This window comes from Pongo abelii, chromosome X (genome assembly GCF_028885655.2).
Source record: "Pongo abelii isolate AG06213 chromosome X, NHGRI_mPonAbe1-v2.0_pri, whole genome shotgun sequence".
Lineage (NCBI taxonomy): Eukaryota > Metazoa > Chordata > Mammalia > Primates > Hominidae > Pongo > Pongo abelii.
This window is the reverse complement of record NC_072008.2, coordinates 103,989,189-104,277,546: the sequence shown is the minus strand read 5'-3', so window position 1 is coordinate 104,277,546 and position 288,358 is coordinate 103,989,189. Positions and strand designations below refer to the sequence as shown.

Sequence of the window (288,358 nt, the reverse complement as noted above, 5' to 3'; positions counted from 1 at the left end):
TTTTGTTGTTGGTGTTGAGGAATGATATTTTATTTTTTAATTTCTGTGGACAGATAGTAGATGTATACAGTTATGAGGTATGAGATGTTTTGATACAGGCATGGAATGAGTAATAATCACATCATGAAGAATGGGGTACCCATCCCCTCAAGTATTTATGCTTTTTGTTAAAAACAATCCAATTATATTCTTTTAGCTATTTTTAAATGTACAATTAACTTTTTTAACTCTAGTCACCCTGTTATACTATTAAATATTAGGTTTAATTCATTGTTTCTATTGTTTATACCCATTAACCATCCCCAACTCATGCCCAATTCCCACTACCCTTCTCAGGCTCTAGCAATCATCCTTCTACTCTCTGTGTTCATGAATCCAATTTTGATTTTTGGTATCTAAAGATGCCACAGATAAGTAAGAACATGTGATGGTTGTCTTTCTGTGCTTAGCTCATTTCACTTAACATAATGACCTGCAACAACCCATGTTGTTGCAAGTGACTGAATTTTATTCTTTTTTATGGCTGAGTAGGACTCCATTATGAATAAGTACCACATTTTCTTTATCCATTAATCTGTTGATGGACACTTAGGTTGATTCCAAATCTTGTTGATTGTGAACAGAGCTGAAACAAACATGAGAATGCAAATATATCTTTGACATATTGACTTCCTTATTTTTAGTTATATACCCAGCAGTGGAATTGCTGGATCATACGGTAGCTCAATTGTTAGTTTTTTTAGAAATCTCCAAACTATTATCCATAGTGGTTATACTAATTTACATTCCCACCAACAGTGAACAGTGTTGCCTTTTCTCCATATCCTTGAAAGCATTTCCTATTGCCTGTCTTTTGGATATAAACCGTTTTAATTGGGGTGAGATGATAGCTCATTGTAGTTTTGATTTGCATTTCTCTGATGATCAATAATGTTGAGCAACTTTTCATATGTCTGTTTGCCACTTGTATGTCTTCTTTTGACAAATGTCTATTCAAATCTTTGGCCCTTTTAAAAATAGAGTTATTAGTTTTTTTCATGTTGAGTTGTTTGAACTTCTTATACATTCTGGTTATGAATCCCTGGTCAGATGGGTGGTTTGCAAATATTTCCTCCCAGTCTATGGGGTTTTCTCTTTACTTTGCTAACTGTATCCTTTGCTGTGCAGAAGCTTTTTAACTTAATGTGATGCCATTTTCCATTTTTGCTTTGGTTGCCTGTGCTTGTGGGTTATTACTCAAGAAATCTTTGCACAGACAAATGTCTGGACAGTTTCCTCAACGTTTTCTTGTGGTAGTTTTACAGTTTGAGATCTTGGACCTTCATTTTTCTCTGTATGTTAATTCTTTGGTATTTGTTCTTTAATCCATTTTGATTTAATTTTTATATTGCAAAGGATAGTGGTCTAGTTTCACTCTGCCTATGGATATCCAGTTTTTCTGTCACCACTTATAGAAGAGACTGTCTTTCCCCCAGTGTATGTTCTTAGCAACTTTATTGAAAATGAGTTTGCTGTGTGTGAATTTGTTTCTGGGTTCTCTACTCTGTTTCATTGGTCTGTGTGTCGGCTTTTATGCTAGTACCATGCTGTTTTGATTACTACAGCTCAGTAGCATAATTTGAAGTCAGGTAATGTGATTCCCCTGAGTTTTGTACTTTTTTGCTCAAGATAGCTTTGGCTATACTAGGTCTTTTATGGTTTTTATAAATTTTAAGATAATTTTTTTCTATTTCTGTGAAGAATGTCATTGGTATCTTGATATAGATTGCATTTAATCTGCAGATTGCTTTGGGTAGTATGGACATTTGAACAACATTCTTCCAATCCATGAACATGGAATAACTTTCCCTTTGTGGTGTCCTCCTCAATTTCATTCATCAGTGTTTTATAGTTTCCATTATAGAGATTTTACTCATCTCTGGCTAAGTTAATTCCCAGGTATTTAATTTTATTTGTGGCTACTGTAAATGAAATTACTTTTTAAATTTCTTTCTCACATTGTCCGTTGTGGGCCTATAGATATGCTACTGATTTTGGTGTGTTAATTTTGTATCCTGCAACTTTAATGAATTTATCAGTTCTAATAGTGTTCTTATGGTATCTTTAGATTTTTCCACATATTAGATAGGATAATTTGACTTCTTCCTTTCCAATTTGGATGCCCTTTGTTTCTTTCTCTTGTTGATCACTTTAGGTAGGACTTCCAGTACTGTGTTGAATAACAGTGGTGCAAGTGGGCATTCTTGTCATGTTCCAGATCTTGGAAAAAAAGCCTTTCAGTTTCTCCCCATTCAGTATGAAACGTGCTGTGGGTCTGTCATACATGGTTTTTATTACATTGAGGTATGTTCCCTGCACGGGCACTTTTGTTAGGATTTTTTTAATCTAGAACAGATGTTGAATTTCATCAAATTCTTTTTCAGCATCAATTGATCATATTGATTTTGTAATTTATTCTGTTGATTTGATGTATCTCATTGATTGATATGCATATTCTGAACCATCCTTGCCCCTCTGGGATAAATCCCACTTAGTCTTGATGAATGAGCTTTATAATATATTAATAAATTTGGTTTGCTAATATTTTATTGAGAATTTTTGCATAAATATTCATCAGAGATATTGGCATATAGTTAGTCTGTTTGTTTTTGATGTGTCTTTGTCTGGTTTTGTTATCAGGATAATATTGGCCTCATAGAGTGAGTTTGGAAGTCCTTCCTCCTACTCTATTTTTCAAAATGGTTTGAGTAGGATTGTATTAGTTCTTAACATGTTTGCTAGAATTCAGCACTGAAGCCATTGGTTCCCAGCCTTTCCTTTACTAGAAGAATTTTTATTATGACTTTGATCACATTACTTATAATTGGTCTGTTCAGGTTTTGGATTTATCCCTGGTTCAATATGGGTAGGTTGTATATTTCTAAGAAATTTGCCCATTTCTTCTAAATTTTCCAATGTAGGATTCTTGAGCCAAGATGGCCAAATAGGAACGGCTCCGGTCTACAGCTCCCAGCGTGAGCGACGCAGAAGACGAGTGATTTCTGCACTTCCATCTGAGGTACCCGGTTCATCTCACTAGGGAGTGCCAGACAGTGGGCGCACATCAGTGGATGCGCGCACCGTGCGCGAGCCCAAAAAGGGCGAGACATTGCCTCACTCGGGAAGCACAAGGGGTCAGGGAGTTCCCTTTCCTAGTCAAAGAAAGGGGTGACAGACGGCACCTGGAAAATCGGGTCACTCCCACCCGAATACTGTGCTTTTCCGACGGGCTTTAAAAATGGCGCACCAGGAGATAATATCCCGCACCTGGCTCAGAGGGTCCTATGCCCACGGAGTCTCGCTGATTGCTAGCACAGCAGTCTGAGATCAAACTGCAAGGTGGCAGCGAGGCTGGGGGAGGGGAACCCGCCATTGCCCAGGCTTGCTTAGGTAAACAAAGCAGCCTGGAAGCTCGAATTGGGTGGAGCCCACCACAGCTCAAGGAGGCCTGCCTGCCTCTGTAGGCTCCACCTCTGGGGGCAGGGCACAGACAAACAAAAAGACAGCAGTAACCTCTGCAGACTTAAATGTCCCCGTCTGACAGCTTTGAAGAGAGCAGTGATTCTTCCAGCACTCAGCTGGAGATCTGAGAACGGGCAGACTGCCTCCTCAAGTGGGTCCCTGACCCCTGACCCCCGAGCAGCCTAACTGGGAGGCACCCCCAGCAGGGGCAGACTGACACCTCACACGGCCGGCCAGGTACTCCAACAGACCTGCAGCTGAGGGTCCTGTCTGTTAGAAGGGAAACTAACAAACAGAAAGGACATCCACACCAAAAACCCATCTGTACATCACCATCATCAAAGACCAAAAGTAGATAAAACCACAAAGATGGGGAAAAAACAGAGCAGAAAAACTGGAAACTCTAAAAAGCAGAGGGCCTCTCCTCCTCCAAAGGAACGCAGTTCCTCACCAGCAACGGAACAAAGCTGGACGGAGAATGACTTTGACGAGCTGTGAGAAGAAGGCTTCAGACGATCAAATTACTCTGAGCTATGGGAGGATATTCAAACCAAAGGCAAAGAAGTTGAAAACTTTGAAAAAAATTTAGAAGAATGTATAACTAGAATAACCAATATAGAGAAGTGCTTAAAGGAGCTGATGGAGCTGAAAACCAAGGCTCGAGAACTACGTGAAGAATGCAAAAGCCTCATGAGCCGATGCAATCAAATGGAAGAAAGGGTATCAGCCATGGAAGATGAAATGAATGAAATGAAGCGAGAAGGGAAGTTTAGAGAAAAAAGAATAAAAAGAAACGAGCAAAGCCTCCAAGAAATATGGGACTATGTGAAAAGACCAAATCTACATCTGATTGGTGTACCTGAAAGTGACGGGGAGAATGCAACCAAGTTGGAAAACACTCTGCAGGATATTATCCAGGAGAACTTCCCCAATCTAGCAAGATAGGCCAACATTCACATTCAGGAAATACAGAGAACGCCACAAAGATACTCTTTGAGAAGAGCAACTCCAAGACACATAATTGTCAGATTCACCAAAGTTGAAATGAAGGAAAAAATGTTAAGGGCAGCCAGAGAGAAAGGTCGGGTTACCCTCAAAGGGAAGCCCATCAGACTAACAGCAGATCTCTCGGCAGAAACTCTACAAGCCAGAAGAGAGTGGGGGCCAATATTCAACATTCTTAAAGAAAAGAATTTTCAACCCAGAATTTCATATCCAGCCAAACTAAGCTTCATAAGTGAAGGAGAAATAAAATACTTTACAGACAAGCAAATGCTGAGAGATTTTGTCACCACCAGGCCTGCCCTAAAAGAGTTCCTGAAGGAAGCGCTAAACATGGAAAGGCACAACCGGTACCAGCCACTGCAAAATCATGCCAAAATGTAAAGACCATCAAGACTAGGAAGAGACTGCATCAACTAACAAGCAAAATAACCAGCTAACATCATAATGACAGGATCAAATTCACACATAACAATATTAACTTTAAATGTAAATGGACTAAATGCTCCAATTAAAAGACACAGACTGGCAAATTGGATAAAGACTCAAGACTCATCAGTGTGCTGTATTCAGGAAACCCATCACACATGCAGAGACACACATAGGCTCAAAATAAAAGGATGGAGGAAGATCTACCAAGCAAATGGAAAACAAAAAAAGGCAGGGGTTGCAATCCTAGTCTCTGATAAAACAGACTTTAAACCAACAAAGATCAAAAGAGACAAAGAAGGCCATTACATGATGGTAAAGGGATCAATTCAACAAGAAGAGCTAACTATCCTAAATATATATGCACCCAATACAGGAGCACCCAGATTCATAAAGCACGTCCTGAGTGACCTACAAAGAGACTTACACTCCCACACATTAATAATGGGAGACTTTAACACCCAACTGTCAATACTAGACAGATCAACGAGACAGAAAATCAACAAGGATACCCAGGAATTGAACTCAGCTCTGCACCAAGCGGACCTAATAGACATCTACAGAACTCTCCACCCCAAATCAAAAGAATATACATTTTTTTCAGCACCACACCACACCTATTCCAAAATTGACCACATACTTGGAAGTAAAGCTCTCCTCAGCAAATGTAAAAGAATAGAAATTATAACAAACTATCTCTCAGATCACAGTGCAATCAAGCTAGAACTCAGGATTAAGAATCTCACTCAAAACCGCTCAACTACATGGAAACTGAACAACCTGCTCCTGAATGACTACTGGGTACATAACGAAATGAAGGCACAAATAAAGATGTTCTTTGAAACCAATGAGAACAAAGACACAACATACCAGAATCTCTGGGACACATTCACAGCAGTGTGTAGAGGGAAATTTATAGCACTAAATGCCCACAAGAGAAAGCAGGAAAGATCCAAAATTGACACCCTAACATCACCCTAAAGAACTAGAAAAGCAAGAGCAAACACATTCAAAAGCTAGCAGAAGGCAAGAAATAACTAAAATCAGAGCAGAACTGAAGGAAATAGAGACACAAAAAACCCTTCAAAAAATTAATGAATCCAGGAGCTGGTTTTTTGAAAGGATCAACAAAATTGATAGACTGCTAGCAAGACTAATAAAGAAAAAAAGAGAGAAGAATCAAATAGATGCAATAAAAAATGATAAAGGGGATATCATCACCAATCCCACAGAAATACAAACTACCATCAGAGAATATTACAAACACCTCTACGCAAATAAACTAGAAAATCTAGAAGAAATGGATAAATTCCTCGACACATACACCCTCCCAAGACTAAACCAGGAAGAAGTTGAATCTCTGAATAGACCAATAACAGGACCTGAAATTGTGGCAATAATCAATAGCTTACCAATCAAAAAAAGTCCAGGACCAGATGGATTCACAGCCAAATTCTACCAGAGGTACAAGGAGGAACTGGTACCATTCCTTCTGAAACTATTCCAATCAATAGAAAAAGAGGGAATCCTCCCTAACTCATTTTATGAGGCCAGCATCATCCTGATACCAAAGCCGGGCAGAGACACAACCAAAAAAGAGAATTTTAGACCAATATCCTTGATGAACATCGATGCAAAAATCCTCAATAAAATACTGGCAAACAGAATCCAGCAGCACATCAAAAAGCTTATCCACCATGATCAAGTGGACTTCATCCCTGGGATGCAAGGCTGGTTCAATAAACGCAAATCAATAAATGTAATCCGGCATATAAACAGAACCAAAGACAAAAACCACATGATTATCTCAATAGATGCAGAAAAGGCCTTTGACAAAATTCAATAACCCTTCATGCTAAAAACTATCAATAAATTAGGTATTGATGGGACGTATCTCAAAATAATAAGAGCTATCTATGACAAACCCACAGCCAATATCATACTGAATGGGCAAAAACTGGAAGTATTCCCTTTGAAAACGGGCACAAGACAGGGATGCCCTCTCTCACCACTCCTATTCAACATAGTGTTGGAAGTTCTGGCCAGGGCAATTACGCAGGAGAAGGAAATCAAGGGTATTCAATTAGGAAAAGAGGAAGTCAAATTGTCCCTGTTTGCAGATGACATGATGGTATATCTAGAAAACCCCATTGTCTCAGCCCAAAATCTCCTTAAGCTGATGAGCAACTTCAGCAAAGTCTCAGGATACAAAATCAATGTACAAAAATCACAAGCATTCTTATACACCAACAACAGACAAACAGAGAGCCAAATCATGAGTGAATTCCCATTCACAATTGCTTCAAAGAGAATAAAATACCTAGGAATCCAACTTACAAGGGATGTGAAGGACCTCTTCAAGGAGAACTATAAACCACTGCTCAAGGAAATAAAAGAGGATACAAACAAATGGAAGAACATTCCATGCTCATGGGTAGGAAGAATCAATATTGTGAAAATGACCATACTGCCCAAGGTAATTTATAGATTCAATGCCATCCCCATCAAGCTACCAATGACTTTCTTCACAGAATTGGAAAAAACTACTTTAAAGTTCATATGGAACCAAAAAAGAGCGCACATCGCCAAGTCAATCCTAAGCCAAAAGAACAAAGCTGGAGGCATCACACTACCTGACTTCAAACTATACTACAAGGCTACAGTAACAAAAACAGCATGGTACTAGTACCAAAACAGAGATATAGATCAATGGAACAGAACAGAGCCCTCAGAAATAATGCTGCATATCTACAACTATCTGATCTTTGACAAACCTGACAAAAACAAGAAATGGGGAAAGGATTCCCTATTTAATAAATGGTGCTGGGAAAACTGGCTAGCCATATGGAGAAAGCTGAAACTGGATCCCTTCCTTACACCTTATACAAAAATTAATTCAAGATGGATTAAAGACTTGAATGTTAGACCTAAAACCATAAAAACCCTAGAAGAAAACCTAGGCATTACCATTCAGGACATAGGCATGGGCAAGGACTTCATGTCTAAAACACCAAAAGCAATGGCAACAAAAGCCAAAATTGACAAATGGGATCTAATTAAACTAAAGAGCTTCTGCACAGCAAAAGAAACTACCATCAGAGTGAACAGGCAACCTACAAAATGGGAGAAAATTTTCGCAACCTACTCATCTGACAAAGGGCTATTATCCAGAATCTACAATGAACTCAAACAAATTTACAAGAAAAAAACAAACAACCCCACCAAAAAGTGGGCCAAGGACATGAACAGACACTTCTCAAAAGAAGACATTTATGCAGCCAAAAAACACATGAAAAAATGCTCACCATCACTGGCCATCAGAGAAATGCAAATCAAAACCACAATGAGATACCATCTCACACCAGTTAGAATGGCAATCATTAAAAAGTCAGGAAACAACAGGTGCTGGAGAGGATGTGGAGAAATAGGAACACTTTTACACTGTTGGTGGGACTGTAAACTAGTTCAACCCTTGTGGAAGTCAGTGTGGCGATTCCTCAGGGATCTAGAACTAGAAATACCATTTGACCCAGCCATCCCATTCCTGGGTATATACCCAAAGGACTGTAAATCATGCTGCTATAAAGACACATGCACACGTGTGTTTACTGCAGCATTATTCACAATAGCAAAGACTTGGAACCAACCCAAATGTCCAACAATGATAGACTGCATTAAGAAAATGTGGCACATATACACCATGGAATACTATGCAGCCATAAAAAATGATAAGTTCATGTCCTTTGTAGGGACATGGATGAAATTGGAAATCATCATTCTCAGTAAACTATCGCAAGAACAAAAAACCAAACACCGCATATTCTCATTCATAGGTGGGAAGTGAACAATGAGAACACATGGACACAGGAAGGGGAACATCACACTCTGGGGACTGTTGTGGGGTGGGGGTAGGGGGGAGGGATAGCATTGGGAGATATACCTAAAGTATAATAATAATAAATAAAAAAAAGAGTTACACCTGAAAAAAAAAAAATAAATAAATAAATTTTCCAATATACTTCCATATAATTGCTCATAGCAGCCCTGAATGACCCTTTGAATTTCTGCAGTATCAGTTGTAATGTCTCCTTTTTCATCTCTGATTTTATTTATATTTATATGTATCTTCTCTCTCGTCTTGTTAGATAATCTGTCTACAGTTTTGTCAATTATGTTTAGCATTTCAAATACCAACTTTTTTGTTTCATTGGGCTTTCGTATTTTTTATTTCAATTTTATATATTTCTGCTCTGATACTTATTATGTATCTTCTACTAATTTGGGGATTGGTTAGCTCTTGCTTTTCTCATTCTTTTAAGATATATTGTTAGGGACAGTCAAAAACCATAGAAATCCATCCAGTGTTCTATTGTATTGTGGCTGAGCTGGCACTCAAGCCACAAGATGCAGTTTTTGTCACTCTTCTCTCCTCTTTCCAAAGACAGAGGAGCTTCACCCCATGGCCACCATCACCTCAGGCCCACTGGGAGTAATGCCAGACTACTGCCAATGTTCCCTTAAGGACCAAGGGCTCTTTGGTCAGCTTATGGTGAGTGTATCCTAGCCTGGGACCCATCCTTCAGAGCAGTGGGCTCCCCTATAGCCCAGGGCAGGTCCAGAAATGCTGTCCAAGAGCCAGTCCTGGAAATGGTGACCCCAAGATCCCACTTGGTGATCTACCTCACTATAGCCAAGTGGGTACATAAGATTCAAGACAAATTTCCCTTTGCCTTTTTCTCTGCTTTTCTCACATAGAAGGACTCTCATGCTGTAGCTGTCACAGCTGGGAATGTGTTGAGTCTTGTCGGTGGCCAGCAAGTCTTAGCATCTAACCCAAGGTTCCTGTCATAGTACCTGGGTATTGCTGCTGGTTATTCAGGGTCCAAGAGCTCTTTAGTTAGCAGGCGATGAATGCTGCCAGGACGAGTTCCTTCCTTTCTAGGCAATCAGTTCTCTTCTGGCCCAAAGTGTGTCTAGAAATGTTTGATAGCTAGAGCCTAAAAAGGGGCTTCATGACTCTGACTAGTGCCCTATTCTTCTGTGGCTGAGCTGGTTTCCAAGATGCAAGACTAAGTCCACAACTCTTCCATCTCTTACTCTCAAGCAGAAGGAAAGAGTTTCTTTTGAAGACAAGAGCTGTGCAGACTGGGGTTAAGGAATGGGTGATGCCAGCACTTCCTTAGCTGCCCTGGCTGGTGTCTACGTTGGTTGCATGCCCAACCCAGTTTACTCTCTCTGGGCCCGGTTCGGCCCTAGGACTCACCTAGGTTTTACAGTCCTTGTGGCTTAGATTGCCTTTCAAGTTTATTTGGGGTCCTGGAATGCTTTAGCCCACTGTGACAAGGCTTGCAGGAACTCAAGTTCCAACCACTGGAATTGATGACTCCCCTCTGGCTATGGCTGGTTTAAATGCTTCCTCCATGGGTAGGTATCAGCTGAGTTTGGTCCGTTTTTTGCTTTCTGGTATAACAAGGGCAAGACTGAATTCAATGCCTCAAAATTGCTGGCTCTCCATCTCTCCAGAGCACAGAAATGCTTTCTGAACTATGTCACCACTGCCGGTGAATAGGAAACGTGTGGCATCAGCAATTTAAGATTGTTTTTCCTACCCCTTCAGTGCCTCTTTCAGTGATATGAGAGTTACTTACCGACTACCTACACAACAAAAGCACCTTCATAAGAACCAAAAATCAGATGCTTTTGTTGTGTAGGTTGTTGTTAAGTTGGTGCCCTTGTCTGGGGGGACAACTGGTGGAGACTTCTAGTCTACCATTTTGCTCTACCTCTCAAGGCTGAGTGTGTTAATACACACACCAATGATGTGTGTGTTTCCTCACATCTTCACCATCACTTGATATTACCGAGTTAATTCTTTTTCAAATATTATGAGTAGTAAGTAATATCTATTTGTTTTAGTTGTTCATTATGTCTTTTCACATATACAAATTTATGATTTTACTATAATCACCTGTATCCATCTTTTTCTTTATAATTTGTAACTTTGTGTATTTTTAAGAGATGATTTGTTATCCTGAGATTACAAAGGTATCCACTTAAATTTTCTTCTAAATATTTTAAGCTTTTTCACATTTAGTCCATTAATGACAAAATGAAAATTATTTTTCATGTGTAATATGAAATAGAGATGAAGGTTATCTCTTTTCATATAGATCACAAACTTTCCCAATAAATATCATTTATTGAATAGCTGAATCTCTCACCACTGTATAGTACTTTCACATCTATCACATGATAACTTACCATAACTCTGTGGGTCTGTTTTGAGGCCATTTAATATGTGTCAGTCTCCATTTGTCTATGCCTAAATCAAGATCACACTATTTTAATTACTATAGCTTTATATTAATTATTGACATTTGGTAAGAAAAGTTCTACCTAATTATTTTTCTGTTTTATATTTTACTTGGCTGAGTTTTTGGCCATTTATTCATTGCTGAAAATTGAATGTGTTTTGCAAAGTTTGTGTGTTGGCAACTTAATCCCCAATGCAAATGTGTTGAGAGGTGAGACCTTTAAGAGGTAATTAGGTCATAAGTGCTCTGCTCTCATAAATGGATTAAGGCCATTATCATGAGAATGGGTTATTGTCTCTGGATTAGGTTTCTGATAAAAAAGATGAGTTTGACCTCATTTTTCTCTCTCTGCTCCTCTTGTTCTTCTTCATTCTCTTGCCTTCCATCATGGAATGAGGGTGCAAGAAGGCCCTCACCAGATGCAGGCCCCTCAACTTTGTACTTCCCAGTCTCCAAAACTCTAAGAATTTTTTTTTTCATTATCAATTGCCTAGCCTGGGGTATTCTGTTAAAGAAGCACAAAATGGACTAAGATACTTATATATAAGAATTTTCAAATAAGCTCAGCAAGTTGTGCAAAAAAACCCACAACCCAACAACACTATGGGTTTTCTAATTATATAGAGAGTTATATTGAGTTTATCAATTTTAGAAAAGCAAGCCTCTTCTCATTCATGAATCTAATCTATCTATTTTAAGTCTTATTTTATGTACTTAGGTTGTATAATTTATCCTTAAATACATTATACTTCTGTTTGAAGAAGGTCTAGGTATACCTCACAAGGAATGCTCTCCCCTCCTACTACCAGAGCCAAGAGGTATTCTTTCTCATTTATTTATCATGAGAACCTAGTGGGGTTCCTGGAAGTCAAATCCCAAAATGTGCAAGAAATTTCTCACTCTTACGCTAATCCAAACGCAGCTTCCAGCAATTCATCAAAATTACTATGTAGGTGATTCTACTAGTTTATGACTCCAGTGGCTTCTGATCTAGGCAAAGAGATCTTGGCTCTAATTCTCCAAATTTACTTGTCTCTCCAAATTTAGGGGATGCAGTTTGCCCTGTGACCTCAGTCCTATGACATCTGCAAGAAAAGTACTTGCCTAGCTTTCCCTTAGTGTAAAGATATGAGTGATAGCTTACAAGTTCTTTACATGTTGAAGTTGAAACCGACAGACATCCTTGGGATGGATTTTATGCATTATTTAATATTTCGTAAGTCTAAGCAACAAAATATGTTTCTAAACATTGAAAAGTAGGTTCAAACCCAATAGCAAGTCTCTTCCTAGAAGAAGAAATACTATTCCTATTTCAAACACCAAATAAAATATAAAATATTTTTCCATTCACAGCTCTGAAAATCATAAGAATTCTACTATTTTACCATTATAGGAAATGCAGGCAAAATTACCTCTTTCCTAGGCTTCCACTGTAGTGGATCACAATGTCAAAATTTATTTTACACATTGTTGAATTTGCTTCCAAATATTTTATTGTTTATGATTCTTTTATCTGTATGAGATTATCCTAAGTTTTTCTTTATTGCATGAATAATATCCAGAGTTTAGGTTAACACAATACCACATAAAATTATTTGAGGACCTTTGATTTTTTTGTACTCTTAAGATTTTGTATTAGTGAGAGCTAATCTATGTTTTAAACATTTGGTAGAATTTACCTGTAAAACTATCTGACCTGGTTGTTATCTACTCTGGTATCTTTGGTTTGGGGTTTTTCTTTTTTTGGTAAATATTATTTTGTTTTTGTTTTGTAAAAACAAAAACAGAAAAATTGATTTACTTAATGTCTATAAGTCTATTCAGATTTTCTGCTTTGTAAATTGGATTTGATAGAAATTATTTTCATATTTATTTGATAAATTTACTTATAACTCATCCTTATAATTTTGTCAATGTCTAATTAATGTTATGTCATCTTTCATTCTTAATATTTTTTACTTGTAACTTTACATTTTTCTCCAATTCAGTCTAGCCAGAGATATGACTATTAGTCTTCACGTAGAACCAGCTTTTGGTTATGCTGATCCTCTAATTTTTTCTATTACTTTAATTTTTGCCTTAATTGGTATCATTTTTATTTTCATGTTTGATATTTTGATTTTGTTTTTCCAGCCATTTTCATTATAAACAGAACTTATTAATTTTCAATCTTTCTTCTTTTCTAATAAGTACATTTGGAGCTCTACAGTTTGATGTATATATTTTTTGCCTGTATCCCACATAGGTTTTCCGTGTATAATGTTTTGTATTGTCATTATAATTTATATCTTCACCAATGAATTATTTAGAATTATTAGATATTTAGAACACATGTCTGTTCTAAAGTTTCCAGGTCCACGGGGGTTGCCATATCTTTGTAACTGACTTACAATTTTATTGTGTATTGGTTGGAGAATAGTTTATATGTTAATTCTTTGGTATTTGTTCAAAATTCCATTGTAGTCTGGTATGTGTTCTATTTTTATAAATGTTTTATATTTGCTTGAAAAAAGTATACGTTTTTCATTGTTGAGTGAGAATTCTATAAGTATAATTTCTTTCAAGCCTATTGTGGTTGATGATCAAAATTTTATATATTTAGTAACAGTTTCCTCGAGTCTATCAATTATTAAGAAAATGTTTTAAAATCTCCCCTAGATTATAGCATTTTCATTTTGATGCTATGTTTTTAGGTAGAAAATGATTCAGAACTGATGATATATTCCTGATTTTTTTCTTTTATCTCCATGTAATTATATAATTTATCACCAAGAAGGCATATTTTCTTGAACTCTATTATGTTGGATATTCATATTACTACATCAGTTTTCTTTGGATATTGATTAATATCTGGAAATGAAATAATATCCAGAAAAAAGCTGATGTAGCAATTTAATACCAATGCATTTTTCTACCTTTTTACATTCATCCTTTCTGTGCCATACATTTTAGCCATGTCTCTTATAAATAGATAAAACTAAATTTTTAATTCAATCCAAGCATTTATTTACCAAATAACTTTAATCTTTTAAATTTTACTACTAATTTTTAAATGTATTTAGATTATGCTTTTGTTTTATTTATATTTTGTAATCCCTTCCTACATTCTATTTTTCTCATTGGATTTTATTTGTCACTTGCCGTATTCCTTCTGTACTTGTGTGAAGGTCATTAATTTTTCTAGTAGGTACACTACATGTTTCATATGTATACTTGACTTAACAAATTATAAAATTAATCAATATCTCCACTATACTCATAAAACAAGGACTTTCAAGTGCTTTTATACTGTTTATCCTTTACCAGTTCTATTTTATTATTGCCTTGCGTTTTATTTCCAACTTGGTTTAAGCTCCAGACTATTACTTGTGTTGTTTTCTTTGTTTAGCAAATGCTTATTAAGATTTGTTTATATTTCTACCAATTTTAATGATCATTATTGCCTCTTGCATTCCATTTCCTCTTTCCTAGTTCAGGTTAATTATACAAGAGATTTTTTCTTTAGTCATTCTTTCAATTAGGACTTGGATATAGTATAGTAGATAATTCTTTTTCTAACTATAGCTTAAATTTGTTAGTTCTGAAAATTCTATTATCTGAAGTTTAAGGGTTGCTAATCTTTTGTTTATTGTATCTTCTGCTTCTTCCTTATGGAGGATCATATCCCTTTGTAGTATTTCATTACTTGTTGTGATCTCATCTTTATCAGTGACTTTTTTATTGAAATCACATTTACCCTTGGATTTGTGTTACTATAAAGTGGTTTTAGCCAGGCATAGTGGCATGCACCTATAATCCTAAGTACTCAGAAGGTTGAAGAGAAAAGATCACTTGAGCCTAGGAGTTTGAGATCAGCCTGGGTAACATAATGAGACCATATCTCTAAAAAAGAATAAAAAGAAAAGAAAAGTAGTTTTGCATTTTATTCTACAGAGATCTCAGGATTTTGGTAGTCTGGTATGATACTACGTTATTTTCTCAGAGAATTCCTGTGACATACAGGTAGTATGAGTTTACTCTCCACACCTGAGGGTAGCATGGGTCTATAGCTTTCATATTAGGATCAGAGTATATTAGTTTGCTGGGGTTGCTGTGGCAAAGTACCACAAACTGGTACCACAAACTGGTTTATCTCTATCTCCTCATTCATTGAAAAAAGACTTGTGCTCTTTTCTAACTTCCAATAACCTCTCTCTGTACTCTAAAGATGCTAACAGTGGAAAATTCTCAATCACAAAACATGACAATGTTCTTTAGGCCACAGAGTCTGAGACTGCAGCCCTTGCCGTATCAGCTAGTATGACCAGCTTCTGTCATCTAGTTATTTGTCTTGATTGCCTTCTTTTTTCTATCTGAGAGGATAATTTCACTTTTTTCCCCTCTGACTTAAACCAGTCTTTTAATAACACCCAGTGATTTGGATTCATGACTATCTAACTACCTTTATCCTGGCAATGCTTTAGGCCCAGCCATCTGCACAATGGGTCTAAGAAACATTTCAGTAAAGCATCATGATAGGCCAACTTTGGAACTAAAAAAGTCTATTTGGATGTAAATTAGGAATTTGAGTCGACAGACATACTCTAGATTTTCTGACTTAGTGTCTAAGTATCTATTTTAGTTGAAACAATTCTGATTAAATCAGATGTTCTTTTCCTTTGTAATTTTCATTATAGAGTTAAATGTCTTTTATAGTGAAGCAGAATGTTTCAAAGTATTTTAGAGAGTACAGATTTCTATTCCAGCGAGGCTCTTCTCAAAAATTACTCTATGAAGTCTTAATTTCTCCTTGAACTGGAAATAAGCAAAATTTGTTTCTATAGATATAGCAGAACATAATTTCAATTCATAGTGAAATATTATTATTTGCATCCTAAAATTTACCATAAGAGTTTGTTCTAATTCTCATATTCTTACAAGAAGTTAAGAAAAGTCAGTTTAGAAGAATAACAAACTGTTTTACCTCCAGCTAGAACTTCTTGAAATAAACAAAAAGAAAAAGAAAGAAAGAGAAGAAAGAAAGAAAGAAAGAAAGAAAGAAAGAAAGAAAAATGGTGTGTGTCTGTGGTCCCACCTACTTGGAAGGCTGAGGTGGGAGGATTGCACGAGCCTGGAGGACAGAGGTTGCAGTGAGCCAAGATCACACCACAGCACTCCAGCCTGGGTGACAGAGCAAGACCTTGTCTCAAAAAGAAAAAGAAAAAGAAAAAAAGGAAGGAAAGAAGGACGGAAAGGAAAGGGAAGGGGAGGGGAGGGGAGGGAAGGGAAGGAAAGGGAGAAGGAGGGAAAGAGGGAAGGAGGGAGGGATGGAGGGAGGGAGGGAGGGAAGGAAGGAAGAGAGGGAGGGAAGGAGGGAGGGAAGGAAGGAAGAAAGAAAGAAGGAAAGAAGAAAGAAAAAGAAAGAAGAAAGAAGACAGAAAGAAAAAGAAGAAGAAGAAAGAAAGAAGAAAGAAAGAAAGAGAAAGAAGCCATATTTCATAAGGAAGTTATTAATGCTCATCATTAGGTTATATCCAATTGTAGAGAAATACCACAGTTAGTTTGTATATTATTTTTATTAAAACATACATATTTTTTCCAAATTAAAAATATATGTGAGGCTTCTAACTACCTACTAATTTCAATTACTAGGGCATTCTTCTAGGAGTTTTGAAATGTTACAGTACAATCCTGATATTTGAATACTCCATTCAACTAGTAAGATGCTTCCTGGTTAATAGTGTCAGAAACACCTATATCATAGCTCTTAACATCACTTTAATTTTTGTGTTTAATCCCTATGCTGTACGTATTGTCTTTTTCCGTTTCAGGCATATGGTAAAACAAACAAATCTGGGGTTAATAATGCCCTTATTTATTGAGGAGGTTTTCCGGTAATTCATTTTATCTGGATATAATTTTTAATAGTGCTCCTCTCACTCTCAAAAGTGTTTTTGTTTAGAGAATGAATTATATGCTCACTCTAAAAATAGAAGAATCTTGGATAGACCTGTATAACATAAAATTGCCTGTGGTGCCTAATTTACCTTCTTCTCTCTCTAGGCACTTTAAGGTCCCAGTAATTGAAATATCTAGTTGTCAATTATTACTGCTTTTTTTCTGTCTCACTTAGTATTAATTAAAGTGAAATTGGATTACAATACTTAAATATTTCTTCCAAGCTTTCATCTTGACTTATGTGATGTTAAATGAAGAAGGAGTGTTATGACCAATAAGAGGGTAGTTTCTAAATGGTTGCTCCATTTATTGAATGTCTCAAGGAGAAACAAGCTACTTGGAAATATTTCAATACAGTGTTTTTCTCAGAAGAACTTTTCCTATCAAGTGGATATAAATGTTATTCATATGACTTGTGTAAGTCATGTTCTTTTGATGAGGAAAAAAATGACAGTCATGAAATTGTAAAAAGAAAAAAATAGTTAATGACATGCATATATTAACTAATCTAAAGAAAGACTCTTTTTCATATCTCTCATAACGCATTGCTTGGCATCTCCTAGGGCTTGGGGCCAGGTAGAAACCAAGACTGCGTTAAGTTAGCATCAACCATCCATAATTGGAAGCTATCAGAGAGACATTTGCAGAATTTCAGGGTAATTTAGCAGGTGAACAAGACACTGAGTAGCTCTTGAGGCAGTCCCTCAAGCTATAATACAGAAACAGAATGGGGGATCTGAAACTGCAAATGCTGTAGGGTTTGAGAAATACAATGTGGGGTCCAGGTAGCTTGGCCAATTCTGCAGAACTCTATCCGTGCATAAGTTACTTTTCCTGGGCCTCTTTTGCAGACATGGTGGCTTTACCCTAACACCTCTTAAATAAATGTACCACCTGGAATCATACCAGATACCATCTAAGACTATCCTTTCTACTCTGAATAAAATGTTAAAAGTTACTGGAATCACTTTATACGAGGTATATTTTTCTCCTTAAAATTTTAGAGATTGCCTTTTTTTTGCAAAGCAACTGTTTATGGGACAATTTGGATCTCTGTTTTGATTTGGGTGAATTTTCAGTCTTGTTCTCCATAACAGAAAGCCAATTTACATGAAAGGTATCCCCAAAAGCAGTTTATGTGTTAGAAATAATTTTAAAAGTCAATGTTTCTACATTTTTAAATAAAATAATTTGTATTGCTTTAGCTTCTCTTTTAACATTAGTATTCATGTCCATTTCTGAAAAGTGCATAATTTCTAAAATCTGCATGCTTAATCCTGATATTTAATTATTTTGTATCCTTCTTATTTTAATTTCAGGAAAAGTGTGAATTTGAGCTGTAAAATATAGTGTCAATGTTTATAAGAAAAAAACAGTGACCTACCTGAGGCTACACACAATAATCCTAGGTCTGCCAAATGTTGCTGACAGGAGGCAGGCTCATCTAGAAATTTGCCTCTCATTATTATGGAAATAAGGAGCCAAAAAATCAGAAATATAAGGGTAGATACAGTCAACTCTTTTGCTTTTGTTTAGCATGTTTATTTTTAAAAGGATCAACCAAAACAAATATGCATAACCTCTGAGAAATGAAATTATTGTTAATACAGTATGAAGCCCAGAGAGGAAAAATCTTGTCCAAAGTATATAGATATTCACAGACATAAGTAAGATTGCAAGCTCTAAGAAACAACTTCCCTTACTTTCTTTATATCCTATGCCTTTTAAAAAATACTTTTTAATGCTAGAGAAGTTGAATCAGTCACTGTTAACAAATCCAGCCTAATACATTCCACCCTCCAGTTGATTGATGAGAAAAAGAGCAACAAAGCATGAGCAATTACTGTGTAAGGATTCAGCGATGATAAAAGCTTAGCAGTATCTTGGGAATAAGATCCAAACAAAGCATTACAAGGGTTATGGGCCTTCACAGCAGTAGGAGTGTGTGCCCAGTGTTGGTTCCTCTCACTCATACCTAACAACAACCTTTCTTTCTGGAAATGCTTTTGTTGTATGTTTGTTGGGAAAACACCTGAAATTCTGGCTTGGATTTTAAAGATGCTATCAAATAATAAGAGATCAGAGCTCAAAGGGCCTTTAGGGATGGTTTCATCTGGGGTCTATATGGTAGATTGTGATGGTTAATTTATGTGTCAACTTGGCTAGGCAATGGTGGTCAGTTGTTTGGTCAAACACTAGTCTAGATGTTGCTGTAAAAGTATTTTCTAAATGTGGTAAATTTCTATAACCAGTTGGTTATAGTAAAGGGGATTATCTTCAATAATGTGAGTGGGCCTCATTGAATCAGTTGAAAGCCTTACGTTTCTGAGAGAAGAAGAAATTTTGCCTGAAAATGTAAAAATTCTGCCTGAATTTCCAAAATGTGAACTGCCCTTTGGATTTTAGACTCAAGACTACATTATCAACTCTTGTCTTAGGTTCTAGCTTGCTGGCCTGCCCTATAGACTCTGGACTTGCCAGCATCTATAATCACATGAGCTGGTCCCTCTAAAGAAAAAAAGAAACATCCTATTTGTTCTGTTTCGCTGGAGAAACCTGAGTGACACAGAGAATATATGTTTCTTTTATAGGCTATCATAGTGTTCTAAAGTAATTTTTTAACTAGAATGCATTTGGGAAGAGCATATGTTCTCATTTTCCTAAGTAACTACCATTCCCTGTTGTCCTTACATCTAGTAGTTTTGCCTCTGAAATTACCTGAGTATGAGACCGGTATCCCAAGCTACCCCCTAAGTTTACATATAAGGAAACTGAAACACACAGTTGTGAATGGGTCTTGTATGAATTCCTAGGATTTTTGCAGAATTAAGACTGAAGCTTAGGTGACCTGGCATCTAGGGCAATGTTCTTTCCACGACTCTTGCTGTCTTCTTCTCCTTTCCCTTTGTAATTCTATCAACAGCTTAGACTTGGGAATGGCCAAGATGGCTTAATAGAAGCAGCTAGGGTGTGTGGCTCTCACAGAAATAAATGAAAGGTGTAAGTAAACACAGCACCTTCAACTGAAAAATCCAGGTACTCACATCAGAACTAATTAAGGAAACAACTTGACCCATGGAGAAGGGAGAAAAGCAAGGTAAAATCATGGCCAACCCAGAAGTGACACAGAGTCAAGAGAACCCACCCTTTTCCAGGGAAAGCCATGAGTGAATGTGCGACCCTGGGAACCCAAACTTCTCCCACGGATCTTTGCAACCATTGGGTCAGGAGATCCTCTCATGAACCCACTCCATCAGGGCCGTCAGCCTGACACACAAATATATGTGGAGTCTTGGCAGAGCAGCTCCTCAGGCATGCAGAGACCCGGGAGCTTTACCTACTCTAGCTCCAGGCTTGCCAACAAAAGTAACTGCAACTCTGGCAAAGTGGGAGTTTGGACTTCTGATATGATTTGGTTGTGTCCCCACCCAAATATCTTGAATTGTAGCTCCCATAATCCCCACATGTCATTGGAAGGACCTAGTGGGAGGTAACTGAATCATGGGGATGGGTTTTTCCCATGCTGTTCTCATGATAGTGAATAAGTCTCATGAGATCTGATGGTTTTATTAAGGTCAGTTCCCCTGCACACACTCTCTTGCCTGCTGCCATGTAAGATGTGCCTTTGCTCCTCCTTCACCTTCTGCCATGATTGTGAGGCCTCCCCAGTCATGTGTACCCGTGAGTCAATTAAACATCTTTCCTTTATAACTTACCCAGTCTCAGGTATGTCCCTATAACAGTGTGAGAACAAACTGATACAGTAAATTGGTATCAGGAGTGGGGAGGTGTTGTAAAGATACCTGAATATGTGGAAGCAACTTTGGAACTGGGTAACAGGTAAAAGTAGAACAGTTTGGAGGGCTCAGAAGAAGATAGGAAAATGTGAGAAAGTTTGGAACTTCCTAGAGACTTGGAGGGCTCAAAAGACAGGAAGATGTGAGAAAGTTCACAACTTCCTAGAGACTTATTGAATGGCTTTGACCAAAATGCTGATAGTGATATAGACAGTAAATTCCAGGCTGAGGTGGTCTCAGATAGAGATGAAGAACTTGTGAGGAACTGGAATAAAGCTCACTCTTGCTATGCAAAGAGACTGGCAGCATTTTGTCCCTGCCCTAGAGATCTGTGGAACTTTGAACTTGAGAGAGATGATTTAGGGTATCTGGTAGAAGAACTTTCTAAGCAGAAAAGCATTAAAGATGAAGCAGAGCATAAAAACTTGAAAAATTTGCAGCCTGACAATGTAATAGAAAAGAAAAACCCACTTTCTGGAGAGAAATTCAAGCCTGCTGCAGAAATTTGCATAAGTAACAAGAAGCCAAATGTTAATTGCCAAGACAATGGGGGAAATATCTCCAGGGCAAGTCAGAGGTCTTCATGGCAGACCCTCCCATTACAGGCCCAGAGGCCTAGGAGGGAAAAATTGTTTCATGGGCTGGCCAGGTACCCACTATTCTATGCAGCCTCAGGACATGTCCCAGCTACTTCAGCTTCAGTTGTGGCTAAAAGGGGCCAATGTACAGCTGAGGCCATTGCTTCAGAGAGTGCAAGCCCCAAGCCTTGGCAGCTTCCATGTGATGTTAAGCCTGCAGGTACCCAGAAGTCAAGAACTGAGGTTTGGAACCTCCACCCAGATTTCAGAGGATGCATGGAAATGCTTGGATTTCCTGGCAGATGTTTGCTGCAGGAGTGGAGCCCCCATGGAGAACCTCTGCTAGGGTAGTGCAAAAGGGAAATGTAGGGTTGAAGCCCCCACATAGAGTCCCCACTGCCTAGTGGAGCTGTGAGGAGAGGGCCACCATCCTCCAGAACCCCTGACAGCTTGCACCATTCACCTGGAAAAGCCACAGACACTCAACACCAGCCCATGAAAGCAGCCAGGATTGGGGGGCTGTACTCTGCAAAGCCACAGGGTTAGAGTTGCCCAAGGCATTGGGAGCCCACTGCTTGCACCAGCATGACCTGGATGTGAGACATGTAGTCAAAGGAGGTCATTTTGGAGCTTTAAAGTTTAATGAGGGCCCTGTTGGATTTCAGGCTTGCACAGGGTCTATAGCCTCTTTATTTTGGCCAATTTCTCACATTTGGAACAGGTGTATTTACCCAGTGGTTGTACCTCCATTGTATCTAGGAAGTAACTAACTTGCTTTTGATTTCACAGGCTCATAGACTGAAGGGACTTGCCTTGTCTCAGATGAGACTTTGGACTTGGACTTTTGTGTTAATGCTGGAATGAGTTAAGACTTTGGGGTACTGTAGGAAGGGCATGACTGTGTTTCAAAATATGAGGACATGAGATTTGGGAGGGGCCAGGGGCATAATAATATTATTTGGTGGTGTCCCCATCCAAACCTCATCTTGAATTGTAGTTCCCATAATCCCCACATGTCGTGGGAGGGACCCTCTGGGAGGTAATTGAATCCTGAGGGCAGGTTTTTCCTGTGCTGTTCTCATGACAGTGAATAGGTCTCATGAGATCTGATGGTTTTTAAAGGGCAGTTCCCCTGCACACACTCTCTTGCCTGCTGCCATGTAAGATGTGCCTTTGCTCCTCCTTCACCTTCTGCCATGATTGTGAGGCCTCCCAGCCATGTGGAACTGTGAGTCAATTAAATCTCTTTCCTTTATAAATTACCCAGTCTTGAATATGTTCTTATTGCAGCATGAGAACAGACTAATACAACCTCCATACATACCCCTAGGAAAGAGGCTAAATCTAGGAGGTCAAGCAGCAATGGCCTGCAAGCCCCACTTCCATGGTGTCTCACAGGATAAGACCCACTGGCTTGGAATTCCAGCAGCTACTAACAACAATGTTGAGCCTATCTGGGACAGAGTTCCTGGGTGTAGGGACAGGCTGACATCTTTGCTATTTGGACAACTCAGCCCTTCCAGCCTGCAGGATTTGGAGAGTCCAAACCAACCAGGGGCAGAAGTGATCCCCCAGCACAGCGCAGCTGCTTTACCAAAACATGGACAGACTTCCTCTTTAAGCAGTTCCTGATCCCATTCCTCCGGACTTGGTGAAAGCTTCCAAGCAGTGTCTCCAGCCACTTCCTACAGGTGCATTTTGGCTGGCAACAGGTCCATACTTTCCTGGGAGAGATTTCTCAGAAAAAGGTGAAGGCCACCATCTTTGCTGTTTCACAGCCTTCACTGGTGATGCCTCCAGGTACTGGAAAATACAAGGTGACTAGGGATGGGAGCAGACCCCCAGCAAACTGCAGCATCCCTACGGAAAAGTGGCAAGACTGCTAAAAGAAAAAAAAATCCAAAGGTCAGCAACCTCAAAGATTGAAGGTAGGTAAGCCCAGAAAGATGAGAAAGGATCAGTGCAAGAATGCTCAAAACTCAAAAAGCCAAAGTGCCTACTTTTCTTCAAATGACCGCATCACCTATCCAGCAAGGGTTTGGAACTGGGCTGAGGCTGAGATGGCTGAATTGGAATTAGAATTAGAAGTAGAATTCAGAATATGGATAAAAATGCACACAATGCAAAGAAGCTAAATATCATGATAAAACATTGCAAGAGCTGACAAAGAAACCAGTAGAGACAAGAACATAACTGACCTGATAGAGCTGAAAAACACACTAAAAGAATTTAATAATGCAATAATAATTATTAATAGAAGGATAGACCAAACAAAGGGAAGAATCTCAGAGCTTGAATACTATATTCCGAAAAATAAGACAAATAGACAAGAATGAGAAAAAATATTGACAAAAAATGAACAAAACATCTAAGAAATACAGGATTATGTAAAGAGACTGAATCTGTGACTGATTGGTGTACCTGAAAGAGATGGGGAGAATGGAACCAATTTGAAAAATATATTTCAGGATATTGTCCATAAGAAGTATCCCAACCTAGACAGACAGGCCAACATTCAAATTCAGGAAATCCAGTAAACTCCAGTAAGATGCTCCACAAGAATATCATCCTCAAGACACATAATCATCAGATTCTCCAAGGATGAAATGAAGGAAAAAATGATAAGAGCAGCTAAAAAGAAATGCCAGGTCACCTACAAAGGGAAGCCCATCAGACTAACAGCAGACCTCTCAGCAGAAATCCTACAAGCCAGAAACCCTACAAGCCAACATTCTTAAAGAAAAGAAATTCCAAACCAGAACTTCCTATCTGGCCAAACCAAGCTTCTTAAGTGAAGGAGAAATAAGATCCTTTTCAGACAAGCAAATGCTGAGGGAATTTGTTTCCACCAGACTTGCCTTAAAAGAACTCCTGAAGGAAGCAATAAACATGGAAGGAAAGACCATTAACAGCCACTACAAAAACACACTGAAATACAGAGACCAGTGACATTATAAAGCAACCACATAAACAAATCTGCAAACTAACCAGCTAACATAATGACAGGATCAAATATACAGATATTAATAATAACCTTAAATGTAAATGTAAACACCCAAATTAAAAGACACAGAGTGGCAAACTGGATAAAGAACTAAGATCCATTGGTATGCTGTCTTCAAGAGATCCATCCCACATGCAATGATACACATAGGATCACAGTAAACAGATGGAGGAAAATCTACCAAGCAAATGGAAAACAGAAAAAAGCAATCCTAGTTTCTGACAAAACAGACTTTAAACCAACAAAGATTTTAAAAAGACAAAGGAGGGCATTACATAAGGGTAAAGGATTTAATTCAAAAAGAAGATCTAACTATCCTAAATATATATGCATGCAACACAAGAGCAACCAGATTTGGAAAGCAAGTTCTTAGAGACCTGCAAAGAGATTTAGACTCCCACACAATAATAATGGGAGATGTTAACACCCCACTGACAATATTAGACAAATCATCTAGCAGAAAACAACAAAGATATTCAGGACCTGAACCTCAGCCCTGGATCAAATGGACTAGATAGGTATCTACAGAACCTTTCCCAAAATATAACAGAATATACATTCTGCTCATCACCACATGGCACTTACTCTAAAATCAATCACATAACTGAAAGTAAAACACTCCTCAGCAAATGCAAAAGAACTGAAATGATAACAAACCATCTCTCAGCCCACAGGGCAATCAAATTAGAATTCAAGACTGAGAAATTCTCTCAAAACCATACAATTACATGGAAGTTGAATAACCTGTTATTGAATGGTTTTGGGGTAAATAATGAAATTAAGGCAGAAATCAAGTTCTTTGAAACTAATGAGAACAAAGAGACAATGTAGCAGAATCTCTGGGACATAGCTACAGGGTTAAGAGGGAAATTTATAGCACTAAATGCCCAATCAAAAAGTTAGAAAGTGCTCCAGTTAACAACCTAACATTACAAGTAAAGGAACTAGAGAACCAAGAGCAAACAAATAACAAAGCTAGCAGAAGATAAGAAATCACCAAAATCAGAGCTGAACTGAAAGAGATAGACACACACACAAAATTCAAAGATCAACAAATCCAGGAGCTGTCTTTTTGAAAAAAAAAAAAAATAGACCACTAGCTACATTAATGAAGAAGAAAGGAGAGAGGAATCAAATAAAAACAACCAGAAACAACAAGGGGAAAATTAGCACTGATCCCACAGGAATACAAACTATCAGAGAATATTATAAACATCTTTATGCACATAATCTAGAAAATCTAAAAGAAATGGATAAATTCCTGGACACATGAAACCTCCCAAGACTGAACCAGGAAAAAGCTGATTTCCTGAACAGACCAATAATGAGCTCTGAAATTGAATCAGTAATAAATAGCCTACCAACCAAAAAAAGCCCAGGATCTGATGAATTCACAGCTGAAGTCTACCAGATGTACAAAGAAAAGCTGGCACTATTTCTACAGAAACTATTCCAAAAATTTAGAAGAGGGACTCCTCCCCAGCTGATTCTATGAGGGCAGCAGCATCCTGATAACAAAACTTGACAGAGATACAAGAATAGTAAAAAAAGAAAACTTCAGGCCAACATCTTTGATGAACATTGATGGAAAAATCCTCAACAAAATACTGACAAACCAAATCCAGCAACACATCAAAAAGTTTATCCACCACTATTAAGTAGGTGTCATCTCTGGGATTCAAGGTTAGCTCAGCATATGCAAATCAATAAATATGATTCATCACATAAACAGAACTAAAGGCAAAAACCACATGGCTATCTCAATAGGTACAGAAAAAGCCTTCAATACAATTCAATATCCCTTCATGTTAAAAACTCTAAATAAACTAAGAATTGAAGGAACATATTTCAAAATAATAAGGGCCATCTATGACTAACCCACGACTAACATTATACTGAATGGCCAAAAGCTGGAAGCATCCCCCTTGAAAACTGGCACAAGACAAGGATGCCTTCTCTCACCAATCCTATGCAACACTGGAAATTCTGGGCAAGTCAATCATGCAAGAGAAAGAAATAAAGAGCACTCAAATAGAAAGAGAAAAAGTCAAACTATCCCTTTTTGCAGAAGACATGATCCGATATCTAGAAAACCTCATCCTCTCAGCCAAAAGCTTCTTAAGCTGATAAAAAATTTCAGCAAAGTCTCAGGATACAAAATCAATGTGCAAATATCACTAGCATTTCTATACACCAGCAACAGTCAAGCGGAGAGCCAAATCAAAAAGGCAATCCCATTCACAACTGACACAGAAAGAATAAATACCTAAGAATACAGCAACTAGGGAAGTGAAAGATCTCTATATGGAGAACTATAAACCACTGCTCAAAGAAATCAGAGATAACACAAACAAATGGAAAAACATTCCATACTCATGGATAGAAAGAATCAATATCACTAAAATGGCCATACTGCCCAAAGCAATTTATACATTCAATGCTATTTCCATTAAACTGTCATTGACATTCTTCACTGAACTAGGAAAAACTATTTCAAAATTCATATGGAACCAAAAAAGAGCCCAAATAGCCAAGGCAATCCTAAGCAAGAAGAACAAAGCTGGAGACATCATGTTACCCAACTTTAAAACTATACTACAGGGCTACAGTAACCAAAAAAACATGGCACTGGTACAAAAACTGACACATAAACCAATGGAACAGAATAAAAAACCCAGAAATAAAACTCCACACCTACAACTATCTCATTTTTCACAAACCTGACAAAAACAAGCAATGGGCAAAGGATTCTCTAATCAATAAATGGTGCTGGGATAACTGGCTAGCCATATACAGAAAATTGAAACTGGACCCCTTCCTTACAACATACACAAAAATTAATTCAAGATGGATTAAACACTTAAAAGTAAAACTCAAAACTATAAAAAGCCTGGAAGACAACCTAGGCAATACCATTTAGGACATAGGCATGGGCAAATATTTCATGATGAAAATGTCAAAAGCAATTGCAACAAAAGAAAAAATTGACAAATGGCACCTAATTAAACTAAAGAGCTTCTGTAAAGCAAAGGAGACTATCAACAGAGTAAACAGACAACCTACAGAATGCAAGAAAATGTTTGCAAACTATGCAGGTGACAAAGGTCTAACAGCCAGCCTCTGTAAGGAACTTAAACACATTTACAAGAGAAAAACAACTCCGTAAAAAAGTGGGCAAAGGACCTGAATGGACACTTTTCAAAAGACATACATATGGCCAACAATCATATGGAAAAAAGCTTAACATCACTGATCATTAGAGGAATGCAAATCAAGACCCCAGTGAGATACCATTTAACACCAGTCAGAATGGCTATTATTAAAAAGTCAAAAAATAACAGATGTTGGTGAGGTTGTGGAGAAAAAAGGAACTCTTTTACACTGTTGGTGGGAGTGTAAATTTGTTCAGCCACTGTGGAAGAAAGTGTGGCAATTCCTCAAAGACCTAAAGACAGAAATACCATTAGACAAAGCAATTCCATTACTGGGTATATACCCAGAGGAATATAAGTCATTCTATTATAAAGACATATGCATGCACATGTTTATTGCAACACTGCTCACAGTAGCAAAGACATGGAATCAACCTAAATGTCTATCAATGATAGACTGGATAAAAATATGGTTCATATACACCAGAAAATACTATGCAGCCATAAAAAATAATGAGATTATGTCCTTTGCGGGAGCATAGATGGAGCTGGAGGCCATTATCCCTAGCAAACTAACACAGGAACAAAAAACCAAATACTGCATGTTCTCACTTATAAGGGGGAGCTAAATGATGAGAACACAGGGACACATAGAAGGGAGCAACACACACTGGGGCCTTTCACAGAGTGGAGTGTTGGAGGAGGGAGATTAGGAAACATAACTAATGGGTACTAGGCTTAATACCTGGGTGATGAGATAATCTGTACCAAACCCCCATGACACAAGTTTACCTATGTAACAAACTTGCACTTGTATCCCTGAACTTAAAATAAAAGCTAAAAATAAAATATTTAAAAAAAAAAAAAAGAGCTCAGCCTCAGCCTTTTTTCTAGCGGCCATCCAAAAGTGAACAACTCAAAAGACAGCCTAGTTTGAACCCTCTCTGTAAGGCCTTTCATTCAGACTTAACAGTTCTTGCCCCCGTACTTCCTCCCCAGCCAATATAAGAAAGGATTTTGAATGATGGCCTGCATAAAAAAGAGATTGTGCTTAGTTTTCCACTATAGATGAGGGAACTGTTGCAGGATAGGGTAGAGCCAGCCAGGGTTCTCCATGGTCTCAAGAGACAGACCTGAAGTGTCAGAAAGCCAGAGTAAGTACCAGAGCCTCAGTATACTTGAGATTCAGTGGCAGGCAGGTCTTGAACTCCATTCAAAAAGGTTTAGTTATAGGGCTTTTAAAAAAAGTCCTTGTTGCAGAATGGGTTCAAATTTATGTCATCCCCTTGCAAGAACACAGAGGAGAGCTTTATTATAAGCTTTGTTGACATTTTACTTGCTATGTAAGGAATAACATCAGAGCTAAAAAGTACCTTTCAAACAATGCTTAACCCCTTTATTTGTCAGAAGGGAGACTACTTAGAGAAGATAAGTGAGTTACAAAAAACTCACAGAAATGAGGTTTGATATACAGAAAGCTCATAAAGGAGTCATGATATACAGGACACTCGTAGAGGAACCAGCATTGGAATCCAAGCATCCTGCTCATATGCAGTGCTCTTTCCATCACACCACAAATTTTAAATGTTCTGAGACTCATTAAAGCTGCACTAAACATGCAGTTGTCATTTGTAGATTATCTGGGTTTTTCTTTGCTAAGAGCACCTCAGGACTGTGTTTTCAAAGGCAATCCCACTTTTATTTTTGAATTTGCATTGATTTGTTTGCTTTTGTTTGTAAAGAAGACAGCATTCAACCAAAATGCTTAAATCCACTCACAGAGATGCTCGCTTACTTACTCCAGTGAATGGAAAAGGAAAACACACAGAAGAAAATGATTCCATGTTGTAAAGTTGCACTGTCCTCTTTTCTTCTCAGATTAATGCTGTCTGACATGAACATTGCAATTCACTGCATCATGAAGAAAATATAAACAGACAGCTTTTCTGAAAAGCAAACCACAGTTTTTAGGAACATACGTAAAATAAAAAGGAGCATGTAGATGGCTCTTCTGGTCAGGCACATGGAAAATGCTTTTTATTTGGCAGCATTTATCCAGAGGCCAAAAGATTTTATGACCAAGAATTTTGCTATTTGTATAACTGTGGTTTTTTTCGTTTGTTTTCCCCCACTTTACTTTCTCCTTGCTACATTCTACTCATCTTTTCCAAACTGCCCATTCTGATACTTCCCCCCATGCAAGCTCTTAATTGAAAACAAAAAATTCATGACTTCAATTCTTTTTACCATTCTTTCCATCTCCATTCCTCTCAGTATTTACTAAATCGAAAGAATGATGCAAATAGTGTATGTGGATTTTTCCAAGGAATATGACAAGCCCTTATGTTATTTTTGTGAAGAAAATGGATTGATGTTAGGACACAGGTCAATTCATAGCTGACTAAATAATAATACTCAAAGAGTTTCAATTAAACAACCAAACTTAGAGAGAGTTCTCTAGTGTAAAACCAGAGGAACCTGTCTTTAGTCATTCTCTCTTTTTTTATATTTGGGAATGGCCTCACCAGACTAGGATCACTATGAAGATAGACTTTCACTCAGTGTTTGGCATAAATCAGGAAGTCAATAAATATTTTTTTAAGAATCAATGATGAGGATGAGCATACTGATAATATGCTGATCAAATCCATAGGATCAGGAATTGAAAAAGCAATCTCAACCTATTATTGATGACCTTAGCAATGAACCAGATGTATTAAGAACTTGGCTACAGACATATCACAATTTCTCACATATAACAAAGAGGAAGTGTGATTTAAGAGCAGACTGTGTTTAATGTATAATTTTTAAAAACAACTCTGAGATAAAGCCAGCTCAAAATATTATAAAAGCATGATAGAACTGCCAATTAAGCCAATAGTATCTGAAACTGCACTAAAAAAATGGGGTCCTGAGCTAGAAAATTGAACTCCTAGTCTAGTTTTTAGCAGAACACCCACATTGGCTAAAATCAGTTTTACTAATGATCCAATATCCAATATCCAATTTCAGTTTGACTAAAATGGAACTTGCTTTCAAGTGATTTGGCATCCATTCAGAGATCCTAAAAATAAAATTGTATTATATTATAATTAATTATATTATATTATATTAAATATAATTATATATTAAATTAGCATATTAATTATAATATATTATATTAAATATAAAAATAATATGTATATTAAAATCATATTATATTATATTAAAATTAAGGGATAGGGGCTTTAGACAAACCAGCCAAAAATTTCCTAAGTAAACAAAAGAGGAAAAGGCACCCATTAGAAAAACAAATCATCTCATCATTCATAATAAGCAGCACACTTAACAACTACCATTAAAAATATAAAATTGTGTCTGAAACACCCCTTTACATATTAAATTTAGAATACCTAAAATTCCAGAAAGATGATAAAAGCAAATGCAACATGATATGAGTGCAAAAGCACTTAGAAAAGCATTGCAGTTCAGATGAAAGTCGCAAATAACTTTCAACTTAGTTTACATTGACACAATTACAGCTGGACCATTGTACAATAATTCACCCTTATCCATGGGTGATACGTTCCAACACCCATATTAGATGCCTGAAATTGTGGATAGTTTTGAATCATATATATATATATATATATATATATATATATATATATATATACATGTATATGGTTATATATATATGGTTTTTTATATATATATGGTTTTATATATATATTCCTATACATACATACCAATTATGAAGTTTGATTTACAAATTAGGCACAGTAGGAGATTAACAATAACTAAAAATAAATTAGAACAATTAAAACAATATACTGTAATGAAAGTTACATGAATGTGGTCTCTCTCTCTCTAAAAAGTCTTATTGTCCTGTACCATAAGTAAAACAAAAAAACAGAAAGTGAAATTGTGGATAAAAGAAGACTATTGTACATATGATTCCTGACTCGCCATGGTTCAATTTACAATTTTTCAACATTACGGTGATGGGAAAGCGATACACATTCAGTATACTCCTTGACTTATAATGGGGTTTGCCTTAACAGTATTTTCAATTTATGATGAGTTTGTCAGGTTGTAATGCTGTGGTATGTCAAGGAGCACCTGTACTCAGTTCTGAATGCCCACTGAGAAAATGTAACATGTTCACAGAGGAGAAACAGGAATGATTGGAAGACTTGAAACCATGTCATTTTAGGAAGACATGAGGGAACTCCAGATTATTTGCACGGAGGAGAAAGAAGACTCATGTTGGACACAATATTTGACTTTAAATATTTGAAAGTATTTATTGTACTTATTCTGTTGGCTACAGGAATCCTACCTAAAATTAATAAAATTGATAAAGATGCAAATCTGGGCTAAAGATATGATGGAAGGCTTGGCCAGTTATAGTTTTAAAAATTTGTAATGGCTACCTTGGAATTACATTCTTAAGACTGTTTTGCAGGTAATTGGTTACACTTTTAATGTATCACCAAGGTTATTTATAAATAAACTGTAGGACTACAATTTAGAAATATTCTACTGAGAGCTGAGACTTTGAATTTCTATCCTAGGCTTAGTATTTATGTCTTTCTCTCTGCAAATTCTCTCCACCCATAATGGCTGCTATGACTGTGTTATTTTCCTGATTTTCTTTTGAAATGAAGTCTTATGAACTGTAACTTGGTTTTTATTTGGAGATTAAGATTCTGCAATTTTAAGCTAGGCAGAACACAAGCAGCTGATAGCAAGAAACATAATTATTTGCCATCAAACCCATGACATAATTTCCTTCATCTACTTGTGTCAAATGATCACAGACTTATTTACTTAGTGTCTTATCCAAAATATAACAGAAATAGTATATTAGAAATGTAAAACTATGGGTGCATTATAAGTACATTGATCTCAGTGAAACCTGATATAATAGCTCACAATCCTGAGGGACAAGATAGCCATAAATAGTGAGCTGGAGCATAAAGAATATGGTTTTGCTTACCTTTTGGGCAAACAACACTACAGTCTCAGTAGCATCTTGGGGCATCTCTCTTTTTCAACCAAAAAGAATGATCATTATGTATAGTAAGCAGTAATTATCAAAGATAATAGTCCTATTATCTAATGGATATTGTCCTTAAGAAGTTAGAGAAATGTTTTAATTGTTCTTGAAAATTTTAAAAAACATAGTTTATATTTTAAAAGTCAAACCAATAGAGAGATTGACATCAGCTATACAGTCATTTTTGTAAAGTGCATCCATGCCTACAGATGTCAGATAAGCTTCCCCATACTTGATCCTGTATTTCACTTTTCAATCTTGTTTCCTTTGGGTTTATATAATTAACAATATTAGTTGTGTCTAGGAAATTGGCATTATTGCACTTCCTACCCTAGGGATTCACAATTGTTACTAATTAATCATATGGGGTAGGGGTTGGTAAGATAGGAATAACCTCATACATCAATATTAACATCAAAATATTCCTGGACATGGGACATTAGAACCACATACCAAGTAAACAAAATGTTTATTCCCTAAGCTAAACTATTCAAAGAATGTTTATTTCTCCCCTGAACTATGTTATTTAATGTTCGCAGGTTATTGTTGCCTTTTCAATATTTAGCCATTTAATTACTAGCCAATTACATCATATTTGGACATTACTTGATTTAACTAATAATTACCACCCAGAAAAATGGCTTGTAAAGCAAATTTGTGTAAAACAAGTTATCTTTTTCTGTCAACCTTTATAATAATTAAAGGAATGAAGAAACGTGTCCCTGAACTTTTGCAGGTTTTTTGTTTTTTTTTTATGTTCCTGCCAAAAGGTGATTATAGCGCAAGAGGGGTACAGCTACTCCACTAACTCAAAACATCTGCCAGCTGCCTGAAGCCATGGCTCAACTCAGGCATGGAATGCAGGAAGTCCTGCTCTTTCCACCTTGCTTTAGTTTCAAATGTTTGCCTCATGCAGACAACTTCTCATCCCCCATTGCCACAGCCTAGATTTGATGTCACATCCAGGATCAAGTTGTGGGAGATACAAGTAGCAGCTGGTCACATCCTGCTGTTTCTGTGGCAAGGTACAGACAACTGGAGAACTCATTTTGTATATGCTCTCAGAAACTGTTTGTCTGCTGGCAAATTTCAGTTCATGTGACATTTCTGGAAGCATATATTGAATTTATTCCCTACTTTTCTGTTATGGTAAATGTCTAGTTGGTGAAACCCCACATAATGGGGTACGCCTGCACTGTTGAATCAAGAAGCTGTGAAGCTGCACAGTAAAATTAACCATTGGCATTTGGTGTCAGGACACATTACTGCATTTACAAATTCACCCAATAAATCTACAGGCTTTTAATATTTTTTTGTTTGTATGTGTACATTATATACCCAGCTAAGAAATTATCACATCTCCTGGTTGTTTCACACCATGACTCTGTGCTTAGGCAGCACTGAATCAGCATTCGAGAAGACACTGTTACTGAAAGCTTTGTCCTTGAGCTAAAATGTACAATTAAAGTCCTGACTACTTTGTACTCACTAATTATCTAGTGTGACTTTTTCAATGATATGGACATCAATTAGCTCCAATGTCTCAAACTAATTTTAAATTAGGTAATTACATTGTATACCCTGCAATTTCTTCTGGGAAACACGTTCTTTACTTCCTGTCTCTAACTGATGGCCAGCTATTAAATAGCTTCCAAGTTTTCTCTAGAGATGGTTATACATCAGAAATGCATCCTTTATGGGATTTTTTCAGAACGTTCAAGATGAAAGGAACTGTGCAAGTGGTACTGTTATTGTTTATTATTATTATCAGTGACAACTCTTTTCACAGCAGCATTGCATTGTTAATTTGGAGGCAAATGACAATATTGTAAGATGAACCTCAGGAAATACTGTTAGATGAATTTTTGCCTTAAAAACTATTTGCTTTACTTTAATACTTCCCAAGTTCTTACTAAATGCATACATGTTGGCAGAAAAGAATTTTAAACTCATCCCGATTTGAAATTTTGTCCAAGTGTGAGGGGGGGCCAAGGGGAAGAGAAAAAAGTAAAAAAGTAACCTGAAGCCTGTTTTGAAAAACATTAGAAATAATATTCAAGGTCTTGAGTACTCTAAAGGATGAAATATTCACTAGTGATGAAAGCAAAACGTAATGTGGGAATTTGTTTTGTGAGCTACCCATGTTTCCTCAATCATGAAAACAAATCCTATCAGCAGATGTCAGGTATTAGACATTCTGAGTAGATTTCTCCTCCCCAAAAATCCAAGTGCAAAAAGCCACATTTATTTAGAGACCAAAAATTTAAACCATACGTAAGCACTGATCTATTTATTATAACTCAGTGTTTAATGGTCACATATACATTCCAAAACTTAAGGACTATATATAGTATTATGTGTTTGCATATAGACAATCTGAGTCCGTAAATACGAGAAGTGTGAGTTATTTTGTGTATAGAAATTGTGCTGGTCATGTCAGCTATTTTGATAGTCATTGACGTTGAGACAACTCCTAGTTAGCAAGTTGCACTTTAATGGAATCCATGTTATCTCTTTTTAAGTTGCATTATCACAGTAAGTACATAAGATCCTCAGAGAGGGGAGGCATTCAATATTTAGTAAGTCTAATCATCTATCCTCTGAATCTACTAGACTGAGACAGCGCTGTGGATAGACAGTTCCCCTCTGTGACTCATTCTTTCAAGATTAACACTATAATCACAAAAATCCCTAGTTCTCTTAATAATCCTTTGTAGATTTAAAACCCATTTTAAAAAGTATGTCTTGCATGAGATTAGCATGTGTATGCTCCTTTAGAAAAGAGACCATGCCTTATTCATCTTTGTAGCCACTTCCCTTTGTAGAGTAGTGCACTACAGGAGCTCAATTAAAAACTGCTGAATGAAAAACTTAATGTTTTTTCTTTTTTCAGTCTTTATCATTTCTTGAAATATAACAATTTATATGATTAACTGTGTAATAGTATTTCCTTTAATTCATCCTAAAATTGTGTCTTTATTGTTTCAGAGGCTACCTTTTGTCACTCTGGAATTTCGTGAATGCATCTGTGGTCATCCAAGTTATTTATTTGCTCAACAACAATTTATCTAGCCCCTCCTACATACAAGGTCTCTGAAGATACAAATATGAAAAAGCCAGGCCCCTAAAAGAGCTTCCTTCCTACTGGAGAATGATAAAACAGTAAAAAGTCACAAGTTCCCTAATACAGAAAAGGAGAGAAACATGATGTTGTGTGGGAGATGAATTAAGTAGAAAACTATCCAGCTTATAATTGCAAAGTGAAACTTTCTTTTGTTTAGGAGGGGTTTCTTTAAAATCTTGTCCTACTGGCATGGATTGCTTGTCATCTTTTAATCCCTCTGGGAAACTATTTCTTATTCACAAAGTTATTGATTTTTTTAGGCAAACTTGACCTGCTCAGAGAGACTGTTTTATTCAATGGTTACTGTGTGATATCATGCCAAGTACTGATATGTTGAATGTTCTTAGGAAAAAACTTTTCTCCCCTAAGGTATTCCATAGGGGAATACCTTATGTGATGTACCATTCACATCACTTATAAAATCACTTTGTAATTCCAAAATTATTCTAAAAAATACCTTACGTACATACACAGTCACCAGTCAAGCCAATAGATAAATTCCTAATCAAACTTGCTTCTTCAGAAAAGAACTATCTTTCAGATCACCTTAATTTTGTTTTAAAATAAGTTGTAGAGGGACAAGTCAAGCATGTAGAAGTCATTGGCCAACCTGCTGTTTCTCAGCTAATAAGAAATGTCTCCCGCGTTTCCATTTATTACAAATTATTATGATAAGAAAAGGGCAAGCACCAGCAGTCATTAGTCAATCCAATAAAAGAAATCAAACCTTACTAGAACTGAAGGACAAAACACTGTAGTCCATTTCTTTCCTGAAATCCATTAACCTCTATTTCATATGAAACCTCTCGTAGAATTTATTTTGATCTAAATACACATTTCTTTCATTATCATTTACTGCACCACATACTGTATGAAATTTACTCTGTACACATTAAGAAGTTAGGTGTCCCAGAAATTAAATAGCTATCCTGTCGTGTGATAATATAATATCTCTTTGAAAAACAAAGAGATCATTGATGACATAATCTGAGATTCAAGAAGACAGTTTTCTAGAATAATGGATAAAGACTTAGAGTCTCATTCATGAAAGAGAAAAGTATCTTACTTTAAAGATGATTGAAAGGAAATTACCAGGCCTCAAGTGATATAAACATTTAACTCACTATTCTTCCCCTCCTATTCTCATTTCATGAATATTAAACAAATTAGTCTTTTGTTACTGTAAGAACAAAACTTGATTGATTGATGAGGAAATATGATCTTTACAGGAGTCCATTATTTCTTTCCATAATAACACAATCAAAAATATATTTCTCAGTTTAAATTTTAGGGAAGAACTCTCAATACACCAGAGTTAATACCTGCTACATAACTACTCAGAAACTATTCTTACTTATGCTTTACCATGCTAAGTTGGACATCTTATGGAAAAATATATCTTTGAAATACCACAGCAGTCATTCAGTATCTGCTAGTAATCTATACTAGCATTTTGAGAACAGCACACTTGGAAGTAGTGTTATAGGGACTCCAAAGGGATCTATTTTCTTTTATCTAAAATAGAAAGAGAAGTAATCACAACAGCAACCACAACAACAACATAAAAAAGGAATCTCTCACACATTAATTCAATTTTGTATGACTCTAAAACAATGGGTTGAAAAATAAGAACTTCAGCTAATTGCTCATTCTACATGATTATAAATAATCAAGTCAGAAATTTTCCAAGTATTTATTTGACTTACCCCTTTGGTGAAGTGACTATATTGCATAGGGACAATTTGGACAGAGTCTGACACATAATATGAAACATAAGGGATCGATAAACTCCTCAGGAGTAATGTGAAGATGTATTTGATAACTAAGCATTAACCAAGTATTTTATCAACAATATACGGCAGTTATGAAACCAAATAATTTATATTTGCAACTCATATGGAGATGACTGTAGTGGAGTTTATCGCCTTGTTCTAACCTCTGGAAAGTATTTTTTTAAATAAGTATAATAGTGTATGCACTTCTCTGGCATGAAGGAATGCACTTGCCCTGAGAAAGATAAACTTTACAGGATTCCAGAACAGATATATTTTATTGCAAAAGAGTGTATACAGAAGGATAAAAAATTATATTTTCAGATGATTTGGGGGAAAGTTAGATCAATATCATTTTTCCAACCATATAAAACTTAGTGATGTATGCTTTGTATATACTCATGCTGTAATTTAATAGTTCTGGCGCCTCTCCCACATCCATTTACTCCAGAAGTATGACTCTCAAGATGGATGATAAAAGTTTCCTGAAATGAACTGGTCAAAATAGTTCCTAAAATATGTTAGAAACAAATTTGTGAAAGACAGAAAAATAGATATTTTTTACTGCTTTTGATAAGCACTGTTATTTCATTGGGTGGCTAAGTAAAAGTTCTTCAGCTCTTTTCCTCTGGAAACTCTCTCACCCATCCAAATACACACACACATATACTTGTACAATCTCAGCCATGAAACCACATCAAGAGTACCATTACTAGTCTAGAGAAATTATTATAATAATTCTAGGTAGCATATAGCCAATAACCTCTGCCACACCCCCTTGGGCAGTATAATTATTCTCATGCTAAAAAAAAATGTGGGCTTATGTGGGCTTGGTCATGTGATAAGAGTGCCACAGAGAACAATAGATTTTTAAATTATGAGTCCCAAAGGAAAAACACAACAAGTAAGTTGGCTAGAAGGCTGGCTTTGTTTGTATATGACAGAAGTGACTTATCAGGACCCATTTCATTGCAAGTGACAAGAATCAAATTCAAACTAGGTTAAATCAAAACTGAGAATATGCTTAGCTCATGCAGTTTAGAAGGATATGAGATAAACTAAAAATGGATAGAAGAACAACAGAAACCAGGATTTCAGGGACTAGAAACAGAGGAGAGAGAGAGAGAGCAAGAGAGAGAGCGATCACATATATGTGGTGTCTTTTGATTAGCTATGAAATTTTCATTTTGAAACACCTGACGCTGTTCAGTTCAAAAGCAGTGACATTGCATTACAGACCTACTTGAAATACGTAAATTGCTGATTGGTGATTCTTAGGGTATATTCAAGCTACATCTGTGGGGGAAAGCAAACAAGAACTGCAGACAGAATAGACATTTCTCAGTGAGCCAGAGAAACAATGATGTGATTCAGAAAATAATAAGTTGATTAAAGAACTTAATGTCTAACACTTAGTAAGCATTCTTGTGCTGTACTTTTCATAATTTACCTTATTTAACCTTCACAACATCCAGATAAATAGAAAGTCCCATTTTACAACTGAGAAAACAAGGGGGTCAAGCAAATTTTGCAAAGTCACATAGTCTATGACTTTCAACCCAGCAATCCCACGATTGGGTATATACCCAAAGGGAAAGAAATCATTATATAAAAAAGATACCAGTAGTCGTATGTTTATCACAGTGCTATTCACAAAAGCAAAGATGTAGAACCAACCTAAATGTCCATCAATAGAAGATTAGATAAAGAAAATGTGGCATATATATATATATATATATATATATACACATATGTATACACTAAGGAATATTACTCAGCCATGAAAAAGAATGAAATCATGTATTTTGCAGCAACATGGATGGAACTAGAGGCCATTATCCTCAGTGAATTAACTCAGAAACAGAAAGCCTAAGACTGCATGTTCTCATTTATAAGTGGGAGCTAAACAATGAGTACATGTGGCTATACAGAGTGGAATAGACATTGGAAAGTACAAAAGATGGGAGGGTGGGAGGAGGGTGAAGATTGAAAAATTACCCATTGGGTACAATGTTTACTATTCAAGGGATGGGTACACTTAAGACCCAGACTTCACCACTATGCAATACATGCATGTAAGAAACCTGTACTTGAATCACCTAAATATATTTTAAAAAGTAAGTTTAAAAAATAATTAAATAGCTATTAAATACATTTCTCACTCTAAAAATAAAAATTAAAAAATGTAGAATTGTCTTAGTCCATTATCCGTTATTATAACAGAATATCCCAGACTGGGTAAATTATAAGCAATAGAAGTTTTCTTGGCTTATGGTTTTCTGGAGGCTGGAACTTCTATGGGAATGGCAGCAGCTTTTCATGAGGGCTTTTAAATTGCATAACATAATGGAAAAACAGAGGGGCAAGTGAGGGCATGTGAAAGAGACCACAAGAGGGAGCTGAGCTTGCTTTCATAACAACCCCCTCGTGTGAGAATTAATTCACTGCCTCCGCGATGGTATTAATGTATTCTGATGGTATAAATGTATTCATGAGGGCTTCACTCTCATGACTCAATCACCTCCCAAATACTCACGCTCCTAATAGTATTACATTGGCAATCCAGTTCCCAACACATGAACTTTTGGGGGATCCATTCACACCATAGCAAGAGTGATAATGCTATATTTACTTTTAGCATATAATAATATTTAATAAAAAGCTGCCATGTACTATAAAAGTAACACACTTAGACCCTGGAAGTACAAATAAGAGAACATCAAAGGCTCTCTGGAAGACAATGATTTTATTATACTGAAAGCTGCACAATTTTACAACCTGTGAAAGATTACTTTTAATTCTATGAAAGGAAAAGGACAATACAAACAAATATTATCAGTATCAGCCCTTCCCTAGAAGTTTTCTTTTTAAAAAGAAAAGGCAGGCAAGTTGGAGCTTGACTGTAAGAATTTCCTCAAATCATTATTTGGCCTTGAACTTTTATCTCTTATACCATGTCCTCTTTCTGTAGCAAAGTATACACATAAGGGAAAAAGGGATTCATTATCCTCTTACCCACACAAACCTGACAAAGGTCCCTCAAAGAACCCTACATAAAACAAAAAAAAGTTACATAAATGATTTATATATAAAAATAAATGTCTACTGTCATTTCCTGTTCCACAAAGCCTTGCACTGTTGACTGAGGTTCCAGATAAAGAAAGGCAGACTAAAAAATCACTTTCCACATGATAAAATCTATTGCTCCTAATATAAAGAAAGTAAGAAAATTACCAACTCATTTAATGAAGATGATCTAGTTTTATTTGTTAGAGCATAAGAACTTATTATTTTTACTCATGGGATATGGCACCTTCTGGTGTTGGCAACTGCGAGATTACATCGGCACCTGCCAATAGTGGTTAGTGAATTGGGGAAATATCAACAACTTTATGAACATCTGTGATTGCTATTACTTGTCCTAAGGCATTACTCCAGACTTCTTCGAATCTATGGCAAACCAATGTAAAATGCATTTAGTGACATGATTGTTGTCATTCTGAGTTTCTAAAACTGTCTGTTCTTATATCCATAGAGATTCTTTTCTTAGTTCCTGGGGACAGATTTTTTTTAAAAAATAAACTTTATTTTGTAATAGTTGTAGATTTAGAGAATTATGGCAAGGTTTGCTCAGAGAGTTACTATATCTTCCACACCCAGATTCTCCTATTACTATCATCTTATATTAGAATGGTACATTTGTTACAATTAATTAATCAATTGAACATGTTTATTAACTAAAACCCAACCTTTATTCAGATTCCCTTGGTTTTTATCTAATGCCCTTTTTCTGTTCAAGGATCCCATCCAAGATATCACATTACATTTAGTTATCATGTCACCTTAAGCTCCTCTTGGCTGCAATAGTGTCTCAGATTTTCCTTGTTTTCAAGGACCCTGACAGTTTTGAGGAACAGTCGGGTATTTTGGACAGTATTCATCAATTGGGATTTATCTACTTTTTTTATTAGAATGGGGTTATGTGTTTTGGTAGGAAAACTACAGAGGTAAATTACCATGACCATCATATCATAACAGAGGTGCATACTATCAATGCGAATTATCACTGTTTTTTATAGTTTTATTTTTTATTGATGCATAATAGATATACACATTTTGGGGGTACATGTAATTATTTAATACATTCATATAATCTGTAAGATCAGTATAACTGGGCTATGCAATGCCTTAAATATTTGTATTTTGTTCATGCTACATTCAAATTATCTTTTCTCTAATTATTTTGAAATATACAATAGATAATTGTAAACTATAGTAACCCTACTCATATATCAAACACTAGGTCTTATATCTTCTATCAAACTGTATTTTTGTACCTATTAATCAACCTCTGTTCATCACCCCTGAGACCTTCCCAGACTCTGGTAACCAGCAATCTGCCCTCTATTTTCATGAGATCCACTTTTATGGCTCCCATATATGAGTGAGAACATGCAATATTTGTCTTTCTGTGCTTGAGTTACTTCACTTAACGTAATGACCTCCAGTTTTATTCCAGTTGCCGCAAATGGCAGGATTTCATTCTTTCAAGAGCTGAATACTCCATTGTGCATATATACCAAGTTTTTTGTATCCATTCATCCAACGATTGACATTTATATTGATTCCATATTGTAGATACAGTGAACAGCACTGCAATAAACACAAGAGTGCAGATATATATATCTTCAATACATTAATTTCCTCTTTTTGGATATATGCTCAATAATGGAATTGCTGGATCATATGGTAGTTCCACTTTTAGTTTTTGAGGAACCTGCATACAGTTTTCCACAGCATCTGAATTAATTTACATTCCCAGCAACCATGTATGAGGGCTTCCCTTTGTCCACATCCTTGCCAGCATTCGTTATCTCAAATTTTTGAATAAAAGTTATGGTATTATTTGCATCTCTCTGATTATTAGTGATGTTGACCATTTTTTAATATACCTGTTGGCCATTTGAATGTCATTTTTTTGAAAAATTTCTACTTACATATTTTGCCCAATTTTTAATCAGATTGTGTTTTTTGTTTTGTTTTGTTTTGTTTTGCTACTGAGTTGGTTGAGCTTCTTATATATTCTGGTTATTAATCACTTGTCAGATGGTGATATGGTTTGGATGTTTGTTCCCTCCAATACTAATAAGTGCATCAAAAATATTATTTATTTCCATGGTATTTAATTTTTCAGAATTTCCTTTTTATTTATTTTTGTTAGAATTTCCATGTCTCTGCTTACATTACCTATCTGTTCTTACATATTGTCTGTTTTTTTCATTAAAAGACTTAACTTATTCATCATAGTCATTTTAAATTTTATCTGGTATTTCCAACATCTGTGTCATAACTGGATCTTGTTCTAATGCTTGCTTTGTCTCTTCAGCCTGTGGTTTTTTTTCTCATCTTTCGATGTGCCTAATAACTTTTTGTTCAAAGCCAGACATACTGTGTTAGATAATAGAAACTAAAATAAATAGGCATCTAGTGTGAGAATATATGTTAATATGGCTAGAAATCAGACTTTCTTAAATATTTGTTGTAGCTATAGGTTGCAGAGGCTTCAAATTCCTCTAGCATCCTTACTTTTGTCTTCCCTCTTGAAATAGTTTGGCTGTGTCCCCACCCAAATCTCAAATTAAATTGCATCTCACAGAATTCCCAAGTGTTGTGAGAGAAACCCAGGAGGAGGTAATCGAATCTTGGGGGCCAGTCTTTCCCATGCTAGTCTCATGATAGTGAATAGGTCTCATGAGATCTGATGAGTTTATCAGGGGTTTCTACTTTCCTTCTTCCTCATTTTCTCTTGCCACCACCATGAAAGTGCCTTTCACCTCCTGCCATGATACTGAGGTCTCCCCAGCCATGTGGAACTGTAAGTCCAATTAAACCTCTTTTTCTCCCAGTCTCAGGCATGTCTTTATCAGCAGCATGAAAAAAAGGACTAATACCGTAACCTGGTACCAGTAGAGTGGGGTGCTGGTGAAAAGATACCTGAAAATGTGGAAGTGACTTTGGAGCTGGGTAACAGGCAGAGATTGGAACAGTTTGAAGGGCTCAGAAGAAGACAGAAAAATGTGGGAAAGTGTGGAACTTCCTAGAGACTTGATGAATGGCTTTGCCCAAAATGCTGATAGCGATATGGACAATAAAATCCAGGCTGAGGGTGTCTCAGATGAAGATGAGGAACTTGTTGGGAACTGGAGCAAAGGTGACTCTTGCAATGTTTTAGCAAAGAGACTGGCAGCATTTTGCCCCTGCCCTAGAGATTTGTGGAATGTTGAACTTGAGAGAGATGATTCAGGGTATGTGGCAGAAAAAATTTACAAGCAGCAAAGCTTAGAAACTCAAGAGGTGACTTGGGTGTTGTTAAAGGCATTCAGTTTAAGGGAAGCAGAGCATAAAGGTTTGGAAAATTTGCAGCCTGATTATGTGATAGAAAATAGAAACCCATTTTCTGGAGAGAAATTCCAGCCGGCTGTAGAAATTTGCATAAGGAGCAAGGAGCCCAGTGTTCATTCCCAAGATCATGGGTAAAACGTCTCAAGGCTATGTAAGAGACCTTTATGGCAGCCCCTCCCAACAGAGGCCCAGAGGACCAGGAGGAAAAAGTGGTTTCATGGGCCGGACCCAGGGTCCCTCTGCCCTTTTTTCCAGCTGCTCCAGCCATGGCTTAAAGGGGACAACATACAGCTTGGGCTGTGGTTTCAGAGGGTGAAAGCCCAAGCCTTGGCAGATTCCACATGGAGTTGAGCCTGCAGGTGCACAAAAGTCAAGTATTGAGGTTTGGGAACCTTCGCCTAGATTTCAGAAGACGTACAGAAATGGCCGGATGCCCAGGCAAAAGTTTGCCACAGGGGCAGGGCTGTCATGGAGAACCTCTGCTAGGGCAGTGCAGAAGGGAAATGTGTTGGGAGCCCCCACACAGAGTCCCTACTGGGGCACTGCCTAGTGGAGCTGTGAGAAGAGGGCCACTGTCCTCCAGACCCCAGAATGGTAGATCCATCAATGGCTTGCACTGAGCACCTGGAAAAGCTGCAGACACTCAGCACCAGCCCATGAAAGCAGCTGTGAGGGAGGCTGTACCCTGCAAAGCTACAGGGGCGGAACTGCCCATGAAAGCAGCTGTGAGGGAGGCTGCACCCTGCAAAGCTACAGGGGCGGAACTGCCCAAGACCATGGAACCCACCTTTTGCATCAGCATGACCTGAATGTGAGATCAGGAGTCAAAGGAGATCATTTTGAAGCTTTAAAATTTGACTGCCACACTGAATTTTGGACTTGCATGGGCCCTGTAACCCTTTTGTTTTGGCCAATTTCTCCCATTTGGAACAGCTGTATTTATCCAACACCCATATCCCCAATGTATCTAGGAAGTAACTAGCTTGCTTTTGATTTTACAGGCTCACAGGTGGAAGGGACTTGCCTTGTCTCAGATGAAACTTTGAACTGTGTACTTCTGGGTTAATGCTGAAATGATTTAAGACTTTGGGGGACTGTTGGGAAGGCATAATTGGTTTTGAAATGTGAGCACATGAGATTTGGGGGACCAGGGTGGAATAATATGGTTTGGCTGTGTCCCCACCCAAATATCAACTTGAATTGTATCTCCCAGAATTACTACTTGTTGTGGAAGGGACCCAGGGGAGGTAATTGAATCATGGGGGCTGGTCTTTCCTGTGCTGTTCCTGTTGTAGTGAATAAGTCTCACAAGATCTAATGGGTTTTTCAGGGGTTTCTTCTTTTGTTTCTTTTCCATTTTCTCTTGCTGCTGCCATGTAAGAAGTGCTTTTTCCCTCCCACCATGATTCTGAGGCCTCCCCAGCATGTGGACCTGTAAGTCCAATTAAACCTCTCTTTCTTCCCAGTCTTGAGCATGTCTTTATCAGCAGCATGAAAATGGACTGATACATCTCTCGACATTGAATTTTTTAAAATTATTCCTCCTCAGAAAGAGTCTGTGTCTTCCAGCTCTTTCAGATATAATCCACTGATATATCAGAGACCCGTTGCAGAGATGAGTAGGGGTGGGAGATGGAAAGCATTCTATTTTCTTTTAATTAAATTTTAAGTCTTTTAGTGGTCCTATGTCTCTGGCTGTGACCTTCACAATTGTTTCTTCTACAGATTTTTTTTTCCCCTTCTGAGTAGGTAAGATAGGAAGAACTGAGGAGACTGTGATAAGAAGTATACATTTTCTTTATGGCTCTTAGATAATATTCTGATCAAACCATTTCCCCTGGAGGCCAATCCTCTGTTATGGAGAAGGTCTGGGTATATCTCAAAAGAAAAACTTCTTCCCTCCCACTGCCAGAGCCAAAAGGTATTATTTCTCACTTATTTACTATGAGAACCTGGTGGGGTTCCTAGAAGTCAAACCCAAAAATGTTCAAGAAATTTATCACTCTCACACTAGTGCATAATCAGCTTCTAGCTATTCATAAGAATTAACATTTAAGTGATTCTACCAGTTTATGGCTCCAATGGCTTTTGTTCTAGGTAAACAGATATTGGCTCTGACTCTCTAAATTCACCTGTCTCTCCATATTTGGGGGTTGTGATTTGCCCTGTGACCTCAATTCTGTGATGTGAGCAAGAAAATTTTTGTCTAGTTTTCTCTTAGTGTAAAGATATGCTAAATCAACTTTAGCTTAAAGCTGCCTCCTTACCTATTTTAAGTTCAGCCTAAAGGTTTCGCTATGCATCGTGAACTATAACAAGTGAAAGTATAAACGGACTGTACCCTACGCTGTGCCATTCACTGAGTTTTAGCCAATCGAATGTAGCCAACTGTTCAAACTGTGTTCAAATAAGGCAAACACCAACCTGTAACCAATCCAGCTGTTTCTGTATCTCACTTCTATTTTCTTTATGTCACTTTCCTTTTTCTGTCCATAAATATTCCAACATGTGGCTGTGCTGGAGTCACAGAGCTCCAGGAGGCTGCCGGATTGATGAATCACTCATTGCTCAACTAAACTATTTTAAATTTAATTTGGCAGAAGTTTTTCTTGTATCAGTTGGTGTCAGAAGTGGGATCCAAAGTATAGCCTCTAGTGACCCCCGGGAGCTCTGAATGACTGACTGAGAGACCACCAGACCCATTGTGTCCATTGATCTCTTGAAGCAGCTGGGGATCATGGTAACTTCTTTCTCAGATTCTGAAGCTCCATAGATTTGTTTTCTGAGCTCTCCAAATTTCTTTGAGCAAATTAGTGATCCAAACTGGGTTTGGAAGTGAACAACAGAAACTGGACTGGGTTCAGGATTGGATTGTATCTGGTAATTAACTGTCTTGGATTAAGTAAGAGTTCTCTTACATCTGACTGCATCTGAAACAAATGGATAGTAAATGGCCATACTGCAGGGGGTATAAAATTTTGCTATTGAAAATTTGCAGGGATTTTTGTGTTCTACCACTTTGTTTCATTTTTCTTGTGTGCTTAGGTAGGAAAAAAATCATTGGCTAAGGTGATCAAGAGGACCTGACAGCAAAGTCAATATTTGAAATAAAAATGGTATTTTTAATTTCTGAAGAACTAAATTTCTTCCAGCTTACACACACATAAGTGTTGGACCCTGGAAGCAGCAAAGTATTAAAGAAATGGTGAAGTCTTACTCAAGATAACTTACAGTGGAATATTCAAAATGAACATCACTGCACTGAAGAACATTTAAAAATGAGGGCTCCCAAATTAGTCTCATCTAGGCATGCCTATTAATATGCAAAGCTTCTAAAAAATTCAATATTTTTATTTAAAGACTTTATGAAAGGCAAATAAAAACTTTAAGTGACTAAATGATTAAAATAATTAAATCCGCTGAGCTTTGGCTTAGTTATGATCCTGATCCAAAGGTAATAGACAGTAGCACCAATTGGCTAACTTTGAGTAAGTTGTGGGGTACATTTTACCTGTGTAAAGGATGGAATTGAGTTAGAGGCCCTCCCCTCAGTAAAGTCCCTCTTGCTTAAAAATGGATATGGCACTATAGGATGTTAACTGCTATTCTCTTTGGAATAATCTACCTTGCACTCTTTGCTGATGGGTATGGGTAACAGGGTTAGGCAGATACTAGATCACTGGACATGGGAAACCTTTTTCTCCCTACGAGGGAAACTTGAGAGCTGATGGGACTGCTGGAAAAGATGAATTGTTGTGACTGACAAGGGGCTGCCTCAACTATTGATTCAGTGTTGTTGCAATCGGTGGGTTTTTCTTTGGCCTTCCTGAACTCCTTGCCTTCCCCACCCTGCTGCAGGCAATGCATTTCTCCCTTCCCTTTCCTCTCTCTCTGTGCAAACCAGTTGTAAGAATTGCAAAAATTACTATCTCTTCCAAAGTTTTAATTAATGAGAAAAAGGATTCATGAGGCTAATATTAAACTGTAGCAAATCTGGTGTAATTTGTCCTGTGAATTTGTCTTTCTGCATTGTTCTGTCATAAAAAATGTACCATAAGATAGAATGTAGGCCTAGGCCCCCATGAGCTTGCTGTTCAAGATGACCCAGCAAGCTGATCAGTAACAAACAAACAAAATGGGATGAGGTTTTCATCTTGTCTTTTGTTATGTCCTTGGGAACTTGACCTTGTAACCATGTAGCAGTACTTTCTCTTGGTCTCTGCCATCAAGGGAACAGGAATTTTCAGGTTCATGTCATAGTTAGCTTTAAAAATTATCTTCAGCAGTTAAAAGGCTTTGCAAGATCAAAATTGGCTGCTCTAGATTCCTTCTGGGAAGAGCAGTGGAAACTGCTCAGTACTGTAGCTTAGCTGCCAAAGCTTGGCTACTGCTAAGGCTTTGTCATTCCACAATGGCAACCCAGGTTCAATCCTGGCTTGGGGGATGACTACTCTCTAGTTGACATCTGTGTGACCTTTACCATTTGTTGATTCTCTTCTCCATGTACAATTTCTGGCTTCCCTTCTTGAATTTTCCTTTAGCAAAGAACCTGGGAGGTTAACTTTGGTAAAGTTCAAAAGCCAGAAATATTGGCTGTTTGGCTTGGCTAAACTTGGGTAATATGAGATTTAAAAGAATTTTTATTTAAAAGTGCTATAGTTAAAAGTCAGCTTAATTAAAAGTGGATATTCAAGTTCTAACATCCTGGGACTCCTTGGGCAAAAATAATCACACATGCTATTTTAGGGAAAAAAAAAAACTCTCATGGAACCCCAGGAACAGAAAGTGGATAGATCCCTCTCAAAATCTAAGGCTCTGTTCTGCTTTGAATTGGGTTATCTGACATTTTTTACTTTTGGGGGTATATCAGAAATTACTTCACATTATGAGAGAACTTTGGTGTGTAATAACTAGGTAAGAAATATACCTTTAGGGATAGCTAATGGCATTATGGGGCAATAATGCCAGTCATGGGGAGTACTCAGCTCTTTGCATGTTTGGATCATAAAAGCACGCTCTTGGCCACCTAGAAAGTATGGAAATTCCCCCACCCCCACTGAGAGATAAGACTCCCATGAGGGATGGGCTTATCACAGAATAAACTGAGACACTGGGGTGCTTTGCAATGAAATACATGGTGAAAGCATTGCACTGTCTTCTTCCATAGAATTTCCCTCTTTTGGGGGATCCAGGATGTGATATAAAAATGGGACCCTTAATTTTGGGAATCTGTTTTTGCCTTCCAGCTGTGGCTGCTTATTGGGCCCTAGAAACTGCATGCTTTTCTGCCCCTGTTCCTTGAAGGGCTCCACACTAAAGCCAGTAATACAATTAAGAAACATTTAAAAACTGGCAAATAAAAAATTTTACAACTACTGGATCTTCTGTTAGTCTATGTATTTATATGTGTTGTGTTCATGATGTTTATATAAAAGAGCTCTGATTAATGGGTTTAAAGATAATAAGTGCTTATATCAAATATATTTGATAAAATATAAAATAAAATATTTTATTTTAAAAAACAAAAATTGTAATGCCTTTTAGTTCATGTGACTGTAGTAAGCTTTGGAAACAAAAAGTTTTAAAAATTATTAGTAAAATAAAGACATTTGGTCTAATTTAGGCAGGTCGAATATTAGGTTTGCTTAATGCTGTAATCTGCTTCTTTGACTGAAAAATTTTCAACTTACCTGCTTTGAAGCCATTAGATTCTAGGTAAGGCCTCAGGACATGTGGAGTTAGCCAAGCCCTCTAGCTATACTGGAAAGAGTCAAACTATATCTGCACTTATGTCTGGTGCCCTAGGCTCCACACCTAGTACATAATTAAAATCACTTACTTACCAGGTTTTTCACCAAAAATAAAAATTGCTCAGAGTTAACATTGTAACATGTAATTGAAACTACTGATAAAAGAGTTCTACATGCAAGGTGTGTGAGGAAAGTGAAATGTGCATTTAGTAAAAGATTATAAGAAGGCATAGGAATAAAAATTTTTGCCTAGTTTAGAGGATTAAAGTATTGTTTAAAATTAGATAGGATGAAGCTGAAGGTTTGAGCAAGTTGTGGAAGATATGTAAAAAAAAACTTGTAAAAAATTGTGTTTGTGAACATATTAGCTAAATTTAAAGGTGTATTATTTATTTGTTTGTTTTTTCTGTAAATGGAACATTGAAATAAAAGCACAACAGGGTTTTCTTAGAGCACTGATTTGGTCTTTAACAAAAATTTGCAAAGGGTTATGAAAGGTTTATGAGAATCTCACCTTATGGTCAAACTGATTAAGTTGGATAGATTTGTCTATCAGGTTTTATTAAAAAGTGAGGTTGACATTAATAGTACACTAATGCAAGAGTAAAATTTGGCTTTCTCTCTTGAACAAGATTTTCATGTAATATTAAAGGATAATGAAAGATTTTTGTTTGCCTTTTGAATAAACTACATGAAAAAGAAAGGGAAGACAAGAGACAGAGTGTTTGGAAAGCTAAGTCATCCCTTTATCAATGAATAAAGGTATTTGCCCTTTTAAAATTTTTGAGTCATCATTTTGGCTAAATGAATGACTTATGGTGACCTGGAATTCTATTTTATAATATCAAGTGTTTTAAAACGTTAACATATTTGACAGCCTTCCCCAAATTAAATTTCAGCTTCAAAATTGTCTCTTCTGACCTTCAACTTTGGGATGCTACAGAAGGCCCCTGAAGCATCCAAAACAGAGGTAAACAGGATAATCTGACATGTTGAGTTGCATGGGAGCATTGTCAAAATAAGATATAATTGTTAATGTTTAACCTTCTTCAGGTTATATTTTAGTGAATGATATTAATATATGTTCCAAAATTGTATGGGATTTCTAAAATTCTAATGTCTGAGTATATGCTATCAATCATAATTATGATTATTATGTTAAGTTATTGTAGACCACAGAAATAACAAAATTTCCTTGTCAATTGTGTCTTTAACTATGACTATTTAAAGCCATTTCCACAGTTAATTGCTTAATGCTGATGCAGTTCCTGAAAACTTCCAAAGCATGCCAAATTCTAGAAGATAATGTCTTTTAAGGGTTCCTGAAAGGATGAAAGAGACCCTGAAAAGCACTCTTGAATACAGGTTTCTGGTAATGTTAGAATCATATCATTTGGACTGAGTAAGAATTCCTGGAACTTTAATGAAAAGACTGACTGGTTTATAAAACTGCTAACCCAAGCAGAACAAAAATTAATTGAATACCAAGAAAATACTTTGCCAGATTTTCATGCTAAATCAGCCAATACTGAAATTGTTTAGATATACCATTTGAATGAACTCCATGGTCTAAGTAAAATGGTCTATGATAACCCATCAGTTATCAGTGCTAAGCACCTAAATTGGAGAAACAACTGGTATTCAAGAGGACATAAATCCAATGCTATGCATGGACTCATGGAGAACCAGGACAGCTGCCTTGTCCTTCCTGAGTCATTAATGCTTTTGTTATTAAAAGTTCTGTATTTCATGACTCATCATGGAGAAGATAAATGATCTAAATTAAATATTATATACATTGGTGTGGTGATTTCTAAATTACTGAAATAGTTTATGACCAACGTTTGGTTTGTCAAACCCGTATTTCTGAGAAGACAATCCAAGCTTTGGGTATATTTGGCTACCTCATGGCCATTTAAACATTTATAGAGGGTTTTCATTCAATTATCATTTTCAATTCATGTTTTCTGGTTGTATAACAGCTTTCCCATGCAAGAGGGATGTATATGGTAAACCCTAGAGCAACCACAAAAATGTAGTAAAAAATTTGTTAAAGTAACTAAAATAAGACTTTAGAAATTATTCACTTAGTGCAAAAGAAAGAAGCAAAAAAGGAATAAAGGAACAAAAAAGATATGAGACATATATAAAACAAAAGGAAAATGGCAAACATAAACATAACTATATCAATAACAATTAATGTTAATGTATTCAATAATTCAATCAAATGCAAAGATTATTAGACTGGATTTTTTAAAACATAATTCAACTATATATTGTCCATAGGAGACAAACTTTAGAGTCAAAGAAACAACTAGATTGAAAGTAAAAAAGATAGAAAAAGATATAACATTTAAGCCAATCTGTCAGGAATATATGATAATTATAAACATATATGCACCTAATAGAATACCAAAATACATGAAGCAAAATGTTATAGAAATAAAGGGATAGACAGTTCAAAAATAATAGGGTAGACTTCAATACTCTACTTTTAATAATAGGTTGGACAACTAGACAGAAGATCAAAAATAGGAAAACAGAAGAATTAAATCAACCGGATTTAACCATACATGTCTAGATTACTCCACCCAAAAACAACAGAATATACAGTCTTATCAAGTTCACACAGAACTTTCTCCAGGGTAGACCATATGTTAGGCTATAAAACAAACTTCAGTAAAATTAAAAGGAATAATACAAAGTATGTTCTTTGACTATAATGGAATAAAATTAGAAATTCATAACAGAAAAAAATTATAAAATTCACAAACGTAAAATTAAACAACACACTCCTAAATAATCAATGGGTCAAAGAAGAAATGAGAGGGAGAATGAGAACATACTTTAAGATGAATAAAAATGAAGACAAAACATAAAAAATTATACGATGCACCTAAAGTAGTGCTTAGTAAGAAACCTGCACTTAATTTCTGTATTATGAAAGGAGAAAGATTTCAAATTAACAGCCTAACTTTCTACTTTGGGGCACTGGACAAACAAAAGCAAACTAAACCTAAAGAAAACAGAAGGAAGGAAATTATAAAGGTAAGAGCAGAAAGTAATGAAATAGAAAATGGCGGGGGAAAAAAAAGAAAAACCAATGAGACAAAAAGTTGATTGTTGGAAAAGATTAAAAAAAAATTGACACACCTTTAGCCAGATTAACAAAAAAAAAAGAGAAGATTCAAATTACTAGAATGAGAAATAAAAGTGAGAACATTACTACTGGCCCTACAGAGATGAGAAACATTTTAAAGGAATACATGAACAATTGTATGCCAACTAATTAGAGAACTAAATTAAATGAACAAATTCCTCGAAAGACATAATCTACTAAAGCTGACTTAAGAAGATATAAACATTATTAACAGATCTGTAACAAGAAAATAAATTGAAATAGTAATAAACAAAAAGAACTACCCACAAAGAAAAGTCCATGTGCACATGGCTTTACTGATAAATTCCATTTAAAAAAAAAAAAAGCCAATTTTCACAAATTTTCCAAAAAAAAAATCAAAGAGGAAGGAACACTTCCCAATTCATTCTGTGAAGACAATATTGCTCTGATACCAAACCAAAGATACTGCAATAGAAGAAAAAGAGACCAATATCTCTTATGAATATGGATGCAAAAGTGCTCAACTTGGCAAGATGAATCCAGCAATACATAAAAAGAATTCGACACCATTACTAATTGGGATTCTAGTGATCAGAATGGCCAAAGAATGCTTGATATTTTATTTTAAGTATACTTTGCTATCCTATATTTTGTCATGATCCTAATGCCCAAAAACTTTCAATAAAAGGTTTTTATAACCAAGTTTTGGGTTAGTGTTCTATTGAGAGAGTGTTAGAGTAGGTCCAGTGTAGCATACTTATACAGCAACTGCATGTTTGAAATATGTGGAAGCATAATGTGGATCAAGAAATTGGCAGTATTAGGAAATCAAATATAGAAGTGACTAGGGAAAATGTCGTTTCCCCAAGATCTCTAATGATTCTGTCAAAGAATCATTAGAGATATTGGGAAAAACCCTGGGTTCCCCACCACACATGGTTGGGAATATGAGGCAATTTATGTAAATCTTAAAGGACAGGTCGACCTTAATGCATCAAAGGACTTTGGCATAATTTAGGTGACTATACTTATTTACTTGCATAACAGCAAATGTTTAATAAGTGTCAGAACTAAAATTAGAACCTCAAACTCCTAATTTTAGTCTAGTCTTCTATACTTTGTCATTTACTTGGAGGAAAAGAGAAAAGAAATTCTATCATTTGTGCATTTTTAAATGAGAAAGTCTAAAAGGTACATATGTATAAAATTATACACGTACAAGCTTCTGAATTTTAAAGTTTTTGTTTGTTTTGTTGGTTGGTTGTTTTTTTTTTTTGAAACAGAGTCTCTCGCTGTCATCCAGGCTGGAGTGTAATGACGCGATCTCGGCTCACTGCAACCTCCGCCTCCCGGGTTCAAGCGATTCTCCTGCCTCAGCCTCCCGAGTAGCTGGGATTACAGGCACCCACCACTGTGCCAGGCTAATTTTTGTATTTTTAGTAGAGATGGGGTTTTGCCTTGTTGGCCAGGCTGGTTTCGAACTCCTGACCTCAGGTGATCTGCCCTGCTCGGCCTCCCAAAGTACTGGTCTTACAGGCGTGAGCCACCACACCCGGCCTTAAAGCATTTTTAATAATAAGTTTATCTTTGTGACAGAGGGAAATTTTCTGAAAAATCTAGCCACTGCCCCTATTTCTTACTAGTCAGCTGTTTGAAAAACAGAAACTTCTCTGTAAAATAGCAGCCAAAAAGGGAGTGGTCTCTTCCCCCATCAATTCTATTCCCTAACTGGAAAGCATTCATGAGATTCTGCATGTTGAATGTTGCAGGATCAGGCCATGTGACAGGGGAAGTTTTACTAGCAATGGCATTGTTGACCTCAGATGAGGGAATGGTTAAAAAAATCTGTAGAGATAGTTCACTTTCTGACAAAGGAGTTAGGTTGAAAGAAAGCAAACTAATAGACTTAGCTGCTCCTTCTTCTAATCCCCTTTACTAATAAGGTTGGGAGGAAGGATTGCCATTCATCTTGATTGGTATAGATGCTTTTAATACGGGACTTGCAAAATTGATGTTCAGAGAGGTACATAGTTAGTATGGCTTAATACAGAGGATCCTTTTACAAATAAGCTTGGGAGATGTTGGTTTTAAAAAAAAATTACTGCAGAGCATCTCAAAACTTTGAATGATATTTCATATGTGAATATCCAATGGGAAAGAGAGGATGCTGTATTTCTCACACTATCTAGACGTGTTTCTAAACATCTATCAGGTCAGAGTTTTGACATCTAACCATTTTTTCTCTCACCAGCTCTCAATGATCTCTCTTCATTAAAAGTCTAAAATACCAATGGTTTAGCACGTCCTTCCATGATATTTCTTGTCTAATATTTTATAGTTTAGAAAGTACTTTCACTTCCTGCCTCATCCCAAATTGATTTTCTGTCACTTAATATAATCTGGGTACACAGACTAATAATTTTGGTGTTATCCTACGTGATGGCAAATTTTAGGTTCAACTTGACTGGATTATACCTTGAGAAGTGGTAAAACATTATTTTGGGGTGTGTTTATAAGAGCGTTTCCAGAGGAGATTTACCTGTGAGTCTAAGTGGACTAAGTGGGGAAGAGCTACCCTCAATGCAGGTGGGCACCATCCAATTGACATGGAGTCCAAATGGAGCAAAAACAGAGAAAAGGCAAATTGGCCTCTTTGTTTCTCAGAGGTGGGACACACTCTTCTTCTGCCCTTGCACATCAGAACTCTAAGCTCTCTGGCCTTTAGAATCCAGGAAAGTGCAACCTCAAGCCCCCAACCCCCAACTCACCTGCCCCAGGGTCTCAGGCTTTGAACTTCGGCAAAGCCACATTAGCAGCATCTGAAAGTCTCCAGCTTGTGGACACCCTGTCGTGGGACTACTCATCCTTCATGATCTCAAGAGTCAATCCTTCTACTAAATTACTTCTCATATATTTGTATATATCTTATTGGTTCTCTCTGAAGAACTTTGACTAATACATCATACCATTAATACTTTTAAACATAAAACTTCAAGACTGTTTCGTCTTTCTCTTCAATTTTACAGCTATCAATGACTATTTCTCCTTAACTCCATATATTTATTTCAAAATGCATTTCCAGTGCTTGTTTACCACAATGTTTACATTCTTGAGATTTTTATTTTTATTTCCCTCTCTCGTCTATAACATTTAACACATCTTAAAGTAACTTTTCAGAATGGGCACAGGAGTAAGATCTTTTCTAAACTCTTGCACATGTGGAAATACTTTTATTGTATTAATAGTATTCATGTATGTATTAGTTTTCTGTGGCTGTTGTAACAAATTACCATAAACTTGGTGGCTTAAAATAACAGAAATTTATTTCTCATCATTCTGGAGCCTGGGAAACCCAAGATCAAGGCACTGACAGGTTCAGTGTCTAGTGAGGAATCATTTTCTGGTTCATATTTGGCTCCTTATGGATGTGTCTCCACATGGCGGAAGGGGTGAGCTGGCTCTCTGGGTTCTCTTTTATAAGGTCACTAATATCTTGCTATTACATTCCATACGATTTCAACATAAGAATTTGGGAAAAACGTAAACATTCAATCCATAGCAAGCCTGTGGTACACATTGCTTCTCTTTGGAATACTGAGCCCCTTTTTCTTCTCCTAGACTAGTACTATCCATTACTCACATCTAAGTTTCAATAATATTTCCCTTAAGAAGTTTTTCTGGGTTTCATAATATTGAATAATATACTTTGCCTATATGCACCTAGAACACCTTGCACTTAGGTAATCACAGCGTGTATTATACTACTGTATAATGATCTGCCTTTCCCACCAGACGATGAGCAACTTGAAGGAACAAATTATGACTTGTTCACATTATATTATCAAAACGTAGCATAGTACCTAACATCAGTAGGCAATCAATAAAAATTTGTTAAATTGTAACATTAGAATATGTCAGTTATATAAGTTCTTTGAACCACCAAGGATTTGTTTGTTACCTCTATCTGGGTTCACATAATATCTTGCACTTACTTTTATCATAAAACATATCACAATGTATAGTGACTTGACAGTAACAGTAATAAGGATTTATTAGGCATTTACTATGTGTTAGACATGTGCTAAGCAATTTATTTATATTATAACCTTTAATTTAGTCCTCACAATTGTCAGAGTAGACAGATAGTTAGACATGAGTGGGAAAGGAAGAAAGCACTGGAAAATCTCACACCCCAGAGACCACCCAAAACATGTATGCTAAATATGAGCAGAGAGGAGGGGAAATACCTATGCAGAGAGGAATGCCCTAAACACCCTTTAAGATGCCCAGTAATTGCTCACTCTGCAGTTAACCTGTCGGAATGTAGCTAGCTTCATGCTGATAAGAAGGGAAAAAGGGGGGCCAGACGCAGCGGCTTATGCTTATAATCCCAGCAGTTTGGGAGGCTGAGGCGGGCGGATCACCAGGTCAGGAGATAGAGACCATCCTGGTCAACATGGTGAAATACCATCTCTACTAAAAATACAAAAATTAGCTGGGCGTGGTGGTGCGTGCCTGTAATCCCAGCTACTCGGGAGGCTAAAGCATGAGAATCACTTGAACCCGGGAGACGGAGCTTGCAGTGAGCTGAGATTGTGCCACTGCACTCCAACCTTGGCGACAGAGCGAGACTCCATCTAAAAAAAAAAAAAAAAAAAAAGAAGGGAAAAAGGGACAAAGGGGAAATTCTTAAGAGTTACACAGGCACAAAAAGTACCTATTTGACCACTATATGATCTTGCAGGGACGGTGGTCATGAGTAACTCTGTCATTAGGTAGGATCTATATTGATCACCAGACCCACACGTGTGTATCAACTGAGAGTTAAGTGACAATTCCACAGGGCAAGGACAAGGCCAAGACTTAAGAAAGAAGCAGGAAACCATACAAAGACAAAGGCAGAGACTTAAGACAGAGGCAGTAACTTAAAGAAAAATTCCAACATAATAAAAACTACAACGCAGAACTCTCAGGGCTGCTCCCAGCCAGGTCAGCCTGTTCCTCACTTCGAGTGTACTCTTATTTCCTTAATAAAACTTTTGCTTACTTTAGTAATTGTCTCTTAGTGGAATTATTTCTCCCAAGTAAGATAAGAACTGAGGATCCACATACTTCCCAGTAACATATTGTGGTGCTGTGACTCAGAGAGCCTAACCTGCAAATGGTTCTTCAAGATAAGTGCCATGGTTGTCTCAGACTACCTGGTCAACTACCTCTGCTTCTTCCTGGGCTGTTTTACTAAAGTTTTGAGAAAAACCTCCCACTCTTAATGCTGTTCTTGCCAATTTAAAATGAGGCCTTCCTTTGCTCACTCTTTCACATTCTTACAAATCTCCAGTACAATTCCCTTCAGCCACTGTGACTATGCTAACTCTGGCTGATTTCTCAGTTGACTCTGATGGGGTGACAAGTGAAGGTGGGAGGACTTCAAGGTCCACACCGCATAGATCTAAGCCACTGTAAGCTCCCTGAGAGGAGGCTGGTGAAGGTGGTGGGGATTAAGACTAGGCCATGCAATGACTGAGGATCTTCATATCTCTTAACTAAAATGGTGATCCGCTGCCCACTTTCACCACTTCTACTCAATATTACACTGAAAGTCATAGCCAGAGCAATTAGACAAGAGAAAGAAATAAAGGGCATCCAAATCAGTAAAGAGGAAGTCAAACCGTCACTGTTAGCCAATAATATGATTGTATGCCTAGAAAACCCTAAAGACTCATCCAAAAGCTCCTAGATCTGCTGAATGCATTCAGAGTTTCAGGATACAAAATCAATGTACACAATTCAGTAGCACTGCTACACACCAACCACAACTAGGCTGAGAATCAAATCAAGAACTCAATCCCTCTTACAACAGCTCTTAAAAAATAAAATACTTAGGAATATACCTAACCAAGGAGGTGAAAGATCTCTACAGGAAAATCTAGAAAACACCACTGTGGAATGAAATTATCCACAACACAAACAAATGGAAATGTATCCCATGCTCATGGATAAGTAGAATCAATATTTTGAAAATAACTATACTTCCGAAAGCAATCTACAAATTCAATGCAATTCCCATCAAAATGCCATCATCATTCTTCACAGAACTAGAAAAGAAAATCATAAAATTCATATGGAACCAAAAGACAGCCCACATAGCCAAAGCAAGGCTAAGCGAAAAGAAGAAGTCTGGAGACATCACGTTACCTGACTTCAAACTACACTACAAGGTTATAGTTACCAAAACAGTTCGGTACTGGTATAAAAACAGGCATCTGGACAAATGGAAGAGAATAGAGAACACAGAAATAAAGTCAAACACTTACAGCCAACTGATCTTCAACAAAGGAATCAAACACATAAAATGGGGAAAGGGGGAAATGACACCCTATTCAACAGATGATGCTGGGATCATTGGCAAGCCCCATGTAGAAGAATGAAGCTGGATCCTCATCTCTCACATTATACAAAAGTCAACACAAGATGGATCAAAGACTTAAATCTAAGACCTGAAACCACTAAAATTCTAGAAGATAACATTGGCAAAACTCTTCTAGACATTGGCTTAGGCAAAGAGTTCATGACCAAGAACACAAAAGCAAATGCAACAAAAACAAAGATACATAGATAGGACCTAATTAAACTAAAAGGCTTCTGCACAGCAGAAGAAATAATCAGCAGAGTAAACAGACAACCCACACAGTGAGAAATAATATTTGCAAACTACACACCTGACAAAGAACTCATATCCAAAATTTACAAGGAATGCAAACAAATCAGCAAGAAAAAAAAATCCCATCAAAAAGCGGGCAAAAGACATGAATAAACAATTCACAAAAAATATATATACAAATGGCCAACAAACATGCAAACATTCTCAACATCACTAATTATTAGGGAAATGCAAATCAAAACCACAATGAGAAACCACTTTACTCCTGCAAGAATGGCCATAATTAAAATATCAAAAAAACAGATGTTAGCATGGAGGTGGTGAAAAGGGAACACTTTTACACTGCTGGTTGGAATGTAAACTAGTATAACCACTATGGGAAAGAGCATGGAGATTCCTTATGGAACTAAAAGTAGAACTACCACTTGATCCAGCAATCCCACTACTTGGTGTCTACCCAGAGGAAAAAAGTCATTATATGAAAAAGACACTTGCACATGCATGCTTTTAGCAACAAAATTTGCAACTGAAAAAATATGGAACCAGCCTCAATGTCCATCAACCAACGAGTGGATAAAGAAAATGTGATATATATGTGTATACCATGCAATACTACTCAGCCATAAAAGGGAACAAAATAATGGCATTCGCAGCAACCAGGATGGAGTTGGAGACCATTATTCTAAGTGAAGTAACACAGGACTGGGAAATCAAACATCATATACTCTCACTTATAAGTGGGAGCTAAGCTATGAGGATGCAAAGGCTTAAGAATTACATAATGGATTTTGGGAATTTTGTGGGGAAGGACGGGAGGTGAGTGAGGAATAAAATAGTACACATTGGGTGTAGTGTACACTGCTTGGCTGATGGATGCACCAAAATACCAGAAATTATCACTAATAATTTTTTCCATGCAACCAAACACTGGTTCCCCAAAAACCATTGAAATAAAAATAAATAAATAAATAATAGTATAAAATGGTTATCCTCCAATAATTTCACTGTTAAACTTTCCTTTCATTGCATTGTACCCCCTTCTCTCCCCTGAGTGGGTGCTAGCAACCACAGAAAGGAGGCATGCCCCCATGGACAGTTAATCTCACAAATTAACTTACTCCTTGCTGTGTCTTTGTTCTCCACAAGGTTTCTTTGAATTCCTTCTTCATGCTTAGCCTCCTAGCAGGATCTGCTCCTATGGTTCCTCCTGCAACCATTTAAAGCATCCTTCATTTATTACCAGGCCTTTCTAGCCTGGCCACCTTTAGTAAATACATTATGCTTTAGCTTCTCAAGTGGGCTGTCTGGCTCCTCCAGGTAGCCATCTGTGGCCCCCACCTTCTCTTCCTTCTGTCTCACTTTACACCTGGAGTTCCTTATGGGCCAATGGGATGTTCTTCCTCTGTCTCTTAAGACCATTATTGTCAAACTCTGAAACCCTAAAGCATTTTTTGCTTTTTATTAAACAAACCAACAGAAAATGTCCCGGGGCTCCCCTTGCCATTTATGTAATTATATAAAAGACTGGAGTCAAGACCCTAGTCCACTTAGCCTGGGACCTAGGAATTACCATGCCTTCTCAAGCATCTTTTCAGCATAAGCCCTAAGGAACCTCCTCAAAACAGGGGAAGGTTTCAAATCTTTCCTGACTCCTCTAACCATCTACACCATCTATCTAAATGTCATTATAGGCTAAAACAATCCTATGTGGAGGTCTCTTCTCTTCAAGCTTTGGCGGAGGTACAACTATTGGGTTTCTTAAAGGGCCAGGATCATTGAGAATATAAAAGGCAACAAAATTATTCCTGTATCAGATACTACTCTACCCCCTTGCCTGGAATAGAGGCAAGAAAGATGTCACCAGTAAAATATTAACCAAAAGGAGACTGGGGAAATCTTTCTGATTAAAAGAGAAAAAGCAGAGACAAAAAGAGCACACAGTAAGAATCAACCAAATCCAGAGCTCCCTAAGTGCAAGGTGAGGGGCATTTTGCCTTCCTTGGTCTGGTGAGGGGCATTTTGCCTTCCTTGGTCTGGTGAGGGATGCCTCACCTTCATAAGCATTGTAGGAATGGACAGGGAGACATCTCTTTCATCCTACAGTTTTCCTTTGTCTTCTCTTTAAAATGGATAACCAGACTTCCATACCCCAAGATTCACCCCTTCTGAGAAGCATCCTTAAAAATTGAGATAAATTCAACCCTCAAACCCGAAAGTGAAAAAAAAAACTATTTTTCCTTTATAAAACCAGAGGAAATCTGGCTGGAGAACAAAAGTGCAAATTTTAATACCATCCTCCAGCTGGACTTCTTCTGCTGCCATCAGGGCAAATAGTCAGAGCTCCCCTACTTACAAACCTTCATGGCTTCGAGGGAAGACTCTAATCTTTGTAAGGCTTATAAGCCAGATCTCTCTGTCCTACCTACGCTTAGCCACCATAAACTGGGGCCAAAAGAAAATCCTATAGCCTTTCTCAAAAAGCTACAAGAAACCCTTATTAAGCACACCAACTTAAACCCAGAATTCCCAGAGGGACTAGTCTTAAAAGACCATTTCTTCACTCAAGTCACCCCAGATATTAGGAGAAAATTGCAAAAGTCAGCCTTAAGACTCAGTGCCTCTATGCCAGAAATCCTCAAATTAGCTTCATTGGTCTTTTACAACTGGGATCAGGATGAGGAATACAGGGTCACGAAGAGAGAAAAACAAAGAGACAGGAGGAGGCAGTCTCAACTATTGGCTACTTTACAAGTCTTCCAGACCCCACCAGGCTGCTGTGAAAATACGCTCCCAGGTAACTGCCATCAGTGCAAAAGACTGGGCCACTGAAGAAGGAACTGCCCAACTGGAAGAAAGCCCCACATGAACTTCCCCCTTTGCCATAAGCTCAGCCACTGGAGGAAGGATTGTCCCGGGAGCCAAAAGACTCCCTCGCTGGATCCCCCATGTAATGATGGCCTTGAGCTGAAGGGGCCCTCCACTACAGCCAGCTCCCAGATCAGACATAATCATTAAAGGAATAGAGCCAAGGGCAACTCTGGAAGTGGCAGGTAGGACTATAATTAAAAAAAAAAAAAAATACAAGAGCCACCAAGTTTGTGCTAACCTCTTTGGGAAACTTTCCTCCAAATCTAGTTAGGTGATGGGGGAAAATAGCACCCCCCAATAAAGATTCACACTCATTTTATATTGCATATGGGGACCAATTACTATTCTCCCACCAGACCCTGGCAATGTCTGAATGCCCCACACCCGTTTTGGGAAAGAATGTACTTCCCAAGGTGGGTGCCTGCTTAATATTTACCCAACCTCTGGATTCATCTTTCCCCCTAATGGCCTTATTTCTCCCAGGGAAAGCTGCCTAAACCTTTAACCAATGACTTCAATCCAGATAGTCCTACCTCAGGTTTTAGAGACAGCCCACACATCCATAAAGCCCTAGCAAGAAATCTAACCAAGCTATTCTTGAGGAAAGACAACTTCTACAATATATATATAACCTACTCCTTTGCCCCGCCCACCACAGAGCTTGTACAACAACACGCAATACAAACCTTAAACTTCCTAGCAAAAGAGGATACAAAGTATTCAAAGCTAAGACAGAATTTGATACCTAGAACTAACTGAATATATACATAGAGTACTGCTGGCTAGTGTGAGCCCTTCAGCAACCAACAACTCCTATACCTGCCAGGGTCACAGGTCCTCATTAAAACCTGGAGAGACTGGTCAACTGGGTCTCAGCTAATCCCCTTATGGAAGGGTCCTTTTACTGTCTTACTTTCCACCCCAACAGCTATCAAAGTTCCTGACATCTCTAGTTGCATATATCACTCCCAAATAAAACCCCGGGAAGGCTCCAAAGAACAGGGAAAGAACCAACGCCCAGTTATTCTTCTGAGCCATTGGAAGACCTGAAGCTTCTCTTCAAACAAAAAGATAAGTAAATGGCTCCTCCCTCCTCATCTCAGAGTTTTCAGGCCCAAAAACATCAAACAGATAATGTTAGCTAGGTCATAAACTGTTTCTACGACTTTTGATAATTATTCAACTTGCCTGCTTTAGAGTAATTAAATTCTTGGCAAGGCCTGGGGACATGTGGAGTTAGCTATGCCCTTGACTATGCTATAAAAAGTCAGACTTACCTACTCCTCTCTAACAATTGGAGGGGAACTTGCTCATTAATTTATCTTTCCCTTCATGTGGCCCTCCTAAACCAATATCAGTCAGTACCTATCCCCCTTCCCTCCAAGTCCACATCTCAAAGAGTGGTCATAGCCTTCCTTCCCTTACTTACAGCTCTGGGATTAAGAACTGGAGTAACTAAAATAAGAACAGGAGTGTAGGAATTTTAATCTTTCAGCAAATGCATACCACCTTATCCCATGAGCCAGGATAGGCTCTTGAAGAGACAACCAAAGCCATTGGTTGTCCAATGGCTTGATCAGCAATTTAACTCCCTAGCAGGGATGGGCCTCCAAAACCAACACGCCTTAGACATCAGCACCTCAGCCCAGGGAGGAACCTGTGCTATGCTCAAAGAAGAATGTTAACCAGTTAGAAATCATACAGGACAGCATTCAACAACTACAAGAAAAAGCTAAACATCTACAGGCAGCTTCAGGCCCATTCTCAGGGACATGGACCATCCTCAGTTGATTCTGACCTCCTCTGGGCCCACTCTCCACGATGCTCCTTCTTCTCCTCTTAGGCCTTTGCTTGGTCAATTTGTTAACTAAATTTATTTCTTTCTGCATTCAGGCTACCAGTCATCAAATGAGATTACAGCAAGGATACAACATATTACATTTGCAGGTCCCAACACCTATATAAACACCTCTCCCTTGAATGCAGGAGAAGGTTCGAGGAAAAGGAGGAGCTCCTGACAGAGAGCAAGAGAAGGAGACCCTGATGAGTTCTTAATTCTGTATCTGCAGGAAGTAGTTACAGAAGACCCAAGATACTCCTAGACTCAAAATTTTTTAGGGTCTCAAACTTGTGAGGGGGGAATTTTGGAGTAGGCAGATAGTTAAACATGAGCAGAAAAGGGAGTCCCTGAAGGAGAAAGCTCTGGAAAATCTCATGCCCTAGAGACCACCTAAAACATACATGCAAAATATAAGCAGATAAGAAGGGAAATACCTATGCAAAAAAGAACACCCCGAAATGCCCCTCACAATGCTCAGTAGTTGCTCACTCTGCAGTTAACCTGTCAGAATGTAGCTAGCCACACGCTGATAAGAAGGGAAAAAGGATCAAATGTGGAGGGATAGCATTAGGAGATATACCTAATGTTAAATGACGAGTTAATGGGTGCAGCATACCAACATGGCACATGTATACATATGTAACAAACCTGCACGTTGTGCACGTGTACCCTAAAAGTTAAAGTACAATAAAAAAAAAAAAAAGAAGGGAAAAAGGACAAAGGGGAAATTCCTAAGAGATACGCAAGCAAAATAAGTACAGATTTAACAGCTATATGATCCTCCAGGGGTTGTGGTCATGAGGAACACCTTAGGTAGAGTTTGTATTGATCACTGGGCCCACATGTGCACATCAACTGACACTAAGGGAGAATCTCACAAACCTGAGCAGGAACTACTACATGGAGACAAGAAGTGTCTACTACATGAAGACAGAAGTGGGAAACTATACAAAGACAAAGGCAGAGACTTAAGAAAGAGGAGGGAACTTAAAGAAACAGTCCAACATAATAAAAACCACAATGAAGAATTCTTGGATCTATTCCCAGCCAGGTCAGCCCAGTCCTCTCTTGGAGCGTACTCTTATTTCCTTAATAGATCTTTTGCTTATTTTATTACTTGGTTCTTGACTGAATTCTTCCTCCTAAGTAGAACAAGAACCAAGGACCCCCGTACTTCCTAGGAAGATAATGACCCTGTAAGTTAGCATATTATTTTCCCCATTTCAAGATTATGAAATGGGCACAAAGAGGTTAAGAATATTGTTCAAAGTAACAGAGTTAGCAAACAGAGAAGCTTTTAACAGACAATTTGACTCCAGACATCATTCTATTAACTAGTATACTATACTTCTCATGTTTCCTTCTCTAACACCAAACTAAAAGAAAATTCTCGGAGGAAGGTATTGTACCTTCTTCCCATTGCCAAGCATGTTATTGTAGGTACCACACGCTCTTGGTCCCTTAAAGGTTTGCTAAAATTCACTGATATCAGGCAGATTGATTAACAGGAGAAAAGGCATACAGTTGTATGTAACGCATACACACAGTAGCTTCAGACTAAAGACTCAACTTCCTGATGACATACAGAAACTTACCTAGTATCCCAAGGACACAGTAAAGAATGCAGATTCACAGCATGACCAGAAACAGGTTATGTTGGTAAATCAGGTTTAGTGGCAAGATGGCGTGAACCCGGGAGGCGGAGCTTGCAGTGAGCCGAGATCGCGCCACTGCGCTCCCGCCTGCGGGACGGAGCGAGACTCCGCCTCAGAAAAAAAAAAAGAGAGAGAAAGGAAGAAGCTTGGCTAGCAAAGGTGGGCTTAATATGTAGATGAAGCCTCTCTCAGAGACAACAGATGGTAAATATTTCTTTTCAGACTTTTAAAGGTGTCGGGCTCAATCTCTTCTGGATCTTGGAAAAGTCATATAAAGGAGAGAGGGAAATGGCTGCATTAATGGGAATTCTCTACAAATGCAAATTTTCCCCGCTCAAGACAGCTTTGCAAGGCCGCTTCTGTCAGGATGGCCAAGCAGAAGCCATTTCGAGATTTGTCAAAGAAATATATTTTGGAGTAAAATATTTTAATTTCCTTCATTATATAATTGTATAATAGCTGCTTAATAAATATTTTCTGTATGAATAAATGATAACATGAAGTAAAGTTCAAATTAATTCTCAATGTGAGTTCAAATATATTATTATTTCAAAAAATGACAATATGCCAATAACTTTTATATTGTCTTCACAGAATTTTGAAAAATATCTATGTATTGATACTCAGCATTAAAAATATGAGCCTCCAAACCAACTCAGATATGCTCAGATATGCAGCATAGGTGCCTAAAGAGATATTAAAATGTTTATTTCCGTATATTATGCAAAGAATATTTAATAATTCTATGTATATCTTGATAGAATTCATTAACAATGAGCCAAAACTTTTCAAAATAATTTGAATTCTCAAAAATTGATTCAGTTAGACTATGTATTCTTTGGAATTTGGTTTTCCTAATCTTATATACGTTTTCATGCTTTTCATAAATTTTCAAACATGCTCCTACCAGCTCATCATGTTAAGGGTCTAACACGCAGATAAATAATACCTTCACCTTCAAAAGTAAAATGTTCTAATGTAGGTGCTATTTGATTCTTTCACCTATTTCACAGAACATTAGTAACTCAACGGCAGCCTACTTCATGTCTCTTTCCAGTTACTATCCACCATCAAAGATAACCATTATCCAGACTTTTAATGCCATACAATATTTGTTAGGTGTTTGTTAAATATTATAGAAATGTAATCTTGCAGTACTTGTTCCTTGTGTTCAGCATCTTTTTGTAAATATGTTTTCTGCAATTCATCCTTACTGTTTCAGGTAATAATGATTTTTTCCATTTTTTATTACTGTGTAATAATACCTTACATGAACACACTATCCATTTTACTATTGATGAATATTTGGATTGTTTTTAGTTTGGGGCTATTCTGTACAAAGCGACTAAACACATACTTCTATGTGTACCTGGTGAATATATGCACTCATTTTTCTTGGAAATGTACCTAGTAGAAATTGTTGGATTATATGATCAACATATGCTCAGCTTTAACCAATATTACACATTTTTTTCAAAATGTTTATGCCTATTTACACTTTCAACAGTATATAAAAGGTGCAATTGCTCCATATCCTTTCCAGCACATAGTACTTTTAGTTATTTAAAAGTATTCATTGTAGTGAATGTGTAGTAACTCTCTGTGGTTTTCGTTTGCATTGTCCTGATGATCTTTTATATGTATATTGTCCACTTCAATATTCTTTTTTTGATGGGAGAGGAAGAGCCTATTTAAGTCTTTTGCCTTTTCTATTTCTCTTGAGTCTCCCTTTACTTTACTTATTGCTCTGGATCCATGTCCTTTGTTGTACAAAAACTTTAAAATTTATTTTCTCACTTTATTGCTTTCTTTCACTCTTTTATGTCTTCTGATGAAAAGATATTTTTAATTTTAATGTGGTCCAATTTATGATTTATTTTCTTTATGGACATTACTTTTTGTATACTGGTTTAGGAAATTTTTGCTGACTCCAAGCTTTAAAAGGTTTCTTTCTTAACCTTTAGTCTTACCTTTTATGATTATGTGACAATACGTTTTGAATTGATATATTTATATAGTGAGAGGGAGAGATCAAGGTTTCATTTGGATATCTAATTAATCCTGCACTCTTTATTAAAATATGTATTCTTTCCTCACTGAATTTTAGTGGAGATTTGATCATGTGACTCTATTTCTGAACTCTCTGTCATGCTCCATTGTTCTATTAGCCTATTTATGCACAATTTATAGTGTCATAATTACTGTAGCTTTAAAATAAATATCTGAATATTTGTTGGTATAAGTCTGATAATATAAATCCTCTAGCTTTCATCTTGTTCTTTAAGATTGTCTTGGCTATTCTTGTCTATTATAATTTCTTATAAATTTCAACACGAGCTTGTCAAATTACATGCAAACATACATACACACAAACTGGCTGATTTTCGGGGGGGCTTGCATAATCCTACAGATAAATTTGAGGAGAATTGATGTATTTATAATATTGAGATTTCCAATTCATTAGCCTGGTTTGTCCCTTTATTTTACCTTATTTAGGTTTTCTTTAATTACTCAGTAGTGCTTTTCAGTTTTCTCTTTAAGTGATGTTTTGAATGTGGTGAGTCTTATTTTCTAGATTTTTTTTAAAGATTTTCTCTTTCACATTAGTTTTAAGCAGTTTTATTGTTATGTGTCTATGTGTGGCTTCTTTTTATATTATTCTGCCTGAGGTGCATCACAATTTTTGAATTGGGGTTTAATGTATTTTGTTCATTTGGGAAAATTTAAAGGTACTCTTTTGCTGTCTATTTTCTTGAAGATATTGATGATAATAATTTTAAAGTCAAAGTTTGAAAACCAAACAGACAGATTCCAAGTGGGTCTTTTTCTGTTGTCCAGATTCTTCTTTTGAAATTTATTTTTGTTATGCTGGTTAATTTTTTATTGAGTGCCAGGCATTGTCTATGAAAAATTATGGAAGCTCTCAATTTGATTATCTTTCACCAGAGAAGATTAACTCTATCTCTTATCCAGGCTGCAAAGAGGCAAGTCACCTGTATCTAATCCTGGAGTGACATGATCCAAGACTAGTTTGCAGTCTCTATAAATTCCTTCTCCCATTTTGCTTCCAATCCTAGACTTTAAACCTTCATGGTTTAAATGAGAGCCTGTAGAGTCTCTCAGCTATGCTACTTCATAAGGGATCCTGAACTCCAAATTTTTGCTCCCAGGTCATGAAACTGCAAAAAACTCCACTTTGCTCTTCAGCTGTTTTCAGCTTGGTTTCTGACCATCTTGCCCTGTGCAGCTTAGTGAGAAAAGGGCTCGAGGAGAAAAATGGCATCAAGTATTTAACCAAAGTATTTGTGCTTTCCTTCTCTTTGGGATCTTATCCCCTCATGTTATGATACCTTTGAATATCAGAAGTTCAATATCTGTCCTGCCATTCTATGAGATTAACTAAAGCTATCCTCGCTTCTCTGCCTCTTTCTTGGGACTATGAATCAGCAAATGGACCAAGGGGAAAAACAATAGATAAAAACTTGGGTTACGTTTAGTTACCTTTCCTTCTCTTTAGGATCTGGGCCTTGAAATTCTAGTTGTCTTTGAAACTATCCTGAGACCTTCAAAACAGATCTTGAATTTTATCCAGATTTTCTCTGTTATCATCAGGAGCATTGGTTTGCTGCAAGCTACTGTATCAAAGCCCATAACATGTATTTCTCTTTGAATTAATTCTAGTATGAGAGAATATCATGGGTTAAAAATTCCACAAAGCACTCATATTTGTCATGTACTAACTCACAAAGAATAACTCAATAAAATACAAAAGCAAAAAACATTCAAATTATTTTACTTTTTTCAACTTCAGGGAATCAACTAGAAAAAAATCAAAATACTAGCCTAAAACACAGAAGATGACTTAAAATGTTGAAGAAACTGTTCTAATTAACTTGCTTTAAGAATAAATCAAAACTGATATACAGAAAACTTAGATATAAACAAAGCATGAAATCATTGCCTCTCAAAGTCTTAGTCTTAAAGTGGTTACAAGAACATGTGTAACCTTAATTGCTTTTATTGAAAACAAGTCACATAAAAATATATTAATTGCAAATTTATCTTAAGAGACAAGAAAACAAGAAAATATTCTGAAATAAATTAATACAAAAATACAAAAATTATGACAGAAAAATTAGAATAATAAATACATAAAACAGTTATTTAGAAATATGAATAAAATGAACAGATATTTGGAAATTCTCACCAAAAAACAAACACAAAAAATTTAAGAATGATAAAATGTCATAGCTATACATATAAAAGAGAAACTGCTTTCAAGATGTAAAGGAGTTTTACAAATAAATTTGTAAATTTTGATGAAATGAGCCACCTTCTGGAAAATTAGAATTGAAAAAAATTGTCTTAGTAGAGGAGATAATATTAAGAACTCAATGACCAAAGAAAAAGTTTAAAAGTGAGGAAAATCTATATTCCCACAAAGGCCACAGGTGAAATTTTGAAAACTGAAATTTACTATACTTAAGGGAAAAATATAAGAAGATAAAGTGGAAGCAGAAGAGGTTAAGCGACATAAACAATGTCACACAGCTGGAGCCTAATGGAGCCTTTTTTAATAAAAAAACTTCTCTAGTGCATAAAAGCTGGAATAACACTGATATTAAATGAACAATATTTTAAAAATTAAAGAGTGTATATACTGATTTCACATATGATTATAGATGCCAAAATAACTAAAATATTAGCAAAATAATTTCAGAAAAGTCTTCAAGAATATATTATAAACAAGTAGGGAAAAAATTCTAATATTGCAATGGTGGTTTAACTGTAGGAAAAATATAATTGATAGGTTAAAGAAAAACTTATATGACCATCTAAACTAATGTTGACATAACAATAAAATGGAAAACAAAAACAATGTTAACAGAAAAAAGAAAATAATTAAAAGTTATATGTAGCCTAGAAATAGAAGTATATGTTTTCAATGTAATAGATAGCTATCAAAAATAAGAAATCAACATTTTATTTTCTAGTGAAACACTGAAGACAATCCAAGTCAAGTCAGGAACAACATAAGGATGCCTGATAACACAAGTATTATTCAACATGGATGTAGAATTCCTAACAAATGTAATTATACAGCACAAATAAGAAAAAGATATAAATATAGGAAGAAAAGGATTATTATTATTTGTGGCTTATTTGATTTTCTACTTACAAGATGTAATAGAATAAAAATTTAAATCTTTAGAATAAGAAAATTTAATAAAGTGTCTACATGAAAAGATTAATGTGTAAGAACCATTAATGTTTTTATATAACAACTTTAGCCAATTAAAAAAGGGAAAAAGATGTCACCTCCATAACACCGTTTTAAAAAGTAAAAATAAACATAAGATCTAAGACCTATAAGAAGAAAGCTTTACTGAGAGACCTAAGAAGTCTGAATAAATGGATAAAAGTATCATCTTCTAGAAAACACAGAATCAATATTTTTGAGTCAGTTCTCCCCAAGTTAATCTATGGATTTAATGCAAAAATTGAATCAACATCTTAATGAGATTTAGGTGATTCTAAAGTTCATCTAGATGATCAAATGCATACTAACTGTGAAATTTGTAAAAAAAAAATTATTACAGAGGCACTCTTCTGCCAGTTTTCAAATCCATTCTAAAATTTTAGTGATTAAAGTAATGTAATATCAGTTCACATCAAGACATGCATTTCTAAAGAAAAGAATATATACTCCAGACAGGCCCACGTTTATATATGCATGTCTCTGTGTTTGTATTCTTATACAAAATAAGGCAGCATTTAAAATCACTGTTGAAAACATAGACAATTGAGTAAAGTGTGTTGACAAAATTAGAAATTTATTTATAAACCAGTAAATGTGCATCACTTCCCCACACCACATCACATATCAAAGTAAAATCTAGATGAATTGGTGATTAAAAAATTAAAAATAAAATAAAACTCAGGAGGAATAACTTCAAGAGCTCTATTGTACATTATAGTGACTATAGTTAATAACAATATAAAGTTTACTCAAAAATTGCTGAGAGTAGATTTTACATGTTCTCACCACAATAAAAAGTGATAAGGCTGAGTGCCACAGCTCATGCCTGTAATCCCAGCACTTTGGGAGGCTGAGGTGGAAGGGTCACTGGAGGCCAGGAGTTTTACACCAACCCTGACAACATAGAGATAACCTGTCTCTAGAAAAAAAAATAACAATTTTCTGGGCATGGTGGCATATGCCTACAGTCCCAGCTACTCAGGAGACTGAGGTGTGAGGATCACTTGAGCTAGGAGGTCAAATCTGCAGTGAGCTGTGACTGCACCACTGCACTCCAGCCTGGGTGACAGCAAGACACTGTCTCAAGAAAATAAAATGATAAGAATGACATGTAATGCATATGTTAAATAGTGTGATGTAGCCATTCCACAATGCATACATTTTTCAAACGTGATGTTGCACAACATAAATTTATATAATATTTACTTGGCAATTAAAAATAAAAATAATGTTGGGATGGGAAAGACCTTACTAAGAAAAAAACAAAATCCAGAAGCCATATAGGAAAAGATTAACAGATATAATTACATAAGAAGGTAAAATATCTGTATTACAAAAGACACCATGAAAGAAATGCAAAATAATAGACACAAGAGAGACCAACCCAGGGGTCTGAGAGATATCTTTTACAGAAGCAAAGTATTAAAATTCAAAATATATAACTTCACATTCATATTTTAAAAATCAAATACCCAATTAGAAATGTGACCAAAGTATATATACTGACAATGCACAGAGTAGAAATGGCAAAATTCAATAACTAATTGAAAAAATTTATTCAACCTCACCAGTTGTCAAAATGCACATTGAGAAAACAATAAAATACCATTTCCCTTTCAACAAACTGGCAAAAACAAAAACAAAAGAGTGATATCAATAATATCCAATTAGTAAGGGCTTTGAAGAATCAACATTCTCATACACTCTTGACAGTGCAAAATAGTACTGCCCATTACTTATAGGGCAATTTGACAATGTGTATCAAAATTGTAAATATGTGCACCTGAAAGAACAAAAATCCCTTATTTTTCTCCCTAAACAAGTAGTATGAAGGAGGACGGGTGTTGTTAATAAACTTAAACATGCGAGACTTTTTGAAAGTTTAATTTTAAAGTAATAGCAAAGATCTTTAAACTGTTAAAAACAAAACAGAGTTTGGGAAGTAAGCCTGAAGAAATTAAAATATCTCTGTACAAAAAAACAGGAAGAATTAAATTTTCCTTGCTTCTGAGAAACAGGATTGAGGGAAGAGAAATCAATTACAGAAGGGATGAGAACAGGGGAAGAAGACCCTTGCTTCTTGGCACAGTGATCAAAGACTTTTAAAAATGGGAATTATCATAGTAGGTTTTGGGCATTTTGTGTTTCTTAAATGCAAAACCTATTTTAACTCCTCAAATCTTGAATAAAGTTGTCTTTATCTCACACACACATACACACACACCCAAGCATGCATACACCATTCTTGTAAGGACACACTTCTCTTGTTTGTTAATTACATATGGCAAGGAAAGACCAAACATTGGCTACAGCCAACATTAGACATAAGGGTCTGCCAGTCCTCAACAGTTCTATAAATTACAAACCAAAAATCCAATAATCAGAATTTAAAAGAGGAAGTGTCTATTTGAGTGTTACCTTTTTATATAAAATTGACAGATAAAAGCGGAGTTCTACATTTGGTACAATGTGGTACAGGATAGGGACCACATTTGTTGGATGGCAAGATTATTCATAAACTAATTCACAGGAAACAGGAGCTGAGAAGCAGGGATGTCCACAAGAGAGTGAGATTCTTATGAATTTCCAATGATTAGAGATGGAATAAATCTTATCTACTTATCTAGATATAAAAAGCAAGATTAACCCAGTGGATATTTGGTTCATACTCTTCAAAAACTGAGTTCCAATTCCTGGGATCTATCCTAAGGAAACGGTAGCGTAAACATCCAAAGCTTCATGTACAAAGATGTTTGTTGCAACATTATTTGTGTTCAAAAATTTGGACATTAACTATATGCCCATCAATAAGCATGGTTAAAGGATAAGAAAAATATGCACCGGAGGGGAGTTCCAAGATGGCTGAATAGGAACAGCTCCAGTCTACAGATCCCAGCCTGAGTGACACAGAAGACGGGTGATTTCTGCATTTCCAACTGAGCTTTGAAGAGAGTAGTGGTTCTCCTGGCACGGAGTTTGAGACCTGAGAACAGACAGACTTCCTCCTCAAGTGGGTCCCTGAACCCCGAGTAGCCTAACTGGGAGGCACCCCCCAGTATGGGCAGACTGACACCTCACACGGCCAGGTACCCCGCTGAGATGAAACTTCCAGAGGAACGATCAGGCAGCAACATTTGCTGTTCAGCAATATTCACTGTTCTGCAACCTCCGCTTCTGATATCCAGGCAAACAGGGTCTGGAGTGGACCACCAGCAAACTCCAACAGACCCGCAGCTGAGGCTCCTGACGGTTAGAAGGAAAACTAACAAACAGAAAGGACATCCACACCAAAACCCCATCTGTACATTACCATCATCAAAGACCAAAGGTAGATAAAACCACAAAGATGGGGAAAAAACAGAGCAGAAAAGCTGAAAATTCTAAAAATCGGAGTGCTTCTCCTCCTCCAAAGGAAGGCAGCTCCTCACCAGCAATATAACAAAGCTGGATGGAGAATGACTTTGATGAGTTGAGAGAAGAAGACTTCAGATGATCAAACTTCTCCGAGCCAAAGGAGGAAGTTCGAACCCATCGCAAAGAAGTTAAAACCCTTGAAAAAGATTAGACGAAAGGCTAACTAGAATAACCAATGTAGAGAAGTCCTTAAATGACCTGATGGAGCTGAAAACCATGGCACAAGAACTACATGACGAAGAAACAAGCTTCAGTAGCCAATTCGATCAACTGGAAGAAAGGGTATCAGTGATTGAAGATCAAATGAATGAAATGAAGTGAGAAGTTAAGTTTAGAGAAAAAAGAATAGAAAGAAATGAACAAAGCCTCCAAGAAATATGGGACTATGTGAAAAGACCAAATCTACGTCTGATTGGTGTACCTGAAAGTGACAGGGAGAATGGAACCAAGCTGGAAAACACTCTGCAGGATATTATCCAGGAGAATTTCCCCAACCTAGAAAGGCAGGCCAACATTCAAATTCAGGAAATACAGAGAACGCCACAAAGATACTCCTCGAGAAGAGCAACTCCAAGACACATAATTGTCAGATTCACCAAAGTTGAAATGAAGGGAAAAATGTAAAGGTCAGCCAGAGAGAAAGGTCGAGTTACCCGCAAATGGAAGCCCATCAGACTTACAGTGGATCTCTTGGTAGAAACTACAAGCCAGAAGAGAGTGGGGGCCAGTATTCAACATTCTTAAAGAAAAGAATTCTCAACCCAGAATGTCATATCCAGCCAAACTAAGCTTCATAAGTGAAGGAAAAATAAAATCCTTTACAGACAAGCAAATGCTGAGAGATTTTGTTACCACCAGGCCTGCCCTAAAAGAGCTCCTGAAGGAAACACTAAACATGGAAAGGAAGAACCGGTAGCAGCCACTACAAAAACATGCCAAATTGTAAAGACCATTGAGGCTAGGAAGAAAGTGCATCAACTACCGAGCAAAATAACCAGCTAACATCATAATGACAGGATCGAATTCACATATAACAATATTAACCTCAAATGTAAATGGGCTAAATGCTCCAATTAAAAGATACAGACTGGCAAATTGGATAAAGACTCAAGACCCATCAGTGTGCTGTATTCAGGAAACCCATCTCATGTGCAGAGACACACATAGGCTCAAAATAAAGGGATAGAGAAAGATCTACCAAGCAAATGGAAAACAAAAAAAGGCAGGGGTTGCAATCCTAGTCTCTGATAAAACAGACTTTAAACCAACAAAGATCAAAAGAGACAAAGAAGGCCATTATGTAATGGTAAAGGGATCAATTCAACAAGAAGAACTAACTATCCTAAATATATATGCACCCAATACAGCAGCACCCAGATTCATAAAGCAAGTCCTTAGAGACCTACAAAGAGACTTAGACTCCCACACAATAATAATGGGAGACTTTAACACCCCACTGTCAACATTAGACAGATCAACGAGACAGAAAGTTAACAAGGATACCCAGGAATTGAACTCAGCTCTATACCAAGTGGACCTAATAGACATCTGCAGAACTCTCCACCCCAAATCAACAGAATATAGATTCTTCTCAGCACCACATCACACTTATTCCAAAATTGACCACATAGTTGGAAGTAAAGCTCTCCTCAGTAAATGTAAAAGAACAGAAATTATAACAAACTATCTCTCAGATCACAGTGCAATCAAGCTAGAACTCAGGATTAAGAATCTCACTCAAAACCGCTCAACTACATGGAAACTGAACAACCTGCTCCTGAATGACTACTGGGTACATAATGAAATGAAGGCGGAAATAAAGATGTTCTTTGAAACCAATGAGAACAAAGACACAACATACCAGAATCTCTGGGACACATTCAAAGCAGTGTGTACAGGGAAATTTATAGCACTAAATGCCCACAAGAGAAAGCAGGAAAGATCTAAAATTGACACCCTAACATCACAATTAAAAGAACTAGAAAAGCAAGAGCAAACAATTCAAAAGCTAGCAGAAGGCAAGAAATAACTAAGATCACAGCATAACTGAAGGAAATAGAGACACAAGAAACCCTTCAAAAAATCAATGAATCCAGGAGCTGGTTTTTTGAAAAGATCAACGAAATTGATAGACAGCTAGCAAGACTAATAAAGAAGAAAAGAGAGAAGACTCAAATAGATGCAATAAAAAATGATAAAGGGGATATCACCACCGATCCCACAGAAATACAAACTACCATCAGAGAATACTACAAACACCTCTATGCAAATAAACTAGAAAATCTAGAAGAAATGGATAAATTCCTGGACACATACACCTCCCAAGACTAAACCAGGAAGAAGTTGAATCCCTCAATAGACAAATAACAGGCTCTGAAATTGAGGCAATAATTAATAGCCTACCAACCAAAAAAAGTCCAGGACCAGATGGATTCACAGCAGAATTCTAGCAGAGGTACAAGGAGGAGCTGGTACCATTCCTTCTGAAACTATTCCAATCAATAGAAAAAGAGGGAATCCTCCCTAACTCATTTTATGAGGCCAGCATCATCCTGATACCAAAACCTGGCAGTGACACAACAAAAAAAGAGAATTTTAGACTGATATCCTTGATGAACATCGACGCAAAAATCCTCAATAAAATACTGGCAAAGCAAATCCAGCAGCACATCCAAAAGCTTATCCACCATGATCAAGTGGGCTTCATCCCTGGGATGCAAGGCTGGTTCAACATACACAAATCAATAAATGTAATCCAGCATATAAACAGAACCAAAGACAAAAACCACATGATTATCTCAATAGACGCAGAAAAGGCCTTTGACAAAATTCAACAACCCTTCATGCTAAAAACTCTCAATAAATTAGGTATTGATGGGATGTATCTCAAAATAATAAGAGCTATTTATGACAAACCCACAGCCAATATCATACTGGATGGGCAAAAACTGGAAGCATTCCCTTTGAAAACTGGCACAAGACAGGGATGCCCTCTCTCACCACTCCTATTCAACATAGTGTTGGAAGTTCTGGCCAGGGCAATCAGGCAGGAGAAAGAAATAAATGGTATTCAATTAGGAAAGGAGGAAGTCAAATTGTCCCTGTTTACAGTTGACATGATTGCATATCTAGAAAACCCCATTGTCTCAGCCCAAAATCTCCTTAAGCTGAAAAGCAACTTCAGCAAAGTCTCAGGATACAAAATCAATGTGCAAAAATCACAATCATTCTTATACACCAATAACAAACAGACAGCCAAATCATGAGTGAACTCCCATTCACAATTGCTTCAAAGAGAATAAAATACCTAGGAATCCAACTTACAAGGGATGTGAAGGACCTCTGCAAGGAGAACTACAAACCACTGCTCAATGAAATAAAAGAGGATACAAGCAAATGGAAGAACATTCCATTCCATGCTCATGGATAGGAAGAATCAATATCGTGAAAATGGCCATACTGCCCAAGGTAATTTATAGTTTCAACGCCATCCCCCTCAAGCTACCAATGACTTTCTTCACAGAATTGGAAAAAACTACTTTAAAGTTCATATGGAACCAAAAAAGAGCCCGCATTACCAAGTAAATCCTACGCCAAAAGAACAAAGCTGGAGGGATCACACTACCTGACTTCAAACTATACTACAAGGCTACAGTAACCAAAACAGCATGGTACTGGTACCAAAACAGAGATATAGACCAATGGAACAGAACAGAGCCCTCAGAAATAATACTACACATCTACAACCATCTGATCCTTGACAAACCTGAGAAAAACAAGAAATGGGGAAAGGATTCCCTATTTAACAAATGGTGCTGAGAAAACTGGCTAGCCATATGTAGAAAGCTGAAACTGGATCCTTCCTTACACCTTATACAAAAATTAATTCAAGATGGATTAAAGACTTACATGTTAGACCTAAAACTATAAAAACCCTAGAAGATAACCTAGGCAATACCATTCAGGACATAGGCATGGGCAAGGACTTCATGTCTAAAACACCAAAAGCAATGGCAACAAAAGCCAAAATTGACAAATGGGATCTAATTAAACTAAAGAGCTTCTGCACAGCAAACGAAACTACCATCAGAGTGAACAGGCAACCTACAAAATGGGAGAAAACTTTTGCAATCTACTTATCGGACAAAGGGCTAATATCCAGAATCTACAATGAACTCCAACAAATTTACAAGAAAAAAACAAACAAACCCATCAACAAGTGAGCAAAGGATATGAACAGACACTTCTCAAAAGAAGACATTTATGCAGCCAACAGACACATGAAAAAATGCTCATCATCACTGGCCATCAGAGAAATGCAAACCAAAACCACAATGAGATACCATCTCACATCAGTTAGAATGGCGATCATTAAAAAGTCAGGAAACAACAGGTGCTGGAGAGGATGTGGAGGAATAGGAACAGTTTTGCACTGTTGGTGGGACTGTAAACTAGTTCAACCCTTGTGGAAGTCAGTGTGGTGATTCCTCAGGGATCTAGAACTAGAAATACCATTTGACCCAGCCATCCCATTACTGGGTATATACCCAAAGGATGATAAATCATGCTGCTATAAAGACACATGCACACATATGTATATTGTGGCACTATTCACAATAGCAAAGACTTGGAACCAACCTAAATGTCCAACAATGATAGACTGGATTAAGAAAATGTGGCACATATACACCATGGAATACTATGCTGCCATAAAAAATGATGAGTTCATGTCCTTTGTAGGGACATGGATGAAGCTGGAAAGCATCATTCTCAACAAACTATCACAAGAACAAAAAACCAAACACCGCATGTTCTCATTCATAGGTGGGAATTAAACAATGAGAACACATGGACACAGGAAGGGGAACATCACACACTGGGGCCTGTGGTGGGGTCGGTGGAGGGGGCAGGGATACCATTAGGAGGTATACCTAATATAAATGACTAGTTAATGGATGCAACACACCAACATGGCACATGTATACATATGTAACTAACCTGCAAGTTGTGCACATGTACCCTAGAACTTCAAGTATAATAAAAATATATATATATAAAGAAAAATATGCACTAAGTATATGAAAGGTATTCATGATTCATGATTAAATGACTAAAGTTCATTGTAGAAAAATATGTTGTATATATAACCAAATTTTTGTAGAAAAATGTGTCCTAATGTATTTTTGGGTGTATTTATATAGATCCATTTTAAGTAAATGTGAGTACATATATGTGTATTTATGTGTGTGTACACTGTGTGTATGTTTCCGTACACACAAATCTGAAAAATATAGCATACCTAATCACAGTAGAATGGTGATGGAGATTAGCAATGTTTATTTTTCTTCGTCTACTTTTCACATTATTTGAAGTTTTGCAATTATGTATTACTTTTTTATTGTCTTTCTTCTCCACTAGAATGCACTCTCCTAAGGGCAGGGAGTTTGAATCTCTTACTTTTAGTATCTTGAAGAATGACACAAATTAAATGACTTAGTAAATATTTATTGAGCGCATGAATTGTCAGAGAGGTAGAGGTTGGTCAAGGGACTAGTTTCTCAGATACCAGGGGAAAATAAGTTCTTTCAAGGAGGGAGTGGTTGAATGCTGCTGAGAACTTAAGAAAGATGTGTTGCATGTACCCGTTAGAAAGAAATTAGAAAGCATCATTAGAAGTAGTTCATTAATATAAATCAGGGGCATAATTGAAAGTTGTGAAAAATTTGTACAACATATTATTATCTCGAAGCATGCTTTTTTTGAGCATGTTTTTCCATAGAGAGAAACATTTAATTCCTCCTAGAGAGGCTACATAGCATAGTGGTTAAAAGTGTGGACTATAGAGCCAAACTGACTGGGTTCAAATTCATCTCTGTTCTGGGTAGACAACCTTGAGCAAATTACTTCAACTATCTGTGTCTCAGTTTCAGCTATAGAAAATAAGGATAAGAATAGTACTTAAAGATTTGTTTTGAGTATAAAATGATTTAGTATATGTTTAGCACATAAAGCAGTGCTTTTTATATTTTAAAGGTTCAATAAATGTTAGCTATTATTAAAAAAGAGGGAAGGGAGGAAGCAAGGAAGGAAATAAGGATGAGAAAAGAGCATTGATGAGCTATGAAACAATTTTAAGTGACTGAATATATGTGTAATTGGAGTCCTAGAAGGAAAGATGGGAGTAGAAAGAGAGAACACACAGATTACTAATTTAGGAATAAAAGAGGTGACCTTCCCACTGACTCTAAAGATACTAAAAGAACAACTTGGCCTGGTTCAGTGACTCACACCTGTAATCTCAGCACTTTGGGAGGCTAAGGCAGGAGGATTGCTTTCGCCCAGGAGTTCAAGCCCAGCCTGGGCAACACAGGGAGACCCCATCTCTTCAAAAAATTTAAAAATTAACTGGGTATGTTATTGCATGCCTTTAGTTCCATTTACTCAGGAGGATAGGCAAGAGGGTCACTTGAGCTGAAGAGTTTAAGGCTGCAGTGAGCCATGATTGCACCCCTGCACTCCAGCCTGAGTGACATAACAAGGCCCTGTCTCAAAAATAATTAGTAAAATAAATATAAAAACTTTATGCCAATAAATTCTACAACTTCGATGAAATGAAAACATCATTGAAAGACATGAATTCACAAAGCTCGTTCAAAAATAGATGCCCTTAATAGCACTATATCTGTTAAAGAAATAGAGTTTGTACTTAAAAGCTTTCAGAGTTAGTGACTACAGAGAAACTAATTCTACAATCCCTCTAGCCACTAATTATGAAAGCTAGGAGTCATTTTAGACCCGTTCTCCTTTCACATTAGTAATATTTAATCTCCAAGTCATTTATCTTGATTTCAACTCTGAAATAAATCTTCTAACAGTCTTCTACTTTTCATCATTCATTACCACTACTTTATTCCAGGCGCTAAAAACCTTTTGCCTGAAGTACTGCAACAGCCTGGTAGTTGCTTTCCAGAATAAAATCTATAGCCCATGCTTTCCAAGATGAAATATTGTACAAATTCCATTTCTTCCGTATTAACCACATGATACAATCTAACTTCTTATCATTTTATGCATGACTCTTGGTGATCTGCCTCACCTTCTGTCCCTCCTCATTTCTCATTCTATATTATAGCAACATGAAACCAGATATAATTCCTCAAACATTATGTTCTGACATAGCTCTGTGCAGTTGCATACGCTTTTCTCTTGCTTTTTTTATTTCAATAGCTTTTGGAGTACAAGTGGTTTTCTGTTGCATGAATGAATTTTATAATGGTGAATTCTGGGATTTTAGTGCACCCATCACCTGAGTAGTGTACATTGTACCTAATGTGTAGTTTTTTCATCTCTAGCTCTCCTCCCAACCTTCCCCTTCTGTGTCTCTAAAGTCCATTATATCACTCTGTATACCTTTGCATACTCATAGCTTAGCTCCTGGTTATAAGTGAGAATATACAGTTTTTGGTTTTCCATTCCTGTGTTGCTTCACTTAAAATAATGGCCTCCAGCTCCATCTGAGTTGCTCTCTTGCTTTCTTTTTTTTGGCTCCCTGGTGAAAACTAGCCATTCTCAAGAACTCTGTTTCACCAAAACTTGACAGGTAGTAGTTTCTTAAAGTTTAGTTGTAATATGAAATCTGTAATCATATCAATGAATTGTTTGTACTCTGTTACATTAACACTATTGATATATCTTGCACTTTCAATGAATCTTTTACTCTTGCGTGATTTTGTATCATCAGATATTAATTATTTGGAAAATATTCATTTACTAAGTTATACATACCATACAAATATTGATACATTTCATTATATCATACCAAAATTCACCTTTATTATTATCACCTCACCAAAAAACTCTTCAAGTATTAGGAAGCTGTCAATCTCATGGAGGTATACCCAAGTTTTCCAAAATTCTAATATTAGCTTTAAATATTAAACATTATTATTGGCAACAAGTGTCAGTTATTTTCCTTGAGGTAACAGGTTCACTTCAGTCACTTTTGAGAAAACATCTGCCAAATATCCAAGTCTGAATAGCAATAGTTTATCCAACAGTCATCCTTTCAAGTAAAAATGATGCTCCATTAAAAAGTGGCCCATTGATCTCCTACCTCAACTGATTGCACAAGTGCTTTTCCTTGAGACAGCCTTAATACTCCCCTAAGTACAAGTGCTTTATGTGCACTTCCATTTCATCGAAGAGACTATTGAGAAAACATGTACGCAAGTGTCAAGCTTCAATACAATTTAAAAATTACTCTTTTATAGACAGCATTCTTAAATGAAACTGGCTTTTTTAAACTCAAAGGGCATTGTAGTGAAGAATACAATGACTAATCATACCACTTTGTTTCATGTCAAAGTTTCTGCAGTTTTTCCCATCATTGCTTTTCAACATCAATGTGAAGTCCAACACAGTGAAAAAGGTCACTATTTTAGGGTTATCACAAAAAGAGTGTTAACTTCATGAAGTCCCTGAAGGAAACTTGCATACCACATGATATGGTTTGGCTGTGTCCCTATCCAAATCTCATCTTGAATTGTAGTTTCCATAATCCTCACATATTGTGGGAGGGATCAGATGGAGATAACTGAATCATGGGGGAAGTTTCCCTCATGCTGTTCTTGTGATAGTGAGTTAGTTCTCACGAGATCTAATGGTTTTATAAAGGGCTTTTCTCCACCTTCACTCTGTACTTCTCCTTGCTGCTGCCATGTGAAGAAGGACATGACTGCTTCCCCTTCCCCAGCCATGCTGAACTATAAGTCAAATAAACCTCTTTCCTTTACAAATTACCCAGTCTCAAGTATGTCTTTATTAGAAGCATGAGGATGGACTAACACACCACACTTTGCAAATCTCTGAGACAGAAAACAGTAATTGAAAAATATGAGACATGCCAGTTCTACAACAATTAGGATTTGGGGAACTTTCCAAAAATAGCTAAGATTTATTGAGTGCTTACATTCTAGTCATTGTACTAACCACTAAGGATGCATCAGTCTACAAAACAGAAATCTCCAAAAATTATGTTGTTAATATTTATCCTTGTCCCGATAGAGCTTACATATTAATGGGAATGAGTTAGTTGAGAAAAAAAAAAAGACGGTTGTATGAATTTGAACTGTAGAGTAACTTAGGACAAATGGTTGGAGAAATTCTCCCCATCATGACTCTTTTTTGGGGTTCAAAAAAACCAATAAATTCACTCAATCTTTTAATTCATTGGAAGTCAGTGATACTTGTTTTGCATAATTAGCCACAAATGAACAGCTGTGAATATTCTCAAACTGTTTTGTGTTCATGCCTATATCCACTGTAGCCTTTCAGATCTAGATTTCAGGATGCAATATTTCTTCCATTTTAATTTCTTCCTTTTTAATTTTCATTATTTCCTTAAGACTGGGAGAATGACTTCTAACTGAAGATTAACTGGAGACGTGGGGATTACAGATACAAGCAAGCCGTCAGCCTCACCAGAGTCTAAAATGGTAAAGGTTCTATAGAACTTGCTGATAACCTGAGGCCTTGAATGTCTCTCACTGTCACCTGGGGCTGTTTGTCAGTGTCACTCTCTTCTCTCCACAGCTAAGATACAGTTACAGTCATGAACACAGTGCTCTACTAACTTCTCTCTCCTCTGCTGTCAAAATCTAAGAAAATGACATCTACAAATAAAAACTTGCATGTGATTTTAGCTGAGGGTCTGGAAAGACTCATTAGCAAGAAATAGCTTCAAATAGAACACAGTACCACTGAGTTGAAACACATCTCCAAATTGATTTCATCTGAATTGATTTGCCCTGTCCAGATGGTGTAAGCCATTGAGACTATTTCCAAAAAAAAGTTAATGATTTTAAAGGTGATTCAAAGGGGTGTGGTTGATGATGGCAAATGAGCTGAGGTTTGGTTCTGAGGGACAAAAATCTCTCTTTCGAGTTACATTAAACCTTTTGAAGTAATTCAATTAAACTCTATGGGCCTCTGCTTTCTCATCTAATAAAGTGAGACCATAAATACTTCCAACAAATATCACAGAGTTTTAAATTGGAAAAATTTGCTGGAAAGTGTGTTATACATATGAAATTTATAAACTTTTCAAAATAATAATCACTAGAATAAAGAAGCATTGTAAAGTTCAGTGTTTCTAGAAACAGTCACCACTCTTAGAAATATATGTTGATCTTTAAATAGCTGTAAAGTTGTCTTTCCACTTAAAGTCCTCTTTTACTATCTATTCTTCCAATGAGAGAAATAATAAATTTTACTCATGGTTGGAGTATAAAAAAAGTATTTTTCAATCTTTCCCTAAGTGAAAGAAGCATTTCTATTTTCACCTTTATCCTTTCTTCCCTAATCATTCATAATCAGAAAGTAACAAATGCTCTAGACATACAGCACTTTCTTCCAGAACACAGGAGAAACGTCTTCTTTTGTGGTTCTATATTTTTGTACACTTTGTATTCCCTGACTGTAATTCCATTTTTCCTCTTTTTTTTTCTGAATGACTTCTACTGATCTCTAAAAACCAGCCAAAATGCTATTTTTTCTATGAAGCCTTTTCTAACAACGCGAACATAGAGCTAGTAGAACCTTCTTTCTTTTTTCATTATATTGTATGCTAATTCGTTTTTTAACAAATAACTACTGAATAGATATACCATCACTTATTCCATTTTTTTGTAATCTCACTCTAGAATGTGAGATCATTAAAGGTATTGATCATGTTTTCCTTCCCCTCTCTGTACCCAGGGCAGTTCCAGCCACATAACTTAAATAAAAGTGAATGAGGCCAGGCGCAGTAGCTCATGCCTGTAATCCCAGAACTTGGGAGGCTGAGGCAAGTGGATCATTCGAGGTCAGGAGCTCGAGACCAGCTTGGCCAACATGGTGAGACCTCCGTCTCTAATAAAAATACAAAAATTATCTGGGCATGGTGGCGCGTGCCTGTAATCCCAGCTACTCGGGAGGCTGAGGCAAGAGAGTCACTTAAACCTGGGAGGTGGACATTTCAGTAAGCCAAGATCATGCCACTGTACTCCAGCCTGGGCGACAGAACAGGAATCTGTCTCAAAAAAAAAAAAAAAAACAAGAATGAAACCATGAATCTATCATTCTAGACAAGCTTGCTTTAGTTTATAGATATGTGACGAATGGGGACAGCCCTATGTTATTTCCATTCTGACTTGTCACTGTCTATGTGATCTCTATGGGACTTTCATGGAGATCCATTTCATCCCTAACTCTCTGCTTATTCTGGCACTCCAAGTAATGTCTTAAATGTGCCTCAGACATTCCTATCTATAGCATTATTTAAATAAAATATAATTTTGTATTTAAAACAGAATGTAAGTATCAAGTCACTCATGTAAAATGAAAGCTGATCTTTTTACTGACAAAATCCACATAAAAATCTGAGCATGGAGGGAAAAATTTTTTTGTTTTGTTTTCTTGTTGTTGTTATTTTTTAAAATATTCTCCAAGAATGCTTCAATTATAGGCATTTCCTCCCAACTTTTAATGATAGATATTTGAATTCCTAACATCCTTTTGCTATTGCTTGACAATAGAAAAAATAACTTGATTTATTTAAAATTTACAGCACATTATTCCTACTATTTTAGTGAAAGATAAAGGAAAAACATAAAACAAATACAAAATCTTTATTAATGGCTTGCTGACTACAGAATTATTTCCAATATTTCTGGAATCTTTTCCTCAGAAAGTTCCTCAGCACTCTAGGGCAGAAGTCAGCAAACATTTTTCTATAAAGGGGCAGATAGTAAACATTTTAAGTTTTGTAGGCCAAAAGGTGATATTGAGGATATTCTGAATGTACTTATATAAAAATAAAATAATAATTAAGAACTTTTTTGTCATACAAGCCTCCTAATAAAAAGAATGGAATTCTTTTTTGAGAGAAGGAGAGGTAATACCTCACTTAATTGGGATTCGATGTTCCCTATTATTAAAATTAATTGCAAATTTTATTTGTTAATGCTAATCTGTAATGAGATTTTACATTTTTCATCTTTGAAAATGTCTTTTCACACAGATAGATGATATATGTGGTATTAAAAATGCTGATAACTGCATTACTGAGATTTATAGTAGCAGTGAGAGATGATAAGCGTGTCATATACAATCTGTCACAACTACTGAACTCTGCTGTTGTAGCACAAAATCATCCATTGAGAATGAATGAATGAGTATGGCTATGTTCCAATAAAACTTTATTTATGGTACTAAAATTTAAATTTCACAGAATTTTCACGTCACATAATATACTTCTTTTGATTTTTTTTCAGTTGTTTAAAACAATATGAGAGCTATTCTTAGTCCACAGATTAAACACAAACTGGTGGCAGGCTGGATTTGTTCCACTGACTGTTGTTTGCTGTCCCCAGATCTATAGTATGCCCCTGTATTACAGCCATAATTACAGCTGACTTGGTGGGGTTGGTGGTAGAGTGTTCAGGGGTAAAGAAAAGGAAGAAAGAAAATAAAAAGGGATCTAGGCTGGTCCTTTCTGCTGGATCCTCTCTTAACTGCCCTATTTCCATACTTCTGTTCCCAAATTCCCATTCTCCTTATCTTATTCTATTATTCCCAGACTGGGTATATTTACCATTCTGCAGTATAATGAACATGCTATTGCTGTTTAATAGGCAAATCACCACTCCGTGACCCTGTATTTCTATGGGAACTTTGATGAGAAGAACAGAATTGTTTTGAGGAAGGGGAGATAACAGTCACTTAATTGTGGTTCAAAGTTAGTATTCCCTAACATTAAAGTTGATCACAAATTTCTTTTGTTAATGCTGACTTGTGATGAGATTTTATGTATTTCTAAGTTAAAGAAGAAAAAGTCAAAAGGTGGTTAACCTGTGTGACAATTAAATAAATTTTAGACATGTACCTAAACTGCTAAATATTTTAGGTCTAATTACTATGAAGCACAATGTGAGAAGTCATAATAAAGCAGAAAGGTAATATATTTTGTAGTCACATAAACATGGTTGTAAATATCATTTCTGTCTCTTACTAATTAAATAACCTCAGGTAAGTTATTTAATCTCTTTCTAAGCACTATGTTTTTATATTTGAATCCTCAAAAGGTAGGCATAATTATCTTGAGTTTATAGATGAGCAAAGTGTGTAAAACACAGTCCCATAACTGACACTCAAAAAGAACCATTTTAATATTTATAAATAATGTGCATCATTAAATGTGTTATATTAACTTTTTACTGATTATTGTTTGATAATAACAGCAGATTAATTATACATAACATTATTCTCCTAGAATTCCCTTTCATCCAACTCCTACATGTCCTGTACTGACTTTCATTAATTTATTCAGAATGCTTTCTTCTCTATAAAGACTTTCAGATACCCTCAGACAAAACCAATGTCTCTCTCATCTGAAATATCAACAGTTTGTGCCTTATTTAGTATATATTTTCTATTTTCAATTATACCTACAATTATTCACATTATTCACATGCTTGGAATCACAGAACTTTGGAACTGGAAGGAACATAGTATACCATCTCACCCATTCTCCTTATGTTACATGGATGTTACATGGGGAAAGAGTTACTCATAGTTGAAATGAATTGTCAAGAGTCACACAGAACTTTTAGGACAACTCATGATTTTCAACTCTGAATTTAGTACTTTTCCCACTACATAATTTATCTTCCATTTCCTAATTTTCTTCTGTCTCCCTTGTCTTCACTCTGATCAGTCAACCAGTCTTACTTGCTTCTTAGTCTATTTAGTGTTGCTATAAAGGAATACCAGAGTTTGGGTAATTCATAAAGAAAAGTGATTTATTTAGCTCAGAGTTCTGCTGGCTGAAAAGTTCAAGACTGGACATCTGGTGAGGGCCTCAGGCTACTACCACTCATGGCAGAAGGCAAGGGGAGCCAGCATGAACAAAGATCACATGACAAGAGAGGCAATAAGAGAGAGAGGAGGAGGTGCCAAGATCTTTTTAAGAACCAGCTATCCTGGAAACTAATAAAGGAGAACCCACTCACCAACACCCCTGAGTGGGGGTGTGATGGTTAATATTAAGTGTCAACTTGATTGGATTGAAGGATGCAAAGTATTGTTCCTGGATGTGTTTGTGAGGGTGTTGCCAAAGGAGATTAACATTTTAGTCAGTGCACTGGGAGAAACAGATTCACCCTCACTGTGGGTGGGCACCATCCATTCAACTGCCAGTGTGGTTAGAATAAAGCAGCCAGAAGAAGGTGGGAGAAGCTGACTTGCTGAGTCTTCCAGCCTTTATCTTTCTCCCTTGCTGGATGCTTCCTGCCCTCCAATATCAGACTCCAAGTTCTTCAGCTTTTGGACTCTTGGATTTACCCCAGTGGTTGGCCAAGGGCTCTCAGGCGTTTGGCCACAGACTAAAGGCTGCAATGTCGGCTTCCGTACTTTTGAGATTTTGGGACTCAGACTGGCTTTCTTGCTCCTCAGTTTGCAGATTACCTATTGTGAAACTTCACCTTTTTATCATGAGAGTCAATTCTCCTAATATACTTCCCTTCATATATACATATATCATATTAGTTCGGTCCCTTTAGAGAACACTGACTAAACCCGACCCACAACCAACATCACACTGAATGGGGAAAAGCTCGAAGCTTTCCCCTTGAAAACCAGAATAAGACAAGGATGCCCTCTCTCAACATTCCTACTCAACATAGCACTGGAAGTCCTGGCCAGGGCAATAAGGCAATAAAAAGAAATAAAGGGTATCCAAATGGGAAGAGAGGAAGTCAAACTATCCCTGTTTACAGACAACATGATCCTATATCTAGAAAATAGATATTTTAGTCTTAGCCTAAAAGCTTTGTAAGCTGATAAGCAACTACAGCAAAGTCTCAGGATACAAAATCAATGTGCAAAAATCACTAGCATTCCTATACACTAACAGCAATTAAGCTGAGAGCCAAATCCCAAATCAGGAATGCATTCCCATCCACAGTTGCCACAAAAAGAATAAAATACCTAGGAATACAGCTAACCAGGGAGGTGAAAGATCTCTACAAGGAGAACTACAAACCACTGCTCAAAGAAATCAGAGATGACACAAACAAATGGAAAAATATTCCATGCTCATGGATAGGAAGAATCAATATCATAAAAATGGCCGTACTACCCAAAGCAATTTATAGATTCAATGCTACTCCTATTAAACTACCATTGAGATTCTTCACAGAACTAGAGAAAAGTATTTTAAAATTCATATGGAACCAAAAAAGAGCCAAATAGCCAAGGCAATCCTGAGGAAAAAGAACAAAGCTGAAGACTTCTCGATACACAACTTCAAAACAATATTACAGAGCTACAGTAACCAGAAGAGCATGGTACAGGTACAGAAAAAGAAACAGAAACCAATGGAACAGAATAGAGAACCCAAAAATAAGACTGCACACCTACAACTATCTGATCTTTGACAAACTAGACAAAAACAAGCAATGGGGAAAGGGTTCCCTATTCAATACATGGTGTTGGGACAACTGGCTAGCCATATGCAGAAGATTGAAACTGAACCCCTTCCTTACATCACATACGTAAATTAACTTAAGATGGATTAAAGACTTAAATGTAAAACTCAAAAATATAAAAACCCTGGGCCTCCCATACATTGATGATGATAATGTATAATACTACAACCACTTTACAAAACAAAATATATTAGTTTTTTAGGCATGCCATAACAAAGTGTCACAAATTTGGTAGTCTAAAAAGGAAATACAAATTTATTATTTCGCAATTCTGGAGACCAGAAGTCTGAAATCAAGAAGCCAGCAACCACAGCTCTCCATCTAATGGCTGTAGGGGAAAACCTTTCTTTACCTCTTCTAGATTCTGGCATTCTAGATCCAAGCATTCTTGGCTTGCGGCAGCATAATCCAAACCTCTGCCTTTTTGTTCACATGGTCTTCTCCTCTGTGTCTGTCTTCTCTTCTATCTCTTACAAAAATACTTGTCATGGGATTTAGGGCTTATCTGTATAATCTAAAATGATCTTGAAGGGGAGAAAATTTTTTTTTGCAACCCTCATAATCTCATAGTTGGACAGATTTCCTATTAACAAATGACAGATTAACAAGAGAAAAACAAGCAATTTTATATACACACACAGTACACATCATGCAGGAGAAATCTCAATTCAGAAGGATCTCTGGAAAGTAACTCTTTCATAGCAGTGGGTTAGGGGCCTTGCTTAAACAGTGTTTTAACAAAGGACAATACATTTTAGCATAGTAACAAGACAAAGCTTCAGGCTTGCAAAGGTAGGAGAACTATAGGAAGGTAGTGAAGTTTGCTCCCAGATTCCTCTCGCCCAGCTGGCACTATTTCTGAGCTGATACAAGCCCAGTGACTTCTCTAGTAAAGAAAGAATTTACATCCTGCCTTTAGGCAGGAAGGAGGGGCAGAAGCCCCTGTTCATGTTTTTCAAAGGAGTTTTTATAGCCTGCCATATGTAAAAAACAGCAACGCAGACTGCCCTTTCTATAACTGCTTCTTCCCAATTGCCTCTAATTTTAAAATATTTATTTCAAAAGGGCATTTTTTTTTCTTACCAAATACAGTCATCTTCACAGATTCCAGAGGTTAGGATGTGAACATCTTTTTTTTGGGAGCCATCAAGCAACCTACTACACATAGATTGGCAGTTTCTCTAAAAAGTTAAACATATAGTTATCAAATAATCCAGCCATTCTACTCTTAGGTATTCTAAAGAGAAAGCACATATCTGCATAAAGACTTGTATATGAATATTCATAGCAGCCTCATTCATAATAGCAAAACAAACAAGAAAAAAGAAACAACTCAACTGTCCACCAATATGTAAATGGATAAACAACTTGTGGTACATTCATATAATTGAATACTACTCAGCAGCTAAAGCAAAAACATAGCAAAAAATCTGACAAGAAAGAGTACATAATGTATAAAGTCATTCATCTGAAATTCCAGAGAATTTCTACTAATCTATAATGACAAAAGGCAGATCAGTGGTAGCCTGCAGTTAAGGGAGCAAGGAGGAAAAGATTACAAAGAGGCATGAGGATACTCTTGGGTGTGATATATTTGTACATCATCTTGATTGTGATGATGGTTTCATGGGTGGTATACATAAGTCAAAACTTATCAAATGTACAATTTTAATACTTGAAGTTTCTTTCACATACCTCCCTAAAGCTGTAAAAATGAAATAATTGTTTTTAATTAAAAGTTTTAACTCTAACTTTTGACTATTGTAGTCAAGCTATTCTCTTAGGCTATGAATGAAGGGGATGGTGTGTGTTGATTCGGTATTGCCATTAAGGAATCTCTCTTACTTCTTTCAGAGTCAGTTAGACATATCTTTCTCAGTGATTAGTGCCTTGGCCTCACTCAATTCTCTGAAATTCTCCTATTCTTCTCGAGCTGGCTTCCCTTTCAATACTGGATATAAGGACTATTTCATTCATGTCTGCCAACCCTCTAAGTAAGTTGAATGGGGAGTTACCAGGTTGGTGAGATTTGAGGGCAATGTCTTTAGCTCCTGCTCACAAATATCTTTGTTTTTAAACTTTGTCTTTCCTTCTTGCTTTGAAATTCTCAGTATTCTAAATACTTAGAGTTAGGCAACACAAGCTAGAGCATTTCCTTCCAAAGAGCACTGTTGAAATGCATCTGATGTGCCTAATTCTCTTGGGGAATCCATTAGCATACAATAGTTAATTAAATTAGCCAACTTTCCTCTTGGAAAGCTCACAGTATTTCCTTTTGAAGGAATGAAGTATAGTATCAAAAAGTTTCAGGGAGAAGCACAGAAATGACAAGTAAAAGGTAGAAGTAGTAGTGGGTAGGAGAAGACAGCCTTCAGAGTACAGGTGGGTCACTGAGATGCTGGGCCTCAGGGTAGTTCATTTGGAAAGGGAGAGGTTAGTGCTGAAGGGAAATTGTGCTGTATTCATAAATTTGCTTAGAGCCAATCTTGATTATGTTTCTTCATTTCAATTAAGAGAGAGTTGAAGCAAGAAATAGCAGAAAGTAGACCAAGCTCAGAGTGCCATCAGCAATGAGGGTCGCTTGACATAATCTGATACCAAATCTTTTTTTCTGTATGTCTCCAGAACCTAACCACTAATCACCAGCTCTTCTGCTACCATTCTTTTCTAAGATAACATCGTCTCTCTCTTGGGTTGTTACAATACCTTCCCAACTATTCTTACTAATTCCATCATTGTCTACATTAGTAAATTGTCAGTGTGGGTAGAAAAAAACTGAACAATAATTTTAAAACAATCACTTCCAGGTTTTTTCTCCCTACGCTTAAAAGTTATTGTTTTAAAATATAGGTCTAACCATGTCACTCCTGTCTCAATCCATTCAATGACCTCTCATTTCAATCACAATTAAGGTCATTACTACTGTCTATAACAAGAGATGGCAAACTAAGACCCATGGGACAAATCTGAACCGTAGCTTGTTTTAGCATGGCCCACAAACTCAATTTTTTTTTTTTACATTTTGAAAAGGTTGAAAACAAAAACAGAAGAAGAATATCTTGTGACATGTAAAAATTATATACAAATCAAGTTTCAGGGCTGGGCATGGTGGCTCAGGCCTATAATCTCAGTACTTTGGGAGGCCAAGGTGGTTGGATTGTTTGAGCTCAGGAGTTCGAGACCAGACTGGGCAACATGGCAAAACCCCATCTGTACAAAAAATACAAAAATTAGCTGGGCCTGGTGGCATGCAGCTGTAGTCCCAGCTACTCGGGAGGCTGAGGCTGGAGGATCACCTGAGCTGGGAGGCTGGGTTGCAGTGAGCTGGGATTGCACCACTGCGCTCCAGCCTGGGTGACAGAGTGAGAACCTGTCTCAAAAAATAAAAAAAACTTAAATCAAATTCCAATGTTCATAAATAAAGTTTTATTGGCATCATAATTTATTTATGTATTTCTTATGGCTGCTTTTATAGCAGTTTTCAGTAATTGCAACAGAAATCACATGTAGCGCTTTCATTGTTTTATACTCCTACTCAGTGCGTTACAAATTACAGTGATTCAGTGGCAACTTGGGTGTATTTCTAATGTCACATGTTCCACCATGCATACATTTTGTATTTATTTTTATTACCACTGAATATCCATTATGTAGAAGTAAGAAAAATATTTTTTAAAAACTTTGAATATCATCCTTTTAAGGCACAATGAAGTATGAATTATTTTGTTATTGAGTTAGATGGCAAAGTGTCATGTTTATTTTTCAATGACAATAGAGCTGTGCTAAAAGAACACAACACATATTGGCATAACTAAGTTCTCATCCCATTATTCCCAACTCAGAGCAAAGCAACGATGATAAAAACAATTTTAAGGGAAATTTTTTTCACAGCTTTTGTCACAAAAATAAAAAATGAAAATGAGACTGCTACCAAAGTAAGTTTCTGAGTAGCTCATGTGGTACTCAAAGCAAGGAAAGCCATTTACTGATAGTAAATAAACTATGTTTGATTGCAGCTCTTCAGTAAAAAGGGTTTCTTTAAAAGTTTTGGACACTGGTTGCTATCAATAATCAATGAAAAAAGAAAGTAAAAAATTTAAAGTGGTTTTTCTCTGGGCTTTGATGCACCAACAAATGTTACTAACACTTCTCAGTTGTTATTTCTTTTAGAAAGAACTACCAAGTTTAAAGTGGCTGAAAGATCAACCTGTATAAATAGTCTGCATGGAACAAGCAAGAAGTTGAGAAAGTACTCATTCAGTATGACCTGAAGTGGAATCCACTAAGATATGATACAGTCAAGGGTGGTAAAAAATATGTGTTGAGCAGAAAAAGAATTAGTTGAACAAATTTTTAAAGCTCATGAAATTACAAAATGTTTAAAGCCTCATTGTATTATTCAACAGCAGGTCCATTGTGAAAAATATTGGAATTTGTTATGTGTTATTGAATCAGTGTCAATGGTAAATTCCAATCACTCTTATGTACTGAACCGTTGTCAGAATTAAAAGCTGAATATCCTGACTTGTTCTACTAGATAGCAAATGGTTAAATGACTTGGCAGTCATATAGTTATGAGTTTTTTGAGCTCTGGGTTAATAGTGAAATTTGTCCAAATAAGAAAACCACTATTTCAATCACTATATTCTAACAATGAAAAGTTTTGGGAATTAGCTTTTGCTGCATACTTGATAATGTGTCTTAATGGATTCAACCTATAATTACAAGGCAAAGAAACATTTAGTATTTTTTTTTTTTTTTAGACAGAGTTTCACTCTCATTACCCAGGCTGGAGTGCAATGGTGCGATCTCCATTCACTGCAACCTCCGCCTCCCGGGTTCAAACAATTCTCTTGCCTCAGCCTCCTGAGTAGCTGGGATTACTAGAAAGTTATACTATGTAGGCTGGGGTGAGGTGGTTCATGCCTGTAATCCCAGAACTTTGGGAGGCTGAGGCAGGAGGATCACCTGAGATCAGCAGTTCCAGACCAGCCTGGCCAACATGGTGAAATCCTGTCTCTACTAATAATACAAAAATTAGCTGGATGTGGTGGCAGGCACCTGTAATCCCAGCTACATGGGAGGCTGAGGCAGGAGAATTACTTGAACCTGGGAGGCAGAGGTTGCAGTGAGCTGAGATGATGCCACCGCACTCTAGCCTAGGTGACAGAGTAAAACTCTGTCTCAACAAAAAATATATATGTTATACTGTGGTAACTTTTTTGATGACAACTAACAACTGAGTTTTATCAATAAAAAATTGTGAAATGTATATTTTCTCTTTTGTATGTAAGTACCTATATAATATCCCAAATTTTGCCTTTTAGGGCACAAAGCCTAAATTATTTGCTGCCTATCCTCTTTAGAGAAAAAGTTTTCTAATGTCTTGTCTATAAGGCTTTACATAGTCTGATATCTCTCTACCTCCATGATCTCAAGTCCAATTACTGTCTCTCTCATTTACTTTTCTCTGATGGACCTGGCTTCCTTGTTTTTGTTCTTTTGGCCTAGAACACTCATTCTCCAACTATAAATATAGGCGCTCTCCTAACTTCTCTCAGGTTCTGCTCAAAGGTCACCTCAATGACACCCTTCCAGGCCAATCCATGTAAAATTACAACAATATCACCACCTCCTACCTAGCACCTCCCTGTTCTCCTTTGTTCTTTATAGCACTTATCACCACATGACATACTATATTGTCTATTTTTGTTGCATATCTATATTCACTAGAAAGTAAACTCCACAGGATAGGGATTTTTTTATTCCTGTTCTATTCACAAATATACCCACAGCACCTTAAACGATATCTGTCACATAGGAAATTGTCAATAAATATTTGTCTAGCATATGCAATTTTCTAAATTTTTATGTTTTTAAAAATAAATACAAACACTCATAAATATACATGCCTTGCCTTCATCATCTACAGTCTTTTCAACCCCCCTCTTTGCTCAAAATCACTATTTTTTTCCTTTCTATTAGCCATACAGTTACTGTTCACATATGGAAGGCACATGGCACACACTAGCATTTTAGATAATAACGCTGTATTTTTCTATTTTGTAATAACATGTTAATAATAATAATTAATATTTCAGGTTTGGGGATATACCACACACTGCACTGAAAACTTGTAGTGAACATCTGTTTTTTGTTGCTTACCACTACCCTTTTTTCTTCTGGCAAAAAAAAAAAAGAGAAAAACAAAAAGACTTTTTTTCCTTGTGGGAGCTACTTCTCTCATATTCATACTATTTTTGTGATCTTCAACTTTTGTTGCACCTTCTTTTCATTTGATTTTGTGGCTACAACCAGGAATCTCTGTTTTTTTAATAGAAAGTTTCCCAGGCATTTCTAAGATTTAGCCAGTTAAGAATCATTGTGCCATACAATTATCACAGATGTGAAAAATATGAGGCCCTCTCTATTCTTCCAAAATCATGTGTACATGATCCAGTCTAGCCAATTATGGTATTCAACGCCCTGGGAAACAATACTGGTCTATAGTATAAGTGATCAGAGTATTTTATAGGGATAGATACGGATTCACAGAGGGATAGGCCATGTTTTTTCTTCTGAAAATATGGTCATCCTCCTAAAGCTGTCAAGGGCCATATATTTCACAATATGGCATGAATCTCACTAGGAATGATATAAAAAAAAAAACAAAAGAAAAAAATATATATAGAGAGAGAGAGGAAAGGCCTAATAACATTATTTAAAATATTAGATCCAGTTGATCCTGTAGTAATTTTGCCCTTTTCCTCCCATTCAAGTCATTTGAATCAATATACTCCCTTGTTTTTGGTTACTTTGGTTTAAGAGTCTTTCATTTGCAAACAAGAATTCTCAACATCACAGCAAAACCATTTATGTACATTATCTTATTTGAACTCCACATGAGCTCTGTGAAGTATATGAAATCATGTTCTTTACTCTTTAGATGAGGAAACTGAACTTCAGAGTAATTAGATAACATGTGTAAGGTCATATAATTAGTATATATCATAGGTGGCATTCAAACCCATGTTCTTTGCACTATACTTAATATCTTTTAATTGTTTTATCACATCTACTTTTAGCTGACTTCAGGTCATCCTTCTGCCTAGTTTTTGACAAGAAAGTTGATGTTTGATTTTTACAACCAGATTGTTCTTTTGGAGTGAGAAAACAATCCTGGAGCCTCAGTAATGTCCACACGTGTCACATAAGGATATTCCTGACTGTCAAACACTGTTTTGTTTTGGTTTGGTTTGGTTTGGTCTTTTGGTTTTTTTTTTTTTTTGCCTCAAACAGTCCTTGTTAAAAAACATTGCATTCCATGGAAGGAAGGTTCATTTTCATGCATACAGGCCCACATAAAAACCTACAATGTGGAACACTACATTGTCAGTACAATTGTAATCAATGTGTACATAAAATGTGTTCCCTCCTCTGACATTGCAGAAAATACTATTCCTATGGAGGTAATAATAGAGAAGTTTCTTTAAAAAGTTTTCCACAATAAAAGTAATTCTGGAAAACATTCTCTTTAGACACAAGCCCTTTTTAATTGGTGTTTATCAAATATTACAGAGCAGTGAGTGCTCAATCAACTATTATCCTTTTAAACATTAAAGGATAGTTCTACCATGACAGCTAACCCTAGAGCAACTAGGGTAACTGTAACAGGCTGTTCTGAAAATGCACTGAAAGACCAAAGGATAAATTTAGAATTTAATGTTTAAATTTTTTGTCATAGAATTTTTTGCTATATATTGTAAGGTATTTTTTCAAGATGAATATAAGTAAACGATTTTAGGGGGAACAATACCTAGGAGTGGTGCTGGGAGAGGCTTTGGGAAAAGGAGGGTAGGGTGTATGGGAGACAGTGGTGTCTGAGGAAACGGTGCTCTAGTATCCTCACATTCCTGCAGATACTCTTTTCTGGTCCCCTGAGGCAAGCATCACATCTCTCACTTTCCCCAAGTTTAGTGTTCCTGCTTCCTTCCTTCTCCTGGCCAGGCCAGGAAAAACTGGAGAAGGGAGACTTCCACAAGCCCCAACAGTCAGGGTCAGGATTGCAACCTCTTGGCTGATGTCACAGCAGGCATCCAGCCTACTTTTCATTGCCTCAGTCTGTCTTCATTCCTGCTCCCTGAGACAGAATTAATTAATGAGATACAGAGGGCAGAGAGGGAAAAGTAGAAAGAGGGAGTCATTTGCCTGTCAGCCCTATGCCCCGACCCTGTGATATTGTGCTACAACAAAAAATATGTATTTTGGTCTTAGTCCTATTTCCAGGTATGCATTTCCTAAAACCCTTGGAATCTCTGAAGTGGTAAGTGTCTTTTAATATGCTAGTGAAATGACTAATGGCTGGGGCTCCTGGATAAACTCAGGATGGGCGTCTGGTTGCCAGGGGAAACAAATAGGTGATTAGAGGGTTGAAACTTTCAGCCCCAACTCCTGAATTCAGGGAGGGGAGAGAGGCTGAAGGTTAAGTTGATCACCAGTTGCCAATGATTTAATCAATCACGTCTACCTAATGAAGCTTCTACAAAAACTCAAATGGACAGAGCTCAGAGACCTTCCCAAATGACGAGCACATGGGGGTTCTGGAAGAGTGGCCACCCCGGAGAGGGCATGGGAGCTCTGTGGCCCCTCCCACATAGCTTGTATAAACCAAAGATAAAATTCTAAGCCCAGAAACCATCTGAATAGACACCTCCTCTTGGTGAAGGGCATTCCAAAGTTAACCTGAAAAACTAGTTCAGGTCATGATGGAAAGGGGGAGTCTGATAAGTCTCATTATCCCATCCTCCCTTTTAAAATTCAGGCCAAGCTGGCCAGCATTAATATCAACACAGACATTAAGACTGATAAAACAGACAATGTCTTATAAGAAACATTTGCAATCTATCATCTCTGAAGCCAGCTACCTGGAAGCTTCATCTGCATGATAAAACATTGGTTTCCACAATCATTATGTTACTGTATCCCAGACATTCCTTTCATTTCTATTGATTCTAGATCTTTAGATAATAACTCTTTCAACCAGTTGCCAATTAGAAAACCTTTGAATCCACCTATGATCTGGAAGACCCCGCTACCAGTTGCCCCACCTTTTCAGAACAAACCAATGTATATCTTACATTTATTGATGTTTTATGTCTCCCTAAAATGCATAAAACCAAGTTGTAGTCTAGCCACCTTGGGCACATGTTCTCAGGATCTCCTGAGGGCTGTGTCATGGGCCATTGGTCACTCATATTTGGCTCAGAATAAATCTTTTCAAATATTTTACAGAGTTTGACTTTTTATTGACACTTGTCTCACGCATCTCTTCCAAGTGGCTGTTCCTGAGTTGTATTATTTTATAATAAATGAGTAATAATAAAGTGCTTTCCTGAGTTCTGTGAGCCTCTGTAGCAAATAATGAAACCTGAGGAGTGCCAGGAGTAAACTCTAATTTATAGCCAGTTGGTCAAAAGCACAGGTGACAATGTGGGTTTATGATTTTTTTGTTTGTTTGTTTGTTTGTCTGTTTTTTGAGACAGTTTCACTCTTGTTGCCCAGGCTGGAGTACAATGGCACAATCTCGGTTCACTGCAACCTCCACCTCCCAGGTTCAAGCAATTCTCCTGCCTCAGCCTGCTGGGTAGCTGGGATTACAGGCGCATGCCACCACGCCCAGCTAATTGTGATATTTTTAGTAGAGATGAAGTTTCACCATGTTGCTAAGGCTGGTCTCAAACTCCTGATCTCAGGTGATCCACCCGCCTCAGCTTCCCAAAGTGCTGAGATTACGGGCGTGAGCCACCGCACCCAGCTGTAATTGACTTTTGAAGTAGGGGTGGTTTTAATTTTTTTTTAAATTTCTGTGGGTACACAGCAGGTATATACACCTATGGGGTACATGAGATGTATTGATACAAGCATGGAAAGTGAAATAAGCACATCATGAAGAATGGGGTATCCATCCCGCATGCATTTTTCCATTGAGTTGCAAACAATCCAATTATACTCTTTAAGTTATTTTAAAATGTACAGATATTATTGAATATAGTCACCCCGTTGTGCTATCAAATAGTCGGTCTCATTCATTCTTTCTATTTTTTTGTACCCATTAAATATAACCATCTCTCCCAGCCCCCCCACCACTACACTTCCCAGCATGCAGTAACCATCCTTCTACTCTCTATGTCCATTAATTCAATTGTTTTGATATTTAGATCTCACAAATAAGTGAAAACATGTGATGTTTATTTTTCTGTTCATGGATTATTTCACTTAAAATAATGATCTCCAGTTCCATTCATGTTGTTGCAAATGACTGGATCTCATTCTTTCTTATAACTGAATAGTACTCCTTTGTGTATATGTACCACATTTTCTTTATTCATTCATCTGTTGCTTCCAAATCTTGGCTATTGTGGGTAGTGCTACATTAAACATGGGAGAGCAAGTATCTTGTTGATACACTGATTTCCTTTCTTTTGGGTATATGCCCAGCATTGGGATTGTTGGATCATATGTTAGCTCAATTTTTAGCTTTTTTGAGGAACCTCCTAAATGTTCTTTATAATGGCTGTATTAATGTACATTCCCACCAACAGTGTACGAGGGTTCCCTTTTCTCCACATCCTTGCCAGCATTTGTTATTGCCTGTCTTTTGGATATAAGCTGTTTTAACTGGGGTAAGATGATATCTCATAGTAGTTTTGATTTCAATTTCAGTGATGATCAATGATGTTGAGCACCCTACCATACACATGGTTGCCATTTGTACGTCTTCTTTTGAGAAATGTCTATTCAAACATTTTGCCCATCTTTTGATCAGATTTTGAGATTTTTTTCCTATATAGTAGTTTAAGTTCCTTATATATTATGGTTATTAATCACTTGACACAGGGGTAGTTTGCAAATATTTTCTCCCATTCTGTGAGTTGTGTCTTCACTTTGTTGATTGTATCCTTTGCTGTGCAGAAGCTTTGTAACTTGATGTGATCTCATTTGTCCATTTTTGCTTTGGTTTCCTGTGTTTGTGGAGGTATTGCTCAGGAAATTTTTGCCCAGACCAATGTCTTGAGAGTTTTCTCAATGTAGTTTCATTATTTGAGGTCTTAGATTTAAGTATTTAATCTATTTGGTTTGACTTTGCCCAAGGCAAGAGATAATGGTCTAGTTTCATTCTTCTGCATGTGGATATCTAGTTTTCCCACCACCATTTTTTGAAGATACTGTCTTTTCCCAAGAGTACGTTCTTGGCAAATTTGTGGACCATGAGTTTGCTGCAGGTGTGTGGATTCGTTTCTGAGTTCTCTATTCTGTTCCATTGATGAATGTATCTGTTTTTATGTCAGTACCTTGTTTTTTGTGTTTTTTTACTATATCTCTGCAGTATAATTTGAAGTCAGCTCATGTGATTCCTCTAGTTTTTTTCTTTTTGCTTGGGATAGCTTTGGCTATTCTGAGTCTTCAGTGTTCCATATAAATTCTAGGATTTTTTTTTTCTAATTCTGTGAAGAATATTGTTTGTACTCTGATAGGGACTGCATTGAATCTGTAGATTGCTTTGGGTAGAATGGACATTTTAACAACATTGATTTTGCAAATCTATGAACATGGAATGTATTTCCATTTTTTTGGTGTACTCTTCAATTTCTTTCACCAGTGTTTTATAGTTCTCATTACAGAGATTTTTCACTTCTCTAGTTAAGTTAGTTCCTAGGTATTTAATTTTATGTGTGGCTATTGTAACTGGGATTACTTTTTATTTCTTTTTCACATTGTTCACTGTTGATATATATAAATGCTACTGATTTTTGTATGTTGGTTTTGTATCTGGCAACTTTACTGAATTTTTTTTTTTATCACTTTCAATAGTTTTCTTGTGGAGCCTTTAGACTTTTCAAATATAAGATCACATCTTCTGCAAACAGAGATACTTTGACTTCTTCTTTTCTAATTTGGATGTTGTATTAGTCAGAGTTCTCTAGAGAGACAGAATAGGATAGATGTATATATAAAGGGGAGTTTATTAAGGAGTATTGACTGACAGGATCACAAGGTGAGGTCCCACAATAGACCGTCTGCAAGCTGAGGAGCAAGGATGTCAGTCCAAGTCCCAAAGCTGAAGAACTGGGAGTTTGATGTTCAAGGGCAGGGAGCATCCAGCATGGGAGAAAGATGCAGGCTGGGAGACGAAGACAGTATTGTCTTTTCACGTTCTGTCTGCTTTTCTTCTGGCTGCCTGGCAGTTGACTAGACTGTGCAGACCCAGATTGAGGGTGGGTCTGCCTTTCCCAGTCCACTGACTCAAATGTTAATCTCCTTTGGCAACACCCTCACAGACACACTCAGGAGCAACACTTTATATCCTTTAATCCAATCAAGTTGACATTCAATAGTAACCATCATAGATACCCTTTATATCTTTCTCTTACATGATTGCTGTAGCTAAGACTTCCAATACTATGTTGAATTACAGTAGTGAAAGTGGTGGTGAAAGTGGTTGTCTTTGTTGTATTTTAGATCCTAGGGGAAATGCTTTCAGTTTTCCCCTATTCAGTATGATACTAGCTGTGGGTCTGTCATGCATGGCTCTTATTATGTTGAGGTATGTTCCTTTTACACCCAGTTTTTTCAGGGTTTTTATCATGAAGGGATGTTGAATTTTATCAAATGCTTTTTCAGCAACAATTGAAATGATCATATGGTTATAATCTTCCACTCTGTTAATACAATGTATCACATTGATTGATTTGTATATGTTGAACCATCCTGGCATCAAAGCTATAAATCCCAGTTGGTCATGATGAATGTTCTTTCTAATGTATTGTTGAATTCAGTTTGCTAGTATTTTGTTGAGAATTTTTGCATCAATATTCACTAGAGATATTTGCCTGTAGTTTTCTTTTGTTAATGTATCTTTGTCTGGTTTTTGGTACGAGGGTGATACTGGCCTCATAGAAGTAGTTTTGAAGTATTTCTTTCTCCTCTATTTTTCAGAATAGCTTGAGGAGGATTGGTATTAGTTCTGCTGTAAATGTTTGGTAGAATTCAGCAATTAAGCCATCATGTCCCAGGCTTTTATTTACTGAGATACTCTTCATTACAACCTTGATCTCGTTATTTGTTATTGGTCTGCCCATGTTTTGAAGTTCTTTTCTGATTCAATTTTGGTAGGTTGTATATATCTAGGAACTTGTCCATTTCTTCTAAATTTTCCAGTTTATTGGCATATAGTTTCTCATAATAGCCCCTAATGATCCTTTGGATTTCTGCCGTAGCAGTTCTAATGTCTCCATCTTCATCTCTGATTTTCTTTATATGGATCTGCTCTCTTTTTCCTTAGTCTGGCTAAAAGTTTGTCAAATTTGTTTAACTAAAAAAAAAAAAAAAAAAATTCTTTGTTTCATTGATCTTTTGTATTTATTTTCCCATTTCAATTTTATTTATTTCTGTTTTGATCTTTACTATGTCCTTTCTCCTACCAAATTTAGGTTTGGTTTGCTCTTGCTTTTCTAGTTCTTTAAGATGCATTATTACATTGTTTATTTGAAGTTTGTCTTCTTTTTTGATGTAGGCACTTATAGCTGTAAATGTGTCTCTTTGTACTGCCTTTGCTATATCCCATAGGTTTTGGTAGGTTGTGTTTCCATTGTCATTTGTTCCAAGTAATTTTTCAAATGTTTTCTTAATTTCTTCACTGATTCAGTGGTCATATTTTTTAATTGCCAAGTATTTGTATACTTTCTAAAATTCCTCTCATTATTAGGTTCTAGTTTTATTCCATTGCAGTCAGAGAAGATGCTTGATACTATTTCAATTTTTTTGAATATTTTAAGATTTTCTTTGTGACATAACATATGGTCTATCCTTGAGAATAATTCATGTGCTGCAGAAAAGAATGTGTATTCTGCAGCTCTTGGATGAAATGTTCTGAGACTATCTATTAGATTCATTTGGTCTATAGTGCAGATTCAGTCTGATGGTTCTTTGTTGAATTTCTGTGTGAAAGATTTGTCCATTTCTGAAATTGGAATGTTGAAGTCTCCAGCTGTTTTTTTATTAGAGTTAATCTCTCTCTTCAACTCAATAATATTTGCTTTATTGATCTAGATGGTCCAGTGTTGGGTTCATACATATTTCAAAATGTTATATTCTTTTACTGAATTGACTATCATTATATAGTGATCTTTTTTGTTTCTTCTTATAGTTTTTTTCTTTAAATCTATTTTGTTTGCTGTAAGTACAGTGACTCCTGCTTTTTTAGTTTGCATTGGCATAGAATATCTTTTTCCATCCCTTTATTTTTAGTGTATGTGTATCTTTATAGGAGAAGGGAGTTTCTTGTAGGCAACAGATCAATGGGTCTTATTATTTCATCCATTGAGCCACTCTATGTCTTTTGATTAGAGAGTTTGGTCAATTTATGTTCAATATTATTATTGATAAGTAAGGACTTATTTCTGTATGTTTTTAAATTTTTTAAATTTGTTTTCTCGTTGTTTTGTGGTCTTCTCTTCTTTCTTTCCTTCCTGTCTTCTTCTAGTTAAGATGATTTTCTCTGGTGGTATGATGCAGTTTCTTGCTTTTTATTTTTTGTGTATCCATTTGTATGTTTTTGGTTTCAGATTACCATGAGGCTTGAAGATCCTATCATATAACCAATTATTTTATCCTGATAGCAACTTAAAACTTTTTGCATAAACATACAAACAAGCACAAAGAACACTAATAAAAACTCCACATTTTAACTTAGTCCACCCACTTTTTAACTTTTTGTTTCGATTTATGTACAATTATACTATGTCTTAAAAAATGTTTTAGTTATTATTTTTGATTGGCTTATCATTTAGTCTTTCTACTTAGGATAAGAACAGTTTACACACCACAGTTACAGTGTTATAATATTCTGTTTCTCTCTGTGTTTACTACTACCAGTTTTTTTTTGTTTTTTTGTTTTTTTTTGTTTTGAGATGGAGTCTCCATCTGTTGCCCAGGCTGGAGTGCAGTGGTGCGATCTCGGCTCACTGCAAGCTCCGCCTCCCAGGTTCATGCCATTCTCCTGCCTCAGCTTCCCGAGTAGCTGGAACTACAGGTACCTGCCACCACGCCTAGCTAATTTTTTCTATTTTTTAGTGGAGACAGGGTTTCACCATGTTAGCCAGGATGGTCTCGATCTCGTGATCCACCTGCCTCGGCCTCCCAAAGTGCTGGGATTACAGGTGTGAGCCACCGCACCCTGCCTATTACCACTAAGTTTTATAACTTCAAGTGATAACTCATTACTCATTAATATCCTTTTATTTGTGATTGAAATACTCCCTTTAGCATTTATTGTAGGACAGTTCTGGGATTGATAAAGTCTCTCAGTTTTTGTTTGTCTGGGAAAGTATTTCTCCTTCATGTTTGATGAATATTTTTTGCTGGATATACTATTCTAGGGTAAAAGTTTTTTTTCCTTCAGCTCTCTCTCTCTCTCTCCATATATATATATTATATATATATATATTATATATATATTATATATATATATATTATATATATATTATATATAGTATCACTCTCTCCTGGCTTGTGGAGCTTCCACTGAAAAGTCTGCTGCCAAACTTATTGGAGCTCCCTTACATGTTTTTTATTATTATTATTATTTTGCTGCTTTTAGAATCCATCCTTTATCCTTGATCTTTGGGCATTTGAGCATTAAATGCTTTGAGGTAATCTTTTTTGGTTAAAATATGCTTGGTGTTTGAGAACCTTCATATACTTGGATATTGATATCTTTCTCTAGATTTGTAAGTTACCTGTAATTATCCCTTTGAATAAACTTTCTACCCCTATCTCTTTCTCTATCTCCTAATTAAGGCCAATAACTCTCAGATTTTCATTTGGAGCTGTTTTCTAGATCTTGTATGTGTGCTTCATTGATCTGATAGAATTCTGCATTCCTTCTCTGTGTTATCTTGAATTTCTCAGCCAGGTGCGGTGGCTTATGCCTGTAATCCCAGTGCTTTGGAAAGCTGAGGTAGGCAGCTCACGAGGTCAGGAGTCTGAGACCAGTCTAGCCAACATGGTGAAACCCCGTCTCCACTAAAGATACAAAAAAATTAGCCAGGTGTGGTGGCAGGCACCTGTAATCCCAGCTACTCAGGAGGCTGAAGCAGGAGAATCACTTGAACCTGGGAGGTGGAGGTTGCAGTGAGCCAAGACCGCACCACTGCACTCCAGCCTGGGCAACAGAGCGAGATTCTGTCTCAAAAAAAAAAAAAAGAAGAATTTCTTTGAATTTTCTCAGCATAGCTATTTTGAATCAATTGTCTGAAAGGTCACATATCTCCATTTCTTCAGGATTGGTACCTGGTTCCTTATTTAGTTCATTTGGCGAGGTCATGTTTCCCTTGATGGTACTGATGCTCGTTGATGTTCTTCAGTGTCTGGATGTTGAAGACTTAGGTATTTATTTTAGTCTCCACTGTCTGGGCTTATTTGTCCCATCCTTCCTGGGAAGGTTTCCAGATATTTTAAAGGACTTGGATGTTTTGATCTGAGCTGTTTCTGCTTTAGGGGAAACCCTAATCCCAATAATACTGTGATTCTTGCAAATTCATAGAGGTACTGCCTTGATATCTTGGGCAAGATCTGGCAGAATTCTTTGGATTACCAGGTAGAGTCTTATTTTCTTCTCCTACTTTCTCCCAAATATATAGAGGCTTTCTCTCTGTTCTGAGCCACCCAAAGCTCTAGGTGAAGTAACAGAAGCTTTCCTGTAACCACCACAACTATGACTGCACTGAGTCAGACCTGAAGCCAGCGCAACACAGGGTCACATCCAAAACCTGCTGTAACCACTCCCTGGCTACTGCCTAGGTGCACTCAAGGCCCTGGGGCTCTACAACCAGTTGGTAGCAAAGCCAGCCAGGCCTGCATCCTCTTTGGAGCATCTAGATCCCTTAGGTCCTGGATGATTCCAGAAGTGCTGTCTGAGAGTCAAAGACTAGAATTAAAAACCTTAGGAGTCTATCTGGTGTTCTATTCTATTGTGACTGAGCTGGCACTCAAATCACAACACACGATTCTTTCCACTCTTCCCTCCCCTTTCCAAAGGCAGAGAGCCTCACACTGTAGCTACCACCACAGCTGGCCATGAAGAGTACTGCCAGACTACCACTGATAAGCCCTTAAGACCCAACGTCTCTTAAGTCAGCTTATGGTTAATGTTGCCCTGTCTGGGAATTTCCCTTCATGGCAGTGGGCTCCCCTCTAGCCCAGTGTATGTCAAGAAATGCCATCCAAGAGTCACATCCTGGGATTGGGGACCCCAAGAGCCTGTTTGGTGCTCTACTCTCCTCTGGTGGTGTTGGTAACTGAAGCCAGAAACTCTCGGAGGCTCATCAAAGCCTTTCATGTAGTTCCTGGGTATCGCTGCTGATTATTCGGGGCTTAAGGGCTCTTCAGTTATCAGGTGATGAATGCTGGAAGGACTGGGTCCTCTCCTTCAAGGCAATAGTTTCCCTTCTGGCCCAGGGTGTGTCTAGGAATGCCGCCTGGGAGCTAGATCCTAGAACAGGAGTCTCAAGACTCTGATTGATGCCCTATCCTGCTGTGGCTGAGCTGGTATCCAAGATGCAGGACAAAAAGTCCTCCCCACTCTTCTCTCTCCTCTCTTCAAGTGGAAGGAAGGGGTGTCTTTTGGAGCTGTGACCTGTGCAGCCTGAATTTAGGGGAGGGGTGATGCCAGGACTCCTTTGGCTGCCCCAGCTGGTGTCTCAGTATGATGCATGCCCTCCCAGCTCATTGCTTCTTGGCCTAGTTCAGCCCTAGAACTCACCTAAGAGTTGCAGTCCTTATGGCCTAGACTGTCTTTCAAATTTACTTAGACATGGAGACTACTTCGTCCCTCAGTGGCAAGGTTTGTGGGCCCTCAAGTTTAAACCACTGGGATCAGTCATTCCCCCTCTGGCTAGGGTTGGTTTAAATCCTTCCTATGTGGCTGGGCATCAGCTGAGTTTGGTCTGGTTTTTCTTTCTGCTCTAACACAACAGCAATGAGTTCAATGCCTCACAATTGCTGTGTTCTTTCTCCCCCAGCACCCAGAGATAATCTCCACACCAGGCCGCCAGTGCCAGGAGTGGGGGAGGGGTGGTTCAGTGATTCAGGACTGTTTTTATTTCTATCTATTCAGTGCCTCTTTCAGTATTATGAAGTTAAAACCAGGTACTGTGAGTGCTTACCTGATTTTTGGTTGTTATAAAGGTGTTTTTTCTTTGTGGATAGTTGTTAACTCAGTGTCCTTGTAGGGGTGATCATCAGTGGAGTTTATTTTCTGCCATCTTCATCCACCTTCAACCAAAGTGGTTGTGGGACTGAGCCCTTAACCTGTGGGGTCTGATATTCTCTCTAGCTACATAGTGTCAGAATTGAGTTTAATTGTAGGACACCCAGCTAGTGCTGGATAATTGGTCAGTGTGGGGGAAAAAAAACCCCACACATTTTGGTGTCTAGAAGTACTGATTGGTGAGAGGGTAGTAGAAGTGAAAAATCCAAGGTTTTCCCTATCCACAACCCCAAGCTATAACCATATTCCGTTCCTAAACTGTAGTCCTGACAATTGCCTTCAGTACCTGAGGGCCTTGTTCCCATCTTCCCTTTTTATTCTGTTCTTAAAAAAAAAAAAAAAAAAAAAAAAGCCAACCAACCATTTTGATTAAAATTTCTTTTTTTTTTTAGCATAAATCTATTACATATTCAAACATACCTAAGTCACATTTATGAAAAGACAAGTGCTGCTGTTGAAATGATTTCATCTGGGTTAACAAATGGCATTTTTATAGAAATTTGTGCTATATAGGGTCAAAACAAAAAAATTAACTCTGCAACAACTTACTTTTAACAGTAGTAGACAAAAAATCTGGAAAATTAAACTATAATAATGAAACTTCTTTTTAGGCTAACATTTTGTATTTAAAATCATCGTCATTATTTATAGTATAATAAGTTAAGGAATCCAGGGGACAGTACTTATAGTAAGTGCTACAAAGCAGGCAATCCACCTTGACTTACCTTATTAGAACCTATTTGGGGCATGGGAATGTGCTAATTGTTCTGTTTCCCCACTTGACTCTTTCTCAGTAGCCTATACCAAAGTATGCCTTTGCTTGGCAAACTACCAATAAAGAAAACAGAATGTATGCATTATTGATGAGGTTGCTTCTGAATTAAAAATCAAGGTACATATATGTATATAAATACCCTACCTTTACCTGTAAAGATGGCACTATTTTAATGAAAAAGGAAAAGCTGGTATGATTATCTGTAGAGTTATATTACCCGAAATTTAATTACAACATAAATTGGAAGAATGAATATAAACTTTGTGGGCAAAACGAAGAAGCGATCTGTTTTCATATCCTTGGTTTCTGTTTGAGTTGTAATTCTAGTGCAGAAGAGACAATCCAAAGTGAACAAAGACCTGAACATAGTTCGTTTACTTTTAGGTATTCCACAGTACCATTAACTTTTGAGTAATCGCTAATTTTCTGTCTTGTGGTCTGCATTAAGTCTGAAGAAGAATTGCTGTATAGAGCATAGTAACTACCTGCTCTTTGTTTCTTTCAGGAATGCTCATCAGAGTTTGCTAGATAATAAAGTATTAATGGAAAAAACTAAATCCTATAAAATATTTTAAAGAGGCCTATTTTGAGCCAGTATGAGTAACCATGGCCTGGGGAAGAGTCTCTGGAAGTCCAGAGAATGTGTGCCTGAGGTGGTCAGGTCAGTTTGTTTTTACACATTTTAGGAAGGCAGGAATTACAGGCAAATACATAAATCAATACATGGAAGGTATATGTTGGTACAGCCCCCAAAAAGGTAGGATATCTTGAAGAGGGGACATACATGTTATAGGTGAATTTAAAGATTTTTCTGATTCGCAATTGGTTGAAAGAGTTAAACTTTGTCTAAAGATTTGAAGTCAGTAGAAAGAAATACTTAAGATAAGTGGGGTCTTGAAGGCCAAGGTTCTTGTGATGTAGATGAAGCCTCTTAGGTAGCAACCTTCAGAGAGAATAAATGGTAAATGTCTCTTTTTAGACTTTAAAAGGTGTCAAACTCTTAATCTCTGTAGATTCAGGAAATGCTTAGAAAGGGAAGGCCTGGCTACATTATTGAAGGTTCTCTACAGATGCAAATTTCCCCCACAAAAGGCAGCTTTGCAGGGTCATTTCAAATATGTCAAATAAATATGTTTTGAGATAAAATATTTTTATTTCCTTCCAGGTCTACTATCTGTCATGTGATGCTTTACCAGAGTCAGGTTGGAAAGCCACATTATACCAGGTTAATTAAAAAACAAGTTTAACAAAATTGCATGGTTTGTAGGATGTGACTTAACCCTTACCTTGCATGGCCTCAGGTCTGGGTTATAATTTAGTATCTTATTGCCACAAACAGTCTGTTTTGTCAGTTTTGTGTTCTCTATTTTAACCTTAATACCGGTCAGTTGTGCTTAAGCTCCAAAAGGGAGGGAGGGTAACGAGGTGTGTCTGACCTCCCTTCCTGTCATGGCTGGGAATTCAGTTTTTCAGGTTTCTCTGTGGTCTCCATGGCCAAGAGGATGTCTATTTGTGGCAAGTGAGGTCTCCCTAACGGCTGAACAGGCAGGCCTCCATAACAACGGTCTCAGCACTGACTGAGTGGTTAAGTTAGATACTAAAAGCTGAAAGAGCCAGTGCCCTTATACAAAGGCTGGGATGTAACAAAAGCCCACCAAGAGTTTTGCCTAAGCCTTTCCTGGGCCTTAAAGCATGACAAGATAATGAAGGAATTCTTAAAAGGACCCATTTGGGATTAAACAAGTTTTACTGGGTGTCTGAAGAAACTCCCCAGGCCTCCACAAACAAGTTTATTGGGGGTCTGAAGCAACTCCCCAAACCTCCATGCTTTAGTAGGAGACAAGATAAGGGTAATCACCCCAGCACTGGGACCCATTTAGATTAAGTAAATTTACTGAGGCTCCAGAGGAAGTTCTTCAGGACTCAGACCTTAGTTATAGATTAGAATAAGTTAATCATTTATGTCTTTAGATGGATGCACACTTACACATAGACATATAGCTAAGAAGGTATATAAGCTCTGGAAAAGTTTGTAATTTTGAGTTGGTCTGGTGATCATTTCCAAGCCTTCTCCCTGTACCCCGTTACAGAAATAAAAACACTCTTCTTTCCCAGTTCATCTGCATCTTGTTATCAGGCCGAGAGAATAAGGAGCTTGACCCTCGGTTTCGTCGGGGAACACATTCAGTTGTTTTGGAGGCTTAGGATTTTATTTTTGGTTTACAGAAACTACAAGCTGAGCATCGGCTAGCAATTCACTTTGTATATTGTTCACAAACCAAGGTTCAAATGAAGATACTAAGGGGACTTCAGAGGAAAAGGGTAATTATTCTTTTTTGTTTTGGAGGTGTGCCATATTTGCCTATTTGTTTCATTTTCTCCTGGGTCCACAAATTATGTCAACACTAGAAAGAGAATTTTGTTCCATAGTTGAATAGTTGAAAGAGTTGGTGTGATGTGGACACATATCACTAATTATGTGGAAAATATTAATAACACTGTGACTCTTATAAAATCCTTTGAGAACCTTACTAGTATAAGGCAATTGTTTGGTCACAAGTGTTAGCAAAATCTCTCAAAAGATAGTAGAAGGGTTTGACAAAAATGATCTTTTATCTTTTGGTAATATGAAGTGGATTCTGGTACTATCTATACCGTGTTCAGAAGATCTCAAAGGAGGATGGCAGGACCTCTGAGCATAAGTTCCTCTGCAGCTCTGGCTAACTTGGATGAATTGTTTTAAGTCTCAAGCAGAGAACATGACTACGGCTAAAAGAAAAGGAACTTAACACAGAAACATCAAGATTACGTGGATTTAGTGGAGTGATTCTTACACTTTTTGATCATTACTGTAGTAAAAATCCAAAAATGCCTAATTTGAGAACCTTGTAGATGACAGACAGCCTAACAGTAAGAAGCTTCTTGCCATGTTACTTCTGACGAACATTAACAATTCACCACAGAAATAACTTGGCTCATCATTAGCAGTTTACTCTGCTAGGCAACCTCTTCTTTGATTCAAAATGTTTTAAAAGACAAAATTCACTGCTGTTGTGCATCAAGGATGCATTGGTCTTTTAAATCTGATTGAAGTCTAAATTAGCCATGAGGAACTATAGCATAGGAACAATTTCAATCTATGCACCCATTACTTCAAATAGTTAATTTATATATTGTCCCATGCTAGAGTCAAACAAATACTATAGAGAACAATTAGCATTTTTGACACATATATTGAAACATTTTGAAGTATTTGTCTCATATAACTTGAAAAGAGATATACAGATCTCTTAGAGCTTTAACCATGTCTTCATTTTCTATTAATCAGTATTGCATTGCTAAACTACAATGTTTAATACTGGGAAAATTTACCACAATATTTAGCATTGTTTGTAATTAATAGTTGATAATTTTTGTACTTTAAATATTTTTTCTTCAAGAATTCACAGAATGTGGACCACTCTGACAATACCTTATGAATTAAGGAAAGTTATACGCTTTGTGAATTTTCTTACTTGCATATTAATCAGATACAACACAACTCAAATTCGATTTAACATACTTTGCTATATGCTTACTTACAAATAAACATTTGACTGAGTGCTGTAGTGGGATGTCATAATGAACGAAATATATTCTCAGTCCTCAAAGACATACACTTTAGTCAGGAAAATAAGGTGTGCTCACAGATTACTTCTTTGCTACAAATACATTCATGTACAGACATATTCTCTAGCATCCAATTGACTTCAAACACAAGTCTTACTTGACACTCTTCAATTGCTCTCATTTTACTTTAATGGCAAAAATGAATACTTTTTTCTAAGACCCTTTACCTGACTCCTGCCTGCCCCTCCAACCTCATTGTTTCATTAAATCCTCTCCATCATCTCTATAATCCAATCATAATAACAAATTAATTGATCAACATTGTTATTTTGTTCTGATTTTTACTTTTTACATTAGTTTTTAGTTAAACAAGCAATAAATAAACATATTATCTTGGTAAAATAATTACAAGTATTTTATAATTACAAATATTACAAGTATGGCTAAAACACAGTCTGAACAGTATCTCAAATGGTCTATCCTGTCCCCCAGTGGTAACCACTGTATCAGGTATATGTCCTTCCAGATGTTTAATACATTTACATGTGTAATGTTGCTTTGTTTCATGTTTTAATCTGTAGAGGATCATATTTTGCACAGTTTCTGTGATTTATTTATTTCATTCAACAAATACCTTGGAGATTTTACTATATCAGTGTAATAATATAGCATTTCTCTAGCATGAATTAATAAATAGTTTTAATCTCTTTATTTGTTGTGACTCTTTTTAATGCTTTAGATATTCATTTTAATTCCTCTTCCTTTTTTTAAATTATATGTAACAACAGTTAGTTTACTTTTTCGGTCCTTGCAATTTAGCTAGTTTATGCTTTATTGATCAAATTTATATTTTGTTTTTTATTATTAATTTCTGCACTTGTCTTTTGTTAATTTCTTTAACAGAATTTACTTTGTGATCCTTTTAGCTTCCTGAATCAGAAGGGGTTTTAAAAATTTATTCTGTGCTTTTCTTATCTGATAAATTCATTGAAGGTATATATATATTTCTCTAAGTCTCCTTTTGGTCACACCCTAGCAGTTTGATATGAGGTGTCATTCAGTTCTAAATAACTTATAATATTAATTTCTATTTCCTTTTTTAACCCAAGATGTATTCCAATGTGTGCTTTTAAATTTTTAGGTGTATAGGGTTTTTGTTTGTTTTGTCTTACTACATTTTGGTTATTACTATATCAATTGTTTATTACTTTCTAATTTTATTTCATAGTAGTCAGTAAGTATAATGTGTCCTATAAGATTTTTATTTTTTAATTTGTTTAGATTTTTTTCTTGAGGCTTAGTATACGGTCAATTTTTGAAAAATATTTGAAAATAATTTGCATTCTTCTTTTGCAGGTACAAATAAATGTGTCTGTAATATATGTATATTAAACTTTGTTAATTATAAAATTCAAATTCTCTATATTCTTTCTCACTTTTTTAATACATTTGGTCTATAAACTTAGTGAAATATGTTAAATTATCACTGTGATTGAAGATTTATCCATTTCTCCTTGAAATTCTATCAGTTTTTGTTTATTTACATTTTTTGAAACTACATAATTAGTTAATAAACTTTCATGACTTTTGTATTTGTGATAGACTATTCTTTTTCAGTATGAAATATTCTCTGTGGCCTTTTGATGCCTTTTGCTTCTTTTGCTTCAAATTCTGGTTTTCTGATAATGTCATACCTGTATTTCTTTTTTTTTTTTTTTTTTTTTTTTGAGATTAAGTCTCACTCTGTTGCCCAGGCTGGAGTGCAGTGGCCTGATCTCGGCTCACCGCAACGTCCACCTCCCAGGTTCAAGTGATTCTCCTGCCTGAGCCTCCCAAGTAGCTGGGAGTACAGGCCCGCACCACAATGTCCAGCTAATCTTTGTATTTTTAGTAGAGACGGGGTTTCACTATGTTGGCCAGGTTGGTCTCGAAATCCTGACATCGTGATCTGCCCACCTTGGCCTCCCAAAGTGCTGGGATTACAGGTGTGAGCCACCGGACCCAGCCCATAATTTCTTACAGTCTCTGTTGCAACTAAAAATGGTTACCAGCTTACAATGGTTCAACTTGCAATGTTTTGACTTTATAATGGTGCAACATTGATACACATTCAGTAGAAACTACACTTCTAGTAGCCATGCAGCCATTCTGTTTTTCGTTTCCAGTACAGTATTCAATAAATTATATGAGATATTCAACACCTTATTGCAAAATATGCGTTGTATTCGATGAATTTGCCCAACTGTGTGCTAATATAAGTATTCTGAACATGTTAAGTTAGGCTAGACTAAGCCATAATGTTTGTAACATTAGATACATTAAATGCATTTTTGCCTTATGATATTTTCAATTTACTATAGGTTTATATGGGATGTAACCTCATCATAAGGTGAGAAGCATCTATACTCAACTGTATTGTTATAATATGAAAGCAGCCATAGACAATATATAAGCAAATAAGTATGACTGTGTTCTAGTAAGCCTTCATTCACAAGAACTGGTAGCTGGTGGATTTGGCCTGTGGGCCGTAGCTTGCTGACCCCTGCTTCAGGTGATATTGCCACAATCTAAGAAGAACTTAGTTACTACAATTTTGACTAAGTATTTGTTTTCTTAAGGCAGAAAGATGCTGATTATTATGTGTTCTAAATAGATAGTAGCTTTCACAACTTTCCAAGCATTTCACAAGCATCACACTTGTTAAAATATCTGAGAGGAGGGTACTAGATTTTATAAAGGTATAAACTCACAGGAAGAGAAAGAAAATGGCCGTAAAGCTGCACAAGGAGTTAGTAGAAAAAGCAAAATAAAAAACACCATCCACTCAAGGTGAGATTGAACTTTCTAAGTAGCAACTTTGTCAGCAGTTACATGTACTTGCCTTACAGGCCCTGAAAGAGCCACTTTTCAAGAGACCTGACTTGCGTTATTATCTGGTATGCAATAGTGACACCATATAGAAAAACTGAAAAAAATTGAGAAGTGTTTATTTTTCGCATTTATTTTCCTCTAACATGTTTTGACTATATTTAATTTAATAATTATTATTTTTTTCTTTGGTTTACATTCTTATGTTGGCAACAATAAACACCAAAGGGGTTGTGAAAGCATTAACAGATTTATCATCTGTATTTTTTTCTCTATTTCCTTAGAAAGTCATTAAGTTGCTCTTAATTTCCTCTTGAAACACACATGTGTAAAAATTAATTTCCCAAGCAGATTCACCAAAAAAAGATGAACAAACAGCAAAACAAAAGCAGAATATTTGCGACCACTATTCTGGAAACATTTGAGTAAGAAAATTTAAAGTAAACCCCATGCTAGAGTTGTGAAATTGGATGGATATCAAGAATGTCATGCCCTTTGTCGTTGTGAACAAAAGGTCAGGCCTATTTGATCAGAATATGTTATTTTTAGAAAAACAATTTTATAAAAGTGTTTTTCCTTTTCTCTAATTCTGCTCACAAGAACCAAAGAATTATTCTGCTTTTAGTCTTGACTGTGAATTTTCAAAGGAGTTGTTTTTAGTAATGCCACTCTGTACAGTATTTGAAAGAAAGTTTCAAAGTATATTAATTATAGAGTTCTATGGTTGACTCTAAATTTCCAAGTAAGTAAGTGTTGCGTCACTGATTTGGGGTGGCATCTTTTGCTTCTAGACTACTTTTAAAAATTCAAATGTATGAACAGAAAATTCTCACTTCAAAGAGGAATAAAACTGTTTTGAAAGACAGCCTTTGAATGCAATCTTTTTCAAAAAGAGCCTATTTAGAGAAAATGGAATCCAAAAATGTCAACTTCCATATTCTTCCTGAGAATATGTTTTCTTTTTGACAACAGCACTGATAGACTGAAAGTACTTTTTAAAATAAACACACTTTATTTGGTTATAGAAAAAGTAGTGGAAAATTTATGGTGCCAACACTCGTAATATAATTTCATTAAAAAGCAACACATTTTATGTATTTGATATGAGCAACTGCCTAAACCCACATAGTGTATATGAGAAGACTCAAATTCACTTTAAAAAAACAAGTCATAGGATGTGTGTATGTGTGCATGTGTATGTTTCCAAAGAATCTATTCAAACCCGAAAGAATGATTTCTTGCTACAATTTTGATCAATTTTAAAAGTTGAAATATAATAGAAAAATATGTTCTAACATTATATAATTGATTTTGTTTTTCCATTTTTATAGAAGATTACTATAAGTACCCTTTGATCTAAAAGAAAATAGTCTTCCTCATTGGTAACACAAAAGATATTGAATATGACAAAGATTTTTTAAATAATAGTTTAAATCAAAACAATGTGGATAACAATACTTGCATTCTTACAGACTAGGAAAAGATAAATGCTACGGTCACAGTTAAATAAGGGTGAGGCAGAAATTGCAAGAAGGATGTTGATCTGTCAGGGATTTCGGGTAGCCATTTTCAATAATAAGTGTAGTTTTGCTTCAGGAGTTCACACCAATAAGGCATAATGAGACAAAATGGTTGTGTAAAACCCTAAAGAAAAAAAAATGCATGTATTATTTAAAACACTCTTTTTAATTTTGTGCACAATTCTCATACGAGTTTTAATATTTATTTTCCAGAAAAAAAATGCAATCACAGGTAAAGATAATGCTCTTACATAGACTAAATGCTGTTATTTTTATTAACATATTTTTATGTCTCTGTAATTCATTTTCTTCCAAAAAACATTTTTATTATAAGTTCTCAATTAAAATTTTCAATCACATTGAATAAGCACTACAGATGGTCATATAAATTAAATGGTCACATTACACAATATACAATATAGGTGCCATGTACTTCTCTAAGTTGTCTGACAAATTTTTATTTTTAAAATGTAAATGTTTAACATTAAACTTATAAGAGTAAAATGATCTGTTAGAAATAAGCTCATGCTTTTATACTATTCCACTTTTAACCAAATCAAAAAATTCAAACATAGTAACTGTGTTTTAGCTTTGAAAATGTCTTAAAAATATACTCAAAGAAAGGAAAATAGTTGGTTTTCTGCCTGTGTTTTAAAAAAAAAAAAATTGGTGTAGTACATTTTCTTTTTTACTTTACGTGATCTTTTGTGTTTCTAATGTAAAGATCTACCAGGCATGAATGAAATGATTCATAGGTTTCTACAGTTACAACTCAAACAGAATAATTCCTAATGACCAGATCTCTTAGGATATGTAATAAAGAAGATAAAGTAGGGCAAACATTAAGGAGGATTTTATTTTTCTTTTAACAACATACTTATACATGTATCAATCAATATTAAGATCAGAAAAATGTACACTTTGACCACTAATTCTGTGAAAGTTGGGAGTCAGACTCTGGTTAAGCAAGATCAAACTAGGAAAAGTTGAGGTAAAAGTGTAGGATATGGAAAATAAGATCCAAACAACAAAATAATATTAGGGTTTGGTTACTTTCACAGTGAGTACACGGGATCATGAATCCAAAGGAAGATCTGAAATCTGAAAATTGGGCCAGCATGGAAAGCACAGAACAAATAAATAAGAAGTGGGAATTCAGGCAGACGGCAACATTATTTTTTTCTTTAGGTATTTTTGAAGCACCTGTGGGCAACAAATTCATTGGCAGGAGACCTAGGCACAGGGAAACTCATATTCCAAGCAGTAAAGCCAGTGTTTGGGATTACTGAAGTCCTGTTTATGAACTAAAGCATCGAAGTTAGAAGAGTACAAGGAGTAAGATTCATGAGTCTCATTATACCCTTCCCCTTCTCAATTTAAACACCCAACCTACACACCTACACACACACACGCATGCATATATGCACATACACAACAACCTCTGCATAGTCTGAAGTCTGAGGTGTGTCAGATCCTGAAAAAAGGTAACGTAAGAATAAGTAAGAATTATAGACAGCCATGATTATTAGTTGTTTTAAAGGTATCTAACCTTTTTTTCCAAATGGAGAATATGAGGCTCAGAAAAGTTGCTCAACTGTTCAACCTCACTGAGGCTGTTTCTTCCCATAAAACAAAACCATTGGGAAGATTAAATATGGGATAACAGATGAAGGTTCATAAGTATTAGGTGCTCCCAGTTTGCAACTTCCCGTTGCATAAAACCATCCCTAGTCTTCCTATAAAGTACTGTAGACTCTTAATATATGTACAGGAATATATATACATGAAAATCATGTATATTGTCACTTTTTGTCTCTTTTTTTTCAATTATATCACATTTGGGGAGGAAGAACTTTCTAGGAGAAATAAGGTTTGTCTCACCTCTGGAGTGTTACAGCAGGCAGAATGATGTCTAGAGAAACATAAGGCTGCATGCTAAGTTAACTCCCTCTGCTAACACAGTGTTAGGGAATGTGATTATAAAATATAAATCATCACATAGCATGGATTTTCAAGGTCATTTGTGATTAGTAGAATCACAATTGTTAAATCTGTGTATCATAACAGACTTTTCTGTGAAGTACAAAACTAATCTGTGCTATATATACCATATGTCCAGATGATCTCAAATTAATTATAATTTCAGTTATTGTCGTATTTGAAGACAGGATTGCATTACCCCATTCTCACTCTCACTATCCGGTGTTAGAAATCACTCTAAGATCAAGCTGTAATGTAACTGACATTGGATTCTTCTCAAACAAAATGCAACCAATAATGACAAATTTATGTAGAGCCATTTTTCTCCAGAGAGCCAAAGAGGTTTCAATGGAAAAAAAAGGGAGGGATGGTGTTCATGACAATATGATAAGGTATTTTGGCATCCCTAGAGTGTAACTTTGGCTGATATACAGGTGTCAGAACAACACATCTTTACGGTGTGTGCTAATGGAAGAAACATGATGAATGCCCTTGAGTAGTGTAAAGAGGAGAAGAAGCAGCAAAGCCTGGGGACAGATGGTGCTGATTTATTACTTTGAAATGTCAGAGGGTAAGTGTTTTCTGCATATTGAGTTAGAGGTAATGCAGAGGTAATGTTTGAGATTATTGTTTTGGGCTTGATATTTTGATACTGAATTTGAATCAAAATCTCATTTCCTAAGCAGCCTTATTGACAAAAGAGATGGCTAGATTTGAAAAGGCCTGACATCTTTTAGAATATGCTCAGAAAAATAATGTACTGGCTCCATGGCTCATGAATGTATTTGAAATGAATACAGGCATTTTTTTTCATCGTCTTCATTTTCTGTGACAATCAGAGTGTGATTCAAAGCAGCGTAACCAAAATTCATTGTAACCCAAGCAGCTACTGTATTGTGGTTTGACAATGAGATTAAATCTAAAAGAGAATATTGTGGATAGAACATCCACGATCCACTATCATTTTCTTGGCTTTTACTTTGCCAATCAGCTTTGTCTTATGTGGATCCGGTCTCAGAAATAACTACCAGAGGACGATTTTGACCTCTTCATTACATAGATATCACTTATGATAATAGATGTCTTAAATTGTTTGATAGATTATTCAGCCGCGTTAGGTTTTTGAGACTTCCAAATTGAAATGAGTTCATGTAAATTGTTTACTGATTGAATTGAAGAGAGAAAATAACCCTTTAGTTTTTATCATCTGTACCCTAGTATCTGAGGAGTGCAAGATTCTATACTGAACTATATTTAATCACAGTTGAAATTTTTTCACTGCTGAACTCCGAATTGACATGTACACTGTTAGAGATGTGTTTAATTTTGTAAACTGTACATTCTATAACTTGTAATTTTTATTCCACTATTCAGTAAGGCATTTTCATTGATATTTACAGTTTTCAAAAACAAGTAGAAAGAATGACATTGTCTACTGCATAAAATTATCAGATTGAGAAGACTGAAATTCTATTCTCAGTTTCTCCACCTGCCTCATTTATCTGACTAAAGTTCTTCACCTATAAAAAAGTAATCAATTACACTTATTGTACGTATATAAATATTTTGTGGAATGTTTACAAGGAATGTTGATCTCAGAATAAAATATAAGTAGGTAGCTAATATTTAGATATATAACACATTTGTATAACACTTTAAAGTTTTGACACATATTTTTAAAAGTTTTATAGATTGATAGATTGTTATGTGTAACAATCCTGTAAGATAGTCAACGTCTGTATCATTGACTCCATGTTTTTGTACATGAGCTAACTGAGCTTCAAAGGGAAAAAGTAATTGGTTTATGGCAATTCAGCTAGAAAGTGGAGAAGGCTGAATAATACATGGGTCTTCCAAAACAAGTGCTCATTATCCTGTACCACACTGTTTCATTTTATGCACAATAGATACATGTGTGAGAATATCAAACATCTTTATGGTGGATAATAATACATGTCCAGTCTGCTATTTTAGAGAGAAAAAGTAATGAAAAGAATATAAGCTGTACAGGCAATATAGGTGCTCAATAAATATTTGTTGAATTAGAAAACAATTAACAGAGGACATTTTAGCACTCTAGAAATTTAAACAGGAGACAATTTGGGGCTTTGTTGAGCATCTACTAAATGCCAGGCCCTGTAAGGTATTTCACATATATTCTAAGATTATATTGTCCTGTCTAGCTACTGTGAAGGAATTCTAATTAATTTTCAAGGTTGAAAAATTTGGTAAAAGACATGACAGTGTGAGGGAAAAAAAAAAAAGAAAAGGAATGGCACCATCCATCTTCCAACAGAGTCAAGGCAAATAAATACATCAGAAACACTTAGGGTTTAATGTCATGCTATAGAAAGATGAGGAAAAAGCAAGAGAGTCAACCACTCAACGTACCAGCCTAAAGGCTGAGTAGGAGAGGGGCAGAAAAGCAATATCAAAAAAGCTGCCTTAGGTTCAGATGCTGTTGACTGACCAACTAATGCAGAGGCATTTGAGGATATGACTAATATGTAATCCATATTTACTCTACAGGAATTTGGTAAAAACTAATTAAGGTGTTAGACTTCAAAAGATAATATTGAAGGATGTAAAAGAATCTCACTCCCTGGGGATTTCTAAAGAAACGGCACTTTTCTGCCTGGCTATATAATGCCACCACAGTGTTTCTAACATTTTCTACCAGTAATTACCATAAGGATTCTCATTACCTTCCCATCAGTACTCTGTGTTGTTTCTCCCCCAAGCCTCTCCTGCATTTCTGTTTATAGTTCTCTTCATCTTCTGACACAGGACTAACAAATCCAGCCAGACTCAGTCTCCTTTTTCAAATACAGTGTAAATTAAGCACTTCTTTTGGTTTTCTTGTTTGTTTTTTGCTTTGTTTTTTTGTTTTTTTGGTTTTTTTGAGATGAGGTCTCACTTGTTACCCATGCTGGAGTGCAGTGGCACAATCTTGGCTCACTGCAGCCTCCGCCTCCCAGGTTCAAGCAATTCTCCCACCTCAGCCTCCCGAGTAGCTGGGATTACAGGCACCTGCCACCACGCCCAGCTAATTTTTGCATTTTTAGTATAGATGGGGTTTCACCACGTTGGCCAGGCTAGCACTTCTTTTATTAATATTAGCTTTCCTGATTTGGCTACAATTATGGGAGCAAAAAATATTTACATCCTTGTTCATTATAGGCATCTTCACCAAGAAAAGCACATGGTAATGATCACAACAAGTTAAAAATTAGAAAATTAATTAATCATGCTTTCGTAGACAGATTTATTCTCAAAGTTAATGATTTATTTAATTAAAATGATTGTCAATTTATTGAGTAGATATCTGGTATATTCAATAAGCCTAGTTTTCTAGTGAGAAATGTAAGCTTTGAAAAGAGAATAAAAAATTTATGATTTTATAGGACTATAAAAAATTCCATGCTTATTGTAAGAAATTTGGAAACAATAAAATGTATAGAAAGGTAGCATAAAACTATCTGTAATTTCGTCACTCAGAAATGAGTGTTGTTAACATTTTTCTCTAACTGAGGAAAGAGGTCTTATTTCCTGAAGACACACAGGCACGTGTGCACACACGTGGAAGCAATGATGAGTGACAGGCCAGCAATAACCAACAACAATGGTTTTATAACCTCAAAAATGTTTAGATATTAGAGTTATAAGACAGAGATAACAAATAGGTTTAGTATTTTTAAACCAATAAAATAAAGAACTGAAAGTAAAATGATCACAATTAAAGTGTTCTATGTACTTGCAGTGTTTGGGACCAGGATAAATATATTGATTAAATTTAGATTTTGATAATATAAGTAAAATGTTCTAGGTTTGCCAGCAAAATGGAGTAGCCATATGCCTCACAGGTCTTCTCTTTTCCAACTAAAATAACTCTGGGTATAAATAACAAACAAGCATAGGAAATCTCTAAAAGATGTAAAGAAGGTGGGCTGCCTAGGGACATCAAAATATAAGGAAGGACATTGTGGTGAGTTCCCTGGGTATCCGTAGTACTTCTCATATATCCCAGATGGAGTTCTGCAGAAGCCTCCATCTGCATCTACCAACAAACACAAAGAAAAGCTCCAAGGAAATCTTTTCCCCCAAAACCAAAGAAACAGGAAATGATGGCCTCATAGAAAAATGTTTTGGCTATACCCACCCTACTCAAGTCAAACACCAATAGAAAACACCACTTCCATCTCCCAGTACCACTGTAGTCTCAGCAGGCCTTGTGATGAGTTGATCTTCATCCCTTAACCCTGTCGAAGCAGAAAGTATGCTCCCATTCCCCAGCCAGGTAGTGTAGGTGGAGCCCAGCAAGGAGCTAATCTTCCCTACTGTGCCTGATGGAAACAGGTGGTTCTTCAATTCCCTTGGCAGGTGGTATTGGTAGGTTAAACAGGAAATGATCTCTTATACCCTTCTCAGGGGAACCAGGCAGTGTTCCCAATCCTCCTCAGTGTCTGTGTGGTCTAATGGTAAGCTGTGGCTCCAGTGCTACCCAGCAGAGAGACTGATCAAAGTAGTGCAACTCAATGCAAGTAATACTTCACTCTTTCTCCCACCCCACAGGTCAGTGAAATCCACTGGAGAGCTGAACCTTCACACCCACCCAACTGCAACAAGATTGAACAGGGAAGTGTAAAGCAGAGCTACTTGACACTTCACTTGTTCCACGGTCTTCAGTGGGGTCCATTGCAAAAATGAACTTCTACCTCTACCCTGCATCAACAAGATGGAACAATCATGGTAGATTGGCTTGATGACTCTGTGCTTTTCCCTTTCCCTGGTGTTGGGGAGAGGATCAAGGGGCATCTAAGCCCCCACCCCAACTAGCATCAAGTCATCGGAGGTTGTGAGAGGTGCAGCTATTTGACATTTTATTTTCCTCGACTCTCCTCCAGCAGTGTTATCAGGGTCCAGCAGGGAGCTGAAATTCTGCTAGCCATTCTGCAGCAACAAAGTAGTCTGAACTAGCTCTCTGCTTCCCCACTCCCTAATGTCAGTGTGGCCCAGTGGAGAACTAATTTGCTATATCCACTTGGAGGCAATAAGGTGGTGTGAGTCAATGCCCCACCTTTCTGGGAAGCTGTTATCAGAGTCTAGGTGAGAGCTGAATTTTCACCCCACCTGTCTCCAATGAGGAGTATGAGTTAGTGCCCACTTTTGCCCAGTGGTCCAAAAATAAAGGTGAACAGACACATCCAATTATCTTTTACACTGGACCTCAACAGGAGGACTGCCTGTAAAAAATAAATAAATAAACAATTCAATGTAAGATACTTTTAACACAATATATAGAATGTCTAGGATTCTAGCTAAAATTATTTGTCATACCAAGAACCAGAAAATTACAACATAACCTATAAAAGGCAATCAACAACAACATGAATCAGATGTTGGAATTATCTGAGGAGTATTTTAAAGCAGCCATTGCAGAACTGCTTCAACAAGCAATTATAAATTTTCTTAAAATAAATGAGTCTGGGTGCGGTGGCTCATGCCTGTAATCCCAGCATGTTGGGAGGCTGAGGCAGGTGGATCATGAGGTCAAGAGATCGAGATCATCCTGGCCAACATGGTGAAACCCTGTCTCTACTAAAAATACAAAAATTAGCTGGGTGTGGTGGCACGTGCCTGTAGTCCCAGCTACTTGGGAGGCTGAGGCAGGAGAATCACTTGAACCTGGGAGGCAGAGGTTGCAGTGAGCTGAGGTTGTGCCACTGCACTCCAGCCTAGCGACAAAAAAAAAAAAAAAAAAAGAAAAGAAAAAAAAGAAAAAGTATTCTCAGTGAAGAAATCTAAGTTAGAAAATAAATTGAAACTATACAACTGAAAAAGAGAATACTGAAATAAAATGTCAATCAATGAGTTCAGTAATAGAGTGAAAATGACAGTGGATAGAATTCGTTTTCTTAAAGAAAAAGATCATTAGAATTTACCCAATCTGAAGGACAGAAAGAATAAAGAATAGAAATAAATGAACAGTGTCTCAGTTGGGATATAAACAAAAGAAGCAGCATTCATGTCATCAGGGTCTAAGGTATTGTGGGAAGTCAGGGACCCCGAACGGAGGGACCGGCTGGAGCCATGGCAGAGGAACATAAATTGTAGACTGAAGATTTCATGGACATTTATCAGTTCCCAAATAATACTTGTATAATTTTATGCCTGTCTTTACTTTAATCTCTTAATCCTGTTATTTTCATAAGCTGAGGATGTACGTCCCCTCAGGACCACTGTGATAATTGTGTTGACTGTACAAATTGATTGTAAAACATGCGTGTTTGAACAACATGAAATCAGTGAACCTTGAAAAAGAACAGCATAACAGCAATTTTTAGGGAACAAGGGAAGACAACTATAAAGTCTGACTGCCTGTGGGGTCGGGCAAAAAGAGCCATATTTTTCTTCTTGCAGAGAGCCTATAAACGGACATGCAAGTAGGGAAGATATCACTAAATTCTTTTCCTAGCAAGGAATATTAATATTAATACCCTGGAAAAGGAATGCATTCCTTGGGGGAGGTCTATAAATGGCTGCTCTGGGTGTGTCTATCTTATGTGGTTGAGATAAGGACTGAGATACACCCTGGTCTCCTACAGTACCCTCAGGCTTATTAGGGTGGGGAAATCTCCGCCATGGTAAATTTGTGGTCAGACTGGTTCTCTGCACTCAAACCCTGTTTTCTGTTGTTTAAGATGTTTATCAAGACACTACATACACCGCTGAACATAGACCCTTATCAGTAGTTCTGCTTTTGCCCTTTTCCTTGTGATCTTTGTTGGACCCTTATCAGTAGTTCTCCTTTTTGCCCTTTGAAGCATGTGATCTACTCCCTGTTCTTACACCCCCTCCCCTTTTGAAACCCTTAATAAAAAACTTACTGGTTTGAGGCTCAGGTGGGCATCACGGTCCTACTCATATGTGATGTCACCCCCGGCAGCCTAACTGTAAAATTCCTCTCTTTGTACTCTTTCTCTTTATTTCTCTGCCGGCTGACATTTATGGAAAATAGAAAGAACCTAAGTTGAAATATTGGGGGTGAGTAACCCCAATACTAAGGAGAGAAGAGAAAGGGCAGAACTGAAAAAATATTTTTAAAAATAATGGCTGAAAACCTTCAAAATTTGGCAAAAGACGTAAACCTAGAGATTCAAGAAGTTAAGCAAACCACTAAAGGATAAATCCAAAGAAATCACTGTCAAGACATATCATAATCATATTTCTAAAAACTAAAGGCAAAGAAAAACATTGAAAGCAGCCAGAGAGAAGCAAAGCATACCTACAGGGGAATATGAATTTGAGTGAGAGGAGATATTTTGTCTGAAACCATGAAAGCTATCATGAAATAACACTATTTTTCAAGTATTGAATGAAAAGACCTATTCAGTAAAACTATGATTCAGGAATGGACAGACAATTAAAACTTTGCCAGATTAAGGAAAACTAAGAGAATTTGTTGCTAGCAAATTTACTCATAAAGAATGGCAAAAGGAAGTTCTCTAAATGGAAAATAAATGAAAACAAAAGAATGGCCAGAGTTTCAGAAGAGAAATAAAAGCATTGGTAGGCTAAAAACAGGGATAAATATAACAGATTAACCTTTTTATGCATTTCTTATATCATATTTGATAGTTATAGCAAAAATTTTAACACCATCTGACATGCTGTTCAATACATGTAGAGGAAATCCTTAAGAAAATTGCAGTCATGTGTTGCTTAACAACAGGGACATATTCTGAGACATGCTTCATTTCTCAATTACATCATTGTAGAAACCTCATAGAATGTATTTACACAAACCTAGATGGTATAGCTTATTGCACACATAGACTGTATGGTATAGCCTATTGCTCCTGGGCTGCAAACCTGTAGCATGTTGCTGTACTGAATACCATAGACAATCGTAACACAACAGTATTTGTGTATCTAGACATATTTGAATATAGAAAAAGTACAGTATAATTATGATATAAAAGATTAAAAAATGGTCCTCCTATATAGGGTACTTACCATGAATGAAGCTTGTAGAACTGGAAGTTGCTCTGGGTGAGTCAGTGAGTGAGTGGTGAGTGAATATAAAGGCCTAGGACATTACTGTAAATTCCTGTAGACGTTATAATCACTGTGCACTTAGGCTACACTAAATATATTTTTTAAATCTTTTTCTTCAATAATACATTAACCTTAGCTCACTATAAATTTTTACTTTATAAATTTTTTAATTTTTTAACTCTTTTATAATAACACTCAGCTTAAAACACCAGCACATTGTACAGCGGTACAAAAATGTTTTCTTCTTTATATCCTTGTTCTATAAGCTTTTTTCATTTTTAAAATGTTTATTTTTAAATTTTACTTTTTAATCTTTTTTATTAAAAACTAAGACACAAACACACACAATAGCCTAGGGCTACATGGGGTCAGGTCATCAATATCACTGTCTTTTACCCCCATATCCTGTACTGCTGGAAGATCTTCAGGGGCAATAACAGGCATGGAGATGTCATCTTCTATGATAACAATGATTTCCACTGGAAAACCCCCTGAAGGCCCTGCCTGAGGCTGTTTTATATTAAATTCTTTTCATAAGTAGAAGGAGTATACTCCAAAAACAAAAAGTATAGCATAGTAAATACTAGGTGATAGGAATTTTTCTGGTTCTTTACAATCTTAAGAAATCACCATAGCGTGTGTGGTCTGTCATTAACCATGACATCATTAAATTTGATAAAGTAGACTTTAGAACAAAGAAAATTACTAAAGAGGGACTGAATGATAAAAGGGTCAATTAATCAGGAAACATAATATCTTAAATGTGTGTGCATCAAGCAACAGAGCCTGAAAACACAAGAAGCAAAACCTGATAGAGCTAAAAGGAGAAAAAAACAAATCCATTTACAGTTGGGGACTTTAACACCTTCATTGATAGAACTACCAGATTAAGTTGTTTGCTTTTTATTTTTAATCCTTGATGTATGCTTTTCTGCTATGTTTCTAGGTGTTATTTATTTCCATTTAACATGTTCAATATGCTGTATACTTTTTTTTTTGTTTCGAGATGGAGTCACCCTGTCACCCAGGCTGGAGTGCAGTGGTGCAATCTTGGCTCACATCAACCTCCACCTCCTGGGTTCAAGCAATTCTCCTGCCTCAGCCTCCCAAGTAGCTGAGACTACAGGTGCGTGCCACCATGCCCAGCCAATTTTTTGTATTTTTAGTAGAGACAGGGTTTCACCATGTTGGCCAGACTGGTCTCAAACTCCTGACCTCAAGTGATCCTCCCACCCCAGCCTCCCAAAGTTCTGTGATTACAGGCACGAGCCACCATGCCCAGCCAATGTGTTGTATACTCTTAATGTGAAGATGTGTGTGTTGTAGAAAGTTGTAGACATTTTGGCATATTTCCTTCCACCACTCCCTCAATTTTCTGTCTCTGATATTCTCATTCAGCATGTATGGATGGAGGCTCTCCATCTTTTCTCCATGTTTTTTCTAAACTCACATTTTTTTTAAAAAAGTCTCTTAATTTGTGCTGTGTTCTTGGTGAATTCCTTGGTGCTAATTTGCAATTTATTATTTTCTTTCCTCAATTCTTTACAAGCGAAAGATTATCCCATCTACTGAAATTCTCAAATTGATGACTATATATAGTATATAAATATATATATTTCTAGACTTCTAATTATATGTTCTTTATCATGTACATAAACATATTTTCAGATATGAAAGGGTTTGAAGTAGATATTCACTGAGTATTCTCCTTGGAAAAGTCACTTATTTTCTTATTTTATTTACAAAGAAAGCAATCAATGTTAAATCATTATAAGAAGTTAAAATAGGGCTAATAATAAACATTAAAAGAAGTCGGCTGAGCACGGTGGCTCACGCCTGTAATCCCAGCACTTTGGGAGGCTGAGGTGGGCTGATCATTTGAGGTCAGGGGATTGAGACCCACCTGGCCAACATGGGGAAACCCCGTCTCTACTAAAAATACAAAAATTAGCCAGGCGTGGTGGTGTGCGCCTGTAATTCCAGCTACTCGGGAGGCTGAGGCAGGAAAATCACTTGAACCTGGGAGGTGGAGGTTGCAGTGAGCCTAGATCATGCCACTGCACTCCAGCCTGGGCAACAGAGTGAGACTCCATCTCCAAAAATAAAAAAAAGTTATGCAGATGTAAGTCTAAATGAATATAACAAACTTTGATGCAATATAAATTTTAGCAATTAATCTTAAAACAAATATTACATTTAAAATATTTTTGGAAGACATCAGGAGAAAAAAAAGTGTCTAAGGAAATAGATTTGTACAACATACAAAAGCCAGATAGAATATTATCTTCAAACGAGTCTTCCTTGAAGTTCCAGCATGAATTTACATATTACTTTCTGCTTTATTTCTTACTATTTTAGAGCATTTTCTAAATAAGTTCCATAGAACCAGATTCCTAGCTCAAAAATATGAACTTCACTGTTATAATTTCTTTTCTTTTTTTCTTTTTCTTTTGAGATGGAGTCTTGCTCTATTGCCCAGGCTGGAGTGCAGTGGCGCGATCTCAGCTCACTGCCACCTCTGTCTCCCGAGTTCAAGTGATCCTCCTGTCTCAGCCTCCCAAGTAGGTGGAATTACAGGTGTGTGCCACCATGCCCAGCTAACTTTTTTTAAAATATATTTTTGGTAGAGATGAGGTTTTACCATGTTGGCCAGGCAGGTCTCAAACTCCTGACCTCAAGCAGTTGGCCTGGCTCGGCTTTCCAAAGTGCTGGAATTACAGGCGTGAGCCACTGCGGCTGGCCTATAATTCCGTTTCTTCCTATTTGAAGTCTGTCCATCAATCAAAAGTTCTACTTTTCAAGTAGAAATTATATTGAAGGAAGTCACTCCTTAAAAATCATTTAGCATTAATACATACATAGCACTATAGCACATGAATGCTACATTGATGAAAATTGGATATGGGAGTGGCAAAAGAGAATAAGTCTCTGACGTGAGAGAAGAAAGGATTAGCAAAAACAGATTCCCCATCTGTGTCCAAGGTCTCAAGCATACCACTTAAAAATGCATTAAAATTATGGCTCCGTAATTATATGTGGATCCTACATGGAGTTTTCAGTAGAAATAAGAGAAAATTGACATGACAACACTAATTGATATCAATATATTCTAAATATTATTTGAGTGACTTAAGGACAAAAAAGCATACTCTCGATGGGTGAACATAAAAAAAAAATCTACCTTTCATGTATTTTTTGGCTCTTTTGCATGTGCATATCCTGTATCTTAAGATAAAGAGAAAATGAAGTAGTTGCATCCTAATTTAAGTACTATATTTGTCATTTGTACAAATCACATGAAGTCACAATCTTGAAAATTATCTATAAAATAGATGTATCTTGAGTCTTTCAAATGGATACACTTGGGTCATACGGTTTTGGTCAGCTGTACTTGGCTGACTATTGAGAAACTTTAATTAAAGAAAAAAATGTGAAATTTGTCAAAATACAACATCTGAGGTAAATTAAGTGCTGTCACCTCACTGTAAAGAACTCGACATTCATTCAATACAAATATATATTAAACAATACATATTAAATGATTATACATGGTGTTTCGTAGGTACTTGAGAATTTGAGTCATCAAAGAGAGAAGTGGTACTGGCCTTTCTGGAACTTATATTCTCTTGAGAAAGACTATTAAAACTACTTCCAAAATAAATTAATTACAATTTAACCAACACTCTAGAGGAGTGCAAGATATTTACAGATTTTATAGCAGGAAAATCTACTTTAGATTGGAGTCTGAAAGAGTGAAAGAGAGACAAAAAATTTCCAGCAGAGGGAACAGCATATGGGAAGCTCCAGAGGTGGGGAGGAATAGAATTCATTACAAGAGCTCAAAGAAAGTTTATATGGTTATAATTCAAAGAGTGAAAGGAGAATAGTGTAAAACAGGTATAAGAGTCATACTAAGGGTTTTAGCCTTCATTCTAAGAGGAAAGGGGAGCAAATATAGTTTTCTAAGAAAGATAATAGCAGGATCAAAATGCAGTTTTAAAAGATCATTCTGATTAGAAAGAAATGACTAGAGTATTTCAGCAGTTTACGTAAGTAGTCATGGCAGCTAGGTCTAAGGGATGGGATAGAAAAAGGCAGACATTTGAGAGATTTAAGAGATATTTTAGACATAAAATTGTCAGGACTTTTATGCTTAGTTAGCTGTGGGGTGTGAGTGAAAAGAGAAAAGTCAAGGATGACTCCCAGCTTTCTTGCTTATGTTACTGAATATACTTAAATATAAACCTTTGAGTGAGAGCAAAGTTTGAGAAAGGTATTGATTTGTTCAATTTTGTCCATATCAAATTTGGGCAGTTTGTAAAATATACAACTGAAAATGCTAAAGAGAGTATATACAAGCCTGAAATTTTACTGTGAATTTTCACAGTAGCCTATTTTTTTGTTTGCTTGTGTTTGTTTGTTTGTTTGTTTGTTTGTTTTGAGACGAAGTCTTGTTCTTGTTCCCCAGGCTGGAGTGCAATTGCGCAATCTCGGCTCACTGCAACCTCCGCCTCCTGGGTTCAAGTGATTCTCCTGCCTCAGCCTCCCGAGTAGCTGGGATTACAGGTGCCTGCCACCGTGCCTGGCTATTTTTTGTATTTTTTAGTAGAAACGGGGTTTTTTCACTATGTTGGCCAGACTGGTCTCGAACTCCCAACCTCAGGTTATCTGCCCGCCTCAGCCTCCCAAAGTGCTGGGATTACAGACGTGAGCCACCACGCCTGGCCAACAGTGGCCTATGTTTAAATGTATTGAATTTCCGGTTAAATTATGCAAGCAAGAAATTTTGTCACCATTAAACAAATATTATGTCTCTGTATCTGCAGTCAATTGTTTTTAAAGATCTTTTTAACCAGTAACTTGCAAAGATTGTGGCAAGAATATGCTTACAACATTCCTGTTAATCCAAAATTCTCGAATTAACAAGTTATACATAGGAAACAGTCACCTAAGAATTAACAGGCTAAAAATTAAAAAGCAGGAGAGTAAATGTCCATATATTGCCTTATCAACTGCTGACTTGCCGATATTTTTTTTTCATTTCTGGTTTGTCCCTTTACCAGCTGCTTAAATGAAAATTGAGATGACCACAAGATCTAAAAATATCTTTTCCCACAGTCAAAGCACTTTAACCTTCATCTCATTTAGAAAATGAATTAAGAGAGTAGCATCCCACTCATGGACACATATTTTTGAAGCTAATCAATCTCTGGACTCATGATCATTGAGTAGAAATAACAGCCCTGTTGAACAAAACAAATTTTACAGATGTTGATGAGAGAATATGTAGCTTTTCCATACATTTTCAAAGGCAAATGTGTTACTTCTTTCATATGTCTAAAATAGGTAGCGCAGTCTATCTTAGAATGCCAGCAGTACTGCTGCAAACACACACAGACTGTGGGAAAGTTACATGAATCACATTTGTGCATAACAAGCTGGCAAACTGTGACACACAAAGGCAAGAACGTGCTTGCTGAGTGTTCACTTTACTTGGTACTGTACTTCACAAAATGTTTTTCTAACACTCTTGATTCTTTGATTGCTGATGCAGCATCCTCCAGGCCTTCAAAAAACGATTTGCAGTTAAAATGAGGAAGATATATTTTCAGAAAAAAATGAACACTTGGTGTTATGTTTTTCCATTTCCAAGAAGTAGCATTAAGAGGAGCTGAAGTGGGTAGAGGCAGAGGGTTGCAGAGATTCTTGAGGGCGGAGAATATCACTTAGTATGAGGTAGAATCAAGTTTGGCTTACAAAATGGTTCTTGTTTCTAAGATCGTTTTTTCTAATGAAAAAAGAATATTTGAATGGAAAATCTTAACCTTAAAATGCTTGAATGGAATATAAATTTTGTCAATATAACTTCAAATAGCTGATATTTTGAGTTGCTGCTGTTCATTCACATGATCATTCTTTTGTATACTCTGTTAGAAGGCTCATTTGATATACATTTTTCTAATTAAAAAAGCATAGGTAAGTAATATTGTTATGAAAATTAGCCATATTATTTTTATCTGCTGATAAAAATCCAAAGAAAAAAGAGAGGAAGAAACTAATAAACTAACACTGACTTTGGATTCCCACAATCATCAATACATTTGAGGAAGGGAAGATATGAATGCTTCCAGTCCTTGGATTGCCATAGAAACATCATTCTCCTTCCATAATTATCCTGCCTTTGCCCCCTTCACCTCCCACTCCCCCATCTCCAACACACAGGGTCTGTGCCAGAGGTCTTTGGGGAAACAAAATACAGCTACTTCCCATGTAAAAGGTTGGTATCCTGCACATTTCTTTCGACGAAAAGCCTACTGCACGAGCCTGGTGCTTCTGTCAGTTCCCATAGTCCTCAGATTGATTCTTTCAAATCTCTTCAATAGAAACAGGGAGAAAGAGACAAGAAATCTTGCTAATGTGATTTCACCAAACAAGAAATTTGCTCACACATTGTCTCACCAATGGTGAACTTGACTTGCATCTACATATAGAAACTCTCATCTTCAGGAGAGTTCATCCCTAATAGCATCCTAAAACATACTTGCCTTTGCCAACAAGCATCTGGAAGAGGATAGTTTAGAATGTTATTTTAGGGAGTATTGCATTTTAAACATTATTCTCAGCTAGGAAGATCTCAAAGTAGAAAATGAAAGTGTTTTTATGATAGTTAGAATGGAATCATTTTTTATTTTCCCTCTCTCACTCTTACTCAGCCACACTGGCCTCTGCCCTTGCTCTAACCTGGAGACACACTCATGCCTCAGGGCCTTTGCATTACGGTTCCCTCACCTCAGGAGTTCTCCCCAACTTCTTCCTTCTCTCTTTCTTATCTTGCCTCTTCTCTAGTCAAGTGCCAATTTATTAAAGAAGCCTTCTCTGGCCTCCCTGTTGAAACTGCAGACACCTCACGATAGTCCTAATTCCTGTTTCCTACTTTATCTTTCTTCATAACACTTATTATTATATATCTTATTTGTTTGTTTTTATTTTTCTTGGGCTACTAGATTTTAAGCTTCATGAAGGGAAGGATTTTTGTCTGTTTTATTATGAACAATAATAATATCCTCAGACCTAGAAGAGTAAAAACTCAAATGTTTGTCAAATAAATGAAGCAGTGAATGAGTGAATCAATGGGTGAATGAGTAAATGAATATCAGGCAAAAAGAACCCTAGATAAAAACTGCTACTCTAAGTTTCCTGTACAAATAAAAAGGATCAAATTTTTCCACAAATGACCCACTGTCACCTTCCACTTAATCCTACTTTGACTTATAGGCAGCATCATATATTTTGTATAAGGCAATAATTTAATTCTTTCTTTGACTTCTTATTTGTCAATGACATCATGAACTCTAAAGTCTTTCCAAATGTGTGCTACTAAGTTAGCTAGACATTGAAATGCTGATGGATTCAGCTAGCCCTGATCGGAGTTATTGTGTTGTTTCATACCACCACTACACATTAATGGGTCTCTTGTCATTCTCTTTTGGTGCCATTAGATTTGCTGTCTGCCATCGCAGTAACAGACAGCTCTGGAGCAGATGTTTCTGAAGTATCATTGATAACAGTGTCACAAAGATTGTGCAGAGTCAAAGGCCAACAAGCTTGACTGATGAGGAAGAGATTTGGGCAGCTGATATATTGCCTCAGTGAGGGAGATTTTGTACTTCGTATGCCTCAACAGCTACTGAAAGCAGACAGCCATTTTTAAACAAAAGCCACAGCTGTGTAGCAATACCTGGTCTCTTGGTTTTTACCACTTTGACATCATTCATCTTTCTCCAATTTAGCTATCTTTGCATTATTTAGCCCCATGGCTACTAAATTTGTGTCCTCCTACATTCTCTTTATTAAAGTTGCTTCTCAGCACTTGTGGTTTATGGTGCAGAAATCTGACTTACAGTATCACCTAACTAGGCTGCTTTTGCCATTCTATCTGCTGTCAAGTTAGACTACTAGGAGAAATATTAAATAGATCACTCTTAGCTTCTCAAAATAATCAAACCCCTGCCACCACCACTACCACCACAAAAATCTATTACACCATTATGAAATAGTCAGTGTTGTCGTTTTGTAGTTATAACTGTTTTTGAGGAGTATCAACATACTTGTGATTTCATATAATCATACTTCATGTGTAACATTAGAGATTAAACATTTCAACCTTTTTTCAGACAAGTAAATTAAGGTCTCCAAACGATAAGTTTTTGTGCAAGATCACAAAGCATTTAACTACCTACATGAATATAGCTCTATATTAGAGCCTGTGCAAATCTGTTCCCTGACCCTTATTATCTAAAAACTGGATGTGTTGCTATCAAAAGATAAAAATACATGTAAAATTTATCTTCATAATTCTAACTTACTCTGCTATTCTAAAATATACTTATAAAAATCTTAAATTGGGAGAACTTCATTCACTCAGTCACTATTGTATTATGCATCTACATTGTGCTTGGGACTGTACTGGGGTGCTGGGGATATGAAAGTTATCGAAAGAGACGTAATTCCTTCCATCACCAGAGCTTATAATATACTGGGAGAGACAGATGAGTAAACAAATATAATTGCAGTAAGGTATAATAAATGGTAATATAGGAGAAATATAGCAAGCTATGGAAACATAGAAGAGCAGTACGTAACCTAGAGTGGGATGGCAGTGAGGGTCAGGAAAAGCTCTCTAGAAGAAGTAATTTTAAATAGAGATATGAACAACGAGTAGGAGTTAGCCAGGTAAAAAGTGGGTGGAGGATACTGCAAGCAGAAGAGAAGCTCATGAGTGAAGGCTTTGAGGTGAGACAGTGCACGACATGTTAACAGATGGAAAGGAAGCTCAGCATGGCTGAAAAATAGAGTACCAGTAGAACAAGGCAAGAGATGTAGCTCAAGAAATAGAACAGATCTGATAAATTTCACAAAGGAGCTATGGTTTTATCCTAAGACCAATGAAGACATTTTTCAAACAGGGGAGTAGCATGATAAATGTTTGGCTAAATAAGATGACTCTAACTATAAAAAATGAGAATAGATTCAAGAGGGTAAAACTGGAGTCAGGGAGAATGATTAAGACACTTGTGCAGTAATCTGGGCAAAAATGCTGGTGGCCTAAACTAAGGTAGTGGTAGTGGAGATAGTGAGAAATGGATGAGGTCAACAGGGGTTTCAACTGATAAATCTAACAGGGCTTGGATACTGTTTTGATGTATTGTAAGAAGAAATGAAGAAATTGTATATGACTACCAGCTTTCTAACTTAATAAACTGGTTGGATAAATGGTGTCATTCATTGAGATAGAGAATGCTGAAGAGCAGGTTTTTGTGTGGAATGCAAAGAAATGAATGTTACACATGATATGTTAAAGGTACTTTGAAGGTACCCATGTAAAGTTGTACAATAGGCCATCAGATATACATGTCCAAAGGTCAGGGAAGAGATTTGGGTTGGAGATATAGATTTGAGAGTCATCAGAACTTGCATATTAATTGCAGCAATGAAAGAAGATGATTTTACTATTAATTTATATTCTCTCACAAGACAAAGAATCAAGAAAATAATAGATCATTAACATTCAAGTAATGAACAGAGAAAGAGGAGACAGGTAAAGAAAGACTCTGAGAATGAATAAACACAGAAGTTCAGGACATTCATTGTCTTGGAAGGCAAAGAAAGAACATTTTTCAGGAAGCACTAGTTAAAAAAATAAATCTCATATGCTGCTGAGCAACCAAGTGAAATAAAAATTTTAAAATATCTGTCAGATTTAGCAACAGGTGATTAGCATCTTTAAGAAGAGTCGTTTTAGTGATACAATGAAGTATAAGACCGATTTGTGTTCATTCATTCTTTTATGCAACAGATGTATTTGTTGAGATTCTGTCTGTAGCCTGGCATTGTGTTAGATATTACAGATGCAATGGTAAGTACAAATATTGTCCTCATTTTCATGAAGCTTTCAATCTTATGATCAAGATAGATATCAATAAAACAATCATGTTAATAATTATTAATTTGCAGCTCTGACAAGGGAAATTATTATGTATGAGTACATACGTAGTAAGGGCCTGTGACCTGGAAGGTTTTTTTTTCTGTGGCAATGACATATGAAATAAATGTAACATATGTAGAAAGTTACATTGGAGAGTGAGGATACTGGGGTAAATAGGGTTCTGGGTGGAAGAGAGAGCATCTACAAAGACCTGGGACAGAGAAAAAATTACTTGTCCATGGAATTAAAAGAATGGCAGTGTGTCTGGGGTATAAGGAATAAGGGGGAGCTTGGTAAGAACCAGGTCTAAGAGAAGTGGGACAGGGTCAGCTCAGTCAGGCTCTTGTTTATTAAGCTAAATATTTGGTTTTTATCTGAAAAGCAGTGGGAAGCCATTGAAGGGGTTTAAGTGTGTGCATCTGTCTTGGGAGAGGGGGAGAAGGAAGGGCTAATATAATCAGGCTTGCAATTGAAAAGGTTATTCTGTTGGTAGAAACAATTTAAAGAGAGGTGGAGTAGGTAAAATTATACTTGTTAGGATCCAGGCCTGCAGTGGTCCAGGCAAGAAATATCAAACGTTTGAACTAAAACAGTAGAAAAGGAAATAAGTAAAGTGATTAGAGATTTATGTAGATGATAAAATTGATAATGCATTCTGATTGATTAAATATGGGTATGAGGCAGAAGGAGATTTCAAAAACAAACAAACAAAAAATTTCCCAAGTTTCTGTTTAGAGCAGTTAACACAACTGTTACATATCTTCTAAAATTTTTGTCCAAGAAATTGGGGAATGTCTTAGTCTGTTTTCTGTTGCTATAGCAGAATACCACTGACCAAGCAATTCAAAAAGAATAGAAGTTTATTTGGCTCACTTTTTTAGAGGCTGGGACATACGAGAGCATGGCACCAGAATCTGGTGAAGGCCATCCCATGGCAGAAGGCACTATGTGGCAAGACAGTGTGTGAGCAAGAGAGAAAAAGGATACCAAACTGCCCTAATAACTATCCCACTCTCATGGGTAATGGCATTAATCCATTCATGAGGGCAGAGCTCTCCGAATCACCTCTTAAATGTCTCACCTCTTAATGCCATCACAATAGCAAATTTCAACATGAGTTTCAGAGGGGACATTCAAACCATAGCAAGGAGAGAAAAGGAGGCAAACGTGAGTTAATGAAGTTTTTTTTCTACTTATTTTTTTTCAGACTGTAAAGATTTAAATATGATGAAATGTTGATGGGAGTGACCTAGAGAGAGGGAAGAAAAGTTTACATACAGGAAAGAGGACTAATCAAAGAACATGTTCTCTGAAAATGCAGAAGGAGGTAGACTCTAGAGCACTTAGGAAAGAAGGAAATAACAAGTTGGGATACAGGTAAGTTATAGAGCTGCTGACAGGATGATGAGGATGTAACCTTCTGATGGCTGATATTTTTTCGGTGTACTGATCTGCTGAATAAAATGGCTCATGACAGTGTTGAAGTTTGTCATGGCAGTATGTATATTAATGAAATGTGAAAAGAAACAATAAAAGTGCTTACTATAGGGGATTGGTAAAATAAATTATGATGCATGTCTATACTGTTCTAGTATGTAGGATTCAAAAATTATCCTATAATAAGGATAGTTATAGAAGAGTATTTTTTTTAGATCAAGGGAAATGATTCATTGTGTATATATATATATACACATATATACATATATACACACACACAAACACACACACACACATATATATATATAGAGAGAGAGATTTGTTTGTTTTTTGGAGACAGGGTTTCACTCTATCATTCAGGGTAGAGTGCAGTGGCAAGATCACAGCTCACTGTGTCCTCAACCTCCTGGGCTCAAGTGGTCCTCCCGCCTCAGCCTCCCAGGTAGTTGGGGCTACAGGCATGTGTCTGTATAGATGGAGCCTTGCTTGCTTTGTTGGCCAGGCTGGTCTTGAACTCCTGGGCTCAAGTAATCCTCCCACCTCAGCCTCCCAAAGTGCTAGTATTATAGGCATGAGCTACTGCACGCAGCCCTCTCTCATCATATATTTCAAATAAAAATAATAGTTTACCAAACAGTATGCATGATATGCTCACAATTAACAAAAATAAACATTGAATACATGTAAAGTGGAAAAGACTAGAAAGGTGTACAAGATATTAATTGCACATATTATATACACATATATTGTATGTATGTATGTGTGTATACACACATGTATGAGTAGAAAGACTAGAGGTGATTTACATTTTCATTTTTGCAATTTTAAGGATTTTACCAATTTTCTAAGTAAATATGAATAGATGTATGCATTTCTATGTCATTAGAAATAAATATTTTATAAATAAAATAAGCTATATAATTCAATAATAATTTGTTATATTATCAAGTTTTATATTAGTTTTTAATAGTTCATTTAGAGCTTCCTTGCTGTAGCCCCAGCACCTAGCTCATTGTAGATGTTCCATAGTTGTTGTTAAAATAATATAAACTAATGCCTTCACTTTATTTTAAAATAATAGCATAACATTCAACAGTTCAGTATAGATTGTGTAAGGAAATTGTTGTAGAATTATGCTTTCATTGAAAAAGCAGGAGGCTGAATCATATGTTAATAAAAATAGATATGACTGCTATAAGCTCTTAGTACATGCCTGACAATATTAGTGCTTAACACTATGATTAGTGATATTAGTACTTTCTGAAATAATTACTAATATCATTAGCATTTATGAACGAGAAAAATGAAGCCTTGAGAGGTCATTGGGTCAAAACTATTCACTGGGAAGTGGCAGGGTTAGGTTTGGAGCCCAGGTCTGTCTGACTCTAGAGGCATTGTGCTACACTAACAGCGGTGGAAAGAACTAACCAGCTTCTGTCAGGCTGCCACAGAAAACTAAACCTCTGCTGACAAATAGCACCATTTTAATTGAAACAAAACATCAAAAGAACTAATAAAAGAAAAAATCTACTTTTTATTAATAAGTAAGCACCATTTATTAAACAAAAGATGTTTGGACAGATTTTCTGACAGGAAAATTAATATTGCCAATGCTACAGAAACAATCGCAAGCCCTGTCTCATTCATTAAATAATTAGCAATAGTTGAAAAGGCTTTTAAAGGGCAAAAATAAAATCAGGTGAAAATTGAAAATGACATTTTTTTTTGTAGAAAAAGCTTTCAACAACTGTGGATTTGGTCTAAGGATATTTGCTAATTGTGCTGCTAATTCAACCATTAGCATCACTAGTTTTTATTCTTATGTAGGATCAGGAACACCAAGCAAGCTGGAAATGATATTCTTTTCTACATGTAAGCAAAGCCCTAAAGCCATTTCCTTAATCCATCTCCTCATACTTCCAAAAGACATTTACCCTGTACTTGTTTTTAGGACTGCCAAATGGGATGTTCTACTGATGCAATTTGATTGAAGTGATGACAACTACAAGTTGATAGAGTGAAACAGTAATCTTTATCATCAAGATATTTGTAAGAGTGTTGTTTTAACTAATGCTGCAGGTATTTTTTCAATATTGTCTACATCCTCTCTCCCACATCAACTAAAGTATCAAATAAGTAATAAAGAAGAAAGAAGTGAATGCATATTTCAGTAGCAAGAGGCAACAGATATCTTCTTCACGTTAGATATTCTTAGCTGGTAGTATTTCGGAGGGTATATTTGTTTGTTTTAACTTATTTGTTTTATTTTTTCCTGAATCCGTCAAAATAGTAATAAAAATATCTTCCATCTTTCTCTTTTCAACTCAGAAGCTCAAAGGATTTAAAAATTGAATTCCTCCATACAACCTCTATAAAAGCAGAAAAATGAGAGATAAGAATCTATCATATTAAAACAGAATTCATGCAATAATTAAGAAGTAGTTTCATAAATGACAGTTTCTATTTTAATATGACACAGCAAACTACACTATTTTAACTCTGATAGTGAATTGATTAATTAGAATTGTTTATTTAATACATAGGGCAGTTAAAATGTAACCATCTTGGTTGATTGCTGGATATCTGAGGGAGGATGTAACACTGATGTATCTGAATTTTTTAAACGTAGAGTAGAAATGGATTACTATCACCCCTTGCCTTAGCATGAATTTTCCCTATAAGCAGAGGCTGAGATTGAGACAAAGACTTGTGGAGGTAGTTTATTCTCAGAGGGCAGGAACTTGGGGACAAAGAGAGAAAAACAGGGAAGGAGGGAGAGCCCATACAAAGTGATGCAGAGAAATAGAAAATTCTCTGCTCTGAATATAAGCTGACCCCTGTGCTCTCCTCCAGAGCGACTAACTCACTCTCTCTCAGTCCCTTCATTCAGTCAACACTTCTGAGACTAGGACTAAATGGCCTGAAATGGGCAACATCACAAAGAAAAACAACTTAGCTGTGCTCTGCTGCTTTTGTCTGTTTTCTCTTAAAACCCTCACCATGCCCCATGTTCAGGGAAGCATTTCCTTTGTTTCCCCTTTTCAACTGCCTGAATAGAGTACCCATTACCTTGCAGTTTGAGTGTTGGAAAAATGTTTGAAAATTTGACAGCGTGTTTCCTAACATTACATGGCAAGTGCTTGATCTTGAAGAGACCCTCCAAGGAGCCTTATGAAATGCATCTCAGAATCATCTAACAAAAAAGAGAAAGGGATAAACGCTCGTCCTTCACGAGTCAGGAGTTGGTGTACCAGGCATCGATTCTTTCATACAATTGGGTTGTGCAAGCTTAAGTATGAACAGGTTTCAATGGTTACTTCATGCTTCAGCATCAGAGAAGCTCTGGAGTAGGAAGCACAAGGTTCAAGGTGCTGGCCCAAGGCAGGGCACTGTCAGGCTACACACCTTTAAGAAACAGAGAGCACCTATTCATGTGTGAACTGGTCACTCTGGTAGGTGCTGGCATGAGAGGTGGAGCTGAGAGGATTTGAAGTGATGCACGAGAGGTGTCTGTCTATGTATGACTTATTGTGTTAGGTTTTCACCTTCCTATCTTTGTGGGAAGGGACACCTGACCTTCATAAATTTTCTCCCACCACTATGTGGATCACTTTTTCTGATTTCACTTGAAGGACTTTTGTGAGCTTATTCAACCTGCCTCTCCTTCCAAATAGGAGATAGCTGTAGTAGTTGCTGTTAGTGGCCCACTCAGATCCCCTTTGCCATCCTCTCGTTGCTGTGATTACTGGCTACTAACTGCTCAGACCAGCTCCCTTTTCTGAAGAATTATCTTAGGAAAGGAGTTTCCTCACCCAAAAAGATGTGCACCCCCTGCCACCAACTCAGATGGCATCCTGCAGCTAATGACGAACTGACCAACTGATTCATAGCTCCCCTCAAGGCCAGACTTATTCTATGGTGAATTTCCTGCAGTAGTGTTCTGGTAAACCGACACTTAAAACAAAAAGTCCTGATTTGTAATTGTTTGTTTTCCTACTCTCACTCTCTGTTCACTCAACACAGCACTTCTAACACCAGATGTGCAGGGAGTTTTCCCACACATCAGGCAGTTCTGTAGCAGATATTAGCTGGGTGTCCTATAATCCAATTCAATTATGACACTATTGACATGGAGGTAATGTCAGATACCACAAGCTAAGGACTCAGTCCCATAAGACTGCCCCTCACCTAAGGTGCCAATCACAAGTCCCAGGTTGTGACCTGTACCTGTCACCAACAGGCTTTAAATTGGGGTTCCCATGACCCCTTTTGGGGGTTTGATTAATTTGTTAGAGTGGCTCACAGGGCTTAGATAAACACTTTATGTTTAATCATTTATTATAAGGATTGATACAAAGGATGCAGATGAACAGTCAAATAGAAGAGATGCATAGGTGAGGTATAGGAGAAGGGACTTAGTATTTCTATGCCCTCTCCAGGCATGCCACTCTCCAGGAACCTCCACATGTTCAGCTATCTGGAATTTCTCAAACTCTGTCATTTTGGGCTTTATAGAGTCTTCATTACACAGGCATAATTGATTACATCATCGGCCACTGATGACCAACTCAATTTTCAGCCCTCTTCCCTCCCTGGAAGTCAGGCAGTGAGGCTGAAGTTCTGACCCTCTAATCACATGGATGGTTCCCCTGGCAACCAGCTCCCATCCTGAGGCTATCCAGGAGCCCACAAAAAGTTGCCTCATTAGAACAAAAGACGCTCTTATCACCCCAAAAGTTCCAAGGGATTTAGGAGCTCTGTGTCAGATGCTGCTACGACTCAGGAAATTATAAAAGTCTTAGGAGCTCTGTGCCAGGACAGGGTTGGGTATGGGACAGACACCAAAAATGTATACCTTATTATATCACAATATCACAGTAGTTTTCCTTAATTCCTGTGGTGTAAATTCTCCCATTAAGTCTCATGTCATTCTACGAGTCTGATACTACTAAACACAGAGTCGGGAAGAAATGTGCATAATCTACTCTTACAAGCCTGTCCCAGAAGACTGCTCAATTCATACTCCAGAGCTTCCTGTGGGAGCAAGATAAAGCTAGGTTCCAACTGAAACCACATTATTTTTCTCCCAGTAACTTTCCCTGCCCTAGCCTGATTCACTCATTTCCCTATAGACTCCTCCTGAGACAAAGACGTCTGTAGTGCCTTTATCTCAAACTCCTGAAATATAGCCACTGCTATTCTCCATTGAGAGCCTCAATGAAGCACTTAATTCTTGTGACAGATTCTGCTTCTAGGGAACTCAATCTAAGACAATGACAAAGAGAATCAACTGGTGCTCTCATTTTTGTCTGTCCATCTATCGCACCTCTAGGAACATAGTGCTCCATTAACCATCTCTGTAGAACTCTCTGGATCAGGTCCCCTGGCTACCACTCCAACCCTTCCTCTTGTTATAATTGTGCCCACTTTGCTTCTAATGACTAAGCACAACAACCTAGCCTCTATTATTTCAAGATCCCATAATCCCCTATTGTTTTTAGGGGACTGAGTTCTGTAGTCACATCTCTTACCATTAGACCTTGCCTCAAGAGGATGGCCACCCCTGTACTTCTCAATGACGATAGCACCTGTCTCAACAACACATTCCTTATCACTTTTGTAAATGGACTGTCTTCCAGACCTTACTGGAGGAACATAGACACTGGTGCATTTTCCGGTCACACATAATAAATCCATTCTATTATGCCCATTTCACTAAGCATTTTGATCCCTTCTTCCACTGTCTTCCATGGCAGTTCTGAAGTTTCTACTTCATTTACTTTGGGCCATCACTTCATTCAAACTCCCAAGTGTCATCCTAGCAGCATATTAGCACTATCATCTAGGGACATTGCCAGGGTGTTTAAAATATGTATTGCAAAAGAATGCATCCATATTGATAAATTCTCACTTATTTAACTATATGTTTTCTTACCCCAATCCCATTTGATCCATCACCTTCAGAATCCAGTCTCATATATACTGTCTCAGATGCTGCTGGTACATATTGGCTCGGTTCTTAATCTCTCTGGCCTAGTCCTTTTCTTACCTTACCATATCAAACACTTTCCCCTCTAGGTTATGTGTGACATGGCTCTAAGTATTGGTTTAGTGGCCAGGAGGGGAGCTGAGAATAAAATGTGAGGAGGCACAGGTTTTCTTGTAAGAGAGGCATCTACATTATTTTCAAGCAAGATGATAGTAGTAGCCTTTAACAGGGAGGAGTAGATTGTAGATTATATCTGCCAGCCCAGAGTATTCAGAAAAATCAGAGAATTCAAAATTTTTAAAAACATCTTTATTAAGATATAATTCACATACCACACAATTTACCCATTTAAAATGCAAAGCTCAATTTTTTAGTATGCATAATCACAGATTTGTGCTACTGTCACCAAAGTCTAATTTGAATATCTTTATCAATTATAAAAAAACTCACACCCTTAACTATCACCTCCCTATTTCTGTGAATAAAGACTGGACAATATTACATGTGTTTTTGTGTGTGTCTGGCTTCTTCCACTTAGTATAATGTTTTCAAGGTTCATTTATGGGTTGTAGAATTCAAGGGTATCAACCAAATATCTCTATTCCACATTTCAGACCTTCTCTCCTTCTCAATCGGGGCCTTTTCCTTGGTGTAATAAAATTGACAGAAGTGGGAACATAATCCTTCTCTGGACCTGCACTGCCCTTATAATTAAGTCCTGGGCCTGATTCTCTGGTCGCAGAAAGTGAAAGTATTTTTAAATGTTTCCAAGGTCCTCTTACTTTCGCACTTCACCTTAAATTGGTGATTAATCACCCTCAGCTTTTCATTGTTTTTCCAATGCATCTAAATACTCAGCAATAGCCAGCCATTGTCAATTTCCCTTATCATTACTTATCATTACTATTTGTCCTGAACCTCTCAACCCCCTGAGATATAGCCACTGCCATTGCGCTCCCTTCCACCCTAAGAATTTTAACAATTGCATTGCTATTACATACTGAAGGTTATCCATATTCCACCTACCATCAGTGACAGTGTTCTCATTTCCAGACAGCTGATGAGTGATCCAACTCCAATATTCCATTTTAAAGATCCCTTCCTCAGAGCACACCTAGCACCAAATATTTTAAGTCAGGTTCTCTGTGAAACACACCCTAAAATGGATATTTGCATACAAAAATTTATTGAGGGCTCTCTGAAACAATACCTATGAAGGAGTGAAAGAAGCGGCAAAGAAATAATTTCAATTGCAAAGAAGAAGCAACAAAGGCTTCCTCTAATTCCACAAGGATCTCTGGAACTGAGATGATCCCTCAGACTTCTAAACTGACCAATCATTGGATGTGGGCTGTCTCGATGTAGAGGCATAAAATTGGCCAAAGTAGCTGCCTTCGAAGGAGGGCAATGCCCAGGAAGAGACTCAGTTATTTGCGCTTTCAGCAGAAAATACTCCCAGTAGCTAGGGAAATGAAGGCCCTCATCCCAAATGAAAGTCTGGGGCAATACATTATAGCATCTACTGCAAGGTGATAACCCAAAACTTGTCATTGCCAAAGACTGCCATGCCTCCAAAATCTCAGTTTCACCTTCCTATTTTTGCAACCATCATATTCTATTTTTCAAATCTCATGCCCTAAAATACCAGGGCTTCAATAATCTTTGAACTGAATCTTTCCAATCCATTGATCCATCTATATTTGTTTTATTCCCCACTCCCTTGAATTCCTCTCCCCTCATCTATCTTAAATTCATGATCAGTCAATATAATCATTGACTTTCATATAATATAGGGTAATATTCCCTGTCCCCTCTCATACCCTTATCCTCTTTTGGCAAAGTATAACTCCACCTACATTCAACTGCTATGGACTGAATTGTGTTTCTTCCCAAATTCATATGTTAAAGCCCCAACCCCAGTGTGACTGTATTTGGAGACAGGGTCTTTGGAGTTAATTAAGGTTAAAATGAGGTCATAAAGTTATGGCCCCAATTCAGTAAAACTGGTGGCCTTATAAGAAGAGGAAGAGAGAGAGAGACAGATCTCACTCAGAGAAAAGGCCATGTGAGGACAGAGTGGATATCTACAAGCCAGGAAGGGAGCCCTCACCAAAACCAAATCCTGCCAAACCTTGATCTGAGTCTTCCAGCCTCCAGGACTGTGAAAAAAAATAAATTTCTGCTGTTTAAAGTTACTGGTCTGTGGTATTTTGTTACGGCAAGTCTGAGCAGACTAATAATACCTCAATTGTCTGTTTATTCTGTGTCTGCACTTTTGCAGTTGAATTTGGCTAAAGAAACATACGCAATCACACTAAATAGCTCACTTTAAATTCATGGCCATAAATATAAAGTATACATTTAGTAATACCTGGAAATCACTGTAAAATTTGCAAATGATTTAATTGTCCCATTCTCTTAGATGAGTATTTCATTTTTCTCTTACTCTTCAACTCCCAAACTTCATTCTTCATTACCATGAGAGCTAATATTTTCGCTTTTTCATCTTTGAGAAAGTTGAAGCAATCAGAAAAACAATTTCTACAGATCCCACCAAAACCATATCTACCCACCTAGCAATATCTACAACTACATTCTTTATCTTCCTACTTGCTACCTCAGATAAAATATCCATGTTGCTATCTAAAGCTCATCCTTCCTTTTGTGTAGCAGATACTATCCCATCTCCATTACTCAAGGGTGTCTTTCCAACAGTTCTCTTTTACATCATTAATTGTTTCCTCTCTCCTAGATTATTCCATCAGTAAACACACATGCCATTATTTCTCCCATCATTAAAACAACAGCAACAAAAAATTTTAGTCCTCATTTCCCCCGCTAATTAATGGTTCATTTATTTGCTCTCCTTTTCAGTAAAACTATTTGAAGAGTTGTTTATACACTACTGTTTCCAATTTCTCTCCTCCAATTCTCTTAAACCCTGCTACTCCACTGAAACTGCTGTTTCAAGGTCATCAATGACTTCCATGTCATTAATTTCAGTACTGAATTCCCAGTCTTCAGTTTACTTAATACAACACAGCAGTTCTCAAACTGTGGTGATTTTACTCACTAGATATCATTTAACAATGTCTGGAGACACTTTTGGTTGACAAAAATTGGCAGGGAGGCAAATCCTACTTGGAGAGGCAAACCCTACTGGCATCAAGAAAGTAGAGTCCAAAGATGCTGCTAAAACTCCTTCAATGCCATACATAGGACAGCACCTCCTCCACCTAACCACCAAACAAAGAATTATCTAGCTCAAAGTGTTAATAATGCTAAGGCTGAGATGCCCTAACCAACATCATCTGGTACACTTAATAGATTTTCTTTGATTGGTTTTCAGGATACCACACTTTCCTGATTTCCCTCCTACCTGACTGGGTAGTCTTCAGTATCTGTTGTTAATCCCTCCTCTTCTCCCTAGCCTCCTAATGTTGGAGTCTCTGAAACTTGGTTTCTACTTTTTCCTTCTCTATCTTTGCTCACTCCTTAGGTGGACTCCTCTGTTCTCATGGATTTAAATGCCATCTCTATGTTGTTCACTTTCAAAGTTGTAGTTTTGTCAGTCCTTTCTTCAGATTAGTGTACTGGTTTCTGTACAGACTTCTATGCTGATTTCCCTACAACTGCCTACTCACACCTCCACTTGAAACCTAATAGGCATTTCAAAACATAATAATGTCGAAAATGAAACTTCCTACCTTCCTCAGCAAATCTGCTCCTTTCAGTCTTCTCTCTCTTAGAAAATGAAAACTCCATTCTTCTAGTGGCTTAGGCCCTGAAACATGGAGTTATCCCTGACTTATTTTTTTCTCTCATAGCTTACACCCAATCTCTCATCTGATCTATCTTTACAATATATTCAAGATCTGAAAACTTCTTCTATCTCTCCTTTTGCTTCCCTGTTCCAAGCCATCATCACCTCTCACCTGAGTAACTGAAATATTGTCCAAACCTCTTTCTCTGATTCTACTCTTTTGTCCACTACAGTCTATTCTTATACAGAAGCTAAAGTGATCTTTTAAAAGACATCTGCCCAAAACCCTCTAATGGCTCTCCATTTTGCTTAGTATAAAAATCAAAGTCCTTATTATGACTTACAAGATCTTATATAAACTTGCCACTCTTTACCTCTCTATCCTTACCACCTGCCACTCTCTCCCTCAGTCACCCTTCTCCAGCTGCACTGATCTCCTGCTATTCGTAAAATCTATCGGGTATATTTCTACATTACAGCCTTCATAATGCAGTGTTCTCATTAGATGACCATCTTCTTGCTACCCAATTCCCTTCAAGTCTTTGATCAAATATCACTTTTTCAATGACGCCTACTTGAATCACCCTATTTGCAATTAACATCCACAGTATATATAGCTCTTATTGCACTCTATTTTTCTTTTTCCCAGTGTTATTATCATCTTCTGACATACTATATAACTTACATATTACTTATTGTCTATTATCTTCTCCCTTCTTCCTACCCCAGAACAGGGATTATTGTCTGTTTTGCTTTCTGACATATTTCAAATGCCTAGAAGAATATCTAGTATGTATCATATACCCCCAAAATATCTGTTGAATGAATGAATTTTGACGAGAAGTTTTGGTGCCAGCTTCTGCCACTATCTTTACAATACATTAATATTTAGGGGCAGTGGGAAAATTTCTTTGAGTTTTTTTCTATGTCTTTTACAGGAATTGTGATGAAAAGTACAAAAAGTCTGTATTTTAAGCCCGAATACAGCTGTCTCTTATACATGATAATTCCAGGCACAAATTTCACTGTTCTTCAATTTGTATATATCTTCATTCTTCTTTGTTCATTTTATAGAAGCATCAAAAGTTTATATTTAGTTTGCAGCTTATCATACAAGGAATCCTAATTGAGTTCTGTGTTAGCCCATTTTCATACTGATATAAAGAACTACCTAATACTGGGTAATTTATGAAGAAAAGAGGCTTCATTAACTTACAGTTCTGTAGGCTGTATAGGAAGCATGGTTGGGAGGCCTCAGGAAACTTACAATAATGCCAAAAGGAAAAGGGGAAGCAAGCACATCTTTACCGTGGAAGAACAGGAGAGAGAGAGAGAAAGAGAGAGAGAGAGAGAAGCGGGGCATGCCACACACTTTTAAACCATCAGATCTCATAAGAACTCAGTCACTATCCTGAGAACAGCAAGGGGGAACTCCGTCTCCATGATCCAATCACCTCCCACAGGCCCCTCTTCCAATTTGACATGAGATTTGGGCAGTGACACAAATCCAAACCATATCAAGTTCATTTGCATATCTAATTAGTTTTGAAGCAGCACGTTGGCACTCTTCCTACTACACGTCTCCCACCCTCATCCTTTACCATATTTTTTTTGGAGAAGAAATTGGCTTTCTATACCAAATGTTTCCTTTCAATATGCTCTTCCCTTTTCCTTTCTTAATCAGAATATAGAAAGTCCTTTGGTTGTTCTCTTACATTGAGAACAAAAGAAAATCTTGGAAAGCTCATTCCATGACTCTAGGTACTGAGCAATTCCCATGGATAGTCTCATTTGCATCTTGGGAGAAGGCAATTGAATCCATTCACTTTTCTATATCCTCTTTCTTCTGAATGCTTATTTTGCATCAAACATTAGAGATAATTCATTCAGTTACCTAGTAAACTCAGCATTTTATTTTCAACCTGACTCATTTCCAGATACTTTTGTAGGTGCCAACTCTCTTGCGTACTTTTAGGCTTTTTTCTTTCAAAGATTTAAGTAAAAACTCAGTGCCACATAGTAAATTTTAAACAAAGATACACAATCATTTCTTCAAAATGAATAAGCCAACTAGGTCTGTAAACCTAAGAATTGAAAGGCTAAATGACTTATTGAGGCCTTATGATAAAGCCAAGCATAGAGTAAGTATCCTACTCTTGGAATGGCACCACAGGTCTCATGGACCTATGTGCAAAGAACATTTGTACTTTCTGCCACCCTATGCTTTGAAGCTGCAAATCTCTTTCCTGACTAGTTGATTATGTTCATTTTTATGTTTGCCTTTCTTCGTGCTGGGAAATTATTAAAATCAAATGCATTCTGGAGATGTAGGTTTTGTATTATGTTAAGCTCTGAATTTGAGTAATTTATGATGTGATGTAAGTTTTGTATGTATTGTCAGAAAGCAGTGTAGAGTTTGTGTTCTAAATTTCTTCTTAACTGTCTTGATACACATGAAAGCCATATGCAAACATTATGTATTCGCAATGTTGCGACTAAGATCTGCAATTCACCAGGCCTGGGCCAGTGTTAGTTTATTGTAGTTACTACTCTTGTCTAGTACATTAGTCGGTACTGAGTGATTCTGTTGGCTCCTGACAACTGGTACTTTCTCTCCCTCTCATTCCTCTAACCTGAATCCAGATACTTGGGTTTAAAACTGGCAGTTGAAAACAAGTTTATTCATATATGTATGTATTTTGCTGATAATAACTAAAAATTTAGCCAATATTCAGTCACTGATATATGTGGGTGGGAAAGACAACAGAAAAATAGTCAAGGAAACTGGAGGATCACTGAGACTTGGTGATACATTAAATGTGGGTGGTAGTCACTTGTAGAAAACTAGACAGGCAGTGCCTCCTGAGTCACTGGGCTAACTATTAAGATGCATCATGTTTACAAACAAATAGTGGGATAATGACAAACTCAGAATTTATTTCTCCTACTGCAATATAAACAGGATAGAACAAATTTTAATTGTTCCATTTCTGGCCTCCCTCTGTATATTTAATGGTCACTTTTCAGACATTTTGTTAACACCTAACTTGCAGCCTCATTATAAGCTGGCTTTGATGAAGAGAATTCCTGAATATTTAGAACTGACAGGGAGTTTAGAAATTATTTTGTCCATTGCTCTGATTCATACCAATAGAAAACTGAGGTCCAGGGAATTGAGGAACTTTTCCAATCCATCCATAAATTTGGAGATAGACTAAAATCTAGAGTTCCTGAACCACCACTACTATGTTTTCTTCTATACCACATCACCTAACCCAGAAATTGTTTATAATTATGTCTTCTTTTTCAAAAACTCTAAATACTTTATCAGCTACCCTTGCATATAATTGAGCTATGATATTCAGCCACTTGCAAGATCACTTTAAAATATCACCACAATGTTACAGGATTGGTTATAATCATGAGTGGGGTTTGCTGACATTTTCCAAACATGGGGCAACTTCTTGTACCAAACTAACCATAGAACCATTTTCTCCATTGCTAAGATTTATTACACATTAATCTGAGAATTCAAAAGGCTATTAAAATAACAGCGCTTGATGGTAAGGAATTTGTATGTGTTTTTCATAAGTGGTCTGCATAAATATCTGCTATATACTGCTAAAGAAACATTCACAAGACTTCTCATAGGTGAAATCAACTGACCTTACTAGCTTGAAGGCTCCATCAGGGAGCACACCAAAGTGCAAAGAGTACCACACTGTTGTACTACATTACCCAGATAGCTGACTTGCTTGTCACCAACTAGAGCAACAGCCCTGACTTTCTGTAATGCACTCTCCATATTCTTCTTCTACGTTGCAATTAATACTTGCAAGGAAGTGAGATGAAGATGAGAAAAATACCAATACATCACATTTTATCAGCTTTCAATTTTTGTTTGTCATTGACTGCTTTGTCTCTCCCATCCCTCACAGCTTGCCAGGACTGCATTTGCAATAATGCTTGTAGTCGCTTCTTTCTATGGTTTTTTGATTGATTGACAAGCTGTAGAGCAGCATATTTTTCTGCTCTACCATTTTCCCAGTAGGCGGTACTACACAATAGTGATGAAGAACTGTAATGGCACTGCATCAAGTTACTGAAATGTAAATACGACATGAATTTCTTCATTGCATGAAGCTGAATCCCTTTATCCATTTACTTACATCACTTTTATATGTAGCAATGATAGAAAATGTTAACCCTCTGCTTTCCAAACCTACTCAAATAGAATTTGACTCTAATTGCTCTTTGGAGACACACACGTTAATGTAAGTGTATTCTAGGACTTAAAGCACAGCCACTTTTTATATTTATGCAGTCTCCTTTCTAAGCACTTCCTATCAGAGAAGATTTAAAGCAGATGGAAATTATTCAATGTAGTTATGAATTGAAAGCTCATAAGCTAGCTGCTCTTCAAAGTGCTGAGAACACCTGGGCCATCAAAATTGCTGAAGTAGACAATGGCATTTATACTGAGATTACAGCATCATCTTATTCTAAATGGTATTTTTGTCTTTAGAGTGCAACAAAGATGCCAGCTCTTCTCAGTGTTTAATTGGGTTTCTCCCTTAACTTTAATTAAACTCACCCTAAGGCTGCAAAACCCCAAGGCTGGCTGCTTAAGGGTGTGAAGCCCCAGTGTTTCCAGCTTTGAATATAATGTGATAAAGAATCAATTGTACTGTTTGATTAACTGAGTATGCGATAATTTTACATTTTTAGACAGTTACACAATCAACAGCATTCTAAAAATTGCTCTATTGTAGATGAAAAGAAACCATTTTCATAAGTCTCCAACAGAATTTTAGAAAATATTTAACCTGCAATGCTGTAATACATATGTTCACTGCTTGGCAATATACCATTTATATTATACTCAATTATAAAGCCTCATTATTTACTATTATGAAATTATCTTGGTATCATTTACATCATTTAAAGAGAATCTCAGCTTTGGCATTTGTTTCATTTAGTGGTGTGACAAAGATCAAGGTCTTAAGCATTCTGGAAGTAACCCAATTCCCATCTGCTTACTCAGTCCTTTATTGGAAGGTCATTTAAATTGAATTGACTGAGTCAGTCATACCTGAACAGGGAGAGAGTCTGCTGTCTTTTCTGGGATGAGTCAGCACTCAGTTTTAATATTGTACCTGTACCTAGGGATCGGACAATAGAAACATGAATAGAAACACATATCCTTATAGCAGGTATTGAAGTTCTACGGCGCTGGAAGCCATCCCCACTAGGAAACACAAATTAAACACTGAGTCAGAAAAAGAGAACAGAATAGGAACCTACCTAAAGTGATTCCACACTACCTACATACAAGTGATTGAAACTCTAAAATGGCATTTCAGAAATACAGATTTCCTGGCTCCATGTTTTGCTTGTTTTTTAAATAAAAGGGGCTACCATTTCTTTAGGACTTAATATGTGCCAAGCACTCTCCTGAACACTTTATGCATATTAGCTAATTTAATCTTTATATCAACTCTATAAAGTAAAAAATACTATTATCTCTACCATTTTGGCACAGAAACTGAGACACAAAGAAGTAAAGTAATATGCCTTAGGTCATATAGGTAGGAAAGATAGGTCCAGAAAGAAAACCCTTGCAGTCTGATGCTACAGCCCCTGTTTTTAACCACTATATTAGTGAGACGAGTTAGCAGCTAAACAAATCTTAGTATACTGACTTACAGTGAAGGGCAAAAGATTGCCGTTAGGCTTAATGACCCTGAAGATTCAAAAGCTATTCTAGGAACATGATTAGTAATGTTTTAATAGCCCAATTAGAACTCAAGTAAATGTCCCCAGAAGCCTTATAGGCTGATGACTGCATTAGTACTCTCATTATGGACTGTTCTCCCAAGAACATGACTGGGAAGAGGCACCACTGAATGTAAAGTGAAGACTAGGTTTTTCTTGCCAAAAATAAATTTCGATAATTTATTCATTTAGCAACTATTTATTTCGCTACTCACTATGTGTCAGGTATTGAGCTGAGCAATATGATTTGCACTCCTCTCATCTGAAAGGAAAATGTCAACCACTAGACTTAAGGGAAAGTTGAAACACTGAATCAAAACACTAGAAGAAAGGAGTACAATTGTGAGTATTAGAGGCTGGAAAGGGCAGGAGAGAGGGAAGGATAGGGAGAAACTGGCTAATTGACACATATTACAGCTAGATAGGAGGAATGAGTTCTGATGTTCTGCAGCACTGTAGGGTGAATGTGGTTAACTATTATTTATTGTGTATGTTCCAAAAGCTAAAAAAGAGGATTTTGAATTTTCCCAACACAAAGAAATAATAAATGCTTGAGGTGATGTGTATGTTAATTACCCTGATTTGGTCATTACTCATTGTATACTATTATTTAAATAATCATTACACATTGTATACATAAATATGTATAATTATTACATGTCAACTAAAAATAAAAGAAAATAAAACACAGCATGGGATATAAAGTGTTAGGTTCCATCTGGGTTATAAAAGGATAGAATCTGGTGGCTGCCTTCAAGAAGCTTTTATTCTACATAAGGAGATAAGACACCCATGAAAAACTAATTAGATGAATATTCTTTCTTTCTTCTTTTTCTTTTTCTTTTTTTTTTTTTTTCAGAGACAGAGTCTCTATCACCAGGCTGGAGTGCAGTGGCGTGATCTCAGCTCACTGCAACCTCAAACTCCCAGGTTCAAGCAATTCTCCTACCTCAGCCTCCCCAGAAGCTGTGATTACAGGTGCATGCCACCACACTTGGCTAATTTTGTATTTTTAGTAGAGGCAAGTTCTCACCATGTTGGCCAAGCTGGTCTCGAACTCCTATCCTCAAATGATCCACCCGCCCCGGCCTCCCAAAGTGCTGTGATTATAGGTGTGAGTCACCGCTCCTGGCCTAACATTCTGATAATGTCAAAAACCTATGTAGCCAATAACTACTGTGGAAATCTGAAATAAATGAGAGATCACTATGGGATGCAGAAAAATTCTTAAATGCTAATTTACATGCAAAAACCTTGGAATTTTGTGAAAATGCAGGTTCTGATCTGTAGATATGGGGTGGGGCCCAGGATTCTGCGTTTCTAACAAACTCCCTGGTGGTATTGCTATTCTAATCCACCAATCACACCTGGAATAACAAAGGGTTAAAAAGATTGGGAAAACGTTTATAGAAAAAGATAGGCTTGAGCTGGACCTTGAAGGGTGTCACATATGCATGAGTGAAGAAATTGGAGAGAGCAATGGCAATGGCACAGGGGGAAAAGTGTCAGATTGGATCAAAGAAATTCTGTTGCCAATCACTAGGAGATAGATAGTGGTGGAAAAATTGGTTACAACTAGACCTTGGGAGGAGAAAGATGCATTTCAGACTCAGAAATCCGAGCATAGAGAAATGAAAGTTAATATCTATATAATTAATCACAAAAGTTTCTGCTTAATTTGAATATCTGAGCCTCAACTTCTTTCCTTGAGAATTGGTTTGAACTTATTTGCCACCTTAAAGTGTTACATTCTTACTTGATGGAAATGTGCAAAATGCAAGACAGCCAGATACTAATTTTGCAAGAATTTTAGTAAAATTGATCCATCATTATATTGTTTAAACAACCATGTTAATTGTCAATGAAGAGATACTTGCCCATTTAAGATGATTTGAGGAACTAATCTATTTATAAAGCTTCATTGATACATTCCCTAAATCTCTAAAAGCAATATTTTGTTTGTTTTTACTTGTAGCCTTCTGCTTCAAATGAGACTTCAGCTGCTATGGATAAAATTATTTATTGAGATGGAATTACACAAAGAAAGCTCTAAAAATAATGAAAACTTAAGCCAGATAATGTGAATGATTGACTGTTACCATATCTGAAAAGCCAGCCTGCATCTTGTTCACAGTGTTAGTGGTGATTAGAATTCAAGAAAACTCATTGAACATTTTGGTATTGTTACTCCTAAAAATAAAATGGATGAGCTAGTGCTATTTGATGACAAAATATATCATCAATTCATTGAAAATGAGTCAAATTAATATTTTTAAAAGAAATTTACTTTTCACTTTTCAACTGTGGTTTTGGCCTTGAAGACACAACTTTACAATATTTTTGAAACTCAGAATATTTTGCTGTTGTCTGTCATTAAAATGGTAATAATTCCACAGATGATAGTTCCTTTTTGACTCTAGAGACAAGTAGCACCATAGAGTGTTGGATTTTTTTTTCCTTGTATACAATGAATAACCATTCCTATCATGTAGAGAAGCTAGAGGGTCTCAGTACATTCTCTTCGTCACAAAAAATTGTAGATTTTGTGAAAAGTCAATATAAAACACAAACTCTTATGGATGGCCTTGTATTCAGAAGTCAGAACACATCAGCCCTTAAATGAACAAGAACTATCCCCTTCAGACACTGGAAACACTAGACAAAAGCAGAAATAAAACTTTCCAACATTACAAACATGGGTAAGTCCTAGCTTTATAACAACTGTAACAACCTTAGCAAAAAATTGTTCATTTTATAATTGTATGTGTGTTTGTGATATAAACATATCTCAGAAAATTACTCCAAATTATCAGATTTATAGTACTAAGTAGGTTCTAACCAAAGAGGTAAGCCTACATGAGGTCAAACCTCATTAAAAATGCAAATTACAATTAAAACTTCAAAACAGTAGAATTCTTGTGGTCCATTTACAACATTGTAGATTGCTATTTAAACATAATGCCAACCTCTGCTGTTTTGTTCACAATTCTCAAATGAAAAAGACACTCTGAGAAACATTAAGTTAGTCACTACTACAGTTTGAAATGAAATTCTTATTCTCCAGATCTTAATAGAACTAGTTGGTCTGTCTTGATTTCTGTGGCCCTTGCAAAAATTTGGTCTGCATTTAAGAATATTAGGGCCTTCAAGAAATGTTCAGCTGACTTTATTTTCTACACATATCCAACTGCTGAGTTGTCATGCAAATTATAATAATTTTCCAGTGTATCTGGAACAAATTTAAAATTTTCCAGGTTCATGTTGTTAGGAAGAGCTTCTCTTCACATTAATAGTATTTTAATTTGTATTATTAGAATAGACACAAGGTGTGTGTGTGTGACACAAGGTGAGAGGTATGAAATTCTAGATTTAGAGACTGGAAAAACATTGGCCATCTTTTTGACCATCTGAACCAGGAATATGTTTGTACTGTGTTAGAAGTGTACACCAGAATTTTAACCATTAGCCAAGCTGGAGTAAAAAGAACCAGATTTACCTTCCTGTTTAAAACAACCAGATATCCAGACAAAATATATATGAGATGTATATTAAGTTTTTAAGATACTTGACATCAGACAGCAAATGAGAGTGATCCCTAAAAGACAGGAAGTGGGCAAAGTGAGCCCAAGGATTGCACTAGCTTAATGGCTTGAAGGACTTTCCAGGCTATGATATAGAGAGGGGAAAATCTCTCTGTCTGAGCCTGGGAGACAACCTGAGTTCAGAACGTGGAACTAGCGAGACCAGGGCAGCTTGAGTTTGTAGGAGACAGTACTGAACAGGAGAAAACTACACAGAGAGAAAACACCAGAGATCCACAGTAGGTTCTGCTGGAATATTCAGCAGACTACTGATCAGTACATGTATGTGAAAAAAACTATTCAAGGAGAGGAAAAAAAAAAAAATATATATATATATATATATACACACACACACATGAAAAGATTAGAGGGAACAATATCCAACATCATTCTCACAGGGTCACAGATAATACCTGATCACACCAGCTAGACTGGCATTCCTCATATTTCATAGGTAGACTACTCAGAAGGGCATTGCCCCAGTAGTGGGGAATAATTAGCCTTAGACTAATCATGGCTTTGGTCCTCCCCAACAAATTTTGGAAGTAAGACCAAGAAGGATTAAACTATTTCCAGTTAACTGTATCATAGAATATAGTTAAAAATGTTTATGGGAATATGAAACTATCCTGCACCAACAAGTTAAAATTCACCAAGTCTGACACCAAATCAAAACTTATCAGACATGGAAAGAAGCAGCAAAATATAATCCATAATGAGAACATGCAACCAATCAAAACTGGCTGAAAACTGACACAGATATTACAATTAGAAGACAAGAATATTGAAACAGTTATCATAAATGAATTCTATATGTTCAAAAAGTGACTTAGAGACAAGAAAGATATAAAAACTAATAAATCAAACTTCTAGAGATAACTGCAACATCTGGTACAAAAATACACTGGATGAAATGTACAGCAGATTAGACATTATGAAGAAAAAGGTCAGTGAACTTGAAGATATAACAATAAAAACTATCCAAAATCAAATACAAAGATTCAAATAGACAAAAAAAAATCACTAAAAATCACTGACCTCTGCAACAAATTCCAGATAACTCAAATACATATAATTGGAGTCACCAAGGTGGAAGGCAAAAAGCATTCTGAAGAAATAATAGCCAAATATTTTCCAAATTTGATGAAAATTATAAACCCAAACACCCAAAAAAGTTCAACAAGTTTCAAACACAAAAAATAAAGAAAATTATACCAAGGCATATCGTAAATTTCTCAAAAACTAAAATAAAGAGAAAATCTTTAAAGGAGACAAAAAGAAAAAAAGACATTATATACAGAAGATCAAAGATAAGGGTGAGGTTACATTTATCATCAGAAACATTAGATTTATCATCAGAAACTGTGTAATTGAGGAGGCAGTGAAGCATAATCTTTCATGTACCAGAAAATATGTTTTAAAAATATTTAATGTATTTATTTATTTACTTTCAGACATGAGGTCTCACTCTGTTGCCCAGGATAGCCTCAAACCCCTGGGCTCAAGCAGTCCTGTCTCGGCTTCCAAAGTAGGTGGTACTAAAGGTACTCACCACCATGCCTAGCTTTGTTTTTTAAATGTTTAAAAAAAAGTTTTAATGAAGGTAAAATTAAAAAGTTTTCAAACACACAAAAGCTTAAAGAATTCATCATCAAGACTCACACTGTGAGAAATGTTAATAGAAATTCTCTATACAGAAGGAAAACAATACCAAATGAAAATATGGATCTACACAATGCAATGAAGAGCACTAGAAATAGTAATGATTTGGGCAACTACATAAGATTCTCTTCTTATTAGTTAAATTCATTTAAAGTATAATTGATATTTATCAAAAATATTTATAATATAATTTGATATTGACAACATGTATAAGAGTAAAATATATTAAAACAATCTCATTAAGCCTAGGCAGGCAGATATGGGAATATTTAAGTTTCTTAAACTATTCATGAAGTGGCATAATATAACTTGAAGGTAGACTGTGTTATGTGAAATATATATATATATATAAAATAAACCCTAATGCAACCACTAAAAATAAAACAAAAACAAAGCATTATAGCTAACAGGCCATATAGGAGATAAAATGAATAATTAAAAATAGTAAATTAATCTAAAAGAAAACAGAGAAAGAGGAAAAGTGGAAGAAATAACAGGTGGGACAAATAGAAAAAAGTGGCAAGATGAAAGCTTTATATCTAATTATATCAATAATAACATGAAATGTAAATGGTCTAAACCAGTGGTGCTCAACATTTTTGGCACCAGAGACTGGTTTCGTGAAGGACAATATTTCCATGGATGGGAGGTGGGGAGGGAATGGTTTCAGGATGAACCTGTTCCACCTCAGATCATCAGGCATTAGATTCTCATAAGGAGTGTGTAACCTGGATCACTCGCACACACAGTTCACAATAGGGTTCCTACTCCTGTGAGAACCTAATGCTGCCACTGATCTCACAGGAGGTGGAGCTCAGGCAGTAATGCTTACCCATTGGCTGCTCACCTCCTGCTGTGAGGCCCGGTTCTTAACAGGCCATGGGCTGGGTGTTGGGGATCCTGGTCTAAACACATCAATTTATAGGCAGATATTATCAGATTGGAGAAAAAAGCATGATCCAATGATATGCTACTTATAAGAAACACACTTGAATATAAAAGGCATAAATAGATTAAAAGTAAAAGGATGGGATAATATATACCATGGTAACACAAACAAAAAATGCTGAATGGCTCTATTAATATCAGACAAAGTGGATTTCAGAGTAAATAATACTACCAGGTATAAACAAGATCATGTCCTAATGATAAAGGAGTCAATTTAGCAGGAGGTTATAACAACAGTAAATGCTTGTGCACCTAATAACAGAGCTTCAAAATACAAGGAACAAAAACTCATAGAGCTTTTTACCAAAAATTTAAACATTCTCTTTGATGTCTGCACTTATAATACTAAATATAAATAAATCTGTTTTATAATTACCGGATAATTGAAAAAAAAAACCTCATAGAATTGCAAGGAGAAATAGACAAACCAAAATTATAGGCAGAGATTTTCAGTACCACACTGTTATAGACTGAATACATGTGCCCTCCCAAAAATTATATGTTGAAATCCTAACCCCCAATATGATAGTAGTCCAATGTGATGGAATAGTAGTACCAATACTACTACTGCTAACAATAAAACTTGATATTTATTATACACTCATTTTGTTCCATGTACTATTCTTAGTGCTTTTTATACATTATAACTTTTAACTCTGTATTATAATCTTATAAGGTAGACTCCATCAATTTTCCCCTTTTACAGGGCCTTTGGGAGGTAAACAGGTCATGAGGGTGGAGCTCTAATGAACGGAATTCAGTGCACTTATAAAAGTGTCCCCAGAGAGCTCTCTCACTTACTTTCTGTCATGTGAGGAGAAAAGGAGAAATCAGCTGGCCAAAACCTGGAAGATGGCCTTTGCCAGAACCCAATCATGCTGGTACCCTTATTTCAGACTTCTAGCCTCCAGAACTCTGAGAAACAAATTTATCTTGTTTATAAGCCACCTTTGGTACTTTGTTATAGCACCTGGAACTAAGACATATGCTCTCAAAAATTGATAAGAACAAATAGACCAAAAATTAGTAAGGATACAAAAGACTTGAACAACAGCACCATCAAGCAACATGACATTTGACATTTATAAACAACATGTCCAACAAACAATAGCACAATACACATTCTTCCTAAGCTCATGTGGAACATTCACCGAGGCAGATTATATTCTGGGACTTAAAACAGGTCTCAACAAATTTAAAAGTATTCAAGGCATGCAAAGTATATTCTCTGACCTCAGTGGAATTAAATTAGAATAACAAATATCTTCAGAAAAAATACCCAAATACTTGCAAACTAAGTAAGAACCTTCTAAAAAAAAAAGACCCTTAGGTCAAAATAGAAATAACAAGAGAAACTATGAAGTATCAATAATTAAATGAAAATGAAAAAATAACATATCAGAATTTGTGAATAAAACTAAAGCAGCATTTAAAAAAATATATTAGGGAAAAAATAAAAAGTCTTGAATCAATGATTCAGCTTTTATCCAAAAAAAAAGAAAATGAAACTAGAAGTAAATAAGAAAATAGAAATAATAAATATCAGAATAGAAAGCCATAAACTGTGTTCTAGTTCTAGATAAACTGTATTGTAAGTCAATGAATTCAAATGACGGTTTGTTGGAAAGATAAAAAATACCAAAAAACTTCCAGGAATATTATTTGGAATACTTTGCTTTATAAAAATGAAGTGAAATTGTAGCATTAACATCAAAGATTAGTAAGTGTATACCTAAATTAATAAGTGATCCCCTAACCTGTGTAGTGGACTCATCTGTAAAGAAATGACCATTTGTAACAGAAAAAAAATCACTAACTTTAAAAATATCTAATGTATGAGTTTAAATCTATTTTGTTTTTGATGCATATGGCAGCCATCGAGATACACTACTTAGAAGTCTTTCTAGAGAAACTGCTGTGAAGTGCCCAGTTAACTGACTGCTTTCAAATGTGTCTCCTTTTGAATGGTAAGGCCACATGTACTCCCTGGTTCTCCTAGTCAGTGATGGAATATGGTAGGGGTACTAATGAAGATAATTTCCTGTCCAACAGGGGATCCTTATAGCACACAACCACGGCTCAGGGACCTCCCCTTTCCCATTTATCTGGCCAAGGTCTTCTCAAAAGTGGCTGCAGTCTGTACCTCTTGCTGCCCAATGTTCCTTTATGTCCTCTTTCTTTTTTCATAAGTGTCAGATCCGCATTACATTCTAAAGGCTCTCCCTGCCTACTCTAGCTTCCTCCACTTTTACCCTTCATAGGTATTTTCTCCAATTAATTGTTTGCTTTTCTAATCCTGACTTGGCATTTGTTACTTGTTGGACTCAAGCTGGCACAATCTAGACATTCCATAAGTGGGAATATTCTTTAACTAAGGAAGCACAATACGGTATGCCATGTAAAATAAAAGTGCCACCAATGTTACTATAAATATATTTTATAAAGTTATACAAGTATGCTTATCATTATTGTTACCAATAATAATAATAACAGTAATGAAAGTTAATGTTTATTATGTGCTTGCTATGTTCCGTGTACTATTCTTGGTGTTTTTCATATATTCTCTCTTTAACTCTCCATTGTAATCCTATGAGATAGACACCAGTAATCTCTCCTTTTTAAATATGATGAAATGAGTTTGGAAAAATTAAGCAATTTGCCCATGTTGGTGCAAGTAGTAAACTGTTAAACTAGGCTACAAACCCAGGCAGCCTTCTACTAGAGCCCACACTCTCATTATTATACCACTAAAGCCTCAATTGGCTTCTTCAACTCTATGGCACCAATAAGATTAAGATATTGGCCAGGCAGCATAGGTTATCAATTCCCACGCTGGTTCTTGATCCGAGGTATGGTCTGGCCAAAATCCAGGGGTCTGCAGAGTAAATTGTGTCACTGTACTCACCAACTGCCCTCAAAGCTGAGAGAACCTCTGGATGCTACAAGACCAAAATCATTACCCTCTAATATCAAGGGAAGACTGCACATTCAAAACGTAGTTCTCAAGAACAGATGATCACTCCCTTTGGAATCTTGTCTAAGGGAAAGAATAAGAATTCAGAATACCTTTGTGTACTAAAAGAAAGATGATTAGAATAACTTCTGCCTTATTACTCAAATTATTAATGTTCATAAGATCAATTACTTTTAAAAGTATCAATGAAATTTGATGAGTTTAAATTAACTTTTTGATAATTCTCTGAAGGTAATGACTGACACTCATGTTGATCCAAAAGGTTGGATGGTTCTTAGAAGAGGTACACTGGTCAACATCAGTCTAACAGGGTAATATTCCTGCTGATACGTTTATTAAGATGTGGTCATATGATACTTACTTTTATGTACACAAATGCCATTGTGTTTAGTAGAAGCTAAATGAAAAGTACCAGAACAAAATTCCTCTGGTAATGGCATATTCTCCAATAATACCTAAGGCTCCCTTCTGAATTATGCAAAGTTTAAAGCAATCTCATTCTTAAGAGATAACTGAAAGAAAAAACCTAAATATTTCAAATAATTGACTTCTGAGTTATTCGCAAATTCATGTGGAATCACAGACGGGTTAAGAAGGTGAAGGTGCTGTAAGACATTAGTGTAAATCCATAACAAGGATGGACAAACCTGTTTAGATAAAATTGGAATGAGTAGTCTGAAACCCACAAATCTTTAACCAAATCAGAACCTCATTAAATGTGGAAATGTTTCATTGAATGTTTTAGAAGTAAGCCGCTCCACATTTCAAGTCTATTTCAAAGCAGGAATAAGAAATAAATAAACTCATTGTGAGAGGGCTAGGGCTACTTTTACTTTTACAAGTGCTTAAGAAGCTCAATAAATATTAAGTAATAGTAATGGTCTAGGAAATTAGGTCTCTAAGCAGTTTTAGATGAATAAAAATCAGGAAAGATTAACCAATTAAGATAAAATCAGGCTCTGGCGCAGTGGCTCATGCCTGTAATCCCAGCACTTTGGGAGGCCGAGATGGGCAGATCACCTGAGGTCAGGAGTTCGAGACCAGCCTGGCCAACATGGTGAAACCCTGTCTCTACTAAAAATACAAAATTAACCAGGCATGGTGGCGCATGCCTGTAATCCCAGCTACTCAGGAGGCTGAGGCAGGAGACTCACTTGAACCCGGGAGGCAGAGGTTGCAGTGAGCCAAGATCGTGCCATTGTACTCCAGCCTGGGCAACGAGAGTAAAACTCCGTCTCAAAAAAACAAAACAAAACAAGGATAAAATCAGAAGTCATTTGAGCTTTTGTTCACTTACATATAAATAGGTGTGCTGAATGCTATTCATTATCATAGCTTATAATAAACTGCACAATTCTGGCACTACTAAACAGGTTGTCTTAAGTTTGATTTTTAATTGCTCTATTCCTTCATTGAAAATAATTTGAGTACTGTTAACCTGGAAGAACTGGTTATAGCAATGAAAGGGTATAGTAGTATTAACCTATTTCTTGGGTTTGCTGATTGTAAACATAATTGCATTAATTAGTTTACATAAAATCATTTATTACATGACTTTACATGGAGCCAATAATGAAATAAATGTGTATGGATATAATATCCTCTGCATATTAATGCTGTACCATTCATAAAATCATCTTTAAATGTATGTACATTTCTTCAGGCAGCTACACTTGTTTGTTTTCTCCCACTGCTACTGAGACTCATTTGCTATGGTCTGAATGTTTGTGTCCCTCCAAAATTCATATGTTGAAACCTAGTCACCAATGTGATGATATTAGCAGGTGGGGTCTCTGGAAAGTGATTCGTTCTCTTATAAAAGGGGCCCCAGGGAGCTGCTTTGTGTCCTTCTGCCATGTGAGGATGAAGCAAGAAGATATCTTTTATTAACAAGAAAGTGGGCCCTCACCAGGTACTGGATCTGCCAGTGCCTTTATCTTGGACTTCCCAGTTCCAGAACTGTGAGAAATAAATTTCTGTTGTTTATAAGCTATCCAGTTTATGGTAGTTTGTTATAACAGTCTAAACTAATACACCACTACTGTGTTAAAATGCACAAAAGAAATTTTACATAGAAGAGTTTCACATGTTTGCCAAAACAATTTTCCTTGCAATACAAATTTATCTATTATTAAATTCTTTTGATAACCAAATGTCAATGGTACCATAAATTTGTAACATGATACACGAAGCACTTTAATGGACACTAAATAGATTTTCTCGTCAATGAGTAGGCAGAGTAAGTATCTTATTTTACTAATGAAGGAACTGAGACTTTTAATTGACTGGTTGACATAATATTGTCAATTCAGATATTCTCCAAATAAATGTCCTAAAAAGCTCAGACTCAGAAAATACAAAGTAAATAAAAGTTCATGAAAGCACAACTACAAATAGGATGGCAAATCTGAGAAAACACAGAAAAAACAAGGTACAATAATGAATCATTTCTTTATAAACAAAAGCATCATGTGGCTTGTAAAGCATCTGAGTACCTACTACAATACCATTGATACAGCAAGGGCTCAGTAGACAAAAAGACAAGGAAGTGTTATAAAATAAATAGACCATCGACCTTACAGACAATCATGGCTTTGTATAAATCCAGCCTGTGTCATTTACTATTTGACACCTAGACACATCACCTGTCAAATCCTATTTCTTCATTAGCAAAATTGGGATAACGATAATGCTTATCTTTTAAAGGTTTTTGTTTTGTTTTGTTTACTTTTAAGTTCAGGGGAAGAAGTGCAGGTTTGTTATATAGGTAAACATGTGTTGGGGGGTTTGTTGTACAGATTACTTAATCACCCAGGCATTAAGCATAGTACCCATTACTTATTTTTTCTGATCCTCTCCCTCTTCCCACCCTCCACCCTCCGGTAGTCCCCATTGTGTATTGTTCCCTTCTGTGAGTCCATGTGTTTCCATCATTTAGCTCCCACTTATAAGTGAGAACATGTGGTATTTGATTTTCTGTTCCTGCATTTTTTTGCTAAGAATAATTGCCTCCAGCTCCATCCATGTTACTGCAAAAGACATGATCTCATTCGCTTTTATGGCTGCATAGCATTCTATGGTGTGTATCTACCATATTTTCTTTATCCAGTCTATCATTGATGGCATTTAGGTTGATTCCATGTCTTTGCTTTTGTCAATAGTGCTGCAATGAACATACACATGCATGTGTCTTTATAATAGAACGATTTATATTGCTTTGTGTATATATCCAGTAATGGGATTGCTGGGTTGAATGGTATTTCTGTCTTTAGGTCTTTGAGACATCACCACACTGTCTTCTACAACAGTGAGCTAACTTACACTCCCACCAACAGTGTATAATGGTTCCTTTTTCTCCATAACCTTGCCAGCATCTGTTGTTTTTTGACTTTTTAATAATAGCCATTCTGACTAGTGTGAGACGGTATCTCATTGTGGTTTTGATTTGTATTTCTTTAATGATCAGTGATGTTGAGCCTTTTTCGTATGCTTGTTGGCTGCATGTATGTCTTCTTTTGAAAAGTGTCTGTTCATGTCCTTTGTCTAGTTTTTAACGGGATTTTTGTGCATTTGTTTAAGCTCCTTATAGATGCTGGATATTAGACCTTTGTTCGATGCATAGTTCGCAAAAATTTTCTCCCATTCTGTAGGTTGTTTAAAGGTTTAAAATTAAATTAATTAAATTAAGTGGCTATCATTTAGTAAGTGATCAAAAAATGTTAGCTCTTCTTACTTCTTGAAGCTAAAGCAAGTAACATGCACAAACAGAAGAATCATCTGCAAATAGTGGACAGTACACACAAAAAAGACCTTCGTTTATCCAGAATGGATGAAAAAGTTTTCAATACCCTTTGGAATTTTCGGGCAAATACATAAGCATTATAATATGGTCAGGAGCATTTCCTTTAATACCAAGAAAATAATGTTAATATTTCAAGAAAAAACATTTCAGTTCAAAAATTCTCATATATTTTCTAAGTAAGCTATTCAGTTGATTTCGTTTTAAATGGTCCAGAGGTAATTTTGTGTAGTTTCATTTTACCATTCTTATCATTCCTTAAAATGAAATTATTCAAGCTGCATTTTGACATGCAAACATAGCTACTTTCCTGTTTTGAGTCATCATGATCTATTATCAAGAATTATTAGAGCTTGCTTTATTTTGAAAAGTAATAGATCGCCCATCATATTTAAATACTTATGTATAAGTGTAGAATATACTTTCTAGGTTACTCTTTCTCCATGATTCTCTCATTCATACAGCAAATATATGTAAATGCTATGAATAGTAAACCAAGGTCAAGATGAGTAAGTATCAAAGATTATAACATAAAAATATCCCCATTGGTCCACCAATTTTTAAAATTTATTTCAATCAACAGCCCAATTTCATTAACTATGTTTATTTTAAATTGAAGAGTCATTTGGCCAATCTTAGAAATCAAAACTAAAATGGTAAACATAGCCAATAAATCTTCAAATTGTGATGATTTGCACTCTATAAAACTTGTGATTTGTGCCAAAACCTGTAGGGATTATAGGTATATTTCATACCAACATATAATTCATTAATTATACAGAGAGTGCATTTTTGAAAAATAATGATCAGTTTGGCAAACAGCATTCTCTGATAAAGAGCCTTAAGTTGATTTTAAAATTTTAGGTAAGTTGATGTGACAATGTGCTTTTGTTCATTATTTGGTTTTCAAAGAACCACATGACATGACTAACATATCAATACTCACATATTAGCTATGCAGAAAAAATAAGCTTTAACTATTTAATGTCTAGATTAACATTTTTTTAAAAACAATTCACATATGTTTTCTCCAGGCTTTGAGATCTAACGTGGCCGTCAGGCTGGATAAAGAGGATCCCTCCTGAACAGTTGCTTTTGCTCTTCCTAGCAAGAAGCAGGTCCTTAACATAGTCAATCTTGACTTTCACAAGTGATCATATCTGCCTGCTAGAACTCATGGTGAGATGGTCTAGCATGGCTACAATGGTCTTGTCATGCTAATCCTAGCCTGAAGATTGATTCATTTGGTGGGAAAACTTTATCTCTTTATATCTCTTTTCTAAATCATCCAATCACTTTACCCAGTTACCTCAGGTGAGCAGTACTTTACAGTGAGTAAAATATGATCATCTTGTTATTCACTTCTGATTCCAGATACGTAACAATCAGAAACTAGGTAAAGAAAGGAGAATTAAAATGGAACTTTGAGCTGATAAGTAATAACCACTCAGTAATGAGTTGTTATTTATATTTTTTAGTATACCAGTTCTCCTCCTTATTTCCTAGACAACTGTTAACTTTGAAAGGTAAATGCATTTATTCTATTTCCTTCTAACTTTTTGACTGCCTTCTGACTGCCTAACTTTGAGGCATCCTCTCTCTATAATGAAAGGATAAAATTATGTTTTCTCAACTATTAAATTTTCATTGGTCTGAAAACTGAAAGAGAATCATATCTGGGAATAGAAACTCTTGAGATTTATTTCCAGTGTCATTGCTGGTTGTGACACTTAAGACAACTCATTTACATTCTTTTATACTCTCATTTACAATGCGCTCATGCACTTGCAGTTTCTGTCACCAAAATACAGGCAGTAAGAGATTTCCAAGTAAAGAAGATAAAAATGGAAAATGCATTATCTCAAGAGACAAACATGGGCATGTAGACACAGAGACTAGCTCAGGTCTTTGGGTCTCCACACAACAAATCATCCATTCTATAAAAATTCTGAAACTCTCTCAACCACCAAATTGGCCCTCCAGTCCTTGAGCTCATAGTGTAAACCAAGAACAATATAACAACAGTTAACAATAAGCATGCTTACTCTTAACACCACCAATAAATATACTGACTCAAACATTAAAAAATACTATAATCTTTCTATCTGTCACGTACACATTTGAGTGTGGTTGAAGGGCATTGAATATTTGGCACTTTGCTTTGTGTCCTTCCTCATTGTCAGAGTGCACAGACATCTTACTCTTGTACAGAAAGTGATCAACCAGCCAGATAAATTCACTGAAGGTAATAGGCAAATCAACAAATGAAAAGCAGGTCAGGCGTGGTGGCTCACGCCTGTAATCCCAGCACTTTGGGGGGCCGAGGCGGGCGGATCACGAGGTCAGGAGATCAAGACCATCCTGACTAACATGGTGAAACCCCAGTCTCTACTAAAAATACAAAAAATTTTCCCAGCATAGTGGCGGGTCCCAGCTACTCTGGAGGCTGAGGCAGGAGAATGGCGTGAACCTGGGAGGTGGAGCTTGCAGTGAGCCGAGATTGCGCCACTGCACTACAGCCTGGGCGACAGAGCCAGACTCCATCTCAAAAAAAAAAAAAAACAAAACAAACAAACCAAAAAAAAACAAATGAAAAGCAACGAAAGTTATCCCTTGCTGGTCACCAAAATATTGTATTTTTCGTGGCTTAATTGTGCCTCATAACAGCATGCTTATGCTCATGGACTATATATGTTTGAGTGAAGGAATAAAATAATAATTCAAAGGGGAGGTAAGAAGGGACCCAAATTCTTCCTAGTAGGTGTACAATGCCATATCCACCTAATAGTTAACATTTTTAGCATTTACCATATGCTAAATGCTTTGTTGATATTATTTCAGTTGATCCTCACAAAACCTTTGTTGAGCAGGTACATTATCATCCTCATTTTACAGCAAAGATAACTGAATCTAAAATACATTAAGTAACTTACTCAGGATAAACCAACAGAATTAGGGAAATTTGATTCCACACCCTGTCTTCTTAACCACACTGTCACCTCCTTAGCCTTCTTGGCTTTCTGTCCTCAGGGGTTTGCAAACTTACGCTTTTAACCACATGGCTACTGTTGAAACTACTCAGCTCTGTGTTTATAGAGCAAATCAGCCATAACAACACTGAAACAAATGGCCATGGCTGTGTTTCAATTAAATTTTATTTATGGGCACTGAAATTGGGATTTTGTATAATTTTCTGTGTAACCAAACATTATTACTCTCTTGATTTTTCCAATTGTTTAAAAATATAAAAACCATTTTTAGCTCATGGGCCCCATAAAAACAGGCAGTAGGTCAATGGTGCCCAAAGGCAGTAGTCTGTTGACTCCTAACTTAGCTGCTACAGAAGTGGGTTTCATAATGTACACCTATAATTATGTGTGTGCCCTACCTGCCCTGAAACCTCCTTCCTTACACCTTATGGCCAAGGATGACATTTAGGTTGGCTTTCAAAGACATTTATTTTCTAAAGCTCCTTTTGTGACCAGTCTCATCTTTTCTTTGACACACAGCCTTCGGTTTCTTAAACTAACATACTTCCCCCTTCAACTATAACATCAGAAAATAGCTCAAAACTTTTGATAATGACCTTTTCAAAGGATTTTTGTGTGCCTTTATGTGGTAGGATGGATAAGAATTCTATTAATGGATTGATCAAGAGGAAAAAAATAGACCCATTATTCCAACTTTGTGCTTCAACGTTTGACATCACCATAGTGCTCTTTGAGACTCTTCAGTGTCATTAGAATCACAATATACTGAGCTTAAAATACATGTGATTTTAAGAATGCCACTTAAATGTTCTATGGGTAATAACTTTAGTTTTATAAATAATGATTTAAACCTAAACTATTTCCATGGTAAAGTCTATGAGTAAGGGACATAAATACTACTTGAGAAGAACTGACTTGTACCACTGTCTCTATCCCTCACTATCATGAGTATCCACTTATTTTGCCTTTTTTATTTTATTCTTTTGAACTGTTTTCTCTTGAGTCCTTTCTTTTTCTCTTCTTCCACGTCCCTGCTTTGTAACTTTTCCTCTATTATTACCTGCTAAATTCAGCATGGGGTCGTGGAAGGAGTCCTAAACTTGTACAGTACTGAAAAGAATACATGTGTCAGTCAAAATATTTTCAATTCTAAGAAACAGAAACCAAACACAAACTAGCTGAATAAAAGAGGGAGGTGGTAAAGGAGAAGCCGGCGGTGGCGGCGGGGGGGGGTCATGTTTTTATGCACAGTGAAATCCAGTTGAAATGATAGCATCAAAACTGTTTCTTTTTCAAACTCTTGGCTACAGCTCTGCTTATTGCTACTTGCCTTCTTTCCCAGAGGGCTTTCTCTATGTGGCGACAAGATAGTTGTCAGTAGCCTCAAACCCATGTTATTCTTATAGGCCCCAATCCTAGATAAAATGATAGTGTATTTCTTAATAGCTCTTATAAAGTTTCAGGGTAAGTTCTGATGAGGCTGTATTGGGTCACATGGCTATCACTGAGCTAATCATTCTGGCCAGAGTCATGAGAAACACTTTTTGGCCAGGTCTGGGCTGTCCTCACCCCACATCCCTGTGGAAGACCAATGTAAATGAAAGCACATAAACTTAGCAGAATTATAATGCATTGAGGCAAGAGTGGTTCTTCAAAGGAAGGTTATGTTGAAAAGATTAATACCTGTGCATGAACTATGTTTTGTGAATTACTTCTACTAAAGCAACTATATGACACCAAATTATTCAAGGTTCACTATAAACTTGGGAAACTCTGCATATGCGATGGCCCCAAAATATTTATATCTACAACATATACAACAGATTACTGTGATTTAGACCTGTCAGTGGACTGTAGGGTTATCCTGAGAATTCTTTTGCCCTTGGTGAGTATAAGGATCTAACCTTTATTGATTGCTTTCTTAGACTTGGAGATATGTAAAAGGTGGGCTATTATCAACCACAAATCTCTATTTAAAGATTAAGTCTATTTCATGTTATCTTGTAAGACTGTTATTATATTAGTATCTCAATTTCATAAATAAAGAAATGAGACTCATAAAACTAACTAGGTAGTAGAGCCAGGATTCAAACTCATTGTTATTGTTGTTTTTCCTGCCTCTGTTTGAATCCAAATTTATGTTCTTCCCTGCTGCTATGTTATCCTGTAATCCTTAGTGTTAAGTGGGGAATTGGCTCCTATAGATGAGTTTTTATAGCATTTACAGACACATATGACGGGTGTGCTACAGAGTAACTCCGACAAATATGTTTCTATCATTTATTTGGAGAGTAACGTAGATGCTTCTATCATTTATTTGGAGATAAATGATAGAAATATGTTTCTATCATTTACTTGGAGAGTAATGTAGATGCTTCATCAGACAGTTATTTGTGATTTAAAAGCTAGAGAGGCTTCAGGGTGTGGGTTCCTGTAATCTACCCACAATGTTTCCTTTCTCCTATGTAGGAAATGTTTTCTGAGAAAGTATGAATAATCGAAATCTTATACAACAACATCTTGCCAGATCTTTATTCTAATCAGATAAGAAATATATGGTAATAGTCTATTTACACTATATAATTCTATCTTCATATCTAGTTAACTTCAACTCAGCAATTAGAAATTTTCTCTCATGGATCACCAAAGAAAGCATTGCACTTATGTGCAATAATAATAAGATTATTGAGGTGAATATCCTGAAAATCTCTTCCTTGGCCTTAAAACTGGCAGCATTTTAAAAGCATGCTTTTTTAGCTTAGACTTATACAAATGATATTCTTAAACCAGCAGAAAGTTCCCTTTAAGGGTCTTCTTGCAGTCTGTTATATTCTTATAATTATATTCTTAAAAATGTAACTATACTCTATTTGCAGATAATATAATCCTCTATATAAAAATTATTTAAAAACACTTTATTAGAACTAATAAACAAGTTCAGGAAGGTTGCAAGATACAAGATCATTATACAGGAAAAATTGTATTCCTACAAACTAGCAATAAAGAATCCAAAAATGAAATAAAGAAAACAATTCTAACATCATCAAAAATAAAATAATTAGGAGTAAATCACACAAAAAAGATACAAAACTTTGACATCCCAAATGACAAAACATCATTGAGAGACATAAAAGAAGAACTAAATTAATAAAAAGACATCCCCCACTTATGGATTAGAAAAGACTGTTAAGAAACTAACAGTCTCCAAATTAATCTGCAGATTCAATACAATCTCTATCAAAATTTCAGCTGCTTTCTTTGAAGAAATTGATAAAGTTATTTTAAAATTTATATGGAATGGAAAAGGACACAGAAGACCAAAAACAATCTTGGAGAAATCATATGTCCTGATTTCAAAGCATACTACAAGGTTATAGTAATCAAGACTGTGTGGTATCGGCATAAGGACAGACATATAAATCAATGGAATAGAATTAGAAGTCCAGATATAAACCCCTATATTTAGGACTAATTGATTTTCAACAAAAGTGTCAACACAATTTAATGGAAAAAGAATAGTATTTTCAACAAATGATGCAGAACAACTGCATATCCATATGCCAAGATATTAAGGTAGACCCCTATTTCATACTTTATAAAGAATTAATTCAAAGTGGATCAAAGACATTAGTGCGAGAGCTAAATCCATAAAATTCTTAGAAGAAAACATATCTATGAATATTTATGACCTTGGATAAGGCAATAATTTCTTATGACACCAAAAGCACAAGCATCAAAGGAGAAAAATAGACAGATTGAACTTTATCAAAAAATATTTTAAAACTTTTCTGCATCAAATAAGTGAGAGGACAATTCCTCAAAAATAGGAGAAAATATTCACAAATCAAATACCTGATAAGGTAATTGTATCCAGAATATAAAAATTTTGCAACTCAATAACATAAAGCCAACTATGGCAGTTTTAAAATGGGAAAGGAGCTGAATAGACATTTCTCTAAATAAGATACACAAATGATCAGTAAACACATGAAAAGATGCTCAACATCATTAGTCATCAGAGAAGTGTAAATCAAAATTACAATAAGAGACTACATTACATCAAGTAGACTGGCCACAATAAAAATGACAGACAATAACAAATGTTGGTGAGAATGTGGAGAAATTAGAATCATCCTACAATGCTGATTGGAATGTAAACTGGCACAGAGGCTTTGGAAAATAGTTTAGCAATTTCTCTAAGCTAAAACATATAGTTACCATATGACTCAGAAATTCCCCTCCTAGGTATATACTCAAAAGAAATAAAAACACACATCCTGGCCAGGCATGGTGGCTCATGCCTGTAATTCCAGCACTTTGGGAGGCCAAGGTAGGAGTGCCGCTTGAGGCCAGGAGTTCGAGACCAGCCTGGGCAACATAGTAAGACTCAATCTCTATTTAAAAAAAATAAAACTTTTTAAATAATTAAAATAATTCATCCACATGAAAACATGTACACAAATGTTTATAACAGTATTATTTATAATAGTCAAAAAGTAGAAAGAATCCAAATGTTCATCAATGCATACATGGATCAACAAAAAGTGGCATATTCATACAAAAGAATATTATTTTGTAATAAAAAGGAATGAAATACTGATACATGCAAGAACATGGATGAGCCTTCAAAACACTGTGTTAATTGAAAGAAGCCAGTCACAAAAGGTCATATATTGTATGATTAAATTTATATGAAATGTATAGAATAGGAAATCCATAAAACAGAAAGTAGAATAGTAGTTGCCTAGGATAAAAGGAGAGCAAGGTTACAGGAAAATGCCGAGTAACTGCTAATAGGTAAGGGATTCCTTTTGGGAGTATTGAAAGTGTTCTAAAATTGATTTGGTGATGGTTGTACATTCTGTGTGCATACACTAAAAACTATATACTTTAAATGTGTGAAATATATGGTATGTGAAACATCTCCATAAAGCTGTTATTTTTAAAAATGTAATCATAATTAACTTGCACAAGTCATTTTTGAGTTATTTTGAACTAAACATTTTTAGCACTCTGAGATATCATTTAATTCAATGTATGCTTATTGAGTACCTCTGTCAGAGGGGATATAAAGATGAATAAGGCCTAATATTTGCCCTTAGGGTAATTTCAATCTAAGAGTGAGACAGGACAATCAAATAAATAATATAAGACAAGCTAATATAGGACAATACATGGTATATTAGTTAGGGTCATACTAGCTGCTTTAACAAACCCCAAAATTTCAATAACTTCACACATTTATTTCTGCTCATAAAATAATCCAGTGCAAGTGTCAGCCTTCTGTACAATTATTTAGGCACTCCAGTACCTTTCTCTTTGTAGCTCTAACATTCTCTAGATCCCCAGAGTCATCTGTATTCAGCTGATAAAAGGTAAAATAGAACAAGCAGAGAAGGCCTACCTGTTGTATTCCTTCCATTTGCAATAACTGGTCCAAAGGCCCTACCTAGATATGAAAGTAGTTAGAAAATACAGTTTCCAGCTAGACTGCCACTCCCAAGTGATAATTGTCTGCAAACGACAAAAGTTTAATCCTACTGAAACTAAAAAGGGAAATTACTGGTTTATATAACTGAAATTTATGAGTTTGAAGCCATCCCATTAGTCTATTTTTGCTTTTGCTGTCTCTACTTTCAGGGTCATAGCCAAAAAATCATTGCCCAAACCAATGGTGCAGAGCTTTTTCCCAATGTGTTCTCCTAGTAGTTTTATAGTTTTAGGTCTTATATTTAAGTCTTTAACCCATTTTGAGTTGATTGTGGTATATAGTGCAAGACTAGGTTCCAACTTTATTCTTCTGCATGTGGATATCCAGTTTTCCCAACACTACTTATTAAAGAAACTATTGTTTCCCCATTGTGTATTCTTGACACACGAAATATTTGCAAATTATACATCTGATAAGGGATTAACATCCAAATTATATAAGGAGCTCAAACAACTCAACAGCAAGAAAATAAATAATTATATTTAAAAAATGGGTAGAGGACCTGAACAGACATTTCCTGAAAGAATACACATAAATCGCAACAGATTAGCGATAAATGCTCAGCATCCATAATCAAAATGCAAATTAAAACCACAGTGAAATATCCCCTCACACCTGTTAGAATGGCTTTTAACAAAGAGATGAAAGATAACCTTTGGCAAGGAAGTGGAGAAAAGTGAACTCTTGTACATTGTTGATGGGAATGTAAATTAGTACAGCCGTTATGGAAAACAGTATATAGGTTCCTCAAAAAAACTCAAAATAGAACTACCGTGTGATCCAGTAATCCCACTTTTGGGTGTATATCCAAAGGAGTAAAATTAGTATGTTAAATGAATATCTCTACACTCATGTTTATTGCAGCATTATTCACAATAGCCAACATATAGAATCAACCTAAGTGTCCATTAACAGATAAAAAGACTTTTAAAAATAGTATATATACACAATGGAATACTCTTCAGCCTTAAAAGGAGAGAAAATCTTGTCATTTGCTACAACATAGGTGAATCTGGAAGACGTTATGCTAGTGAAATAAGCCATACACAGAAAGACAAATACCACATGATCTCGCTTATACCTGTTGATAAAAGGGCACAAAGTTTCAGATAGAGAGGAGGAATAAGTTCTGAGATTTATTGCACAGCAGAGCAACTATAGTCAATAATAGCATATTATGTATTTCAAAATAACTAAGAACACATTTCAAATGTCTCACCATAAAAAATGATAAGTATGTGAGATGGATACATTCACCTGACTTAATTATTCCATATTGTATACATATATCAAAACATCACACTGTACCTGATAAATGTATACAATTTTGATTTGTCAATTAAAAATAATAATAAGTAAAATAAATAGAATTTATAAGGATAGTCTTCCTTCAGGTGTGGCTGGATCCCAGATGCTCCAGCAACAAAATCAAGATTCAATTTCTTTCTTTTTAATCTCTGATTAGCTGTCCATTAGATTCATTTTGAGATAGGCTGTCTTCACAATATGGTAAAGATGTTCACTTGTGGTTCATGATTCACATACTGTTTAGCACTTACTATCTGGGAAGACTAGAGACCTACTTTCTATCAAAATCCATACCTACAAATAACTTTCATTGGTCTGATTTGTGTCACATAGCCAGTCTTGACTTGATCACTTTTTCTGTGGTGACGAAGTGCTCTGATTGGCCAAGTCTGGCTCCTGTGCCTACTTGATGGCAAGTAAAGGAGGATCCCTTGATTGAAAGTTTCACCAGGTAGGGGGAGGGATCATTCGTAAAAACCAAAATGGGATTCTTTACCAGGAAAAACAGGGAAGGAATGTAGATTGAAAAATAAAAAATTGTATTCACTTTAGGTTGATGGCTTAAAACAGTATATGAGACTCTGGCAAGATTAACTGGAAACTATATTTTAGACCAGAGTAAAATCTAAAGTTGGGACTCTCAAGATCTTACTTACTAAGTAGAACATGAAAAGGTTTTGAGGTTTACAAGAGACAAAACCATCTAGTCTAGTGTCAGGGATATTATTATGGTTCTTTGCCTTAGATAGAATAGGCACTGGCTATTCTACTTAATAGTGATCTCCAAAGTGGAGTATATAACATGATCCTTGGGGGTGCAAGAAGAAAAAGATTTTACTTATAATGTACAGGATGTCATTTACGCACACACACACAAAAAAACAGACCAATACATGGTGACATATCTTCAATACATATATGGTGAGTGACACAGAAACTATTTTGTATCACACAGAGGTTCTTTGATTACCTTGAGATGAAGTACTTTAAAAAGTTTTAGAACTTAAAGATGCATTAGGCATTTTTCTTTTACTAAAAGATAAGTGTTTCAAGTGTGATGACCTTTACTCTGATGACAAAAGGCTCTCAGTAATGTGTTACTTAGAACGGAGTTTTAAAAAGAATAAACAACCCATCTACCTTCAAAGGAAAAGTGATATTGTAACAATAATAAAGAGGACATCTCATTTTCAAAAGAAACTCACATTATGGAAAGATCATCTTTAAAAGGAGTGTTTGAAAATATTTCTAACATTCTGTGATTTTATTGCAGAAATTGTGTGTGCCACCTATAAAAACAAGTAAAAGATTTCTATCTGCACCTTTAAAAAATTGAAAACACAATAGAAAAAAATGACAAAAGACATAAACAATTCACAGAAAAAGAAAAACAAATAGTTTTTATATGTGAGAAAACACTCACTCTCACACCTAAGGTATTAAAGTTAAAACCATACTAAGGTAGCATTTTTCATATACACTGACGATAAAGTTTGTTAGCTTAGTGTAAAGAAATAGTCACTCTCTTAAATTGCTGGTAAGTGTGCAAAATGTTTAAACCCCCATGGAGAGGCATTTGGCAATATCTACAAAAATTCTGTGGTTTTAGTTTTTGATCCAGCTATTCAATTTCTAGGAATCTACCTCATAGATACAACTCCAAAGGAGTGTGCCCTACGTTATTGCAGCATTATTTGTAATAACCAAAATTTGAAACAACTTAGATATTCACTCATAAGGCACTGGTCCTACAAACTACGATACAGTGACACAGTGAGGTACATGCAACATTTTTAAAAACTGAGGATGATTTGATTTAGTTTTGCAAGAAGAAATACAGGAAGGATGGAAGGGCTAACCAGAAACATCATAAACTAATGAAAATGGAGGATAGGTGGAGGGAGCACGTCTTCGCTGAGTATTCTGAGTGTATCTTTTTATATAGTGTTAACCCTATTAATTTATTTTTTTGAGACGAGGTCTCGCTCTGTCGCCTAGGCTGGAGTGCAGTAGCATGATCTAGGCTCACTGCAACCTCTGCCTCCAAGGTTCAAGTGATTCTCAGCCCTCAGTCTCCCGAGTAGCTGGGACTACAGGTGCATGCCACCGTGATGCCCAGTTCATTTTTGTATTTTTCATAGAGAGGGGGTTTCACCATGTTGGCCAGGCTGGTCTTGAACTCCTGGCCTCAAGTTGTCTGCTCGCCTTGGCCTCCCAAAGTGCTGGGATTGCAGGCATGAGCCACAATGCCCGGCCTCTTGTTAACTTTTAAACTATGCAACTGCTGTAATTTTATTTGAAAGATAAAATTAAATGAGGCCGGGCGCAGTGGCTCATGCCTGTAATCCCAGCACTTTGGGAGAATGAGGCAGGTGGATCATGAGGTCAAGAGATCGAGACCATTCTGGCCAACATGGTGAAACCCCATGTCTACTAAAACTACCCAAATTAGCCAGGAGTGGTGGTGGGCGCCTGTAGTCCCAGCTACTCAGGAGGCTGAGGCAGGAGATTCACTTGAACCCGGGAGGCGGAGGTTGCAGTGAGCCAAGATTGCACCACTGCACTCCTGCCTGGGTGACAGAATGAGACTCCATCTCAAAAATAAATTAGTTAAATTAAGAAGTATAAAACATAAATTTTTCAACACAAATGGAAACATATGAGCATAAATATATATGAAAAACAATCATACAGAGAAAATAATTATTTAAAATAATTTTTAACACAATACTCTGCCTGTGCATCCTTAATTAGATACAGTAAAAAGACAAAAATAGCCACAAAGAAAACTCAGTAGGTTTGTTTTTATTTTTAATATTGATTGTAATTTTGAAACTAATTTAGATATATTGTAAGATAATGTAAATAAGTGTATGTGTATGTATACATGTGGTTAGGCACTGATATTTTCAGAGTAATGAAAAGAAATATAATTTTTTAAAGGAGGAAATTCTGTCATTTGTGGCAACATGGATGAATTTGGAGGACATTATGTGAAGTGAAATAAGCCAAACACAGAAAGACAAATACCATATGTTCTCACTCATATGTGGAAGTTAGAAAAATTGATCTCATAGACGAAGAGAGAAGAATAGTGGTTACCAGAAGTGGAGAAGTGTAGGGGAAAGGTGGAGATAGCTAAAGGCCAGTTAACAGATACAAAAGTACAGCTAAAGAGGAGGGATCAGTTCTAGTGTTCTATAGCACTATAGGGTGACTGACTAGAATGAACAATTTTTGGTATATTTTCAAATAATTATAAGAATGGATTTTGAATGTTCCCAACACAAAGAAATGATAAATGTTTGAGGGGATGGATATACTAATTATTCTGATTTGATTATTATACATTGTATATATGTATTGAGATATCACACTGTACCCCATAAATATGTAAAATTGTTATGTGTCAATTAAAAATAATAATAAAAGCAAAAAAATACACCATAATAGAACCCAATTATAACAAGTACATGCAAGTAGACCAACTTTATATTCAACAAACGAATGATATGTTGTTTACTTGAAATAAAATATTGAGACGGACAAATGGTAGAAAGCACTCCACGAATCATAATATCGTGTTAAATGTATCTGTTTGATGATTGGATAATGCCACTGGCTCCAATGTTACTGTGTTGGAGGGTAACAATGATCTCCTGAAATTTGTATCTGTTGCATATTTTCTAAAGTTTCATGTACAATTTCAACATGAAAACAAACATTTTGATTTAAAAATGGTAAAAAATTTAAAAAGATTTAAAAAATGAGACAGAAGTAATGAATAAATTACAAAAAAAAGCTCTGCAACTTAAAAAAATGAACTGAAATCCACTATGCAAAACAGTGCAAATCTTTCTTTAAAAATTAAAAATAGAATTACCATATGATCCAGCAATCCTACTTCTGGGTGTATATCCAAAGGAATTGAAAGCAGGATCTTGAAGAGATATTTGCACACCCAAGTTCATTGCAGCATTATTCACAAATAGCCAAGAGGTAGAAGCAACCCAAAAGTCCGTTAATGAATGAATAAACAAAAACATGGTATATACAAACAGTGGAATATTATTCATCCTTAAAAAAGAAAAAAATCTTGTCAGATGCTGCAACATGGATAAACCTTGAGGACATTATGCTGAGTGAAATAAGCCAGTCACAAAAGGGCAAACACTGTATAATTCTACTGATATGAGATATCTAACAAAGTCAAAATCTTGGAAACTGAAGGTAAAATGATGGTTTCCAGGGGCTGGGGGGAGGAAAAAGGGGTAGTTTTATGGGTATAGACTTTCAGTTTTGCAAGATGAAAGTACTAGAGATCTGTTTCACAACATTATGAAAATATATGTTTAAAAATGATTGGGATGTTACATTTTATTATGTGTATTTTTACCACAAATAAAAATAAAAAGATGACAGTATCAAGATGAATTCATAATTTTAAAAAGCATTTTTCCTAGTTCTGGCTATTGATAGTCCTAGAAGTAAGTAATGACACTCAAGAAGCATGAGGTCTCACTGGCCACATTTGAAACAATTTGAGTGGGAGCTTCTTCAAGGTGGATCCTGTACCCTTGTGAAGTGACATGTCTCTATTTGTCTTCAAGCACCACCTTGCGATCTCTGAAACAACATGTTTTAGTCTCACCTTGCACTTTCCTGCCCCAGACATGGAGAAAGGTAGATAAAAGGAGATCGCTTCTTTCCGGAATACCAGTTAATAAATTAAACGTAAAATAAATGAGAAATTTAGAAAACCACTATTCTGTAACCTCTAAAGTAATCATTGATCAAGTCAATGATTATTAATGAATGCTAAAGCAGTTTAGTGAAAAGTTGTTGTGAAAAGAATATTGGCCCTGTGGAAATATGCCTAGGGGAAAGTGCATTTATAGTGGAGAAGTCTGGAGGTCACCACCTTAAGCAAATGATCAAGTGTACTGTTACTAGCATAGGGGCAGCCAGATGTGGTGTGCCTATCAATATAATGCAAATTGAAATAAATGATATTGTCTTTAAAATATTCCTGCTGAAACATTTAATCTTAATCTAATCAAGCTTCTAGAGGTCTTACTTTTAGTTCATAAGAAATACATGTGACTCATAAAAAGTTAAACAAACCCAGGAGGAAACAGTAAGACAAACCCAGAATCCAGGACATTCTACAGGAAAGCAATCTTAGACTAAAAAGTAGTCAATGTCATGAAAAATAAAACGGATGAAAGACAGATATTCTTTTCTGAGAGGCTAATAAAACAAAAAATGTAATATGTGAACCTACATTGCCCATTGGTTCAAAAAAGGCTATAAAAGACATTCTTGGGACAATTATCATGTTTTTCATATGGACTACATTTTAGGTAACATTAGAGAATTACTGTCATTTTTCTTAGGTGCCATATTAATATAGTAGTTATATAAGAGAATGTCTTTATTATTAGTAGGTACAAGCTGAATGTGAAAAGAGAAAGTACTATGATGTTTGCAATTTACTTCTAAATTATTTAAAATAAAAACTAATGTATCAACATAATTTAACCAAAACATTTACAAAATTGGTGGTTGGAACAAAGACTTGAGCATCAGTATTTAATAAATGCAGCCAACAGTGCACTCTTTTCATTTGGTCCTATATATTTTTGTGAAGTAGGTTTTTTGACTGTAATAACCATTAAAACCAGGTATCAACATATACTAAATTTAGAACCAGACCATTAAATCATTGCATCACAAACTATTAAACTAAGAATTTAAAAGTAATTAACTACATCCAGTAGCATTGCTCTCACTAAAATATAATCTATATGTAACATTTATAACATATTAGTGAGAACAAAAAAGTTTTCCTACTATTAAAAATTAAATATAGAATATTTTCAGGCACTTTTATTCCCACTTTATCTCTTTTTTCATTTCTATTTGGATAGTGTGCCCTAGGATGTGTGTTGACTGTTATTACATGTATATTCCTGAGAATCATCCTAATAAAAACTCATCTCATTTATTCATGATTTTTAGTTTCATTAAAGGTTTTCGCTGACTTGAGTGGTGAAATATGAGTTAACGTAGAAAGAAAGTTTAGCCCTTTATGTGAACAAATCTTGAAACATATGAAGTTTTGAGAAAGAAACTACATCAGTTTCCTACGGCTGCTATAACATAGCACCACACACTGGGTGGCTTAACGCAACAAAAACATATTCTCTCACAGTTCTGGAGGCTAGAAGTCTGAAATGGTGTCAGCAGGAATGGTTTCCTCTGAGGGAAGATCTGTTCCATGCCTCTTTCCTAGCTTCTGGTGATTTCTGGCAATCCTTGGCATTCCTTGGCTTGTAGGTGCACCACTCAAATTTCCGCCTCTGTTGTTACATAGCATTTTTCTTATGCATCTGTGTCTCCTCTCCTTTTCTTATAAGCACACCAGTCATACTTCTTTTAAGGGCCGCCTATTCCAGCATGACCTCATCTTAACTAGTTACATCTGCAACAAACCTGTTTTCAAATAAGGTCACAATCTGAGGTATGGGGAATGAGGAGTTCAACATACCTTTTTGTGGGACACAATTCAACCCATAATAGAACCATAATTGATGCTTTCTTCAAATTGTTCTATGTGGTAATTCCCTGTCTTAGTCTTTTCTTCCATTATTTATGCATTCACACATTTGGTGGAGAGGAATCAGAGGAGAAAGAGAAAAATAAAACCCAGCCTCAATATGTCTGAAGGCATATTTATTTTGTGTTGTGATTCATTATATAGTTTTGAACTAGAAATAATTATTTTGAGACTGCTAGAATTGTGATTATGTCTTATCATGAAATAGATTTTTTTCTTTTTTCCAAATAACAAATTAGGACTGTGAATTCTATCCTTGCAGTTTCCTAATCCATGTCATAAAGCATGACTCTTTTTTATTAAATTTTCCCTGGTCTTTAAATTCTCAGCTTCACCCTTTAGTACTGTTATAATTCTCATTCTCCTCAAGTTATCAAATCCAACATGTACAGTGTCTCTTTAAAATGACTTTTCTGAAGATTATTACCTTCAAAGTCTGATTTATCTTCCCTTAAACTATGGATCCTATTTCCTTTGACATGATATGTTCCTACATTTCACTTCTAAACAATAAATCTTAAGGCTCATCAGTGTGTGACCTGTTTAATTGATTGGATGTATCTGCAACTGCATTCCTAATAGATACATTAGGATCAAGCTAAAAGAAAGAAATGTTTCGTTTGTTGTGGTTGGCTTTTCTAAATTCAGAAAAGTGGGCATTGATTCCTCTTACCCCAGTCTGCTTCAAGTTATTCTGTGTTGTTTAATATGGTTTCAATTTGACAGGCAGCAGGAAAATCCTATTTCGCACAGAAATTTAAAGAAGAAAAACCTCTTCTGTAAGAATAAAGCCACTATGGTGGCTATTTAATAAATATTAAGTAATAACAGCAGTATTCATGGAGAAAATAGCACAAAATAGCCTCTTATTGTTGGACAAAAAAAGCAATCACACATTTTAAAGGCCAAATGACTTGGAAAAAGGGTGCTATATTTATGAACTGTTAAATAAGCATTTATCGCATTTATTGAAATACCCCTTTTAAGGTGTAAAGAATATTGTATTTAGAAAGTCGTATTTTCTATTCCCAAGGTGAGTGCACTGTGCCAATTCCACAACTACACATTACACTTCAAAGATTTCTACTATTTCAGGCCGTCAAAAAATTGTAAAGTGTAACTGGTCTTGGAGCTATGTTTATTCTCCATTTTTCCTTCTTTCTTCCTCCTTTCATAGTCTCCTGCACTGTCTATAGCCATCAAAATCTACCCTCTGGTAATGATCTGATAGTTCCTTTACAGTAAGCCAGTGGTTCTTAAAATGTGTTCCCCGGGCCATCACCATCAATGTCACCTGAGAATGTGTTAGAAATGCACATTCTTAGGCCCTATCCTAGACCTACTAAATCAGAAACTCTGGGGGTGAAGCCCAGCAATCTGTGTTTTAACAATACCTCCAGGTGATTCTGATGCACCCCGATGTTTGAGAACCACTGAACTTATCCAAAAATCACCTATAGGTTTTTATATGTTAGCCACACCAGGAGTACTTGGATTTTTTTAGAAAAGAAAAAGAACTGAATTTCTAATTAAGTGATTTTATTTGGCAGCTAATCAGTGGGGAAAGTAAAGGTTAAGTAAGTGTTCTTCTTGATTTTCTGGCACCATTTCTATTCTTAAGACATCTCTACCTAACATATGCAATTTGTTAAGTCAGTCATCAAATATTTATTTAAAGATTCATTCTAGTTGCTTGAGACATAACGACTCAGTCCTTGCCCTCAAGACACATCTCATTTAATGACAGAGATTGGCAATCCAACAATTAGAATACAATATTGTAAGTACACTTATAGACATATACACAAAGTGCTAGGCACACACAAAGGAGGGATCAGAGGTGAGATGCATTGAAGGCCAATGACAGCAGGACTTTGAAGACAGCCCTGCCACCTACCTGGCTACATGAGAGTTGCACAATCCTAGGATTGCTGACTAGGTTTATCCGGGTCCCCGAGTTCGAGGAGACAGGAGATACTGTTTTCTAGTGATCCTAAAATTAGCAAACCTCACACAAAATATGATGCTTTTTATAGTCAATTTTGACAGGGTGGTGAGGATTATCCCAGATAACCAAGAAGAACAATTCTCAAAGTGATCACAATTGCTTGGGTTTAAAGGCAGGAGTTTTCCTAAAAATACTATTCTCCTGAGTTAGCTGCTTATGTGTTGTTGTTGACTTTATAATTTGCACATATCAAACTAGAGTCCCACTAATTTCTGTCAGATAACTTGATTTGCCATTTACGCCATTAGAATTAATGTTTTAATGGCAAGAGTAAACTATCTGGGTCCATAGACCATTTTACTGTAATAGTAAAATGAATTAGGAGCATTTTCTATGCTGAGTATGGCTGATTTAATCTTGAGACCCTGATTCCATACCATGTAAATTCTGCCCAGAATACATAATTATTCCCCCATTCATGGGCTTTTAAATAATAGGCTTAAAAATTAAAACAACATTTAAAATGTTTTAAGGTGTCTATTATTATCAACTTACATTGAATTTATGGTGTCTTAAGCTTTCTTGTGGATGTTAAATACTAAAGGAATCCTATAGACCTTTGTATACACCTTGAGGTACTTTTAAATATAAACCTAATATTTCTTTATACTTAAAGGCTATTTATTACAATAAAGACCAGTCCTATGGTCTGAAAGTTGGTGTTTCTCCAAAATTCATATGTTGAAGCTTACTCCCCATTGTGGTGGTATTAAGGACAATTTCCCGTTTCTACAGCCTAAGGAGAACTACTACAGGCCTTTTGGAGGTGATTAGGTCATGAGGGCAGACTCTAATCCCTAACCTATTAAAGATTAGTGCCCTTATAAAAGGATATTGAGGGAGGCTGTTTTTTCCCCTCTGCCTCTTCTACTATGTGAGGACACAGAGTCACCATCTGTGAGAAACAGACCTTCACCAGACACCAAATTTGCTGGCATCTTCATCTTCGACTTCTCAGTCTCCAAAACTGTGAGCAATAAATTTCTGTTTATAAATTACAGTCTAAGGTATCTTGTTATAGCAGCCTGCACGGTCTAATACAACCAGTAAATACATCAACTATGATCAACACTCATTCAACAAATATTTGAAGGCTTACTGTGTGTATTTACCCTATATTGGCTTCATGAATGTAAGCAATGCCTATCTTTTGTTCGTTACTGTTAAATAAATAAATGACTGGATAAAGGAACAAAGGCTATGAGCTGTGGGAATATAAATGCCTAGTGATGTCTGCCCTTAAGAAGTGTACAGTCTGTCCAGGCACGGAGGCTCATGCCTGTAATCTCAGCACTTTGGGAGGCCGAGGTGGGTGGATCACCTGAGGTCAGGAGTTTGAGACCAGCCTGGCCAACATGGTGAAACTCCGTTTCTACTAAAAGTACAAAAATTAGCTGGGCATGGTGACGCATGCCTGTAATCCCAGCTATTCGGGAGGCTGAGGCAGGAGAATCGCTGGAACCCAGAAGGCAGAGGCTACAGTGAGACGAGATCGTGCCACTGCACTCCAGCCTGGGCGACAGAGCAAGACTCTGTCTCAAAAAAAAATTAAAAAAAAAAAGAAAAAGAAGTGTACAGTCCTATGGTGTAGATAAAACACAGCTCATTTACTGCAAAGTAACAATTCATATCTACCATAAAAGAAAAAACAGATCATTTCTCTTGGCTTTCTGAAGAGTGAGAAACTACAACAGGCTAAGGAATCAGAAAAATCTTCTTGGAGAAGACAAGTTTGCATTTGGACTTGAAAAATTTGAATATGTGGAAGTGCGATTGGGAGGCATTTTAGGTATTTGGAAACAGTTTTGGGCAAAGAAACTGAAGCCGGAAATGCAGGACATGGGTGGGACACAGGGCACTCAAAAGGGAAAAATGAGAAATAAAACAGAAAGGGGCCGGGGGTGCAACCAAGGGAAATACCTTTGAATGTGTTTAATCATCAATAGGAAGCAGGCGAAGTTATCTGACCAAAAAATGGGAACTACTACAATAACCTGATGATAGAGATGGCCCAAATTAGCACAAATATGGGAAAAGAAAAAAAAAAGACTGACTATATTAATCTTTCTCTGATGAAGATTCCTTGGGGTCCTCATGCCCCTAAAATCCTCACTAGCTTTTACTTGTGCCAGTTTCCTGAGGGTAAAACTTACAGAGAACAGTCCAGCCAAATGCACGTACTTCTTTTAGTTGGGGTTTTGAAACCAAAATTCTTTCCCTGGTGTCAACAATGAGCCATATATGAATCTTAAGAGGCTTGGTTTTGCCTGCATATCCTGACCCTAGCCTTCTAGATGTTACCACCTCGGCTACAAGCAGCACAAAATAGCAAAGCCAAAGAAAACTTTCCCCTTTCTACAGCCTAATGAGAACCACGTACTTTCTTCCTCCCTGTCCCTAAGCCTCACACAAACAGGAATCAGTCAATTTTACCTTGAAATATAAGGGGGCAAGTTTAGAGAGGAGATCAGATCCCAGGAAAGATAGAGCTTTTAACCTCTTCATTTCTCCTAAGAAAAGCACCATTCCCTACTAATCCTAATAAAGGGAGTTTGGAGTAATGGTGAAAAGTAAGGAACATTGATGCCAGACTGACTGGATTCAAATCATGTTTTCGACACTTACCATATGTGTGTCTTTGGACAAAATATTTAAATTTCCTCTGCCTTAGTTTCTCTATCTTGAAATAGTGACTAAAATAGTACACTAAGTTTAACATCATTGTTATCCTTAAACAACACAATGTCAATAAACTTAGAATGGTACTTAGCCCTTTCCATGTTTACTTGAAGTGAATTGCTGCTTTTCTAATTGTGAGCCCTTTTATTCATATTTGTCATTTTAAAAAAATCTATTTCAATTGTTTTGGGAAAACAGGAGGATTTTGGTTACATGGATAAGTTCTTTAGTGGTGATTTCTGAGATTTTTGGGTACTTGTCATCCAAGGAGTGTACACTGTACCCAATGTGTAGTCTTTTATCCCTCAACCCCCTCCCAACCTTCCCCTCAGGTCACCAGAGTCCATTATATTATTCTTATGCCTTTGCATCCTCATAGCTTAGCTCTCACTTATAAGTGAGAGCATATGATATTTCGTTTTCCATTCCTGAGTTACCTCACTTAAAATAATGATCTCCAACTCCACTGAGGTTGACGCAAATGCCGTTATTTTGTTCTTTTTTATGGCTGAGTAGTATTCATAAATATATATAATATATATATATATACATACCACATTTCCTTTATCCACTCATTAGTTGATGGGCACTTGGGCTGGTTCCATATTTTTGCAATTGCAAATTGTGCTCCTGTAAACATGCATGTTTTTCATACGATGACTTTTTCTCTGGATAGATACCCTGGAGTGGTAGTTCTACTTTTAGTTCTTTGAGGAACCTCCATATTGTTTTCCATAGTGATTGTACTAGCTTACATTCCTACCAGCAGTGTGAAATTGTTACCTTTTCACAACATCGATGCCAACATCTGTTATCTTTTTTTTTTATTTTTAAATTATGGTCATTCTTAAGGTGGTATCTAATTGTGGTTTTGATTTGCAATTCCATGATAATTAGTGATACTGAGAATTGTTTCATGTTTGTTGGCCATTTGTACATATTCTTTTGAGAACTGTCTATTCATGTCCTTTACCCACTTTTTGATGGAATTAATTGTTTTTATTCTTGCTGATTTGTTTGAGTTCCTTGTGGATTCTGGATATTAGTCCTTTGTCAGATGCATTGTTTGTGAATATCTTCTCCCACTCTGTGGGTTGTCTGATTACTCCGCTGATTATTTCTTTTGCCATGCAGAAGCTTTTTAGTTTAATTAGGTCCCATCTATTTATCTTTGTTTTTGTTGCATTTGCTTTTGGGTTCTTGGTCGTGAACTCCGTCTAAGCTAATGTCTAGAAGAGTTTTTGCCAACGTTATCTTCTAGAATTTTTATGGTTTCAGGTCTCATGTTTAAGTCTTTGATCCATCTTGAGTTGATTTTTGTATAAGATATGAGATGATGACCTTGTTTTATTTTTCTACATGTGGGTTGCCAATTATTCTATCACCATTTGTTAAATAAAGTGTCCTTTTCCTGCTTTATATTTTTTATTGCTTTGTCAAAAATCAGTTTGCTGTAAGTATTTGACTTTATTTCTGGGTTCTATATTCAGTTCCATTTGTCTACATGCCAATTGACATACCAGTGCCATCCTGTTTTGGTGACTATGGCCTTATAGTATAGTTTGAAGTAAGGAATGTGATGCCTCCAGATTTGTTCTTTTTGCCTAGTCTTGCTTTGGCTATGTGGGCTCTTTTTGATTCTGTATGAATTTTAGGATTTTTTTTTTCTAGTTCTGTGAAGAATGATGGTGGTATTTTGATGGAAATTGCATTGAATTTGTAGATTGCTTTTGGCAGTATGGTCATTTTCACAATATTGATTCTACCCATCCATGAGCATGGGATGTATTTCCATTTGTTTGTGTCTTCAGTGATTTCTTTCAGCAGTGTTTTGCAATTTTCCTTGTAGAGATCTTTCACCTCCTTTGTTAGGTATATTCTTAAGATTTTTTTTTTTTTTTTTTTTTTTTTGGCAGCAGCAGCAGTTGTAAAAGGGATTGAGTTCTTGATTTGATTCTCAGCTTGGTCATTGTTGGTGTATAGCAGTGCTGCTGATTTGTGTACATTGATTTTGTAGCCTGAGACTTTACTGGATTCATTTATCAGGTATAGGAGCTTTTTGGATAAATCTTTAGTTTTCTCTAGGTATATGATCATATCATTGGCAAACAGTGAGAGTCTGACTTCCTCCTTACCAATTTAGATGCCCTTGATTTCTTTCTCTTGTCTGATTGCTTTGGCTAGGACTTCCAGTACTATGTTGATTAAAAGTGGTAAAAGTGGGCATCCTTGTCTTGCTCCAGTTCTTAGGGACAATGCTTTCAAATTTTCTCTGTTTAGTATAATGTTGGCTGTGTGTTTTTCATAGACTGCTTTTATTACCTTGAGGAATGTCCCCTCTATGGAAATTTTGCTGAGGGTTTTAATCATAAAGAGATTCTGAATTTTGTCAAATGCTTTGTCTGCATCTATTGAGATGATCATATAATTTTTGTTTTTAATTCTGTTTATGTGATATATTACATTTATTGACTTGCATGTGTTAAACCATCCCTGCATTCCCAGTGTGAAACCTACTTGATCGTGGCATACTATCTTTTTAGATATGCTGTTGCATTCAGTTAGCTAGTATTTTGTTGAGGATTTTTGCATCTATGTTCATGAGGGATATTGGTCTGTAGTTTTCATTTTTTGTTATCTCCTTTCCTGGATTTGGTATTAGGGTGATACTGCCTTTATAGAATGATTTAGGGAGGGTTCTCTCTTTCTTCATATTTTGGAATAGTTTCAGTAAGATTTGTACCAATTCTTTGAATGTCTGATACAATTCAGCTGTGAATCCATCTGATCCTGGACTTTTTTTGTTGGAAATTTTTTATTACTGTTTCAATCTCGCTACATATTTTTCTTCTGTTCAGAGTTCCTATTTCTTCCTGATTTAATCTAAGAGGGTTGTATATTTCCAGGAATTTGTCCATCTCCTCTAGATTTACTAGTTGGTGTGCATAAAGGTGTTCATAGTAGCCTTGAATGATCTTTTGTATTTCTGTGGTGTCACTTGGAATATCTCATGTTTCATTTCTGACTGAGCTTATTTGAATCTTCTCTCTTCTTTTCTCGGTGAATGTTACTAATGGTCTAATAATTTTGTTCATCTATTAAAAGAACCAGCTTTTTGTTTTACTTGTCTTTTGTATTTTTTTTTTTGTTTCAATTTCATTTAGTTCTGCTCTGATATTTATTATTTCTTTTCTTCTGCTGGGTTTGGGTTTGGCTTGTTCTTGTTTCTCTAGTTCCTTGAGGTGTGACCTTAGATTGTCTATTTGCACTCTTTCAGACTTTTTGATGTAGGCATTTAATGCTATGAACATTCCTCCTAGCACCACTTTTGCTGTATCCCAGAGATTTTGGTAAGTTGTATCACTATTATCATTTAGTTCAAACAATTTTTAAATTTTCACCTTGATTTCATTGTTGACCCAAAGATCATTCAAGAGGAGATTATTTAATTTTGATGTATTTGTATAGTTTTGAGGGTTCCTTTTGGAATTAATTTGCAGTTTTATTCCACTGTGGTACGAGAGGATCACTTGATATAATTTTGATTTTGTTAAATTTATTGAGACTTGTTTTGTGACCTATCATATGGTCTATCTTGGATAATGTTCCATGTGCTGATTAAAAGAATGTATATTCTCAGTTGTTGGGTAGAATATTCTGTAAATATCTGTTAAGTCCAATTACTCTATGGTATAGCTTAAGTCCATTGTTTCTTTGTTGACTTTCCATCTTGATGACCTGTTTAGTGCTGTCAGTGGAGTATTAAAATCCCCTACTATTGTTGTGTTGCCATCTATCTCATTCTTAGGTCTTGTTTGATAAATCTGGCAGCTCCAGTGTTAGGTGCATATATATGTAGGATTGTAATATTTTCCCATTGGATTAATCCTTTTACCATTATATAATGTCCCTCTTTGTCTTTTTTTACTGTTGCTGCTTTAAAGTCTGTTTTGTCTAAGAATAACTATTCTTGGTCACTTTTGGTTTCTATTTGCATGGAATATCCTTTTCTACTCCTTTATCTTAAGTTTATGTGAGTCCTTATGTGTTAGGTAATCTCTTGAAGACAGCAGATACTTGGCTGGTGGATTTTTATCCTTGCTGCGATTCTATACCTTTAAAGTGGAGCATTTAGGTCATTTACATTCAACATTAATATTGAGATGGGAGGTACTGTAACTATCCATCATGCTATTTGTCACCTTAATACCTTGTTCTTTTTATCATTGTGTTAAGTTGGATAGGCCCAGTGAGATTAATGCTTCAAGGAGGTTCTATTTTGGTGCATTTCAAAGTTTTGTTTCAAGATTTACAGCGCCTTGTATAATTTCTTGTAGTGCTGGCTTGGTACTGGCAAATTCTCTCAGCATTTGTTTGTCTGAAAAAGACTTTATGTCTCTTTTACTTATGAAGTTTAATTTTGCTGGATACAAAAGTATTGGCTGAGAATTATTTTGTTTCATTAGGCTAAAGATGGGACCCCAATCCTTTCTGACTTGTGAGGTTTCTGCTGAGAAATCGGCTGTTAATCTGGTAGGTTTGCCTTTATAGGTTACCTGATGCTTTTGTCTCACAGCTCGTAAGTATCTTTCTTTCATCTTCACTTTAGATAACCTGATCACTATGTTCCTGGGTGATGATCTTTTTGTGATGAATTTCTCAGGTGTTCTCTGACCTTCTTGTATGTGGATGTCTAGATATCTAGCAAGACCAGGGAAATTTTCCCCAATTATTCCCTCAAATAAATTTTTCAAACTTTTAGATTTTTCTTCTTCTGCAGGAACACCAATTATTCTTAGGTTTGGCCATTTAAAATAATCCCAAATTTCAAGGAGGCTTTGTTCAAGTTTTTTAATTCTTTTTTCTTTTTCTTTGTCTGATAGCATAAATTCTAAAGCCTTGTCTTCAAGCTCTGAATTTCTTTCTTCTTCTTGTTCTACTATTGATGAAACTTTCTAGTGCATTTTGTATTTCTCTAAGTGTGTCTTTCATTTCCAGAAGTTGTGATTGTTTTTTCTCCATGATATTTATTTTTCTGCAGCATTTTTCATCCATATTGTGTATTTTTTTAAATTTCTTTACATTGGTTCTTACCTTTCTCCAGTAGGTATCTCCTTGAGTAGCTTAGTAATCAGTCTTCTGAATTCTTTATCTGGAAATTCAGAGATTTCTTCTTGTTTTTGATCCATTGCTGGAAAGCTAATGTGAATTTTTATGGGTTTTATAAAACCTTCCTTTGTCATATTACCAGAATTACTTTTCTAGTTCCTTCTCATTTGGGTAGACTATTTCTGTGGAAAGTTCTGAAACTCAAAAGTGTGCTGTTCAGATTCTTTTGTCCCACGGGGTGATCCCTTGATGTGGTGCTCTTCTTCTTCTACGAGGGATGGGGCTTCCTGTGAGCCAGGCTACAGTGATTGTTATTGCTCTTCTTGGTCTAGCCACCCAGCAGTGCTACCAGGCTCTGGGCTGGTGCTGGGGAATGTCTGCAGAGCATCCTGTGATGCAATCTGTCTTCAGGTCTCCCAGCTGTGGATACCAGCACCTGTTCTGATGGAGGTGGCAAGGGAGTGAAGTAGACTCTGTGAGGGTTCCTGGTTGTAGATATGTTTAGTGTGCTGGCTTTCTCAAATGCTGGTTATGCTAGCAATGAAGTTGTCATGTGGACATAGTCAGGACCTCTGGTTAGCCAAGATGTTGCAGGCAGTGGAATTATCTGTTGTATTTTCCTTCCTAGGATCAGGCTTATTCTGTAATGAGTTGCTGTAATGGCCTGAGTTGGTTGGCCTCCAGTGAGGAGGTGGTACTTTCAAAGGAGCACCAGCTGCAGTAGTAGTAGGGGAATCTAAGGTTGCCCTAAGTTGGCCAGTGTAAGTATTGTGGTTTCTCAGGTGATGGGTAGCACCATAATGTACCCAAGAGTTTCTGTCTTTTGTGTTTGGCTACCGGGGTGGGTAGAGATAAACCTTCAGGTGGGGGCAGGGTTAGGCACGTCTGGGCTCAGACTCTCCCTGGGCAGGGCTTGCCACAGCCACTGTGGAGGATGTAGGGGTAGTTCTCAGGCCAAAGGGAGTTTTGGCACCTATGCTGTGTCCTATGGTTTGCCAGGGACGTGGGAGATAGCCAGTAGCGAGAGTCTTCACCCAGCTCTCATGCAGTTGGCAAAACCAGTTTTGCTCCTGTAGGGTCCCACTCAGACCTTGTCCCAGGCCATAAGCTTCCCTAACTGTGAGTCTTTAAACTCACATCAAGAGCTACTACTTCTTGGAAAGGGATAGGAGTTAGAGATCTGAGTATCAGCTAAAATTAGAACATCCCCATTCTAAAAATTTTAACAGTAAAAGGTTATAATTAATAAGTAAATGGTGTATGGATATAGGAGGAAAATAAAAGAAACAAATACATTAAGATTTCATACCTGGATGAAATTTGACAACAGGAGAAGGGGAAGATATTAACACATACATGTACATTTTTATGTTCATGATGCCACGCTAAGTATCACTGCCAAATTACAGATTATAAGCACAGCTGCCAAGTGTGTCAGTCAGCTTAGGTTAAGTTGTGTTATAATAGCAAATAACCACAAAATCTAACTGGCTTAAAACCATAAAGATTTATTTTTCACTCAAACTACAGTTCTATTTAAGGTCAGCTATAGCTATATTCCATGATACATTTGCTCTTGGACCCAGATTATTAGAGCAGCCTCTTCCTAGGACATTTCTGGTTTCACAGTAAGGAAAGGAGAGCACACAATAGCATATGCTATCTCATAAAGCTTCAGCTTGAAAGGCATTTATACTTAATTGAACAAAGCAATTCACAAGAACAATTCTGATGTCAATGGAGAAAGGAAATCCTCCATAGAGTGTTCCTATAGGATAGAGTCAAAATATTTTCAACAAAAATACAATTTACCATACCAGGGCTTTATTGTCTATAATCAAAGAAACGATAGATGAATACAGTCTACAATGGTAAGTGAATTATTGCCTACTCTTATGATACAGGAATCAGCAATTCAATTTTCTAATATGGTTAAAATCTGGGAATAAACTTAGGTACACTATAGAAAAAAATATAACAAACAATTGGTAAGAAATTATTTCAGTAGAATTAGAGATAAGATGCAATGAATTGATATAGATCTCAAATGTCATATGCATTTGGGTATGAGTGGGAAATGATAGGTCAAGAATGATGTTAATATAATGTTAATAAAAGTTAAATCAACTATCTACACAGGAAAAAAAAAAAACATCTTCACAGGAATCAAAAATCAGGTGACCCCTCATAGTAGTACCTGGTTTTACCTTCATACTGCTGAAACAAGCACTGAGGAGACAGTAAAAACAATCCTGAATCACTGACACCACTCCTTCCCCATCCCCCACTCTCTGGCAAAAGTGGCATGATGTGGATGGAAAGTGTCTCTGGGTGCTGGGGGAAGGAGAAGACAGCAATTGTGAGATATTGAACTCTGTCCTGTCCTGTGAGAGCATAAAGGAAAACCAGATCAAACTCAACTGACTTCCTCCCATGGAGAGAATATTTAAAATAACCCTAGTCAGGGAGTAATTGCTCACTCCAGAGGTCTAAACTGTGGTGTGTAAACGACTCTTATCCTACGTAGAAAGACTAAATGATGAACCAATAAAAAATAATAACTAAAACAACTTTTCAAGACATAGTCAGTACAATAAGATATAAATAGAAACAACAAAAAGTAAAAAAGAGGGGGATGAAGTTAAGGTAAAGGATTCTGTATTGAATCTAAGACCTCAAACTATGAAACTGCTACCAAAACCAAAAACAACAACAACAAAACACTGGAGAAACTCTCCAGGACCTTGGTATGGGCAAAAATTTCATTTTTTATATATATATTTTTATATATATATTTATATCTTATTTATATATAAATATAATTTATATATACATTATATTTTTTTATATAATTTATATGTATAAATTATATGTAAATATGATTTATATATAAATTATATATAAAAATATGATTTATATATAAATTATATATAAAAATATGATTTATATATAAATTATATATATAATTTATATACAAAATTCTATATAATTCATATTTATATATAAATTCTATGTAATTTATATTTATATATTATTTATATATAAATTATATTTATATATTATTTATATATAAATTATATTTATATATTATTTATATATAAATTATATTTTTATATTATTTATGTATAAATTATATTTTTATATTATTTATATATGAATTATATTTTTATATAATTCATATATGAATTATATTTTTATATAATTCATATATGAATTATATTTTCATATAATTTATATACAAATTATATTTTTATATAATTGATATATAAATTATATATCAATTATATATAAATACAATTATATATAAATTATATATAAATATAATTATATATAAATCTAATTATATATAAATTATATATAAATCTAATTATATATAATTATATATATAAATCTAATTATATATAAATTATATATATATAAATATAATTATATATAATTATATATGTAAATATAATTATATATAAATTATACATAAGTTATATAAATTATATATATATAACTTATATATAAATTATATATATAACTGATATATAAATTATATATAGAAATTATACATATAATTTATATATAAATAATATATATAAATTATATATATAATTTATATATATAAATAATATATATAATTTATATATATAAATCATATATATAATTTCTATATATAAATCATATATATAATTTCTATATATAAATCATATATAAATATATATATAAATATATATAAATATATTTATATATAAAATATATAAATAATATATAAATATATATAAATATGAATATAGAAATATAGATGTTTATATATTCATATATAAAGATTTCTATATATTTATATATATAAAGATTTTCATATATTTATATATATAAAGATTTATATATATTTGTATATATAAAGATTTATATAGATTTATATATATAAAGATTTATATAGATTTATATATATAAAGATTATATAGATTTATATATATAAAGATTATATATAGATTTATATATAAAGATTCATATAGATTTATATATATAAAGATTCATATAGATTTATATACATAAAGATTCATATAGATTTATATACATAAAGATTCATATAGATTTACATACATAAAGATTCATATAGATTTACATACATAAAGATTCATATAGATTTACATACATAAAGATTCATATAGATTTACATACATAAAGATTCATATAGATTTACATATATAAAGATTCATATAGATTTACATATATAAAGATTCATATAGATTTACATATATAAAGATTCATATAGATTTACATATATAAAGATTCATATAGATTTACATATATAAAGATTCATATAGATTTACATATATAAAGATTCATATAGATTTATATATATAATGATTCATATAGATTTATATATATAAAGATTCATATAGATTTATATATATAAAGATTTATATAGATTTATTTATATATATTTATATATATAAAGATTTATATATATTTATATATATAAAGATTTATATATATTATATATATAAAGATTTATAGATTTATATATATAAAGATTGATATATACATTTATAAAGATTTATATGTATATAAATTTATATGTAAATATATATATAGATTTATATATATAAATTTATATATATATAGATTTATATATAAATTTATATATAAATCTATATATATAGATTTATATATAAATATAAATATATATAGATTTGTATATAAATATAAATCTATATAAATTTATATATAAATCTAGATTTATATATATTTCTATATTATATATTATTCATATATAAATATGAATTTATATATAAATACATAAATTTATAAATTTATACAAATATATAAAATATATATTTATATATAATACATATTTTATATAATATATAAATATAAATATATATAATTTATATATAAATATATATAAATTATATATATTAATATACATATAAAATATTTGGAAACACCTAAACATTCCACAAAACATTCCACAAAAATAATAATAGCCTACAAACACAGGTAACCAAAGCAAAAATAGACAGATGGGATCACCTCAAGTTAAAAGGCTTCTGCACAGCAAAGGAAACAATCAACAAAGACACAATGCACAAAATGGGAGAAAATATTTGCAGACTACCCATCTGATGCAGGCTACCCATCTGATGAGGGATTCATCACCAAAATACGTAAGGAACTCAAACAACTCCTTAGGAAAAAGTCTAATAATCCAATTAAAAAATGGGCAAAAGATTTCAATAGACATTTCACAAAAGAAAACATATAAATGGCAAACAGGCATAGGAAAATGTGCTTAACATCACTGATTATCATAGAAATGCAAATCAAAACTACAATGAGAAAGGAAAACTACAAAACTACAAAGGAAATCAGTATATCAAAGAGATATCTGCACTCCTATGTTTGTTGCAGCACTATTTACAATAGCTAAGATTTGGAAGCAACCTAATTGTCCATCAGCAGATGAATGGATAAAGACAATGTGGCACATATACACAATGGAGTACTATTCACCCATAAAAATAGTGAGATCCAGTCATTTGCAACAACATAGATGGAACTTGAGATCATTATGTTAAGTCAAATAGGTCAGGCACAGAGGGACAAACATCGCATGTTCTCACTTATTTGTGGAATGTAAAAATGAAAACTCATGGACAAAGAGAGTAGAACGATGGTTACCAGAGGCTGGGAAGAGCAGTAGGGAGCTGTGGGGGAGGTGGGGATGTTTAATGGATACAAAAAAATTAGTTAGTTAGAAAGAATGAATAAGACCTACTATTTTATACCACAACAGGGTGACTACAGTCAATAATAACTTAATTGTACATTTAAAAATTACTAAAAAAGCGTAATTGGATTGTTTGTAATGCAAAGGATAAATGCTTGAGGGGATGGTTACTCCATTCTCCATGATGTAATTATTTAGCATTGCATGCCTGTATCAAAACATCTCATGTACTCTATAAATACATATATCTACTATGTGCCTACAAAATTAATTTTTAATACATTATTTAAATTTTTTAATACATTTATTTCGATAAATAATTTTTTATTTATCGAAATAAAAATACAAACAAACAAAAAAGAATTGAGAAGGTATGACAGTCAAATGAGATGCCCAAAAAGTCAGCACGCTGCTCTGTAGGGGGAGAGAAAGAAAAACACAGGTTACGTGTGTGTCAGAGAGAGAAAGAGAGAATAGAGCATTTGGCAGTTCAATTAGTAATGGAAACAAAAAACAACAAAGTCAAAAATCATAGGGAATGTCTAAGATTGGAGCTATAACAAATCATTATTATAGCCAATACCTTTGGAAATCTTGAATACCTTTATTATATGGAGGAGATGGAAAGATTTCCCATTTAAGATTTCTTGAGATGCAGCTTCATAACAGACCTGTGGAACAGAGCTGAGGTTGTAATCCCAGCACTTTGGGAGGCCAAGGTGGGCGGATCACGAGGTCAGGAGTTCGAGACCAGCCTGGCCAGCATGGTGAAGCCCCGTCTCTACTAAAAATACAAAAAATTAGCCGGGCATGGTGGCACGCGCCTGTAATCCCAGCTACTCAGGAGGCTGAGGCAGGAGAATTGCTTGAACCTGACAGGCAGAGGTTGCAGTGAGCCAAGATCTTGCCACTGGACTCCAGCCCGGGTGACAGGGTGAGGCTCTGTCTCAAAAAAATAAAATAAAATAAAACAAAATAAAATAAAATAAAATAAAATTCTCATTGACTTAGTGCCTGCCCCTCCCATTTACATTTAATCATCTTCTCCCTTAAAATGTTATGTATTATTATTTATAAATGAAGTTAATTCAAATTTACTCTATGCTTCTAGAAACAGTAATTTTACACAGGTATGAGAAAACATATCTATTTATGACACCCTAAGAAACTTTAAGATAATCATTATCAAAGCTTTATGAAGTAAGACTGTGTTCTGCTTTCTCACACCATTCATGATTATCATAGTGCTTCACTTACAGTAAGCAAGCCAACTGATGATTGTTGAATGAATGGAAGAGTCATGGTTGTATTGCTGTTGTTTACTATTGTATTGTCATTTGAATGCCCAGTAAATCCAGCAGTTGTATCTCTTTGGGCCTTAGCCTTCTCATGTGATAAATGTAAGGTGGATTATTCAGGATCCTCTGCAAGACTGCTGAGAAACAGAAACACAGGTGTCAGATAGTTTGTAGTCATAACATTTGATGGCTTATGTAGAAGTAAATTGGTGCAGTGATATTTTAAGTTAAGCTTCTATTAATATGTTTTTCAAATCTTAGTACTTATTATTTAAACAAACATCTGCAATAGAATTTTTGTATTATAGAATCATCCTAGATGTATATGATACTAAACACTCCAATGTAAACTGAAAATACTGGGAAACTATCTAGATATTGTCATGTACTCAGGAAATTGCTACCATATATATATAGATTAGCTGTATGTTTTAACTGTGGAAAATCTGACCTCTAATTATGTGTCCTAAAACTGACAGGTGGAATATAAAAGAAGTTCTAGAACTTGGCAAAGCTTTTCAGTTTTCATGTAGGGCTTTGGCATAATAAAAGTTTAACTACAGAAAGCAAAAATGCCCGCTATAGATTCTTTAGAAGTTTATTTCTTCATGACTTTGCAAATATCATCTCCTGCATCCAAATAATGTATTTATTTCTTCATACTAGGCAAAATCAAAAAGACCAGAGCAATTCCATATTTTTAAGCAGCAATTTCACACATGTATAGTAAAGCATAACTATTTCTGACAGTTTTAGAAGTTTTGAAAGTATCATTATCAAACAAAGCTTTAAGAAACGAGAAAATGTTTTTAGCCTGTCCTTTGTTTCTGTATTTGTTGTTGTTTATCCAAATCACTGCAGTTAACTGAGGACAACATTTAACAAGGTCCCTAGCACATTTAAATATATGCTGTCGGAATATCAAACAACTTATATATTCTCACAGAAAGTAACAACCAAAGGACAACAGGGGTGGTGGTGAAGGGTTGCAGTTAAAATTAGACTCTCCACTTACATTAAGATTGTTAATTTTACCACAACATAATTTCCTGGCTATCAAAAGATTAATTGACTTTCTTTTTACAAGATTACTTAAATTATGTATGGATCCACTAAAAATAGTAGTATTATATTTGGGAAATAATCATCTAATATGAATAAATCTGATAAAATGTTTAATGTATATGAAGATGCCATTGCCTACTGAACTATCAAATCAGGGACAGGCAAATGGAATTCTTTCTTGGACCTTTTAAATCATTTAAATTCAACCTTTCTTGTCATTTGTTTCAATAGCTAGAATTTAATATGCACAGCTTATGATAGGTAGTAATATACTTTCAATGTTTCAGGCATTGAGTATACTGTATCACAAAGCCATTTTCTTCAAATTAATAATACAAACTTTCAACTTTGTTTAATTTGGCATGTAGACAAAAATACTGAGGGAGAGCATAAGGCGCTCTGACTACAATCCTTTCTCCACCCTTCAGACCAGGCAAACGTACAAACCATTTTGAGGCTCTTAGAGCTAATTGCTAAGCAGCATAGATGCCACTTAATTAGAGAAAACTAGGAGGAAACAGTAATCTAGAAACCACAATTTGATTGGAAGTAGGAACATCATTAATGGACACAATTCCCTTTCTGCACATTAAGTCACGGTAAAGCAAAAGGAAGGAAAGTGCTTCCGGAAAAGTAATCTCTGTGATTCCTTTGAGAAAGAAAGCCAATGCAACATGAGTTTTATAAAGTTTAGCAGCATTTTACTGCCCTCCATTTAGAGTAGTACGTTAGTTGCAGAATCATGATTTTCTCCTGGCTATCCTTTATGTTGCATATGAAGAAGTCTCCTGTGTGTCTGCTTGGGCTGTTTTTTCAGTGTGTTGTTTTTTTTTTTTTTTAAATGCTGTTTAGTGGTAAAAAACAAGCAATTTTGTTTGCCTAGAAGACTGACTTTGTACCCCCATATCAGTTCTGGTTCTTCACTTTTTCCCTGCAGTATCTCCTGACAATGTACTTGAAAGAAACTCCCAAATACCCTAAGTACAAGATTGCCTGTCTTGTCTATCCAGAAGTATGTGGTTTTTCAAGACAAACTATAACATAATAGCATTGTCACATTTAAATTTCAGGTTGTGGGGCCTCATGGTAAAAGTATATCAAATCTGGGCATTATACACAATGCTGTTAGTATGTAGATGCTGTCTTGCATCTATCAGGGAAGCAGTGCACAGGCTGATGAGACTTGGAGTGAATAAACAAATGATAGTTGGTCATGGAGGGTGAAGGTGTGTGCAGAATCAGCACAATCCATGAATAGAGCTTGGCTGTAGTCGACTGATGTCTGTACCAGTGTTTCAATGTGTGTTGGTTAAAAACACTGTCAAGACTGATCCTCTAGGGACACATCCTTTCAAACTGGTGTTTGCCAATAAATGTGCAGCTGTCAAGTTCTGCAATTTATTATGAGTTTTGATAGCACAAAAAAAATGTTTACAGATTAAAAAAAACTTGTGTGAGTAGGGGTACAGGCAAGGAAACATGGGTAAAGTGAACACCTTTATCCCTGTTGCTACCTTATTTGATTATAAATACATCCTCAGAAAAATAGAAAAGCTCGTTTCCACATCTTCAAAATGGCACCCACTAATAAAGCAACCATATTAGAGATCAGACAGCAGGACAGGAATCGGGGCAAAGGCTAAAGATGAGGGACAGAAAATTGACACCATCAAAAGAGGAAAGAAATAAAATAGGAAAGGCTAAATAGAAACCTTGTTTTTGTTTGCCTTGGAAAACCACGTGAGGCAGTAATGAGGATGCAATTCCCTATAGGCAGGTACAAGGCTGGGACCAACTAGCAAGTATGTCTGGAATGAGAAGAAAGGCAACGTAAGAGTTGCTATTGTTCAGCTATTTCTTCAGAGAAGCCCAACCAGGTATGTCTCAGAGGGATCCACACAATAGCTACCTGCAAGCTAGCTAGGAGCTGCAAACCTACACTGGTCTTTTTGATCATTGCTCTTAAAAAGGAAAAGGAATATTCCTGGTGGTAAGTTTAACCTCCGATTCCACAGCTTGGGGGATTCTAATGGGGGACTGAGTTACAGTGACAGTAATTTCTAACTCTGATCTCAATAAAAATGCCCAGAATCCAATCCCCTCAAGTCCTTCCCTTACCACCCTAGCAAGGTAGCTGGGTAGCTTGGTGTCTTATGCCTTTTCCAGGATTGGCACTATAATTGTCCTGAGCAGCTTCTAGCATTCACTTATCTCCTCCATCCCAATGCAGTCTCTGCTCCAATGATGTCAGCTGACCTTGATATAATCTGGTCATTTGTCACCACTTCATTGTCATGACTCTGCCTATCATCAGATGGCCCTTGTTATTACTAATTAGGGTCACCATATATTCTGGTTAGCCCAAGACAAGCTCAGATCAATTCTGTTGGCCCAGCATAATTATTTATAGTGCTCATTTTCACTCTCAAAAGTGCTACCTCTTACTGGAAAAGGACTCTCTTCCATCAGTTTACAATTCTTGTTTAATGAAGCTCCCAAATAGAATATTCTAACTCAGTTTTCTACAATCCTCATACTTTTAGAAGTCTTTTGTTTTTCTCATTCTCAGATTCTTCCAACCCATGATGTAGCACAAAAAGCATGCATTTGGGAACCCAATAGATTTGTGTTCAAATCTCAGCTCTGGTATTCTCTAGCTGAATAAAGTAAGGCAAAATCTCAGTTTTTTCATCATAAAAGTAGAATAATAATATGACCTAGCTTATATGATTGTTTTGAGGATGAGTCAAACATAACATAAAAATAAAATCTAGGATGGTATCTAATGTATTATAGGAAATGAATTAATATTAGCTCCCCTTTTCACTCCCTACCTTTACAGCTGGTGATATAAGATAATTCTCCAAGGCTTCACATAGAAAACATTTCACCTGATCACATTTAATGACTTACTCAGATTCTCTGTTCTTACTGACAATTTCTCCTACCTGATAGTGAATAAATTATGTACCTACTGAATTATTCCCTGAGTGGTTAGAAGTGAACCCTACCTCTCTGTCTCTGATTGCACTTCAACTCAGATAGAATCATAAATTTCAATGCACCCCATTACTATCTACCTAGGAGATCAACAGAAACCTTAAAAAACAACAACAGGCCGGGCACGGGGGCTCACGCCTGTAATCCCAGCACTTTGGGGGGCCGAGGCGGGCAGATCACGAGGTCAGGAGATCAAGACTATCCTAGCTAACATGGTGAAACCCTGTCTCTACTAAAAATACAAAAAAATTAGCCAGGCGTGGTGGCAGGCGCCTGTAGTCCCAGCTACTCGGGAGGCTGAGGCAGGAGAATGGCGTGAACCTGGGAGGCGGAGCTTGTAGTGAGCCGAGATCGCGCCACTGCACTCCAGCCTGGGCGACAGAGCAAGACTCCGTCTCAAAAAAAAAAAAAACAAAAAAAAAGACAACCAAAAAAACTCTTGGGAGTCAGCTGCTTCAGTTATAAATATTTTAGGCATTGTTGTCCAGAAAGTCTCTGTCACAACTACTCAACACTGCTACTGTAGCACAAAAATAGACACAGATGATGCATAAATGAATGAGTAGCTGTGTTTTTATAAAACGGTACTTATGGACACTGAAATTTAAATTTCACATAATTTTCATGTGTCATAAAATAATATTTGTCTTTCGTTTTTCTTGTTTATTTCAATCATTTGAAAATGAATACAACTATTCTTAGCTCACGGGCCATACAAACACAGTCAGTGAGCTGGATTTTGCCCATGGGTTGCAGTTTGGTTATAAATGGCAGGAAACCAAGCTCAAATAAATTTAATTAAAAAGGAATGTATTGGTCTCCCTAATCAATATGTTTCAGGTACAGCTTGATCCAGGGGTTCCAAATAATGTCACCAGACTCAGTCTTACAGTTTCTCAATCCTTTATGTTGACTTCATTCTCATGTTCCGATTGTATGGTGTGTGGGTGTCCATATTTCCAGGACTTTTGCTTCCATGTTCAAACCCAGCAGGAAAGAGAGTGAATATTCCTCTTTCTAAAAGGACTAACATAAAGAATTGGGTCTGATTATCAGTTCTTTGTACTGGGGCGTATGCCCATCCCTAATCCAATCACTGTGGCCAGAGGCATGGGATGTCTTCATTGCCTTAGGCCAATAAGATAACCCTATCCCGGAGGACTGGGTGAGATCAGTTCCAACTAAACTATATAGATCAATGATTCCCCAAGGGTATTGTAAGGTACTGTTACCATAAAATAAATGAGTGGGAGGTGTGACAAAATGTAACACATGTGTACTGTACCATGTGCCATGGAACATGCCTGACTTTTAAGGGTATTCAAATTTGGCCTTTCCTCATTCCCTAAATAAAATTAATATAAATATTTGGAAAATAATATTAGTTCAGTGGCATTAGGTTGAATGCTCAGAGGTCATTTTATATATGTATGTAAGTAGGTATATGTTGAATAAATAAGCCTTAGTTTTTACCTATAATATGAAAAGTTAAAGTTAGACTATGGTAATTTTTCTTTAAAAGATCAGATGAAAACTAATTTGGGCTTTGCAGACCACATGTATAGGTATATATCCTATACCTATATCCACCCCCCCTTCCCCGACACACACACTTTTACAACCCTCTTAAAATATAAAAATTACTCTTAGGGCTGTATAAGAAATAGCCAGATTTGGCCTGCAGGTCATAATTTGTGTACCCTTGGACTAGATGGTCACTAGGACCCCTTCCAGCTATGTTAGGTTTCTGTTTTAGCAGGTGTAGCTCCTACTGCCTCTGTTCAAGAAGGACTCATTCTTTCACAGAAGTACTCAAATGCCACTGTCACTATTATTCCCTGTCCTGAGAAGCATAGCAAAAATATATAAATGGTACCTTGCTCACCTGTATCCTTTTTGGCCCTTGAATACCTGGGTATCTGTAGTTTAACTGCTCCCACAAAATACAGCTAACCCTTGAACAACATGGGGGTTAGAGATGCTGACCTCCCACACAGTTGAAAATTTGTGTATAACTTTTGACACTGCAAAAACGTAACTACTAATAGCTTAGTCTACCAGAAGCCTTGTCGATAACATAAACAGTTTATTGATACATAGTTTGTATGTTATATATATCATAAACTGCATTCTTACAAAAATAGTTTTTTGTAATAATACAGTTTTTTACAAAATATAGTACTGTATTTTTTATAAAATACAGTAAAAACTGTACTTTTTATAAAAATATAGTTTTTATACGTATCATAAACTGTTTTCTTACAAAAATAAAGTAAGCTAGAAAAGAAAATGTTATTAAGAAAATCATAAGGAAGGTATATTAGTCCATTCTCATACTGTTAAAAATAAATACCTGAAACTGGGTAATTTATTAAAAAAAAAAAAAAAGGTTTAATTGGCTCACAGTTCTGCAGGCTGTACAGGAAGCATGGCTGGGGAAGCCTCAGAAAACTTTCAATCATGGTGGAAGGTGAAAGGGAAGCAGGCATGTTTTACATGGCCCCAGAAGGAGGAAGAGAGAGAGAGGGGAGGTACCACACTCTTTTAAACAACCGAATCTCATGATAACTCCCTCATTATCAAGAGAACAGCACCAAAGGGGAAATCCGCCCCCATGATTCAATCACCTCTCACCAGGTCCCTCCCTCGACACGTGGGGATTACAATTTGAGATGATATGGGTGAGGACATAGAGCCAAACCATTTCATCATATATAACTAATTTACGCTGTATATCAACAAGAACATGCTTTAAATTTCCTTGCCAATTTACAGCCCCTATACTGCACCAGGCAAGGTCAGTGGCTATTGAAAATATCACCAGGACAGGGCTATCTAAAGACACATTTGGCAGTGTGTTAACTATACACAAAAAAGACACTGTACAGTTTAAAAACAAATCCTAGGCAGCCTGAAATTTCCATTTTTTCTTTACAAGGAGTAAATTATGTTCAGGGAGGTAAAATGCTTTACAGAGAAGAAAAAAACTGCTTGAACCAACTTATTCATTATCATCTTCATCTTTTTTATCATCCTCCTCTTCCTTGTTTTTCTTGCTTTTTTTCAGCCTTGATGACTCCCTTTTTTGCTGAATCAGGCTTTTCTTTAGCATTTTTCCTTTAGTATTTTTTCTTCAGCTTCATGGCCTTCTTTTCATAAGGGAGCTTGTCATCTGCAGAAGTGTCATTCCACACCTCTTCCAGTTTTGTTGCAACATCACCAACAGATAGGCTGGGGTGTTCTCTTTTGATTTTGTGGCAATATTCAGAAGAGAACAAGAAAAAGGCTGAAGGATGCTTCTTGAGTACATTTGGGATCCTTGTGCTTCTTTTTGGTTCCCCTTTAGGATGAATATATGTTTTTACTTCTCTTTCATAAAGGGCCTTTGTCTGTCTTTTCTGTCATCAAATTTTCCTTTCTCTTTCACAGACATGGTCTTCCACCTCTCAGAGCACTTCTTTGGAAACTCGGAGAAGTTGCAGTGGACCGAGAGCATGCCATTGCACTCCAGCCTCGGTGACAGAGTGATATCCGTCTCTCAAAAAACAGAAGGCAAAAAAGAAAAAGAAAACTGAAAAATTGACTGAAATATCTGGGTACTCCTTCTTGTGCTCCTCCCAACAAGTCTGCAAAGAATGCATATGATGACAGTGTGCCTCTCAGCTTCTTAGGAACTCCTTTGCCCACATTTAGTTATTTTTGCTCAGCAAGGCACAGAGTCACCCATTGCCCATCTAGCTCTCTCTTGCTTGCCTCACTGTTATCTCTATGGAGCTCAATGTACTGCAATGGCTGTCTACACTCTCTTCTTGTGGTTTTCTGGAAAACAAGAAGAAACTTCTGCCAGGCCAGAGGCATGAGGTAGCAGCTAAGAATTACCTTTCTAAAACACAAGTATGATATCACTTCACTAACAACCTTCGCTGACTGCCACCACCTACAGAGCAAAGGCTGTATTTCTTAGAACTATCACTATCTAACTCTACCTAGCTTTTTAGCCTTACCTCTCATGACTGCTCTCAAATGCCTTATTCACTACCTACTCCAGTCTACTTACATTGTCCATACTTGTCACTCATTGGATGCTTTATACCTTTGCACAGTGGTTAACTACTCACTTTGCCTATAATAGCATTTTTTTAAATCTGTCTCTTGAAATCTTACTCTTCATAGGCCACATCCTTTTTGAAACCTTCACTTTCCCACCCCTGGGAAGAATTTAATCCCCCTTGTACTCCATTATGATCATATTCCTAGTTAGTTAAACGCAGAATCAAACCTCACTTGACAGTAGGGTTCTAAAGATATAAGAAGAAAATAAAAAACTCATATAGTTTCAAATTAATCTTGAAAAGAAATGTCTCAGGAAGTTTATCCCTTAGGTTGAACGGTAGATAAAGTAATTAACTTGCATATAGGAACCAGATTGTACAAAAAATATAAACCTTAAACCGAAGAATCACACTCAGCACAGAGAGTTGTTCACCCTGTAACAGTTAAGTGGGGACTGTGACTATGGAATTTCAGTTTCCTATCCTCCATTATCATGCTAATCATAGGGCATTGCACACTAAATAGTGGAAAGGCTACATTTTCTGTCTCTCTCTTTCTCTCCCCCTCCCCCACTGCTTATCTAGTTAAATATGAGTATTTTAATTATTGTGTACTCTGTAGTTCTCCTTTCTCCTTTCAGTTTGAGATTATAAGATTTTTGTGGGCAGGAATTATGTCTTCTCCTTGGATTCTCAATACATTTCCACCATAACAGCTCATAGGTGCTTATAGATGCAGCATCGTAGGTGCTCATAAAATGGGAGATTGGATTGAATTTCATATTCCTTGAGTGGTTTCCATGTCTTCTTATTTCCTTTCATGCTGAACAAATTAATTTAAAATAATTTGTTGATGGGGTGGTGGACTATCTTGTGTGAAAAAAGGAAACTTTAGGCAGTTGTCCCTTCCAAAGTAGCCTAGGGACAGTTCAATTTTGCAAAATGTGAATGACATAATGCTGCTTTCCTTTACAACTATATGTTATACTAAATCATTAGATAAGAAATGACATGAAACCAAAGTCAATCCATTTTAATTTGACAATAATTACTTCTTACCCCCTTCATCGTGCAATCAAGCACTAAACCTGCTGAATATCCTTAAATTTGCTGGCAGTTCAATAACAACATTTTCTAAAAGTTTTGAGTCTCAAATCATTTTAATTCTTCTAGTTCTTCATTTTACTCTTCATATAAAATTAACCTAAAATACCAAAACTTTTGATACCTTCTCTGTACCTTTCCAAACAACAGGAGCACTTTTGCTATTTTTTCTTACAATTCTAAAATAAAGAACTTTCTTGTATAGAATCACCTCCTAAACTTCTCAGGGAATGGATTGTATGCTGATATTTTTAAATAGGGAAAAGTAGTCTATCCTTTTACCTGTTTTAAGTGCTTTGACTTCAAAAACACCATAAGGGACTCAGGAAATGGAGGCTCTATCTTGTTTCTATGACGCTCTGATTCTTACTCAGCTGTTTATACTTGAAAATATCTTTTGGCTGCCAAAAATGTTCTCCCATAAACAATGTTCAAAAACAGTTTAATAATTAAAGCACTAAATATTAAATAAATAGATGAATATGTATGAAAGATATAAATATATAAACATGACTTAATAATTAATTCCTAGTATTTTCAGTTGGCTTTTCCCTAGTGCAACTCAATCAGAGGGAAGTGATATATGAGTCAAAGCTCATATAACAAACTAAAGGACTCTTTTCATGCATAGCCTAGAAATTACCCTAGATCTGTCTATGTCCCCACTCTTTTGCCTCTGTTCCTGTTGTAGTAGTAAACTGTGACAAAAGATGAGTTGGTAATGTTTGTTGTGTGATCAAGCCTCAGAAAACTACAGATGTATGGCTTTCACGTGCTAAAGTTGTTCAGTTAGAAGATGGAAGAGAAAGGAGGCAAACCCAGGTTCCTGTAATTATAAAGCCGTAGTTCTCAGATGCTTTATACTGTCTTTCCATGTAACCTGTCTTCTTTTGTTTCCTGGCTGTATAAGGGAGAGTCAAACCTGTATAGAACATATGATAATTCTAATCTGCCATGAGATATGAAGATAAACATACAAGTTAATGTTTTGGTTTCTGCCTTTTCTGGAACTGGGTCAATGAGACAGAGCAAAATAGACTGACAAATGGTTTTTCACATTTGACAAGGCTGCATGAGGTATCTGATGGTTTAAAAGTATGTGGCACTTCCCCCTTCACTCACTCTCTCTCCTGCTCCACCATGGTAAGATGTGCTTGCTTCCCCTTCGCTTTCAGCCATGATTGTAAATTTCCTGAGGTCTCCCCGTCATGCTTCTTGTTAAGCCTGAGAAACTGTGAGTCAATTAAACCTCTTTTCTTCATAAATTATCCAGTCTCAGGTGGCTCTTTATAGCAGTGTGAGAACGGACTAACACACCCATCATTAAGGGATACATGACTGTATTGTATTCATTTTCTACAAAAAAATCATGTTGTAGAATTCTATTAATTGTCAGAGGAAACAAAAGACTGTGCTGACTGTGTGATAATTTTCAGTTATACAAATAGTATTAAAATCTGAAGATCCTGAAGATTTTTATTCCAAAATTCTATAAAAATAAGGTCAAAGTTTTTGTAGGGCTACAGTGAGGGTATATTTATACATTTATATTTATCTATTTTCCCCAAGAGGAAAATGATTCTAGAAATAATAGACATCTAAGCTTACCTTCTTTTCCTACATAAAGCAAGTTTGGAAAAATTGCCCCAAATCTATATGCAGGCCATTTGAATGGAAAAAGAAATTAAGTAATAGGCTTCTGAAAACCAAATCCTATCAGAATAAATTTATCTCTTTCTGCAGTAGACCAGATAGACTGAAGAAGGAACTTTTTTGAGGCTGTCAACTCTATCCTGCTGACACAACCATCAATGAAATGGAAAAGTGTGATATGAACCACATAGCTATTAAACCTGACCACAGTTAGCTGGAACATTGTATTTAGAAAGTGGCATCTTGGCAGGCATGGTGGCTCATGCCTGTAATTCCAGAACTTTGGGAGGCTGAGGCAGGGGGATCGCTTGAGCCCAGGAGTTAGAGACCAACCTGGGTAACACAGGGTATCTCTGCCTCCAAAAAAAAAAAAAATTAGCCGGGCTTGGTGGCACACGCCTGTGGTCCCAGCTATTTGGGAGACTGAGGTGGGAGGATCGCTTGATCCCAGGAAGTCAAGACTGCAGTGAGCTATGATCACACCACTGCATTTCAGCCTGGGCAAAAGAGCAAGACACTACCTTAAAGAAAAAAAAAAAAAAAGAAAGGAAGGAAGGAAGGAAGGAAGGAAGGAAGGAGAAAAAAAATGTGGTATCAATCTAGCTAATATAATGATTAGGGATCCAAAGTGCCCAGTCCCAGAATTTTAGAAAACAAGACTTCTGAGATTTTTAACAACATTTCTATCAGTTGAGCTAAAAATTAAACTATTATTATCATCCCTGCACTTCTTTTTTTTAAAATGAATTATGTATATTATACAATGGTATATATTGTTTAGTGAGTAAAAGGGATAAGATATACGTGTTTCAACAAGGAAAAAGGGCTGCAAATACTATTCCATGCAAAAAAGTTGGGTGCAAGGCCGTATATATGATACAATCCCATTTATGCAAAATATTCAGCCACATATTAATATTTGCATTCAAAAGACCAGAAAGATATCCACCAGACTGCCGGCAGTTACTAATTCTGAAGAGTGGAATGGGGCTGGGGCTGGGGAAGAACTGCCTTTTACTGTTCATTTTTTTTTTAATTTAATTTTATTATTATTATACTTTAAGTTTTAGGGTACATGTGCACAACATGCAGGTTTGTTACATATGTATACATGTGTCATGCTGGTGTGCTGCACCCAGTAACTCGTCATTTAGCATTAGGTATATCTCCTAATGCTATCCCTCACCCCTCCCCCCACTCCACAACGTCCCCCGTGTGTGATGCTCCCCTTCCTGTGTCCATGTGTTCTCATTGTTCAATTCCCACCTATGAGTGAGAACATGCGGTGTTTGGTTTTTTGTCCTTGCGATAGTTTGCTGAGAACGATGGTTTCCAGCTTCATCCATGTCCCTAAAAAGGACATGAACTCATCATTTTTTATGGCTGTATAGTATTCCATGGTGTATATGTGCCACATTTTCTTAATCCAGTCTATCATTGATGGACATTTGGGTTGGTTCCAAGTCTTTGCTATGGTGAATAGTGCCACAATAAACATACATGTGCATGTGTCTTTATAGCAGCATGACTTATAATCCTTTGGGTATATACCGAGTAATGGGATGGCTGGGTGAAATGGTATTTCTAGTTCTAGATCCCTGAGGAATCGCCACACCGACTTCCACAATGGTTGAACTAGTTTACAGTCCCACCAACAGTGTAAAACTCTTCCTATTTCTCCACATCCTCTCCAGCACCTGTTCTTTCCTGACTTTTTAATGATCGCCATTCTAACTGGTGTGAGATGGTATCTCATTGTGGTTTTGATTTGCATTGCTCTGATGGCCAGTGATGATGAGCATTTTTTCATGTGTTTTTTGGCTGCATAAATGTCTTCTTTTGAGAAGTGTCTGTTCATATCCTTTGCCCACTTTTTGATGCGGTTGTCTGCTTTTTTCTTGTAAATTTGTTTGAGTTCATTGTAGATTCTGGATACTAGCCCTTTGTCAGATGGGTAGGTTGCAAAAATTTTCTCCCATTCTGTAGGTTGCCTGTTCACTCTGATGGTAGTTTCTTTTGCTGTGCAGAAGCTCTTGAGTTTAATTAGATCCCATTTGTCAATTTTGGCTTTTGTTGCCATTGCTTTTGGTGTTTTAGACATGAAGTCCTTGCCCATGCCTATGTCCTGAATGATATTGCCTACGTTTTCTTCTAGGGTTTTTATGGTTTTAGGTCTAACATTGAAGTCTTTAATCCATCTTGAATTAATTTTTGTATAAGGTGCAAGGAAGGGATCCAGTTTCAGCTTTCTACATATGGCTAGCCAGTTTTCCCAGCACCATTTATTAAATAGGGAACGCTTTCCCCATTTCTTGTTATTGTCAGGTTTGTCAAATATCAGATAGTTGTAGATATGTGGCATTATTTCTGAGGGCTCTGTTCTGTTCCATTGATCTGTATCTCTGTTTTGGTACCAGTACCATGCTGTTTTGGTTACTGTAGCCTTGTAGTATAGTTTGAAGTCAGGTAGCGTGATGCCTCCAGCTTTGTTCTTTTGGCTTAGGATTGACTTGGCGATGTGGGCTCTTTTTTGGTTCCATATGAACTTTAAAGTAATTTTTTCCAATTCTGTGAAGAAAGTCATTGGTAGCTTGATGGGCATGGCATTGAATCTATAAATTACCTTGGGCAGTATGGCCATTTTCACGATATTGATTCTTCCTATCCATGAGCATGGAATGTTCTTCCATTTGTTTGTATCCTCTTTTATTTCCTTGAGCAGTGGTTTGTAGTTCTCCTTGAAGAGGTCCTTCACATCCCTTGTAAGTTGGATTTCTAGGTATTTTATTCTTTTTGGAAGAATTATGAATGGGAGTTCACTCATGATTTGGCTCTCTGTTTGTCTGTTATTGGCACATAAGAATGATTGTGATTTTTTGCACATTGATTTTGTATCCTGAGACTTTGCTGACGATGGGGTTTTCTAGCTAAACAATCATGTCATCTGCAAACAGGGACAATTTGACTTCCTCTTTTCCTAATTGAATACCCTTTATTTCCTTCTCCTGCCTGATTGCCCTGGCCAGAACTTCTAACACTATGTTGAATAGGAGTGGTGAGAGAGGACATCCCTGTCTTGTGCCAGTTTTCGAAGGAAATGCTTCCAGTTCTTGTCCATTCAGTATGATATTGGCTGTGGGTTTGTCATAGATAGCTCTTATTATTTTGAGATACATCCCATCAATACTTAATTTATTGAGAGTTTTTAGCATGAAGGGCTGTTGAATTTTGTCAAAGGCCTTTTCTGCATCTATTGAGATAATCATGTGGTTTTTGTCTTTGGTTCTGTTTGTATGCTGGATTACGTTTATTGATTTTCATATGCTGAACCAGCCTTGCATCCCAGGGATGAAGCCCACTTGATCATGGTGGATAAGCTTTTTGATGTGCTGCTTGATTCAGTTTGCCAGTGTTTTATTGAGGATTTTTGCATCAATGTTCATCAAGGATATTGGTCTAAAATTCTCTTTTTTGGTTGTGTCTCTGCCAGGCTTTGGTATCAGGATGATGCTAGCATCATAAAATGAGTTAGGGAGGATTCCCTCTTTTTCTATTGATTGGAATAGTTTCAGAAGGAATGGTACCAGTTCCTCCTTGTACCTCTGGTAGAATTCGGCTGTGAATCCATCTGGTCCTGGACTTTTTTTGGTTGATAAGCTATTAATTATTGCCTCAATTTCAGAGCCTGTTATTTGTCTATTGAGGGATTCAACTTCTTCCTGGTTTAGTCTTGGGAGGGTGTATGTGTTGAGGAATTTATCCATTTCTTCTAGATTTTCTAGTTTATTTGTGTAGAGGTGTTTGTAGTATTCTCTGATGGTAGTTTGTATTTCTGTGGGATCAGTGGTGATATCCCCTTTATCATTTTTTATTGTGTCTATTTCAGTCTTCTCTCTTTTCTTCTTTATTAGTCTTGCTATCAATTTTGTTGATCTTTTCAAAAAAACAGCTCCTGGATTCATTGATTTTTTGCAGGGTTTTTTGTGTCTCTATTTCCTTCAGTTCTTTTCGGATCTTAGTTATTTCTTGCCTTCTGCTAGCTTTTGAAAGTGTTTGCTCTTGCTTCTCTAGTTCTTTTAATTGTGATGTTAGTGTGTCAATTTTAGATCTTTCCTGCTTTCTCTTGTGGGCATTTAGTGCTATAAATTTCCCTCTACACACTGCTTTGAATGTGTCCCAGAGATTCTGGTATGTTGTGTCTTTGTTCTCATTGGTTTCAAAGAACATCTTTATTTCTGCGTTCATTTCGTTATGTACCCAGTAGTCATTCAGGAGCCGGTTGTTCAGTTTCCATGTAGTTGAGCGGTTTTGAGTGAGTTTCTTAATCCTGATTTCTAGTTTGATTGCACTGTGGTCTGAAAGACAGTTTGTTATAATTTCTGTTCTTTTACATTTGCTGAGGAGTGCTTTACTTCCAAGTATGTGGTCAATTTTGGAATAGGTGTGGTGTGGTGCTGAAAAGAATGTATATTCTGTTGATTTGGGGTGGAGAGTTCTGCAGATGTCTATTAGGTCTCCTTGGTGCAGAGCTGAGTTCAATTCCTGGATATCCTTGTTAACTTTCTGTCTCGTTGATCTGTCTAATGTTGACAGTGGGGTGTTTACATATCCCATTATTATTGTGTGGGAGTCTAAGTCTCTTTGTAGGTCACTCAGGACTTGCTTTAAGAATCTGGGTGCTCCTGTATTGGGTGCATATATATTTAGGATAGTTAGTTCTTCTTGTTGAATTGATCCCTTTACCATTATGTAATGGTCTTCTTTGTCTCTTTTGATCATTGTTGGTTTAAAGTCTGTTTTATCAGAGACTAGGATTGCAACCCCTGCCTTTTTTTGTTTTCCATTTGCTTGGTAGATCTTCCTCTATCCCTTTATTTTGAGCCTATGTGTGTCTCTGCACGTGAGATGGGTTTCCTGCATACAGCACACTGATGGGTCTTGACTCTTTATCCAATTTGCCAGTCTGTGCCTTTTAATTGGAGCATTTAGCCCATTCACATTTAAGGTTAGTATTGTTATGTGTGAATTTGATCCTGTCATTATGATGTTAGCTGGTTATTTTGCTCATTAGTTGATGCAGTTTCTTCCTAGCCTTGATGGTCTTTACAATTTGGCATGTTTTTGCAGTGGCTGCTACCGGTTGTTCCTTTCCATGTTTAGTGCTTCCTTCAGGAGCTCTTTTAGGGCAGGTCTGGTGGTGACAAAATCTCTCAGCATTTGCTTGTCTGTAAAGGATTTTATTTCTCCTTCACTTATGAAACTTAGTTTGGCTGGATATGAAATTCTGGGTTGAAAATTCTTTTCTTTAAGAATGTTGAATATTGGCCCCCACTCTCTTCTGGCTTGTGGAGTTTCTGCCAAGAGATCCGCTGTTAGTCTGATGGGCTTCCATTTGTGGGTAACCCAATCTTTCTCTCTGGCTGCCCTTAACATTTTTCCCTTCATGTCAATTTTGGTGAATCTGACAATTATGTGTCTTGGAGTTGCTCTTCTGGAGGAGTATCTTTGTGGCATTCTCTGTATTTCCTGAATTTGAATGTTGGCCTGTCTTGCTAGATTGGGGAAGTTCTCCTGGATAATATCCTGCAGAGTGTTTTCCAACTTGATTCCATTCTCCCCGTCACTTTCAGGTACACCAATCAGACGTAGATTCAGTCTTTTCACATAGTCCCGTATTTCTTGGAGGCTTTGTTCATTTCTTTTCATTATTTTTTCTCTAAACTTCTCTTCACGCTTCGTTTCATTCATTTCGTCTTCCATTGCTGATGCCCTTTCTTCCAGTTGATCGCATCGGCTACTGAGGCTTGTGCATTCGTCACATAGTTCTCGTGCCATGGTTTTCAGATCCATCAGGTCCTTCAAGGACTTCTCTGCATTGGTTATTCTAGTTATCCATTCGTCTAATTTTTTTTCAAAGTTTTTAACTTCTTTGCCATTGGTTCGAACTTCTTCCTTTAGCTCGGAGTAGTTTGATCTTCTGAAGCCTTCTTCTCTCAACTCATCAAAGTCATTCTCTGTCCAGCTTTGTTCCTTTGCTGGTGAAGAGCTGCGTTCCTTTGGAGGAGGAGAGGCGCTCTGATGTTTAGAGTTTCCGGTTTTTCTGCTCTGATTTTTCCCCATCTTTGTGGTTTTATCTACCTTTGGTCTTTGATGATGGTGACGTACAGATGGGGTTTTGGTGTGGATGTCCTTTCTGTTTTTTAGTTTTCCTTCTAACAGTCAGGACCCTCAGCTGCAGGTCTGTTGGAGTTTGCTGGAGGTCCACTCCAGACCCTGTTTGCCTGGGTATCAGCAGTGGTGGCTGCAGAACAGCGGATATTGGTGAACCACAAATGCTGCTGCCTGATCGTTCCTCTGGAAGTTTTGTCTCAGAGGAGTACCCGGCTGTGTGAGGTGTCAGTCCGCCCCTACTGGGGGGTGCCTCCCAGTTAGGCTACTCGGGGGTCAGGGACCCACTTGAGGAGGCAGTCTGCCCGTTCTCAGATCTCAAGCTGCATGCTGGGAGAACCACTACTCTCTTCAAAGCTGTCAGACAGGGACATTTAAGTCTGCAGAGGTTATTGCTGTCTTTTGTTTGTCTGTGCCCTGCCCCCAGAGGTGGAGCCTACAGAGGCAGGCAGGCCTCCTTCATCTGTGGTGGGCTCCACCCAGTTCGAGCTTCCCTGCAGCTTTGCTTACCTACTCAAGCCTGGGAAATGGCGGGCGCCCCTCCCCCAGCCTTGCTGCTGCCTTGCAGCTTGATCTCAGACTGCTGTGCTAGCAATGAGTGAGGCTCCATGGGTGTAGGACCCTCCGAGCCAGGTGCGGGATATAATCTCCTGGTGTGCCATTTGTTAAGCCTGTTGGAAAAGCACAGTATTAGGGTGGGAGTGACCCGATTTTCCAGGTGCCGTCTGTCACCCTTTTCTTTGACTAGGAAAGGGAATTCCCTGACCCCTTGCACTTTCCAGGTGAGGCAATGCCTCGCCCTGCTTTGGCTCACACACCGTGTGCTGCACCCACTGTCCTGCATCCACTGTCTGGCACTCCCCAGTGAGATGAACCCGGTACCTCAGTTGGAAATGCAGAAATCACCCATCTTCTGCGCCGCTCATGCTGGGAGCTGTAGACTGGAGCTGTTCCTATTCAGCCCTCTTGGCTCCACACCCCATCCCTGCACTTCTTAATAGGTCAGAACTTTGACATGGATAAACAACATACTCAAACAATAATAGAGAGAAATGGATAAGCAAAACAAATGAACTTTCAGATTTGTGCTTTGTGCTTAGCAGGAATTCAATAAACATTTGCTGATAGATTTAATTCATGTGTTTGATGTCATAGCTGCTAATCATTCGTTCATTCCACATATATTTGGGGAGGGTTTACTACATGCCAAGCATTATTCTAGGTGCTGCAGATCCAGAGATATCTATTAGTAGTAGAATTTGTCTTCATTTATTATTCTCTTTGTCTGTGGTGTTAGATGTTGTAGTACTCTGCTAGTATCTGTATGCATCATTACTTCTAGTTTATTACTTCAGCACTAAAAACTCAGAACACAAACAAAAATAATTTTTTTTATTTTCCACCTCTAAGATAGCAACCAGGATTTTTAATTGACATCAATATCTCTGAAAATGTTGAAAAATTATTTTGAACTCAATAGTTGTCAGTACTTTTAACCAAGCAAATACTTCAGCCCTCTGATAAACCCATATTGAATAAGGTGCATACAAAGATGGCAAGGATTCCTTACAACTCCATTGCCATTTTTACATGATATAATCATTTCCCAAATGTACTAAATCATGTGGCCCCCAAATCATGGCCTTTTCTTGCTCCTTTTCATTTATCTCCCAGGCAAGTCAGAGGTTGAGAGAGAAGGAAGGATCATTAAGACCTCAAAGAATGATAGTATGTTATATGGAGTACGGCCTTGTCTTTGACATATGGCCTGGTCTTCAACATATCTGGGCATCTGTAGGCTCATTGAGATGTGTTCCTGCTCAGAAACAAAATAATGTCATCAGACCTAGAGTAGCTGACAGTGCCAGAATGCCCAGGACTGTCCCAGTTTTAGCAGTGAAAGTACTACCATCTGGGAAACCTTCCAACCCCAGGCTAAAAAGATCACTCAGTCACACTAGACTTTACTTAATCTTATTTTGCCAAAAACTTCCATCAGGATATGAGATAGGGTTCCACAGGTTAGGACCACTTTGTCTTATGATTGTGTTTGCTAGATTTACTGAGATGGCAGGAGGCAGAGAGGTCATCTAACTCTGACAATTTATTTTCTTAACAGGTCTATTCACCTTTATCAATTTGCTTAGCTGTCTTCTAATATGTATATATATATATATATATATATATATATATATATATATAGTGTCAACTTCCTTACATGAGGTAAAACAAAATGTAGAGAGCTGTCCACTAGATACAGTGGAAGACTTAGTCAAAATCAGAAATTTGGTACATACCTGGACTACACTAAGCCATTTCCAGATCAAATGTGCCTGCTTCTAAGTGAACAAATCCTTAGGCTTTGTCCCAGCATTGATTAACGAAAGGAGCTAGAAACAGAATGGATTTTTGTCTACAATGTAACTATAACAGCAAAAAGTTTTTGAGTGTTTTTGTGGCAGAATGCCATGCTTGAAAACTAGGGTGTCCTAAAGGCTGTATTAACTGATAATTGATTTTTCAAAGTTATGAACCACTCTGAATGTCCTTCAATCTACCATTTCCCAGCAACTGGTAGAGTCGGAGATACACTAGGCACAGAAGCTTCCTGTGTTGAATATTACAGCATAGTTGCAGAGCCAGATTAACTCTGCTGGTACTTATAACCTTGACCTTCACAGTGATAACAGGGCATCAAGGAAAACTAGGCTTTAGTTTAGAAAAATGTCTTAATACTTTGTCATGTTTTCAGTTTGCTCTAACTCTCAGGACACAGCAAAGGAGAAAAGATAACCAATAGTCAAGACTCGAAATATACTTTCCTAATTCTCAGAAAAAAAGCTTGGTAAAAGCATAAGGTAGGGAACAGCAGAGAATTCATTTTGTCCCAATTAGAAATTCTTTCTATTCACTTTAGATGATTTTCATAATCCTAGAATTAAAAGTCGACATCAGTATTAAAGAATACTGAAAAAAAAAATTGACTCAAATTTTGAAGCAGGTTGGGAACCAAGAGAACTGAAGTCAAGTTTATTTCACTCCAGGAACTTTAAAGATAAAAGGTGATTTATTGATTTGAGATGCATTCAGACAATTACATTGTTCCCTTGAATTATAAATGAAGAGAAATGCTGAGGGCTGGGGTGGGGGTGATAAAGAAATTATATCATGGATCTACTATAAATACTATTAAGCTTGGTACAAAAGTAATTGAGGTTTTTGCCATTGAAAGTAAACATTTAAACTGCAATTCATTTTGCACCAACCTAATAGTAATCTCAACATGCATTACTGAACTGCTTGAAATTAATAGAAAATTCTTCTACATCTTGTCCAAAATTTAAGTGGAAGCCACACTGATTGCTTAAGTGTGCTCAGAAAACTGCTAATTTAAATAGCATCTACTCCCGAGTTTTATACAGATGACCCGGGGCACTTTATCAGCACATTTGTCAATCACCATAAATTAACCAGAATACCAGGTACCAGAACAAATTAAAAGAGACAACTTTAATAACTTAATGATCCATTACTATGTCTAATTTTGATGACACATCATTATACAAGAAGTAAAAATGAGCTGCTTTGTTTCAGATTACATTTGTACCTCTGAAATCTGTAAGCACTAGCTCCAGTTTCCACACTGAAATCATTTTAAAAGTTCTAAAAATCAGTGAGACTATTTGATTTGTATAGCAACCTACTCTGTAGTGGAAGAAAGAAAATAATATTCAGTAATCTCAAAATTCTTTAAATCCATTGATGTGAAAGCAAACTATATCTTAGCCATCTGTGGTTGGGTCTTCTGGAATTTTTATCAGATGGAAAAACTTGCATTTGCACTTCCATTGTTTCCCATTTTTGCTTTAATACTGGGTCATCTCAAAGGTTTCTTATCTTCCATAAAAATCCATTATGGACTTATCCTCCACAACTTATTAAAATGCTTCTTGAACCTATTTATGTTTTGGGGTTGGTCATTTATCACTCTAATTACTTTCATAGATTGACTACCTGCTTCATGAAAAGATCTTAATTTGCTCTTAAATTAACCATCTTCAACTGCAATATTGTCCCTTGGCTCCAGTTTTTCTGGGATTTGTTTAAACAAGCCCAAATTAACCAACCTGTATGTTTCATAATGTTAAAAATTGCAATCATGTTCTTATATTGTCCCTAGAAAATGAAAGCTAATTTCATTTTGTATAAGCAGAGCCTAAATGTAGTATAATTTTAAGATCCTGTTTGATGTTTGAGGCTCAGAGTAATAATGTGTTTATTTGTATTTAGCAATATCGCCTCACATCTGGGATGGTGAAACAGGTTTGGAGAAGGGAAATAGCGTTGTGGGCATGGACACCAAACCAGTTTTGCTGCCAAGAATAGGATCCGAGCTTAGATGTTCAATCTAATACAGAGAGGTTTCAAGCATAGTTTCTTCCTGGCTGTGTCAAAATCATTAGCGATTGGGGTTCTTTCTGGCTGTGTCAAAATCATTAGCGATTGGGGTTCTTTCTGGCTGTGTCAAAATCATTAGCGATTGGGGGTGCTGGAGAAAATACAGATTCTGACTCAATAAGTCTGAGGTTAAAGCCCAGAAATTCTTGTTTTTATTGAGCTCCTATATTAATTCTGATTAGCATCCAAGTTTGGGAAACCATGTATATAATATATCATTGGTATCAACTAAAATACAATGAGGAAGGATGGTGGTGTGCTGTTTTACAACTCAGCCCCAACTATGTTGTCTCCAGTATCTCAAACTCATAGCATGTAGTACCAACCTCTGAGAGACCAAGAAATAACTGAATAGCATTATTGTGTTTTTATTAATCCTTCACATAGTTATTTTAAGATATATAATGTACAGCGTGAGTTACATGTAGCCTTTTGAAGAGTGGATCCTATTTTTTAATGAAGATTAATCTTTTGCGTTGGAAGCTACCTTGTAATACTAATCCCAGTGTTTTATTTTCAGGAAATGTCCGTGTCGACTGAAGACATGTAAATCAGCACATACAGTGCTCTAGCACAGCTGAATTATAAACCCATTAAGGGCTGAAATTATGAAAATGATGACCTAGTCTTCCGTATGTGTCCACCATTCCATACCTCCAGCTGTTATATATCCAAGCTACAACAGGAATATTTAAGCACGATCCTGGGAGAGCTCCAACAAGCTTAAGAAAGCTCTGACCCAAATGATTTAGTTTGGTTTTAACTAATTGTGTAGGGTGTGTGTGCATGTGTATTGAGGTGGGGGGTAGAAAAAGAGAGCAAGGAGCAACTGAGAATGGAGCATTGTAAAATTTTCTTCAAACCAACATCCTGAATAAGGATGAATGAAGAAGAGCATAACTGACTGATGAAATGGTTTTATTTAATTCAGTTAGGCACATATAACCCATGCTTTTGAATTTTTGTTTTAAAAAGCTTGTGATTCTCAATTCATTGATTTTTAATTTACAATATCAGAAAGAAAGAATCATGTTATAGAATTGAATTGAAGATCTCCTTGGGAAAATCCTGTCTTGGCAACCTAAGCTAAGAAAGAGGGTGTGATGCTGGGGCAGTGAATTTTGTTGTTGTTGTTGTTGTTACAAAAGAGAAAATTGTTCTTCCAGCTATAGCAATAGTGCCTAACAGCAACTGCTTCCTGTGAAATTGTTCCAAGCACATTTCCATAAAGAAGGGTTCTATTCTACTCGAACCCTGCTTATATTCCAACTCTATCTACATTCCACTCCAGGCTTTCATGTGTTTCTCCCCCCAACAATTTGGCTATTTAATGCTCACACAGGCCTATAATTGTGCTGATGTCATCTACCCAATCAATCATAGAACTATTCATTAGGATATCTGCAATCAGGGCAGTGTCAAAGTGAACTACATTCATTTTGCTACTAAATATCAGATGATGGTAAATTAAACTCTTATTGTAATGATGATATTAAAGTGAATGGTGTGCAATTATAATTTTTCTCACCATTGTGCTATTTTTACTAGAGAATAGTAAACATGAATTTTACTGGCTTTAAGACTGGAGCACAGCTCAAAGAAAGAGGGCAGGGGAATTATATTTCCACATGAAAAATCCCATATATTGAGTTGATGGAAAACAAGGCACTAAACACTATATTTTAGCAAAATAAGAGTGTATGAGCGTGTTTTCCATGTATAGTTCAGTCTATGACCATGTGCCAGTGCTAAAAATAGATGAATGTAGGTGCACTGAATACTTCACCAGCAACACAAATCCCACAGAAACAAATTGCTAGTTATAACCAAAGAAAAATAATTCACATGCTTACATATTTCCCTTCTGCAAAAATGTGCTCTTTTCAAAGTTAAGGTTAATATAATATTTTCTCATTGAAAAACTACATAATATCCTTTCATAAATTTACCTTTTATAAAAGGTCATTAGTAAAAAGTGGAAAATTGAATAGCAATGGTAAGAATAAGCATTTGGTATTTTCTCCTGTTTTTCAAGATGTAAGAGTCAAATGTTAATTAAAATAGTTTTATAAATAAAAAGAAAATTTAAAAGTAAGTTAAATGTATCCTTTGCAGCTATCCTTTCCTTGAATTGCTTCAAGATATATTAGAAGCTCTCATATTAAAATCATTAAGGACAGTTTAAAACAGATTTTCACAGCAGGAGGTATTTACATTTTAGTAAAATTTTAATAGGAGATTTTCACATGAGGCGAAATGGAAAGCAAGGAATATTTTTAAATGAAACTATTAATTAACCAACAATTTTCTGTTGTTCTGATGTTTCTTTCTTAGCAACATTCCCTTTCTTCTAGATTCTACAATAAGGTCAAAATAACCCTCCACTTATCTCATTATAGTCACTTTCTTTCAGTGTCTCAGTTTCTGGACGTGATTTCACTATAGAATGGAATAGAGGAAGATCAGTTGTACCATGGAGAATATTTTCTTTATTGAAATACAATTGGACAAAAGCCAAATTCACAAGCACCACTATGAAAATCTTGGCATAAAAAAATAATTTTCTCTTAAATACATTCTGAAACATCTTCTGGTACATCACACTATGGCAGTGTGTCTCTAGTTCTAAAAATAATTTTATACAATATATACATTTTAAGAATGCAGTTAAGAATATCACAAACTTATTTATTGGGCACATATTTAGCCAGTAATCAATCAATCCAAATTTTCTCAAACATGAGAAAAAAACTTTATAATTTAATAAAGAAAAATATCTTTTTAAACAATGTCTTTTTCAATCAGATTTACTAAAAAGCAAAATACATTATTGATTCTAAAATATCATTCATTAAGTTGAACAAAACTGTGCTATCTCTACAAAAGTTATCAACCAAAAGTTCTTTTCCTTGCTTTATGTAGTTCTAAAACCATGATGTCTCAGTAATGGCCATTGTTCCCCTTTTCACAACATAAAATTATTCCTTTTCAATATTCGAGCTGATAAATTTAATGATAACAAATACCCCATAATTTTAATGATTAACAATATGCCTGTTTAATGCTTAGGAAGGTAGGATAAAATTTGTTAAAATATGCAAATGCATACAGCAGCAAGGAGAATGACATAGATTGAGGCTACAGTCCTCTTTTCTGTATCTAGTCACAAGGCCACAATTGGTATTAATGACTTTCTTCCTCTGCTTCCCATTTCACTTTTTCTTTTCTCTCAGCCAGCATCTTTACTTGCTAGGGTTCTTTACCTGTGAGTGACCAAATGTTTATTCCTGAAGGATCTAAGCTCTCAGTGGTTCTGCCTTGTAGGGGAGAAAAAAACAAATATTGTCCTAATTTATTATAAGATTAATGGCTGAGGTCCCGATAAGAAAAGACAGAAGAACAAGAGAAAAGCATACAAATTTATTTAATGTAAGTTTCACCTGACAAGAGAGCCTTCAGAAATGAAGACCCAAAGAAACAGAGAGATGTGTATATTTTTATGGACAGTCTTGCAGAAGTATGATTGAAGGACAAAAGGGTATGATGTCATGGTAATAAACTAATGGGTGGGGGGTACTGAGCAAGGTCTGTTCAGATTTTTCTTGGTGTCTTTATCTGACATTCCTTCCCTCTGGGTATAGGGCAGGACACCTATCACATGAGATCCTTCCGGAAAGAAGGGAGGCAGAAGGTCAGAGGATGACCTTCGTAGCTTTTACGGCCTGCTCCAGGGAATAAGCAGTGAGAGGGATTCTAGTTTCCATGGCCTGTTTCAGAAGAAAGGGGGCAGGAGAAGGTCAGAAAGATTTTCCTGCTTCTGCTCTTTTTTTGATTTCCAAGGTATCATATTTTAGGGTAGAGTTTTCTACTTGATTAGAGTTTTAATATTATTTCCTTTTATCACTGACCATTGGGTGTAGCTATACTAAGAGCACCCTCACGGATGCTACTTCTCTCCACTTAAATTGTGTAACAGCAATCTTATCCAAGTTACTAATGTAATTCCATGTTTTGTTTGTTTAACCCGTGTAAATAAGGCACCTGAAGTGAATGGTTGATATTTCAGTTTTCAGTTCAGTGTAACCATTATTATTGTTTCTGCAGGTGGAAATATTACCCCTTTGAGTACTAACATCTTTCAATCAACAAACCCTAGAACTGAAGAAATGGGAAATGAAAATCATGAGTGTTTTATTAGGTGTAATAATGAGAAAGAGGTGCCATTCCCACTTTCTCCCATTGGTTCCCAGACCTATGGGACCTATAATTATGGAAGAAGCTGGACCATACATTGATCACTAGTTTAGATTAAATAGTGCATCCCATAGAAGGGTATCCCAACCTCACATATCTGTCTCCTAACTGACATAATCATTATGTCTTTAGTAGGGTGTATCATTCCAAAAGCCAATTTGCTTCTAGGTGGCGGTTTTTCATAAGACCAGTGAATCACATGGAAATCGGACAACTCATTGCCTTACTTCTTTTCTTTTCTTTTGCTAAAAGATAAATTATTTTGTTAAAGGTAACATTGTGTGGGATAGTATGACTGTGTTTATGGCATTCAATACATTAACAGAAGCAAGAAAGAAAATCAAAATATTTTATCCCTGCACAAATAATAATAATAATAATAATAATGCAGCCACTTTGGGAGGCCAAGGCAGGCGGATCACCTGAGGTCAGGAGTTTGAGATCAGCCTGGCCAACATGGTGAAACCCTGTCTCTACTAAAAATACAAAAATTAGCAGGGCGCACACTTGTATTCCCAGCTACTCGGAAGGCTGAGGCAGGAGAATTGCTTGAACCCCAGAGGCGGAGGTTGCAGTGAGCAGAGATCGTGCCAATGCACTCCAACCTGGGTGACAGAGTGAGACTCCATCTCAAAAAGAAATAAATAAATAAAATAAAAAAATAATAATAATGCAGCCCTCTTCATGACAAAGTTCACTGTTGTCACCTGTTACTAGGTGGTTGACTGGTCCTCGGGTATATAAGGCTCAGAATCTGGTGTTACTGTAGGCAAATTGAGCACTTAGTAAGGCCAACCTCGGTGAGAGAGATTTCCTATTATTGATGCCAGGCAGAAAGTCCATTCTTGCCATCATGGCCATATTTTTCACTAACCCACTGAGTGAGAACTGGAAGACTGAGGAAAGGACTCCAACTGTTATTATAAGAAAATGACATTTTTTATATGATTATTGAAAGCCTGTTCTGCCAAGGATGACTTTGGGTGAATGTTTACATGAGATACAAACATTCTCCCAGTTGGTGCCAATTCTAAGTGATCCATGCAGAAGCCTTTTACTTAATCTTTCTTATCACCAATCCTCCAATTTAATTCTTTCAAACTTTCTGATCACCCAGCCAAACCATTAGCCACTACCCATGAATAACTAATGATCCACACCTGAGGCCATATATCCTTTCAGGCAAAGTGAACAATGAGATATACAGCTTGAATTTTAGCCAATTGGAAGGATTTCTCTTCATCAATGTCTTTCAGGGTAACCTCTAAGTGAGCCTGCAATACTGCAGTAGTCCACTTTTTACTAGTGTCAGCACATTATTCAGAGCCATCTATAAACCAGGCTAAATTTTTTTCTCCTTTGTTCGCCGGTCATCAAAAAATCTCCAGGAAGTCAAAGGTGTCATTTGCAAGAAGAATGCCAGTGCAGCTGAAATAGGCATATTGGGAGTGTGAGTCATCTACCCATGCAAATTACTTAGGCCTTCAGGATCTCTTCAAGTCTAATCTTGTGTATACCACTTGCTCTGAATTATGAAATGCTGTTGTATGTCCAAGTTTATGTCTTAGTGAATCAAATTACACCTGTCTCATGATGACTAGCTCAGGTCATATTAGTACTTGATGTGGAGCCAAGATCAGCAAGTTAGGAGCTGTTTCTCAAAGAGAAAACGATGACTTGCTAAAGTAAACATAACTGTGTTCCAAAACCCTTTGGGTCTACATTGAGTTTCTTCTTGCTACAAGAGGTTTATTCCAGGATCCATCCTGCATCCCAACATGCCATGGGCACATTTTGTATTTATGAGTCTACTGGGTCATAAGATCCAAGTGTCAGAACAACTTGTTTGCAGCTTTCATTTGCTCCAGGCCCCGTTATAAAATTTTTTGTTCCTAGCCTTAAAACACGGGCTCCACTAGTATAGAGATCTTTAACCCAATGAAGGAATAACTCTACATGGAACTCAACCATGGATCCTGCCTCTTAATACTATTTAGATTTTTCACTACCTTCAGTAGCAACCCAACCAGAAACCAATTCCAGATCTCCCATAGGTCCTAGAAGATATGCTGCTGCAGCCAATCCTTGTTGGAGTAATACTAATGTCTATATCACTTAGTATTCTTAGATGCCAGCAACAGAAAACAACTTTGGCTAGTTAAGCATAAAAGAAGTTTATTCAAGGATATCAAGGATATTAAAAAGCACTCAGAATCTCTAAAAGTATAAGATAATCTGGCATAAAAAATATTAATTTAAAAAAAATAAATACCAAAATTGCACCACAGAATTGATCCAGTGATAAATTCATTACCGTTTTCAATGCCATTGTTTCTTCCACTTGAAGCAAACAACAATTTACATACTGCTATTGTCTGAATGTGTCTTTCCTATATGTTGAAACCTGATTGGCAATGTGATAGTATTGAGATGTGAGGTCTTTGGCGAGGTGATTAGATCATAAGCATGGAGCCCTCATAAATGGAATTAGTGCCTTTATAAAAGGGTCCCCAGAGTGCTGCCTTGTCCCTTCTGCCTTGTGAGGACACAGTAAGAAGGTACAGTCCATGAGGAATGGGCTACTAACAGACACTGACTCTGTTGCTACCTTAATCTTAAACTTTCTAGCCTCCAGAATTGTGAGAAACTAATTTCTGTTGTTTATAATACACCTGGTGTATCATGTTTTTGTTACAGCAGCCTGAATGGACTAAGACACAGACCCTGAGCCCTGGATTATATCACAAGACTCACTGGCACGGTTACCTCTAGAAATTGAATTTCTTTATGCCATTAATATGTAATAAGTTCCTACCATATGCCAGGCACTGTTCTCAGTGCTAGAGACATATCAGCGAAAACAAAAAGAGAAAAAAAATACTTGCTCTCATGGAACTTACAGTTCAGTGAAGGAAGAGAGACAAAAAGCAGATTTATTAGATGCTTATAATTACTAGGAAAAGAAAGAAGGCAGCAGAACAGGGACAGGCAAAATTACATTAGAATTGCAATTTTAAGTAAGATGACCAGAAAGAGACCTCCTGAGAAACTGACATATGAGTAAAAACCCAAAGGTAAACCAGCAACAATCCATCCAACTGTCTGGATAAGAGCATTTCAAGGAAAGATAGCAGCAAGTCCAGAGGCTCTAAATTTGGAGCATACCTGAGATATTCCAGGAACAGCAAGGAGGCCAGTATGGTTAAAGAGGCTAAGCAAGGGATATGAGATCAGATCATGTAAGGTTCTGTAGACCAAAGTTATGGCTTTAGCTTTTACTCTGATTAAGATAGAAAATCACTGGAAACTTTTGAGCAGAAGAGTGACCTGATCTCGCATATTCTGATCCGGTAATTCTGTCTACTGTGTAGGCAGCCTGAAAGAATGACGAATGCATGCATTCATTCATTCAACAAATATTTATTGAATACCTACTATTCCAGACACATTTTTAGGTGCTAGAATGCAATAGCAAATAAGAGGAAAGTTCTTGAGCTCTTGAAGCTTATAATACAGTAGGAGGAAACAGAATATAAATAATCAAATAAATATATAATATACATGGTAGTGGTGATAAATGCGCTGAAGAAATACAAGGAAGGATTAAGGAAATATAGCATAGCATGAATGGGAAATACATTTTTAGCTTAGGTGACCAAGCAATTTCCCTCTGATACAGAGACATTAGACCAGAGATATGAATGAGGTAAAGGGGTAAGCCATGCAGATGCCTGGGAAAACAATGTTCTGAGCAAATTATACAGTGAGTCCAAAGACCCTGATATGTGAGCATGGTTGGTATGTTCTAAGAACAGCTAGGAGGCCTGTGTGGGTAGGACAGAGTAAGAGAGGAGACAACAGTGGTTTTATTTATTTGTTTGTTTGTTTGTTTATTTATTTATTTTTGAGACGAAGTTGTCCAGGCTGGAGTGCAGTGGCGCCATCTTGGCTCACTGCAACCTCTGTCTCCAGGATTCAATCGATTCTTCTGCCTCAGCCTCCTGAGTAGCTGGGATTACAGGCATGTGCCTCCATGCCCAGCTAATTTTTGTATTTTTGGTGGAACTGGGGTTTCACCATATTGGCCAGGCTGGTCTCAAACTCCTGACCTCAAGTGATCCACCTGCCTCAGCCTCCCAAAATGCTGGGATTACAGGCATGAGCCACTGCGCCTGGCCAACAGTGGCTTTAAATGAAGGCAAAGATATATGAAAGTAGTTGATCATATGAGGCCTTGTAGGCCATTGCAATCATTTTGGGTTTTATTTTGAGTGACATAAGAAGCCGTTGAAGGGTCTTGACCAGAAAAGTGACATAATTTGACATGTTTTTTTGTCTTAGTCAGCTCAGGCTGTTATAACAAAATACCATAAACAGATTGCTTATAAGTAACAGAAACTTATTTCTCACAGTTCTGGAGGCTAGCAAGTCTTAGATTGAGGTGCTGGCTTATTCAGTGTCTGGTGAGGGTTCCCTTCATAGATGGTCATTTTAACTTTATATGGCAGAATCAGGGAGGGTTGTTCTCTTTTGAGTCTCTTTTATAAGAACACTAATCCCATTTATAAGGGTAGAGCGTAATCACCTCTCAAAGGTCTCACCTTCAAATACCATCACCTTGAACTTTGGATTTTTTTTTTTTGAGACGGAGTCTTGCTCTGTCACCCAGGCTGGAGTGCAGTGGCGTGATCTCGGCTCACTGCAAGCTCTGCCTCCCGGGTTCACGCCATTCTCCTGCCTCAGCCTCCCAAGTAACTGGGACTACAGGTGCCTACCACCACGCCCGGTTAATTTTTTTGTATTTTTAGTAGAGATGGGGTTTCACCATGTTAGCCAGGATGATCTCGATCTTGAGGTTAGGATTTCAATATACAAATATGGAGGTGATAAACATATTCAGACCATAGCACTGTTAAATCATCTTTTAGCAGCTATGTGGAGAACAAACTCATGGAGATTGTGGTCAGCTGTTCTGTGTGTACCACAGGCCCATTCCTCACCTGAGGGCATGTTTTGAAAGTTGTAAATGCATCCAAAACTGCTCATCAGGATCTGGGTTCTCTCAGATCAAACAAGTCTTAATGTCAGGCAGAACCAAGATCAGTCCATCATTAGTTGGAGGCAGTACATCCAAGATCAAGCACTAGCAGGGTCAAAAGTCAATTGTAAATTGCAAGAGCAAGTGGTCTTTACCCCAAAATTATCTGCTATGTTACACTAGTTTCTCTTCTAAGTTCACACCTATAGTCAGATGGAGAGAGTCCCTTATGATCGGCTAATGGGAAAAGAAAAACGCAAAGCTTAGTTCATGACTGGATCAGCTTAATATATGGGTGGAAGCTGAAAATGAACTCTGGCTGCTCGAGAGCCCTACTCAGGGGTGGCTTTAAAAGATAGTCATGAAGGAAAATCCTTCCACTGGCCAGAATTCCTTGTGATGCAACAGATTATCCAATTTGTGAGAAAAAAATTCTACAGAAGTTAGAATGTATGTGAACTTACAGGCAGCGGAAAATGGCTTGGCTGTTTGGTCAGGAACCTAGAAGAAAAAAGATTGAAAAATCAAGGATAAAGAGGTCAGTGTAAGAAACATAGTGGATTGACTTATGGGAAATGGCATGCAATGTGAAGATATTGTTTTGCATTTTAACACTTACCAGAGAGCATGAAAGAGGCACTAAATAACAAGAGAAAACATAATTAGGCCAATTTGGCTACTCCAGTCTGGTACAATGGGCACATGCATGAAAAAGCCCTGGTCACAAGTATGGAGGCTAAGCATGGGCTAAACATCACTGAGTCTCACTAACCAAGACTGATCTAGCTACTGCTGCTGCCAAACGTAGAATCCCAGCTATAAACAGAGATTATATCTGAGTCACTATCATGGCACTTTCCCTCAAGGAGACCAATCAGCCACTTGGTGGCAAGGGAATTACATCAGATGCCTTCCATCATGGATTGTGGAGGTAATTCTCTTTATTATTGGAATTGGCCTATATCCTAGCTATGAGCTTTCCTTTCTTCCCTTGGCCAGCATGACTACCTGGGAACTTACAGAGTGCTTGCTGCCTCAATAGGATACCACACAATTTTGTTGGAGATCAAGGGACCAGCTTTACAGAAAAGGGATTTTAGTAGTGGGCTTATATCCATGAGATTCTCTGATCCTATGACATACTGCATAATTTAGATGCTGCTCGCCTATAAATTGATGTAATAATAAAGAATCAATTGAGAAGCCAGCTTGAGACCATATCTTAAAAGGATGGGGTACAAACCACAAGGATATGGTATGTAACCTAATTAAATGACCTTTATATAATGCCGTGTCCCCAGTATGTATCATACATGTCTCTGAGAGCCAAGAGGTAAAAGTAGGAATGGCTCTGCTTATAATCACCCTCAGTCACCCACTTGGCAATGTGTGCTTCTTATCTCTGCAACTTCAGGCTCTGTGGATGCATTCATTTCCTATTGCTGCTGTAACAAATTTCCACAAACTTAGCAGCTAAAAATGACACAAATGTTAACCCATAGTTCTGTAGCTAAGAAGTTATGGTTGGCTCTTTCTGTGAAGGGTCTCATAAAGCTGACATCAAGGTATTGACTGATGTGGCGTCTTATCTCAAGGTTCTGGAGTAGAATCTACTACCAAGATTTTGAGGTTGTTGGATGAATTTAGTTCTTTATGGATGTAGGCCTGGGGTCCTCATCTCATTGCTGGCTCTCAGTTGGAAACCTGTTTCCACTCATTAAGGTCACCTGCATTCCTCATCAAGTTGCCTCCTCCATCTTAAAACCAGCAACAGCGTATCAGGTCCTTCTCATGCTTTAAATCTCTGACTTTTTCTTCTAATGCATCTCTTCTTTTTTTTTTTTTTTTTTTTTTTTGAGACAGAGTCTTGCTCTGTTGCCCAGGCTGGAATGCAGTGGCGCGATCTCGGCTCACTGCAAGCGCCACCTCCCGGGTTCACGCCATTCTCCTGCCTCAGCCTCCCAAGAACACTTTCCTGCTTTAAGAATCCATGTGATTAGTTTGGGCCCACCTGGCTATCCAGAATAATTTCTCTCTCTTAAAGTCAGCTGATTAGTAACCTTAATTACATCTGTAAAGTTCTATTTGCCATGTAATGTAACATAGTCACAGTGACTAGGGATTAGGATATAGAAATTTTCAGGGGTCTAGAAATCCTGGTTCCTAGGGAGAATATGCTTAAACCAGGGATATAGTAAAAATCCTTATTAACTTTAAGTTACAGCTGCCCTCTGGCAACTTTAGGCTCCGAGAACCAAGAGACCAATAAGCAAAAAAATTAGTCACCATATTGGCAGGGGTATTTGACTTTGATAACCTGGAGCAGATAGGATAGCTATTACATAATGGGAACAGGGAAGAATACATTTGGGATTCTATTTATCCATTGTCTATTTGTACTGTCCTGCCCAATATTGTAGTAAATGGACAAGGGCAGAAGCCATGACCTGAGAAAGGCATAGTGACTGCTATGGCTTAAATGTGTCTCCTCCAAAATTCACATTGAAATTTAATCCCCATTGTCATGGTATTGAGATGGGGCCTTTGGAGAAGTGATTGAGTCATGAGAGCTGAGAGCTTTGCCCTCATAAATGGATAATAAAAGGGTTGGAGGGGACTAGCTTAGGCCCATTTTGGTTCTTCTGCTATTCTAATATGTGAGGACACAGCATATGCCCCCCTTTTTGCCCTTCCACCTCCCACCATGGGAGGATCAGCAAGAAGGCCCTCAGCAGACACTGTATGCCACCACCTTGATCTTTGGACTTCCTAGCCTCCAAAACTGTAAAAAAAAAATTTCTGTTTATTATAAATTACCCAGTCTCTTATATTTTGTTATACTAGCACAAATGAACTAAGATAGTAACATGGGACTCAGAACCCTTGGGGATGAGAGTGTTTTAGTCTTCTTGAGCTGTATTAACAAAATATCACAGTCCAGATGGATTAAACAACAAAAATTTATTTCCTCATAATTCTCGAGTCTAGAACTCCCAGATCAAGGTCTAGAAAAGTTTAGTTTCTGGTAAGGGCTTCCTTTCTGGCTTGCAGACAGCCTCTTTGTTCTCACATATCTTTTCGTTGGTGTAAGTGCATGAAAAGTGAAGGAAATCTCCTCTCTTCCTCTTATAGGGCCAGCAATCTTGTCAGATTAGGGCCCTGTATTCGCCTGTTCTCACATTGCTATAAGGAACTACCCGAGACTGGGTAATTTATGAAGAAAAGAGGTTTGACTCACAGTTTCACAGGCTTAGCAGGAAGTATGACCAGGAGCCTCTGAAACTTACAATCGTGGCGGAAGGCAAAAAGGAAGTGAGCACGTCTTCACATGTCCAAGCAGGAGAGAGAGTGTGAAGGGGGATGTGCTACACACTTTCAATCAAACAGATCTCGTGAGAACTCTATCACAAGAACAGCAAGGAGGAAGTCTGCCCCATGATTCAATCACCTCCCACCAGGCCCCTCCCCTGACATGTGGCGATTACAATTAGACATGAGATTTGGGTGGGGACACATAGCCAAACCATATCAGGCCCTATGCTTATGACCTCATTTCATTTTAATTACCTCCTGAAGGCCCTATGTTCAAATGCAGTCACACAAGTGACGGGGGTTAGGACTTCAACTTATGAATTTTGGAGGAACACAATTCAGTCCATTGAAGAGAGTATGGGTCATCTCACCAGGTAAGCCCCCTGGATCAATAGGGGTACTAACTGATGGTAAAGGGAATCTAGCAAATATGAAAAAAGAGGGATTAAGAGTATCTGTTTTGGCCTCAAGACAGCTATAGCAACAAGAACTGATACCACTAACCTTCTTTTTTTATGTATTCCAAGAAAAAAGGAAAAGACCTTGGTGGTGTTTTCTCCGACACCACTTCTGAAACCAAATATGTACATGTTTTATTCTGACACCAATAACCAATTCTCTGACACCAACTGGGTGTCCAATAATTCAGGTTAATTCTGAAACTAACTCCCAGAGTTAGCACATAAACAACAGGTTAAGGGCTTAGTCCCACAAGACTTCCCCAACTTCAGATACTAGTTACAAGTCCTAAGAACCACCCATACTTCTGACCAACGAGCTATAAATTCAGGAGTTTCCACAACTCCAAATAACCTCCTCAGGTTTGATAATTGAGTAGAACAACCCACAGAACTCAAGATAATAGTTTAGTTAGGTGTACTCGTTTATTATGAAGGCTACAAAATGGAAATAGCTAACTGGAAGAAATACATGGGGCAAGTTATGGGGGAGGGGATATGGAGCTTCCATTCCCATTATGAATGCACTATTCTCCTAGCATTTCAATGTGTTCAACAACTCCAAAGCTCTCTGAATCCTATTGTCCGAGAGTTTTTATAGAACACAAACTCAGCCTCCATTCCCTCCCCAGATGTTAGGAGATGGGACTGAAAATTCTAACCCTCTAATCATGAGTTTTTGTCTTTCTAGTGACTAACCCCCTACCTAAAGCTATTTGGGACCCCATGCTTAGTCACTTCATTAGCATAAACTCAGATGATGTTAAAAGGGACTCATTACGAATAACAAAAGGCACTACTATCACTCAGGAAATGCCAATGCCAAGAACTGAGTACAAAGATCAAATATATTAAATGATGTATTATACAAAAATATATATTGTATGATATATATTTATTTACATAAATTCATATCTATATAATATATTTAAAATATATTTTCATAAATAAATATATAATATATTTATATAAATTAATATGTATATTTATTTATATAAAATTTATTTATTTATTTATTTATTTTAACAATGCGAAGAGACTCTTTAATGAGTTTCAATGGCCTTTTCTTGGCATTTTATAACCTTGACATCCAGCTCCATCCAGCTTCAAGCCCGGTAGAATCTGAGACCCTGACTGCTCATTATTGAAAAACTTCAGCACCTTGGAATAGCCCAGACTAAAATGGAGGCTACAAAAATGATTGGTGAATGAACAGAAGAATGTTATGTAAAAAAAAAAAAAAAAAAAAATACACCCTTTGGCCAAAGTGAAATTTTTCTAATTTTAATTTTAACTCCCTTCTGTTTTTTGTACAACTGGTTAACAACTTCATTATCAAAAATTTGAAAGCCGTAATGTAGAAGTCCCTTACGCATCTCTTCTCTATGCTAATCCATACCGGATTCCTTTATCTTGTTCTTTTCTTTGAATCAGTTTATAAATATATATATATATTTATATTTATACTTTAAGTTCTGAGTTACATGTGCAGAACATGCAGTTTTGTTACACAGGTATACGTGTGCCATGGTGGTTTGTTGCACCCATCAACCCGTCATCTACCTTAGGTATTTCTCCTAATGCTCTCCCTCCCCTTGCCCCCTACCCCTTGACAGGCCCCGGTGTGTGATATTACCCTTCCTGTGCCCATGTGTTCGCATTGTTCAACTCCCACTTATGAGTGAGAACATGAGGCGTTTGGTTTTCTGTTCCTGTGTTATTTTGCTGAGAATGATGGTTTCCAGCTTCATCCATGTCCCTGCAAAGGACATGAACTCATTCTATTTTATGACTGCATACTATTCCATGGTGTATATGTGTCACATTTTCTTTATCCAGTATATTATTGATGGGCATTTGGGTTGGTTCCAAATCTTTGCTATTGTGAATAGTGCTGCAATAAACATATGTGTGCACATGTCTTTATAGTAGAATGATTTATAATCCTTTGGGTATATGCCCAGTAATGGGATTGTTGGGTCAAATGGTATTTCTGGTTCTAGATCCCTGAGGAATTGCTACACTGTCTTCCACAAAGGTTGAACTAATTTACACTCCCACCAACAGTGTAAAAGCATTAATATCTCTCCACATCTTCTCCAGCATCTGTTGTTTCCTGACTTTTTAATGATCGCCATTCTAACTGGCATGAGATGGTATCTCATTGTGATTTTGATTTGTATTTCTCTAATGACCAGTGATGATGAGCTTTTTTTCATGTGTTTGCTGGCCACATAAATATCTTCTTTTGAGAAGTGTCTGTTCATATCCTTTGCCCACTTTTTGATGAGGTTGTTTTTTTCTTGTAAATTTGTTTAAGTTCCTTGTAGATTCTGGATATTAGACCTTTGTCAGATGGATAGATTGCAAACATTTTCTCCCATTCTGTAGGTTGCCTGTTCACTCTGATTGTAGTTTCTTTTGCTGTGCAGAAGCTCTTTAGTTTAATTCGATCCCATTTGTCTATTTTGGCTTTTGTTGCCATTGCTTTTGGTGTTTTAGTCATGAAGTCTTTGCCCATGCCTGTGTCCTGAATGGTATTGCCTAGGTTTTCTTCTAGGGTTAATATGGTTTTAGGTCTTACATTTAATTCTTTAATCTATCTTCAGTTAATTTTTGTATAAGGTGTAAGGAAGGGGTCCAGTTTCAGTTTTCTGCTTGTGGCTAGCCAGTTTTCCCAACACAATTTATTAAATAGGGAATCCTTTCCCCATTGCTTGTTTTTGTCAGGTTTGTCAAAGATCAGATGGTCATAGATGTGTGGTGTTATTTCTGAGGCCTCTGTTCTGTACCATTGGTCTATATATCTGTTTTGGTACCAGTACCATGCTGTTTTGGTTATTGTAGCCTTGTAGTATAGTTTGAAGTCAGGTAGTGTGATGCCTCCAGCTTTGTTCTTTTTGCTTAGGATTGTCTTGGCTATACGGGCTCTTTTTTGTTTCCATATGAATTTTAAAGTAGTTTCTTCTAATTCTGTGAAGAAAGTCAATAGTAGCTTGATGGGAATAGCATTGAATTTATGAATTACTTTGGGCAGTATGGCCATTTTCACGATATTGATTCTTTCTATCCATGTGCATGGAACGTTTTTCCATTTGTTTGTATCCTCTGATTTCCTTGAGCAGTGGTTTCTAGTTCTTTTTGAAGAGGCCCTTCACATCCCTTATAAGTTGTATTGCTAGGTGTTTTATTATCTTTGTAGCAATTGTGAATGGGAGTTCACTCATGATTTGGCTGTCTATTATTGGTGTATAGGAATGCTTGTGATTTTTGCACATTGGTTTTGTATCCTGAGACTTTGCTGAAGTTGCTTATCAGCTTAAGGAGTTTTGGGGCTGAGATGATGGGGTTTTCTAAATATACAATCATGTCATCTGCAAATAGAGACAATTTGACTTCCTCTCTTCCTATTTGAATACCTTTAGTTTTTTCTCTTGCCTGATTGTGCTGGACAGAACGTCCAATAATATGTTGAATAGGAGTGGAGAGAGAGGGCATGGAGAGAAAGGGCATCCTTGTCTTGTGCCAGTTTTCAAAGGGAATGCTTCCAGCTTTTGCCCATTCAGTATGATATTGGCTGTAGGTTTGTTATAAATAGCTCTTAGTATTTTGAGATATGTTCCATCAATACCTAGTTTATTGAGTGTTTTTAGCATGAAGAGGCATTGAAGTATATCTAAGGCCTTTTCTGCATCTATTGAAATAATCATTTGGTTTTTGTCATTGGTTCTGTTTATGTGATCAATTACATTTATTGATTTGCGTATATTAAACCAGCCTTGCGTCCCAAGGATGAAGTCGACTTGATCGTGGTGGATAAGCTTTTTAATGTGCTGCTGGATTCAGTTTGCCAGTCTTTTATTGAGGATTTTCGCATTGATGTTTACCAGGGATACTGGCCTGAAATTTTCTATTTTTGTTGTGTCTCTGCCAGGTTTTAGTATCAGGATAAGGCTGGCCTCATAAAATGAGTTAGGGAGGAGTCTCTCTTTTTCTATTGTTTGGAATAATTTCAGAAGGAATGGTACCAGCTCTTCTTTGTACCTCTGGTACAATTCGGCTGTGAATCTGTCTGGTCCTGGGCTTTTTTTGGTTTGCAGGCTATTAATTACTGCCTCAATTTCAGAGCTTGTTATTGGTCTGTTCAGGGATTTGACTTCTTCCTGGTTTAGTCTTGGGAGGGTCTATGTGTCCAGGAATTTATCCATTTCTTCCAGATTTTTGAATTTATTTGCATAGAGGTATCTATAGTATTATCTGATGGTAGTTTGTATTTCTGTGGGATCAGTGGTGATATCCCCTTTTTAATTTTTATTGTGTCTATTTGATTCTTCTCTCTTTTCTTTATTATTAGTCTGGCTAGCAGTCTATTTTGTTAATCTTTATGTATATAATATAAAATTAATATGTATATTTATTTTTCTAAAACTTTTATATATTTATAGAAAATTAATGTTTATTATATAAAATATATCTATATTTATATAAAATAAATACATATATATAAAATAAATTTATATAAACTAAATATATTTGAAATAAATATATTTTAGAAATATATTTATTTCAAAAACATATTTTATAATATAAATATATATTTAGATAACATAAATATATATTCATATTTACATATAAATATTTATATACAAATTTATTTGTATATAAATATATTATATATTTATATTAGCTAAATATATTATATAAATATATAAAATATATTTATATATTAGACAAATATCTATAATATATATATTTTTTTCTCGTTAAAGTTTGTTTTACGGGTCTCAAAATTCTGTGACATATTTTTGGTCAAGTTGTTTCCATTGAAAGTACTGATTTTACATAAATAGAACTAAAAACAAAAGCACATAATCATCTCAATAGATGCCATAAAGGCTTTCAATACTAATAAATTCAACATCCCTTCATGTTAGAAACCCTCAACAAACTAGACATCAAAGTGATATACCTCAGAATAAGAGCCATCTATAAAAAACCCACAGCCAATATCATACTGAAGGGGCAAAAGCTGAAAGCATTTCCCTTGGGAACCAGAACAAGACAAGGATGCCCACTCTCACCACGCCTGTTCAAGATAGTGCTGAAAGTCCTAGACAGAGCCATCAGGCAAGAGAAAGAAATAAAAGGCAACCAAATAGAAAGAAAGAAAGGAAGTCATATTATCTCTCTTCCCATATCATGTGATTCTATACCTGGAAACCCCATAGTCTCTGCCCAAAGGCACCTCGATCTGATAAACAACTTCAGCAAAGTTTCAGGATACAAAATCAATGCACCAAGCTGAGAGAAAAATCAAGAAAGTAATCCCATTCACAATAGCCACAAAAAGAATAAAATACCTATGAATACAGCTAACCAGGAAGGTGAAATATTTCTACAGCAAGAATTATAAAACAATGCTGAAATAAATCAGATATGACATAAACAAATGGAAAAACATTTCAGCTCATGGATAGGAACAATCAATATTGTTAAAATGGTCATAGTGCCCAAAGCAATTCACAGATTCAATGCTATTCCTATCAAACTACCAGTGACATTTTTCACAGAATTAGAAAAAAAAATCATACACACACTCTAAAATTTATAAGGAATGAAAAAAGAGCCTGACTAGCCAAAGCAATCCTAAGCAAAAGGAACAAAGCTGGAGTCATCACCTGACCAGACTTCAAACTATACTACAAGGATACAGCAAACAACATGGCATGGTATTGGCACAAAAATAGACACATAGACCAATGGAACAGGTTAGAGAACCCTGAAATAAAGCCACACACCTACAATCATCTGATCTTCAACAAAGCTGACAAAAACAAGCAATGGGGAAAGGACCATTCAATAAATGGTACTGGGATAACTGGCTAGCCACATGCAGAAGATTGAACCTGGATTCCTTCCTTTCAACATATATAAAAATCAACTCGAGAGGGATTAAACACTTAAATGTAATACCTAAAACCAGGAAAAACCTAGAAGAAAATCTAGGAAGTATCATTTGGACATAGGCCCTGGCAAAGGTTTCATGATTCAGACAACAAAAGCAATATAAAAAAAAATTGACAAGTGGGACCTAATTAAACTAAAGAGCTTCTGAACAACAAAAGAAATTATCAACAGGATAAACATACAACCTACAGAATGGGATAAAATATTTGCAAACTATGCATCTGACAAAGGTCTAATATTCAGAATCTATAAGGAACTTAAATTAACAAGCAAAAAACAACCCCATTAAAAAATGGGCGAAGGACATGAACAGATACTTCTCAAAAGACAAAATAGATGCAGCCAACAAGCATATGAAAACACGTTCAACATCGCTAATCATTAGAGCAATGCAAATCAAAACCACAATGTGATACCATTTCACACCAGTCAGAATGGCTATTATCAAAAACTCTAAAAATAACAGGTGCTGGCAAGGTTGCAGAGAAAAGGGAACATTTATACTCCACTGGTGGGAATGTAAATTAGTTTAGCCACTGTGGAAAGCAGTTGGAAATTTCTCAAAGAATTTAATACAGAAATACCATTTGATCCAGCAATTCTATTGCTGGGTATAAACCCAAAGGAATATTAAATTGTTCTACCATAAAGACACATGCATGCATATGTTCATCCCAGCACTATTCACAATAGCAAAGACATGAAAGCAACCTATATAACCATCAGTGGTGGACTGGATAAAGAAAATGTGGTACATGTACACCACAGAACTCTACATTGCCATAAAGAAGAACAAAATCATGTCCTTTGCATTGACATCAATAGAGCTGGAGGCCATTATTCCGAATGAACTAACAAAAGAACAGAAAACCAAATACTGCATGTTCTGACTTACAAGTGGAAGCTAAACATTGAGTACACATGGACACAAAGAAGGGGACAATAGACAAAAGAACTTGGGCCTACTTAAGGTGGAGGGTGGGAGGAGGATGAGGATCAAAAACTGCCTATCTGGTACTATGCTCATTACCTGGGGGACAAAATAATCTGTACATCAAATCCCCATGACACACACTTCACCCCTGTAACAAATCCACACATATACTTTCTGAACTTAAAAAATAAAAGTCAGAAAAAATAAAATAAAAAGTACTGATTTTAAAAACTAATAACTTAAAACTGCCACATGCAAAAAAATAAAAATAAAAATAAGGAAACCCCAAAATGGTCCACAAAACATTCTCCTTTTATTTTGAAGGTTTTATGATGCATTCTTATCATTAACCAGACTTTTACTATTAAATTATCAACTGAAACAAACAGTTCTGGAACCATTCTTCTACCACTGATTAAGACTGGGGTGGCAGGTATTAGAGATAATATGCATTTAGGCTTCTGAGCTTTCTGGGAATATTTGGTGACCTTGTCAGCTCCAACAGCAATCTGGTCCACTGCTTCGATGACATCCACAGCAACTGTCTGTCTCATATCACAAAGAGCAAAACAATCCAGAGGAGGATAGTCAGAGAAGCTCTCAACACACATGGGCTTGCCAGGAATCATATCCATGATGGCAGCATCACCAGACTTCTAGAATATAGGGCCATCTTCCAGGTTCTTATCAGAACAGCAATCAATCATTTCCTTCAGCTTGGCAAACTTGCAAGCAATGTGAGCTGTGTGACGATCTAGTACAGGGTCATAGCCAGCACTGACTTAACCCGGATGGTTCAGGATAATCACCTGAGCAGTGAAGCCAATTGGTTGATTATGTTTGCTGTCACCAGCAATGTTGCCATGATGAACATCTTAACAGACAAATTCTAGACATTGAAGCCCAAATTGTCACCAGAAAGAGCTTCACTCAAAGCTTCATGGTGCATTTCAACAGACTTCACTTCAGTTGTAACACTGACTGGAGCAAAGGTGACCACCATGCCAGGTTTGAGAATACTAGCCTCCATTTGGCCACCAGGGACAGTAACAATACAACCAATTTTGTAGACATTCTGGAAAGGCAGATGAAAGGGTTTGTCAGTTGGACAAGTTGGTGATAGGATGCAGCCCAGAGCTTCAAGCAGCATGATTTTATTAGCATTGCCATCTTTACAGGTGACTTTTCATTCCTAGATCCAAGGCATGCTAAGCACTTGGTTCCAGCATATTGTCACCATTCCAACCAGAACTTGGCACACATGCTTCTGTGTTGGGGTTCTAGCCAATTTTGTTTTCTTTTTTCTTTTTTGTACCTATGCCACTTCTTCCAAGAATGCAGCCAATTTTCTTAATGTAAGTGCAGAATTCCTTAATAATTTCTTCATATTTCTTCTGACTGTAGGGTGGCTCAGTGGAATCCATTTTGTTAACACATATAATTAATTGTTTCACACCCAGTGTATAAGCCAGAAGGGCATGCTTACAGGTTTGCCTATTCTTGGAGATACTAGCTTCACATTCACCAACACCAGCAGCAAGCATCAGGACAGCATAGTCAGCCTAAGATGTACCTGTAATCATGTTTTTGATAAAGTTTCTGCGTCTTGGGGCATCAGTAAGTCATGTAGTACTTGCTCATTTCAAATTTCCATGGGGAGATATCAATGGTGACACCACATTCACACTCAGCTTTCAGTTTATGTAAGACCCAGGCATACTTGAAAAAGCCCTTTCCCATCTCAGCAGCGTCCTTCTCAAAGTTTTCAATGGTTCTTTTGTCTACCAGATGGCCATTAGTGGTGGGCTTGCCCGAATCTTGATGTCCAATGACGATGATGCTGATATGAGCCTTTTCCTTTCCCATTTTGGCTTTTAGGTGTGCTTTTCATGACACCTGTGTTCTGGTGGCAAACCCATTGCTAAAAAGCCGAATACATTTTTTATAATTCCACAGAGAGCAACCAGAATCCTGAAAGGAGCTTTTCCCAGATCAGCAAACTTACCATATCAAACAATTAAATTCAAGCATCACAGGGATCAAATGTAGTGAATTTTGGCGATCCATTAGCATCCCTTCTTGCTCATTTTCCCAGTTGTCAAGAGTATTGCTGCTGATGGCTCACAGCTGAGTCCTTCTCTGAACATTGCCCTTAGCCAATAAGAGCTATCTTGTCTAGGTTATAGCCCCTTCCCAGGGACAAGTTCCATACAATGACTGGTCTATGCAAGATACAAGCCCCTGACCCTTTTGCCTTAACTCTGAAGGACATCCTAGTTATAAAGCTCCCCATAGAGTCAGCTAATACCAATGGTTTTTTGCATTGTAGTTCGGCTTCTCCCTGTGACCAATCCTGCTTCTCTCACAACCTTACTAATGTCATTCCTGAGATCACTCCTCAATAAACCTCTTGCACACACATCTCTGTCTCAGAACCTGTTTAATATCCAAGTTTAAATGCCCAAGTTTAAACAAGAGGTGACCCCAGGAAGCACCAATTGGAAAATAGAAAAGTGAGACAGAAAAGGGAAGAAAGCCAATACAGCATGCATTAATAAACAAAAAAGTTACTTCTTTGTCCGACTAAAGCTCAATCCAGCTGAAGGAGAATTCCAAGAAACTATAGAACATGTCCTAATGTCATCTCTCCCAAGCAGTAAAGAAGTCAGGATATTTATCCACTAATTTCTGTCAATTACTGATTAAGGGCTGATCTAACAGTACTAAATTTCAGTGGCAGCCCACCCGAGTTACAGGTGGAGCACACTCCTGTGGCCAGAAAAAGTCCTCAAGCAGAAAGTCACATGCCTTGCAATAAGAAAATATAAGGAAAAAATTCTAGAACTAAGCCACCAGGGGTTCCAACACTCAAGATATCTGGAGGATAAGGATGATCAAGCAAAGTATGCCAAGAAAAAGCAGCCAAAAGGGAAGGAGACAGAAGCCAAGGAGTAAATGATCAAATTATGTCAAATACAGCTTATAGGAAAATAATATGAGGACTGAGAATTGAGTGTGGGATTTAGGAACATGGAAATCATTGGTAACCTTGTCAAGAGTTACTTCAACGGAGTGACCATGATAAAAACCTGACTAGTGTGAGTTCAAGAGATAACAGAAGGTGATGAAGTAAAGACAGTGAGTATTGAGGGGTTTAAGGCAGTTTTGCTAAATGGGGAGCAAAGGAAGTTAAAAATATCTCAAAAAGATGTAACATCGAAGGAGAGTTGTGTCAAAGTGGGATATTGCCACATGTGTGCATACTGATGGAAATGATCTAGTAATGATGGAAAAAAACAGATTAAAGAAAAGGAGAAAAATGACACGTTAATTGTCCATGAGCTGGTAAGAGGCAATGCAATTGAGTGTGCAGGTGTAAAGGCTGCCCTCTACGTATGCTCAAAGCATTCACATCTTTTTCATGAAATACCAGATAATGAATTCCAACAAATTAAAGGCACCCTTTGCTTGACTTTACTCTGAATTCTTGAAGTTTGTTCCCTGGCTCTGCATGTCACTGACCTTGTCTCACTTTTTTTGTCCTTAATCACACCACAACTGCACTGATTAACCTCAGTCTACAGTGGAGGACCAATCCTGTCCTTAATCCTGTCCTTAATCAGGAGGTAATGAAGTCTTTCTAGCCCATCGCTCAGCTGTGAGTGACCATTCTGCTAGTCCAGTGTAAACCAGATGCCTCTATTCTGAAAATAGGCTTCTGCTATTTCCTTGAGTCTTGTTAATACACCTTGAAGAGTAGCAGTATATACCACCCCAAAATGTGGCACCTTAACATAAGGATTTTCTTGAGGCAAAAGCAATTGGGAAGAAGCAGATACCAAGATACAAAAGCTCTCTGCCCTGCCCCTATTTGCCTAAAAGCAGGACATAAATTTGTAAAGGTGTCTCCCCTCACCACTCAACCAAGAAAAATTGAAATTAATCATCACAGACAACTCTAGACCCTCAGCAGCCTAGGGACACCCCAAGATGAATCTTCATAACAAATGTTACTAACTAGCCCTTATCTTCCATTAGTTTCCCCCATGTATTTACCTTCCCCAAATTTACTTTCCTAGAAATTCAAAGTCCTTTTCCTTTGTTTCGCCACTTCTCTAAATATTTATTTTTATTTTGTTAAGATATTATATAAGCCCACATTTTAACTATCCCTTTGAGTTTCACATCATTTAGTATCTGTTGCTCGATGTGTATATATGGGGCACATGTTAATCAAATTGTTTGCTTTTCTCTTGCTATTTTATCTTTTGTCAGTCTAATTCACAGGTCCCAGCCAATGAACCTAAAATGGGTAGGGGGAAAAAGGTTTTTCCTCTTCTATAGCCCGTTACTTAGATCTCTATAGGACCGGGGACTTCTTTGTCTTACCAGTAATGTCCATCCCTGGGATTTGCCTACAGCCCATGAACCCTCTTATGTTATGGTAGACTTCCTGGAATGCTGCACACCTCCTAGCTTTGATCATTCAATATCACTTGAATCAATGTGCTTTGACCATCTTCAGGGATATCCCATTATTCTCTCTCTTTCTCTGTTACTGATTCCTTCTCTGGGCATACAATAATGTATTCTGTAGCTGTATTTCTGCCTGGTGGTCTGGCAGAACCTGAAGCCATCTCAGTCACCAGAGGGTCTATGCATTTTGCAATCTGTCCTAAGCCACTATAGATACTTGAGCCATTCTTGGTTATGTCATGAAAAATTATACTGGAATCATTGTAATGTACTAATAGAATACATTAATTGGCATATTTTTGTAGGAAAATTAAGTCTCAAACTACCACTCCAATCTTGCTGTCATTTTCTTTGTTTTCTGCCAAATCTAATAAACCTAGCCAAAACTATTTCTCTTGAGCCTGTTGCCTTTATTTTGGCATATAGAATATTTTCAATAATCTACATCATCTTGCTCACATAGGGATACAGTGGTTGACTAACTGGATTGGAAGTTAGGTAAACGTTGCCAGCTGTGATTATAAACACAGTGTAGGGCTTCTTGTGACACTCCCCTCCTCCTGCTCTTGTATGGTGCTGTATTTATATTTGCCATGTCAACCAGAAATTTGTTTTACAAAGTGAACACTGCTTCTTGAGCTTGACCTTCATATTGAATAATTCTAGTTGCTACCCTTTGTAAAGCTTAAATCACAAAGCAGCTTCATTCCATTTGATTATAAATCTTTTACATTATTTCAGTTTTGGTTACTTTCAAAATAGGAGTCTTTCCTTTTCTTCAAATTGAGATATGTCGTTTCTGTTCAGCAATACTGCTTTCATTTAACAAAGTGTAAAGGAACTAAGACTATGAACAATTGAGCAAAGTTGCTGCTATGCTGAAGATATTTTCAAAGTTTATAGACAGCAATAAAAGTCTTCACGAAGAAAAAAGTATGCAAATGTGATTAGCACTCTTAAAAAGAGAGCTGAAAGACAGTATATCAACACACAAAGATCTTGCCTGTAGCAACTAATCTACATTGTTAATTATCAATCTCACTCTGGAAACTGAGCCATGATATCAATGAGATCAATGATCTTAGTGGGTTGCTAAATACTCAGCAAATAGCTCTTTACCTTAAATATAATCATTGGGATTAATTTGAACAGTTTACCAAAGTGTACAGTTAAGTGTGCAGTCTATTCCAGTGGGAAAAAATAGAAAATAAAACATAAATTTTACCTTTTTGGCTTACTTTTAAAATACAGGAACAAATGAGAAATATCTTCAGGTTGATTAAAAGACATAACAACAAACTAGATCTCAAAACAAAAATCCTCAAATTCTTTCTGTTATAAATGGCCAAGGATCTTGAAGAAGATCAGAATATGCCACTTTAAAATAAGCCACTTTGGCATAGAGATTATTTTGAGCTGAAGGAAACTGAGAAACAGTAGATGCAGGAAGAGCTTTCTGTCCTCCTCTATCTGCCTAAAAGCAAGGAATGAACTTTCCATTAAAAAGGTGCCCTCCCTGAACCAGGAAGGTGAGAGCAACACTTATCATCACATAAGAGTTAATACTAAGTCTGCATAAACCAATCTTACCAAGATAAGCTTTATCTTCCATTAGTTACTCTATGTATTTCCTAGTCACTTTCCCACAATTTATCACTCCTAGAAAACCAAACTCACTTTTCTTTGTCTTGTCAGTTGTCTACAATGTATTTCCTTTTGTTAAAATGGTATAAGCCCCCAAGTCTAATTGCTTCTTTGAGTTTTTACTTGTTTTCTGTGAGGCCTTCACCCACATAAAAATATTAGCTTTAATAAAAACTGTGAAAGGAAAATAAATTTTGGAGCCCCCAAATCACTAAGCTAAAGGAAAAAAGTCAAGCTGGGAACTGCTCAGGGCAAACCTGCCTCCCATTCTATTCAAAGTCGCCCCTCTGCTCACTGAGATAAATGCATATCTGATTGCCTCCTTTGGAAAGGCTAATCAGAAACTCAAAGGAATGCAACTATTTGTCTCTTATCTACCTGTGACCTGGAAGCCCCCTCCCCGATTCCAGTTGTCCTGCCTTTCCAGACCTAACCAATGTTCATCTTACATACATTGATTGATGTCTCATATCCCTCTAAAATGTAGAAAACCAAACTGTGCTCTGACCACCTTGGGCACATGTCATCAGGACCACCTGAGGCTGTGTCACAGGCATGTTTCCTCAACCTTGGCAAAACAAACTTTCTAAATTAACCTGAGACCTATCTCAGACATTCTGGCTTCACAACTGTATGCCTTTTCTTTTGCTCCTATGGCTTTTGTCAGCTTAATTTACAGGCCCCAGTGCCTGAACTTGATAGCAGAAAAGTTTTTCCTCCTCTACAATTTATAATGGGAAGGTTCATATTTCTACAAGAAAGAAAAGAAAGGTAATATATTGTCAGTCTCTGTTCTTCTTCAGTGACTGAAGGAGATAAACTTTAGCAAAGGAAATTCCTAGCACCATTATTTTCCCTCTTCCCCTTAAAAACTTTCATATTTGATAATGCGGTCAATATACAGAGGACAATGACATAACTCTGTATATAGTATTATAATTATAAATACATTCTCAATACAGAATCCTTCCATAAATGCTTCAGTCAATAAATATTTATTGAGCACCTATTTGATACTACATGCTGCACTAAACACTGGGTAACAGACACGGTCCTTGTTCTTACAGAGTTTACAGTAAGACAGACATGAAACAAGTAGTTACAATACAATATGATAATTATAGAGCGCTATGATGTCAAATAAAAAAACCCAGGCTTAGGTAAGAAGAGAGTTTATTCCAAAGGATTTTTGCAAGATGGTGGACAGGAACTATGACAGAAGACGTGGATGGCTATTACAATGGGGAATATGCTGACCTCTGCAAACGTCTCAAAAGCCAGGCAGAAAAGGGCTTTACTTTTGTAGGGAGAAGTGAACAAGTCTAGAAAAAAAACAGTACTGGGGAGTGGGATGAGTGTGTGGATGTGGTATGATCTGACAGCACATCATAACAAAGACTATCTTCTTGACCAAAATTTACTCAGGCTACTCTGACCATTCTTAACTGGGCCTCAACCTTGTTCTATGAAAGCTGTATACTCTCAGTGCAAATGATTTTATCTATCTCTCCCCCTCCATACCAAGAGACTTGAACAAACACTAGCATAGTGTCTAACAGCTCAAGGCCATGTCTTTAGGATTATGACCCTAGCACCCTTAATTTCCCTCATGAGAAAGCTTAATGCTGCCAAAAAAATTTCCTGAATGTTCCAACCCAAAACTAACTACAGGCCCCTGACCTCCCTTTTCTTAGAAGGATTTACTTTAAAAATAACTTACAATTGCAAACCCTTTTTCTGTCCCTTTGAGACGTATATGTATCTTCTACAACCCAGGAGCGTCTTTCTCAATGATTTGAGAGCCATTCCTTTGAAATATAATCATCAGGAAGGAGAGAGCCCTTGTCTCCTAGTGTCTGTGGGAAGATAGGCCTAACTTAGGTACATGTCAATTAGCAAACACAGATGGCCTAACTGCATTGACATTGACCAACACCCTTACCTGCTTTTTTTCACGTCTCTAACTTTGTTCAAGCCCCTTCAACTCCATCCCTATCCCATCCCCTGCCCTAGTCATTTCCCCTTACTACTCCCTTATTCTACTCCCTTATTCTCCCTTTGACATGCCCTCAACTTTGGTCCACCCTCAACCAGAGCCAGCACACAACCCCCTCTTAGTGGCCCTTCCTAAGATAGACTGACCTCAGGGTAAAACAGTCTCTGATAGTTAAAGAAAAATGAAGCTTGATACTAATTAAAGGTGGTAAAGATAGAATTTACTTAATAGTACTGTTACTGGTGGCAGGTCCATCTGGGTCTGCAGCAACCTCAAATCTTGCCTTCTTAGAAGAATTTGACTGAGGGGCATAAGGCTGAAGGAAAGACTGAGGCAAGTTTTAGAGCAGGAGTGGAAGTTTATTAAAAAGCTTTAGAGCACAACAAAAGGAAGAGGCCCAAGCAGGCAACTTGAAGGACAAGTGCGTGGTTTGACCTTTTGACTTAGGGTTTTATGTGCTGGCCTGCTTCCAGTGTCTTGCATCCCTTTTCCCTTTATTCTTCCCCTGGGGTGGGCTGCCTGCATGTGCAATGTGTTTACTGGACTTGTAGGCATGCTGACTTGAGGCATTCTTCCCTTTACCTGTGGAATGTCCTTGGAACTCCATACTCTGCCATTTTGCCTCATAATGTGCATGCTTGAGTCCATTCACCCAACTCCTGAGATCTTATCAGGAAGCTGCTGATCCCCAGTTTTAAGTGTTTCCTATCAATATAGGGAGGCTGCCTGTCCCTGGTCCTGGCTGTGACAAATTATTATTTTAGAGAAACAGTTAACTGCCTGACCATCATCTGAGAGTCACCTGACTTTCCCGGTGGCATGTGTGGGGGAGCCCTCTCCTGCCCTGCTTGTGCCTGACTAGCTACCTACTGTAACCAGTACTACTCCAGTATAAGATGAGCTCAAAGTTGAGGGCCCTGGGGAAAGGAGAGAAGCTCAACTAAAGTTTTCTTAAGTCAGATTGATGGGCATTTTGTTCCTATTGACCAATGCGGACAAACAGTTCCACTATTCATGAAACAAAGAATGGGAATCTGGAGGCTATGATAGTTAATTTTAGATGTCAACTTGACTGGGTTAAGGGATGTCCAGGTAGCTGGTAAAGCATTATTTCTGGATATGTTCATGAGAGTGTATTAGGAAGAGACTGGCATTTGAATCAATAATCTATGTACTGAGGCACAAGCAAAAAATATTTTTTAAAAATAGGCTGAGTAAGGAAGATCTATCCTCAACAATGTGGGCAGGCATCAGCCAATCCATTGAGAGCCCAGATAGAACAACAGGCAGAGGGAAGGCAAATTCTCTCTCTCTCTTGAAGGTGCAACATTCATCTTTTCCTGCCTTCTGACATTAGGATTCCAGGTTCTCAGGTCTTTGGACTCTGGGACTACACTAGCAGCCCTCTTAGTTTCCCAGGCCTTTTGGAATCAGACTGTATTATGCCACAGGCTTCCCTGGTTCACTAGCCTGTGGATAGCATATTTTAGGACTTCTCAGTCTCCATAATCATGTCAGAAACTCACATAATAAATGTCCTCATGTATCTATCTATCTATCTATCTATCTATCTATCTATCTATCTACCATTGGTTCTGTTTCTCTGGAGAACCCTGATTAACACAGATGGCTTTTGTCTTGCCCTAAGAAAACAATGGGAGCATCTATGAGTCATTTCTAATTTCTGATGGGAAGGGTGGTTCCTTGCAATAAGCAAATTCCAGGAACATAAATGTGAGGGAGGATTTCTTAATTGTTACTATTTTCCAGGGGCACAGGGCTCAGGTAAAAAGCAACATTGTCAATGGAAATACATGGCAAATCACCTGTCTTTGTTCGGGATTTGGAAACACCACCCAGTTCAGTGATATAAGTTGCTTGCTGAAGGATGGGTTGGAACAAGCAGGATAAATAGTAGTTGGGTAGAAAGCATTAGCTTGTGGCAATACAGATTAACACCTGTGTGAGGAATTTCAAGTTCAGTCTTCTTGCAACAAAAAACTGAGAGAACCAAGTAATGTAGTGACAATGGTAAATTTTTCTTGTTCTCCTGGAAAACAGAGAAGGTTAAAGTATTCCTCTACCCTCTATGTTCCAAGAAAGTGCTTACTACAAAGAACCACTCTTCTCCTTATAACTTAGTTAAGACTCACTAATGCCCCCTTGTTTATCTATGACAAGGCCAGACACAGACACTTCAAAAAATTCCTGTTTTTTGCCCCATAATTGGTTAGCTAGTTTGTTCCTACTGATCAATGGGAGCAAAATGCCTGTTAACCAAAGTTTGGTTAAGATTCTATCCCTTCCCCAGGTCCCTGAACTTTGGCCTAACCTCAGCCTGTGTGAGTGATAGAGACAGAAGGCAGCCAAGGGTCCCCGGAGAAACTCCGCCGTCAAGCCTAAAACAGCTTGAAGGCTAAAAAACCAGACTGCGGGTCCCAGATGAAGCCCACCCTTTTCCCGACTGATTCTTTCTGAATAATGCCCACCTGCGCACTGGCGAGGACAAGCTGGAGCCTCTTGAAGTTTGCGCCCTTTGCAGGGAGGAGGAGCCTGGCCTCTCCAGTTCCTGTGTGGTAACCTGGGATTCAATCTGTGAGGCAGGAAACCTGCTAGCAGGAGTCTCGCTTTTCTGTGGGTTCCTGTTTCCCTTTTTTATTTTTTTCCTTTTCACCCAATAAATTCCATTCCCCCTCACTCGTCAAAGTGTCTGTGTGCCTAACTTTTACTGGTTGTACGACAAGAACCCAGTTTTCTACGTTTTTGGCGTCCGGACGTGGGGCTTGAAGAAGGGTGAGTAATATGCAAACCAATTTTTTTTTTCTTTTGGTTTCTATGTCATTTTCTCCTGGGACCTCTTCCGAGGGTAGAGGAAACTGCACACCACCCCACCCCAACGGCTGCAGGCACGCGCGGGATGGATTGGGGAATGGCGGCTCCCCAGCTCCCCTCCGGGCCAGAGCTGGAATGTATGGCCCTAGGGTGCCCAGCAGCAGGCTGGCCTGTGCTCCCTGCCACACATCCGCAGAGCCTTCCCCTCCTCTCGCCAAGAGGAAATATTTGCATAAGAATAAGAGGATCTTCCCCAGGTATCTTTTCTTTTCTCTAGCCTGTCAGTAGTTGACTTTTAAGAGAGGCTTTTCTTTTTCCTTTTGGAAGATGTTTTGCTGGGCCGGGAATGATGGGGATTACTGTTTATAGTTTCTGTAGAGTTTTAATTGTAAGAAAGGATTTGTGAGGTTGGCCTTAAGCTATAGTCAATCTGGTGTGCTTTGCCTGACTTTCTATATGGTCTCTAACAAACTTTGCTGCAGGCTCCATCTTGTTTTAAGTCCTTGAAACCAAGACCTACAACCACCTGGCAATATTTTGTTCTAGCCTCTGCCATTTTACAATGGCGGCCCTGGGTTCAATCCCAGCTTAGGGAATGAGTGCTTTCTGGTTTGATATCTGTGCGACCTTTGCTATCTGTTAATTCTCTTCGCCTCCACGAACCACTTTGGATTTTCCCTTCTGTGAGCCTTTAATAAAGTTTGAAAGCCATAAATATTGGCCACTTGGCACTGCTAGAGTCAGATAGTAAGTTAAAAGGATTTTTTTAAGGCATGCTCAGCTTAATTAAAAATGGATATCCAAATTATAGGTATATTTAAGAGGACTTTACGTTTTTGTTTTCTTGGACATTGTTTTGCTGGAAAAAGTTTGTTTTTCAGTTGACTAAATTATTTTTCTCCATTTTGACTTTCCACTTTTAATGCAAACATGAGGGGAGAGACCTCAGTTTTCCTCATGGAACTGCAGGAATTAAAAGTGGATTGATCCCTCTCAAAATCTGTTTTTGCCCCACCTGTGCCCGTTTATTAGGCCTTAGGAGCTGTGTGTTTTCCTAGCTCTGTGTCTTAAAGGGCTCCACCTGGAGGCCAATAATCCAATTAGGAGATTGGCAAAAGAGAGATCTTACAGAGACTGGGTTTTCTTCTGCCTGTCTGTGTCGTTATATATGTGTTCTGAGTGTGATGTCTATAAAAGAGCTCATTAATTGGCATAAAGGAAGATAAGTGTATGGATCAAATATTTTTTTAAAGGGAAGATAAAAGCTGTGGTACCTTTCAGTTCACATGACGTTAATCTTTGAGAAATAGCCTTAAAGATTATTGGTGAAAAGCAGATGTTGTCAAAATATAAATAGGTGGATTAAATTGGGCAGGTCAGGTGCTAGGTTTGCTAAATGTTTTAAGGTTGTAAACCACTTTTTGGGTTTTGAGAACTATTTGACTTGCCTGCTTCACAACTGGAAAGGCCTGGGGACATTTAGAACTAACCATGCCCTTAATTATGCTGGAAGGCATCAAACCTTGGTTGCACCTAGCACATAATCAAAAAAAAACTCACCAGGTTTTACACTAAAGTTAAAAATTGCTAGTAGTTACCATTATAGCATGTAATTGAAACTACTGGGAATAAATTTACATGTGAGATGTGTAGCAACAATAAAATGTGTTTTTAATAAAAGATTATAAGTAGGCATGAAATGTACATTCTTGCCTAGGGTTAAAGAATGTTTTGAATTAGATAAAATAAAGCTAACAGTTCAAACAAGTGGTGGAAAGATTGTAAAAATCTTGCAAAAGTTCCTTGTGTGAACATATTGACTACATTCAAAAAGTTATATGTTTTTTCTGTAAATTAAACATTGAAATAAAAGCACAACAAGGTACTCTTAAGGCATGAATCTGCTCTTTAGCAAAATTTGTAAAGGATTATAAAAGGTTTTTGCTTTTTTAAAATTTCTGAGTCATTTTGGCAAAATAAATAATTTATGGTAATCTGGAATTCTATTTTATAACATCAAGTGTTTCAAACCTCTAACAAATTTAACAGACTTTTCAAAATCAAACTTCAGCTTCAAAATTTTCTTTTCTGACACCTGGCTTTTGAAGGCTTCAGAGGGTCCATGGAGTATCCAAAAGAGAGGTAAACAGGATTATTTGATACGTTTAGGTACATGGGATTGCTAACATAGTGTTCAATCTTCTTAAGGCTATATTTCTGTGAATAATATATGTTCCAAAATTGTATGGCATTTCTAAAATTCTAATGTCTGAGTGTATGCTATCAGTCATAACTAATTGTGTTTCTAACTGTAACTACCCTGGATATTTTGTTATTCACAGACAATTGTTGTCTTGTTTTAATCCTTCTCAAAAGATGGTTTATAATAAGCTATGGGACTCTGACAGGTACTCTCAAATACAAGTTTCTGATAACTTTGGAGATTGTGACATTGGAGTAAGGGAAAAACATACAGGACTCCTAAAGACCTAAAATGTTCATGAATATGAAACAAAACCAGAGTTAACTAAATGGACTGAACTCAGAAAACTGAAGCAATGTTTTTGACTTTTGCTTGGAATGTTGCTGATACTTGTTTGGTTTTTAGAATCAATGAAACTTATTTTGAACTATTTACAGCCTTTAATAATTGAGTAAGGTATACTCCTGTGAACAAAATTTGCAGCATGTTTGTTTCTCTCTGCTGGTTTCCTCTAGAATTTGGAAACTGTGAGTAGTGTTAACTTATGGCAATATAGTTATTTGCATCTGTGCAATAAGAATCCATTTTCTTTTGCAATAGGATGCAATTGGAGAAACTGGTTGTTTTACCAAGGCTTTGAATGGAAGGGTATGCTTTTCTTTAAGGAGTCAAGCTCAACTTGCAGAGCTGATAAAACCCCATGGGGAGACTGTCCTTGTACCCTTCCCAACGCTGTCCCTATACAGGGTTTTGGACCTGTGGTCAGTAAAGAATTTCACTTTCTAACAGACCCAGGAGCTCCAAGTTTATCTTGGGACCTTAAGAGGAAAGGATCACCCAACTTACAGGTATTTGAGGATACAAACCAATGGCTGGGCTCGGCTTTAAACGATCTTATCTGAGATTCCTTGTGGAACAGAGTTCTATCAAAGCCAATCTAAAAGGCCTGTGTAGAAATAGTTTTTCTTGCTGCACTTTATGCAAGTAATCAGGCCAACTATAAGGTCTATTTTGCAAACAACTCAGTCCTATCATGACTGTTTATTTTAACCAAAAATGAAGACTGGAGAGAAATTATGCTTCAAAACTTATACATTTCTCATTAAATTCTAAACTCCTTAATTGTTTTTAAGCTTTTGCCTACATTTTAGACTTACCCTGCTTGTTCTTGTGAACCAACCAGCAATCTCCGGCTGCAGCTCAGGAAGAACAAAAGGGATGGGTAATGTAAAAATCTGGATCAACATCCTAGTTCTGAGCAATTATCCTGCAAATCTTGCCAGGTAATGAGAATAAATAGGATGCCTATCACCCAGAGAGTTCATTTTTGGGAAAGTAAGACCAAGGGAGCTAACTAAAGCCAAGCATCATGCACCCAAATCCTAGCAAGCATAACCATAGCTACCAGCTATCTGGGCATGTCATAAGACATCCCTTTCTCTCCCTTGTTAGAGGAGGACTCAATTCCACAGCTTCACCTTAGTATCTGGCTTATGATAAGGAGTCCATGCACCTCCCACTGCAAGACACATTTTTGTCCCAAACTCAATTCTAAACTTCAGGTCAAAGCCCTAGGAAAGAAAACTGGATCTGAGAGATTCAAAGGCAGATGATAACAGAAGTTAAAAGGCACAGCACGGGTGAGCATGACTGATTTCTGCCGATTAAACCAAGCTTCCCGTTTCATGGATAAAGGTCACGCTAATGTCCATGGCATAAATGAGGTCTAGGGAATTCAAAGACTACTGACAACAGGGGAGATAGGGTATACATGGGAAAGAGTGGATACTTCTACCCCCTAGACGCCCCTGTTAACATGAGTGAAAGCCACTTTAACACCCATGGGTGGCACCCTGTCATGGTTGCCAGGACTCAGGGATACGAAGACAGAAGGAAGAAAGAGCAATGCTTTGCTTTCTCTCCCTCATGTACTACAGGTATTTGCTAGGAAGGGAAGGGAACCTGGGATGCCTTGCTTCCCTCTTTCTAGATGAGTAGCCATTAATCTTCAGTCTGTACCCCTTTGGAGTGCATCCTGAACCCCCAGGCCTCCTTTGGAAAAAAACCTCCTTTTTTCCTTTTTCCTCCTCTGTCCTCTCTTCACTGATAGGTAATTGTGTTTCCGTACTACAGGACACTCCCCTCAGATGCATCCTCCAAACTGGGAAAAGTTAATTTTTCAAATCTTAAACTTGTTGGCTTAGGATTGGGCTCAGGGGAAAGGAACCAAGAAGCCTGACATGCCAGCCAAAGGGTAAAAGGTTGGGCTTTTGGCCTCCCTCTCCCTGTGCAAACCAGTAAAAGGGCTCAGGATTTTTTAGCTGTCCTTACCCCTGCTTGTTTCACTTTGATACTTGTTTTCCAATAACCTTGTTTGTCTCTTCTTCAGGCCATCAAACTCCAGTCATGCAACTGGAGTCTTGGATTATGGCCTCTTTTCTGGGAACCCTTAGATAGGCCTCTGAGGGAGATCTGACTACCGTTTTCCCGAAACAGCAACCCCTGTCTGCAGGAAGCACTTAAGATCAGTCTTCATCCTTATCCTTATCCTAATAGTTAGATGTACTACTACTACTTTTTTTTTTTCTTTTTTTGGGATGGAGTTTTGCTCTTGTTGCCCAGGCTGGAGTGCAATGGCATGATCTTGGCTCAACACAACCTCCGCCTCCCAGGTTCAAGTGATTCTCCTGCCTCAGCCTCTTGAGTAGCTGGGATTACAGGCATGTGCCACCATGCCTGGCTAATTTTGTATTTTTAGTAGAGACGGGGTTTCTCCATGTTGATCAGGCTGGTCTCAAACTCCTGACCTCAGGTTATCCTCCTGCCTTGGCCTCACAAAATGCTGGGATTACAGGCGTGAACCACCGTGACCGGCTGACAGTTAGATGTACTTCTTTAGAGGGGGAAATGATAGAGACAGGAGGCAGCCCCAAGCCCCCAACCCCCACCCAAAACCCTGCCTTCAAGCCTAAAACAGCCTGAAGGCTGAAAAACCATACTGCCGGTCCCAGATGAAGCCTGCTCTTTTTCTGACTGTTTCTGAATAATGCCCACCTGTGCACTGGGAGGATGGGACGGGGCCTTGGGAAGTTTGCTCCCTTTGCAGGGGGGAAGAGCCTGGCCTCTCCTGTTCCCGTGTGGTAACCTGGGATTCAATCTGTGAGGCAGGAAACCTAGCAGGACTCTCGCTTGCTTTGCTGAGGTTTCCTGTTTACCTTTTTTTTTTTTTTTCTTTTTGCCCAATAAATTCATTCTCCTTCACCCTTCAAAGTGTCACATGCCTAACTCTTCCTGGTAGTGTGGCAAGAACCCATTTTTTTTTCTACAACGCCAGCAGATAGCCATTCCTGACAATAGGCTGGCTTCAGAATAACATTCGCTTATTTACTATCCATCATGCCACCCTGCACTTTCATTCCACTTCCTCATACCTGCTTCTGTATAGTCCTTTTTACTTTGTATTAAAGAAAACTGTTTTTTACCTAATTCTTGAAATTTGTAGATTTTTGGTCACAGATTCACCCTCTTCCAATACTATCTCTCTCCCTTTGCAATAATCCTTCTGAATAAAGTCTCTCTTTACTATGTTCAGATTTGTTTTTCTATTTGCCAGTGGCTAGAGAGATAGGCAGGGGACAAATCACAGAAAGCCCTGGATTCTATCCCAAGGCAATGGCAAACCACTGAAGGTTTTCTAAAACGGAGTGACAAGATCAGATTTGCTTTATGAAAAATCAGGCCTAAGGGAGGAGAAGAGATTTCTGCCTTGGCCTTTGTGATGTTGATGGGGCTCCTCACAGGAGAGAGAGAGATTGGGGAGGCAGGAGGTGATGTTACATTCATTCTGAACACACTGAATTTGAGGTGACAGGGAGGCATTCAACTCGAGCTATATATGTGATTTTGAGGCTTGGGGGGAAAGACATATATTGGAAAATCAACAGCATAAACATGATATTTAAAGCCCTGGAGTGAATATGCTCTTCAGTTTCAAACTGTGACATGTTGGTTTTCTTCTCTTTTAGTCCCAGCCTTCCCTGTATCATTTCACTCTGATTTTAACCTTCTCTATTTTTGTTCCTCTTTGTTTGTTCTTACCTCTTTAAAAGTCATGAAGACTAATGTATTAGCTATGAAAGCAAGCTTTGCATCAATGAAAATCTAGATGAATATTTGTTATTTCTCTCAGGCCACATAGCTTCATTTAACACATTTAAGTAGCTGCTAATTGCGCTCTTCTCAATGAAATTAAGTATAAATTTTTTTCTGAACTTACTTACCATACAGTAGTATCTAAAAATAGAGATTGGCAATATCTTTAGTTCCAAATGTACAGGATGGGTAGAGAAACTACAAATTCCTAAGGGCTTTACTAGATACTACATTGGAAGTCTTGTGGCATAGAAAGACAAGGAGAAATGAAGAAAAATATAAGAATTTAGGAGAAAAGATGAAGGAAAAATAAAGAAGGAGCAACAAGTAGAAATCATTAAAGCACTCATCATGGGGAGTTTCAAAATACAGGTGGTTGGAAATAATAATATTCACTTTGAGGAAGTCCCAGTGCCTTTATGTTTAATTTGAAAACAATTCAGTAAATGTTGTGACTTTGCTATGATAGACCACCTTGAGAATAGTGTCAGTACCTGTTCTAGATCTTCTTTCTAGAAATAGAAAAGGGTCTAAAATAAGGTCAAGTTTACTTTTAAGAACTGAGTTATGGAGCTCCAACCAGGTTGCTGAAATATAGCTCTTCTCAAAAACTTCCCCAGTTATTTTAGGAGGTTCCATGTTTGCCTATAAATGAACCTATCAGCTCTAATCCCTCCTGTTCTCTCACATCCACTATTAAAACACTGTTCCCATTAATCCACTTGATATAGCTCCACTGCAGCAACTATGCATCACAGGCAAGCCTATGTACATACCACAGCAGCTGATTCCAGAGCCTCCCAACACTTGCCATAAGCCAAAGCCAACTGCAGAGGCTGTGAGCACTTTCTCCTCCTCTCTGCCAGTTTTCACCATAAATTACTCCTTTTGTGTCAGAATGTTACATTGTCTCTTTTAAACAGGTCTGTTTCTAGCCCTCTCTCCTCTAACCATCCAGTTATTCACTCAATCTACTACGTGCCCAGCGCTGTGCTAGTTGCTAGGGTTACAACGGTGAAAAAAACAGTCCTTGGTTTTGTGGAGTTAGTGTTGAAGATAGTTCAAATAATGCTATGTACTTTGTAGACATGTTTTTCTTACCAATACTCTGCTGGGTAAGGACTATTATTTTATAGTACTAGACACATTACTTGCCTAAGTTCATGTTGCTAACTGGAACAGAATCAAAATTATAAACTCTGGCCTGTCTAATAGCCTACCACAAAACTATTCCACAAGGCTGGACAGTTTATGGAGGTCAGACCTACCAACCTCCTCACCCACCTCACTCTTCCATTGACCCCTTTGCATCAATTCAATGTCCTTTTCTGAGGCCTGTTCCCCACCCCTCACTAGTAGTTTATGTATAAAAATAAGGTAGAGAAATTAGGCAGAGAGGAGGTATTCTATGTACTAACAGCATCTATGAAAAACTCAGTAGGCCAAAAATGCTATTATACCAGTCAGAAAAAGGAACTTATCAAGGATAATCACATAGTGAAATACCTTTGAGGTTGGTGCCTGCAAAGTTGCTATATCTTTTAACAAAATAATGATAATCAACTTGGCCCAAAGAGGACTCCTCTTGCCCAAAGGAAATCTCTTCTGTTATAAATAAGTTGTAAAATTAAGGGTTAGAGCACTGAGGCAGCAGAATTAGGGACTTTATCTGAGTATGGGATGTTCCTGGCAACAGGGATTCTCAGCAAGTCACCACACAAGTGCTTGCTGGCAGTTGAGCTGTCTCCACATTCAAAGGAACCACTGGGCTCCACTCCCTCTGTTGTGGCTTTTGAATTGTTTCTCTGATTGTGAGGATTGGTATGTGCTGAGCAACACCTGCTTTTTCACTTGGGCTCCCTAGGGCTAAGGAGTACACTTCTGAGAGACGGACAACAGGCAAAATACTCTAGCTGTCTCTGTAACAAGCACTGGAGAAATGACCACTGCCATACTGAGTGAATTCTAAACCTGTTTTGCCCAAATCAGAGAATTACAACCAGTGCTGCATTTTAAATTTTAATTTACTTCCTAGCACGTGGAGTTAATATTTTTAAAAAAGCCTTAAGTGTTCTAATGCCCTTAGATTATTGTTTCCTCCTTAAAATACCAATCTGTTTGGAACCAGGGTCAAGGGCTGCTGCTTTTGTTGTTCTACAAATTTTACTTAGTATAAACAGACCGCTCATATGGTGTTAATGAAAGATCTGTCTGCACAGCATAAAACCAGTGAGGTAAAGCAAGAAAAACCTGCCAATCAACTGATTGTTTAGACTCTACTTGACAGTAAAGAATTAATTGATACTTTACAGAATTGACTGAGCTGCACACCTGCTAAATTTGTCACATAGTCATAGTACTATCCCAAACTGTAGCCATTAGCCACATGTGATTATTTTAAAGTTAAATAATTTCAAAAAATTCAGCCCCTCAGTCACACTAGCCCAATTTCAAATGTCAGTAGCTACGTGTAGCTAATGACTACTGTATATTGGAAAGTGCAGATATAGAATATTTCCATCATCACAGAAAGATCTATTGGACTGCACTAGTATGGATGATGAAGTTATGTTGCTATACTGAGATAATTCTATTCAGTACACATTTACCAAACATCCACTCTGGGCAAATGATGATTCCTACTCTTGAGGAGCTAACATTTTCCTGAGACAGATATGTGTACAACCACAAACTGTAACACAGGACAAAAGTGGTACGTGTTCTAATTATGAGACCAAAGAAAGTAATTCTGACTTGGGGGATTTGGGAAAAGCTTATTGTTGCAGGTGGTATACAAGCTGGTTTTTCAAGAAGGGTAATGAGAAAATAGAAATTGACAGGGAGAGAGAAGGGGTGAGGAGTAGAAGCATTTCAGTAGAACGTGAGCATAAGGTATTGAGGTGGCAAGTTGTGGACCAATATGTGACAATATGGGTGTAGTATTTTGGGGGTTATTTTTTGTTTTGGGGGTTTAGAGACAACATCTCATTCTTTTGCCCAGGCTGGATGGAGTGTAGTGGCAGGATCCCAGCTCATTAAGCCACAGCCTCTCAAGTGGCTGAGACTATGGGTGCAAACCATCATGCCTGGCTAATTTTTTATTTTATTTTTTTGTAGAGATGGGGTCTTGCTATGTTTCTCAGGCTAGTCTCTATCTGCTGGCCTGAAGTGATTCTCCCACCTCAGCCTCTCAAAGTGCTGAGATTACAGGCATGAGCCACCGCACCTGGGCTTTTTTTTTTTTAAATTGTGTATATTTAAGGTGTACAACATCATGATTTGAAATACATCTCCATAGTGAAATGATTCCTACAGTCAATTAACATATCCACCTTTTTTGTGTATGTGGTAAGAAGACCTAAAACCTACACTGTTCTTGGGAAATTTTCAGTCTATAATACAATATTATTAGCCAAAGTCCTTCTGCTATATGTTAGATCTCTAATTCATCCTATATAAATGCAACTTTGTATCCTTTTGCCTATGTCTCCCTGTTTCTTTCCCCTCCCTGCTCTGAAAACCACCATTCTACTCTGTTTCTGTGTATTTGACTTTTTTAGATTCCACATATAAGTGAGACCATGCAGTATTTTTCTTTCTGTGTCTGGCTTATTTCATTTAGCATAATATGTATTTGTATTTGTTGCTGGCATGTGCTTACAGAGCTCACATTTCAAAGTCTAATTTTTAAAATTCTTTTATAAGATTTTTCAGTTCAGGTTATTTTAATATTCATGATGAAAATATCTTTGTTCCTTTCCTTGTGATTTAAAGATTATTTAAAGATAAGTTTGCAATCCAACTATTGCTGCCAGGCTAATATTTCTTTTTACATATATAAACCAGAGATTCAATTTATTAATTTATAATAAGATACATTGCTGTCAACTGTCCAGGTGCTTGTGTCCACTGAGCAGTACCCTCTCTCTCTCTGTAGGCAAATTTGTAAGGGAAGCCAAATTAGAAATACAGGATCACTTTGGAGAGCCTGGAATCTAAGCAAGAGGAATTAGAGGATATTCCTAATAGCTAGTGTCATCCAGACATCACAGCCTGATGCATCCATCTGAGTTTACCTGAATGATTATTCCTTAAGTACAATGTATATCATGCCATTTCTGTACTCAGAATCTGCAATAGTTTCTTCTTGCCTAAGTTAGTAAGTCCAAACTCTTCTACCTGACATTTAATATTCCCCTTAATCAAGTGACATTTACTTAGTTGAATTTATCTCCCATTAAGGTACATAACATGAAACAATTTGATGCAGCCATTTTGAGGTAATCATTTTAACACAGTCATTTTGATGTTAAGATCTTTTGATGATGTTGCTTGGGCAAGATCATTTTAACACACTTAATATCTCATTTGACAGATTCTAAAACACAAACCATTATCTGTCAGCTTTTTTTTAATGACCAAATATGACATGTAACATCTGTGATCTCCAACCTATTTCCACTTCCCTACCATATCCACCCAAGTACATTCTACTCTATTTCCTTCATGCCTTACTCAGTAGGCATCTAGTAAGTATTTGTTAATGAACTAATAGAATGTAAGCTAGTCTCTACCTTGTTTTGTACATTTGCTATAGCTTTCTCATCATTTCAAAGTGAAGTCACTTTTCTTTAACTTGGATCTTATTATAAGTAGCTTCTTAAGGTATTTTTCTCTACTTCCCTGTTTAGTTGTCTTGTGATCATTTTTAATCCCTATGTATGCAGTCTAATTATCTAACAGTCCAATTTCCAGCAGAATGGTTTTTTGTTGTTTATTGAGATTTTTTGTTTTGTTTTTGTCAACTACTCTAGTAACCACTGGTGGTATTCAAGGTTTTTGCTATTAGTATTAATGTTTAAAACATGGCAATGTTTGTATTGTTCCCAGCATAAATTAAGACCCATGACATTTATTAAAATGATATCACCACAGTGGTATTTCACTTGAAAGTAACCCTCCTCTTTTTATTCATGCTGATGAGGTTTTATTATAAATGGGAGCAAGTGGTCTTCATTAAGATAATCAATGACTTGCTACTTGCTAATTCCACTGCAATCTTTGCAGTGTGTGTGCTTCTTTGCTTTCATATAGTATTTGAAACTCTCTTGTATCTTTCTTCCCTTGTGTTTCATGTCATCAAGTTCTACTCATTTTCCTCCATCCTCTTTGATTTTTCCTTCTTTGTCATCTTTACTGCCTTCTATTTTTCAATCCACTCTTTTCTTATAGCAATCCCATGGTTTCGCTCCTTTATGTCTCAAAGGCACCTCAAACTCCTCTTGTTGAAAATTAAACTCATAATCTCCATCCTACTTCCATAAACATAATCTCCATACAATATTCTCCAACTCAAAAAATGTTATCACTGCTTGTCTAGCTTTAAAAGCCAGAAAATTGGAAGTCATTCTTGATTCGTTTATCTTCTTCACTTTCACATGCACTCCACCATCAAATCCTGCTAATTATGTTCCCTAAATGTCCATTTATCTCTGTTTTCACCATTACCATCCAAGTTCAGTCCACCATAATTTCTCCCCATAGTCACTTCCTAACTGGTTTCCCTGTACCTACTCTTGCCCTTTTACAATCCGTTTTTATATAATTGTCAAATGGTTATTTTTCAAGTAAAATTGGATCACCTTCTCCACTTAAGACTTCTTTTAAATGAGTGGTTTCTCACTTGCTGATATAACCCAAACTTTTAAAAATAGCTAGAAAAGCTTTCTATGATCTGGGCTTTGTCTCATTCTCTTGTTTCTTTTATTTATTTATTTTCAGTAGAGTTTACTCCTTTTGAATCTCTGGTTTCATCTCAAACCCTTATTTCCTTTGCTTTCATTGTATTTCTTGAATATGAGGATTTATGTCTTCCATCACTTGTGTAAAAGTCTTTAACATTATTGCTTTGAATATTCCTCTTCCCATACCCATTACTCTTTCCTGCTAGAATTATTATTAAACATACATTGAGTGTTCTCCGTCTATCCTGAACCTTTTCTATTATTGATCTCTGCTTTTTAAAGTAGGGTTATGAATTATTTCTTTAGGTCTGCTGTTTATTACTATTATTTCTGTCAACTTTTGCTCATGGCAGTTTGTGTATTGGTATGCTTTGTAATTTTTGATTATGAGTTTGTGTTTGGTGGGGTTTTTATTGTGGCAATCTTGGGATAAGGGTATATCCTTCTGGAGACATTTGGTATTTGTGTTTGCTTCTGACTGGTTCTTTAGAAATGTCACCAGAATAAGATCATTTATTATGTCAATTTATTGACTTTGGTGTTCCTAGAATATGAAAGTAGTATAAAATTCATGTGAGGGAGAATCTGTAGTAATGAATTTTCAGGGGAAAAACATTTTTGTAATCTAGAGCCCAGGACAATATAAATAGACCATCCTTGCTGGTAGCTTTATTTTTTCTAGTCTGTCTTTATTCTTTGGGTATAGACCATAAAGTATTTTGGCTTTTTAAAAGAGTCTCCGTTTTAAATTCCTACTTCTCACAGGCCCAAGCCCTAGCCCCCTGTTCCTATGTGGCCATTAAACTTTAAGTTCCATTTATGAAAAACAGCAAATATGCTCAGATAAACTAAAATATAAATTTATTCATTTATTCAACAAATGCTTATTAAATGTCTACTGTGCCAACCACTGTTAGAGGCACTAGATATAGAGCAGAAAATAAAACAAAGTACTTGTTATCATAGAATTTATGTTTATTACTCCTGCTTTGAGGTTCATATTTGTTTGGGGCCTGTCAAAAAAATATATCAAAAACTTAAAAATTAGGTGATAGGACTATAAAACCCCTATTCCTCTCATTCTTTGACCAAGCTCTACCATTTTGCTCATTCTCTTATTAATGAATTAAATAAATCTTTAATACATCCTAACTTCGATTTATATGAGAATCATGTTTATAATTTCTAATAAATCATAGATTGACAGGCTCCCAAGAATTTACTGCAAGTCCTGATATGCTTATAAAAGGATGTTTGCCATATTTTATTCAGAATTACTAGCTATTTTGAGGTTTTCCCTTTATTGAATTCATCATATTTCAGAAAATAAACATATTCCTCTCTGTGCTGTAAGCACACTGGTCTGCTTTCAGTTCTGCTAAGTTCTACATTGCTTCTGCTTTCTGGGACTTTGCAGAAACTTTTTTTCTGCCTAGAATTCTCCCTCTAATGCCTATTTGCTTTTGCTTGCTTAACTTCTATTCATCCTCCAAATCGCAAAACGTATTTCTTCAGGAATCTTTTCTTGATCCCTGAAAATTATTTTGGGTCCTTCTGCTATAAGATTTTTTTTTTTTTAGCACCATGTACACTTCCTTCACAGCAATTACCAAATACGTAATTCACTTATTAGGTACTTTGTTGTTTGACAATTATATCCTCACATGATTGTAATAAAGCTTCACATTAATAAAAAAGAAATTGTCTCTTTATTATAATCTCAGTTCCTATCACAATCCTTAGAGCATAGTACCTCTCTGTTAGAAATATGTTTAATGAATTAACAAATATTCATTATCTTCTTTCTCCCCAGGTAACCCAGTTATGCTCATGACTTCAACTAATATTTATGTTGATAATTCTCACATCTACATATGTAGGTTTTGCCTCATTTCTGAGTTCCAGGCCCATATTTCCAGTTATCTTTTAAAGACCAGTAGTTGAAGATAGTATACATACTTTAAATACAACTAGTTCAAAATTTAACTCACTGTCTCTTTCTACATATCTGTATCTACTTTTTTATTTCCTGTAGCCCCACCATCTACACAGTTCTCAACATTGGAACCCCAGGATCAATTTTATTTCACTAACTATATACAATTAGTATATCTTGTCAATTTTATGTCTAAGAAGTCTTGATCACATTTAGCCCTTCACCATCCCAATGCTATACTCCCTTTTGTTCTTCATTTTCTCTTAACTATTTTAATAGTTCTCATCTTTCTATTATCTACAGTAACCAGTTATTTTTCTTAAAATAGAGATTTAATAAATAATGCAACTATCCAGCTGAAAAACCTTCATTTTAAAAAATAAACTTCAGTGTTTGAATAAAACTTGAACTTCCTTAGCACAATGCAAAAAACTTCACAATCTGACTAGGTCCATTTTTCTATTTTCATCACATTGGTGAACTCTGTACTCTAGGAATAAGTCTATCTGCTTATTCTTGAGCATATTTATTTTTATACTTCCATGATTTTGTTCATTTATCTTATACCTACAATGCTTTGCCTGTTTTCCTCATTTGCCAAAATCACACATATCTTTGAAGGTCTACTTCAAGGTCAGAGCTTTTACATAAAAACTTTCCTATTGCTTGACTTTCCAGCTCTCCCAATTACTCCCAGGAAAAATTAGTTCCTCTGTCCTCTCTGCTTTCTTACAGCACTTTTTCTGTTGTATTTTGTACATACCCTTACATAAAATGTAATCCAGATTGTGGTTGGTGCATAGCCAGAAACAGCTAGCAGTTCAAATATGTTTGGACATGTTCTGACAAACTGATAAGAAAGGCTCAACTGAAGTCTATTTGCTGAGGAATCATCTGAAAAATAAGTCCTGCTGCATCCACTGCTGCAGTTCAAAAATATTTGGGCATGTCAAGCAAGCCTAAAGATGGACCAAACAGAAGTCTATTTATAAAAAAGAATGAAAGGCTGGGCACAGTGGCTCATGCCTGTAATCCCAGCACTTTGGGAGGCCAAGGAGGGCGGATCACCTGAGGTCAAGAGTTTGAGACCAGCCTGACCAACATGGAGAAAACCTGTCTCTAAAAATACAGAATTAGACGGGCGTGGTGGTGCATGCCTGTAATCCCAGCTACTCAGGAGGTTGAGGCAGGAGAATCGCTTGAACCCGGGAGGCGGAGGTTGCAGTGAGCCGAGATCACGCCATTGCACTCCAGCCTGGGCAATAAGAGTGAAACTCCGTCTCAAAAAGAAAAAAAATAAAAAGAAACTTCATAAGAGAATTGACCTTTAATAAAGAAATAGAAGCCATGTGTTGTGGCATGCACCTAGAGTCTCAGCTACTCAGGAGGCTGAGGAAGGAGTATCGCTTAGCCCCATGAGTTCAAGGTTTTTAGTGTGTTATGATCGTGCTTGTGAATAGTGTAACCACTCAATGGGTTCACCTTGCTGGCTGCCTGGACAGAGCCAATTTATCAAGACAAGGGAAATACAATAGAGAAACAGTAATTCACACACAGCCCACTGTGCAGGAGACTGGAGTTTTATTATTATTGAAGTAAGTCTCCCTGAACATTCAGGGATCAGAGTTTTTAACGACAATTTGGTGGTTAGGGAGCCAGTGAGTCAGTAGTTCTGATTGGTTGAGTCGGTGATGCGATCGTAGAAAGTTGAAGATGTCCTCTTGTGCTAAGTCAGTTCCTTGGTGGGGGCCACAAGACCAGATGAGCCAGTTTATCTATCTGGGTGGTGCCAGCTGACCCATCGAGTGCAGGGTCTGCAAAATACCTTAAGCACTAATCTTAGGTTTTACAATAATGATGTTATCAGGAGCAATTTAGGGAGATTTAGACTCTTGCAGCCTCCAGCTGCAAACCATAATTTCTAATCTTGTGGCTAATTTGTTAGTCTTGCAAAGGAAGTCTAATCCACAGGCAGGAAGGGTGTTTGTTTTGGGAATGGATTGTTATTTTTGTTTCAAACTAGAAACTATAAACTAAGTTCCTCCCAAAGTTAGTTAAGCCTATGCCCAGGAATGAACAAGGACAGCTTGGATGTTAGAAGCAAGATGGAGTTGGTTAGGTCAGATCTCTTTTGCTGTCTCAGTTATAATTTTGCAATGGTGGTTTCAATAGCCACTGCACTTCAACCCGGGGAACATAGTGAGACTCCATCTCCAAAAAAAAAAAAAAAAAAAAAGAACAGTAAACATATAACTTACTAATACACAAATAATTTCCAAAGGGAAACAAGGTTTTTGAATACAGTACAGCCTGTGCCATTCACATCTGTAGGGGGCTACATAAGGGGCTAACATCAGAAAATAAAAGTAGAGAGCTAATAAAATGTATGTACTAATGTTATCTTGATCTAATTTGTTCTCATCAGGTGATAAATCCTGAGAAATGTCCATTTTGAAAAATACTGGTAACTATTTTTGGCAGTTATTTTCATTCATTGTCTCTCCTGTAATAGAAATCATATGTTGAGATGTATTATCCTCACTTGGCTTCAGGAATACCATTCTTTATTCTTTATCAACTTTTCTGGCTGTTCTCGCTTAATCACCTTGGTTGGATCTTTCTCATCTCCCAGACCTCTACACATTGTAGTTATCCAAGTCTAAATCCCAAGACCTCCTCTTTTCTTCTACTTACATTCGTGTCTTGAGTGAACTCATTCAGGCTGATGGCTTTAAAATACCATCTCTACATAGACAAGTCTTAAAACTCCAGCCTTGCCCTTTACCATGAACTCCAGACTCAATCTAATAGCCTGCTCAACATCTTCACTTAGATATGTAGCAGACACCTCAAACTAAATATCCTCAAATGAACTATTGACTCTTAACACCCCGTAACCAACTTGCCCCACAGATTTCTTCATCTCAGTTAATGGCAACTCCATCCTTTTTGTCGCTTAGGACAAAATGTTGGGTATTAATCTGATTTTCAATTACAACTCCAGTCTTATATATCAGCAAATCCTGTTGGCTTTATATTCAAAATACAGATTATCCAGAATCCAGCCATTTCTTACCACTGCCACTACTACTACCCCAACCTGAAGTCATCATCCAAGCAATATATTTTTAAGTAGTTTACTAGCTTCCACCCTTGCTCCCTCCTCTAGAGCAGTTCTATACAATTCTCTACACAACAGAGTGAACCTTTTAACATGTAAATTAGATCATGTCACTCTCCTCCTCCAAACACTTCAGTGGTTTCTCATGTCATTCAGAATAAAACCCAATTTCTTGGCGTGGTATACAAGGGACTCAAGAGCTAGTCCCTGGCTTCCTTTCTTATCTCATATCTAATATTCTCTTCCTGTCTCACTCAGTGTCAGACTCATTGGCCTCCTGCTGTCCCTCAAACTGGTCACGCAAGTTCTTGCTTCAGGGACTTTGTAGAAAATCTTTTGCCTAGATTGTTCTTCCTTCAGACACCCCATTTCATTCAGATTTTGCTCCAGTGTTACCTTCTCACGAATAATTTTCCTGACCATCCTACTTAAATAAGCCACCTTCTCATCTCCCATCACTATCTATTCACTTAACCTGCTTTATTTTTCTCTTCATGTATTTTTTTATTCTAGTTTGTTATTGTCTGTCTCTCCCACTAGAGTGTAAACTCCAGAGTAGCAGAAACTCTGTGTTTATGTTCGCTGATAATTTCCCAGCATCCAGAATAGTGCCTGGTATTTAGCAAAAGCAAAAAGAAAGTCTGTTGAATTAATCAATGAACGAAAGATGTTTAACATGAGTAACAGGACTAACGAATACACTGTTAAGGGTCAAAACCTTAAAGTTAGAAGTGCTACAGAGATTTATGTACAGCAGTCATTAAGTAATTGAGTATATGTTGCCTTTTCTGTTTTTTAAATCAAAAATTAAAAAATATTTGCTGGGTATGGTGGCTCACTCCCAAAATCCCAGTGCTTTGGGAGGCTGAGGTGGGAAGATTGCTTGAGGACAGGAGTTCAAGACCAGCTGGGCAACAAAGTGGGACCCTATCTCTACAAAAAAGTTTTTTTTTAAAGAAATTATTTAATTATTCTTCATAAAATGGTATAATTTAAGAACATCTGATGGCATATTGTGTTCATAAATGTAAGAGTTTGTAGATATCTGATGAGCATGAGTATGATTCAGTCACTGAGTTTAGACAATGCTGTGGTGATTTTGACTACTTTACTAATTTATATTGCTTATACTCTCAGCTATGTATCATTTAATTTTTACTCATGATAAAAATTCCATAAGACAAGGAGCTTATCTACTTTGTTCCCCTGCCTCATGGAATTTTTAGTTTCAACTCATGCTTTCTTCTTTCAACTGTTTGTATCATGATATATATAAAGTATATCAGTGTATAAGCCATCTAATAGGTGCTCAGTATGTATTTGTTGAATAAATGAATGAGTCAATAAAAGGTATAAATATAATTCTGTATATTTGCCTCAATATGATCTCAGCTCCATAGAGAAGTTGCTAAAATTAAAGTTTACATTCTATAGAGACAAAAACAAGACTAGTGGCTATTTGGGGCTGGGGATGGGAGTGAGGAGTGACTGCAAATGGACATGAGAAAACTTTCTGGGATGATAAAAGTGCTCCAAAATGGAATTGTGATGAGGTTGCACAATTATATACGTTTATTAAAAATAATTGAATTTAACAATTACAGCAGTTAAATTTTATGGTATGCAAATTATATCTTCATAAAACTTTTTAAGAATTTTATGTAGCTGCTGAGGGTATCACAAGTACTTCAAAAAACAATGTATAAAATTTAGGGACAAATATATCCACTTTCTCTTATTTATTTTGAATAAATATCATATAGAGTAACAATATATCTTTTAGAGAATAGTGCTTACAAATGGAAACCATTGAATATTATAATGTTTGGGGAATAATTATAAAAAGCAAACTTTGATTTCTATAAACTGAATGTGATTTTATGAAAACATTTTTATGTTTTGATTCTATAACACATAGTTACATTTCAATTTACATTTTAATATACATTTATTCCTCAAATTCAAATATTATGTGTTCCATTTTATTTATTGGAAAATCATACTTTTTCTCATGTTTAAAATTAAATAGCATTTCAAGTGGTAAAAATAAAGGCCTATATTTTATGAATAACTAAGATACACAATATAATGTATTTAAAATAAACTTTATAATGCAATATTTAACATAGCTATCTAAAATAATTTTTGCTTAAAATTATTATTATAAAACTATATCAGTCAGCATTCTCCAGAGAAATAGAACCAGTAGGAGAATACAGACACACACGTGCATGCACACACACACACACAGAAAAAGAGAAACATTTTACATTTTTTTAAGGAACTGGCTAACACCATTGTGGGACTGGCAAGTCTGAAATCCATAAGGCAGGTGGGCAGGCTGGAGACTTAGGCAAGAGTTGATGGGCTGGTCTTCAGGCAAAATATCTTTTTCTCCAGGGAACCTCAGTTCTTGCTCTTAAGACCTACAATGGATTGGATTAGACCAACTCATATTATTGAGGTCATCTCTTTTACTTAAAGTCAACTGGTTGTAGATATTTATCACATCTACAAAATACCTTCACAGAAACCCGTACGTTAGTGTTTCATTAAAAAACTGGGTACTTGGAAAATCTAAAGAGCCTGAATAGCCAAGACAATCCTAAGCAAAAAGAACAAAGCTGGAGGCACCATGCTACCTGACTTTAAATTATACTACAAGGCTACAGTAACCAAAACAGCATGTACTGGTACAGGAACAGACACACAGACAAATGGAACAGAATTGAAAACTCAGGAATAAGGCCGTACACCTACAACCATGAGATCTTTGACAAACCTAACAAAAGCAATGGGGAAAGGATTCCCTATATAATAAATGGTGCTGGGAGAACTGGGTAGCCATATGCAGAAAATCAAAATTGGACCCCTTTCTTTTACCTTATACAAAAATTACCTCAACATGAATGAAAAAGTTAAATGTAAAACCCAAAACTATAAAATCCCTAGAAGAAAATCTAGTTAATACCATATTCAGGACATAGACATGGACAAAGATTTCATAACGAAAACACCAAAAGCAGTCACAACAAAAGCAAAAATTGACAAATGGGATCTCATTAAACTAAAGAACCTCTGCACAGCAAAAGAAATTATCGTCAGAGTGAACAAACAACATACAGAATGGGAGAAAATTTTTGCAGTCTATTTGTCTGACAAAGGTCTAATATCCAGAGTTCCTTAAACAAATTTACAAGAAAAAAAAAACCCCATTAAAAAGTTGGCAGAAGCTCTTTAGTTTAATTAGATCCCATTTGTCAATTTTGGCTTTTGTTGCCATTGCTTTTGGTGTTTTAGACATGAAGTTCTTGCCCATGCCTATGTCCTGAATGGTATTGCCTAGGTTTTCTTCTAGGGTTAATATGATTTTAGGTCTAACATGTAAGTCATGAATCCATCTTGAATTAATTTTTGTATAAGGTGTAAGGAAGGGATCCAGTTTCGGCTTTCTCCATATGGCTAGCCAGTTTTCCCAGCACCATTTATTAAATAGGGAATCATTTCCCCATTGCTTGTTTTTGTCAGGTTTGTCAAAGATCAGATAGTTGTAGATATGTGGCATTATTTCTGAGGGCTTTATTCTGTTCCATTGGTCTATATATCTGTTTTGGTACCAGTACCATGCTGTTTTGGTTACTGTAGCCTTGTAGTATAGTTTGAAGTCAGGTAGCACGATGCCTCCAGCTTTGTTCTTTTGGCTTAGGATTGACTTGGTGATGTGGGCTCTTTTTTGGTTCCATATGAACTTTAAAGTAGTTTTTTCCAATTCTGTGAAGAAAGTCATTGGTAGCTTGATGGGGATGGCATGGAATCTATAAATTACCTTGGGCAGTATGGCCATTTTCATGATATTGATTCTTCCTACCCATGAGCATGGAATGTTCTTCCATTTGTTTGTATCCTCTTTTATTTCCTTGAGCAGTGGTTTGTAGTTCTCCTTGAAGAGGTCCTTTACATCCCTTGTAAGTTGGATTCCTAGATATTTTATTCTCTTTGAAGCAATTGTGAATGGGAGTTCACTCATGATTTGGCTCTCTGTTTGTCTGTTATTGGTGTATAAGAATGATGGTGATTTTTGCACATTGATTTTGTATCCTGAGACTTTGCTGAAGTTGCTTATCAGCTTAAGGAGATTTTGGGCTGAGACGATGGGGTTTTCTAGCTATACAATCATGTCATCTGCAAACAGGGACAATTTGACTTCCTCTTTTCCTAATTGAATGCCCTTTATTTCCTTCTCCTGCCTGATTGCCCTGGCCAGAACTTCTAACACTATGTTGAATAGGAGTGGTGAGAGAGGGCATCCCTGTCTTGTGCCCGTTTTCAAAGGGAATGCTTCCAGTTTTTGCCCATTCAGTATGATATTGGCTGTGGGTTTGTCATAGGTAGCTCTTACCATTTTGAGATACGTCCCATCAATACCTAATTTATTGAGAGTTTTTAGCATGAAGGGTTGTTGAATTTTGTCAAAGGCCTTTTCTGCATCTATTGAGATAATCATGTGGTTTTTGTCATTGGTTCTGTTTATATGCTGGATTACATTTATTGATTTGCGTATGTTGAACCAGCCTTGCATCCCAGGGATGAAGCCCACTTGATCATGGTGGATAAGCATTTTGATGTGCTGCTGCATTCGGTTTGCCAGTATTTTATCGAGACTCTAATATCTAAAAGAGATTAAAAAATACAGCTTTTATAGCGATATGGAGCCTCCCAGAGCAATTGCTGAAAATCAGGATTTTTATGTAAGATTTCTTGATTAATTTGTCATTAATTTTAAGATAATTTTAATACTTCATAGAACAAACAAAACATATTTCAGGCCATATTTAACTACTGGTGTGCAGTGTCTAGTTTTTAGCATCAATGCTAAGTCATTTTTAGACTGGTCAACCGTAGATAATTTTATTTCTGATATTTTCCATTGCCAATTCATTCTTAAAATATATAACATTTAGGTTTTTAAAATTATAAGACAAAGGCCTAGAATAAATGCTTCCATTACTGGCCACATATTTGCATTTGGGTCGTTGAAAACCTTTACTTATATTAAAAGCTATCTAATTTACCAAATTAAATCTTACCATGTGCTTTTTTAATACCAAAAACAAATTATATAATACTTAAGCTCCAAATTTCACAGTTCTAATTAGCAACTTGATTTAAGATTTTGAATTTTTTTGATAATAAGGTATAATTTTTAAGAAATGACTTAGAGGCTAATATTATTCCCCTTTACTTCCCTCATATGCATATGCAGGCAAACACACACTCACGGTAGCAGTAGTACTCCATCAAATAATTCTAGTTTTCGCTATTTAAAAACTATCTTTCCTTTCAGGAATATACACTTTCAAATTCAACTGGAGAATAAAATTATATTTTGGTAATTTATAGAGAATACAATAAACTTGTTTATAAGCAAGATATGAAAATTATTGAACATTTATAAAGATTGTTCATACTTTAACAGTTTTTTTCCTAGTATGGTGGTTGTTAGTTTCCTTTCTTTATTTACTCTAACAAGGCATATTCAATTTTCTCTCCTGCTCAAAAGAAAATACACATCATTGTGATTACTTGAAACATAATAGAGTAATTAGATAGAAAAGGTGCACAGAATTTTTAGAGTTCTCACTTGGTCATGTGAACATGTTCAAGGTTGCTTTGCATTGGCCAAATGCCAACCACTGCAGCAGCATCTGTTACTAACCAGGTTTATCTATTCTTTGAATTCAAATTGCATAACAGAGAACAATTATGTAGAATTTTTGGCAAATAGTTTTTTTTTTTTCTACTGGTCAGGAAACAGTACTAAACATGTCAAAATAACAATTTAGGTAAGAAACAATTTAAAACAGAATGCAAAGCTTTTGATCTATATTCTTTGCATTTTTGAATTAAGTTAAAAGGATGGAAATGATGAAATTGTGCGCAGTTCTCAGCATGTCATAGCTAGCATGGCATGTTTGAAATGTGATCTTTGTTTCAGCTTGGCCACCCAGAGAAGTAGACATGAAAAAGAGATGTCTTTATATAGTGTATGCTTTTTAACAGACACCTCCAGACAAAGGCTTTTGCACACAAATCCATGAAAGGGTTTGTATTCCAACGGTTTAGCTTTGCTTTGCATTTGTGTTTGGGGTCACAAAATAGGGTAAGGTACCTAGGTCCTGTCAGAAGCTTGAGAGAATTGAAGGAATTGGTTTGCTCACATATAACACCTATAGTCTTTTATTCCCATTTATACCATTTTGCATTCCTACCAGCAATGAATAAGAATATATTCAAAAATATAACAAGCAAAATCATTTGTTTTAAAAAAGAAAACAATAATTTTGATTTGCAGTTGTGATGGCAGCCTGTAAATCTGCAAATTAGTAACAGATTTTTCACCCCCACTTAGAACTCTTTATTCCTTTGTGCAGTTTCTTGTGTGTACATCTCTTCAATATTCTTGGAAGCAGAGTTAACATACCTCAGAAAATGCAGCTTGTCTTTTTGCAGTAATGGGAAAAGAAAACTAGATGTATGGACTGTTATTCTGAGCCTTCACTGTGTTATCTTTGTTAAAGTAATGACACATGCTTAGGTCCTAAAACATATTCAATTTTATGGGAACCTTCCCAAACCAAATTATTAAGATAAAATGTGAATTTGTCAAAATACTCATAATTGTTGATAGACTGCAGCAAGAAACCCTCTATGACCTGAGCCAATCTTAATACAAAAAAAGAAGTATGCTAGTTTTGCATGAAATTCAAGATTGTCTAAATCACATCTTTGGTTTAATGCCCTGTTATGCAAATCCACTGGGATGCTGTTAGAAGCACAGATTTCCAAGCCTTATCCCAGACCTACTAAATCAGAATATCCAAGGAAGGGATCTGAACTTTTAAATTTTTAAGCAAGATGTTTCAGAAACACTGTTACAGCACAAATGAGATTGTGCCATGAAAAGACTGCGTGATATTGGAGGGGGAGAAGTATGCAACTCATTGTCCCAGCCAGGACACTGAGAGAGAAAAGGGACACTATTAAAAATTATGCCAGAGAAACAGGTATAAATGGGATTGTTCTGGGCAAAATGGGATCATTTTTCAATCTAATATTACCTTCACAGTTGTGTATTACTTTTTTAAAAATAAACTTTATTTTTTTAGCGCAGTTTTAGGTTCAAAACAAAATTTACTGGAAAGTACGAAGAATTCCCATAGACCCCTGTCCCCACGCATGTTCAACCTCCCTATCAGCAGTTCTCATTAGAGTAGTACATTTGTTACAACTGGTGAACCTACACTGACTTATCTGTATCACCCAAAGTCCATAGTTTACATTAGGTTTCACTCTTGGTGTTATATGTTCTATGGGTTTGGACATAATGACAATGTCCACCATTATAGTATATAAAAAATCCTCTGTGCGCCACTCATTCATTTCTTCCTTTTCCCTAACCCTTGGAATCACTAATCTTTTTACTGTTTCTATAGTTTTGCCTTTTCCAGAATGTCATATAATTGAAACCATAAGCTATGTAGTCTTTTCAGAATGTCTCCTTTCACTTAGCAATATGCATTTAAGTTTGATCTGTGTGTTTTTATGGCTTAATCATTCACGTCTTTTTAGCACTGAGTAATATTCTATTGTCTAGATGTACCACAGTTTATTTATCAATTTACCGGCTGAAGGGCATTTTGGTTGCTTCCAAATTCTAGAAATTACGAAGAAAGCTGCTATAAACATTCCATGTATAAGTTTTTTTGTGGACATAAGTTATCATTTCGTGTGGGTAAATTGCAAGAAGCATGATTGCTGGATTGTATGGTAAGGGGACGTTTAGTTTTGTAAGAAACTGCCAAACTGTCTTCCAAAGTGACTGCACCATTGTGTATTCCTACCAGCAATGAATAAGAATTCCTGCTGCTTCACATCCTCATCAGTATTTGGTGTTGTCAGTGTTCTGGATTTTGGCCATTCTAATAAGTGTGTAGTGGTGTCTCATTGTTTCAATTTGTATTTCCCTAATGACAATATGATATGAACATCTTTACATATGCTTACTTACCATTTGTATATTTTCTTTAATGAGATGTCTGTTCAAACCTTTTGCCTATTTTTTAATCAGGTTGTTTAACAATTTCATTATTGTTGAGTTTTTAGGATTCTTTGCATATTTTGGATAACAATCCTTTATCAGTTTTTTTTACAAATATTTTCTCACAGTCTGTGGCTTGTCTTCTCATTCTTTTGATACTGTCTTTCATAGAGCAGAAGTTTTTAATTTAAATTTTTCTAGTTTTCTAAAGTGGAAGCCTAGGTTATTAATTTTAATTATTCTCCTTTTCTAATAAAGGCATGCAATGCTATCAATTTCCCTCTAAGTAGTGCTTTTGCCATACCTCACAAATGTTGGTAAGTTTTATTTTTGGTTTTCATTTAGTTCAGACTACTTTTAAATATATCTTGAGATTTCTCCTTTGAACAATGTCTTTTTTATAAGTATGTTGTCTAATCGCCAAATATTTTTGGATTTTCTTGCTTTTTTTTTTTTGTAATCGATTTTTAGGTAAATTCCATTGTGTCGGAGTTCCCTATGACTGGGTCCTTCTGGAGTTTTTAATTCTCAGACTTGTTCACACTGAGTCTCAAGCAATTCATCAATTACAGTTCAGGTTTTCCTACCCAAGCATTGGCTCCTGAGGAGATTTCTGCTCATGGATTTTCCTCTGTTAAATTATTGTCTATATCTGTTTGTCTGTCTTTCCAATTTTGGGGGCACCAGGTTTGCTCTGTGACCTCACTTCTCTGAAGGATCTAAGAAGAGTTGTTGATTTATTAGTTTGTTCATTCTTTTTACTTGTTGTTAGAATGGCATGGCTACTGGAATGGCGACTTCTAAGTTCTTTACATGCCAGACCAGAAACCGGAAGTCTGGATGTTATTTTGTTTTCATTTTCAAAGAACTTCCAAATAGAATCTTTTGTTTGATCCATTCAGCAATGATACTGAATTGAGCTAAATATTGTTGCTAGCACTTAGCATCCAAGGAAAGAAAACTCACCAGAAGGCATAGATTATGTGCTTACACAGTGAAGGTTAGCTCCTGAAAGTATAGAATAGGGTGCTTTCAACTTCAGCATGATAGCTTTTATGGCAGAACCTCTTGCAGTCTCCAGAGGTTTTGCAAATGATCCACAGGTGTAGATGGTTGAGAAAACAGATGGGTTCTTGAACATTTGTGTGCAAATTGAATTTTTTTAATTGAATCTGATTTAGAATTCATTTTAGGAGAGCTATATATTTAAAGTAACCCTTTGGTGAATTCTTTTGTGAAATGAATAATTACTCCCTAATTTATCTTTTTTGAAAATGCAAAGTTTTATATGTGGCACTTTCTTAAAATTAAGTACCAATTCTAGGCCTGTGTAGGAAGCATAGTATACTCGTGGCTGTTGGTAACAATATAGCTCATTTTTCTATAATATAAGAATATGCTGAGTATAAATAACTGAATATATCTTATATACAGTGTTATGTTTGGAAACAGAAGTGGCCTAGAATTATGGGCTTGAAGAATAATAGCAATTTGAAGAAGTCTAAATAAACTGAATGTTCAGTCAGCATTGACTAACTTAATAATACAGATTGAAATGACACTGCACTAGTTATTCTGATTCTACAGGTCATTAGATCTATATAGGGCCCAGGGATGTGAATTTTTGGCAAATATTCTGCACTGTCTAATATGGTAGTAGTCACTAACTACTTGTGGCTATTTAAATTTAAGTTAATTAAAATTAAATTATATTTCTCTGTGGCATTAGTCACATTTCAAGTGCTCAATAGCCACATGTGGCTAGTGGGTACTATACTACATAGCACAGATTATAATGTGTTTCCATCATCTTGGAATGTTCTATTCAACAACAGTGTAGTGATTTTAATAACAGGCAATATTGGGAAACAACAGTTTAATTACAAAAGGACTCTTCTCAGAGAGAGGGCCTTGAAGCTCTGGTTGTAGGCCCCACCAGAGGTAACTTTCTGTAATATTAGTTTATTTGTTGCTATAGGCGCCATAGAGAGCCACTGTGCTGAGAAGTAAAGTCTTATCTCTCTCAATGTTAACCTTTATCATATAAATAATAACTTCATGCTTCTGCCTTATAGGTATGACTTTAAATGAAAAGAGGGGTTTTCATTGACCACAAATGAAAATCAGTTTTATTACTTTAGAAGCACACCTCGAAGACTGCATAAGCAACTGTGTACTTTCTGTAGAGGGTGCAAATAGAATTGATAAATTCCAAGTCAAGTAATAAATTTCAGCTGGTGATATTTTCCTAGGATAAATTTAGTAGAAGGCAGGAAATGTGTTATTGAATTCATATGTTATATTAAAAGATATTATAGAACCTCAGAAAGTGCTCAGCATTTATAGCTCAGAAGAACTTTGGTACAAAGAACTGGTATCCTTTCCTTCTATAATAAATTAGTAAATGAAACAAAAGCCTCTAATGTAACAGTTCTGTGCCTCAGTTTCTCTCCCTATAAAATAGGAACAGTAATGGTTACCACTTTATTGTATTGTTGTGTAGATGAAATAAGATATGATAAAATCACTTGGAACAGTACTACCTACACAAAGGCTTAATAAATTTTAGCCATCGGTTTGTTAATATTATCATCAACAACATCACAGAGTTATTCATGCACCTGGGAATAGAACTGGACTTGCTAACATTTTAGTCCATCTGTTTGTATTGTGTTGTTTCAAATTATACTCTACCATGTTCCATAATATTTAATAGACTCACTTAGAGTGCCTGGGATCTGGGATGTCTCTGGCATAGCAGGAACTGCCTGAAAAACCCATTTTTGTCCTGTGCTTTTTATTCTCCAGTTCAGTCAACCTAAATCTTCAAAGAACTTGAGAAAACTGAAGACCTAGAAATGGATCAGGCCTTGAGACTGAAGGAATTCACAAGTATTCAAAAAAGTAAAACTCTCTCTATTTCTAGTTGTCTATTTTGGAAAAAAAAAATTAACGGACTGCTCTATTTACAGTAAATATCTAAATATGAAATGACAAAAATAATATTTTTTTCTTTTTTAAATTCAGTCCACTGATGACCCCTGACGGGCAGGACTAAATGTCACTTTCTTGGTTTGAGTATCTACCAGAAATTTCAGTGTTTCTGACAAGGATTACATTTTCAGTATGGTTATTCTTGGACTTGTTGTTTATCAAGCCTCTAGCTAGTAGTTCACCTTGCACTTGTGTGTTATAGTCATCGTTTCTTGTTGAGGTCAGTGATTCTGGCAGGATGTGTATTTTTCACTCTATAATATATAAATTTACATAGTAGCATATCTGACTGGGAAAAAGGATCATGTATTGTTATGGTTTTGACGGGTAAACATTTGTAAAGAGTCAAGTTCTTTGAGCCTAGATTGAATAAGTCCACTGGGCTTCCAGTAAAACAGATCAAAAACCAAAGGAAAATAACCATATTATAGAGTAGATTATAATTTAGTCATTTAAAAATAATTAAACCCTCACAATCAAAATACATTGAAAGATCAGGTAATTCAAAGTAGTGTGTTCTGAATAGCCTCCCAAGGAACCATTTTGTGAGATATATAAAAGACTGCTTTGTTTCAAACATTTCTCATCTCCTGTTGAGCCATGACTAAAGATCTTGTTTTGCGTGTTCTCTAGGAGTCACCTCCCACTCATCACTTGGCTGATCTTATAGTCCCCTTTTCCACCCACCTCACTCTTTGCATGGGCTTTCCCTACTACTTTTTAATGCCTCCCTTCTGTTCCATCACAAAGCCCACATTTTATTGCTTTCTCTGCTAAAGCCTTTAACACCTTCTTTGTCCCAGCCAATTTCTGAAGAAGCAAGTTAATTGGGAATGTAAAAGACTGGGAACACAAGGATTTTTTCTTAAGCCTTTCTCTAACCCCCTCCCCACCCAACCCCTGACTAGTTTTACCAGTAATAGCCTCATTGGAAATCCCTGCTCTCTCTTCCTTCTTTATGGACAAGTTAGAATAGTATGTGTTTGCCTTTCTAGCATTATCTTGTTGCAGGCTGAAACAACAGAAAGCATTGTAAAGAGGTCCATTTAGAGGGCAGTTATCAAAGAAAGATCAATTTGAATTCACTCTTTCACCTGCACTATTCCCAAACTTGGCTTGGGTTGGGATGAGAATCATTCAGAAGCGTATTAATAACCCCAGAATCAGAATCTGTAGAGTGGTGCCTTAGGTATCTGATTCTTTTCAAAGTGTTCCAGGTAGACTTGATTGTCCATGGGCAGACATTTACGAACTCACTGGTGCCTGCCTCCTACATCCCCTCTTAAATATTGTTGTGGTAGAAGAGAAAGTTCTGGGCTGATTAGCAATGCTTTTGTGTGCTGATACTCCCTTAAGTCAGCACAGATAATTGAGGAGTTCATTTATTAACTTTTGTAAATTATCATAATAGAACACAAAAGGCCCCAAGCAAAAAAGGAAGATGGGATTCTTGTCTAACAGAAGATTTGTTTGTATCTTATTCAGTTTAGCAATGAAAAAAAGAAAATGAGAAAAACACTGTCAGTGCAAAAGCAGAAAGGTCACAGCAACCAGACTGCTGATGAAAACAGGTTGCTATTGTACTTAGCCAAATTCAGATTGCTTTTACCATAGAACTACTTATATAATTTTAATCTTTTTTTCTGACTTCTGTTTGTGTTCAGTTATCTTCCTTTTAAGTTATCAGGCAGCACACTTGGGGAAGTTTGCCTGTGTGTTATATCTGCATTAAAAACATTACTCTCATCCAGTACACTTGCCTACTGTTAAAAGATAATTTTCAAAAATAAAAATTATGACTCTTTCACAGATATAAAGTGACCATGTGTTAGTGATTTCAAGTCATTATTAATGAGAGAATCTGGCAACTTTTACAGTGGGTACAAAGACACATGTATAGATCTAGAATATTGAAACGAACTTGCAAATGGGGGTAAACTTTTTTTTTTTTTTTTGGCAGAGGTGGCCTCCCTCTTCTGGATAGAATTCACTTCCACATCCATAGACAAGAATCATTTGCATTATTGCCATCAGTTCCTTAAAATTTAGAGTTGTACAATGGCTCAAGGGCAATCAAAGGTTAGAACCCGATAATCTAAAAGGGTGTGCTCTAAACAATGCATCGTTTTCACTAAAGCACAAACTTTTCCCTATACTAATGAAGAGTATATGATAACTCCCTATTGCTATTAAATTCGAACTTCTGTGCTTGACTTTCAAGCCTGTCCTGAACTTGTTTACTTCATGCTATTCCCTTGATTTATCATGTTCTCTTTTCTGACTTCCAATTTTTAAAATCCTATTTTTAGATAACTTTAATTTGATTATAAAATCAATAATTTCACACATTCGGGAATTTAGTAAAATACAGAAAAAAATTTAAAGACATTGAAAATGACTGATAATTCTACCGCATCTGGAGGAAGAGATACGCCAAAACGATTGTTAAATAAAATTTATAGGAGACCATAGATTTGGACTGAGCTCTTACACTAGTCTCCAATAGACCAAACCAAAATGAAGTCACTCATGCTAAAATTCCAGGTCACCAAACTGAAACTAAGTTGTTTATCTGTTTACATTCCAAGAAATCTGGAGAGATAATGGCCAAATCCCGAACAGATCTGTTTTAGCCAGCATGAAAAGGAAGTCCTCTCTGCTTTAACCCTTACAAGAAAAGTAACCTGGAGTAATCTCATGTTAGCCAATCCCCTTTTTGTATTATGCTGTTACCTTGCTCCTGCTCAAGATACCTTATGAAAACTGACTGTTATTTCATGCCCAGCATTGTGCCTCTCTACTTTTAGATGAGATGCTAGCCAATTCATGAATTGCAAATAAAAACAAATTAGCTCATTTAACTAAATTTGTTGAAATTTTGTATTTTGACACTATTAATTGTCAAAGAAGTTTGGAGGCATTTTCACCTAATATTCCAAAGCTCTCAACATCGAATTTGCCAATGGTTCTATCCACCTGTCAAATGAAGATTCCACCCTTGACTTTGGCCTTGATTTCAGAAAGCTAACACCTGCCAACTCATTGTGCTCTTTTTTAACTTTAAGCAATATTTCTACAATGCAAACTTAGTCTTTGTGTTCTATCCTAACAAAGAAGAATACTCCTTGTTCTTCTATAGCCACACATCAGTGGCATTCCCACATGCTTCTTTATGAAACTGCAGCTGAGCTTCTACATAAAGGCCATCAAAGGCATTCAGGAAATTGGGAACACTGAACCAGTTTTTCTCCATTTGCTTTGGTTTGGGAACAGCAGGTAAATGGAGGATGAGATATTCCAGGGGTTTTACACAAAGCTGTTGCTGATGCTCAAAGTCCTGCACTATGCCTAGTGGGTCTTGCTTTCCTTAGGGTGCAGACTGCTAGTCAATGCCATGTTCTTTAATCTTAGATCCAGAATCTTAAAGATACCATGGGCCAGTAGCCTTCCTACACCCACATCTTCAAGACTTTCAATGGACAACCCAACAGTCACAAAGCTGGAGAGACCACTAACCTCAAATACAGGAGCCAATGACACATTGCCAACAGATGAACACATACGTAAGATGCATGCCTGGTCCTCATTGGTGGTTCAATGTTTAACGAGTGACTCTATTAAAACAAAAATTCGTAAATGCTTGATTTGATTTGTAGCATCTGCCAATTTTCATGATATAAACTCACCATGGTTGATTTTAAGCTACTACTATGGTATTACTGAACATGGAGTTGGGAAGAGATTTGTGCTGAATAGGTTATTGCAAGGAAGTAGGAGTCAGCTTTAGCACATCACTGCCTCCTGCCCACCACCACCCACACAGAGGCCTATGCATGGAGGACACCTGGCCAGAGCTAGCTTCAGAAAGAGCCACACTAACAGTAGCTGGCTTCGGATGATCTCCCCAAGTAACCCACAAGCCTTTTGTGGCTAGTGGGCCTTAAATGATCATTCTCTCCTTCCTCGTGCCCTTTGAGTTGGACCTAGGTCACCTTGTACAAGTATTCTAGCCCAACTATACAGTGATGCCAGTAGGCCGGAGCCAATCTCCTTCCACACCATCATAAAATATATCATATCCTGGGAAAATTGCACTCCAATGGGACCCTTGTATTCTGAGGCTCTCTGGAGCTAAGAGGATTCCACTAGACATAAAAACCTATTATCAGGGTTCCAATTTTCTTTGTGGAAGGCCAAGTGGTCATATAGACATGGACTTATGCAGACTCAGGGAGAGGTCTTAATAAGCTATTTTTATTTTTTCATAGCTTTATAAAAGTGTAATTTACCTACTGAATAATTTACTCATTTTAAGTGTACAATTCAATAATTTTTAGAAAATGTACAGAGTTGTACAGCCATTACTATGATCTAATTTTAGAACATTCCATCACCTCGAATAGAAACCCCATACTCATAAGCAGTTATTCACATTCCTGATACCACCCACTAAAACCACCATCCCATCCCCACCTCTAAGTAATCATTTTCTGTCTCTATACATTAGCCTATTATGGACATATCGTATAAGTGGATTTATCCAATAAAACCTGTTGCATGTGGCTTCTTTCACTTACCATAATGTTTTACAGATTCATGCATGCCATAGCATGTATCATTGCTTCTTTTTATTGCTGAGTAATATTCCATTTTATGGATATACTGCATTTTAAAAATGCATTCAGAAGTTGAATATCTGTGATTTTTTTTGACTTTTTGGCTTTTATGAATAAAGCCACTACGAACAGTAGTGTGCAAGCTTTTATGCAGACACATCTTTTTGTTTCTGTTGGGTAGGTACCTAGGATTTCAATTGTTGGGCCTGAGGCTGCTTTTATGCCTATCTGACCAGGACCAAGAGTACCTTCAGAATGATCTCAGAAAATGATTCAAATAATACATTGATGCTGTCTCATCCATATCAGGTTCTCAGTTGCCTCCCCCTCCACCTGTCTGTATCCCTTTTACAGCTTCTCTTTTTTCCTACTTTGTTTCCCCTGGCCATCCAAGCAAGAGTTGTTGTCCAGAATCTCACCTTGCACTTATTTTAGAGTCAGTTGCATTTTCACCTATTTGATATTTTTCCTGCCTTAACTCAACATTATCTATCCTAGATTAGCTGAGCTTGCCATTTCATGTAGTGGGTGGTGATAAGACTCTTAAGGTATCTTCCTACAGGCTCTCTTTGATATAAGGAGTCCTCAGGAGAGGATGGAGGAACTTGGATAGCCAGCAGCTACTGTATGTGCTTTATTGGAAATAAGACAACCTCTGCTGTAACTTTTCTGGTCTCTGAGGGAAGTGTCTGTATTACTCTTTTTCCACTAGAAATCTAATACATTTTATTGACTTTTAAAGAGTCTTTGCTGAAATGATCTTTTGTTTTTTTTGTTCTTGTTTTTGTTTTTTTTAAATCTAGCAGGTGCATTTATCTTTTTTTCTATTTATTTATTTATTTATTATTATTATACTTTAGGTATATCTCCCAATGCTATCCCTCCCCCCACCCCCACCCCACAACAGTCCCCAGAGTGTGATGTTCCCCTTCCTGTGTCCATGTGTTCTCATTGTTCACTTCCCACCTATGAGTGAGAATATGCGGTGTTTGGTTTTTGGTTCTTGCGATAGTTTACTGAGAATGATGATTTCCAATTTCATCCATGTCCCTACAAAGGACATGAACTCATCATTTTTTATGGCTGCATAGTATTCCATGGTGTATATGTGCCACATTTTCTTCATCCAGTCTATCATTGTTGGACATTTGGATTGGTTCCAAGTCTTTGCTATTGTGAATAATGCTGCAATAAACATACATGTGCATGTGTCTTTATAGCAGCATGATTTACAGTCCTTTGGGTATATACCCAGTAATGGGATGGCTGGGTCAAATGGTATTTCTAGTTCTAGATCCCTGAGGAATCGCCACACTGACTTCCACAAGGGTTGAACTAGTTTACAGTCCCACCAACAGTGTAAAAGTGTTCCTATTTCTCCACATCCTCTCCACCACCTGTTGTTTCCTGATTTTTTAATGATTGCCATTCTAACTGGTGTGAGATGGTATCTCATTGTGGTTTTGATTTGCATTTCTCTGATGGCCAGTGATGGTGAGCATTTTTTCATGTGTTTTTTGGCTGCATAAATGTCTTCTTTTGAGAAGTGTCTGTTCATGTCCTTCGCCCACTTTTTGATGGGGTTGTTTGTTTTTTTTCTTGTAAATTTGTTTGAGTTCATTGTAGATTCTGGATATTAGCCCTTTGTGAGATGAGTAGGTTGCGAAAATTTTCGCCCATTTTGTAGGTTGCCTGTTCACTCTGATGGTAGTTTCTTTTGCTGTGCAGAAGCTCTTGAGTTTAATTAGATCCCATTTGTCAATTTTGGCTTTTGTTGCCATTGCTTTTGGTGTTTTAGACATGAAGTCCTTGCCCATGCCTATGTCCTGAATGGTAATGCCTAGGTTTTCTTCTAGGGTTTTTATGGTTTTAGGTCTAACATTTAAGTCTTTAATCCATCTTGAATTGATTTTTATATAAGGTGTAAGGAAGGGATCCAGTTTCAGCTTTCTACATATGGCTAGCCAGTTTTCCCAGCACCATTTATTAAATAGGGAATCCTTTCCCCATTGCTTGTTTTTCTCAGGTTTGTCAAAGATCAGATAGTTGTAGATATGCGGTGTTATTTCTGACGGCTCTGTTCTGTTCCATTGATCTATATCTCTGTTTTGGTACCAGTACCATGCTGTTTTTGTTACTGTAGCCTTGTAGTATAGTTTGAAGTCAGGTAGTGTGATGCCTCCAGCTTTGTTCTTTTGGCTTAGGATTGACTTGGTGATGCGGGCTCTTTTTTGGTTCCATATGAACTTTAAAGTGGTTTTTTCCAATTCTGTGAAGAAAGTCATTGGTAGCTTGATGGGGATGGCATTGAATCTATAAATTACCTTGGGCAGTATGGCCATTTTCATGATATTGATTCTTCCTACCCATGAGCATGGAATGTTCTTCCATTTGTTTGTGTCCTCTTTTATTTCATTGAGCAGTGGTTTGTAGTTCTCCTTGAAGAGGTCCTTCACATCCCTTGTAAGTTGGATTCCTAGGTATTTTATTCTCTTTGAAGCAATTGTGAATGGGAGTTCACTCATGATTTGGCTCTCTGTTTGTCTGTTGTTGGTGTATAAGAATGCTTGTGATTTTTGTACATTGATTTTGTATCCTGAGACTTTGCTGAAGTTGCTCATCAGCTTAAGGAGATTTTGGGCTGAGACAATGGGGTTTTCCAGAT

The 288,358-nt window shown here is 36.6% G+C and overlaps 1 pseudogene; it reads right to left on the bottom strand.

Annotated features, from left to right (window-relative positions):
• Positions 1–62,330: 62,330 nt before the first annotated feature.
• On the bottom strand, positions 62,331–243,747 carry LOC100434007 (elongation factor 1-alpha 1-like; annotated as a pseudogene).
• Between the last annotated feature and the right edge of the window lie 44,611 nt (positions 243,748–288,358).